Below are 288,358 nucleotides of genomic sequence, written 5' to 3'. Positions count from 1 at the left end.
TGTAACTTCAAGGTATTCATTGCTCAAAACTCATTAGATTGATTCTTAAGTATTTGCAAGTTATTTAAATTGGCCTTTGTCAGTGATGAACCAAGAAGCTCATATTTATTTCCTTCTTACATGTCCAAAGATGAACTTAGATATTCTAGCTATCAGTAATGACTTTTAACTTGGGAAAAGATGAATTATAGTTTTGCAGAAACAATTTATGGTGATAAATTTGCACACATTTTCCACAAAACAATTGTGATTAATGCAAATGGATGGGCTAAAAGTGATCTGTCAGACAGAGCAATTTTTCTTACATGTTTTCTTTTGTACATACAGCCTTAACATTAGAGAAAGTGATTCTCTTGAGATCAATGGTATTTTTAAAATAAAGAACATGCAAAAAAAATACTGTTTTGGACATGACATAATTTTTCTTACTACTGAATAATACTGAATATTAAACTAGACAAAAAGCTTGTTCACCATAGTCTGAGTCATGAGAGCTGGAAGAAGTTCAAAAGGCTGATATCAATGTATTTATAAATAGATACTTTTATCTGTAATTTAAGACATCTGTTATTGATATAAGCATCTTAATTTTTTTATTTTTTTATTTTATTTTAACCATTTTGCAGTTATGTACTTTTACAGTAATTAGTATATTCTACAGAGAATGTTTTTTTTAGAAAGCTAATCTTCAAACTTCCATAGTTTGAAAACCAATGATGCCTACAGACTTGTGTATTGATGTGGTTTTGGTTTTTGTTTTAAAATATTACTTGAACTATGTCTCAAAGAGTCTAAAGATTTTGACTGATACATCATGTAAGACCTCTAGAGCTGATAAAACAGGCAAGACTGTGAAAGCAGTTCTGATGTAGAGTTGGGTTTATTTTTCATATTATATTCATAGAATGTTAATTTCTTCTAATTTTTGATGTGAAAGGGAATTTCAAAATCTGGTATAATTATTCAGAAAGATTTCAGCTGTGACACTTGCTGACAATAATTACATTTCTTCTGATACCTGAGAGGAATCACTGCTGAGTGCATGAAATCTCTGTGGCACTTGAGAAAGGAGCAATTCTGTTCATATTTGCAGCTTTCCATAATGTCTAACAACAGGCACTTCACTAGATGGTTTTGGCAGTGTGTATTTGCATTGCTATGCATTGATTTAACTACTACACACAGCTGATTTTAAAAGATAAAGATCTAGGAGGACATTACATCCATAAAACTTAATGATTATGATTATGTGAATTGTTGAAAGTACTCCAAGCAAAACTGGTGATTCACTTTCTACAAGTATTTCATCTAATAATTCATTGTCCAAGACCTTCAGCATGTTTGGTTTTGACCTAATGTTGTTGTTCACCATTCAAAGTCAATTTTGAACTTGAAAAAGCAGATTGGAAATATTTTGATTGTGAGTACTTTCCAAACCAAAGAAAAAGAAAGTACAATGTGAACAAATGAATATGTCTATTCATTGCTGATGAGATTCTGAATAATCTATACAGTTTAAAAAAAATTACTCACTGCATACAAAAGATCCATTACCTTCAAAACAAATTGAAATAAAGAATGTTCCTCAAGACACAAAATCAAATTGCACCCTGGCTGCAGACAAGTCTTTGGAAATGAAGCTTGAAAAATCCATATTATGTCTTCTTTGTTATCCAAAGTTGAACATAGAAAAATGATCTTGTGATTAGAGCAATGGACCAGAAAATTGGCAATTCTAATTTAATCACTATTTCTGCCTTGCCCTCCATGTATGACACAGACAAAATGTCTTTGCTTCTCAGGTACATAAAGTCACAATTTATAATAAGTTTTAAAACTGTTATATGAGGTGTAACCAACTGATATGCAATATATATTTTGACTAAGTAATAGTCATAAGTTAAACTTTGATTCCCAATGAAAGCAACGCATGAAACATTTGCCTTTTATGTATCATAGCCACCCCCCTGTAAAACAAAACAAAAGCTTACTCTGCTGTGTTAATAGATGTGAGGATTTTTTTTTAATAAAATGTTTACTGATATTTTTTTAAGTATAACATTTTTTTCTTTGTACTTAACAGATTATTGTGGGATTACATATAATACAGGAAGTCAAATAATGTTGTTAGTCTAATTAAAAACATTAAAAGTTAATTAAAACACAGCAAAACTTTTTTGTTAATCCAAGTGCTAATATTCACTGTCCAAATTATCTAATTAACACAAAACAGAACTCATTAACAGTACAAGTGTAAATTGTTAGTGAGAAACGTACTAATATATAGCTCTATAAGAATGGTGTCATGTTCACCCTTCTCATGACTCTCCTGATGGTCAGGTCACCTGTAACTGTCTCCTTGAGAAGGAATGCAGAGTTGTGAGCTGCCAGCACTCCCATTGCTGTGGTCTGGTAATCACAGAATGGGTAATGCTGGCAGGGACCACAGTGGGACATCTGGTCCAGCCTCCCTGCTCCAGCAAAATCATCCCAGAGCACATGGCACAGGATTGTGGCCAGATGGTTCTTGAACATACCCAGTGAGGGAGACTCCACAACCTCTCTGGTTCCAGTTCTTGGTCACTCACACAGTAAAGAAGTTCTTCCTCACGTTCAGGTGGAATTTCCTGTGCATCAGTTTCTGCCTCTTGTCCCATTGCTTGGCACCACTGAGCAGAGCCTGGCTCCATCCTCCCTTCAGATACTGACAGACATCGATGAAGTCCCCTCTCAGCTGTCCCTTCTCAAGGCTGAACAGGCCCAGCTCCCTCAATTTCCTAATTAGAGAGATGCTCCAACCCCTCAATCATGTTTGTTGCCCTCAGCAGGACACCAAAGATCAAAGATGTCCAAGTCTGGGAAGGGAGTACAGGCTACAGGTATGGGCAGGGACTCAGCTACATTGCAAGTGTGAAAAGTGCACTGGTGGTTAAATACACATGGAAACTTGGCTATTGCAATACTGTGGTCAGTCTGTTTTTCCTTCTGTTAATTACTGTTAATCACTGCGGCTACTTAACACACTGAAACCCCTAAACACGCTTACAAAGCTTTGTGAAATATTGCTCTGTGAAAAATGACTGAAAATAGAAGTGGAGGTAGATTTAAAACCTGGAAATGCTAGCTGCTGATACTTCTGTCATGATGTAGACAGGGAAGTTAAAAGTGAAGGAGAGCAGATTCTTTCACTGACTGAAAATTTGTATGGAAGAATCATGTGCAGAAATGTAAAAATACTGCAATAATCACTAAAAAAAGAGTTTCCAATAAAATATTTTGTGAATTATTATTTTTGTGTGAGATATTGCAGAAATTTAGTGAGGCAAATGCATTTCTCCAAGAGGTTTGGTTTGGAGGGTTTAGTTTCTTGTAAGAGAAAAAAGGTGAACCTCTAAATTCACCAATTCAGTGAAAAGTGTAAAGTAGAAAAAGTGTTGGATATGAATAATACAATCTTTAAAGAGTTGTGACTTTTCATTATTATTTGTTTAAACTTTTTATAATAAGATAAAGCCTCCAATGTCCTGATTTGGGGTGTTTTTTTGTTTTCCAAGTGCCCTAGAAAACTAGTTGGTTTGTGTTATAGTTATTCAGGCTTAAATTATCTTAAATTATCCCAGTTAGAGCTTTAAATGGTCATACTCTCTAAAACAGGTAATCAGCTAATAAATATTACAAAACAAGCTATCATAAAAACACTTGCTAGTGTAGGACACTTTGAATTTTCCTTTGTTAATCATAGTGAAATGACATAAGAAAATATATTATTTAGGCCCACAATTTCCCCAAATGTTAGGCACAGTCAGTAGGCACAAAGTCAGGCTGAGGATGTGAGAGAAACTCCTTTCCTGTGGCTACATTATATATTCCTGTGCATTGCTAGAACCATATGAGAATTTGAGCTTGCTAATGCCATGGCTAAAACTTCCTGAAACTTGTGATTTCGCAGTTTGCCTGAATGCACAGATTCCATTTTTTCTGGAACTCTGCCACAAAGCAACATTATTCATGGGTAAGAAATAAGAGTTTTCCTGTTATTATTCTGCATTTACCCAGACTATTACCTCCATGCTTTTCATTTCTCATCTGGGTCAGAGAAAATTTTTTATTGAAGTTCATCTGTGGAAATATTTTGTTGAAGTTATCATATAATTGTCACCCAGTAATAAGCCTTTTGCTTTCTTCCTGTAGAAAGTGGACCTGCATAAAGATAGTTATCTCATATTACAGAAAGCTGACATAATGGAAGCACTGATTAAAAATTAAATCATTTCATTAGAGTAAGTGCCTGCAACCACTTTCCAGATGACACAATGCATGATAAGCCACAATTGTGGTATGAAGCAAGAAAATAACATATGCTGGAGTATAAAATGTAAGGTAATCATCACAGTTTCTATTAGGCCTGGTGTTGCTAGTTATCATATTAAACTTGCCTGTACCTAATGGAAGGTGAAAGAAAATTAAAATTTCATCATGATTAACAAAGTGATTGCATTTTCAAATTTATCTTTATTTTTCCTTCCTGGAATTTCATTCATATGTACAGCAGACCCGAATAATTTTTTCCATATACTTATGATAGCAGGGAAAATATTTGTTTCCCTCTCAAGATGTTTTTCCCAATGTTAGGCAAATTTCTTTATTTTCCTAATCTATTCCTATTGTAATTTGTTTACGTCATTGCAATGATTCAGAACACAGAAACTGTTAGCTAACAAATATTAGCATATTTAACAATCTCTGACGACTGTTATCTGTCTCATTTCTGAGAGAAACCACAATCTCCGTGAGTTCCACTCTTGGCATTAACTTCAGACACCAGAGATAAAGATTAAAAAGTTAAGGAGAATAAAAAGAGCATTCTCAAATCTGCCAGTGCCTTTTCAGGAGTCACTATGACACACAGGAAAGGTTACAGATATTTTCCAGGGCACATTTATGAACGATTTGCAAGGGAATCATCCCAAGCTCTCAGGGCACATATCCAAGGTAACTGGTGTGATGAAATGATATAAAACTCACCAATTTCTGCCTGCATTTTTTTGCTATCTTTGTTCATTGGTGGGTAAACAACTTTCAGCACACAATAAGACAGAATTTCGTCTTTTGAAGGAAAAGGAATATAAATAGGAACTGCAACATTAACAAGTATATTTAAACAGACTTTCTTCCCTTTTCGTTTTTTTAATTGAATGTAAATAGCCACAGAACATCTACTTACCAGCAATATGCAGCAACAAAACCTTCTGGGAAATTGAAATTTATTCTAGTCTGTTTATATAATTAATGTATTGATACTAACATATATTCCTGTAAAATTGCAAATTAATTTTTTAAATGATATTACAAATGAGTAAAACTAATTGAAAACCTTCTTATGTTTTCAGTTACAAAAATTGTAAAACTATGTTCTGGTTTGACCAATTTCCAATGAACTTTATTTAATATTTTTTAAATGTTTATTTATATGGGTTTAGGACTCCTGAAGTTTTTAAGATTTTGATAAACGGGCCCATTATTTAATTAGTAAGTGGCACCCTCATTGTTTGTGTGTGAAAAGTTTAGAAAAATATTGAAAAGTTCAATTTTCCTTAAGTGTAGCTCTTCATCTGAAACAATTCTGTAAGTTATGCTAACTTTACCACTAATATATTTAAAAACTGCTGTCAGAAAAGACTGGGTTTATTTGATGAAATACAATTTTGTCTTCCTCCAAAGTTCAAGGCCTTAGTATAAAACAGGCAAACTGCAATGCCTTCAGATAAAAATGGAAAACTGCATTGTTGAGTTCTCTGTGGGTGTGTCTCATGCACCTAGATAATTGCATATTGCTCCTCTTTTTTTGTTCTAACAACTTTGGCATCAGTTAAAATACAGTGATAAATGTGAAGTGAAATTTCTATTGAAGTTAATGAAATCAGTGCTTAGCTTTTCATGTTCAGCTTTGAGCTGACTTAAAAAATCATGCAGCTAACTGGTTTTATTCTTCTTGTTGCATATATTTTTTTCGATATGGTATTAATGGAAAAATATTTGTCTTGCATATTGCAATCATTTGGAACTAGTAATATATACCTGTTCAGAAGGGAGCTGCCATTTTTAAATATTTTCACCTTCATCAATTTTATGTTATTGTTTTTATAACTTGAGGGATGCATGCTAAAAGAAATACAATTAGGAAATTGTATATATGTGAACACTTCTTCTGTTTAATAATGTCTAAATAATTTCTGACAGTTTTGGCTTTTTTGCTGGAGATTTTTATCTCTTTACATGTTCCCTTGAAATTGATTTTCCAACTGACTTATGTCTTGGTTTGACTAAAGACTGCAAAATTGATTTTTCAAATGGAAATGAGAGCCTGTGTGAACTCCACTAGGGTCAATAGAAAAGCTGGTTCTTGATTTGCTAGATCAGGTTTTGGGGGCTGAATTTGCAAAAGCTCAAGCCCACAGAGCATGAGCTGTCTGGATGCCAGTGCAGCGTGGCAGCTGGAGGCATCCTGTCTGCTTCCAGGGGCAGGTGGTGCATCCATGGGCTGCAGTGCTGGGAACTACATCTTCCTCTTGGCTTTCTTTCCCTCTCATGGTGCTGGTGAATGATCCAGATTTCTTGTGCTGGACATTTTATTTAATTTGCTTATGCACAGAAGTGAAAAACTCAGTTTCAGTAGCCGAGAGAATGGAAGAAAAAGCCATCTTGACATGGAGTTTGGATAGCATGTGAATGCTTCAGCAATTTCATGCAAAATCTTAATTCTGAATTTTCAAGTGTCTGCTGGAGTTCAGCTACAGAATCAAGATACAATGCTGAAGAATAACCTACAAGCTACAATTTTGATGTCATGTTTTTAAGAATCTGCCCCCATGGATAGTCTGGTCTAGTATTTTTTTTTGCATATATTTTCAGGATTTATCATGAGGAGTTTTTACACTGATCTAAAACTGAACATAATGTGTACAGCTCAGTTTTAAGACAGAACTAATTGAATGGAATATTTCATGTGGAAGGGGCCTGCAATAATCATTGTCCAACTGCCTTAGCACTTCAGGGCTGACCAAAATTTAAATTACTAAGGGCATTGTCCAGATGCCTCCTAAAAACTGACAGGCTTGGGGAAGGAGCCTGTTCTGTGTTTGACCACCCTCTTGGAAATGAGCGATCTTCCACATCTTCCTAATGCTCAGTCTAAACCTCTCGTGGCACAATTCTGAACCATCCCCATGCATTCTATCACTGGATAAATGGAGAAGAGATCAGCACTTCCCTTTCCACATCCTTCCTGTCATGGTTTATTCCTAGCTGGTGACTAAAAACTGCAAAGCCAGTCACTCACTCCATGTGTGTGGTGGCACCAGGAGAAAACAAAAGTAAAACCTGTGAAACGTGATAAAACCAGTTTAAAGCTGAAAAAAGTAAAATAAAATAATATTAATAAAAAACATTATACTAATAATTTTAATGAAAAGGAGAGAGAAAGATGAATAAAACTCACAGGAAGCTGTAGAGAGCAATGATGTCAATCCTCAGCTTCCTTTCCTCCAATCTAGAAAACCCAAAGTCCTCAGCTGCTCCTTATAAGACATTCCTCCCAGACAGGAAAAAAAAAAAAAAAAAAAAAAAAAAAAAAAAAAAAAAAAAAAAGTATATCAGGCTCTTTAGCGATTTCCTAGAGATGAGGGATGGTGTGGATCTCCCTTTGTCCAAAGATATAGAGAACTTCCAGCTGCCTGTAGGACCATGATGGGGCACAGATGAGGACTGTGCTTATAACTAAGTCAATGTCCTTGAAGAAAGTTGCAACACTTCCAGGTGAGTGATAGAGGAAGGAGGGGACAGGTGTGTGCCATGATCTGGTCATGTCCCTGCCTGGCTACATGTCTGTCCAAGCAGAGAACAGAGCAGTTCCCCTGCTGTCATGGGCAGCTGCTGCCTCCCTGTGTGGGGATCTCCCAGCCTCACACCAAGGCTGTCCAGCCTGTGTCCCAGTGACAGACAGGGGACACCTTTCCCAGCCCAGCTGTGTCACCAGCCCCGGTGCATCCTCAGTCCCCACCACATTTGCCACACTGTGGTCTGGAAGCAAGCTCTGGTGCCAGGAGCTCCTGTGTGGCCCTTGGCTACCCCGGGAGAAAGGGTGCCTGATTTTACCATGACTGTAGGAACCCCTCAGAGAGCCCAGGGCAGGGTGTGGCTGTGCCAATCCTGTCTGTAGCACACTGTCTGCTCTCTGGCTGAGTGCTGGAGAGGGAGTGGACAGGACTGAGCCATGGCCACTGGCTGCATCCCTATGAAGGCATCTAGCTGTGACTGTTTCAGTCATAACCAGGTTTTAAGTATTTATTTTAACAAGTTTACACTTGATGCAAGAGCTACTGGGTGAATTCTTCTAACACAGAAATTCAATATAGATACCTATAACTCCCTTACTGTTTTCTGATCTGTTGGCAGTCTGATGTAAAATTTCTCTTGCTTGAGAAAATTTCATTTTGTAGCTATGTGCAAAATAAATAAATACACATTTATGTCAGGATGGTGTGAAGTTACATCACATGGAGAATTAATACTCTTGCCTTTTCTTGAGAGCAATAGACATGGTTGTACTTTAAGTTAAAACCTCACATTTGGGAGATGCACTGTGACAGAGTTAGCCATTTCATTTATCCCTGAGAGTCCATCTATATATTGCATAACAGATACTAAGCTGTTGGCTGTATTAGAACTCTAATCATGTAGCAGTCTGAAGCATTTTCTCTCTGTTATTCTTTTTCACTTGTTTTACCACTGTTAGAGCTGACATTGGTACAGTATTCCTGGACAGGGCACTAGACTTTGCAAACACCAGTTATTCAGTGTGTGCTCTGCTAATGGCCTTGGTCTGCCTGCATGCTGCTTGTGCATTCTTTCTCTTCCCTGTGTTCTGTAATGGATATTGCTTACATTAAAAGTGTGTTCTAAATTGATTTTTTTACTGCTAGGACTCATACGTAGAGCTGCACCGATTAATGGAATTAATTAATTCCCATTAATTCCCCCAACTTAACAGCTGTGTGAAATTAATACACATCAGTCAAAGAAATGCACTTTGATATGTGCTGTCATAGTTTTATTTTCCATGCCAATTGTACATCAAGGTTCAAAGGAAAGGATTATTTTGGGGATTTTTAATCTCTTCAGTCTGTGTTTCGCCAGACTTTTTATATTTATTTTAGAAAGGTCCTATAGTTCAACCTATTACTAAATCACACGTAATATAATTAGGAATTGCTGATACAACACCTTGAAGAGAAAAAAACAAAATAAAACAGGCTTATGAGTACGTCACACCTGTAATTGAGCAAATGTTTTTAATCTGTTTCCTGGTGTAAATCCTGAATAGTGCACCTCCCCACTTTTTAAACTCTTCCATATTATTTCTTAATGGCATTGAAATTCTCATTTATAAAATTTACAGAATTTTGTGTTGTAATTGTGGAAAAAATGTTTGCCATTGTTCAAGCAACAAAAAGGAGATGAAGCAATAGATACCTGATTTTTAGATACCAGATTAGTCAGATAAATTAATTTTGTGCATGAGATTTAAAAAACAAATATAATCCAAAACCCAGACACAAAAAATAACTTTAAAGTTCATAGTAAAGTATTTAGTGTTCATATGCGAGATTAAAATTAAAGATGACTCAGATAATTGAACAGCATCAATATTAATGATATGAAGAAGAAACAGCAACAAAGAATTGCCATGCAATTGAAAAAAAAATGACTGAATGCATGTGAGAATATCTGAAAAAGACATATACCCCTGAGGCGTGTGTTAAGTCATGAAGTCTTAATGATGAATTATTATTTTATTTTCAGTATGATTTTTCTCCATCTTTCATGGTAAAAAACTGAAAACTACTTTTGCATATCAAACTTAACTACATTTCTCTGTCCTGAGATGAGGGTTGGCTGTCATTGGTATCACTCATGTGCCTTGACCAGAAGTACTACAGCAGGACTAGAGTCACTTGTCTGTCATTGCAGAGTTCCATCATCACCTGTCAAAAATATGCTGCAAGAGTTGTTGTTATCACAGTATTTTCCATTCTTCATCTTACTGCATAAATGCCATGTTTCTGCTGAAAAAACAGCTGCAAGTACAGATACTACCAATGTCATTAGGAAAGAATGGAGCACTCTGTCTGTGGCTGTTCTGCAGCACCCTTCTTTTATTTATTCTGCAATATGCTGTAGGAGTCTCACTTTTTTGAGCAGAGTTGTTGTAATACAAATGAGAAAATCCTTATAGGACAATATATTTTTTTCTAGGCATTTAAATTGTACATATCTTTAAATTATCATATATCTCTCCATTACGTATAATTTTTATAGAATAATTTTTTTTCGCTAAGTGAGGAATTACTGTCAAACTTCTACAGAACATATTTTCAGGGTGCAGCAGGAAAAAGAAAGAAATAAGAGAAAAGCATCCTGTTCTCTGTGACTATCTTCATGGTTCTTTATGATCACAGTAGTTGTCACACTGTTTGGAATAACTTTATGAGCTATTGATGGAATTAATATAGCAAAGAATTCATTCTGAAATAATTACGGAAGAATAAAAACACAGTAAAAAAATACACGAAACCACAATTTACTGCAAATTACTGGAATAAAAATATAGAAACATTTTCTGGTAATTCAGCAATTGTTAGCTGGGTTACTGCTGCCCCTGGGTAAACTGACATTTTCATATGCACTAATTAGCAAAGAGGTCAAATAAAATCTCAAATAAAATAGTTCATTTGTGGCATTTTGCATCTGTGGAGGAACTGATCTCAAGTTCTGGAATAACTGAAAAAAAAGTAAAACCCTAGGTGTTCTACCCACCAGGACTGGTTATTATCTACTGCTAATTACCTACAAACTAAATTGAGGAAAATAAATGTGTCAATTTTAAAAACTATTTTTATTGTTTGAAGAAAGCTGCAAAGTATCTTTATCCCAAAGTATGAGATGATGTTGTCATGCACACAGAAACACACTTGGCTTTGGCTCTGATCAAATGCTGGAGTGTGTGGCAGCAGTGCCAAGGCTGCCCTGGTGAAATAGCACAGCCCAGCATCTCTTCCACTCAAGTGGAAGCCGAGCCAGCAACTCTGCTGGGCTGACAACAGCAGTGAGCTCTTTTGCTAATTAGTGCATAGAGAAATACCTAATTACACAGCAGTAGTGGTGACTTGAAGAGACAGCTGAAGTACCTGAAGAAATTACAGTCTGTATTTCCAAACCAGCCACAACCTCACTTCTTGTTCTAATCACAGAATTGTCCAGTTAAAACTTCCAGCTGCTGCAAATGTAATTTTATCTCCAGGAAAATGGAAGGAAGAATGACTGAATATTCAGCAATAGCATCATCCATTCTCTCAGAATCAGCATCTAGAACACAAATGCTCATGATCATGCATGTTTATACATGTAAATGATGCTAAATTACTGCATCCTAAGACTGCTGTTAAGATGAGCAAAGCTGCTACTCAGTAAGCTACATGGAATTAGTTTTGAAAAATACTATTTTTATCTTCTCAAAATACTTTAAAGAGACACACATTTTAAATGTTCAGTTAAATAAAGATTTGTTCTACTTTTCAGTAAAATAAAATCATATCATTAAAAGCATCAGGTACATTTCTTTGCAAATTATCCTACACATAAATTTTATCTTTGCGAATTCTTAAGTACCCTATGTTTGGCATTTTTGGCTACCTATTTTTTTAATTCATTTTTGTATAGATGGATATGATTGCCAGTGCATAATGATGCATTTTATATATATTCATACATCATGCATTATTACAATTTCCTGTTTCAAAATATAAAGGTTTCATGAGAATGAATTTGGCAGGATGTTCTTCCACATAAAAATTAAAATAAAACCTATTTTAATTCAAATATAGGCAGAAAGAAAGGTATTTGTCAATGAAAGTTAGGAAAAGTTTTTGTGAAGAGCTGGAGAAAGCAAAATTTTAGAAACCCGTGATTTTTAAATACCTATGTTGCCATTTTTCATTTTATTCTCCATAATAATAATCTCAGGCAAAATCAGCAGTAACTTCAAACTGTCATTTGATACTTTTGAAATATTCTGAACCGAACCCAATTATGTTTTTCCCTGAAATAAAAGCAACTCTTAGCTTCCTACTAAAGGCTTCATGAAAACTACACTGAGTTTCTCCTTTTGTGAAGTCAAGTGGTATTCTCTTCACAGGGGCTTGCAAGTGTGGGTTCTTGAGCAGTGTGAATGATAATGCAATTAATGTTTGGATTCTTGGTACCATGTGCTTATGTTACACTTGCTTATTGCCTCTTTTTATTTCAAAGCATTGAAATAAAATAAGTATATGCATATGTATATCATGACCTATCTGTCCACATAATTTGTCAGTAGGCAGAATACTCTGTCAGAGGTCTGTTGTGATCTGCACCACCTATGGAGATGACTGTGCTGCTATTTTTTACTACTTGTGGCGTGTATTTTAGCCCCCTCTGAAATCATGGGAAATATTTTCTCAGTGTTAATTGTTGAAGCACAAGTGCGCTTTGAAATTTCTGAGTTACTGGAAAAATTCTTTAGGCTCCATCAATTTTACTTTTACATCTGTTCAAATGTGTTATGAGCAGGAATGAATCCACAGATCTGTACTGTGCTGTATGCACTGGAAGAAATGTCTTGCAGTCCAGCTCTTGTTCAACTTTCAGCTCCTGTTGCTTTCTTTTAAAAGAAGAAATGGTTTTACTCATTATACAAAAGGCATTTATTCAGAGAAACACTTAGTGGGTCTACAGATGTTTTTAAATCCTTGTTATCATTTAAAATTAATAAATGTACATAAGAAAACTACTATTGAATGGAAACATATAAGCAATAACTTGAACAGAAAAGAGAAAAAAAACAGAGCCCTATATGACTCAATTTTTAAATTAGACTAATGAAAAATGTTCTATTAAAAATGTTTAGATCTCACATGATGAAATGCAAGCCTTGAAAATTGATAACTCATTTTCTTAGTGAAGGACATAATTGACATTTTGAAAAATTATCTCTCCCCTAAATGTCTGATGTTTTTGGCTGAAAACTCTAGACAGCATTTTATTGCTTAGGTCATGGTTTATCGCTAAATGTTTCAATCAGTAAACCAACTTCAAAACAGACCTAAAAGAAAAAACAGTAAATTGCCTTTGTTTAAAAAACTTATTTTGTTATCTCTTATATTGATGTTCAAAAATAGAATATTGCCTATAAACTTGACATAGGTAAAATATTAAATTTTGACTGCCTAGACAATGATTACTCCTCACGAGTAACATGTAACTACAAAAGGGTTAAATAAAATCCTTTCCTCTAGAGTCAGGATGGAAAAATGTAACTAAAAATAAAAGCTGTTTCAGCTTTTGAGGACAGGAGGAGCAGAAGACAGTGTTAGTCCATCCAAAAATAGTCTCCTTATATCTACAGATATACAGAAAAGGCATGCTTCCTTCTACATGAATATAAGGTTTTCAAAGTGAAATGGAAAATTATCTATGAAAGCAGAACCTTTTACTCCAGTATATTTGACTGACAGAGGATTGTATGAACAGTAAAGATCTGCTTTGCAATATGGAGATAGTTCTAAATTACCCACAAGAGATGTTTCCTTTTGAGATGGTCTATTCTCTTACAGAATTGTATTTTAGATAACCTCCTGCTGTCCTGAGGAAATTGCATGTGAGTGGTGCTACCCCTCAGAATTAGAAACATGTTTATAAGAGCAGTATATCTGGGTGCAGAAATTATTTTAAAATATTTTCCTCTCCAAGCTCCTGCTGCTTTCACTTATGTAGGGTGGTTCTGCTGTAGCTGTGCAGTGACACATTAGGCTGGGCATGTAAAGTAATGCAGTGTGACTGATACAAGCTGATGTTACACTTCACAGCACAATGCTTCATAATGTGTTATGTCAATGAGAGCATTTAAAAAAAAAACCAGTAATTCTCCAGACAGAACTGATAGAAGAATCTCCCTTCTCCCTTCTCTCCTCCTCCCTTCAAAAAAAAAAAAAAAAAAAAAAAAAAAAAAAAAAAAAAAAAGACAGTCACTGAAAACAGAAGCCAATTCGTATTTATCGTATTTGACAGACAGACAAAAAGACAAAAATAACTTTTAGAGAATACATAGCAGTTGGTGGTTGTATAATACACTTAGAGCTGAATTAAGAAGGGGAAATAATGTTTATTTTAAAATCTGTCTTTCTTTTTACAGAGTTAACATAATTTCACAGATGTGATCTCTACTGGCTTTCAAAGCCACGTGTTTTTAGAGGACTAAGACTAGATTACTTTAATGTACTCCTAGTCTACATAACATTATGAGAATTTTCAGTTTGTAAGGCAACGTTATTTCAATTCCAAACAGAAATATTTACGAATTGTCTTCATTTTATATTCTTTTTATTTATTTTTAATTTTTGAACTTTATATCTGTTTTCAAGGTGTACTTTATTTGTTTTTTCATACAAATACTTTTCCTGAAGATCCCATGAACATACAGAAACTTGCATAATGTTTTCCTCATGTTATTATAACCTTCTTGAATTTATTTTTTCTCCATGGGATCCTCCTAAAATTTGGAAATCTTTCCATCTTATTCTCAAATTCAGCCCTTATACAAAAAACCCCAAACCACACCTCTCTGTCCCTCCCCGAAAAACCCCAACCCAAAACCCTCAGACACACACACGAACAAATGAAAAGGAAAAAGAAAAAGCATTTCTTGGACTAGTTAAACTTCTTTTGGTGACTTAGAAATTGATGAATTGATAAATTGTTAAATTTGATAAATTAATTTTATACCACATCATACAAATAAAGCAAAAGGAAATTCAGAAATCGATGAAACTTCAGCATTTAGAAAAACAATAGTGGAGGGATTAAAAATTAGTCTTAAAAATATTTGCCTTTTTATCAGTGTATTTCAACTTCCCAAGGATTATTCACTCAAACCAGGTCATCCTCTAGGACACGTTGCTTGTAATCTCAATCTCTATAAAACAGTTTTCATCCCTTATATTTTTAGGTTTGACCTTCACGTGGGAACTCAACCAGGAGGGAGCTCCCAAAATAATGTGGAAGTTTCCTATGGGAGTGGTGCTGCACTTTCCAAGTTTCTGGAAGCCCTGGTAGTAAAGGCATTCATCTCCTGTAACACATTTTTATCTTTTCAAACATGCTGATCTTACCAATCAAATATTATAGTTAGTATATTTTGTTGTTACTTTGAACATGATCCAGTTTCAACTGTTCCACGTAGTCAAGGATTAAATGATCACATTCACACTATATTTTATAGCTATTGTCTGATAAACTGAAAGGAGAAACTAGCAGTAAGGATGAGTAAGTAATTTATTAACTGAAAAAGTCACTCTGTTTCCTCAGAATATAACCTGATTTTGCTTTCCAATGTCAAATATTCCATTGTAACAATCTAGAGGGAAAAGTTATATTTTTCCTTAATGTAAAAGATTATTTTAATGTATTTGTGTGTGCTTGTTGTTTTGGTATTCTTTTTCCCCCCCAGAATAATGCCTGCCTGTACTGTCCCACAGCATTACTTGAAACACTAAATTTCAAGAAAAGTATCAGAGATAACAAATATGTCATATCAAGAAAACAAAATCTGATTTGAAAAGTTGAGATGTTTAAACATATTAGTAGAGATTTAAAATAATGTGGTTTTTTTTTTTAAATTAGATAAAGCAACTGTAGTAACTCTAGCAGATAATAAGTAGTTAAGTGGATGACATGTATCACACAGTGAGAAAACTTCTACAGGTGAGTTCTTAATTAATCATGTCAGTGTTGATGTAACTCCATCCTGTAGTCTCTCTTCCAGTGTTGTTTACTCATAAAGGCTTTATCTCCCTCCTGCTGGGAGACACTTCCCAGGCGTTTACTGACTGCTCAGGAAGGATATAACGAATAAATTTTCACATGTATAAAATTTAGCACAGGCTCTTTATTTTAGCACCTTGTCCCCTATACACTGTTACCCTGTTCCCAGCATTGTGCAGGAATGCCCATTCCCATCACTTCCTTTGCCAAGGAAAGCAGCTTTTCTTTGGACCAACCTGTGCTGCTGAGTGTCAGGTGGTGGAGAGTTCTGCTGCCTCCTGAAGGGCTCTGCTGCCTTTGTCCTCCACAGAGCCTTGCTGGCTGCCGAGATTCTCCCATGGGAAAGAGCTGACCTCCGCTTCTCTCTGCGTCCTTCTGCTCCTTACTTCTAAGATTCCCCTGAAAATACTCTTTTTTAAAAATTTCCTTCAAGAAAATGTAATCAGCCAGCACTGGACCAGTTGTTTGAAGTGTGGCATATTCTGCTGCAGTAGCAGCAACAAATAATTTATTTTAATTTTGGTTATGGAAAAAGTAAAGTTTTGGATCTTTTCAATGTAAATCATTCTTTTTCTTTCTTCCTGCAGCAGAAAAAGCTGATATAGAAATAATAATGGGGTATTTTTACTTTAGACTTGTAATATCCATAAGCCACAGCATTTGGCCAATCTCATTTACTTGGTGTTTTTTAACCAAAAGAGGATGGCAAAATTGTGTAAAAACTTCACACTTAGGTGTACTCTTACACTTCTATAATAATAGCAATAATTTACTGTTATTTCACTACCACTGATGTTTAGAAGGCCCTCACAGGGATTATGCTGTGGGGTTCAGCTTCAATCTTTTTTTTGTCTGCATTGTATATATATATATATATGTGTGTGTGTGTGTGTGCATGTTCGTGTGTGTGTGTGTGTTAATCAACTTTTTTCACTGGTGAAGCAAAGCAGGCAGTTTCAGAGCACAGTTTATAGGTTTAGGTATGGGCTTTATATTAAAATCTTCATTCTGTGTTTCTCTCCAAAAATAAAGGGGATCCAGATAAGAGTCTGGTTGGGGTCCCAGTCACAGGTTTGACCTGTGACCCCAGAGAGATCCAAACTAGGGACCACTGTGAATATGTAGACACAACAAATGGGTGTCAGTGCACAACTTCCATTCCTTATGTACCTTAGGTGCCTTGGCTAAATTCCTAAATAGTTACTGCAAGCAGATATCGGAATTAAATTGGAAATAATCCAAAATTTCAAAAGACAAAAGACCAAAAATATGACATTGATAAAGTATTGTCCCTTTTCTGTGGCTACATGTGCTAATGGAAATAAAATATTACCAATGTATTGCTGTAGTGTTTGTAATTCAGAAAAGGCAAGGAAGAATAAAACATAGTTTATTTATTTTTTCTTATGTGGGCCATCAAACCCACATTTGCTGTGGGCCAGCCAACTGGAGGGGCTGTTGGGAGAGAACACATGCTGTGTTACAAGTGCCAAGTCTGATAGTTACATGCTGTAGTACAGAATAGTTCTTAGGCAAATGCTTTTATACAGAACAGATCACAGGAACTGTAGTTATTACTGGAATGTAATATTAAAACCAACATGAAAACTGACTAAAGGTTACAGCATTTGCTATTACAAATCTTTTACAGTTAACATATAGTCCTCTTGGGATGAGAGTGATGGAGATAGGAGCAAGTGTTGTAACATAAGATCTGACATCATCTGATTTATTCATGTGCTTGAACAGTGAGTTATGTTATCTGCTTGATTCGTCATTTAAAAATGAAGTAATTACAACTGAATTTTAGCCACAGATATAAAAAAGAGGAAGTCATCCTGAAAAAGACTAGAAAACAGCTCACTGTTATTTGGGTTCCTGTTGTGAAATTGTTTCTTTGCTTTTGCATATGAAGGAACATAATAAAATATGTTGATGTGAAAATAATTTAAAAGCTCCATTTTCTTTTCCCTGAATTCAAGAGACTAGGGAAAATTTCTTTTGAGGATGCATGGAGTATATAGAAGGGAATTTAAGACATCATTATAATCCTGTCACAGCTGGAAGAGGCAGACTTCACCAGGAAGCTACTTCATCATCACAGCTTAATTTCATATTAAAAAGTTCAAATATGTAAGATAATTAAAACCTCCTTAAGACTTTTTTTTTGGGAGACTACAAATACTGCAGAAAGCTGAGTGTGCTCTACCTTGAAAATTGAGAGTACTTTTCTTTGCCTAGGTTATTGAAGTAGAAAACATCTATATTTGAAAGGATTGAAGAATGACATTGTGACTCTGTGTTCTTCATTTTGAAATGTCAAGACACTCAGCATTTGCCCTCAGCCACAGCTGGTGTTGAATGCTCTCAGGTATGGTCATGCAGAAGGCTTCAAGCACCATGTCTAGATCTGATAGAAGTCTTTAACACACACATTTATGCATGCCTTTCATAAAAATATAATTTGATTTGTTTTTAACCATTGTTTACATAAATGAAGTTCTACAGATATATTGTCAGTAACTTAATCTACATAGGCTGGGATATCTAATCAGTCTAATCCATTCTTTCCAGATAATACTATTCTGGTAGGGAAGCTTAATTTATCCATATACTTCTATTGTTGACATCTTTTTTTGTTGAGAGCTATTCAAAAGTCAAAAATAATAGTTGTTGCAGACTTTGCTTATAGTGAAAAAGTGGTTTTGGGTAAGAGGAGACCTCTTTTATTGTACCTTCCATTTTGGAAAACAGAAATGCATTCAGAGTTAATTCATAGGCAGTTTGTAATAAAAAAAATTAATAATAACAATTTAAATTAGAAAAATATCTTTATTAGCTAAAAGTATTAGCAATACTTCATAAACACTTTATAGAATGCTGTTTAAATAAAACACATTTGTTTCTCCGCTTAAGGCCAGACTATAATTTTGTAAGCACTGTCTTTTTTTTTTCCCTAAGATTCTATTTCAAAACTTTGAGTCGTTCTGGTAGGGCATGGCCCTGTGGTGCCAGCTGGACACAATGAAAGGAAGTCATACGCAAGAGAAATAGACTGTGTTTCATCGGGAAATTATTCCTAATTAAATAAAAAAATAATAAATAGGGCAATCTAAGAGTATTCTGGAAAAATATATTAAAAAGTACAGAGATAGATTAAAAAAAAAAAACTTTTATAGAAAGAGGAAGAGAGAATAATTAACTTTCTGGCTGTAATTTAGCTTGGAATATTTTGCTTAAGCAGGCAACTAACCAGGTTCTACTTTTAATGAGAAACTAAGGTTGAGATTTTGGCTGGAAGACTTCAAGAAAGTATTTTTTTAAGGACATGATCCATGTCAGTGATGAAGTGAAAGGATGAAGGAAAAGGCTGTCTATCTAAATGGTACTTTTTAAAAAACTAAATGGTAATGCCCACAGAGAGAAATGTGCCAACTCACCACTGCCAGCACCACCTCCCAGCAGCTTCCCTTCTCAGGACTCCTCTCCCATCTTTTCTGAAAGAACAATGAGTAAATTCAGAGAGGTCTTCCAGCTGGCAAGGGTGTTGCAACACATGAAAGAAGGTAAGTGAAAGCTGCAATTCAGTGTAACCAAGGCTCATGAAGTTGCTTTGGGCTGTGTAGCAGCAGCAGGAGCAGGACAGAAAATGCGTTGTTAGAGGAAGGTCAAGGAGCTCGTTTGATCTTGAAAGAAAAGAAATTAAAAATAGCAGTGATGGGAGGAATAGCTATGGAATGGAAAGACTGTTTACAGACTGTTTTCAACTTAAAAATATGCTGAAGAATTTTGAAATTTGTATTTTTAATCTATATGTGTTGTAATTTGAGTTTGCACCTGCAGAGCCTCGTGGGGAGCTAGAACTTGGTGCTTGCCAATCCGGGAACTTCAACCTGAACTTGCAGCACAGGCAGCAGGGCTTCAGAAAAGACCCTTGCACTCAGTGAGAGTGAGGAGAGAGCTCATGGAATGGGAGAAGGGAGACTGCTATCTCCTGCACTTTTCACTCTTTTCCTCTTGTAGAACTAGTTCTGGTGGGGACACAAGGACAGAGTGAAATCTGTCCTGACCTTTCCATGCATGGTTTCTGGGAACAGTCCTGCCCTCTTATAGTAGCATGCTACTCCAGACCACCTGTTAGTCTTTCATCATTTTTGTAAATATTTTTTGGGAAAGAAGGAAGAGCAAAATGCAGCTTTGTCACCCATTTTACAGAATCTCTTATTTAAATTCTGACTGTGTCAGAGCTGTAGTGACCAAAGACTCTTGCAGAAGGAGGATTTATGTGACTACTCTTTATTTCAGCCTCTTCATCTTGTAAGCCATGTGCTTGTGCTCAAATGTTAGCTAACTTTCCTTTAGTTTTTAGTTTAATTGTTTGTCTTTAATAGCCACTTTTCAAGTCCTGGTAATTTGAAAACTCTTCCAGATTTTGAACATAGATTGAAAGCATACTGCTGTTTTCCAGTTAATGAACTTCATGGTTAACCTGTGTCAGGAAAAGAAGTATATTGGATCCTTTTATGCACTTCTATATTGCCAAAGTCTTTAAAACCACAAGTTCTAATTTCAAGTAGAGCCACCAATATTGTAGGTAGCCAAGAGTGAGGGCAGGATTAAAAAATCTGATTTAAGTATACACACAAAACTCAACTTTACAGTGTCAAAGTTTCTCCATAAACAGAGTTTTTTCTCCTTTTTTTTTCTGAAAAAAGAAACATTCTAAATTTGAAACCTGCATTCAAACGTAAGAGTCATGATTATAGATATTGCAGTAGATGTTTGTAAGTGAACAAAAGTTCTCCTTGATGGGATTTACACATGCCTGTTATTCTTCCATAAAGCTTTTATGAAGCTGCAGATTATACCTGTAAAAAAAAAGAAAATCAGTACCGTTCCCAGCCTCCACACCACTCACTTGGGAATGAAAAGTATCTCACTAATGAAAAGCAAATGGGTGGAACAGGAACTATTTTATTCTACCTTACAGTTTTGGCCAGAGTAGAAGGCAAGAACAGCTTATGTTGGAAACATAAAGGACTATGGTGAAGGAAAGTGAGCATACTGTGCTAGTGAAATAGTGTCAGAGGACAGCTGTAAAGTAAAAACTATCCTAGCATGGATAATGCTATCAAATGTAACACAAGACACGTGTAAGTAAGTGGATATTTTTTATGCCTGGCAAATCTGGCATCCTGTTGCACTGTAGCTCTGTTGAATTAATATCTCTAGTCTTTACTGTGTTATGGCTCTACTCTGCAGAACCATCGAAAATTATAGAACAGAGCAGTCTCTAAAGCTTTTGATGGAACAGTTGAAGCACAAGATTTATATGTAAGCAGAAGAGTGATGGTCCCAGAATTATATCAAACCAACCCAAAGTTCTTCATTCTTTATTAAGAAAAACAAGCCAAACCAAACCATGAATTTGTAGAGCCCATGACAGATGAGAGACCACTATAGTTAAAAAAATTATTTTCTCCTTTTTTCTCAGTGTTCCCCTTATTATCCTGGGGAAAACACTCTACAGTTTAAAAAAAAGCTGATGCTTCAAATACCTACAAACTTGTAATCAGTGTGCTGCTCTAAATAGCAATGAGGCATGCTCCATTCTGCATGGTTAGTATATGCCATACTTGGATAGCAAGCAAATAAAATTAACTAAAAATACTGGCTTCAGTTGCCTGGTGACAAGGAACACATAGAACCTGTCAGACTGTCATTTAAAAAGAATTGAAAAATAATTTTTTATTATTAAATTAGTATTAGTATCATATAAATCATGTCAATTCTGTAACTGAGTCTTTCTTAACAGATGTTTTACTGAAGTTTGTGTAGTGATGCTGAGGTTGCTTGAAGCTGTCCCTACAGCTTATGTTGGTGTAGGTTTTTTTAGGTCAGTGATTACCGTGCACACAGATGAATATAGAAAAAAAGCGTATTTCTACTCCTTTTTGCTTTATTTTGCTAACATTAAATCAAAGGGAAAAATTAAGAAGTTGGCCCTATCTTCTAAAAATCAGTCTCATTGTCTCACTCTTTGTCATACTAAGTTATACAAAGCTTCTAGAATCATTCAGAAGGTGATGTTTCCTTAAGTAATTATTAACCAAACCCAAATTTACAAGCTTTATAAGCCTATATTGCCAGTCACAAACCTGTCTCTTAGAGTCTTGACAGACTTAGCAGCTCTACAGTTTGCAGAGTCTTACTTTGGTATAAATTTTTTTTATCTGAAAGCTTTAGATTTGTAATCTTCCCTGTCTAAACCAATAAAATGAGATAAAACCCGGCCAACACTTAGATGAAATATATCTCACAGGGTGATCTAGTTGCAGCAGATAAATTCTTACTCCTCATTTAGTTATGGATCATTGCCATGGCTCTGCATCCAGAATTGCTATCTTTTGCTAAGACATCCAGCATAAAGATCTAACTTCTTTGGTACTATAAATAAAGAATTCAGACACAGATAGATATATCAGTCTCTGTCCTGACAAAATTCCAGTCTGGTTATTAAATTCTGCTTGCCTAAACCTTTGCCTGTTTGGTCATGGTTAATCGAGTGGAGGTATTTTATATTCTGTGAAGATATCTCATTTCATGGCCATTGACCCCTGGATCCTAAAGTCCTTTACAGATAAAAGACAAAATATATTTATTTTGAACATGTGAATTACCTGAAAGTGAGATAAATATCTTTAAATTTATTATTGATATGAAGATCTTAGAGCATATCACACCATAAAAAAGAATCATTATCCACACTTTACAAGTGGGAAGAAGGCTCAAGGCATTGCAAACATCAGGAGATCACCCAAGGACAAATGTCAGAAGAGAAGATATGTTTCAAAGTCTGCCTATTTAACTCACTGTATAGACTGCAGATTGTTGAACTGATACAACAATTTTCTCTTGTTTTGTAAATCCAGAGAATTTAAAGAATTATTTTAACACACTGTACACACCAGAACTTATTGAATCATATCACAGTCAATCAATCAAAGTCTTTTACAATTCTGTTTAAAATTATTCTGTGCCACATTATTCACTATGGAACAGTGTCAGCTGTATTTTAAAAATAAGTTCCTAATTTTAAACTGTACATCTTAAAAAGCATGAAAATAGCTACTATTATCCAAGGGAGAGGAAAGATAGAGTGATTTTTAGATGTCAATTTTTGTTTTCTTATGTTAAGGCAATTTCTGGAAAATGTGTTTTAAAAGTAGCTCTCAATGCATTTCCATTAAGCAGAAGTGAAAACATGATATATTCTGAGTGAAGTTAAAGAAAGCAGTGACATTTAATGATGGCTTTTAAAGGAGGGTAGACAAGCTTTCAGCCAGGGCCTCTAAACACATAAGTAGTTCTAGCAGTTGAAAGCAGAGCATTTAAATCCTTTTGACATCCTTAATTGGATGTTCCCTCACTCTCTTGCCTGTCTTGCTATTTGTCTTTACTTCTCTCTGAGTTTTTCAGAATATTAAAAATGTTCAGAACCTTCTAAAAATAATGCACTTAAATATTTGTAATGCCCTATTGTGTGCACAGCATCAAACCATTAAAGTCAGTGGAATTATACCTGGTGATATTTTACCACCCATCATTTACCAGTCAAAGCAGATAAACAGATGTGTACACTTCTTTAAAATCTTATTCTTGCCAGAGGCTTGGTGTGTGGAGAATCAAGCAGACAGTAATGGTGGGTTGGTACAGAATGGGAGTAGCACGAGCTCTGCAATAGTGTCTATGTGTGTTTGTATGTGTGTGCTTGTGTATGGATATGTGTGCTAGTATATACAAAAAAAATTTCTGGCCAAGATTTTTATCTTAGAATCTAGACTTTTAAAAAGCCATATCACATTAAATCAATATTCAGTATTTTCCAATTATCATTTTCTTATTATTTCTTGGTATGTCATGTGGGACATGCTCACAGCTCAGTACTAAAGGACCACCAAGCAGCCATCACAGAACTTGCAATGACAAAAAGCCTGCACACTAGGGAAGAAAGGAAGTTTCATTATTACTGGTTTTATAACACGAAAAAAGAAAAAGGAAAGGTAAGAAATAGGAATAATTATGAGAGGAAAAGAAGCCAACACATACACAGCCACACCCACCCTGATTGTGTTAATGTATATGACTGTGATTTATTCCTGTTTTTAAATTAATAAATTCTGTATGTAGACATAGTCCTCTTAATTTTAAAATTATGTGGTAGAATAAGAGACAGTTTAGAGAAGAAGAAAATGAGTGTTCAAAGCTATAGAATAGCTTCCATGCAAAAAATGACAGGTAAGCAGGGAGGTTTTCTGAAGAACTAGCAGAAGACATGAAGTGGTCTGTGAAAAGGTGGCTCGGATGCAGAGACATCATAGATATCAATAGTCATTGTCTCTTCCAAGAAAAAAAACTAGAGTACCAAGTTAAGGCACAAGGTGACACATCTAACACCAATACAAGGATTTAGGGGCCTTTATACAGGATGTTGCAGATACCAGTCCTTTATACGAATTTGCTTTGTTACTGAACACGAAACTACATCAAGGATAGAAACACAACATCAAGGATGGTGTGAGCAACTGTAGCCAGTGCTGAAATACTGAGAGGTAGATCTTCACAATTTTTAAATTCAAACTTTCACTGAATAATGTACTTTTTGCTTTGTTTTCCAAGGAAGCAGAGCAAGAATTTAAGCAGAACAAAAATGAACACTGAAAGCTTTTGTAAGCCCCGAAGATGAGGTAAGCAATGCAATGTCACTGGTTCAGTACAAAGTTTAATCTACCACAACACAGATATTGTAAACATGAAGAAAAAGACAAACAGGTGGGACTTGTTGAATTTGGATCTTTTTTAATCACGTCTGCTTTCCATTGTCTTCTGAAAGACTATTATTAAGTAGATCTTTTTCAGCTTTTCTTGGGCTAAAATTTTTCAAATTTTGAAGTCAATATCACTGACATTTAAAATAATGTATGCATTTTTTTCTCCTTATTTCTTTATTGCATGATGCTTGAAATATTTTTATGTTGATAGTTTAGCATGGAAGTGTCCAATCTAAGCAAACTCTATGTTTTTGGGTTTTTTTTCTTTCTGTTTATTTAATTTTACCACCCCCTCAGTTACATAACTGTGTTATGTGGGGTTTGTTTTTTTTTTTTCTGAACCACTCATTTCAAAACATTTTATCTGTTTAGCACAGTACATCTCAAGCTATTGAACATATCAGCCAAGATAAAATGTGGCATTTGTAGCCTCAGGTAATTCATAAACGGGCTGCATTCACATCTGAGAGAGAGGAGGAAAAAGTACAAGTTGCTGCACTTAGCAGTAACTGACTTAATTATTTGCTGACATAGATATTCCACAATAATTGCCACATGCACAGGATTCCACAGAGACTCATACGTGACCAAGTTTCAAACTCGTTTAACCAAACTCAAAGAAATAAAATTGGGAAGTTCATGAACAGCCGATTGCTGGGAACAGCAGGGGCTGTAGCACCACAAGCTTGTCCTCCTCTCTGACCTCGGACAGAGCTGATGCTTTGGCTCAGTGTGACTTTGTCACACGGTGAACCCCAGACATAACTGTGGCACTCCCACAGTGTGCTGTGGAAGCAATGCACAGCTGACAGTGGAAAACACTGGAACCACGCAGACACAGCACGGCTGACTCTCAGAATATGACTTTGCCATGGCTGTTGGTCTGCCTGAGCTGCTGGACCAATAAGTGGTGAAAGTCCCTTTTTATTCCCTGGGAAGAAGAAGTGATGCTGAGAGACAGCCAAACTCTGCCACCACAGACAGAGCATTTTAGGAATTGAACATCTTAGGTCGTTCACAAGCAGAGAACAACAGCTACCAAGAGGTGTTGAGAAACAAGATTTTCAGATTAAAATTAGCAGGTGCTTTATATAGGTAGGGCAGCTGCTAGAGAACAGGGAATGTTAAAAATTATTGATCCTGTGAAGAATGAGACAGCTACAGCTGGAATGCACAAAGCTGAGATGCCTTTGACAGGCACAGAATAGAAACTAAATTATCTCAGAGAGTGCTGAAATAGATCTGGAGAGCAAGGAGGGACACTGCTAGTGAAAGGGAAAGAAAGATGGTGAACTTCTGCCCAGAACAGAAGGAGAGGGTAAGAATATCACTGCAGAGAGAATTCAAGCTGAGACAGAGTTACTGAGAGAATTCAAACGAGGTGAAAGGATAGGGGGCTGGCGACTTAAAAACATCCCTTACATTTCTATGAACTCATATTTCTAATGAGTTTTGAGGCATCATGTACAAAGTTGTCATATACAAATATAGGATTTTTTGTGTTTACTGTTCACAGTTAAGTATTTTAAACTGAAGGAACTGAAGTTCATTGCCCCTCTGACTATTTTTTCTCACTTTATCTTTGGCAGGAGATTAGTCACATAACAGGGTACTAAAGCAGGAACTTGAGTTATTTCTTTTGGTGTGATAAATACACGCTTCTCTCTTTTGACATCAGAGTTGTGAAACAAAGAAGCATTACAATTATACACATAAATGCTCCTAAGATGTGAAACTTTTGTGACAGTGATTTTAGCCCTTAAGAACATCAGGGTTATTTTGGGGATTCTCAAAATTTTTATGGCATAGATGCAGGAGGGGAAATGGAAGGGCTAGTGGCTGTTGAAGACCTTTATCCGTGCTGCAGCAGTCTGATGTTCTCACGCAACTGCTGGAAATCAGTACAAAGAATTTTCTAAGGCATGACTAATTATGAGTGAAGCCGGTTAAAAAGCAAAGTTATATGCAATGTATTTCTTGTGTCTTGGGTATCTTTTGTTTTTTACCTTTGGGTAAAAAAACTTTTTTGCTGTTTTTTGTTTTGTTCTCTTTGGGAACACAAGCAAATTGAAGGAAGTGGGTTAAACATGATTTTGGTACTTAACTAAACTAATAAATCCACACAATCCCTGATTCCTCTGCAATGACTTAAGAAAAGGTCCAACATAATGACTTTTGTTTCAGCATCTATTCAGGAAAAATTAATTTATTTTTCAGAATGTAGATAAGGAACAGATTAATGAGGAACAAGGTAATTATTTAGAGTCCAGGATTTGGGGAGAGATAATGGGCAAGGAGATGAGGGTGGACGGATGGGACTTCTACACTGTCAGTCATAATCTTCTTTGTTGGAAGTGAATAGAGTTTGATCTAAAAAGAGGTGAAAGTATTTTTCTGAGTTTCAAAGTAAAGATGCTCAATCTTCATTCATGCCCACTGCAGAGAAAAAGCAGGTTTATCATTTTGACTGTGCTCTTGTGAGAACACTTGACAGCCCACACCTTATAAGTACTTGTGAGTTATTTGATTATTACTGCTTGCTGTGCAATATCTCAGAGCCTGGGGGAAAGAAGGGGCTCACCAGTTTGATCAGTTTCTCACAGATTTCTCTGAGGTACATCCTGTGCCCCTTGGTTCTCTGTCATTTTTTGCACTCTCACATTACTTTTTAAAACTGAATTGTTAGAAATGAACTTAGGAATCCTGTTTGGTTTTCCTGAAACAGCATTTCCATGCTTTTCTGAACTGCTTTAAAAGGAGTATGGTTCTGAAGATGGCAACTGCAACCACACTATGAGTCTGCATGTTTTTTAGCATTGCTCTCAGGTAATTTCTACAGGTTTATTACTTTCTATTTTTTTTTTTTTTTTTGGGGGGGTGGTCTTTCTCGCTACATTGTTTTACAATGTTTTTCATTAAAATGCAAAGGTTTATCCTTTTTTTTTACCATAACAGGTGTTTTCTCCAACATTAGGCAGTGCCCATACAGTAGTTTAGGCAACCAGTATTTCCCAAAGGTACTGTTTAATCCATCTAGTGTAAAAAGGTATTTGAAATCTGACACGTTTTCCCAAGAAAATTACTCTCTTAGCTAAACTCAAATGTTCCCATTTTGCCAGTTTTCAGCTATTTTGGCCTTAGCCAGAAAGAAACGAATCTAGCAGGCTGAAGAGAAAAGAAGTATATGCATTAGTTTGAGCATTACCCTAATCCTGGGCTCATCCTGGAGGCTGTGTCCTAGGTAATGCCTGTCTTTGTACACTCTCTGAGTTCCCTTTTCTTAACTCCTCATTAGCACACCAGATCTTTGGTGCATCTTCCTTTCTTCAAAGCGAGAGTAGGGAACAGAAATACTATTATACAATTATATACCCAGGTATAAGATTAAGCACATGTCTGTAAGGTTAGATTTTTGTCTACTTGTCCCCCATGCAGTCTGTACAGACACTGAGTGTCCCATCATGCTGGTCTAACTCACATTTCTTTCCTCACAGCTCACTCTCCTTGAGTATCTGAAGGATGGGGTGGATCATATTTGTTCTAGCAAAGAAAAGTCTGCCAAGGTGAGCTGAAACTTCCACACTCCAATGCTCACATCTTCTAGGATCCAAGATTTGTTCAAGTATCTTAGAATTCAAAACATTTCAGAAATTGCTCAATGTCAAGAATAACATATTGATTTTCTTTAAAAGTATATTCTTTGGAGCTGTTTTTTGGATCTTGATTTGGGTCATATCACTGGGTATTTGATTTTTAAGTGGAAATTCAATATTGAAACACTCATGTTAGACAATGCTGGAAGATACTTGGTGTGCTTGCAAACACCCAGAACGCACCCCCGTGCTCCCTGGTCAGCTCCCTGATTACATCCTGGTAGCATTCATAAGTCTCATTTAACTGGAAATTTCGTAAATCTCAACCTTTTTTGTTATTATTATTATTTCTGTGTAGGAGACATCATGTGGCTCCTACACGTCATCCATCCTTGCAAAAGCCACAAATTAGCTGCAGGTTCTCTGTGTGCACAGCTGCTCAGTATTAGTTTCCTACAACACTCGAATTCTGTGGTTAACCAGCACTCAAACTCTCGGGTGTTTAATTGTTGAGAGCTGTAGCAAGACATCCGTACGAGGTGTGAAACCACCTCCAAAAATCTATCAAGTGAAAGATTCTGAATACGTGGCTGGAGCAAGCCTGAATTTATTACAGGAGAGTTTCTGCTGCCAGGGCTCCTCTGTAAACGCATGCAGTAATTTGTTAACTTTTTTCCTCCATTATCATGTGAATTACTTGTTAAGAATTTCACAGTCACATTTAAATCTCTTTTTTTCCCTAAATGTTGTAGTGACAGTATTCCTCAGTGTCATATTTTAAACTTTTCTTTGCTAAAAACCAAGCCCAAACACAAACACAAACCGACCAACCAAAAACCCCCAATCTGATGCTGAACACTTAGTGTTGAAAATCAACTATCTTGTTGCAGCTTTACCTTTCATTAGGCATTAGAAAATAAATAATCTTACAATCAAAACAATATTACACCATTTATATATAAGATTGCAGAAAGGCTATATCTTTCCCTCAGGGCCCATAATCAAGTCTTTTTCTACGTAGTTCAGAGTGGTTAAACAGCTGAAAGTCGTAAAAGAACAGGGAAAGTTTTAAGATGTGGAGAAATTTAATTTGTGCTAATTTTTAAAAGTAAGACCATATAATTTTCTTAAAATTTTATGTTAAGCCAAAGATAGAGAAAGGCAGCCAAAGAATAGCAGGGAAAATATTAGTAAAATGTGACTCTGGGTGTAAGAAAATTCAGAAACTCTGTGTGTTGTGTGTGAGAAGGTTATTTGTTACATGCTTTCCATCTTTGAAAATAGTAACTTGAATTTCAGAAGATAATTATGTTCTTCCTTTACATTTATCAGAGTCAGAGCAAAGCATGCCCACCAATGATTAGAGGATATTACAATCTGAAGAAATTACCTTACAAAGGGCTTGCATTATTTTCAGTGTCTGTAACACCTATGAGAAGTAAACACCAGTCAAAATCAGCTTTAATATTTTGCAGATTTTTATATTTGGATTTTTTCCTTAATTTGGAGTCAAAATTGAAAACATGAGGTCTTGCCTTTTAAAACAGGGACAAGTTGAACATAGTGAACATTTTCTTTCACTTGTGTTTCTCTTATTAGCTATTTACTCCTGGAACATTATTTATAGATAGGTTTTTCTCCTACTGGAATTTTGAAGATTCTGAAATTCAAGTCACACTGGTTGCCTAAAATTCAGTCCAAGGGTGAGTGTCATGATACTTTACTTCTGCTTACACCAGGAAAACCATATATTTTTAAACACCACTGGGTATAATTTTGATGCCAACCAGTTACCAAGAAGGCAACTGAGAGACATATATGATGTGATGTGTAAACTTTGTACATTGGAAACACTCTGGTCATTCAATAGTTAGTTCTACAGTTAGTTTACAGTTTGTTCTTTGCCTATGTAATGCTGCAGGGTGCTATTAAAACAAGCAGATGTTCACTCTAGGGATGGTTGTACTTCATTTGTGAACAAAGTGATTCCCCTGTGGATCACGACAAGGTATATTCTCTGTCATAATCTGAAACTCAGGCAAGTCCAACAGACGTAAAATTGAATAGAATAATTGAAACAGAATTTGACCTACATGTTCCCAATATTTAGTTTTAGAAAGCATTTATGGTCCATGCAAATGAAGACAACTCATGTATATTAATGCAATGGTATTATTCTAATTATCTTTGCATATGGTATAGTAAATATTGATGTTATTAATAAAGTTAAAGGATGATGGAATTGAATATTCATAATTTAGCTCACAGTACATTACAGATGTTTTACACTGAAAATTAATTCAGAGTGAAGTTATATATAACTTTGATAACCTTTAATTTGGCTGCTTTTTTATCTGCAGTATGCTTATTCTGTCCTTGTTTATCACCTTCTGACAAAAAAGTTATCTATGAGGTTTTCCATTTAAAAAAAAAGGCAACAAGAATAATAAATGAAAAGAGCTTAAATTATTGTGATACAGAAGACCTACCACATTAATTTTATTTTTTTTAATTTGTTTCACCACTGGAATGAAGAAAAATATTTGAATGTTTTTCTCTCTCTCTATCATAGTTGATTTTTCCTGCCCACTGGTTTAGTATGATTTCAGTATTGCAACTTGTATTTTCATTCTTGATGTCTTCCTTCTCTTTTTTTGAACCTTCCAGATTTCTAGAATTGCAACTGAAAGATCCTGTGCAAAGTCCCAAACCTTTGCCTGAACCTCCGTCCTTAAGCATCTGTGGTATCACCTCTTGAACATTGGTGGCACCTGAGATTTAGTCTTTCAATGGACGTAGAACTACCTCCTTCCGAATTTCTCTTTATTGCCCAGTTTCTCTTTAATTGTTGTCATTCTCAGGGCTGCATTTAGACTTCTGGTCTATTTTTGTCCTGTCTTCACTCTGACAAATAGCTCTTGTCTTTGCCAGTTCAACTTCAACAAGTTGTCATTGCTCTCTTTTCTCTTTTAAATTCTTCTCTTTTCAATGTTTCAATGTTTATTTTCCTTGGAACACAAGCAAGAAAGTCCGAGAAGGCTTCATGGGCTCCCAGTTCTTTTGCTTTGGTGGGTGGCCCCATGCAGGCAAGGCTTGCATTTATTTTGTTTTCCCTTGGAGTTTTATATAGAAAAGCTGCGTCTTAGCATGATCTGTTCTCTAGAGATAAGTGTCCTGAGGTTTTTTTCTTTTTGACATTTGCTTGTTTTCTTCCTGCTCTAGACCAGACAGGCTTGGAAACATATATTAATATAGCTGCAGTAGAAGGTCAGGTTTTTTAAGCTCCTGCATAACTGATTTTCCTTTCAAGATCAACTGCTAACTGGTTCATATATTGTAGCTATATAAATTCATTATATTCACTCAAAATTGAATATATAAAAATTAATATAAACTAAGGGAATGAAGGATCTGCTGTTTGATTGCTAGTCCTTTTCATTCTTCCGGCAAAGGTACTTTGCCAACAAACAATAAACGGAAAGGAATTAAAATAGAAATTAAAAATAGTCTTCAGGGAAACCCTCAAGTGTACCTTAAATTTCATTGATTAAGGCATATTTCAGGTTGAGATAAATAAATTAAGAGTAAATCTAATTCAGCAGGCTATAAAGCTGACAGATATATGCTCAGAGTACATTTAACAAAAGTTTATCACTAAGTGTTCCTCAGTTTTGCACATCAAGCCTCCAGGTTCATTTTTTCTGGATGCCTGACTGCATTATCTGTGCCTAGCACAAAAGTACTGACCTAAAATTCTGTTTAAGTGACCATCTAAGAATCCTTTTTTAAAATGAGTCACAAGCATGGACAGGATCGTTTTCTCTAGGGTAACGTAAATTATGGTGTCATAATTACAAATTCTTAATTTTAAAATAGTTTTCTGATAAATTTGAAACACATATTTAAAGAAATAATATAAGAGCTCTATGAATTTATTCACAGATAACCCTGAATCATCAGCTGCTGCAAAAATAATTTCAACTGCATGAGGCAATGATGAGGAGGATAGATGTGGAAGAGAAGGGAAATGTAACTTTTTTTCTTAAACACAATAATTTTTAAAGCTTTTTTTTCTAGTTCATCTAGTAGAACCATAAATACTTTTATTTAGTGAAATATGGCCTACCACTTGTTTAAGAAAAGTTTCACTAATATTCTCACAATCCAAATACCACTAACTGGAACACTAGAGAAAGCACCACAACATCAAAACACATAACATCCAATAACAAACTTTCAGAATTATGAACTATCAGCATTAACACCTGGGGAGTGCTCAGTTGAGAAAAATGTAAAATCAAATTATCAAACACATAACATAGTTAGTAAAGCAACATTGATATTTTTGCAGTCTCAGAAATGCTATTAAAATTATAAGCACTGATGGTTTTGTGAGGTACTAAATGCATTTCTCTGGTGTTTATTCTTGACCTTCACAGAGCTGCAGCTGAACTAACAGGACGAGGTTGTTTGAGTTTCCAGGATTACTGATTATAGGTTATCCATGTATAGTGTATAGTGAATATCCATGTACAGTTCCCCTAAACATCTTCAAATCAATATAGCTCATTGCTCAGCTATACTCAATTTTTCTAGAATGTTTGCAGCTCTCAAGCTGCATTTGAATTATTGTAGTTTATTTTTTTTAATCTCTAATTAGAATATGATTTTTTTGTTCCAGTCACAGTTTCATCTGTGAGGGACTGTGATATCTCCCTGGATTTGTAATATACTTCAATTTCAAATTAAATTTTTTGGATACTTTTTAATTTTGTATTCTGAGTTCAACCCATGTTTCTCATGTTTTTATTTTCTAAGGAAAAAAGATCCTCCTCCAGCTAAAACACAGAATTTTTCAGCAAGAAAATTGCTTTCTTTTGTAACAAGTGCTCACATTTATGACAGGGTTCTAGGTTGTGAATCCCCAGTGGAGAAATAAAACATTTTAACTCTGTGTTTCCTTTGGCTGGATTAAGCAGGCCTTGATGTCTCCTCTGAGAGCTTCTGGCTACAGTCAAATACTGCAGCCTGCTTTCTTTTGCTTTCTTTTCTTTTCCTTTCTTTCCTTTCCACCGTACGTGGAGGTTACTCACACTGCTCTGCCCTTGCCAGCTGCTAATATAAAATGGTATTGCTCTCTAAGGAGGCTTGTTCCACATGTGTTTTTCCAAAGATCAGCATAAATTCCTGCCCTCTCTTGCAGTTCTCTTGCAGTAGCTCTGTACGGCCGCGGTTTATTCTCACCCCGGTGATTCTGCCCTTCTCTCACACATCCATCAAAGGGGGCAGCTCAGGCAGCACCAGCTCTCCGTCCTTCCAGCTCATTCCCTGCAGTTTCTCCCCAGCCTGAGGAGCAGCTCTCCCTCAATCCCCTCGGTTTCCATTCAAAAGCTGAGCAGCCCCGCAGCAGGATGTGCCCAGCACTGCTCCGGGCCCTGCAGAAACGCGACGTGAACTTGGGAGAGTGTGAAACATCACGGAATTAGATTCAGCAATTCAAACACCTGGGACATCCTTTCCATTCTAATACGTTTCACTTCCCACCTTTTAGGTTAAGGCATCTGTTTTTCTCTGGCCTTCTCTGGGTCTATATGCGTGTGTGTGCTACCTGTGCACCTGTGGCACAGCAAGGCAACTTTGCAAACAGGCAGATCTCAGTCTAACTCGGGACTAAATAAAAAGCAATTAAATCAAATATTTGATTCTATAGTTCATATCTGATCACTATAAGCAGTTAAAAGGGGACTATTTGCACAATTGTCAAGCATTTCACTTAAAGAAACTGCTTTTTTTTCCCTAAAGTCATTTTGCAGATCAGCTAAATGTGCACACTGAAGCCCTTTAGGTCTGAAGCAGTCAGAAGAGTACTGTAGTAAAAACTTGTATTTCTATTTAGCCACAAACATATTAATTGCTAAATGCAACAATAATGGAGAAGTCAACAAATGATAGGTACACAAAGCAAAGCTTTTCGTCATGGTTTCTCTATTAAAAAAAAATCATATCTGATCCTTCACATTCTCCCAATAAAATAATATTGCTTATACTAAAGAAAACAAAATTATTTTCCACAGACTAAGAAACTGTATTCACAGGCAACTTAAACTGCATTAAAAACAAATCCAAAATGACATTTAAATTTCTTATTAGACTAATATGTAGATGTACTCAAGAAGAACTGAATAACCCTATTACTTGAGCAGTCCTACGGCTGCTTTTGCTGCATTTTGCATGCCTCCAGTTGCCTTCCATGGCTAAGGGAGTGAGTGTACATGTTGATCCAGCAGTGCTGGATGGGAGGAATCATAGCTACAAGCATAGGAGATTTGCAACTATTGCTTAATCTGCTTTGAAAATTAAATTTGATGAAATTTCATGCATCCATTTAAAAACGGAAAACTTCATCTGGAACAAAAAAACCCTCGTATTTTCCACAGATTGCATCACATGTTAAGTGTCATGCTCCAAATTTCGATTTATTATGTATTGGATCAACAACTATTTTATTTTGTGCAAAGAAACTTGCTTAAAATGGAGAAACATGGGATGCTGAACAAAGAAAGTCCTTTTTCAAACTAGGGAAACAGACTCAAGATTCCGTTTTCTGCATTTTGGTCAGACTGGGGTACTGTGATTGTTTATTTAAAGGCCTTTCTGCTCTAGACTACCATTCATGCATAAAAAACTGCGTAAAAAGAACCAAAACCAACAGAAAACCTTACAAAAGCAACATAAACATTACCAAAAAAGCTGATCCAAGGAAAATTCACCATCTAAAAAAGGTATATATACATATACAGCTGTGATGTCTGCTGGGATTTAATCGTGGCTGCCTTTATAGTCAAGGAATAGAAAAAGAGAAATAATGTAGCCAGTACTTCTAAAACTTAATGTACTTCCAAATACATACACCAGAGAAAAAAGATGCAAATTGAAACTGCTGCATTTTTTTAAAAAATTAATTGGATTACCTCATTCAAAAAAGATAATCAGATTACCAAACATTTAAATCTCAGTGAGTCAGATTTCCCTCGTTGGGCTGATGAGAGGGAAAGTTCACATCGAAAACCAGAAAATTTTACAGCTCTTTCTTGATGATAAGGCAGCAAAGGGAACTGATGTGACAGCTCAGTCTAACAGAAGCAAACTCGTTTATTCCCCTCTGTGCACCTTGTAGGAAGCAATGCAGTGTCTACTGATGAACTGAATCACTTTACCAAGGCTTTTACATATATTATATTTAAAAGACATGAAGTGTTAGATATCAAATCTTCTCTGTATTACAGTACACACACACACACACACACAAAATAATTTCAACTTATTGTTCCACTCTTGTTTTATATCAACCATCAAAATAATCCAAAAATTATTTCCTGGATTTCTTAATCCATCAAATACTATGACAATACATTCATCCCTTTATCATGATATGTAAAGCTAACATGTTCCTTTCTTAACAGAAAATGAAATATTCTGATCTTATTCCCATTTTTACTTAATGGGAATAATTTTTTTAAAATAAATTATTGGGACAATATTCTTGAAAATGTTCATCAGTCACAAGAATATAATTTCTGCCAGCAATGGTTCTTTACCTTGATGCAGTGTCAGTGAAGTTGGATAAATTATGGAAAGAGAAGAAGTTTTGACTTTCCTTTTTCATTTATTCTGCCCCCGCCCCTTTCTTTTTTTCTCTTTCTTTCCAGATAGAATACTGCATGACAAAGCCCTGGAAGGGCCTGGGGGAGCAATTATCACCATATTTCTTACACTTGCTCTTTTTTCCTCCCCGTTGGCTTCACACTGTTCTGCCTCTTTATTTTGTTACTTAAGAAGCTTTCTGGATAAGAAGTACATTGTTTTCCAGGACTGGAAAATGCTTTAATGCTGTAGGTACTATTGCAACATACAATTACCATTATAAATAATAAAATCTTATTTAATAACAGTAATCTGCACAGGCTGTTGAACTCCTGGAGCTACTTAAAGCACTTTGCAAAGTCCAAAGTACACAAAATCAAGTAAAAATGAAATTTCTTTCAGCAAAAGTGACTTATTTTTATATAAATTGTAAAGTGAATTTTGGTTGGTTTTAATTTCACAAGATCTTAGTTCCAGTCCCTTCTTAACCCCTAGAATTCTGATATTGATCCTACAGAGCTTTTCCAAATATAAAAGAAAGAATTCCGTGTTTGATGGCATTCTTCTGGTAGGAAAACCGTTTCCTTTCTTACAGATGTTGCATAAAACATGAATGCATTCTTTCCACTTTATCCCATTGAGATCAGACAGAGAGATTTGCCTCGGAGCAGCCCTAGTTCTTCAGATTATTTTGCTTGTTATGCAGGGGGTACATTTCTAAGTTGTTTTTTCATGACGCTACTTCAATTTGGCAGGTAGGAGGTATTTCTGTGGATCCAAATATGCATCACACAATGCAACAATGTTTCACACAAAGCAATATTCAGGAGCCTAATTTAATGCTTGCCACTTTCAAGTGAGTGATTTTTTTTAATAGCTCCACTCCATGTTTCTTGTGGTTCATACTGTACTTTTATGAGTCTCAAATGGGTATTTTGGACATATATTTTATAGCCAGAAAATTCTGATATCTGGTAGCTATTCAGTTCACAAAATCATGAGAATCAAACAGTTCTTTCAATCTGCAGATTTGTTACTAAATCACTCAGCTTTTTGTATGAACAGGGTTTTTCTCTCTGGCTATGACGATCTTTAATCTCTTTCTGTTCAGAAATCACATCTCCTTCATTTTATTTTTAATGTTGACAATAACAGCTATTGACTTTCTCATCACCCAATTTACCACAGTCAGCACACCAACAATTCACAGCATGGGTCTCAATTTTCTCCTCAAAGCATCACACTTTACTCATACACATTCATTCACCTGGCCCTCAGGGTGGTAAGAGTAGGAAGAATCATCCAATATTTCAGAGTGCTCACCTGGGAGACCCATTTGCTTCATGAAAGGGATGCATAAGATCTAAAACATCAAGGAAAGACTAATTTATAGGATAACCAAGAATTAAGATCACAGAATTCCTTGGTCAAATGATTTTATGATGTTGTCAACTAATTTGTTCCGTGTTCCACAAAATAAAGGAAACTATTACTTCCACGTGGTTTCCTATGGCCATTTGCACTTTTGGTGTAAGGTGTAAAGACTATTTTGAGAAAAGACATCAAAAAGAGTCTGGGCCTTCCTGCCACTGACATATTTTGCCTAAACAGCACCATGAGATTGTTTTTGAAATTTAGGAGTGATTGCAACCGAAGATCTAGAGAATAAATTCAAGCATGTCCATGTTAACCACTTGAAATAAACTTTCAAGTCACTCTACTTGTAAACCCTTTTTTTCCTTTTCTTGTCTTTTTTTTTTTCATATAGTTTGGCTCTTATTGTGAAGTGTCTAATCCTTTGTAGAGTTACACATTAAAAATACCTAGGCTTTTCACCGAATTCTGGGTTTTACCCTGGAGTCAAATACCTTCTGAAGCTAAATTTGGTTATCCTTCACTTGTGTCCTCCAAGTCCCAAATGGGATCTAATCCAAAGTGCTTGACAAGATAAAAGCATGAAATCTTCTAAAAACCACATATTACCATTTTCTCTTCTTATATATAACTGTAGGTCTCACAGCTAGGGCATTCTAGCCAAAAAAGTACTAAAGTTAGTTAGGCTTCCTTTCTTGTGAAGATCTCTTAAACCCCACTTGAAATTATAGTAATCTGAACAGTAAAGATAGTTGATATGAAATACATCAGTGTCACCTTGTCAATGAGAAAACTTAATAAAAAATCTGTATTTATGAATAAATTTTTTATTTCCCTAAAGATTTTCTACCAGTCTTCATAATTTGTTTATACATTTTTTCCATGAAAAAAAATTGAATTATTTTATCTATAAAGTAGATTCAGTTAATGAATAAAAAAGAATCAAAGCAGAAAACTCACTATTAAAGAAATTAGCTAATAATAAAAAAAGAAAAAAGAACTAATATTATGCTGAAATATTAGAAACTAATAAAATATTTTACCTGGGTTCACAGCAGGCTATCTGAGCACAGAAAAAAAATAGAGATTAATATCTATCCATTAAAATTTTTGAGTATAATATTTATCCTTTTATTACTTTTTTTGTGCCCTGGAAGGCTGGTCATTTCCCTCAGTGGCCAAACACAAAAGACAGGGTGTTCTAAACGTAGTTATCTGAATCTGATCTTTTTTCCCATTCCAAAATTAAAGCCAGATATATTTGTGTTATCATTACCCAGGCAAAGACATCAGCGTTATGAAACTGAAGATACAATGATAGTCCTAAAAGTCTCTAGATAGATGTGTATAGCTGAGAGATAAGAAAAAATTCCAATTTTAGATGAAAGTCTCTGCTTTTGTAGTGTATCTGTTCCTGTGGTTTATTAAAGAATCAAAGCTTTCACTTATAACTTTTTTGAAAATCTCTTTGGAAACTACTTGAGGACAGCAAAACGGCAGATGTGAAAAAAAAAGGAGAGAAACATTACTGGGAAAGATTTTACAAGTCATTGCTTGCTAACAGGTTAAATGATCATGCTGCTTATTTTGTGTGCTTATAAAATGTAGTCAAACATATATTTACTAATCTAAAAAAGAATTCATAAATGACACAAGAAGAAAACTGACATGTTTAATTTTGTGGTAAACCTTCCTCTCAACAGGTTATTGTATTTGTAAAGGATTACAAACTCAGAGCAGTACAGGAAAACAACTAAGGAAAGAATCCAAGGGATAAGTGGAATGAAGCTCAATAGAATTCAGAGCAGAGTGCAGAAGAAATTAGATAGGGTAACCTCTACCTCACTAGGAACTATTTTTCAAAATTTTAGCAAGTTCCTGAATTTTCCAGTTTTAGGAACTGTGAAAAAAGAGTTATACACCACCGAAATATTCAAAGTGAGAGAAGTGGGGAAGAAATTGCTCACAGAGTAGTTATTAGTAGCTCACTGATAAATGATAACTATCCTAATAAGGACAGAATATAACTTTCAAATATTTTTACTAAACTGAGAAAGAAGGGGTGTCCACTCCTTGAAAACCAGATTAAAATGTTATAGTTTCTTTTTTTAATATTAGTGATAGCTCTTCTGACCCTCTGCCAAGCCAAAATTGAAACTCAAAGAAAAACGCCCCAAAACAAAGCACCAAATAAAAACTAACCAAATGCAAATGCAAACAAGCAAAAATACAACCTGAGGAAAAGATAACAACACAAAATACTAAGTAGTCTAAGTAGTAGGTTAAAATACAGTAACATAGAAATGGAGGAAGGAGAAACAAATTGTAGATTAACATCATTACCACAATTCACCAAAATTACCTGACAAAAGGGAATGAAACAAGAAGTACCATCAGAACTACCAGCCTGCTTGGCACTAGTTATGTGGCAGCCACTTCAGAAATACGACTATTTCTGCTACCATGTTCCTAAAAATATCTAGAAAAACTGAAAAGAGTCCAGAGAAGAGCTATATGGGATAAAAGACATTTATAAAATTTAGTACATTAAAAAGTTTGGATATTCCTTACTGAGGAAAATGGGAACATAAAGTTAGCTAATAATTTAAATTTAATAATTTTAAAAAAACTCCATGGTTTGATAAACCAAAAAATCCCCCTAACAATAGATAGAAATAAATACTGAGATCAACTCAGAGGTTGTGGAGACACTTTCACTCTAAGTGTTTAAAGAGAAAGAATAAACTTTTATTCTTAAATGTGTTTCAAAAGGTCTGTCAAAACATCATTCTTCCTCCCAGATGGGGAAATCTCTACTCACCCTAACAGTTCTAAACATAAAACTCTATTTTTAATTTAGTGAATTGGAAGATAAATGAGTTTAACACCCCATGTTTTTGGAAGCCTAATAAATGAGAATAGAAGAGATAATGAGACTTAGTTCTTATGCAAAAACCTAGGAAGAAATGAGCTTACACCTATGTAGTACCAAGAAAGCTTACAGACTCCAATCAACTACTTGGAAAACTGAATTTTCTAGGCTTTTCACAACATAGCATATATTTCTGAAGGTTTCAGCATGAGCATATGTGGCACATTATATGACAAGTTGAATATATTTAAATCAGCTAGCAATTAACAAATAAAACTATTTCACATTGGTAGAATAAAAACCCATCTATGATCTAAGCAAACGATACTGTTAATAAGTTTTAGCTTTTAATTATAATTCAAGTTTTACAAAGGGGAAAGAACTCTTTCCTGGAGATCAAATATTTCTTGATATAATAAGATTTAGATGTGTTCGGTGTCCTAGTAAATGGAGGAATAAATCTGAAAGAAGGAATCAGCTGCTTTAGATTAATAAGATCTGATCATGACTTTTTTTGAAGGTCAGTCACTTTTGAACCTATGGGTAACAGCAGTAACATATACAAAAGCTAAGTTGAATTCAGAAGCTGATTTCTACCAATTGTGGAATGGCTTTACACAGCTTGAGGCGCTTAACAGGGTGAACATTTACTTTTTTCCCAGAAGAAAGTCCCTTTGAATGAAGAAAGCTGCTCATAAAAGGGATGACAGAAGGAATATTTACAATCTTCCAGCCTTCTGCTTTCTTATCCTGTTGAGAGCTAGTCCATGGGCTACAGGAATTTGCATTGGACACTTTCAAAATACTTGCATAAAAGCTTTGGGCATGAGCAGGGAGGAAATTAGCAAGTCAGTAAATGAAAAAGCAGCTTTTATGTGGTATCTGCCTGCATTAAAGTCAGAAAAATGTAACACCAGTGGTCTAAAGACCAAGTACAGACAAATATCAAGCTTTGCACTGCTCACCATACCCTCTGCAACTGTTGTAAAAGAGAGGTTATCTACACGAGATACAAATTAATGAGGATTTTACTAGGTTATCTACAATGTAATATCTGATAGACAGAAAGCCCTGATGTTAAATGGACGATAGATTGATCTGACAAGATTATATGAGATGAAATTTAACATATTTTCATTCTACATAACACTTCAATGCTTCAGTAAATGACAGTGATAAAGTATTTGGATATTTTCTGGTTAAATTTTATTTTTACATTGGAATTATTTCCCTTGACTTTTTATGTGGATACATTTGACTTCACACTTATGAACATTCTATCTGTAATCTCTCAAATGTTTTGCAAGAAATGTTTATGAGTCCACAGCCAGCAATCTAACACTTCCTATTGTCATCAATTAGTGTGCAGCTTTTCAAAAGTGCAGTTACACAATAGAATACAATCAGAAAGAATATTTCATTTGGAAGGGACCTGCAACAATCATCCAGTCTGACTGCCTGAGCACTTCAGGGCTGACCAAAAATTGGAAAAAATTATTAAGGTCTTTGTCCAAATGCCTCCAAAACAATGACAAGCTCAGAGAATTAACCATTTCTCTTGGAAACATATTCCAGTATTTGACCATCTTCTCAATAAATATTTGGTTTTAATGGCCAGTCAAAACCTTCCCTGGCACAGATTTTAACCATTCCCACCCATCCTACTGGTGGATACCAGGGAGAAGAGCTCAGCACCTCCCTTTTCACTTTTCCTCCTCAGGAAGCTGCAGAGAGCAGTGAGATCACCTTTCAGATTCCCCTCCAATCTAGACCCAGCATCCTTAGCTCCTCCTCCCAGGACATGCCTTCCAGCCCTGCCACCAACTTTGTTGTCTTCTCTGGACATACCCAAGGACTTTGACATTCTTGCTGTGTGGGGCCCAGAGCTGCACAGAGCACTCGGGGGGAGGCTCCTCAAGGCTGAATGCAGCAGGACAGTCACCTCTGTTGTCTGCTTGTGCTGTGCTTGATGCACCCCAGGATTTGTTTTATCCTCTGGGTTCCCTTCACACTGAGACCAGCACCCCCAGACCCCTCTCTGCAGGGCTGCCCTCCAGCCACTCTTTACTCATTCCCAGTGTTTCTCTGTCCCAGGTCATAAATCCATCATTTGGACTTCTTATATTTCATGCTACTGATGGTGCCCACTGCTGCAATCTAAAGCTGATAACTGAGTACTAAATTCAGTATATTTCTCAAAATAAAATGTGAGACATTAAGGTGGCTATTAGTTTGTACAGTTTTACAGAACTCATTGTAGCTAAAAGGGTTCCTAACTCTAAGTATTAGCTAGGGATTCCAATGTAAATTTAAAGCAGGTTGAAGTGAAGAAAGTGAGGAAAGCAGCTTGGTAGGGTGAAGAGAGAGAAAATGGAAGGTGGGGGAGGAAAGTCAAGAAGACAAAAAAAAAAAAAGAGTGGGTCTGAAACTGCGTTCAGTTTTTTCAATTATTTTTTTTCCTCCCCTAGTTTTTTCATGTTACAACTCAGCAACAAAGGTTTTAAGTATGTGGAGAAAAAGCTGTTATATTTGCATATTCCTTTGATATCATTCTGCCTTTTTTAAAACCAGCATATGTGCATAAAAACATACCTCTACTTCTTCTTTCATTCCTCTACTTCTTCTTTCTTTCATCTCAAAGATATACCTTTATTTTCAAAGGTTCATAATATGTTTTGGTACACCACATAGGCTAAATTACTCAGCTTTATACATGCGTATTTTTGGACAACCTTGAGCATATTTGCTGACATCAAACATTTTCTTTTTAAAATGGAAATGTATAGGCAAATGGCAATCCTTTGTACAGTTTTTGTTTAATGGAAACTTTGATGAAACTTGAAGAGTTTAAAGGAAAACAGCAAATCTGTCACTCTGCTCATGTGACTAATAGCTTTTAAAATAGATATTGAGTAATTTTGTGACTGGAATAATTTGAAAAGGTACCTAAATTTTTAAATAGAAAGCACTTTCTAATTTTTCAAGCAGAGTAAGTAAACAGGTTAGCTGATATTGTTATGAGGATGAAAATGTGTTAGTTACTTTGGAGATATTTGAACTCTGCAGCAAACACCAAATAAAAACTGAATTTTCATTAAACTGTCAGAAATTCAAAGTGTATTTCAATAGTAATTAAACACAACAATCAAACTTACTAGGTCAGGTGTGGAGTCACAAACTTCTGAATTCTATGCATTCAAAATTTCTTCTGAGTCAAAGCAGAACAATGAGGATGTTTTTTCCCGTGCAGTACAATGTGAGTGAACTAAATCTGCAGTGCCACTAATTAACGGGTTACCCTACTCTATTTCCTTGGAGCAGTAGACCAGATAGTCCAGTAGGAAGAAACGTTTATATATTTATGCACCATACCCTATTTAATTTGACCTTTCCATGCCTGATGAATTCAGCCTATTAAAAATATAATCTTAGCATTCATATCAGAAATAACCTAATTTAATAATTCCAATTTTCTGTTCCCTGTATAGTGAAACTGAAGCCAGTCTGATTCAGTGGGTATCTCAATGTGGCTCGTTATTGCTCTTGCTATAATCCATAGCATTTCATAAGACTGAAAGAAAACTATTTTTAGTGCACTATAGCCCTTGTTATAGCAATAGAAAAATTGCATATTTCTTACAAGAGGTATCTGGGAGTGACTTGCAGTGTTTGGGAGTGACACCTTTGTTCAGGGAGTGAGACAGAATACGGAGATTAAAAGCCTGGTGAGCTATTGGGTCAAAATGGATTTGGGGTGAACTTCACCTTGTATCAACAGTCAGCTCAATCAGCCACTGTGCTTGCTATTTCTTCAGAAAACCCACAGGCTTTGCATGTGAAAATACAGAATATCTCCAATTATTAGAGTTTAGGCTAAATAAAATTCAACATTTTCTTAGGTAAGAAAATGAAAGACAGGAAAAAACTCAGGCAAAGTCTTACAGAACAATTGTACTGCTGTGGACCTGTTATACACTGAAAACTATCACAGTTCTCAAACTGCCTTATGGAGAAATTCTTCCAGGATACTGCACCCAATTAGGAAAAAAGGAATTTTCCTATAAATGCTTCTTGTGTATTTATGCTTTATTTGCTTGTAAACAAATGTTGCAAACACACATTTCAGGAAATGTTATTTAACAACTTCAATATTAATTGTTCAGTGAGCTTTCAACAGTAAAGGTACAATTGCCACAGTAACTAAAAGTATTTCAAGAGAAAATCAGGTCTCAAACTAAAAGGTGTTGGGTCTTTTTAAGGATAGTTTCTTAAAAGCTAATCATTAAACAAGTGTAATCTGAAATTTAAATGAAATTAGAGTCCCAGAAATAAAATTATTGCAGCTTTGATTAAGATGTTTCAGGACAACATGCAAGTTATAGTGATTTATCCACTATATGTATTTTCCCTCTGCCTTCAGCTCATCAGAATAGAACCAGAAAGGATTCATATGCCATGTGGGTGTCCTGTCCGAGTAAAGCAATATTGCAATATTGTAGGAATCTGCATGGAAGCAATATTGTAGGAATGTGCATCGAGTAATATGGCCTCTCACCATTTAAATTTGTGAGTCAATTAACAGATTATTATTTAGCAGGGCCAATTTTTGTATACAATGCAAACAAAGCATCAAGATACTCTCTGTGCCTCAAGTATTGTATGACTAACATAGTCCAATTAGGAAAAATATAATTTTTTATCAATAATGGACACCAAATCACAATGTTTAATATTACAGTGGTTTTCAATAATTTTTTAAAAATGTGTCAAAGTCGAAAAATATTTTGTATGCATTGCCTAACAAGATTTCTAGGAAGTGAGACAATTGTTTTTTGGGATTGATTTACAATGTATAACACAGGTCAATTTCTGCAACCTGTTACTCATTATACAGATTCTGTTTAATAGATTTATCTATTTATATACTAACTCTCATGATCTATTCTGCTCAGACACACATTATGCTAAGTTGGAATACTGCAAACACCAGGAGAGTTTTTCTCTACAAACCAACAGATGCTGAAGTTATTTTACACTAAAGATACAGAACATCATGATACCTTGTATTACCAAAATGTAACTATTCTGTCATAAAGAATTGTTTCATAAATCAGCATTTTTTTACCCCTCCTTTATTCTGTTATATTTCCTCTGCAGTTTGAGTTGAAAAATCTTGTATGGTAGAGTCACCATAAAGAAATAAATACAGGCTGCAATTAGAGTCTAGATCTGCTTTATGTGTCTTTGAGGCAAAACTATTCCTTCTTTTTAATACTGACGCTTTTTAATACAGTAGCTTCAGCAATCAGTAATGGAACATGTTTCAGAATTCAAAGCACTACTAAGATGCACGCTTCCTTGTCTATATTTGAAAGATGAGAGTCATTGATGTAAAAGATTCTATGGTTATGTCTGAGCATTTTTAATGCCTGAAAGAGATGTAGTGGAAATTCAGTACATGGAGTGTGATCTCTGAGAAACTGAAATCCTAAGCAAGTAAAAAAATTAGCTATATAAAGAATAATACATTAGAATATTTTATAGTGGTTTGATCTTAAAGCTCAAATACACTATTTAAGAAAATTTAATTTTCAGTCTTTAGTTGGCCCTTATCTCTTTCTTTTTTTATAAAAATTTTCTTTTCTGAAGAGTTATCCATTGTATTTAGTTAGTAGGAAAAGCTCAATATATCTGAAAACACAAAATTATTAATATACTGTGATCCCAAGAGTAATACAGTATTTTAAGAACATATGAGCTCTGTTGAATGATCTTTTGAAACACAGTAGATAATTTTGTTGAAAAAACTGAAAGTTAAAAACTGAACCTTCGAAAAACATAAAGAAGTGACTCACTGTTGGGAGCCAAAGTTGCAAATAATATCTTTGAGAAACAAATAAATGAGTCACTTGTGAAACAGGGAGTAGATTATTTTCTTAATCACAGCACTGATTGACAAAAGAAAGCAGAAATAATACTCTGGAAATCAAACATCTGTACAGTATATATATGTATATGTAAAGTGGGTTGATACATCAATTACATAACTGAAATCTTCACATTCAGTCCTTGAAATTCTACAGTAGTATCCACTTTAATTATAAAATTAGTTCTGCCTGCAACAATGGCACTCTTTGAAACATTTTAAGTTCAAGTGTAGTCTGCTGGAAACAGGGCAATATAGTCAAGCATTATTACAAGGGGGACCAAGAGAGTTGGCCACAAGAAGTCCTGAATTCTAGTCCTGCTTAGGGTGCCCTCTGGAAAACCATCAAGCTTCAGGGCTCTACACCACTTGTAATAGCAAATGCTTTTACTTGAGTTGTCATACTTCTTCCTTTTACACAATTATAAAAAATCAACCTCCCCAAACAAACAAACAAGCTACAGTTGTCTCAAAAAATGTTGTAACTGCTATGCTCTTCAGCACAGGAACCCAATCCTTTTCACCACAGAGAAGCAGAACCGTACAAATTTGGCTGGTTCTTTTTTTTTTTTTTTTTTTTAATCTGACTTCTGTGCGAGAGCAACAAAAATTTTCTCAGGTTGAATGATAAAAGAAGTACTTAAAGTATTTCATGGTCTGCAATGTCTCTAATTTTGTCTAAAATACCGAATAAATAAACCAAAGAAATATAATTCAGAAGGTAAAGAAAAGATCGTTAAGCAACATTTATTGTTTTGTGAAGTTTAATTTTGAAACAGATGTATTATTTTTTATATTCTGAAACTGTTTGAACCCAATTTGTTCTAGTTGTCAAAAACCTTGAAAAGCATCAAAGACAACCATAACACCTTGTTTATTTTCCTAAACAATTTTTATGAACATGAAGATCAACATAGAAAAATTGAACTATTTGGGAGGAGATAGTTAGAAATTTGTAAAAAAGTCAAATTTTCAGATTCTTTATGACAAAGAATTTCTGTATCACTCACAGTATAATTAAGTCTGGAGGAGACATCTGCACATAATCTAGTTTACCTGCCTACCAAGAGATGGCTTCAGGAAATAAACACTTTCCCAGATATAATTAATTCAAAACCCCCAAACATTAGTCTTAATTAGATAAAAAACTCTTCAGCTTTACTTAATAGGTGATGATACAAATTTCACACAATCTCTGTTTATGTAAAGAAAAAAGCTCTAAATCCACACAATCAAGTATGCTGTTCAATTAAGTTGACAAGAATCTGCCTAGGACTAATGGCTATTTCTTCATACCTCATCTGTTGGACAGCCTTCTGCTCCTTCCTCCATCTGAAGTAGGGCCTCTGAGGATTTAAATGTTCCTGAAACTCTCCTGGGAGTATTCTTTCCTGTTCAAATTCTCTGTTGTGTGCCTCTGTCTTTACTGAGTGGCCAAGATCTGAATATGACTTTTACCATTGTAACACCTATTCTAGCATCTGCTCTGGAACAACACTATTCATGTGACAACCCACATTACTTCCTTTCCATATGGTTAAGAGGATTAGAGAAAGTCAGGAAGGAATAAGTCAGCTTCACCTTGCAAGAGCTCAGGGTCTACATGCAAGCCAGAAAAAAATAAATTCAGTCACTAGGTCTTCAACAGTCCACAGTCTCTCAATGATGTGATATTAAAATATAACTTAACACACAGAACAAGGAAAGGGTGACAAGGAAACTTTCCCAGTAAACTTCGAATAAACACAAAAAACTTTCAGAACTACAGCGACCTGAAAGAATTAACAAATTGAAAGATGGACAAATACAATAGACATTAAGATAATTTTCTTACAATTTCTCATCAGAAACAGTAAATTATCTGACTTAGTATACTCTGGCTACATTTGCACAGGATAGCTCTGTGTACAGCTACTACTAATGTGAATTCATCTCCAGTTTGAAGGAGTTCAATGTAGAATAACTTACCTTTATATGAACTCTATACAACAAAACTTATATCCATCAAAGACTGTTAATATTCAAAACAGAAAACAGTACCTCTGGAGCTGGTTATCTAACCTTTTCCACTCACATTTGTTTAGATCTAGTACTCAAGAAAATTTACACTGATTTCTCAAGAGTAGACTCTCATGAGAAAGAAAATAAGCCAATTTTATTTGTTTGCATCTTATAAAAATGGTAATTCTACTTTTACAAACTTTGCACTTGTATTTTCCATGTTATTAAAACATAAGCAAAATCTGAAATCTGAGAACGTTTCACTATGTCTTTTAGAAGTCATACTTTATGATAACTGAATTTGCTCTTGGTTTTGTATATATCAATTTAATTAATGACCCATCTGTGCAAAAAGAGGCAATTCAGTGCCAAACACAAAACTAAGAGCCTTTTTTTTCACTCAGGAAGCATTGACTTATTCTCCTTCATCTCCTGTGTTACAAATAAGACTCCCCTTCTTGCTTTTATTGTCTGTTTAAGGATAAGATATTTAAATTTGCTGTTAGAGAATGAGAACATTTCAGTATTTTATCAATTAATGATAACTCATTTAATGAAAATAATTTAATTTATAATTTAATGACAATGGAATTTTTAAAATAGATTAGATACTTATTGATGTTCATAAACACTCTTTGGAATTGATGCCATGCATCACGTCTTTGAAAGCCACAGCGTAATTTAAAAACTTTACAGTCGTTGTGCAGAACAACCACCGATCCATTAATTACCTCAAAAGTCCACATTTACTGTTTCATTAACATTTGGCTCTACAAAAATGCATACAGATAGGATTAAAAGTGGGATTTCCCATCCATTTTTGGCAATAGTTATGTCTCAAAACAAACATTTGTGCTTCTTATTCACATTTAGTCAGTCCTCGTTAGGTCAACTCAATTTTGATTTCATTAGGGATGAACATACGTCAAACATTGTTGACTGAGTTGAGACTCAGATTTTCAAAGATCCACAAAATCTAAACTACAGTGACCTGAAGTAACACTGATGCTTGTCACCTCAAATGAAGATCAGCTAGGGCATTGGTATGGCAGAGTTTATAAGGAAAGCAAAAACTGCTATGACTAGGCAAACCCAGAGGCATCCTGTTCTGAATTGAATAAAGTCTACCTTTAGATTGATTATGTTTAGTGAGTTGACTTGTAATTTCCTCTTGGGTCATGAATGGCTGAGCCTTGACTGTTGCAGATTTTGACTTATTGCTGTTTCATGCTACACATTCAATACATCTCTCAGCAGTTCCAGGGTCAGGTCACACAGGGATTCTGTGTGAAAATTCACAGGGTATATAGAGTGTGCATTACAAAGCCAAAAGCTAAGATCTTTCATTGTGGACTGTTAAATAAAGACAATTTTACTTGATTATCAGTGTTGAGACTTTTCTGGGTGCTCTGCATGCTTCTGCTCAGATCTAATTACATGGACTTGTCTAATACTCTCCAGACTCCTCCAATTTTCCTGGCCTGAGGCAGCTCTCCCCCACAGCCATGCTCATAATTTATTTCTATTCTGGATATCTCTTACCTCCACAATTCTTCTCTTCAGTGCATCATTCAATATTCATATTATTTAGCTCATGGAGAAAATAGTTAACTGCCTTTTGAAACTGGTTTCAAAAAATTAAATCTGCACAACACAATGATAAAAAGGCCATAGCAGCCGCCCTTTCAAGTTATTTTTTTAAGCCTACGCCACCTTGACTACAGGTGAGGTTCATTCAGGCCACATTAACTTTACTTCAGTGAAATCTCTTTTCAGATAACCCCCAGTGTGTTGGGGGTGGTGGGGTGTAGATACTAGCTCAGCCAGTAGCCTGTGGTGAAAGCTATTCAGAACTGGAATACAGCTACAGTTCAAGACACAGGTGTTAGGATTGAAATTCAGTATGCAAAACTCCAAGAGAGGTGTGCTTGTACTTTGCTCCTGAGGAGGACAGAGAAACCAGCCATGACACACCTCAAAACTCCTTAGTCAGTTAATAATAGTATTCATTCACAAGCCCTTTGTCAAAATGCAGTAAATTTCAATGTAACCTGAACTACATTTTAAGAAACACAGTCTTGAGAAGAGAAAATTACCTTCATCACAGTTCAGCTGCAAATGCCCTGCAATTCAGGTAACAGAATCCATAAAGACATCAGTTGCTCTGAAATATTAAATCTTCTTTATTTAAGAGCGTGGAAAACCATGTAAAACTTCATTAAATGAGTAAAAAGTTTTACATCTTACAGACATATAGTACAAACCAGAAAAAGCAGGTACACTTTTGGTAATAGTTGTTTGAGCTTTGTAGCAGTACAGAAATGCACATTAATCATAAGGATCTAATGCTGCTTAAGAGGTTATTGTATAATTAACATCTTGGATGAAAATTAAAATGTCCTTAAGTTTCAGATTCTTCATGAGTATCAGACTCATAAAGTCTATTTCAGTTCCTTTGTAAAACAAAAGCCACATTCAAAATGTTTGAAACATGATACAAAAACAAGCAAAAACCCTAACAACTGAAATCCATTCCCTACCACTTCCCTTGAATATTTAACAATTGAAACAATGCTCAGAAAGTTCACATTCACACAAAATACACTTTTTAAAATTCATGTTTTAATTGCATGTCTTGCTAGGTTTCCATTAGAGGATCCTTCTATCTGAGGTCCTAGTACACTTCCAAATTGCAACAAATCCAACAGCACTATTTCGACAAAGGCAGAGGTCACCCAGCAATCTACCTGCGAGTGACCCAGGACATCTTTTCCTTCTTCTTCTCTCTACTACTTGGTGGAACAATTCTGCTTCCAAGAAAAGTATGTTAAATATCTATACATATGTTTTGTGTTACATTTAGACCTCAAGGATTTTAAATGTCAAGTGCCATAAGTTATTAGATAAAATTCCTCCAGATTGCTTTTGATTTAATCATAGAGTGCACTCTTCCTATCCTTATAAGTCAGTTTCTGACCTAATAAAACCTTTTTAGGTAGGCACAAGACTGGGTGTGGGACTTGAATCTGTCAGTGTCATTCCGTTTGTTTATAAATTTCTGTTGGTTTCATCAAACCCAAAGTATTTTAGTTGACTTGCCAAGCACAATACCTGAGCAAAAGGACCAACATGTTCAGAAGTGGCTCTGGCACCTCAGTAGTTTCACCCAACACCAAACTGCATTTTTGACTGAGGCCAGAGCAATTCAGTGACTACAATATTGCATGCTTCTGAGACTCACCATCCAATTCTCCTTCATAGGCTGCTTCTTCACAAATAACTTCTGATTTAGAAACTTTGTGGTCTGAGCAGGAGGTTGTCTGATGGGCCTGTCTATTCTATGTCATCCCTGCTCAGGCCCATCACGTGTCACTGGGGTTTAATTTCTTCTTAGGAATTCAGGACAGAAAACAGCTTTGTTCTGCTAGTTAAAAAGATTTCTTGTAAATATTCACTTACAATTAGCAATTAGTAAATCTTTATTGTTCTTGACTATTAAGACCCCTCTTCTTCCATTTTCCATTTACTACTCATCAAAATTATAGTCCAATAAAGAGGTAGAGATATAATTTTATTATCTCCCATATTTAAAACCGAAATTTTGCCAAAACATATGTTCAATAACTGGTATTAAAATGACATTGCTACCTAATATGAATTTATTCAGATGGTCAAAAATATCAACATGTCTTTCTAGTCTTAAGTTTCTTTGAGAAAAAGAATTGACATGTTGATGGAACACTAGAAGTTTTTTATTCATCTTTTTTTTAATGAGTCTGCACATATTTTTCCATAATATAATTGTTAATCAAGTCAACAACATTCCAAATAAAAATTATGCACACTTAAATAATTATAAGACAACTCATAAAATGCCTCCTTGCAATGTTAAAACGGATTATCATAAACCAAGGTGGATACTATAGGACTCTGTTGCAAACACATGGGGTTAACAGAGCAGCAGTCTAAAAAAAGAGTCATTAAATGTTATCAGGATTAATGCAAAATGGGAATGCTTTCCCTAGACCCCATTCTTGACCTGAAACTAAAATGCTGCTTCCTAAAGGATCCAGTGTAATGTGAGCCTACATTGTGGAACTATTTGAACCGTTTGAATAGCAAAAAAAAGACAAATATCCCCATGTGACCATTCCCTTGATACCTGCTCCTGCTTTCAGTAGAGTCTATTCAGCCTATCTGTGTAACATCAGCCCAGTGAGAAAGAAAACACAGGCAAATGGACTGGTTTAGATGTACAGAAGCAGCACAGAGTATAATGTTACTCTGCCTTCTAGCATCACCTCAGATTTCCTTTATACAGAATAGTATCTATTTATCTCTGAAACATTTAGGAATGTGAAAAAAGCCTAAAAGCGTCTGATTATACATTGCACATACTGTAAGTTTTAGCAGACCATTTAACTGTAAGATTTCATGTGGTTTTATCCCAAAATTAAAATACATTTATCAACATTGATATTAATCAATGTCTAACCCCAATGTCTTCTCAAATGACCATTTCAATTAGCCACAAAAATCAGGCATAGTATAGCATGTACACAAACATGAAATCTGTTTTCCCAGCAAAGTTTTCTCATTGGTTTGTTTCTGTATTTGGATTCTCTGAATTCTTCTCCCTGTAATCTTTCTGCCTTAAGAAGAAAGATGGAAAAAATTTATCTTCCCACATGGGAAAGAATTGTTTCCTACCTGAAAATACTAGATGAATGTTGCTGTAACACTAGCAATTTAAAGTTATTGATCAAGTTTTTCCCTTATAAAAGGGCATTAAATATAAAATTAAGACATGTCTTACAATTTCCCTCTAGTAGCTGTGGGTTTGTTTTTGATTCTCAGGCAACCAATTCTCACACAGCATTATTTCCCCATTTATTCTCTACATTTTTACAACCCTTTCACTGCAGATCAGTTTCAGTGAAGGTCACACAGTGTCTAACACCCAGAGGAGAAAACGTTATTCACAGAAAATTTCTCTGATATCAGATAGAGAATCATACCAATGAAAATTTTGGTATAGGCAGTTTAAACAGCCTGTATTGTCTGGAAAAAAACCCAAACAACACAACAGCTCTGCAGATGTATGTAGTGACATAGCTCTCTCAGAGAACCACACAGTCTCTTCTAGAGAATTGCTTCATTTACCTAAAATACTTCCTAATCAAAATATTTCCTATAAGTCTACAGAAATAAACCAATTTATCGTCAGAAATAGCAGAAACTGTGAGAAAACAAATTTCACTCTGATACAACAAGAGAAAAATGGCTGTGAATTTTTCAGCAAGATGAGGAAATAGATGGAGAAAAGCGTTCTCTTATATCAAAAGTTAGAAAAAAATTCCTTTTCATAAAGAAGAAATTCCAAATTTGTGTAGGCAAAAATGAAAGGCTGATATAAGCTATTAAAGAATAAGAAATTTGATCCAGGTTATGTGATGGGTTTACATGATTTATTCCTGTTCACCAAAAATTTAATTAATGCAAAACCAGGACAAATTACTAAAGGCAAGCAACAAGATTTGAGGTACAGAAGAAGGAATGCTATCCATGTACACAATATGGTCTCTCTTCACGCTTATGCTCAGTGATTAATAGGGCTCTTTTAAACAGCAATGAACAAGAAAAACATGACTTGAAAGAAATGCTGTGTTAATAACTGGGTTTCATGGTAGCAGGCCCAAAGGCAAAGCCCTCTAAACGTTTATAATGCTGCATACCTTGGACATCCTGTGATTTTAATTTAAATTAGGTTAAAAAATAAACTAAAATAGTCATACTTGTTCAAAATTTGTGTTAAATAGTCAATGTTATGGTCAACATCCCCAAAACAGAGTGAATACTATACAAAACTTTTGTGATACCTTCCATTAAAATATTCCAATTCTCTTCAGAGTAGCATTTTAATAAATATGATCCAGAAGACAGAATGCTTTAGAGGGAATTTAGGGAGGCATGAGTAATGATAACTAGGATAGTCGTTTAGTTACTCTGCACAGGAGGCTGAAAAAACATGGAACCAATTTCTGATTTAATTGGACAAAGCCAGAATGCAAGTGTCTAACTCATTTTGCCTAGCTAATTTTGCATCTTCTGCTGAATCTTCTAAAGGTGTAAGAAGGCATGCTGCTTTACCACTGCTTTTGTTATGTACACTATGTATTTAAAAAAGATCAATGAATAAATAGAAGGTTGAAATGTCTGTGAACCCACTTCGAAGTTAATGTTCCTTTGATTTTAAAGGTTTTCAAAATGTTGAATCTATGGCACAATTTTAAAGGCAGAATTAAGAATTTCTTTTTCTTATGTTTTAGTCCATTTCAATGGGTGTAGTCGCTTTTAGTTAGCTTCATTGTACCAAGGAAATTTCACACCATTACACATTCTGGTGCTGGAGGTCAGTGCTCACTTGCTTTCCTCATCTATTAAGACTTTCCATCTTCAGGTTGGAAAGAAACTTCATTGGCCCTGAGGAAAAAACCCAAAGAGATAAAAAAGACTTCCTACAGGATGTTTGTCTTCCTTGATTATCTAAACCAAACAGTTTTATTTAATTTCCAGCATCATTAATTGTTTAGAACATGCAAGACAGGGTCCCAAGGGAAAATTACAACGCTATAAATTGCAAAGGACTTTACAGAGGCTTTTTAGTTTTTACAAGCAGAAAAGTAGCATAGTTATTTATTTTTTAACTTAGATTATCACAGCTGTGGTAAATTTCTACAGCTGTGGAAATAGACAAAATGTGCAAACCACAGAAGAACAACTAAAAAGGTGAAAACATATTATGGGTAGACCCAAGGATTTGTCACTTAACAATTCAAGGATGATGCAGTTTAGATGAGAAAAGAGCTGCTCCCATTTGCATTTTGCAAGTTTAAGTAAGGGTCTGGTTTAACAAATAAAGCATGCTTGAAAACAGGAAGATGGCAACACAAATGAAGTCATGGCTGGGATATTCACAACATTTCAATCAGATTTCTGATAAAGTCAAATGTCAAGCAATAAATAATGTCACTTTCTGTTGTGAAGGGCTTTTTTCCCACTTTATTACAAACCTAATTATTAGGAAGGAACTGGGCTTATTAATGTAGCTTTAGGACAAGACCACAGAAAGCAAGGAAACTAGCAAACCACTTTATATTTTTCTCTTTTACAGTTATGGGTGTTTCAGAAACAATTTTTCAAAAGTATTTGAATCCATGTAACCTATTGATTGAATCTGGCTGTAGGTTTGTTGAACTACCAACACTGGCCTCAGGCCAGCTCTGATTTTGGGCTTGTGTTGGCCTGTCTGAAGGGATGATTTGACCTGGAGGAGCAAACATGCTGGTGGCTTTAGCTTCAGAAAGGTGTGTGGCATAACACCTGCTGTTATATCTGGGGTTTGCAGGAGATGGTTAGCAATAACAATTAGTTGTTATGTGTAGAATAACTGTCCCTGACTGCAGCAGGAGTGCAGTGTGTGCCAGAACAGACACATCATTGTAGCAGGAGCCTTGAACCATCACAGAAAGCTACCAGAGGCACCAGAGCTATAAACTCACCAGTGCCTGGTGTTCCCTGGTTAACAAAGAAATGCAGCTCTGGGAAAGGAGCTGAAGCAGTGTTTGGGACAGCAAAGAGAAGAAAGTATGGAACACATTTTGTGGGTAGAACATATGGATACACCGTAGAGACATGAACCAAAGAAAGACAAAGGCATGGAGTGTACTAGCAACGTGTAGAAACAACTTCCACTGGGCTCCCACATGTGGATGAAGAAACCATCAACATCACACTCCTGGCAAAGAACGTGGTATGCTGCCACCTTGTCCACTGGCAGCCCTAAGCCACTAATCTCAGGAGTTGGGACATGAGTGGAAGGAAAGTAACTATTAAATCAAGAGGTCCATACTCTGCAAAGTTTGTGTATATTAATTTTAACTGTACTTCCTTAAAACTCTAAGTCCTAGCAACACCACAACTGGACTAATAGTAATGTTTTGATTAGAACTGCTAAGATTTCAGCTAGATTAATAATAAATCCTTGATTCAATATACAATGTGTTATCCAACTTGCACAAAACAGAAATTTGAATGCAGCAAATGGGTGGGAGACTATCCTCCAGAAGAGAAGGACCAGGGAATCCTATCAGTGTGTACAGACACCCAGAGGAGTGTAGTAAAGAACAGGGAGACAGACCCTTCCCCATGGTGCCCAAAGATAAGAGAAGAGGCAACGGGTATGAATAGCAATTATAGCAAATTCCCTTCAAATACCAGAAAAAACCCAGGGTCTGTGTCAAGTGGATTGTACATCCATAGGTAGCTGTAATTTTTTATTTCTTACACATTTCTGTCTGTTATGAAAATAAGTTAATACATTCAAACAAACATAAGAGAAAAACACATTAGAAGAGCAATACTTTGTACCCAAAGAATCAGTCTAGAGAGATATTAAAGTGGGAGAAATAGAAAATATATAATGCAAAATTATGGAACATTTGCATTGTACTAATCTTTTCTCACTGCCTTAATTGTGGTCTCTTCTACCAGTTGTCACAAGACTAGTAAATAGAAGAAAAGCCTAGAAACAGTGAGATTTCATCCAATGGAATTGCATCCATATGAGATGCTGTTCTCTGATACCATTACTAAATTGCAGAGTGTATTTTTGAGGAAGATTTTCATTTTATATGCTTGTATAAACATTATTGTCCCAGCATAAAGAAGAATCATTGGGAGTTTTGCCAGCTCATGTCTGAACACAGTGTAAAGACTCTCTTTCTCTGGATGTAACCAGTGGCAGCAGTTAAAGGAGATATGATAGCTTCTCTGCAGATGATCTAACACAAATTTTGTAACTGAAGGAAAAAAACAAACACATATTGCTTTTTTGCTTTGTTTCTAAACTAGGTGACATGGGCAAGTTCTAATTTCTTCAACAAGGACATAAGGACTGTACATATTTCAGTAAGTTCAGTGAGTAGAAATGCTGTCAAGCTGTGAGATTATTTTGTGTACAGTAAGTTTCTCTTTGTGTTCTGGCAAACACAGCAACAAGATGTACTGTGTATAAATGGATTAATGTGTGTATAAAACTTTAACAATTAGCTTGTGGACACTTGAACAAATGCACCAGACATGTGCCTATGTGAGATTAGATCTAGTTGATGTCCTTTTTTAAACATGTTTATAGACTAGGCATTTTTTTCTCATGTTGCTATTCTTGAAGGTTAGATTAAACTTTTGCAAGCTATAAGAAATATCTAGGATTCTCTGACTTTCAGATTTCACTTCAAAAAATTCTGCTTTCATGTGCATTTCAGAGCCAAAGACTTTATGGATGGTCAGTTTCAGTGGGCTGAGGGTTATAACCAATCCAAAGAAATTAAAATATGTGTACTCTCTATGCAGCTGTTATTACATCATCATTTGAATTTCCCTTTTCATTCAGTTAATCCACCCCAACCAGATACGTGTTTTTTACTCAGATACATTGTGAGAAGAAAATACATCATCATCATCCATTTTATATCACACATTCTTGCAGTTTAAAGGAGGCCAAACACAGGAATGCCAAAAGTGAAAAATGGAAAATTCAGTAAGGCTCATTGCTAAAGGCTAGCAGATAGTTCCTTTCATTATTAGAAAGTTTTCTATCACAAGTATGTTATTTTTCTTAAAATAATAAACACTTCTCTGTGGTCTTTACTCTTTATAGGTCTTTAAAGTGAAATAAAGACTCAGTAACCCACACTGCAAAATATTGTGAACTTAGTGCACCACAGTGATCTTATATTCCATCTACAGTTTGAGACCTCATATCCACTCTTTCATGTATTTCATATTTTAAAGTAAATTAAATTTCTGTTTAATGATTAATCTTGTTAATTAAATTACATTCAATATTAATTTGTCCATTAAAGATGTCAAATTTTCTACAGGCCCTCTTCCATAATAAGCTATTTATTTTCTTTTAGAATTATCATTTAAAGATGAAGCAAATAGTAATTCCATGTAAGTAAAGACCTGATGAACTGCCAATGCCTGGAAATCCCACAGACATGGCTATTACCCTGCACATGCCTGACACATCCAATGCCACATGGACCAGATCCAGCAATGAAAGCAATTTAAACAAGAGGAATGTCTGTCTGTATCAGTTCTGCTTCAACATCACTCTGTTGGATTTGGGCTGTTGTAGCAGCTGGCTGAAATTCTGTCCCACTTAGGCTCTTCTAGGAATGGACAAGAGATGTGGTTATGACCCAGCTTTCCCTGCAAAAATGGGATATTTTTTTATTTGGAAAAAAACAATTATAAAACAATTTATGTTACACTGTTGTAGTAAAGTTGATTCTTAATTGTGCTGAAGAGCTAGGTAAGGTAAACTCAATTTTTTCCTTTTGAGAATAAAAAAAGAACTTTTACTGCCAGAAGAAAGGTTTCATGTGGAAGGTTGGCAGATGCAGAATATTCCTTAAAACATAAAGAAAACAATTTGGAACAAAAGGACTAAGATTTGTTCTACTTGCTTGTCTGGGACTCCTAGATAGCTGATGATTTTATTATAGGAGCTTCCTATGAAAAATTGAGAATAGTAATTTTTTTCCTAGTTCTTTGTAAACAATCTTTGTTTCTTCACTGAGCAACAAAAGTCCTAATTATTTTGTCTCTATCTTTTAAAATAAATTAGGTATGAGGATCTGAGTGCAAAAAAAGAATTTCAGTATATGCAGGTTGATTCTGAAAAAAATAATTATAAGAACAAGGAATATATTTTAATGACTAGCAGTTTATACTTTTCCAAAGGCAGCTTCATCTGAAAACAACCAAGAAATATATGTTCCCACAGGTAATAAAACAAACCCTTCCGTATAAAGCAGCTTTGAACATAATTGGAGATTCATTAAAAAGTATATGGGTTTTTCACAGGTTGCTTTTCAAATAAATCCATAGATATACCGCCATTTTTCTTAGAGATAAGCCAAATGAATATTAATATAATGACAACACCATTGCTGAAATATTTATAACATTACATACTCATATGCAGTCACAGGTTAAACCATTAGGGGTACAATCCTGCTAACTTATCCTAACAACATCATTCCCCTCTCTCTGAGACTGAAACAGAAATACTAGAACCAAGAGAGAAAATTATGTGGAGAACATAAAAAAATCCCAGCTGACCTGTTATATATTTTGCTCCTTTCGTTTCTGTTTCCCAGAGTAAGAAAGCAAATGCCAATCCAGCAGCTGATTTTCACCAGATAAGGATAATCACAAAGGACACCTCACCGTTGCCTTGTCATTTGCAGAACCTCTGACACTGGCTGGTATCAAATAGTAGAAAACTGTCCTTGCAAACAACAAACAGAACAGGGCGGGGGAGAGCAAGGGATGGCAGCTTTGTTTTCCATTAGCAAGTTAGACCTGCTGGAGGAGAGTTCTGGCAAACACCAGGGCCAGCTGAAGGCAGCTGGTAGAGCATGAAACCTGGATGCTGTGGGTTAACCCCAGCATGCAGCCAAGCCCCACACAGTGGTCACTTTCCTCCACAGGATGGATGAGAACTTGAAGAATAGAAGTGTGAAAAGTCACGATGTGAGTTGAAAACAGTTTAGGAGGTAAAGAGAAGCTGTGAACAAACAAGGCAGAACAAGGGCATCCATTCACTGATTCCTGTGATCTGGTCAGAGTTCACCCATTCCTAAGAAAGCTCCGTCACACTTAGTGGTGACTTGGAAAGACAGATTCCACAACATCAAATATTCCCATTCTTTCCTGCAATGTCATGTGCTGTCAGATATCCCTTTGGTCAGTGAGGGTCAACTGGCCCAGCTGTGTCCCCTCCAATCTTCTTGTGTACCCCCAGCCTACACTCTGTTTAAGCACTCCTCAGCAAGAGCTAAAACATTGGTATGTTGTCAACACAATTTTTGGTCACAAATCCAAAACATAGTCCCATTCCATCTATTGTGAAAAGAATTAACTCTATCCCACTTCAAACAAGAACACTGGACTAGCTACCTTTTTATTAGAAGGAGGGTTTGTGGTTTGTTTGGTTTCTTTGTTTAAATCATGGAGATTAAATCTTTATGTAAATTCAAATTCAAAAGATTTCAACAGCTATTTCAGTAAGGATTGGATTGTGATATACCAGTTCAGAGAGGTCACAGAGAGACAGACACATGAAAATACCTACCACCTCCCTCTCCTCTTGAAAACATCACATGAAATTGCTTAAGACATTTAGATTCTCAGACTTTTATAAAACTGCAACATCTGAAACAACATACCCCAAGTAAGAATAATTGAAACACCAAGATGAGAAAGAATAACCACAACAAAAGAGGAGAATTAAACTGCAAAAAGCAGGTAAAGTGGCAAATATTATAGAGATCCACGAAGAATAGTGAAAAAGGTCTTCGAGAAACAGCATCTCATTTCACAAGACATTTTAGTGAGATATTTTAATTAGTGCCACCATTAGCATGTGGCACCTTAGTAAGACAGCTCTGTGAAGACTCTCACCATTTTGTAATGCCATTCATTTGGCATTAGATGAACACTAAAAACCATTTTCATTTCCTTTTGGAATATTGCCTGTTAGGAGTCAGAATACTCACTGGATTTCTACCAGACTAAGAAGTCCTAATGCATTAAAAGAAATATAATGTGTCATAGATGATCACTACATTTCAACAATGAAGGATTTAATGACTCACATGAAAAAGAGAAGTAGAAATTAAAAAAATTTAAAAAGCATTTCCAATAATTTCTAATAATTTGTAATAATTTGTATGTTTAGCAGTCCCAAAGCAACATGGGCAGTTCATAGGAATGAGATATTATTGGACAGCATCAGATCGGGAAGGAAAGATGTTATCAATACTTACACAGCAAAATGAGAGTATTTGTATTTTTAATATCCAGATATGAGCATTCCCACTGGTAGATCCAATTCCCTCAACTTCAAAATAACCACAAATCAGTCTGTTTCATTGAGTGTGATGAGAAATGCTTACTGAAGAGCAATGCTGCTTTAGAGACACCATTGACAATTGATACCCAACTCAGTAATTTAATAAAAAAAATCCATTATTCTGTGACTAGATAGAAAATGTACATGTTGATTCCAAGCTATTGATTTGCAGAGAGGAGGAATAATTAATGTCTGTGTATGTATGTTTGCAAAGAAGTTCTTATCTCATTAGTTTTGTTTAATTTTACTGGAAAAATTTACTGGGATATGTAATCAAAACCACAAAGCATAAGGAGTACATATATATGTATGTGTGTGTGTGTGTATATATATATAAAAAATATATCATTATATATCATTATGTATATATCATTATATATATACACACATATACATATATGTATATATACACATATTATATATGTTCCCTGAACATAGGAGAATGGATTTTCAAGTGTCAGAAAATAATCTTTTTTCCTGCTTGGTAAAGGATGCATCTGATGCTAAGCTTTATTTAAGAGTCTAAAACTGGAAGTAAGGAAATGCATGATATGAGATAACATAAATCAAAGTGCCTGTATGTGATACAGCCTACTAAGAGATAAGGAAAAAATATATCAGTCAGTAGCCTGAGCATGAGATGATTCCATGGTTTTTTAAAAGCACTTACATAGAGGTCACACTGTGAGAATTCACTTAGATATTCTAACCAGATGCAAATGTTATTTGTTCCAACTAAGCACACTTTCAAAAGAAATCTTACTGAGCAATCATTGTAAACAAGATGCCTTTGGCGATGTTGAGGAGGTGCTAAAGTGGATTTCCTGTTCGATCAGATACTGTGGAAAAATACACTGCTAATAGAATGAGACTGGCATTGAAGCATGAATTTATTGTCCTAATATAGAAATACAATGACAGTGAGAAAATGCATCAGCCTTTGGTCCACTTTGTAACAAGAAATAAGATATAATTTACTGCGCAGTATCAAGAGTAATAAAATATGTAATATATCTGTCTTTCAAGCTCCTCTCTTTTTTCTTGCTTTTTGCTTTTTCTTTTAATTTATTTTTTCCAGATACATCCCAACATTTTGTAGCCAAAGTGCCATTTTGTGCATCAATTTTCCCTATCTGATGACTAGTTTATCTAGTCTTAGAGATTACCCCTTTCTAATTTTAGAAATAATAATGTCAGAGCTATGAATGTATATACATATAATTTAATTACTGACAGTATGAAAAGAAAAACTCTAGATATTCCGTTTTTATCTTCCAGTTCTCTGAGTAGGCTCCTTTTTTTTCCTGATTTATGTTTATTTATCGATAGATCCATGTGTTAGACTTATAGGTATATCTTACAGTAAGCTATTTCTGACAGAACACTGAAATCGTGGTGTTTAGCAAAAATCTGTGCACAGATTTTGTCTGGCCTATTTGGGCTTTCCTGTAATTGCATGGAAGCCAAAGGAACTATTTGACTGGGATCTAGCAATTTCTATTGGCATCTTTCTGCATTGGTTTTAGCTCAGACTTTTTGAAATGTGGAGGAGAATCAGTTTCATGGAGATCTTCTAAGCTTAGTGATATTGGTTATTCCTTTAGCACAAGTACCAAAATGTTACAGTATACCCTAATAATTACTCATTCATCAGTAGTCAGTCTGCACCACTCATTCCTTTAGTTCTGTGTTTTTAAAACAGGATGCATGAAGCAGATCTAAACAACACCCATCTAAGACCTTGTACACCACATGTGTTTGTTTCTGCAATATTTTTCTCATAAACTGGTCATTGAAGCTTTCTAAAACTCAACTGTCTTGATTTCTGCTTTGAGGGTCAGTTATTCCCCATTATGCACTGTAGAGTTTATACTTCACCAGTGAAGATTGTGTAATCATTGGCACTTTTCAGCAAGGTAAGAGTTATAAAATATTTTCTTTTACATTTGTGTTACTATGGGCTGTACAGACACAAACACAGTTCAGTAGTGATCTTCTTTTGCATATGCTTATCAGTATTATATTTTTCCACTGAAATAAACTAATTGTAGTAGTAAGAAACAAAAAATAAAAATAAAAGATTGCCATGATACATCTGGTTTATTATGTAAACAAGCAGAACAAAACAAGACAGTATTTACTGAAAGTTGCAAACAACAATTACCACCTTCCAATTCATCAAAATCTCAAACTTTAAAAACCCCTTCTTCTTTAAATACTTTCCCTTTCTTTGTTTTGAGGACTGTAAAGAATCCATGATTTTGATGCAACCTGCTGTGGATGAAAGATCAAATATTTTTGCACTCTGCAGATGGAATTTTGCTACTTTCATAAGCAGGTCTCTAAGTAAATTCTGTTTACATTTTCAAATGGACAACTGTTGCCAGATATTAAATTGAGCTCTAGAATTTTTAAAATATTTTTTGTAAAAACAGAAAATGAAGAGATCTGATAACACCAACTCTGGTATCTCAAAAACAACAATACTGCTTTAAATAGGTCAAAAAATACAGGTACCACAAGACAAGATATTTAAAATCACCATAGATAAAGGATTTAAAATATTTATTTTCTATGCTGTAGCAGGACAATATTTACTGTAAACAACTTAAGTTCTAAATTTTATTTCTGCCTAACAAAACTTGGACCACAGAACTGATGTCAGACCACTTAAAGTATACGGCAGAAAAAGACTGGCAGACTTAATATTTCCTACTCCTTCTTCTCTAAAAGTTTGAGTTGAGACATCAGTGCTTTCTTATGTTTTAATTTTTTTCCATCTTTTTTACATTTACAACCCTAATAAGTAAGCTTCCCATGCAAAATACACTGACTGACTACATTGCAGAAAGATGTCTGTTGATCTCTCATTCACCTGCAAATACATCTCCAGGTTCAATCTGTCACCTGACAAAAAATGGAGAATAAGAATATATGCAAGAGTATAACTCAATATATTTAATCTAAGTTCTTTTTACTTAGAAAAAAAAAAAAAACATACTCAGTTCCTTTTTATAGTCATTTAGAGATAATATAACTTGAAGAAAATTTGATGTCCCCTTCTAAAAGAAAATAGTGGAATAAGGAAGTCTGTGGATTTGGTGTAATCATGCACTTTCAAAATTTTTTAAGTAACCAATTAAGCAGCATCATCAGCTGGTCATATATCTGACTGGACAGGCACGGTATACGAAGCTCAGAAATTTCAATTATCAGCTGGAAATAGAGAAATTGTAAGAAAAAAAGATTTTATAATGGTCAGAAAATGAAAGGTTTTGGCAGTAATACTGACAAAATTAATTTAGCATAATGCTATATATTAAGATAAATTAAGATGTTTCTCCTTTGTTCCTACTGTTTCAGTTAATATTTCTGACATATCTTTCATACCTGTCTCAAACTTTTAAAATGTACTGGGTTTACCACAATTCAGTAGAGATCAAGAGGAGGTTAGAGACCCCAGTAGGCAGCTGCATAGAACAGTGTGATAGCTGCTAATGTGAGTACCTAAATTACCAGCTGTGCATGGAAATAACAAAAATATTCTATTTAGAGAAGTAGTTAAGGTTGTGAAATCACTGTTCACTCTCAATATTCAGTCCAAACAAATTACTTTCATGTAGAAAGGCCATGAAACGAAACAAACAAAAACCCAAGCAAATCACAAGAACAAGAAACTAAATGGATGAGTGAACAAACAAGAGAACCAAGTACTGAGAAAAACTAAGTTTCATCTTTCATTAAATTATACTGCTGTTAAATAGAAAACTGAATTTTTGCTTTGTCAGTGTAATTTCCTTCTCCTAAATGAATGACTGCACCTTCAGACCCTTCTATTAGGTAATTAGCTAAATTACTCATTAATAATTAATGATTCAGACTGCCCTGTTCTCTTTGCATTAAACAAATATATTTAATATTCTCTACAGGGCAATGCACTTTGTGAAAAATAACAAGCTCGACAATTTTATAGTGATAATAAAGCAAAAAAGGAGTTTAATTCTAAGATAAGGGACCTTTAGATAAATAATGCTAAAAAGAAAAATTGCAAATTATGACAATTAGAGCTTACTAGAATACCTTCTGAAACAGTTCACATTCCAACTAACATATTTTTTGCATACTGACATTCAATAACATAATTTAAAGACTACTGGCATAACAGAACTGATCATATTTTTTTAAAAAAATATATTTTTTTCTGAAGTGGTCTAATATACTCTTTCATCACCTTTTATTGCCACAGCACCATCCCGGGTCATCCAAAAATAGTTTACTCTTTTAAAAACGTTTTATATTTGTTGATATTGAGAGTCTTATATGGTTACCTAAACCAAGGCTTTTAAATGTTTTAGTACTTTTCAAAGTACTAAAAAATCAATAGCAGGTTGAAAGGTCCCCAAATGCCTTTCGATTGTACATTAAGTAGTGCAGCAGACTTTCAGTGTTGAGCCTGCCCTAATATCTGTTAAAGGACCTTCTAAAACACTTTTTTGTTTCTTATATAAATAATGACACTTAGCAAGTATGCTCAGCTGTTCTGTAATGAATATTTAGTAATATAAATTTAAAATAAAACTCAGAAGAATTTTCTGAATTTAATAAACAGTAGGCTGTATGCACCTTGGATATTTACTGCTGTATCTTACTGTATGATGGATGACTGATTAAATAAGTCCGGTGTCATTTTGGAGCTGTAAGACCTATTTCACAAGGGAAAAAAACAGGTTGACATACAAAGCATGGAAGTATTTATGTGAAAATACATAGGAACTCAATGACTTGCGGAAAAAGAGTATATATGACCATTTTTCAGACTGGAATAACATAAAGAGGCAAATCGTAATCTTTCTAATTTATAATTAGATCCTGTGTTAACACAGCATCTCTTACAGTCCCATCCACCACCACAAATTGAACACTGCTTTTAGGACAGAAACTCAGGGATCTGTGAGTCTCTTCTGACCTGAAATCTTATTCTCTGCCTCTATGACCCCCTCACAGTGGTCTAGTCATCAGCTAAACATGAACAGGACTAAGCAATGCTCTTGCAAACGCTTCAGTAACTCCTGCTCTTTTCCCAGCCTGTTTGCAGGGTCGCTCTGCTGACCCCAGGCAATGTTTTCAGCCATCCCCACTGACTGATCCTTCCTGTGAAGTGCCACCTCAGGGACTCTCCCTGTGTGGCTCTCCTTGTCCACTTACCCAGGCTACACTCTCAGCCAGGCTTCATCACAAAAACTGCAGCACTCCATTTTCTGGTTCTGACAAATCGATTAATGCTCTCCTGTCTTTTCAGACTGCTCCAGCACCCATCATTTGCTAGTTGGCTCGCTAATGTACCTATTCCTTCCTATCTATTCACCAACCTCAATATTTTTTTACACTCAACATAGCTTGTGATCTTTACTCTGAAAGGACAGACCCTTCAGGACGCTTTGTAATGACAACCAACACCTTTTAATTCAGTCGAAAATTCTTTCAAAATTTCCTTAACTTCTAGGCCCTATCACTTACCAATTTACTTTGAAGAGGGGAATGAAGTGGATGACTCCATAACGCTCCCTCCAATCTAGATGCTTTATGATTCTAAATTTTCTAACAAACATTTCTGTGCCTTCTTTCCTACTGCTGTATCCAACCAGTTATTCTCCCTCAAATTCTACTTAAACATTCAATTTTGTAACACCTACAAAAACTTAGTCTGCACTGTACAATTATTTACATAACCAACCTCTACTAATTGAGCTCATGTCCTCTAGATCCTATATTTTCATACACTAACACTCAAAAAATGCTTCATTACAAACCCTATGAAGCTCTGTTTCCATACTGTTAGGCATGAAAGGCTCCAGTCAATACCGAGAACTTGTGAACACTATGACAACATAAATAATAAACAAAAATCAACTTCTAGATTTAGAATGCTCACAATCTTGAAACAATCCTTATTTTCTCCTGAATTTTTTCTGCTTTCCTAACACTATTATTATATTATACACTACTTATATTTTGATGAATTGATGAATTTTTGTAACTAACCCTTTTCACACAGTATTTCTCAGCAACAACATTAATTTTTATCTTTTAATACTTGTGTTCAAGCAGTAGTTCCCAAGGTTGTCCTTTATAAACCTCAATACAGAAAAAGAAGTGTCACACTACACAGAAAATCAGGTTTCATGACTGAATGCAGTTTGCAACATTTTATTAGACCTCAAATAAGTCCACAACCTATTAAACCTCTGATGCATACATGACCATTTAGAAACATCCCAGACATCTTCAGTGACTGAGTTTGTGAGTCATGATTTTACAATACATTTTAAGACTGAATGTCCTGATGGGATTTATTTTCCCTGGAATTATTTATCTATAAACATGTAAAAAATATTTAAACACAGTTTTCTTCAGAGTTAATGTAATCTTTTGACATATACATCTAAAAGACTAGCAACATTTGCCATTTTGTCCCAAAGGGCAGACTCTAGCTTCTAACAACTGTAAAGTTAGACTTGCAAGAGAAGAAGGCAAACACATAGCTTTGCTTTTCTTTTAGGAACAAAAAATTTGAAAATCCGTGCTAAAATTAGAAATAATTTTAATTTCTCATTTTAAAGTTAATAGGGTCCTGAGACTTGTCATAACTAATCTGAAATATAGTATCTTTATGTTATAGACAATAGATTTATTATAAAAACTTCTAAATGAGTAAATTATTGACATTGCCCCATTTCTGCCACAGCCCTGAATCAATTGAGAACAAACGGAATGTGCTTCTTCAAAGACAATATCACCACAAAAGATTTCCGGGTTGAGTACTGGAAGTTAGAAAAAAAAACAAACCCTCCTTTATATTATTGGAGGATACCAGCCAATGAATTCAGCCTGCTTTTCACAGAAAAGCTGGATTCTCTTATGTTTGGTCAGTGAAAGTCTCAATGTGCTCTGTCATATCTACAACAACTCAAGTATGTTTTGTAACCAGTGGGGAGGATTTAAAGCATCCCTGTAATTTACTAACCAACCCAAGGCACTTTGCACTTCTAAATTACTTATGCACTTCCCTACTTAAAGGATTTAGCAAAATTATATTAATTGGTTTTTAGCTTTAAAAATCTATTTTCTTTCTCTCAAGCAAAATTTCTTTATTCATACTATGGTTTTCAGTCCTTTAACTAATTTTCTCAAAAGGTAAAGCATTTTTCATTTTAAATTATTGGAGTGGAAAATTGCACAGGTTTAAAAATTTATGAGAAAATATGTAACAGCCTACGGTCTCATAAAATATGTATCATACAGGACCATATTTATTCTACCTACTTGTTAAATTTGCTTAAAGTGCCCACAGTGATTTGTTTGGCAGACCATACTTCTTTTTCATAAAAGTCTTTTCTGTGTCTTACAGTGTTATCTATTATTTGAACTGCACCAGGAAAAAAGAAGTCATACCATTTCTGATTATTTTTTTCCTGTCCTTATTAACAGAGGTTAGCTGATAGTGGAACTATAAAACAGCATTATGAAGCCATTGAGGAAAATTTGTCTGAAGAACAATTATTAAACAATAAATATAAATAAATATAATAATAGTTATATAAATATAGTTTTTACATTTAAGTGAAAATTTCTCATCAAGATATTAAAATCTGGAGTGAAAATACTAACTTTGTTTAACCATATTGTTTCAGATCATCTTCATTCAGTAACAAGCTTAAATAACAGAATATTTTACAATAGCTCCTGGCAAATTATTTGTTGATAATGTGTCTGCCTAGCAGTGGAAACAATTGCAAGATAGCTTAAAGAGAAGATCTCTTTAGCCATGTTTTTTTCAAGAATAAATAAATTTTGTTTCTTTCTGTAGTAGGTTGTAACCTAAGCAGAAGGTAAAACAATAAAGACAAAAATAAAGATTAAAATAAAGATAAATCTACTATTTTAAGAGGAAGAAACCATGAAGTTCTTTATAATAGTTTTGAAGTCTCAAAAAAGTTAAACTTAAAAATAATTCTAGTTCATAGCTGTTTCTGAAATTTTTCCCATATTTAAAACTACTGAATTTGCCAATAGATTTTGAAATGTTGCTGATTATGTCATATGATGTTGGAACTCTCTTTTTCACCATTTGACAAAATAAAAAAAAAATGGTTCTTTGTCAAGTAAATCTTCAGCAGAACTTCTTATCATATTGGTTTTCATTATTTTTATGTATTTACATCAAGAGAAATACATATGCAGAAGTACTTATCCGGCTGGGCCACAAACCCTTTGATTCAGGATTCAATACTACTGTTAAGTGCATGCTTAATTTAGTAAACAGTAGTTCTAGATTAGTTAGCTGCAATTTATACAGCAGGAATACTAATTGATATGAATAAGAATATGCAACTTCAAAAACTTCATAGTACACTTTGTAAAATGACCATTAGCAGCTCATGAATCATTCCGATTTTTTTACTTTCATTAAACGAGGCATTTGAAAGTTAATAAAATCTGTCTGCAGCTATATCACTAGAGACATTAAATTCTTGTTAAGTAACTACTCGAATTCATATCTTCCAGAACAAATCGATCTACCTGGATATCTGACTCCATCCATGCACTGGGATTTTCTCCTCAGACTATATTTAGAAGTTTTTAAGCTGCCCCACTCCTCCAGATCTTTCAACTACCTTATAAAGCCTTGCTGGCTTCACCCATTCACTTGATTGCTGGACATTAAGTTTGTTTTTTTGCAGTGTCTTCTCCCTGGCAATCCTCTAAAGCTGTCTCAAAGTTTCCCTAAAGCTTCAAGTGTTTTTAGACTTAAAGGATAGTCTATGGGTCCCTGAGGCTGCAGGGTCCTTATGAGGGCCTTTGCAAATAAGCTTCCAAATTTTTTTGTTTCCTCCCTCAGCACCAAGGACTGCAGGACACAGTGCTTGGTTGTGCTATATTCCAAAAGAAATATCTCTGTCTGTGCATCCAGTGGGATAAGACTAGCTCCAGCTAAGTTTGCTGAGTTTGATGCTTTCACACAATCCAAGTTTGTACCAAATCCAGCTTTGAGAAACAAAGAGTAATAGCTATGTTTTTCCCCAAATACCAACAATATTATTTAATTGCTTTTAATAATTAAATTGCTCCATCTGACCAAACAGATTGCTTTGATAATGTTGACTTCATCTGTAGAGATACTAAAATGTTAGAAAATAAATGTACATTAGTCTTTTAGAATTTACTCACTCTTCATAGATGTCATTATGTTATCTAATGCACTAGATAGACATATGAATGATTAGGTATTTTTTCCCCTTTCTTATAAAAATAACGTATAGTTTCCCTTTCTTTCATTTATTAAATTTTCTTTTGTGCAGATTAAGAGTAATTTTCACACTGTTTGGAACAGGTTTGATAAACAAAAATAAAGCATTATACTGGTATTAAGTACTGTACTGTGAAGTAAAAATTGCCTTGCATTGCTGTGAATCATGACGCTTGTGCCAGGTGTACTTAAGCCATTTATTCTCATTCAGTGCTACTCCAAGGCACTGTGTTACACTATTATATCCTCCCACCCAAACATGTGAGTGCATTTAGATTGCTCTGAGGTGTCCATGGAAAATATAAATTACTCTTCAAGACATTCTCTCAAAATTATCATTTTCTTTTGCTAGGACAATCATCCTAATTACATCTAAACTCAGAGAAAGGTGTAACCTTCATTTCTCGTTCCCAAAAAACTAAATTAAGGAATCTACTGAAGCACACCACTATCCCATTCCTTTCCACCCTGCAGCCAAGCAGGAGGGACAACAGGATACAGTGGCCTGGATGCAGATCACATCCCAAAGCATAACCAGGACATGGTTACAATGCCTTCCAAGTTTCTCCGCTTTAGCCATATCCACAAAAGGCAATTTTGGTGGGGATTTCCCCTTTTCATCAAAACTTTGTTTGAGGATCTGTTTTATTAATCTAACCTTTACTTTTTGTATGATAATCCTGCCTTCTTACCCTTGGGAGACTCATCTCAGTACACCATTAGGACTTCCACTATAGTTCACAGCACAAAGATCCACTGGAATCAATTATGAGGTGAACAATGCTTAGATCTTAACAGTAATGTTCCCATTTCAATTAAATCAGATGTCTCATTAGGATATAAGTTTAAATTAAAACGTAATGACATATCTCAAATAGGAAAGTTAAGAAAATGTTGATGATCAATATGAACACACAAAAAAGTTTATACTGTTTTCAATTACTTCTTAAACTTAGACCTTTAAAGTACAAAAAGAGAGTTTAGAAAGGAATGGCACTGAAGCAATAAATAAGATCTCTACATTCATCAGAGCTAAGATATAATTGAGCTTTCTGAGACTGATGTACACAAAAGGAACAAAAGTACCCTTAACTTGTCTGTCTGAAATAAACAAAAATTGAAAAACTGAAAGAAATCAAATTATAGCTACTTTTAAATGTCAGTTACTTTTTAAGTCTGGTTAAGCTTCAGTAGACTTGCAGGAAGAAATCATAACTAATTAATCCTAATGAAGAGAATTCCAATTAGGCAGAATGGAATTTTATACTGAAAATCTTAAATGTCCAAAAATATTAGAATGTTCTGAATTATTATCAAGCGTCTCTTACCAGCAATTAAATTCAAAGGGCAATGTTAGTGAAACTGGGTAAGCACAGTTCCAAAGAAAATACAATATTTTTAACATATTAAGCAATTAAAATAAATAGACATTCTCCCCGTTTTCTTCTATTTAGAAGGATAAAGATAGCTGCTCTTCATTCTTGATCGCCTTAGAATGAGAATGAATGAATGAGAAAAATAATGAGTGAATATACACAAAACTGAGTGCCTCTGAAAAAAGGTAGACCAACAAATTACTGCTACCAATAAGCCATATTCTTTTCTTCTTAAAGAAGCTCTCACTTGTTTTTATCCGTCAGAACTTAAGGAATGCAGCACAAATGTCTTGAAACATTGTCCCCATAGGATGAGATACCACAACAAGCACAGATGGCTAACAGGAAGGTGTTAATTTCTGTCCTGCACTAGGTGGAAGGTTTGGAATTTGCACACCAGAAAAGATTTCACTGTACAGACTGTGGGGAAAGCGTGGATGTGACAACAGGAAAATGCTAAGCTGGGTGAGGCACATCTGGATAACCTATTCAGATGAAAATTCTCACCATGGCAAACTGCTGGAAAGGAAGCAGCTGCACAGACACATGCCATCTCAAGTCGTCAGAATGGCACATACACCACTGGATACCAAGGACTTATTACATAAATGGTACCTTGGGAAGAACACTTGAGGACCCCCAATTCAGAGAAGACCAGAAGAAGAAGGGCCAGTGGGATGCCACAGGAACCCATGTGGTGGTAACTATCTTCCTATTTAATCTCTCTCTCTTTCTTTTTTTCTTCCCACCCCCCACATGACATTTACTATTAAATAAAATCTGTTACCATTAAATAAAATCTGTACTATTGTCTCTGGCATATGGTGTCATTTGCACCTTAGCTCAGGCAGAGGCATCTTTTAATAATTGGTCCCAACCATTATTTCAGAAGTAGGATCCTAACAGTATTCTGGTGGATCATAACATTCTCTCTCCTACCTATTTAAAAACAAAAAATAATCCTAAAGTCTTCAAAATTTTTTCAGAACATATTCTAGCATAAGTACGTGATCTTCCTGTATGTCCTAAAGCATGATGTTTGAGCTCAAAACAAAGCACAGCAGTTGAACAATAGAAGGAAAAAATCATGGATATCCAGTAGGGTTTGAAATGTCATTCTACATGCACATATTTCCTCTGCTACCTCTCTGTGATTTCTGTATCAATGCTTCTATCAGCCAGCCACAGAAACCATCAGCCTACAGCTAAATGGCCTTTAAATCACTGACTTTCATATCTGACTCTCAAGGTACCTTAAATTCAGTATGGTTGATTGTTTCAACTAGAAACAATTTTTCTCTTGTGAATAGCCAAGTTGCATATGTCAGAAGCAGCTAACTGCTATACCTAAAATGTAACACTGTAGAAACACAGAGTTTCTAACTTCCTAAATTCTCACTGCAATAAAAGAGGAATTATTAAGCTGAAAAAGTTTAAAACATCTTAGAAAATGTTAGCTCCATTATATGTTAGCTGCAAACACACTTTTCTTGTCACACACACTTTTCTTGTCACGATTCTCTGCTTATTCCTTTTTATAGGTGATAACCTACCTTAAAAATGCAGTATATAGTTGTAGCAGGATGCTCTGCCCTGTAATGAAGTCAAACAACTCAAACAATGCTCTGATCTGTAGTCATTTCCCCCTAGTTTCTTTTACATATTAGAGTGCTTAAGTTTTTACAGAAAAAAAAAAACCAAAACCAAACCAAAACAAAGAAACCTTCCATATTATTTTATCTTTCAGAGAGTGGATGAAAATTACTTAGATGACTGTAAAGCTTCATTAGTTAAGATCAATCTGTCAACGTGACATTGGCAAAAACAGTTAACCAGGGAAACTCCACTGTGCAGCAATGAACAGACAACAGAAAAATATTTGGTAGTTTCTATCTTCTCCAGTAAAAAATACAAATTTGCCCACCTTCAGGTGATTCAGGTTCACCAGCAGAGACCAGCTTTGGGGGTTATGTGAGTAGAGACGAAGTGGGAAGGAAGAGGAGGAAGAGGGGTTGGGGTTACCCTGGGCATCCCCCACAACTGTATAGGCGCACACAGTACATCCTGGTGGTGCTCAGCTGTGCCCCACTAGCAGCATCTGTATTCCTCACGTGGCTGGAAAGCAAGCATCTGGAGGAGGTAAAGGATGTGGGTCTAGCTGGGAGAGAGCTGGGGGTTTTGGGCTACTGCTACTGCCAAGGACAGTGGAATGGGTATCTGGAAGTAGAAGGACATTTTGAGAAGAGACAGGACCCAGGGACTCTCAAGAGGGGTTGGTGAGGGGTTGTGATATTTTTGGAGAAGACATCCCAGGGTATGAATGTACAGGGACCAGGGGTGGGGTAGAGGGCAGCACATTTGAGGCTGGGGGATTTTGAAGAGAACACTGGGTTAGGGTTCAGGTTGGGGTGTTCCCCTCAGAGGTTTCACGGTGTAGCTAAGCCAGTTGTTGCTGCAGCTCTTGTGTCTTCTCGATGACACCTTTTCTCCCTTGAACTTTCTCAAGCTGTAAATAATGCTTCTCCTTTGTCTCTCTCCAAGCCTGATGTAATTCCCTTTCTGCCATATAACTACAGTTAATGACACTTCCTAGAGGGCTTTTTCAGTTGCTCCATTTCCTTTTCCAGCCTGCTAGCTTTTGGTTTGGCTTTGTTCAGCTGGTTTCTCACCTGTCAGAGATGTCCTCACTGACCTTTTCTTGCACTTGAAGTCATTGCTCACATGCTCTGCAGCACTTGCACATTGACGCTTTCTGGTGTGTGATGGCTCCCAGGGCTCAGGTGGGAAAAAGATGAATCAGACCTCAATGTTGCTACTTGGCTTCTTACATCTTCTGCCTATTCAAAGTTAAGGAACGCAAATTGACAAAACTTGGGAAAGTGGCTCAAAACAGGAGCCAGTGCCAGTGGCAGCTTTACGTATAACCAGAAGACTGTCACCAGCTAGACATCAGATTATAAAAGTTTTCAACAATTCTAAATTAGATATTTTTAATGGGAAAGTCGCGTTTTGCATTAGTGTGTAATATGATCCTAAAACGAGGACTCTAAATTTTTTGCTTTTACGTACCCCCAAAGCTTATGCTAGCCTTGATGGCTTCTAGATACAGCTCATTCCTTGTCCCAGAGCTCATTGCTTCTGCTTGTCCTGAAGAACACAGGTCCATGCTGCTCCCTCCTGCACCCCAGCACCATCAGGTCTACTTCATGGCCAGTGAGAATGGCCACTACACCACCTTGTCTGATCTCACCACTCCCCAGGGGGCTGTGACAGGCAGGACTTGCCAGATGCCACCTGCAAAAAGAGGAGCTGAGCTCCTAAGTGCAGCAGGGCACTGGCAGCTGCCTGCAGGATTAATCCCTATCAGCAATTCCACCAGCCCAGCACGACCAGCACCACCCTGGAGCCCTGGGTGTGTCTGTTGGGTCTCCACTACCCCCTTAATGAGCCTTTCAGGGGGCAGGGAACCTCCCAGTGTGATTTTCTGTGCATCACAGATTTCAGGATGTGCCTTTTGGCTTCTACCCATACCTCACTGCTTTTTTCTACATTATGAACCTCATCACTTAATAAAACATAAAGCATTTTCCCATTTGAATTCAGCATTGGGTTTCTGAATGAAAACAACAACTATGGGTTGAAGACCTTTCCTCTGCCTTCTCCCAACAGCACATCTAAGAAAAGCAATATCTCTAGATGTCTACTGCTTATTTCCAGTTCTCTCCACATTTTTAATACTTAGAAGGATTATTACATTATTACAAGGATTAAAGTATGTGATACATAATGTATTAAAAATGAGTAAATCTTTTCTTCCCAGTGAATTGCAAGTGAATATAAAGCAGAAAGATTTTATAAACATATTAAATTGGTGTAGCTTAATTTTTCATACCCATGAGCTTTATACTATATATCTTGCTACAGCTTCACAGTACCTTGCATTAGCATCAATATGACCAGAGAGGATACCAAAATTAAGGTCTATGAAACGTGATTTTAAGTGGAAGGTTCTGGCAGCAAAAAACAGCCTCTAACACATTAATGAAAATATGGTTTTAGAGCAGGTGAGAAAGTCTTCACTTGTAACATGCTTATAAAAGATATTAGGCTGTAGATGCTGCATCCTATGCTTGGTCACACAAGGAAATTGCCTTTAAAATTGACAGACAATCTAAGCAGGATGGTTTGAAGAGTTATGTCTGTGAAAACGTGACAGATCTATGACCAGTATGTTTAGGAAGCAGGATACTACTTTTATTTCTCCTATTTTGGAAAGAATTTCAGCAGGGTCTTAAAAGTACAGATAATTCATGTCTGTACAAGGAATTCCCACAGGCTTCAATGAGTAAGGTATTTTTGGTTTTTTATTAAATTAAGTCTGACTGCCTCATGTTTGTAATGACAAAATAGTTGTAAAATCAATTTAGTGAGATTCCGTTCTCTTCCTTACCATAGGAAGACAGAAAAATATATATGGCATATAAAATATATAAGTAAAAATGGGCAAAAATGTTTCAATAAGGTGGAGGAAACCTTCTTAGGTTTAGAGAGTTCTTTAGCAAAAGTCATTCACTGATAATAAACATTGGACATTTGAAGAAGTGCTAAGAGAAATGGATTAAGAGCAGGTGTAGTGCTCCACAACCACCAGAGCTCAAGAAAACAAAACATTGTCTCCAATTTTTTTTTTTCTCTGTTAGTAGCTGCAAGTGTTATGAAATGTCATGATTCACACATTCCCTAAGATCCTTTGAAATATCACAGAGACAGGCTAGTTCTGCCTTTTAGGGGAAGTATGTACTGATGCATTTAACTTATTTTTTTTATTCTGCCACTGAGAGGAATTCACTGGCCTTTCCAATTGCAAATGATAACAGCATATCTAAATGGTGTGGCTTGTAGGGAGATTGAATCAAAGCTAATGACCACAGGGGAGTGGCATAGATAAAAGCTGAAAATAATTGGTTCACATGTAGATAGTAACAAGTTTAAAAGTATTTTTCAAGTGTCTAATCATTCTAATTAATTACATTTATGAATTCTAAAACGTGCATAACATTATATTCAGAAAGAAAGACACCTTTATTCAAAATCACTTGACTTCTGATAGAACACGAGACCCTTCAGTATTAATTATTTTAATACATTACAATGTGCTTCTCAAAACAAGGGTCATTACACAGGTAATAGCTAAATTAAAAAAAAAAAAAGTAAGTAAAAATTTGAAAGAAATCCTCCTAAACGTGTTGATACTCACTTGATTTAGTCTGAGTTGATTAAAATTTTAATTTTTTATCTTCATTCTGCAGATGAAGAAGAAATAATAAAATTTTAGCAAATTGCCTGAATTTTAAATGTGGATGTCTGTCAATTCTTAAAATGAAAACTTTCTCTTCTCAGGATAAAATATCATGCAATTTTGCAGCTATCTTCCATTTACCTGCAGAAGATGCTACTCTCAGTCTTTTAGTGGAGTGGAAAGAGGAACAGAGTTTCACTGGGTCTCAGTTATCATAGGAACACAAAAACCAAAAATTTCTAAAAAAACACTCCTAAACTAGAGATGAAGTTGCTTAAATAACTGACATTCACCCATTGGCTCAGCTGCACCCCCTCAAGCTCAACAACTTCTTTCCTCCCATCTGCTTTGCTATAATAGGACTAGATAGAAATGGGTGATTAAATGACCATGTGTAAAATGAGCCCAAAAGGGAGAACTTATAACACACACAAAAAAAGGATGCATGTGCATCCTTAGGGTAAGAGTTTTTCAGTCTAAATTTGTCTGAATATGGACTACAAGCTGAAAGATCAAATAAGGTTATTTATAAAAGCCTCTGAAAATTAAATCTGAGCAAGAATGAGATTGCAAAACCAGCAGAATAACTAAATCTCAGCTCAGGTGGTTCAGAACTTAACTTTTTCAGCCATAAGAATGTCTTTATCTCAGCCTGCATACTAGAAAAATGATGCTGGCCTGAAAAACATGCATGTGTCTTCAGTACATTTATTGGCCTCAATTCTCTTCCTACATTAAATTCAGACCAAACCTGTGAACCTGTCTCTATCTGTACCTTAAATTTACACTCTCAAATCCTCCTATCTCCTCCACTTCTGTTTTTCCTTATTGCTATAAATGTTTTAAACATATATGTGTGTACATATATTGCATATATTTGTATGGCTATTTATTCTTCTGTGTGTTCATACTTGTGCTCTCAAACATGTCACACTCTATTTCAAACCTTGAGAGTAGTTTAGGATTGATAAGAATAACAAATAAGGCATAAGGCACCAGTGTAAACTTCCAAGTATATATTTGGAAGCATTAGGAGGCCTGAATTTTTTTATTAAATACAGGGATATGGGAAAATACTTAAATTCTGAGATATTTATTCAATGTAACTTTTAGTGATTCAGCTACTCTCTCATTTTTCAGTCACGGACTCTTTACAATTTTCATGTAAGTGAAATCTAAATGAGGCCTATGTACATATCTCCAGGCAGTCCTAATCAGGGCTTGGTCCTCACCTCTGCAGCACAAAGACAGAAAATGGTAACTCTCAGACTTAAGTGGATTTCTTGTGGCCTATGTGTACTAAGGATTTATTCACACTGTGAAGTAAGAGCATTGAATTCTTCTCTCTTCTTCTTCCAGCAGAGAGAGCTGGAAATCTTAAATATCACAGTTTGAATCAGAAGGAACACTTAGATATCTTTGACTTCCTGTGAAAGGGGTCAGGAAAAAATCTAAGATCACAAAATATCTCACAGAATGAAAAGGTCCAATCTCCACCATCTTGGTTTGAACTTTAAAGTTTTTCTTTGGAGATGGATGGGAAGGGAAAGTCCCTTAAGAAATGAAAGCTGCAATACTTTACTGCAAGGTATGATCAAATTACAATATGGACTTTTATTTAAGCAATAACTGACCTGTGCATTTCAAGAATGAAATAGCTGGGGTAACAGACAGCTTTCAGATTTCAGCACTACATACAATAGGAATAGAACCAAAATTTCTTTTTACACTAAAAGAGAAGGGGGGAAAAGGCTTATTTCATAAAAAGTAACAAATTCCAAAGTCTTACAGAAGCTTTTGATATTTTTATCTTAAAAATGTCCAAATACTGAAAAAGAATTTTTCCAGTGAAAAATAATTTTGACTGAAAAGTAAATATAAATTCTAGTACTTCTAATAGTAAGAGAAATACTACTCAGTATAAAAAAAGTACTTCTGCTGTAGCACAATAAAAGATGATTATGAAAGGGGAAATGTATGCAAGCCATAAGCAAAAACTTCCTGATGCTTATATACATTATTCATAGCACTGATAGGAGTATTCAAACTAGCCTCGCTTTTTGTATGATTCAGGGTAGCAACTTTCCACCAGTTATCTCATTATTGATCAAAAAACTTTCTTTGGCTGAAATGCATCTTTGAAAAAAGAGTCATCTACCCTTGTTAACAAAAGACAGAAAATTCATTTCCTTTTGCTCTTTCTCCAGTGACTAATCTCCTCACTGTTAAAATTTATGCTCAATTTGTACCTCAGATTTAGGACTCTGTAGTTTACAGAATTTTTCCCTAATAAAAAGTATTCAAAAGCAAGTCATGTGTCAAGTTTATTCCAATAAAACAATCAGATGTAAGTCTTTAACAGCAAAATTTTATCACTTTTTAAGAAATACTAACAAAGATGTTGGAAAGCCAAAAATCATCAGCCATGAGAAGATATTTTCAAAGGTCAAAGCTAATGATTAATCTCCTTTGAAATGCAAAAGACAGAAGTAAGGGCAATCAACAAGTTCTACAGGAAAAAGATCACTAATCCTCTACCAGTTCACAATGACCTTTACAAAATTAGATCTCTACAGAGTGCTAGAGGGTAAAGTATTGTGCACAGCCCCTGGATGGGGACACTTCTTTTGCCCTTTCTGCTACACTGTTCCTACACTGTCTGACAAAGCATTCAGTACCAATTTCTGTTTAAGAAAATCTGAGAGGAAGCCTCAAAAGAGAACAGCTGCATGCATTGCACTGACTTCTTTTCCACACATTATTTCATCGACTTTCATTTCATAAGAGCTACAGATGATGTCATCTATCTGCACTTCTGTAAGGCCTATGACACAGTCCTCTAAATCCTTCTATCTCAACTGGGGAGTTGTAGATTTGATAAGTAGATTCCTCAGTGGATAAGGAATTGCTTGGATATTCACATCCATAAGGCAGTGGTCGAGAGCTCAGTATTCAGATGATGTCCTTCAGGGATCCATATTTCAACAAGGACCATTTAATATCTTCACCAACTCAGGGAAGCCTCAGCAAATTTGCAGATGACACCAAGCTGAGTGGTGCTGTTGAGAGACCTGAAGGATAGGATGCCATCCAGAGGGCCCTGGTCAGGCTCAAGAATCTCATGAGGTTCAGCAAAGCCAGGTGCAAGGTGCTGCACCTGGGTCAGGGCAACCCCTGGTACTGTCACAGCCTGGGGCATGGACAGATCAAGAGCAGCCCTGTTGAGAAGGACTTGAGGATGCTGGTGGGTGAAAAACTGCACATGAGCTGGCAACGTGCACTTGTAGCCCATTGGCCAGCCATTTCCTAGGCTGCATGCAAAGCAGCATGGCCAGCAAGTCAAGGGAGGCAATTCTGCCCCTCTGCTCCACTCTGGTGTGACCCCACCTGGAGTATGCATCCAGCTCTGGGGCACTTAATATAATAAGGAGATGGACCCCCTGGAGCAGGACCAGAGAACATGACTGGAGCACCTCTCCATGAGGAAAGGCTTATAGACCTGGGTTGTTCATCCTGAAAAAGAGAAGACTCTGAGCAGACCTTATTATGGCAGTAAGTACTATATGGTAATATATAAGTGCTATATTGTAACTAAGTACCTTTATTTCAGTACTTAGAAGTAGGTCACAAGAAAGATGGGTATGGTGTACTGGACAGCCAGGGAAAAGAGGAGTTTGAGTTTTCTCAGGCTGCTCAAAAGAAAACATAAAGTGAAAGAATTAATAACAAGGTTTAACACCTGGTCTTGTGACAGGAGGGATGTGTGAGAAACAGTGTTTTGGTGAAAGCTTGTTTACAGTGAGCATTGTTTTCCTTGGACCAATGAGTTTGATTTTATCCTCGGTTCTGCAATCTAATATATAAAAGTATGTTTGCTTCTTTAATAAATGCTCCTTCTACCTTCTGGTGGAAGCCGTGTTGCTGTGTCTGCTTTCTCCACTCCAACAGCTAATCTGATCGCTGACAGCAACAGGTGGAAAAAACATTTTAGCAGGGTCTGTTGAGATAGGATCTTGTTTAATGGCTTTTAAATGAAGAGAGTTTGATTTAGATTGGATGTTGGCAAAACATTTTATACACTAAGGGTGGTGAACCACTGGATCATGCTGCACAGAGAAGTGGTGGATGCCCAATCCCTGGAAATATTCAAGGTCAAGGTTAGAGCTCTGAGCAATCTGATGGTTGAAGATGTCCCTGCTCATTGCAGGAAGAGTTGTACTAGATGACCTTGAAAGGTCCCTTCCACCTCAAACTGTTCCTTGATTCTATGCTTCCAAATCTTGAAAATGTATCACTCTAAGTTACGTCTGTAGTTTAATATCCTCATGTATGCCACGTTCACTTTACAAACCCTTGATCTTGATAACTTATTCATTTTTATCACCATCACATTTCCAGTTGACTCACTTTTTTGTTTATGTCCTATTTTAATTTCCAAAACTAATTTCTCAAAATGTATGTATTCTTGAACAAGGCATCTTAAATTGCAAATTAGGTTTTTAGGTATATTTAGGTATCTATGTATTATGAATAATTCCAAAGAATTTTGGAGCAATTGCTTATGAAAATTGACTCAAGAATGCAATTTCATCTCAAAAATACTCGTTTCTGCTTCTCTGTTATGACACTGCTGCAAACAGATTACAATAATAAAAAATGGGGCTTTTATCTAAGTAATTGTTCCAAGTATTTTTCTTACCATTAATCTTTTATCACAAGCTGCTGTAGTTATTAACTGCAAAGAAAATGCCAGGATAATAAATGGAATCCATATAGGCATACACTTTTAAATAATTCCTTTTCTATTTTATGGGTACTTCTGACTTTTGTAAACCACCTATAAACACTGACATTCAGAGATACTACTTCTGTGAAGGATTCATTTCTGGCCTGACAATGATTCAACTTCTTCATAATCAAGAAAATATCATAATACAGTAAAAAACTAGTTTTTGAATAGGCAGTGTAGGGAATGCTGTTTCATACTGTGTTGCTTTATCTCCTAGAACTTAAAAAACCAGATTACAACATGAACCTAGGGAAAACATCTGCTTTCTTATTCCAGATACCAGTTAAGCATTCATAGCCTTCTGTAATCTAGTAGGAAAATAAACTGCATGACAAATCAATACTTAACATACTTAATGCACGTCTGTTAAAGACTTTATATTATACTGAGTGTTAATTTCGTCTAGTGTTACCACCTTATTTGTAAATTACCTGTGATTGTGAATATAAATGCAGGCTTAACACAAATAGGCAGAAAAGGGCAATGATTTTAGAGAACTCCTTCAAAATATTTCAACTACTGAAAAAAAACCCACAAAAAATCCAACCAAAACACCCCTCCCAAAAAACTTAGAAAGACAAGGCTTTCCAAAACTGCAAATTAAAAGGTTGCATTCTAAGACAACAAGCAGTGCAGTAGCCAAGAGTTTAAATTATCTCATGAGATTTCCTGTTTAGATCAGCTTTTTTTATTTAAATTCACACAGAAGCAATCTAGAATTTTATTTATTTTGTGCAACTTATGTTATATTCTATCCAGATGACATGACAATTTTAGAATTAAGGTTGCTTAAATGTATATTACTCTAGATACACACACAAATTATCAAGAAAACAGTCACTTATATCATTCCTGTTTTTGGTCCTTCCCTGCCTCACTATATAAAATATTCTGCCATGGATGTTCCATAATTCCTTCTCAGCTTTTGGAAGTAATCCTAGCATTCACTGTTTAAAGCCACAATCAAACATAATATTTAATTTGTTATCTAGGTTAAGATCAATTTTTTGCTAATTTGCTAGTTCTATATAATGTAGTATGAAGCTAAATTACTCACTTGGAGACCATCCTTGGAGAACCTTATGCATTACCAGTAAATTATTTGCTAATGGGGAATTCTTCAAGAAGCATGGAGATCAATGACTGGATTTATAATGGTATTTGGTATAATGAAATAAATGTAAATAAGATTGGCATGATGTTCATATTTCTTCAAATGAATATTTTCTAAATTGTAATTTCCTGTATCAATAGATATTACACCAAACCAATTTTTTTAGAAAGTCAAATAAGTGGGAATAGTACTGAAGAAGATTTGGTTTGGTTTTTTACTCCTTCAACACGTTGTCCTCTCTCTGTTTTCTTTCCTGTTTTTCTCTGTGTTTTCTGAATATCCTTAAAATTAGTGCCTGGTTTTCCATCTTTGATTATCTATTCCGCTGTTGGAATTGAACTACTTATTTAGAATCAAAATATTAAGTGATCTTGATCTACATTCCTGAGCCACCAACTAATGAAAAGTAGAGCCCGGGAGTTCTTGGGTTTGTCATTATACTAATATATTATACTATCATTCTATTAATATGTACAATATTATCATTACATTTTTCTTTATATCCTTCATTCTGACTATGGTTTCTTGTGAACTGGAACCAGTGAATTGAGTTGTTGAGTTTTTAGTCCCATTAGTTGCTAAGACATATTAAAAACCGAATAAAAATAGGTTATCCCTATTCCCAAGGGTAGCAGGGCACATTTGGTTAATTCTACTGTGCATGAATACCCCATTTCCATGTGATATGTCAACCACTGAGCATTTCTGCAGTCAGTGCTTAATTAAGGAGAGCACTTCCACATTCAGTGAGAGAGTATGAAACATTTATTTAGGGGATCTAATCACACTTGGAGTTTAATGCTGACTCAGTTGAAGGATTTACAGCCTACAACTTTTAATGAAAATTTCAAGTCTTTGTACTTCCAACCACCATAAAATACAGCACTAAATTCCATGTCCTGATGCAGCTCCTATACAGAGTTAAGAAGTGAATTTACAAAAGTGAAGTGGCAGAACAGAGCCATTTTTTCTTTATAGTCTGTATTTCTCAGCTCTTGTTGCCGAGGTCTGTTTCAGGGGATGATATAAGGAGACTCCCAAACACAAGATTTTCAACGTGAGCAGCACATACAGGGAGCTTGTCCACTGCCCCTTGCTACTGCAATAGCCAAATTGATGCAAGTCACTAGTGGAAACTTAAGGGAAAAAAAAGTCATAGAATTGCAGGATTGTTTGGGTTGGCAGGGACCTTGAAGAACGTCTAGTTCCAAACCCTATGCCACAGGCAGGAACACCTCTCACTAGACCAGATTGCTCAAAATCCAATCAAACCTGGCCCTGAACACTGCCAGGGATGAAGCATCCACAACCCCTGTGGGTAACGTGTTCCAGTGTCTCAATAACCCTACAGTAAACAATTTCTTCCTAACATCTAAACCTAGACCTACTCTCTTTCAGTCTCAGGAAATACCCACAATTCTGTCACTGCAGTTCCTTAAGTCCCTCTTTGGCTGCCTTATAGGTCAGAGCCTGGAAGGCTGCTACAAGGTGTCCTCACATTACACTAAAGCTAGGAGGCATGGGTTGGTTCTTTATGCATATTTGTTTCTATAAGAAAAAGAATTTCAGGAAATCAGAAGCCAACCTTCCACATGCACAAACACTCACATGCTCACAAATACCAGTGAAATAAAAAGAAGTTGTGAACAGAAAAATCTACGAAGAAGAATATTGATTCAAGCATCAGAAAAATAGGATTGTCTTGAAAAGAATGACTCAGATTTTGAAACAACAAATGCACTTGTTCAGTGTGCTTTGCACCAAGGAATACCAGACTAAAACAATAAAAAACAGGTAAGAACCCACACACAGTGATGATGGGCAAACTCACTAAACATCCTTATGAGGTAACATTTGCATTTTTAAAATGTGTGTCTGAATAGCACAGCTTAAACCAGAATTTAAGCCATTGGAAATGCTAAATTGGAATTCTGAGAATAAGTTTCAAATGTGGCCTGAACAGTTCAGTACAGAAGATAAAAACTCTGCTAGCTTATGTGAAAACTATAGATTGATTGGGTCCTCCGTCCCTTGTAAATAACACTGACTCACAGATATCCTTTGAAAATATATAGCCTCTTATATTTTGAGGAAAGGGTGTATTAACTTTTATACTCTAATTTAAATAGAGATGCATTCCTGGCTGCATAAAATTTAATACCCATCAAAGAAAAGCTATTTTTTCAAAAAGACATGAACTACCATTCTAGTAATATGTAGTATCTAGTAATATCTAGTGATAAAGCAAAAAGACAAATTACTTGTAAGGAATGCACATAAAACTAAGAAATATGCACAGAAATTTGTGCTTTTCATTTATGAACCAGCCTTGATTTGCATTTTTAACATACTAAAGTCCCTGTAGAACGCTGCCCTTTTTTTCATCTATTTTACTCACACTACAGTACTGCTTTCAAGCACTGCTGTACTGGAGATAGTACAAAATTGAAATTTATAACCATTAACTCTATGCTTTGCCTAGCAGAGGACTTGCACGAATCTTGTGTTGAATAATTACAAAACTTTTAAGTTGACTCCAGTGGAGTCTGGGAAATAACAGCTTTCAGCAAAGTATCAGTAGACTTCCTTTGTTTCTGGCCCACAGAGACATTCACCTTAAGGCACTGCCTCAGGCTTTTGGATTTCTTAAGCCTACCTTCCTTGAGATTGTTTGTGCTGCTTCTTTGCTTCTCACTAAACAAACCTGCCTTAACAACATTTCAGCACCCTAGAGCAGTCTTGTGTTCTATATTCAGCAAATGCCTTTCTAGAAGGATAATTTATAGAAAAAACCCCTGTAGTATCTACACATCTATTTACAAACAAAAATAAAGTATGATCTGGATAGAGCAAAGACATTGGTGTACTCAGTAAAGCTCTGCTCACAAGGACGGCTTATCACAAGCTTTTGCTGCTGAAACAATCATCAATGAGGTGCTTTTTACAAATCATGTAAGTAAATCTTGTTTTAATTTATGCAATTAAAGAGCTAAATTTCTATGCAAGCAGAGAGGACTCCTTTGGCAAATACAGTGGTTTCACACAGGGGCTCTGCCAGTACGGCCAGAGCAGCAGAAGTCTGCAGAGTCACACACAACAATCTGCAGATGAAGGGCAGCTTATTCCAAAGCTACAGGTTTCTAGAAACTGTTAGCACCTCTGGACTCTATGGCAAAGATTTATTTTACACATTAGCTGTGAGTGCAGCAGCAGCACCTACTTACAAGTGAAATTGGCCAACACAGTTCCAGGCATTGTTTCTGCTTTCAAGAACTTAGCAGCTGAAATTCATGCAATAGTCACATACGGCTCCAAACTCTTCTGTAAAATGGCACTCATTTTTTCCTATTTCAAATGCCTATTTTGCATTTGATATTTTCTAGTTGAAGCTTTTGAGGTGAAATCAAAGGTGATTTTTTTGTTTTCTTAAATTTAGTTATAATAAATTATATTCTCACAAGCTATGTTTGGTAGGACCAAGGACCAAAAGATAGATGAATTCGCAGTCAAAATTCAAGAAGCTCCTAATACATTGCTTTTCCAATCATCCTTTTTTCCTTTTATTTTAAATTAATCTAGTCCCTGAATGCTAGCTGTTTAGCCTGAGTTCTTAGATATCTCCCTTAATGCAGAATTTTTCCAATAGTTTGTAATACTTATTTTTTCCCGATTTGTGAGGAATTCCCCATCATAAACAGTGAAATCCATTGAAAAATTTTGTTTAAACACATTAGTAATATAATGCAAAGTTGTTTCACCTATGACAAGTTGAATCACTTGTTTCTTTTACCACTTCAACCCTCTAGCACATGCCTAGATGTGCTTCCAGTCCTTAAGCTAAATTCTCAACAATACTAAAAATTGGAGCACAAAATTTGGCTCTAAGCAAGTGCTACTAAATATAAAGCTTACTGTTCTAATTTCAGAATATGTTCTTGCCTAGAGAACTTTAAAAATTCATTGAATTGATTTTTCTTGTAGCTTAACACCTTAATGCTATTGTAATTAACCAGTATATTACATACACAGAACGACAATATAATTGGCATTTGGGAGACTAATGAGAAGTATTAACTCATCTTTTAAGACAGTACAGAAGGCAAAAGCTCTAATTCACCATATGCATTTACTGTGTTACCCAGAAATCACAGAAAAGCTACTGCCTATGCTCCATTGTAAGAATACCTCCACAAGTGTGTAAGTGTTTGTCAACTAAACTTCTTTTAATCCCAGACCATGTTCAAGGCCTTCCTGGCTGTTTCCCAGGACTAAACCTGAGATATACTCAGGAAAACAAAACTTTACATCTAAATGTTTTAAAGTCTTTCACTCCTGCCTGATGCTGCCTCCCTTCACTGACATGCTTCCATGACCAGCATAATAAAAGACAACATTAAAATACCTTGACATGAGCCAAAATCATCTTTAGGCATCTCAGGAAAAGTACAGGGCTGGTTCTTCATTACCTACCTTTCCATCCTGTCACAGGAGCTCTAGATCACAATATCAATTATTGAAAGTCTACGCTGTCTCTACAGCCAGAACCAAAACCTGTCTCACCCTTTTGATGGCAAACAGAAGTAGAAGATAAACTTGAAAACCGAGTGCAGCTATTTTCCTTCATCTCAGCTCACTGTCCTCTCTGCTGGACTTATCTCCAGAATTAGTCTCAAGGTGAGTCTGTCTTTGTTCTTTACATTATCACTGCTGTATGCCAGGATTCAAGCAATCCAAGCATTAGCATCAGTTTTCTTGACACCCACTGGAATGGCATTGCAAATATTCCTGTCCAAGGTTTTCAAGAGTAGTTGACAGACTAAGTATTTACATCCTCACCTTGACAGCACACAGTAAGGGATATGGGTCACACAGGAACAGCCTAGAAAATATAGTTCTGCCTGGTTGAGCATAGATGGTTAGAGAATGCTCTCATCCAGCACATTCACCACTTGAAAAAACTACTGCATATGTGGCATGACAGGTATTATTTTTTCTTAGAGAATTAATAGATCAAAATACCTTTCCAGTGGTTGCAGAGACTAAATATAAAAAGAGGAATCCATATCCAATAACTAGATTTATTTTCCATACTAAAACCTAGGCTCACTATTCCCATTCTTAATTCTGCTCTACTGAAAGTTAGGGTGAAATATCTCAATATGACAATAATAACTTATTTGTGAGCCCCCTCTTTATGTATATCTTATATTCTGTCTGACCTATGCCCGAATTTACTTCACATCCTGTTTTGCTATCAGGCTGGAGAGAAAGGATGACTCCTAATTATGTTGATGTAAATCTATAAAATGTCTGTCATTTGTGACGATTACTACAGTACTTTTTTGAAGTGTCTTCAACATCTAGAATAATCAAAATACTCTACAGATATGCTCTTTAAAGACATTCAGTATGCAGACAAGTATTTAATTTAAAGATAAATAGTCTGACTAATGCTGGCAATGCCTATGAGACTGACAGAAGGAGTTCTGCTTCATTTTCCTGTTAGGGAAGATGACAGTGAAAATCAGGCCTTTTCCATTGTACCATGGGGAAGATGGAAGGTAGAACAGGGAAGAGGAGGACATAAGGAGGAACTGGAATTAGTGGAACAATATGTGAGTATAGAAAGGCTATGTCCTATTTCCACAGATGCTCTGCAATATGGGCACACCTAAGAAAGAACAGCCCCATAGCGTCTTCATAAACTATGGGATATTTGCAGTGCAGTCCTCATAGGCATGATTGATATTTGTCTTTCTTCTATTTAAAAATTTAATATTAAAGAAAGTTAATGTTCTTGGAATCAAAAGCAAATAATCTGCCTCATTGCTATAGGTATATTTCATGTATTCAGTTAGACTTTTAACAAAAGGAAAACAAAAATCCACCAGACAAATCCCTTTTACATTGAAAATTGTATAAACAATATTAGATTACTGATTCCTTGGGAGATATATGATGTTTGAACTATATCTAGGTTCAAGAAGCAAATACTAATTTAGGTTGTATAAATTTTAAATTAATATAACAGTTTTCTTCACATAAAGAATTTGTGTAACAGTTAAGTTGATCTTGTTCTCATGGGAAGTCTATTTTCCCTGATAGATGCCTCCCACATAATTCCCTCTCACTATACCTTCCCCTAGTAAAGATCTGTACAGAGCTGCTACATTATTCTGGAAAATTAATTCTTTTTAATGCAGCCTTCAGGCTTATTTATAAAAACTCCTAAAATTTATTAGTGATAATGCTTGTTTAGAAGATCCAAGGGCTCTCTGTACATATATGCTAATTTATAAATATTTTGGGATTTGCAGCAAGAGTGAATTTTTTTTTTAAGTAAATGCATTAGTAATAACACATCCATTCATTAGTATAAGTCCTTTCTGCCTTCTCTCACTCTTCTGTACAGAACAGAGGAATCAGGCAGATAGGTGTAAGCAACTCTGGGAAGAAGAGCTCTGAGGAATGGGCATATTAGCTCTTGAGAACCTACACCTCACTGGAACCAAAAGTTCATGGCAATTGGAAAGATGTAATTAATACTCCCTCCTCCTCTAATCTTCCACCCCATATTCTTGCTCCCTCAAGCAAGGCTACAGCAGATACATTGCACAATTTTAAGGGAATCCCTCTCTTTCAGAATGTCATGTCCTCAGGCCACAGAGCAGATTTGAGAGTTGTTTCCTCTTGTATCCTTGTTTCTGCTCTCAACATGAGTCTCAAAGATTGAGGTGTGTGATGAATACCAAAAGTCTGACTCAGACTGTGGGAACTTACAGCAGCAGTGGCTAACAACACACCATACCCAAATGATCAAATTCTGAAGTTATTGGTGCTCCAGCTTTGAAAACCACTGTCAACATCAACTTTTCGTTTCAAAATCCATTCCTCTGTTTTGTTAATTTGCATATTCTAGTTAATTTGCATACTAGTACTGTATAACCTCATTTGGATAGTCTCACAAGGTAATAGCTTCTGACTCACATTAATAGATTCCAAACTGTGGTTTAGTATTGTCCAAACCTTCAAAATCTAACTGTAATGTATGTAGTAATGTTTCATCATCAAATACTGATAAAAATCTGGTATAATGTGTGCTGCAGTATTACCTCACCTTCCAGTAGAAATAAATAGGGAGAAAAAAAACCAAAGGACCTCCCTCACACGATTGTTTTCTTGAAAATTTCTTTCAAGAAAGCAGAGGAAAGGAAACTATGGAACTAAATTAGAATGACATCATTTGACCTTTCAGAAAAAAGCATTTGCTGTATTAAAAAGAAAAGAAAATGATGAGCTACTACTGACATTTTTAGAAACAATAGCTCTCTAAACTTCTGATAAACTCATTTTTTTATTCACATGTCAGGGTAAATGACTGTTTAAAGAACCAAATCTAGCATCAAAGTAATAAGTTGTCCAACTGATGAATTAGAATCTTTCTTCTTCACCATCTCCACTAAAATTTTCAAAATATCCTTAAGCTACAGGCAGATCCCAAGCCTTTTGGAACTATTCAAAGGTCATTTCAGCTACATACCCTTTCATGCAGATTACTGCACTAACCAGGGAATAAGACTGATTTTAACCCAAAAGTGAAGTACATGTAATGAGATGTGGCCATGGGCCCTGCATACATTCAGTCAGAAGCTGATGTATTTGCCTACTCAAGAGAAAATGAGGAAAAAAGCCACCCGTGATTTCAAATTAAAACAGACAGGGATTAATAATTTCATATTGGCATTTTACCATACATTCTGAACTATTCTAACCACTCACTTTTAACCAGATTTGTTTTTTGCTGAAGACCTATCTTTATCAAGCATGCCAGCCGGAGGAGCAAGACTAACAAAAAGACAAGTAGATAAATCTGTGTTGCATACAAAAAAAGTGTAAAATATTTCACTTTATAGGAAGTGAACAATGCAAAAATTTAAGACAATAAAGGCAGATTTTATTTGTCAACTCTAAAGGAGCTAGAGATTAGGATCATGAAATAGAGCTTTTTTTTTTTCTTTTGATGCATTAAGATAATAATTATTTTACTTAAAATTCAGAAAAAATTTAGTCAGTCTTCCTTTGAACATATTTAACACTTCAAACAGTGACAACAATAGCAGGCACAACAATGTGTTCAAACCAACCTTGTCAAATGCAGACTGATGATAGGCTGTGTTTTGGGGAATGAAACAGTGCCTTGCAGTGCTACCCAAGCAAGATCTGCTCTCATAAGCAGCAAATATCTCAGAACCACCAGATTCCTCCCAGGCTGATTAGAAGCCCTGTGTCGTGGCTTCCCCAGCAGCCAAGCCCCACGCAGCCACTCCCTCACCAGAGGGATCAGGGAGACAACTGGAACAGTACAAGCCAGAGAACTCATGGGCTGAGATAAACACAGCTCAAAAGGGAAATCAAAATCTGCACACACAAGCAAAACAAAACAAGTAATGAATTCACTTCTTCCCATGGGCAGGCAGGTGTTCAGCCATCTCCAGGAGAGCAGGGCCTCATCACAGGTAATGGTTACTTGGGAAGACAAACCCATCACTCCAAATGTACCTCCCTTTCTCTTTCTTCCCTCCACTTACATGTTGAGCATGATGCCATATGGTCTGGAATATCCCTTTGGTCAGTTTGGGTCACCTGTCCCGGCTGTGTCTCCTCCCAGCTTCCCATGCACATCCACCTTCCTCCCCAGCGTGGCCATATGAAAACGAGAAAAGGCCTTAGCTCTGTGCAAGCCCTGCTCAGCAATAACTAAAACATCCCCACATTATCAACCCTGTGTTCAGCACAAATCCAAAACACAACTCCATACCAGCCACTGGGTAGAAAGTTAGCTTTACCCCAGCTGAAACCAGCATGCCTTGCTGTAGCAGTTAGCTTGCTTCCAGGCATTAATGAGCATTACATTAATGGAACTACACCGACACTATGTCAGCTAGTCTGTCCAGACATTGCAGTGCTCAGACCTGCAAGTTCAAAAGCAACAAGTTTAAAATAAATTTAGTTTGATTTGAAAAAAAAGCATTGACTGGGACCAAGAGTGTCACTTTTTTGTTGCATGGAGGAGAATATGTTCAGCAGCAATGACAGATACTTAGATTCCTATGGATCAAGCAAGATAGCACAACAGCTTTGACATTAAGGAAAGGTAAAGTGCATTTAAATAATCCCAGAACAGAGGGGAGAACCAGAACTCTGCCATACTTCCTTCTAAATAATTAGATTTATATGGGAATCCTTTCTTCCTTGTCTCTTCAGCTCATCTCTGAGCTGAAGGTCTGAGAAACAAGGTGAGATATTCAAATCTACAGAATGAGTGGCCTTTAAAGAGACTGTCTATTTAGAAGTTCCCACACAGTTCTTCAGGTGTTTTGAGGGCAATAAAAATACATGACTAAGAATTACATGACCAGGAGATATGTAAATATTTAGCACTATTATTAGTCCAGTTCAATGCCCTTTCTTTTCAGGAGAATGCTTCTGCTGAAAAAACCATCCTGCTCAAAAGAGTGGGGTTTGTTACTGATTCAGACAACAATGTTCTCCCTGGGTCCCCCAAGTGTCTCTAAATTCGCAGAACAAAGTAATTTTTTGCACAGTATTTCATTGGGCACACCTTAGATTAGTTAATTCAAGACAAAATTTTTTGTTTCCTTTTCTCACCATAAAAGAGTCCCTGCAGGTAAAGCCAAGAAAGTATGGTTGTCATCAGGCATGCAGTGTTTTAATGCAAAGTGCCATCTGTCAGCTTGAAAAAACATTTAGCTTTTCATAATTTTCAAATTTTTCTGAAGGATAAGTCTGATATTTACAAATAAGGTGGCAAATCTGAGAAATAGCAATACAGATCAGAAATTATTTTCATTTTCAGTATAGGTCTGCATTAATTAAACACACAAGACATTTTTTGTTATTGTAATTGAGATGACTGGCAAGTTTTGCAACTGAAATGTTAAACAATATGAGCTATTCATATAACTCAAACAACCACCATGCAGATCTATTAAAAGTACACTTTTTTCTTATACTTTATGTATCCTTGATATTATGAGCTGAAATGTGTAGAGTACATAAAAATAAATGTTTCTTTTACAAGCTTATATAGTATTGTTAGCATTTATTTACAACCAGCAATACATTTTTTCCCCTGACATTTGCTGTAGTTCAAGTTTGCATGGAAAGCAAACACTTAAGGCCATGCCTAACTAAATGCTACTGCTCATTCCTGTCAGGATAAGCACAATTAAAATTACATCTTGTAATTCCAAGTCTGATGCTCTTCTCTCTTCATTTGACATTCTGCATAAATAAAGTTTGATAATAATGCTTTCCAGTTGAGACACACAAAGACTAGCAATAAAACTAACATTGATGCAATTTCTTTCAAAAACAGCTGGAATCCACTTAATATCCTGAGTGGGAAGGTTTGTTATGGATTATTAGTGTGCTGTACCCGTATAACAAAATGAACTGCATAGAGCCCTCAGGGATTTATTGATGACAGGATTACCTATTGAACACACCTATAAAACATTTATCTACAAGTTTACTCTTCTAAAAACACCTCATGAGTAAAACGTGCAGGATCAGACTATGTTACAAAATTCTACCGAGCAGAAAGTTGAACTCTTTCCATATCCAGCTCATCATAAAAACAACAAAAAAGTACACACGTTCCATTAAAATAAGTTGAAAGTAGACCAATTAAACCTCTTAATTATGAAAACACTACTGATGCACTTCACTGAAAATAGATTACTGATGTTTGTGCCTAGGCATAAAACTATTTGAAATATTTTTATGTAAACTGTTTGTGCTACAACAGTTGAATAAATATTGATAATTAAAAACTCAAACAAGGTTGGTCTAATACAAATGACTATTTCCCCTGCCATTTCTGAATGATTTGGAGCTCAGAACTGCAGGCTAAATAGCTTCTAGAAGTTTACCATTCAAATGGCAATCTGCAAAGAAGCTTGAAAAAAATCTTTCTGAATTTGTTCTTAGCATATACAAAAGGAAAATTATTTGTGTATTTAAACTGATTTTACCCTTATAAATAATAAGCAACATATATTCAATGTCATTTACCTTAGTATAATAGAACAGGGGGCTTGTGAAAATCCAGTCAAAATTCTAAAGAGGTACACAGAGACCTTAAGAAAGATGAGAAAGATTAATGTCCCAAACAGCAATGGGTTGTTTAGATTTAACTCAAGGACAATAAATGTGATTTACAGTCTTTTCATTGAGCTTGCATTCACCCTGTGATAATTTGTATCACCTATAGTAAGATTAATCACCTTGAAACTTGTTTACCTTCTCTATTTTATGTAAAAATGTCAGTTTATTGGTGCTCCTTAGTGAAACAATATATTTACCCATATATTATATTGTGTTTTGTCAGTAGATAAATCAATATTTTGCAGCTTTAGAAGGATACTGTTTTTCAGATTGCAGTCCTAGCAGGCAGTTAAAAAGCAACACACTGTGTTGTGAAGGTCTTGGCCATCATGAATATCAATTACTCAGCATCCTAATATTCTGTGAAATCTTCTCTGCTATAGAGACTAATTTTGCATTAATGAGCACCTGTCTATTTCTCTCACTGAGGTATAAATGACATGGGGAAAACAGAATAAACAGAAGGGAGAAACAAAGCAATTATGTTTTAAAAATAAGTATTTAAACACGGTTACATTATACAAAAAAATAAATACTAATTACATCATCACTGATGAAAGAGAAAAGAAAATTTAGCAATGCAAAAAGGGAGGTCGTTCCCCATGAAATTTAAGGAAATGGGCCAAACTTGGTTTTTTGTCCCCAATAGCTTCATTGGCATAGCCAAAACTGAAAGGGGATGAAGGTTAACAGTGTGTTTCACCCATTTTCTTCAGTAATATGGTAACTTCCAGGGAGACTTTTAGTTAGGCTATAACTCCATTTTAGTTAGGCTATAATTCCATATAAATCTTGAATAACTACTTCATTCAGGCACAAGTGAAAATCCACACAAGAACAATCCGTTTATTCATGTCTGATAGTGGCACAAGACTGAGGGTTAACAGGTAGGTCACTGTTAACAGCATTAAAGAAAATAAAAAATCTGGACTCTTCCACATTCTTCTCTATCTCCTTCCTCCAGGATGGATAAAAGAGAGAAAATAGGCCATGTAAGCAAGATCTTTTGAAGTATTCCATTTAGTCTAAAAAATGGCAGCATTAAAGACATGAATGAGCCTGGTTCTACAAATCTAGGAACAGTTTTGGGAGGTTTTAATCTCCTTCCTTACCGCCACAATGCACAGCTTTACCCTCTCTGCACAGATTTCTATTTCAGACAAAAACAGAAACATCAAGTCATTTGCTTAACTAACCAGTGAAGTCAGACTCACAAACAGTAATCCCAGTGAATCTGCAAAATTAATCTGCAGTGCAAGAACTGTTTGCTGAAGAAATTAATGAATTTTTATTAGTTAATAATTTTAACTTTGTTGTATTTCAGAAAACTGCCAGATGGTGAAGGGGAGTAAAATTATTGAACAAATTAATCATCTCTGCCTAGCTACAGAATGTGTCAACAGTCCTTAGATACAATACTTAGCAGCCTAACATTAAGAAAGGCTATTGAAATATTCTTATAGGAGGTCAGTGTAGTTCTTTATTCCCTAAAACAACCCCCAAACCCCAATAATCTTGTTATTATTCAATCTGTAGGCATCTTTTTTTTTTTCCCCCGGAGGAGCATTAGGAACTTGAGACACACTGTTTTTTCTATTGTCTGATTTTCAGGCAAAAGATAATTTTTTTCTTTTCTTTAAAGCAGCATTCTGAATCATATTAGACACAGCTGGGAAGAAACAAATGTTTTTCCTTAATGCGGAATCTGGACTAGGAAAACCACTTAAACACACAAATATATATGACAAATAATATGTAAACAAGTATGCATTTATGCATAATTTTTATAGTCATTTATATGGTGTTCAAAGGCTAAATTGCTTCTCACACTTCTAGCCCAGAACTAAAACATTTAATTATTTCTTTCCATTTTTTCCCCTATTACTCGCTTATATCTATTTCAAATCACAGAATCTTCTGAATTGGAAGGAACCCACAAGAATCAAGTCAACCCACAAGCACTTAAGTCAGTGGCTCCCATGGGGATCAAACCCACAATCTTAGCATTGTTAACACCATGTTTTAACTAAATGAGCTAATTTTTATGTCTCTACTGCTGTGAAATTAAGTAGCTACTATTAGTTAGGCTACTCCTACAATGTAGAATTAGAACTTCTGCTAAGGTTTTCCATCATAAAGGAATTAATTGAACACTGCATGACTGGTCTACAAGGACTGGAAGTTAATCACTACTCTGTCAGCAAAGAGGAAATCACGAGCTTTACAGAAGGCTTTTAAAAAAATGATATAAGCAATGCTTCCCAGTACTCCTTTTAAGCGACTTTAAATATAATAATATAAATATAATCATACATTTTAAATATACATAATACATACATAAATATACATTTTTCTTAGCAATCCTATGCCAACCAACAGGTAGCATCCATTGACAAGTTAATAACCAGAAAACGTGTTTTTCTTTGGCTTTGGAATGGAATTGGACATTAAAATAAGGGAGGAAGAGGACTCTTCATCCTCCACCTATCACCTAGCAGCTAACCAGTCTCTAAACTGAATTTCCAGTTTGAATCTTGGTATGGTGGAATACCACATCAATAGTGGAAATTATTTCAGGGCTGTGTGTAAAAGGAGAATTAGAAGGGAAATAACTGAATACATACCAGAAAAAAAGGGAAGAGAAGAAATACAGGGCAGAAAAGTGTAGGTGTCATTTCTCTGGCACCAGTTTCTGTAGAATGAATGCCTTTGAAAGCAGACAAAACAGTTCTGTTGTGGTGCATGGTGAAGTATTAGGAGGAAATGAAAATATTTTTGAAGATGAGAGCCTTGGGGCAAATAAACCTTCTTTTTTCCTGAGTGAGGACTTTATTTAATGACAATTATGTATGGCTGCAAAAGTATAGAAGTTAAACTGCTCTGAGCATCATTTGATGAACTAGAATGCTCAGCACCATTTCAGTGATAGAACTGACTACAGTTCCCAGAAATTCTGAAGACAGTTTTGCATACTACTGGCATTGCCAATGAGGTCTGGATACAAAACGGGTACAGGATTTTCAAGGCTAGGCAACACATCTTAGCTAGTGAGTATAGATGAAAAAGCATACAAGTTCTCAGATTCTAGATCCTTTCTCCAGATCCTTTGAGATATTCTACTTACAAACATGTTTTGATAAATACTTAAGAATCAGATGCTTTTTAAAAATGCCTGCTTTCTACAGCACAAATGAAAACAGACAGGGAGGTCACTATGCTGAATTTGTACCAGTGACAGGTCCTCTCATCCCACAAAATTTTCCCCCAGCAGAGAAGATTACTTGCTATACAGAAATAGAATGAGACATAGGATAGAAAGATAAATAGTTTTTAAAATTAAAATAATGCTATGAAGTTCAAAGCCTACTTTCTCTTGTTCGTGCCAATCATTCTCATACTTGCCGAGTTCCACTTCTGGCTCTCCAGCTGAGTTCTGACATGTCCTTTCCAATGTTAAATTTTTCGTTTCTGCTTGAACTATTTTTATCACACTTCTCCCAACAAGTGTTTTGTTTTCAAATATGTTTAAGTAACAAAAGCCAAATTTTCAGAGCCAAAAAAATTTCTTCATAGAATAGCAGCCATCACTAACACACAAATCAATTAGATTTGTGACTGCAGGACTTTGCATGGCTGGACTCAGATATCTTAAAGCCTTTAAAATTGCATTCTGTATAGGCTCACAAAGACAGATATGGATATGATTCATCATTTCTCAGTTACGATAACTACTTTAAAATTTACCATTAACAAAATATTCAGTTATAGAGTAAAAATGCCTGAATGGGTTAATAATAAAACTGTGTATGTAAATTGTCCAAGATGGCCAAAAGATCTGGTAATCTCGAGGTAGAATTAACATTTCAACAGAACTATTAAAAGACACCATCAAATGGTTTTTTTTGTTGTCATTTTAAACCAACTTGATTGTCATGCTACTTTGATAGGATTTTAACAGATATTGAGGCACTGAACTAACTATGCAACATTTAAAAGCTTTTCAACATTACACTTTTATTTCTCCAAATATAATTCAAAATTCCAGATGCTGGAAAGACAGTGAAGATGACAAAATAATATTTAAATTTTATTTTCTTCCTTTTACATCAATAAGAATATCAATTAGCATCTGGTGAACTATGAAACAAAAGTTTAAGTATTCTTTCAAAACTTCAATAATTCAGAGTACCACTTAGAATTCTACTGGAAATACACAGATTCTGGAAACAGTTGTCCAGCAAAACTGTCCCTGACACTGCTTATAGACTTATTTATTATTAATTTTGCAGTGTGACTTTATAACTGAATTCCAGAATTTTTATCTCACTCTTACTACAGATCCCATAGCAATTTCCTCAATAATTTGCAGAGCATTGCTTTCAATAGACTGTCTATTTCAAAGTAGGAGATTGTAACTCCAATTTTTGACTATCAACAGGAAAGAAAAACAGAGGGCTTTACTTTTTTCTTTCTGAATTTGACAGATTTAGCTTGGAACATAAAATTAAGGATTAATTCATGCTGAAATTAAAATGATTGACAAGAAAAAGTAAAATACAAAGAATCTGTACAAGTCTTAAGATGAATATGTTAGCGAAGACTATAGAACGTAGAATTTTTTTAAATGACAACAGTAATTTTCTGAAGTTGAACATTTTCTGGATTTCAGACAATATAGCTATTGAATGTTGACCCTCTTAATTAAAAAAAAAATCTAAACTGAAAATTAATTTCAAAACATGAAAGATATCAAAAGATTTATTTAGAAACTACCAACTGTTTTTACTCTTTTTAATTTGTTTCTTTTTAGTTTTGGAATCCTATCCACAGAGTTAGTACCTGACACTAATTCACAGACCATTGAAAAGCCACTTGATTTTGTTACTGGCTGAAAATTCTTCTTCTTTAGAAATGAATCTTGATTTTAAAAAAAAGCCAAAAAAAAATGCTTTCATCAGTCCTAGTTAGTCTGTGAGGCACCTGGAATCTTCAGAATATTTATATGTACCCCAAGGTAAAAGTTTTTCATACTGAATTGATTTCACAAACTAAATATATCACAGACCATTTTTTCCCCGCTTCTTGGGAAATCAGAGAGACAACTTCAATCATTAAGAAATTTCTCTGGAAAAAAAGTGAAACAGCAAATGAACTCACAATACTGCACAATCCTTTATAATTAATCTGCAGCACACAAGCAGTTCTACTGGCAAGCTGAAATATTTTTATTAGATAATGCATCAGAGAATATACAAACACTACTAAGCTTTTTAAAGCTTGCTTACTTGCCATTTCTGTAATATCATTCTGTGCCAGATTCAGTGAAATCTTAAACACATCAACCCACATGAAGCCAGAGCCTGTATTCTCCTGCTGCCTCTAGCTTGACCCAATTAGTTTGAAAACCTTGGCCAAAACTTGTCCCTTGACATTTTGTAATCAAAAGCTGCTGCCACCATCACTTTATATGTACTCAGGAGGGCTGTTTGTTTTAAAAAGCTCCAAACTGCCATGATAAGCAATTATCCTGTCATTTTTTTCATCTTCACAGAAACCCAAGGCAGAGGACAGTACAGTTGCTGTACTGTCTACTTGACAGAATACAGATAACTTGCTAGTTTTTTGGGCTAAGGTTTCTTTAGACAGAATACAGCTCTATAAATCCTTAATCTTTACATCTATATCCTTTGAAAATGAAATTTTGCATATCTGAAGGAAAAATTAAGCTTATCCTGCAGTCTCTAATAGCAGGAAAGTGAGATGACATATATAAGAAGTCAAACAAAAGAAACAATGGTCCAGAATAAGAATTTGTGAAGAAGGATCTTTCATGGAAGGTTCTTACTTTCTGGAAGTATTAATGAAAAAGTGCAGTTAAAAGTGTATCTTAATTATGTGGAATATTTGCAAGTTTACATGCAAACATACCATATAAATAGTATTTTCCTTTTACCCCTCCTTCGTAATGAAGTTCATATCCAAATATGCCCTACATTTTCTTTCTGTGTTCCATTTTTCTTTGAAAACTTCCCATTATTTATGTTATAGAAACTCTATTTTGCCAGAAGGTTGCAACAGAGACACTGATATTAGAGGTGTTAGGATGTACTTCTTCAGTCTTACTGAACACTGATGAAAAATATTAACAGTAGCCACATAAACAATTTGTCAACAGATGTTCTGACGCAGCTATTTTCATTCTAGCATTTTCCATTTGGGAAAGAGTTTTAATGGAAATGAGAGAAATTCTGCTTAGACTTCGTATTTAAAGATTTTTTGTTTTCCTTAGTGGGCTCTCCTTCCTGCCTCTTCCTCCCCTTTTTGGAGCTACTCTGGTTTCTTATCAACAAGAACCAGCAGTTAAGTAACTGCTCAATGTGTACACCAATAGCTATTAAATTTTTTACATTTTACAGAACTTTGTCTTATCAATTGCTTCTAAATTTTCAGTGAGTAATTTTAGAATTGAGGCAGTCTATAAATAAGATAAATTGAAAAGTTTGCCTATCCATTGCATGAAATGAACCAAAATATCCCTCAGTTCTGCTATATCTCAGTGCATTATTTCAATTTGGCACAGACAGAAACGAATCTCCTGAGCTGATGTAAACAAAGTCTGTTTAAAAAGAGGTAAGAGATAACCGACTTCTGTTAACTCCTGTATATAAACAAGCACAAAGATCTTTAATGCTTTAGAAACCAAGAAAACCTGCCTTATAATTTGAAAGAGATCAGATTCAACCCTCCCCAAAACAGAGCAGGAAGGAATTTGCTGAGACATTAGACAAATAAATCACCCATCTCTCCTCAGTAAATACAAGGAAAAACCCATAGCAACACAGTGCAGAGGAACCTGTTTTAAAAACTGCAAGACCAAACAGTGCAACTGCAAGTAACAGAATTAAAGTCAGATTCTGTCCTGGGTGTCCACTTGAGAAGGCTGATATTAACAGTCCTGATACATGATTAGTTAGAAAAAGATCTCACTGGCACACAGTTACTCTGGAAGTGCATAATTGAACACATACCATTGCTGAGAGAAAAGTCTTTTATTAATTAGATTATCTCTGAGAATGTTTGACTTACAGCATGGCTTTTTTCAAAATCTATGTGGTTACAGAAGTAGCAGCTCCTCCTCCCCTCAGATACAGACTTATTCAGGAACACACCCAGAGCCTGTTGAAAACAGGCAACAAAAACTCCCCAGCTCTGGGTTAACCCCCCCAAACTGTGGCAGGCTATGAATAAGATAGTAAATTGAAAATTTTGTCTATTCCTTGCATGAAGTGAACCAGTCTCTCAGTTCTGCTACATCTCAATGCTCTATTTCATTTTGGCAAAGACAAAAGAGAACATCCTGACCTGATCTGCAGCTACCACCAGAGAGTCTTTAAATTCAAGGGATTGTCCACATCAAAACAGAAATAAAGAGTCTCTTTTCTGGATAGGTGAGAAGAAGAAAGTCAAACGGCCTTTGCTTCCATGAAGCTTCACCATCCACCCAAAGCCCATCTGTTCTGACAGGAGGGAATGTGGAGAGCAGCCATTCTGTACAAAGTACTTGTGGGCAGCAGGGGGGCATGGGGGGGTTGGTGTGCCAAACCTTTTACTCCTCTGCAGGCTCATACTGCAACTTTTCCTCAGGGGACAAGAACACCCACTGGAGTCAAGTCCCATGAAGCAACTAAGAGGTAATAGGCAATTTTCTCTTTTCTTTATGGTTCAGGTGCCAAATGGGAACCAGCTTCTCATACACTTGCTGAGAATGCCCTTTACCATCTCTGCTTCAAGGTCCAAGCCACGCTGGAGCACCCCAGAAGAGATGCAGGATGTTGCAAGACAGAGAGGGAAATGCAGAAGAGGAGAAAGCCAGAAGCAAGGAAAGGAAACTCCTGACTTGAAGAAGGACTGAACCATGGGAGTTCAGTGGGCAGAAGGTACATGAACAGGTGAGTGAGCCTGGGCTTTTTCTCTCCTCCCATTACCCCATAGCTGCTCCATAGGGACCCATCTTTCCCTCTGACCTAAACCATGAGCAGTCCCCTCCACCAGGCTGCTGGAGCTTGCCTGAAAGGCCAGCCCAGACTTTGGCCCTGGCAATCTCACCTCCTGCAAGGTGTGACAGCCACCACCAGTGCCACCCATCCAGCCCCACTGCAGGAACCTGGGCTGAAGAGACAGAGCAGGATGAAAGGAACAAGAAAGACCCAGAGAGCCCCAAAAAATGGGTGGAAAGCAGCCACTAGGTATAGCTGGGATATTCCCAGGGAAAGATTTCTGAAATACATTTCCTTTCTCTCCTGTCTTCCCACCTGTCTTTGAAACCAGCCATAAAATGATTTAGTCATTTTGAAAGGAAAAAAAAATAAAAATGGTTTCCTAGCAACAGAATTTACAGTATTGGGCCCTGAGGAAACTCTCCACGATGTTTTCAAGGCTTTGCCCATTTACTAATATAGGAATAACAGTACTCACATCATATCAATGCGATTTGTTTAAACAAAAACAAGTCTCTACTGCTTTTCAGCAGCAGGGGTGTTGCAAAGGATGGTTTTAAAAGAGCTCACATTCTTGCAAACAAACGAGAAATTTCAAAACTTTATAGCAAGCACCTAGCATACCTTCAGTACATATAATTTCATTTAATCATGCAGTGTATTATATCCCCTCCTACAAACCTACAAAATTCTATTTCAAAACATAAACCTAGGAGTACTTGGAACGGTAGAACAGGTAATCAAAATTCAAATAAGTTACAAATTAGACAAACCTTTTGATATTAGAACAGAATAGGTTTCAAAAGATGTTTCACTTCTTCAGCATCAAAAGAACTAGAAAAAAAAATTTTAACAATCATGGAGAAAGAAACAGAGAACAGAAAATAAACAAAACATGGAAAGGTATACCACATGGACTAATTGAATGTGAAGGTTTGGTTCCCCATTACAAGAGAAGGAAGGTGTTACTGCACTCACCTAATCACAGAAGTACTGGGGTTTGAAGGGGCCTCTGGAAATCAGCTAGTCCAACCATAAGCCTAGCACTGCTAAATCTACTAAATCATGGACCTAAGGGCCATATCTACAGATCTTTTACCTCCAGGGTTGGTGGTTTTACCACTTTCAATGGGCACACTCTTCCAATGATTTACTACCCTTTCAGGGGAAGAATTTGTCCTAAGATCTATTCTAGAAATAGACAAGATAATCAAGACTATAAAACAGCTTTCATATGAAAATCAAGTAAGAAGACTCATCTTCTAGCACATACCACTTTGTGAAGTCAGTAAAGAAATCAAAGGCTGTGAATTTCCATAACGTGTTGTAAAGGCCAGCTCATCCCTCATGTTAAAACTGGCAGTTACAGGAGCATCCTTCATGGCTCTTATCATTCATACCAGGTTGAAGATTAGAAGGCTCTCCTGGGTACTCAGGTGAAATCTATCTACCAGGAGAATAGTCTGCTCACCTTATAAGATGTGAGCATCTGAGACCCTTCTTCCCTGCAGCAATCTCTGAGCCATCTGTTAATCTTGCTTGACTTCCTCTACAATTGGCCTGTATGTCAGACAGCAGAGTATTACAGGCTTTTACAATCTAAGTTAGATTAGTTAGAGTGTATTGGGTGATCTCAAGCTGTTTTCAATTAGCTGTTGTCAGTTATTAAGTCGTTTAAACCAAATAAGCGCTGCCAGAAGGAAATATTTACCACGTGGTTGTAGCTGAATGAAATCTCAAATCTGAAGCTCAAAGAGGAAGAAATTGTAGAGAGTATGATGTTTAGCCATTCCCACCATGAGAGGAACTGCTCTTATGCTTATGTTTCTCTAAATTAGTGCCATAGTTTTGTATATAACTTAATGGAGTTTTAATTCCCCTTATTCAGCACTCAAAATACTTGGCAGTTCTGGATCACTTCTGCTGTCTTGCTCACCATCTAATTAGAAAACTGTAAATGGGAAGGAGGTCTCAGAGTTTTTTGCCCTTAACTTTATGAATAAGAAATGTGTTTGGCAAAGTCCAGTGTTCTTTGAGACTGGCTGGATCCAACAACTAAAAGCTTATTAAATGAAATAAAGTGGGTTTGCCATTGGCAGCTATACCAGTCTGGCTGCTTTTCTAAAAATCATGGTACTGTAAGCTGCCTTTAATTATGTATTCACACTTCTTACCGTTTATTATACAGGCAAGAACATTCTTGCTGACCACATTAAATTGGCCATATATTTTTTATTTATGATTCATAGAAATAATGAATTTCTATCTGAAATGCTTCACATTAAAATTTCATTATGCAAATATGGCACATTTATGTAGTTAGCCAAGTTCCTGTTCAGAGTCACTGCTTCATTTTCCAGGGAACAGCCGATTCCAGTTCCCATCATTACAACTCACTGGCTCAGCTGCCGGCAGTGAAACAGAACCAGCTTTGTTTAAACAGCATTAGTACCATACTGGCAGATTGACAACTGGCATGGAAAGGTGCTATGCAAAAAACTGACTGTTCATTTCACTGGTCATGTAGAAAACTGACTCAAAATTAAGAAAATTGCTTCTGTGAACTTCATGGAACATGCAAATAAAATAAATAAACAAATAAAAACAAAAAAAAACCTGTTTGAGATGAACAGAAGTTATTGTTTCATTTTCTTTTAATATTTTTTTAAATGTCTTTAAATTGAATGTAGATTTCTTTCTTCTTTTAAAAAATTCATACTGGGAAACAAATATATTTCATTTTCAGTATGTGTAAACAAAATACTATTACAAAGAAAAGAAGGAATCAAAAAATATTTAACAACTTTTACTCAAATTTGCAAATACTGCTAGACATGAAAACACAGTTATTGGGAAAGGTTTTGAACAAAAAGCTTTCACGTGGCATTGGCTAACATCACAGTAGTAAATACTTAGAATACCTTGATTATATAGCTGGCAATTTTTCCTGTATCTGCAGCAGAGATCTGAGCATCATCATTCATAGTTACACAATTAGCTTTAATAATGTGATGTTGTTTTCATGAAATAAGAAGATACAGCCATTCTTTAGGCAGATGAGACAATTTTCCTTTCTCATTGCTGCACACATATGTACCTATGAGAAAATGGAGTCTGGTCAGGTGTGACACACATAAAGAAGAAAAAATAATAGTAAATAGCAAGCGCAGAGAGAGAATGCTTAAATAAGGAATGCTTAAATCCTCATTTTACAGACCATAAGCTAAGAGACTTGAGATTCAATCTGTGTCTGAGCTGTTACCTGAATAAAACGAATGTAAGAGAGGGACAGACAGGTAAGATAAATTATGGTATTCTGGAAACAAGACTAGTGATCTAGAATTATGTCTCTGATGTTGTGCTGCTATGTATATTTTATATTTGCAATTTACTTGTTGAAAACACCATATTGCACTGTTTTTCAATATCTTTTTGAAGAGCACCAACCCTTGATAATTTTGCAGAATATTATACTCAACAATGTTGCTGTCTCTAAAGACCTGTGCTTTAGTTGCTGAAGAGAATTTTAGAGTGAAAAGGACATGATGTGAATGCTGTTTGCAGCTCAGCTAATCAGAACAAAATAGTTGCCTCCACTCATAAACTCCTGCAAACCTTTGCTATTGTAGTTGAAAAGATACTTGCTGGATTTCTGAAGACATGCACCCGTACATACTTGTCAAATAATGGCTGTGAAAACAGCAATTTGACACTCCAGTTAAACCTGCAGAAGAAGAATGACTCTATTCAAGACCAGGGTTAAACTGCTACATATTTTCAGATTTATTGTTGTGCATTAATTATCCACTACAAATCCTGAAGTAACCATTTTGATTACTTAGAAAGCAAGCAAATAGCCTTCATTCCAATATGCAAGTTTCTGTAATATATGTTTATTAATATTCTGTTTATAGGACTAGATGCAATCTGAAAGAAGAAAACACTTTAAAAAATTGTAGTTTAGACAAAAAAAAGAGGCATATGGAACCTACTTCCCACTTATTTTTTAGTATGAAAAGAAAAAATTACATTACAAGGGGCACAGGAAGGACATTGATCTGTTAGTGCAAGTCCAGAGGAAGTCACCAAGATGATTAGAGGGATGGAGCACCTCTCCATCCAGGAAAGGCTGAGTGAGTTGGGTTGTTCAGCCTGGAGAAGAAAAGGCTCCAGAGTGACTGAACGGAGGCCTTCGAGTACCTGAAGGGAGCCTATAAGAAAGATGGAGAGACAATTTCTATAAGGGCACGTAGTGACAGGGCAAGGGAATAGTTTCAAACCATTGTAGAGTAGGTTTAGATTAGATATTAGGAAGAAATTCTACACTATGAGGGTGAAGAGGCCAGTTGCTCAAAAAAGTTCTGGCTGTCCCATCCCTGGAGGTGTTTGAGGCTGGGCTGGACAGAGCTCTGAGCAACCTGGTTTAGTGAAAGTTGTCCCTGCCCAGGAATGGTTGAGATGGGGGAGGTTGGAACTACATGATCTTTATAATCCTTTCCAACTCAAACAATTCTTGGATTCTATAACTATAGAACAAAACATTCTGAAAAGAACTCTGGACAAGTATTTATATTACCGGCAAGGGTGGTAATTGTTAAAGATGTGGGGGATTCTTGTGAATCTTTATTAATAGTCTTTATAAATTCATTAAATGCAAACAGTAGTATTCCCACACAAGATATTCAGAGCAAGTTAGTTGCATAACAACAGCCTACACATCATATAAGCAAATGTGTAGACCAATAAAACAGACAAATCAACCCTTAATGTCTATATACATTAAAGATGTCTGTAAAACAAGCTCTGGGTCATTGATTTATCTTGCTTCTGTATCTCATGACTATCCAGGATACTAAGTGGGTCATTCCCTCTAAAAAGGTGTGGGGGGGAAGTAAAGGATTTTACTATGACACTGATTACTGAATATACCCTCTAAATAAATGTTAAAATATTTATCATATCAGTTCCTACAGAAAGAATAGTCTACAGGGGACTAGACTAACAGAATCAGGAGGATGATACAGGATAGGCAGTCCTGCAGACACAAGAAAGAAATGTTCATTGACTCCAAGGCAGCCCAGCTCCCTCTGACAGGAATGAAATGTGAACAGCAAAGCTGGTATACAAATGTAATTTGTTATATCATTGGTTTTGATTCCTATTTAAAAGCTGACACAGAAACAATACAAGTTTTATATTTACCCCATGGGACATGATTTTGTGACAGTGACTTGTTAGAAGTGCACACTTTAACACCTTATCAAAGGAAGCCTGTTAGAGACATAACTTGAAGACCATAAATCTCAGGTCTGCCATGAAGCAACACTGTGATTATGCTTCATAAGTTGCAGTTACTGCTGTTGTCTGGCAAACACCAAGTTGTCTGATATTGCAGCACTGATAACACTGGCGGTTTTACTCCTCTCATTTTAGAAGGAATTAGTTTGGAATTCATAAATTCAGTTTCAGTGGCTGTTGAGATCAGAACTGAGCACTTCTGGGAAGCCCACTGCTCTTGCCTGGCAAGTGAATACTTTCAGAACAACACCTTTCCTTCTCTTTTGTTTAGCATGGCTTGACAGTGAGTACAACAGTAAATTCCTACTTGTCAGCCTGTATTGCACACTGCACCACCACATTCAGTGATTCAACTTGAAACTGCACCTCTGGGGTTTCAACTCTCATACCACTTTAGAGATGACTAAGCTATACTTACATGAAAGGGCCTGTGTGCACTAATTAACACACAGAGAAAAGAGTATAACAGCAGGCCTCCTAAAATATCTCTACATAAAACATGTTACCATGACAGCAAACAATTTCAACGTCTGTATAAGAGCCTATCTTTTAAGAGAACATATGAAATTAAAAAGCTTTATTTGAGGGTAAGTAGTAATACATACATCTGGTGAAAATAAGCAACTTTGTCAGCTACTTTTTTTATGCATAATTCCTATCAAATAGCTTTAATCTTGTGAGTAATCCACTGTCTGATATGCCAGTAGACCTAGGAAAAAGAAAAAAAGGAAGCTCATACTCTTCAGGGCTAATCATATTATCAGTTTATTTCAGAATTGCTATATAATTATGCTTTTTAACTGCATAAAACTTTAGAATTTGTATCAATTTATGTAGAGCTATAGTAAGATAATATATAAAATTTACATTACTATGTACAAACAACCATCTAACACCAGCTCTAAGCTACTGATAAAAATTTTCTCATGTTTTCTGTTGATAATTAATCCTTGCCCACTTAGCTTTTGATGGGGAACACTAGCTCATTACATTCTTTTAGGAATTGTAGTTTAAATGTTATTTATAAAAAATATACTTAATAAATTTTATTATGTCATGAGGAATTATATAGAGTCCACATATTCCATTGAGGTGTGCTTTGTCCTCAGACTTTCCTTTTCAGTTTTACTTCTCATACAGCAGAACCTCCTGTATATAAAATTCTAAATACTAAAGAGGTTATGCAGCTATAAAGAATAATATATATATATATGTCTTCCAATGTTAGCTGAAATTTTCTTCTTTGGTTATTTTTTAGTAAATGTAGAAAAAATACATTTCATTTTAATCCTCTCTTTTCTCATATATACATAAATGTAGTAAATATGGTAAAAGGCAGATTAAACTGAGTTAAACTAGTCATTTTTTGAAAGTCCCTTATAAGGCTCTAAATGATTCTGGAACAAGCTGGACCACTTCTAGCATATATAGGACCCAATGCCTGAGTACTTAATTTTGGTGTGTCCCTTGTCCCTTTTCCTACAGAAATCATATTTCTGTGCAGCACAGAACTGTAGAGCTGAAGACAAATTACAATAATTTCTAAGTCCTTTCTTTTGATCATCATGTTCTGTGTTTTTTATACCTTGTCCTATCCAGAGAGTAGGAAAATATTCTGTATATATTACATGAAGAAAATTAGTCACAGAGTAGTTGATTATTGATAAAGATCAAAGGGGTAATTTTAAAATTAAAAAAAAAATTATTTGAACAGCTCTGCAATTGGAAAAAACTGTTTCTACCTGAAGCTATTACAAAAAAATATATAATAGTTCTTTAATGTCATTGTCACATTATCTGTCTCATAATCAGTTATAAAAACTGTATTTTTCAGTTAGTTGTATGCAGATAATGTGTTGGTTTTTTTTTTTTATCTTAATTAATGTCCATGTTGCATAAAAATAATATGAGGGGGGTTATATTAATTTGTAAAATGGATTCTGACTACCTCTTATTACTTTTCTATACTTGAGTAAACGCAAATAAGGAAGGATGGTATGGCCAATATTTGCACAGCTAGTTTTACTAAATTTCACATAGAAATGATGGTCCAGAAACTACTTCCTTCCATAGTAAGAAACTTAGCCACTGCTTGAACGAAAGGCTCTGCAATGAAGTTTTCATAACTCCATATTTTACGTTACTATAGAGCTGAGAAAAGCAGTTAAAATTGTGCAAGGACTGGACTCCTTTGCAGGCCCCTTAGCAAAGCCATTGCTGTGGGCAAAATATTCTGTGTGTTGGCAAACCAACCAATCACCAAATATCTTCCAACGAATTGCAATGCAAAGTGAACTTTTTAGAACGTGCAGAGGCAGAGCATAGAGAAGAGGTTACACAGCAAGGTTTGCTTTGTATTGTTCAGCACTGCAGGGATGTTCCTGTATTAAATAATATGTTCTGGTTTGACACTCATTTAATGTAGATTTCTGATGTCTTTATAATGCTTACTTCTTACCACAGTAATTACAAAAAAACCAAAACAAGCCATAATTGTTTTATTAAAGTACCTGGCATCCAATTCACTCAGAATCAGTAGCTGTGCCTATCCCACACAAACATCTTCTTTCAGCCTTCTAGGCCGTTCACTAATTACATTAATCCTTTCAGGAATTTTTCCAGAATGGTTGATGTTACAGATTCCATTCCCTTCTCTACTGCTCTATGACACACATATGCAATGAAGTCACTGAAGAGCCTCCAGCTCTTTACAGATGAATAAAAGTCTTCACTTTAAATACAACAGATATATTGATTCTTCTTAATTTTATGCCCCTGACACTTCGTTATTTTACCATCCGTACGTTTCAGACAAAATTACAAGTGTCAAGTGTAATAAGCAACAATAAACACATTCAAATAAACTCACCCCTGATTTGAAAGTTAAGGAAGAACAAAAGACAAAGGAAAAACGTATAAAATAAAAATTTATGCCTTTACATCATTGATGGACAGCATATTGAAATTAGCTTTAGAGACATACTGCAACATCATGTCATTCATCTTTTTACCTCAATAATAAATAAAAAAAAAATAAAAAATATATTTATTTAGTGGTTGAAAACTTCTTTTGTTTTTTAGCATGGGACATGTCTTATTTTTAATGCAACATATTAAGACAAAAAAAGATATTATTTTGTTTGAGAATGAGATATCTAGATATTTTTTTCTTTTTAGTTCACTTCAGACACATAAATGCAGCCCCCTTCAAAGTTTTCATTAGATAGCCTATTATTCCCTTGAAAGAAATCACACTCTATGCATTATTCATTAGGGGGAACAAATCTTCAGAGCAGTCACACAGGCTGCAGTATCACAGAACTACTTAAAATTCTATGTCTTCTTTCTCCATTTCTGCTGAATTCATTTCTGGTCTAATCTGGCATAATACAATATCTCTGGTTAATTCAGATATTGCAAAGCTGAAGAAAACACATATTTTTTATTAGTGCTTGATAATATCATCTCACTTTAATTTATCAAACACATGCAGTTCAATCTGTGTATGATGTTTTGATACCTTCATCTTTTTTGGGTTTTTTTTTTATGTTTGTTTGTTTTATGTTGGTGTATATTTGTACACAACCATATGCAGTGGATGTCTAAAGAGTGTTTTGCTGATGCTCTCCCCTGCTTACCTCCCAGAGTTTATTTTTTCCAGGAGTCTCCTTTATATGTACCTTAATTGCTTCCTGTACTCATTAGGACTATTGCTGTGTGCTTCCCTCACAGTTTCCTGCCAGCTGCTATGTTACACTTAATGGGGAAAGCCAGTCAATTCTTCTTTCACACATGTCAGATGATGCCAGCCTTACAAGGTGTTTTCAAAAGGGTGTTGGAGGTGAGCCAATAAAAGAACTCAACTAGATTTCTTGGGTGTGTTGTTTTCTCTCTCTATCCTCTAGATATCTCCTCTAAACCATGATTAAACCAAGATTGAGCAAACCATGCATTTCAGCAGAAAGGAAAGGTACAGACCTTCATCCTGCTCATGACTGGGCTGTTGACCTTCCACAACTCCCTTCTATTTTCTGTGTTTTCCACTCTACCCAGGACTTACACATGTCATTTCTGCTTAGCACACAACTAAGAACACCAGAGCTGCCATTTGCTATGCACACATTCAAACACTAGCAAAACCCTCATCAGGGAAAATTCAGTTTATAAAACCCCCTAATTTAAAAAATCACAAGTTGCTGATTTTTACCTCATGTTAGTCACCTCACATCTACTTCTTCTTTGCTTTTTCTCTCACTTTTCCTGTCACTGTCTTTTCTGACAAATCTCAGTTCAACTTCTTTTAGGTGCAAAACCTTTGGGAAGAATTAGAAGGAACTCATGGTTCCTTCTAAAGCACAGTACAAAATAAAAAAGATTTAACTCTTTACCACTTTTAAAATTATTGTGTATGTGTTACCTTAACTGCTGGTGGGGTATAGTGCATTCTTGCTCTCACTTCTGAAGCATCTATGTTAGTTAACACACATATTCCAAATCCCAAAGTACCTCTTTAGTCAAGACTAGTTTTTATTTAAGCTATGAGATGCAGATTTTAACAACAGTCCTTTGTTTAATATTATTTTTAGAAATTTCTGATAGTAGTATTTGTTGCTTCTTTTTGATCTCTGAATAAATAAAAAACTTTAAAAAACAAGAGGTTTTCTATGATGCCATGTGAGCTGCTTAATGACAAGGCAAGTGATATCCTGCAAAAGATATTGAAACAAATTGTAGAGTTATAAAACTCCATAAATACAAAAAAAGATCAGAGAGGGGAAAAAAGTGCAAGAGGACAGTTGTGAAATAATAACTAGAACAAAATATAGTATTATCCCTCCCCTCAAAAGAGCTGGCAATGGTTGTTTATGGGAGTTTTTTTCTCAATTTTGAACATAAGCATGAGGCGGTGACAAAATATGTAAAGAAATTAAAACTGGCAAAATACAAATTACTCTTTCTATCTTGAAAGCAAATCTGAAAAAGCAGAAGGACTTGTGGTCTAAATTACCTCCTTACATAATTTCCAAGACTAAAGCAAATAAATCCCAAATCTTATATACTTAGCAGTCATTCTGCAGATTCAAGCTACTTGCCTTAAAAATAATTTTGTACTTTATTATCTAAGTAGTCCATAACGAAGATTTTGATAATACTGACATTAAAAATCCCATCATTATCAATACATACCTAAATACATTTATTAAATAAAAAATTTAAATTCATATTACAGAACTAAAACGTTTAAAATTTAATTTTCTTCAATTGTGCATTATAATGCCAACATTATAATTTTCATCAACCACATTAATTTTGGTGCAATACTGACTAAAGACATTTCATCATTTGAGATGATAAGTGTCTTGAATTATATAAAAATAAAATCACGTAGAAAAAATTTCAAAATATCAGTACATTGGTTTTTGTTTTGTTTTTTAATTTAGAGAATTCAGATTCTAAGTAGTATGAGGATGTAAAACAAGAATATAAGACTAAGACTATCATTTTACTCATATTTTCTCAGAGAGATGAAGGATTTTCTACAGCTCTGAGTATGGGACTGGAAGGTAAGGCCTTGAACTGAGACAAATTATTAGTATTCATATTCTGCAGAAGACAAATTTTCACATTAAATATACAGACACTCATGTATACTGAATGTCACTAGGGATTAGCATAATATTTCTGTTAGTAACGCTAGCTTATCTAACTGAGCAACACTCTGTAGTCAAGAGCAAAGTACTGGAAGGGTGAAAATGAGCTTAAGTGTTTCCAGTATGGGTTAGGGAAGGAGAGTGACCATTTCCACAGACAATTATTTAGCCTTAACTGGAACCCCCATAAAAATTCCCTGTCCTTACATAACTGATTGACCTCCCTTCTTTCTGTGTATTTCAGTAATTTCTCCTTTTCTCCATCATGCTGCTCACTCCAGACTACACCAAATGAAATATGAAAAACTATATTTTATCATGGAATCAAGGAAAACTGACATTTTTTGCCTTGACACTTGATCGTAAAACATAGTCCTTGTGTATGTCAGATATAGCTCTTCCAATGCAATATAAATTATAAATAATAAGTCCAGCATTTTATGTTATTACAGTTTGCTATTGCAACTGCAGCTGAGGAATTAGCAGAAAAAAAAAACCTTGCTTAAATGCTACATTAATAATCTAATTTTCAACTTTCCCACTGTTGTAATGAATATGGTGCTTCCACACAAAGAGATTTAACACAGGGTATCCCTGCTCTTCACCCAAACATACAGATGATATATGAACAATGGAGATTAATATACACAATCACAGATCACAGAAGGATCACCCTGATGTTCTCTGCCTGTAGAGAACAGCGAAAAATTTTCCTTTGTAAGACATGGGCTTTGTGTTGGAAAGACCTTTGCACAGAGAAGACCTGGTACTGCTTGTGTGTTTTTAAATAATGCTACCAGGCTGAAAATTTTGGCATGAGTCAATCATCATATTATAAAAGCACATTAACCCGGGTGAGAAAGTTCGAGACTAATCAGTTCAATATAGGAGGGAAACCAAAAGCAACAAAGCAAGAGAAAGAGCCAGAACAGAAATAGATCAATCTTTAAAAAGTGTCTCTGAAGGGAAAAATTCTGTTTGATCTCTGACTCAATTTTTTTGTGTCAAATTTTTTCTGACGAAATTTTATATTTTCTAAATCATATAGAGAATAACATCGTGCCTATACACTGCTCTGTACTCTCACAGTTGAAGCAGAATGGAGAATAATGGTAAAAATACTGACAACCATAATTTTATCCTTGGGTACGTAATACATATGCATATAGATAGAATTACCTCACTAGAGATATATATTTCAAATAAAGTTATTAACTCATACTTGGAGAACAAGAAGTAAAAAGAACACTTTCCCAAGAGAGAAAAGAAGAGGAAATGTACTGTGTTGAGATCTGTTTCAGATAAATGTAATGTTAATTATCATAATTTATTGGGCAGAGAAGTTTAAAACATGATAAGTTAGATGTTAGGAGTACTCATAACAAAACAAGTTTCTGACAAAATAAAATTCATTCATTCAACATATAGGTCCCATCCTGCTCCCTGACCTACACATGCTTCTGTGTCAAATCAAATCAAATCAAATCAGAAAGAGGGCGAACTGAAGCAATTTTTAAAATATTCCCTCAAATTCCATGAACTATTTATGGATGTAGGTTTAAATTATTTTGCAAAGGCCACAGCAGCATAATAGAGATGACAGGATATCAGAATTTCCATTCTACAGGAACTTGATGGGAAGGGCAGGGCAGGAATATTCAATTTTGTAGCAGAAAATATGCATTGGAAATTTTCTAATAACCAAGAATTAAATTTAATATAACTTTGCTCCATTGACAGAGTTTTCAAATAAAATTGAGCTTAGGTATACCTCGGCTCCTTGTTCCTTACATATTCTTAGCAGATTGATCAGAACCCAGACCAGCAGACAGACTTTCCAGCCTTCAGCTCTGCAATAGGTAGTATGAAGAATATGACTAATCCACGTAGTGGATGCAAGTGTACATCATGGAAATCCCTGTCAAGGAATAAAAGCATTTTATTTTCATCAGACAATAAACGTATGCATGGAATCAATGTTTTATGCATCATGAGCTTAGTAATGTGATGTCAGTCTAAAGTCTCACACCCTCCATCTTCCCTTTCTCTATTTTTATTTATAATTTCATTAAGCCTTGTCCAAATAATGTATTTCATTTCTCAGCATAATCCAGGTATTTCGGTGAAAAGATTTCATTCTTTCTACAATAGGAATAACCCGATACATCATTTGTTTCATGGCCTACCAAGGCTTACCTTATTCAGCATGCAAAAGAATATTCTTATTCTGGTAGAAGTAGTTCTTTATCAAACCTTCTCAACAATTAAGATTCTTACGTGAAGGATGACCAGTCAAATAATATTTTTCCCCAAAAAGTTATGTTCTATTTCTTCCTATGTTAATCTTCATGTTACCTGATGAACAGGTTTTCACCTGACATCACATCATCAAAAAACACAGATAAACCCCATTTCCATTACTTACTTTCCTTGTTTTATCAGTGATTCAGATTCTCAGAAAGCCTTATTTTTGGTAATTCCCTTTCCCACTTCCTTCATAAAAATTATTAACAAATGATCACTGGCCCTATATTTATTTTCTTCCCACTGAAAATAGTTCAAAGGCACTACCTGCTTTTTTCATTCCTTGCATGTTTTCCTAGCAGAGACAATTATGTTGTGACTGTGTGTCAGACAGAACTTCTCTCAATGCCACCACTTTAAACATCTTAGCAGGTGAAACACAGGTGTGTGCCAGCATTCCACATCCATGTCTCATCATCCTACCAACAAGAATTCCTACCACAACAATAGTCCATTTGAGGGTGTTATTTGAACATTGCTCCTTCTCTCAAATATTTTTACTGAATAACTTTCCAAAGAATCATTACCGTCTGCTGATGACTTCACTTGCATTGTCTGTTACATTCTGAATATGCATAGGTTTACAGATCCTTATCACCTAACCCAAAATAAAAACAGAATTTGGCTGTAAGACCCCTGCTATGCTCCTACTAAGGTAAAAACTTTCTGTTTATGAATTTAAACATGGGTAAAAAAAGAGAAAATAATGAAATAAATAAGAATGGAATTTTTCCCTAGTCTCTAAAATATGTATAGGCAAAATTTACTAAAAACATCTGATGGCTAATTTCTGTTTACATATAAACATACATTTTACTGTTCAGAGTAAAATTGTTCAGGTACTTTTAATTTTAACTCTAAGTTTTTTATTAAGTGCCCTACGGCTACAACTTTGATCAGCATTCTTTCTATTTTTTTCTCTTATTTCCAGATTATAGTGGTATTATAATACCATTAGAAAAAAAGTGAGACCTCAAGGATTGTTAGCTGTTGCAAAATATTTGTCCAAGAAGCATAAAGCAACTTCATGTAGTGAAAGTGCAGATACTCCTTGTTGTAATGCTAAAACCATTTGTCATTCTCTGGGGAGCATTTCGATTTTCAAGAAGAAACGACAGTAACCAAATCTTAATCCTATCACTGCCAAGGGAATTGTGTTACTGCGAGTAACTTTTTTTCTTTTTCCTTTTTTTCATATAGCCAAATGAATTATGTTTGAAGATTATAAATTGTGTGAGAAGTGCTGAACAAATGTGTAATTATTTAATCAGAAAAAAGGGGTTATATTTAGAAATATGGGTCCGTTTGAAATGTCTCCTAATTATTGTACTGAGTGTCAGACCACAGACTCTGAGGATCATTCAGTTACTGCAAATTTCTCTAAGATGTTATTGAAGCCTGGTTCATTAATTAACAAAACATGGGCTGACTTAGGGAAAAACACTGAAGATTCAGTGAAGATACAGTGACCCAAGTCATGCACAGTAATTAGATCAGAAATGTCTGTGATTCCAGAAGAAAAAGATAACATTACACTGTATACATATTTGAATAAGAAAACTTATATTTTTTATTTTTGAGTAGAAAGTTCCGAAATTTCACAAATTTTTAAGGAATCAAAATTCTCAGAAGAGCAGTGTTGCAACATCATCAAAGAATTTTCTGTTCCCTTATGCATTCCAGTTGTGGACTTTGAGCACAACTCACTATACACCAGGTTCCTTTTCTAAATAAATAAAAGAAATGTACATCTGGTAAGTTGATTTTGGTTTGGTTTTATTGGTTTGTTTTTCTTCTTCCAGCATTAATTGCGCTGCATTTCTCAATAGTGAGCTTCTTTATTGTACTTTGGAAAACACTGACCCACAGTAATACTGAGCTTCAAGAGCGAAGCTACATTTCTGAGTCACAGAACTGGGCACTTCTCTGTCTGCATGATGCAAGAACAAATCAAACTTTTACTGGCATTTCATACGTGTTTCAGTGATTCTTCATCCAGTGTGAATCCCTGAATTGCTACATCCCCCCATTTCCAATCTCTGTGGCACTTCGAAATTCTATGGCTGGTGAGAGGTTTAAATGTTAAATATCATAACACCTAAATCATATTGTGGCATATTCAACATCAATTAAAGAGCCTAAGCTTCCCTCCAGATTTTTCTCTCATAATTAAATTGATCTTGAGAGTTCAACAGTAATCAGGTTTGAATTTTTTATCTAATTATAACAAAAGTAATCTTGATTGCTTTTTTAAGTACATATTTTGGGAGAATATCATAGTCCACCATAAAAATTTGTGTTTATTACATCCTCGTATTCATGAAGGACTCACAAAGAATGAAAATCTTAGCTTTCAAGAACTTTGTACTATATAAAATCTTAATTTTCTAAGTGTGGAAATGCTGCCCAAGGAATAATGCAAATTTAAGACTGCATGAAAAGAAAGTTTAAAAACTCCTAAGGATTCATAGTATTTCTGTAATTTTTAAATTTTATTTTCTAGTATTTTATTTCTCTGTTGGTTTAACCTCATGTAAGCATATGTGTCATCTCACCTAAAATAGTTTTTGCCCCAGCAGCAAATGCCTTCTAGAAGGCTGACAGTGTAAAGTGTTGATGTGAAGAACACACATACTCAAGTTTTCTGTATTCCAAAGAAATGATATAAAAACTGTGGAAAATTTTCAAAATATATTTTAAATATATATTATATATAATAATTCTTTGTGGTTTTAGGTGTGGTTCTAATTTATGCTATTTATATTTTTTCAACCCCAACAGTCCTTATCTTAGTAGGCCCACAATGACATCTTGTGGCTACTCTGAGTTGATGACTCAATGATTAATAAAATAAACATGTCTACTTTCAATAATCTTTTGTACATGATTAGAAATGTTATCCTCAGTGAAGATCCTGCATAAGACATCTGCCTGTGACAGTGGTGCCTGGTCTTTCTAATCCTTAGCAATCACTCCAGTTGCTTCATTTTTCTGTCAGTAGAAAATTAACTAATTAACTTTTCATATAAAAAACCTGTGCAAGTGGTTACACTGCACTGCATAAGTGACAACTGGAAGTCTTCAGGCTATCAAAATGTGATCGATGAGTTTAAATCTGCAGCATTGGGAAGAACAAAGCCAAACTTAAGGGAGTGATTTACTAAGTCAGGTCCAAAATAAATCCTTTTGCACAAACTTCGGAGAGTTCTGGTTTAGTTGTTTGGGTTTTTGTCTTAATTGGAAGGTCATAACATTGATTAGCCAGCAGCACCTCTTTTTTTAGGATCTGTCCTCAAATATTTTGAACAGATATCCATTCTCATTCACTTCTGTTTTCAAGTACAAATTGCAATAAACTTCTTGGGATATCTGTTTATCTAAAGTTATGCAACAAATTTTATGTAACCATGATTGTTATGTTAGTTGTCTACAGATTTCTCTGATTTAACACTTTTGTCTTCTTTAATATTTCTTCAGCGGTTCCTTAAATTCAGTTGAACTCTTGCAGTGGCAGTCTTAGGTTTCTTTCCCTAGATATTTACTTTCTAATAATTTGGGAAAAGCATAGTGGCCATGTCTTTTCCTATCCTTTGCTGCTCATAGCTTCTCAACTGAAAATTTCAGATAAAAGTTGAGGATTCATTGCAAATGTTCATTTTAATATTTCCTCAGATCATATTTAAACATTTGCAAGGCAGTTGTCTGCTTTTGGATAGAACAGCAACTTTCTAATTTCACGTTTTGGAGACCCATATCCCTTCACAAATATTATAATAAAATAAATGTCTTCATCATTCACTGCAGAATCAGCAGCAGCATAGCCTGGAATATTTTTAGATTTTGAAGTTAACCTTTTTCTCTTAATTTTCAAGGGCGATTTCATAGAGGTAACCCAGACCCCTTTCCCTTTGAACTAGGTTGTCATGTATTATAAATTTGCACACACACACACACACATGTATATGTATATGTATATGTATATGTATATGTATATGTATATGTATATGTATATGTATATGTATATGTATATGTATATGTATATGTATATGTATATGTATATGTATGCACTTGTACAGTTTTGAAGTCTATGTTCTGAGAGGACTGTTGGGGAATTTTGGGACATGATCACTGCCCATCCTTTATTAAATCTTTAATTAGCACAGAAGTGTTTGATTTCCCTGAAGATTACGTGTGGCAAATCTGATTAAATGCTTACTTTTTGCTCTTCACTGCACACAGAGTTTCATACAGGGTTTTGGCTGAAGCAAGAGCTGCAAAACACAGCATTTGTGCTCACAGAGAAGCCATCATTGGTGGAGTGGGAAAAGAAAAGCATGATAGAATGAGAAGTTCAGGGAAGGAGAGGAGCTGGGAAGCTCAGATTTGGCAATGGCTGAACACTGTCACTGAAGAGAATCAACATCAGACTGAAAATAGAATCAGCAGTTGCATTAAGAATTAACACAAGCATGAGGTGAAGGATGAGGCAGCAAAAGGATTTTGGCAAAAGGAGGCTGCTGGAAGGCTGCAGTACAGCATGAACAGTGAAAGGAAGGGGAGGCATGATGAGAGCACTGCTTGCTCCCTCAACTATTGTCAGGAGGGTGGCTAAATATACATAAGAGTGGGAAACAGCAGAAAGAATGGTGAACTCTCTAGCTGAACTTCTCCAAAAACCTATTGTGAGACCCAAGTTCTAGCTCTAACGTGGAGTTGAACATCCTTTTTTGGTAGGGAATTGAAGCTTTTCAAACGTGGACTAGAAATTACCAGTGTTAAGAATTACTTGCAGTTGTCAACAGTATTGTATTGCCCACTGTTGTGCTTTAAACTGTAAAGCACAGGTTTGAAAACTTTCTGCAAAAAATAATAATTGTGTTTATTTGTTATGAATAATCCCATTTGTATTAGCTGCTAACTTGAGCTGTTCCCTAACATATGCAACAATATTATCAGGCATAAATTGTAGAAACAGAATCCAATGTGTTGGAAGAGAACCTCTGGAAGTCTTCCAGTTTCAAGTTTCAAATAAAATCAAGTTGAAGGAGGTTGATCCATTCTCAGTCTGAGGATGGAGATTTTACAGCCTTTCTAGGCAATCTTTGACAGTATTTCCCCAGATTAAAAAAAAAAAAAAAAAAAATTAAAAAATTAAAAAATCTCGCTGTCCCTGCAGTTAACCTAAATTTCTCCATTCTTTCTATTTCTGCAAAAATTTATTAGCTCCCAAGTTAATAAATAAAAATTCATATCTGGTTTTCATCAAATTACAGCTGCAGTATTTTTTATTCATTTACTTATACCGACATCCCAACTAGAATGAAAATAGAGCAAAATTTGTTTAACTCTGCATCTGGAGATGCCTTAGACATCTGCTGGCAATCTTCACTAAGCCATGTGCCAGAAAGTGCCACTCTTCTGGCAGAGATGTGAATCCAGTTGCCTCAGGCACTCTGAAATTCAGGATATGAACAGGGTTGCACCTTCATTCCCTACGGTCACTGATCCAATATATACCAACTTACAAAAAAGAATTTATTTGGAATTGCCTGATTAGGCAGAAAAAGGCCACCTTTTGCTGGACAGCCTTATGCAGGGATTTCAAACTACCCCATGCAGCCACCCTCTTGTCATCCATGAACAGGCACAAGTGCAGGGAGGTCTTGTGTTACAGTAATTGTGCATATGTTGTTTTGTTTTGCTGGACAATAGATTGCCACTGTCAGCTGGCTGTCAGTTAACATCAATCAACTCATTAGAAGCTCTTGACTTTCTCATCCAAGCTGCTCATAAGGTCTGGTAAAAGAGTGCAGGCACTCCTGGGCTTCCATTCCCCCTCAGGGAACCAGAATAGGATCCAGGGAGTACTGTGCTGGTGAGGTGGTGAAAGCTAGATGCAAGATTTAGATGAAGGCACCATTTGAGTTACCCCTGCAATCATGAAGAACAGTATTGAGGAGGAAGGAAGTAGGATGAAACTGGGTTATTGTTACTGTGAAAGAGAAGGACTAGCAACATGTGAATGAAAGTCAAGATAAACTGCACTTAGGTACAACTTATCCAAAAATGGGGGAAAGGGGAAAAGGGGAGTAAAGGAAACATGGGATTTTCCTAGTCACCTGGCCATTTGTACATTTGTACAGTGTTATGCATTTTCCTTGTGCTACGTTCTGAATGTAGTCAAGAGTGCAGCTAAGAATATGAGTATCATGTGCCTTGGAATGATGCTGTACACTGCTACAGCACACACCTGAGGAGGCACAGCCCATTTCTGGTGTGTATCTGTTGTAGATGAATTTAACAATTATTTAGAATTTTAGTTAATTAAAAAAAAAATAATCTTGCAATTACAGAACACATTTTAAAGCCAACTCAGTTTCTTCCTCAACCCCTGTGGTTTGTAAGAAACCACACAGATTTCTAATGGATTTCCAAAGCTACTGCAACCTCCACAGGAGGCTTCTCTGTATTCTAGAATTCAAAGGCTCTCTCCAACTTTAAAATTGATAAGTCCTTGAAAAGCAGTCCTGTTTCTGTTTATTGTAATTCAAATCCTAATCAGGTTCCACCATTCTCTATTACTCTATTTTCTGGAATTGTATCCAGGACACAAACTTCCAAAAGAACTCTTAAAGACATAGATTGGTGCAAACTTGATGGCAAAGGTAGAATTCTGTAACTTTCCAATTCTTGTGATAAGGGAACCTGTCAAGCTTGAACCAAGTCAAATGACAATGGCTAATGCATACAGAAAGAAAACAGGGAAACACAGAGAAAAGCTGTCAGCCCATCTTGGATAAATCCAACAATTACTTTTTGGACTCCTCTTCCCTAGCTGTGGGATCTTGTGCTGTAAAAATAGTCAAAGAAAATCTAGCTGAGGTTAATCTTGCTGACTCACAATCATGTCGAAGAATAGGTTCCATTTGGGACACTATTGTATCTCAAATTTTGTTGTCATGGAAATACCCATGGGAATCCACTTATTTTCAATTGCTTCATTTTAATTTCTCAAGTGCAAACTATAAATTTCATATTAGGATAGAATGGTCCCTCTCTTATCTGCTTTACTCCCTAGATATTTGATACCAGAACCTAAACTCAACCTTTAATAGAATTCATTAGACTTTATTGCTATTGTAAACTGTCCTGTGGTGCACAAAGTATCCTTTTATTACTTTCTTGATTACAACAAAATTGCACTTGCTTGCTGCATCAAAGTTAATGACCCAAGAGTATGAATGGAGTTGCTAGCAGCTAATAAAAGTGTTATTAAGAAAGGTATTCAATTAAATAGCTTCAATTAATGTGTTTGCCTTGCTGATAAAAAAGGTATTCTGCCATCTACAATGAACTTTCATCATGAGAAGACTTGCAAAAGTTGTATAGTGATGCATCTTTTTAGTAATACAATTGGCTGGTACAAACCATGATTCAAAAGAAAAAAACCAATACTTTTAAAATCAAATGTATAAGACAGAGCAATGATACACAGGCCTGAAAAATATGAACACTAGTTGCTAAAAACACATTATGGATACAATTTATAAGCAACTTCAGACTAGAATACTGAAAAATATGTTTATTGGCTTAAAAACCATGAAAAGTATACAGTGCTGTAGGGAAAGGAATAGAAAAACAAATGCAACATATCAATCTATGCAGTCTGACCTAAATATGGTTCTGGTTCGTGACTGGAGTATGTCCCTAGGAACCAGATAAAAGAAAACCAGTAGAAATGTCATGATAAAGAGACAATGTGTAATTAATAGATGTAGGAAGAATAAATCAAGAGTCACTGGTTTAGGATTCACAGGCTGCATTTTTTTAAATGGTGACACAATGGGTCACCAGAACATGTACCAGACTACACTTCCTGCCTGGTCCATCATCCTAGTGTAAAATAGTAGCTCTGGGGCTGTAAGGACATAAAGAGCACAGTTGCCAGTCTCAGATAGTGTTAGGGCCACAGAAAAACTTTGCCCTGAGATAAGCACAGAAGGGAGAGACAGGATGGCAATAACTGCAGCCTGGAAGAGGTGAGATATGGCTAGATCATCCAGGGTAATGCATCCAGACAGAAATTCCCACTGTGGCAAACTAGTAATGAAGTAACTGCTCATATGCATATCACCAGTTAAACAAAGACTCCAAGGTGTGGGACAGATGGCATCTATGACACCAATGACAGCAAAAGCCCCCCTGAATATGCCTCTGTGGATACCTGGAATGTAAATTAAGCCACCACAGCAGGAATTTGATATAAGATCAAGATGTTATTGGGTGTTATCTCAGACCTAAGGAGAGGGTAACAGAGCTGGGGGAGAAGAATGTGTCACCACTAATGGACACAAAGAATGTATAATTTATGCATCACAAAGAATATGGAATTTATGGGCCACCTGGAAATCCAATGTAGCAACTGCAATGAAAACAGCTCTGAGTAAAAGGTAATTCCAGCAAGGGGAGATCATAACTCACCAACCCAAGACAAGAAACCCACTGACTCAAGAGAAAGACTGAGTATGTGACTAATAAGCATTAGAAGCAAGGGAGTAATTTAACCAATAGAATAAGAGAACTATAGAGCCAATGAACATTAATTTCTTTTTTTGCTAAAATGTATAAATAGTGACTATTGCTGAGAAACCGGAGGTGAAGGAGAGAATCTGGATCCACAGGCAGTGGCTGTCTTCTCCTAAATCTCTCTCTGTCTCCCCCCCATGTCTGTCTCCCCATCTCTTCTCTTTTCTATTTCTGTCTCTCTACATCACAATTTACTGTTAAATAAAATCTGTACTATGGACTTCAGCATATGGCCTTTTTTATACCTTAATTCAGGCTTGGGCATTTCTCAATAATCAGGTTTAAACAGACGCCAAGTGGAGTTTTGTTGATGAACCAGCTTGGCCACATCAAATGAGTGTGAATGTTCTTCCTGACCTATCAAGACCTTCAGAGGGAAGTGTTCAGTGGCTCAGCTCAACACAGAGCACCTAGCTCAACATCCGACCACCTACAAAAAGGCTTTTTGAAGGAAGTAGAGGACTTGAGGAAACTTCAGCTTGTGTATTCCTCCCAGCAGTCGTGGGGATAACATTGTGAGGGTGAGCACATTGACACTAAGTCATGGGGATCACATCAGCATTGATCCAACTGGATGTTGTAACTGTTGTGCTCAAGTTGTGGTTTCAATAACTTACCCGATCACACTGCTAAATCTAAATCCTGTGTACAGTCAAGTATCTTCAAAAATGTAAGTTTGGTGTTAAAACATTAAACTCTTCCTGTGGGGAATATCTAAGAGAACTGTTCAGAAAGTGTTGGACCGTGACATAACCTGTCACAGTCATGCATAATTAATCTAAACTGGCAACTTTTGTGTTCCATTTGAAAACAGGTAAAGGCATGCAAGTATCTTCTTGATTTGATTTTGGCCCATTCTCCTTGATTTAAGCCATTATATGAAATATTTCTTCAATTGCTAATTGTGTGTAACAGAGCACACAGTTAAATTAGCATGGGTGATTAGTACTCTCATTCTAAACCCATGAACTTTCTGTTTCCTGCAGCTCTTAATCAAGCCATTGCTTAACTTCCTCCTTAACAACAAAAGCTTTTAAAATCTTTCAGAGAAACAAGTGTGTGAATTCTGAAAGAATTTTTGTCTCTGCTGAACTGAAGACTAGTCAAACTAGGCAAAACTTTCTAGTAAAAAACTCATTAATGCCATGAAGATGTAAAATCTCTTATTCTAATTATACTTAGTTCATAATTTCTCCAGGTCTGATTTAATTATCTGTATTATAATTTTTGCATTTATTTTCTTCTTATACTGTGGCTGCAATAGCCATTCTTATTTGGATTCAGCATTACAAGATAATGTTTTTATAAACCCTCATATTTTTCATAATTATAAAACTAGAATGCTGGCACTTAAATCCAGGATAACAAAACTTTAGGCAAATGAAGCATAAGTTTGATAATTTTAAATCAAACCAAGTGAAAAATATTGAATTGAACCCTCTCAGGAGCACTGCTAAATAATTCTTAGGATTATACTGTTCAAGTTATTTAAACAAGCCTACATGCATTCCTACAACACTCAGTGAAAAGCTATTGTGTTTTCATGAATATTTTATTTGAATCCCTGATTTGTAAGATGAAATTTCTCTTCCATAGACTTCGTACAGAAGTGCAAACTATAAACTAAGTCTTGTAAAAGCAAATTCCTTGATATGAAACATCCCTTTATCTCCACCTTGTGGAAATTTTCTGCACATGTTATTCCTTATTCCTTCCTGAAAAAAACAAAACTGTGGTTGTGATCTGAGCAGTTCTAGTAATGTAGCTGAAGTGTGTAGTGAATCCATAGAGATCCTCTTGCATTTGCCTTGTCATGGAGTTTTATAGCTCCAAAATTAGGTTTTCAATTAAGTAAGCCTGAGCTGAATCTGTTTATTAGAAACACCAGGAGACAACACACGAGGGAAAAAGAGGAGATTGCAGCAGGTAAAAATTCAGATTTTGTTCCAAAGATTGGTGATCCCAAGCTTAAATCTGAAACAAAGATAATAAGAAGTGAGCTAAGATGGATTGGTGTTGTAGGACACAGCTGTATTTCTGAGCATTAATCCCATCCATTCCACAAGCAGTTTACTGAAGCATTAAATAATTCGTTTATGCAAAAAGAAACCAGGAACATGGACAAATATAATAAATTTAAAATATTAAAATTTTAATTCTTACCTTGATCCGGAGATGAGACTCACAGTGCAAAACTTCTTTAGGTGATAGTTCCACTGTAAAGTCCTATTTTCCCTGTTCTCTTCTGGAAGAGAAAATATATTACCCTCTTGCATTTAATAGTCTGGAGATATGCAGAAATTAAGTAAGGTGATCCTCGTCATCACTGCATTTGGTTCTCTGCTAATAGTAAAAATAGCATAGATTAATTTCAAAATCATTGTTAAGCTCTGTTTAAAAATACATATTTTTTCTCTTTATATTTTTTCGTTAGAAGGTTGTTACAGAAAAGACTTAGATTAAAGGTTACGAATTTTTTTAATTATTACTGTTTTCCAACCTAAACTCAAGCTGTTTAGTTTTTGCTTGTTTATTCTTTTACTAGTTTTAGCTAATTGACTGAATAATTATTTGCTTTTTGCTAGAGTTGTTCACTGTCATTCATGTTTTCTGTTAAAGGCAAGAAGTAAAACCCCTCAGGCTTGGTTTTCTTGGCTGAATATGTCAGTCTGAATAAGTCTTCATGGCCTCTTTTCCATTTACCTGGTCATTTTTTGAATATTTCCATGCATTTTTTCCTAAAATCAACTCCTCTGAACTGCACAAAGTCACCTCACACAGTATCTCAGCTAAGACTTTACACAAGGCAGACCTGTAATAATAGTGAAGTACTTATTCTGACTTAGTATAACAACAGAATCACAGTTCTTCAGGAGCTCTGTCCACTCTGCCTGCGTTCAATATGTTCAGAAAAAAAGAATTATTTTTCTTGAATTATTTTTCTTGAAGTTTTTTCCGTCATCCTGTTGGTAAAACTCATTTTTTGATGTGGGACACAAGAGAAACATTCAGCATTAAAATGAGATAAGGAGATTTCGCATTAATTTATAGCTAAAAATGCTGTATTTAAAATGGTATTTTTCCCGATCTTCCTTCAGTGAGGTTTCAAATCCAGTATAATTAGTAAATATGGCATTGCTTATTTACTTAATGCTAATTTAAGTCCACAAAAACAGGGCAATTTTATTAGTCATTTAAAACAAAACCCAACAAAAACAACATAGACTGAAATAGTAGTCTTAATTTTGTAACGAATATGTTTCTTTCAACTCTTCTTTACAAGTTATTTTTTATTTCATCTTACTGACAAATTTAAAAAAAAAATTAAAAAACCCTGAAATGTTGGTTTTTTTTCTAACTTTAGTGAGTGACAGTGTTTTACCTCTTGTATAAAACCTTCCAGTAGATTTTAAATGTCATGCTCCGAGCTGTATCTTAATGGAAGAATGCTAAACCTTTCAAAAGCACAGAACACAAGCTACTGGCACCATAAATGCTAACAAAAGGAAGATTATGTAAACACATAAACAAACAGAACAAGGCAAGTGACCATTATCTGAGTATGAGTTCAGGTAGTAGAGACTGGCCACATCCGTGCTGCACAGCTCTGGGCTGTGCCTCTCCTCCAGCCTGGACAGGGTATCTTTATAGATGCAGCATAGTGGTTATTTTTTTTTAGTTATTTAAACTTCAGAGTGAGAGACATAAAATGAAGGTGGCGTTGTAATTCATCAGAATACTTTCACATGGGAAATTAAGGATGACTATTACAGATTTTATATGAAACTATGGAGAAATAAAAGCAGCAGACTTCCTGAGGGACTGATCAGGAAGTTCCTAGGATTTTATTTCTTTTTTAACAGACAAAACCTGGCACAGTCTCATCCATTTTGACCAGTGCACAACATCCCACAAAAACAAGCCTTGGCATTTTCTGAAATATATAATTTGACAAACTGAATTAGCAGTTAAACAAAATGAAAAACCAGATATTCGGTACTTAAGTTCACCTTTCACCTTATAGAATGCAGTCTTAAGGGCAGAACATATAAACCAGCTTCCTATGAGATATTGCAGTTATATTTTGAGGTATGGAAGGCAAGTACTTCACTGGTCCACTGCTATGAGCTCAGGAAAGCATCAGTGTTAGGTGTAGGACTGGTGGCAGAGATCAGAAAAACCTTGGGACTTGGGCTTATAATACTTCTCTGATGTATCACAACATCAATGATCTTTATTTTTTTATCATTATATAACAGTGAACATCTAGATTTTATTTTGTCTTTTTCTGCAATAAACTTCTAAAAGCATATTTTATATGCCTAAATCTGCAGAAAATCTGAGAGAAACTCTGACCTTTTTGGAGTGCAATAATTGGGACCAGTGATCTGGAGGTATTCCTATTCAACTCTTTTCTGTTTTACAGATTTAAACAGTAACCTCTTTCTTTTTATTCCTCAGTTACAAATTTTTCATTCACCCTATAAGACATTTGCAGCCTTTTGATATCCTGAGAGAGGAAGAAATCCCTGCTTTCATCTCTTTGCTGAGGGCGTATGCCATCCTCACGGTGGCTAAAGCAAAATTCTGACAGCTGCCTTTTTTTTTTTTTTTTTTTTTTTTTTAGTAGCACAACTCTGTAGACGTTTTTATGTGGGTATGTAAGCGAGGGATTTTGGGAGTGGCAGCTATGTAAGCATATGTAGAGCAGAGACCTAAATAGAACTCCAGCTGACATTCTGGCATAGCATCTCATCCCACACTTGTTTTTTTACTCATTTGAGTATTTGCGCAAGTGAAAGGGCAACACAAATTGTGTATTATTGCCATTTTTATATGGATGTTAAATTAGCCTGAAGGTTTGGTCATTTGGGTTTGGTTTTTTTTTCAATCCCACTAAAAGCTCTCCCATATTTGCTTAAACACCGCATCAGCTACTGTGTATTTTCTCCTTGTTTACAAAGTACAATATTACAAAACTTACAAAATCCTATGGGTAACTATTCCTGTCACTCTGTGTGACAACAGCAGGTGGCAGCAAGAGATCTGGATATAGACTTAAGGAAAAAAAACAACTAGGGTTTGCATAGCATGAACACGGTATGGGTCAAGTTATTTTCTATAGGAGTGACTTCTCTCATGAAAATAGTTTCCTCCGATCCAAATTGGTATTTGGGAAACATATACTCCCCAAATATTTTTGATTGAAACTGAAATAAAATAGTTTGTTTGGTTTAGTTTTACTCACCCCAAAACTACCTGGCCTGCTTAATTTCAAATTATTTTAAAAATTCTAAGACATTAAGCTGTTTGTTTAAGTAAGGACATTGGGAAAGATGCAATGTGAGTCTCCTAATCTCCTTAACTAAGCCCCTGAGTGCTCTGAGAGCTGTGTGAACATCCACATTGTGGAACAACCAGCTCTGACAGCCAAATCTGCACTGCACTGTGCCAGTCCTGCAAGGAGATTGTAGTGACTTCAAGTTTCATTCATGTGAGGAAAGGCAAAATAATTTGATGACTGAATAAAATACTTCCATTTCAGAAATCCTGATACAGAATGCAATGAAAATATGAAAGGAGATGTTCAAACAGTGCATAAGTGAATTTTTTAGGGCTTTCTCTTTTTTTAATTTTTTTGTTAATTTAAACTATTCAATTTACACAAACTGAAACAGCAATATTTCTGAATTTTTCTAATCTCTGGTTATCACTTCCCTCTGTCTATTTTAGTATCCTCCAGGTAATCTGAACAGAATAGACCAGAAACACTTGCAAGACACTTGGCAATCTTTCATAACTTTCATTTGCTGTGTATGCAATAATTGTGTCGCTTGACATTCCTTTTTCTGCTTGTTGCTAGACAAACGTAGGATGAAAAATGCATTTCTGAGAGCTGGAAAACTTCATAGAAATGGAGATGGAAGGGGCAAAAGGAAACGATGAGATAACTCCATCCAGCATGAAAGTCTGTAAGCACATCTTCATCTACCAGGAGCCAGAGCACAGCCACCACCACACCTCACCTTTTAATTAAATTCTCCACAGACTGGTAACACAGCAGGCAATTCCCCTCACCCAAAACAAAAGGACAAGACAGAGGCTGATAAGGACAATTGGAATGATTACATTAAAAATGAGCAGGTGGTGATAGACGAAAAGTATTCACATTGCCTTGTCCTTCACCTCATATCAGAGACTCCTAAGAAAGACCTAGGAGGCTTAATCTGCATTAGTTCTGGATGAAAACTAGAGAAGCTTCTGCTACCAGGGAGACCATTATTTTCCTCCTGGTTGGACAGCAGTGTAGGAAAATTAATTTTCCTTCAAGGATGTGTCACACTAGAAATATGAAAGTCGTCCTGAACCTAAAAGCAAACATTTGCACTATACTTCATTTAATTGGTTTTGTTAGGTTTATCCTTTTAAATTGCTATTGTTATCCTGCTAATAAAAGAACCCAAAAAAAGTTCCAAGCAAGTGGTGCCAGCCAAATCACACAAATCCCTTTGTGGTGTTCAGAGATATATTAAGAGCTTTTTGGAAATGTGAAGACTCAGTCATACTATAGTAAGATATTTTCCATTTCCAAAATTGTGGAGTAGAAAAGCAAACTACAGAAGACAGAGCAAAGAGCAGTATAAAATCATCAGGAAATTAACATTTTTTTATGGAAAGAAATTATCTTTGGGAATGTTCATTTTATTTCATGCTATATATGTTCGTAATGCTCTACACAACTTTTCAAAAACATGTCAAAGAAGTCCTGTCAGATATTTGAAATCCTTCTGCTACTTGCTATAATTCTGATGTCAAATAAATTAAGAAGGAAATACTTATATTTCCTTCTCTTCTCTGGTCTCATGGGATCTTCTTTCTCAGTCTCAATGACTGAGTCACTGTTAAGTTATGTACTTACAGAAGAAGATCTTTCATCTTTCTTTTCACTCTGTATTTCAGCCTTATTATAAATGTTCTCAGATGTGTGACTGTCAAGAGATATTCTGTATATGTCTCTTAACAGCTGCATTTTTTATTTCTTATTCTTTTCATTTTTATTTCAAAGTCCTGCTGAGTTTGTAAGATGTGCAGAAGTACTTTCTCTCTGGACTAATTTCCGTGATCTCCAAATACTGTGAAATAGACTTATTTCTCTTATACCAATATGTATTTTTGTGTGTTGCTTTTTTCAAACTCTTTCTTGCTCATTCAGATCTGTGCTCTAGTCTCATGTCAGATTGGAAATTATCTCCACACCTCAATGGTTTTCCCATCCTGTCAAGTGTTTGCGGTATGACCTATCCCAGCTCTTTCCACTCTCAGGGCTCCCTGCTACATGGCATCGTGTTCTGATTCACTCCTTTTGCTGTTGTTAGCCTTTCACCAATTTGTCTTGTCATTTCTTTCACTTATCACACCCTATTTGCTTCATATCAATACCCTACATTAGCACTAGCAATTTGTCCATTTTCCCATCTTTTTCTTTGCATGCCCACCCATTCCATTGCCTGTACCAGTCCATTGGAACAGCTTGCTCTCCTCTCAGCACTGGCTGTGAGGCAGGCACACACAGGCCACCAGAATGATTAATAGCCTTATGTGGAGCACACTTGGTTGTGTGGCAGTTAAGGAGAGACGCTGTCACCACAACCACAAGTACTGACACGGAGAAAATGTAGTGCTGCAAATAAGTGCACCAAAATCAGATAAGTATATTATAAGACTATGTGCTGACAGTTCCTTTTCCTGTGCTGTCAGAAGCCAAGTTCCAGGACTCTTTCCAGACTGCAGATACTGCAGAAATAATGAGATGCATGCAGGAAGATTTTTCACACATTTGGCAGATGAGAGAGAGGAAGAGCGAAACCAGTCTTTGACAGGTAACATGCTTTTAAACACTGCCAATGTTTCCACTTGAGTCAGAAATTTTACTAGATATTCTGTCTTTGAATTTGCCTAGTCACTTATTCTGGTGCCTTTTTCTGGACTTAGAGATTAACTGACTGTGCAGCCAGTTATGAATTACTTTTAAGAGAAAAAGAAGCGATAAATACATTTTTATGAACAAGGACGTTCTTGTTTTGGGGGAGAAAAGTTTTTCTGAGGAAGCTCTACAATTAATCTCAAAAATTGGTTCAATCAAACAAGAAAACAACGTGTGTTTATGCCACCTATTGTCATCCAGAGGAGGTCTATATGCAAGTAAACTTAAGCATCTCCTAAATTTAAGCAGTGGCCAAGGCACATTTCCCATGCTTAAATATATCTAGATCAAATTCAGCAAGAACATGATTTATCTTGGAATTTTCTTCTGGGGAAGGGACTACATGTTGTTAACCTAAATTAAGAAAGAACTAAGAAAGTTACATATTTGGTAAGGCACTTAGTTCTCTTTTGTTTTGGTTTTTTTTTAAGACTTTACTCCTCTTACTAGAATCTTGTTTCGATAATGACTTAATTCTTGAAAGGATTCCATACATCTGGAAAAACAAAAAACAAACAAACAAACAAACAAACAAAAACCAAAAAAACAAAACCAAAAACAAAAACAAAAACAAAAAACCAAAAACAAATAAAATAAACACAAAACAAAACCACATCACTGCTGAATTGATTTCATGTTTTTCAAAAAATATTTTCCAATTTGTCACCTTTAGGAAGGCACCAGAAAATGAAGTGGCAAGGTTCTCCTCTGCCCCAATCCTACCTATTTTCCTTATTAAATCAGATATGTATCTTAATTATATATTAAGAGGAAATGCTCTATAAAGAGCTGCACATGTGACGTATGTACCTGTTCCTCCAGCTGGAAGACCCACGGGTGGATTTGACTGTGTTGTCTTCTTGCTGAGGAGCAAGGCTGGAGGGTTGAGCCAGACACAAAAGCACAAGGCTGGCTCTGATGTCTACCCTGTGCTGAGAAGCCAAAACACTGCAGATCAAGACATGTAAGACTCACCTCAGTCGAGTAACTTGGTGGCATTTTGCATTTTTCAGGGTGTTTGATACCCTTGACAGGGCCAGCAGGTGCGAGATGTCATGTCTGCCACTCCTCCTGGAGTAGTAGGTGAAGATCAGGAGAGATATCCTAAGGCCCCTAAAATTATCATAAATATCATCTGGTCTATGCCCATCTATGTTTAAAGCTCTAGCAATAACACAGCTTGTTTTTGGGCAGCTGCTTGGCTAGCTAGACACAGGGCAGTTTAACATGCAACTTCCATGTGTGCAGAGGTAACACCACTGACTACATCATCACCAAACTGAGAGACCTCAGGATGCCACGGCTGAACAAGCACGGCTCTGCTCCACTGGAACTTAGAACTTTGCTTATCACTTCAATGACAAACAAGGCTTAGATATAACTGGAAGCTGTCACTACTTAGTTATACCACTCAGTAGTTTAATTCAAAATATATTTATTCTAGAAAGTAACAAGTATTTACAAAAGGCTAGCATCCCTGTTTTCCCACCAGGTGAGGTAAGTCAGCATCATCAATAGCATATTTATAAATTTTACCTGTTATATGTAAAAAAAAATCGCTGTACTACAAAAGTAAATTTTGTAGTCGGGGTGGTGGTGTGGTGATTCACACTATCTTGCAATGATAATTAAGAACAAATGCCATTTCTAAAGTAGGTGGAAAACTCTGCTAAAGATTTAAAAAATCCCTTTAGAATAATGAGCAATGCCAAGAAATCAGGTTCCCTACTGAAATCCTTTAGCTGTTCACTGCCTGTTAATTCACTCCCACTTGTGACTGATATTTAAGGGCTAAATCTATTTGTATATATATATATATGTAAAGACAGACTGAATGTTTTTAAGCTATGCTACAGAATAATTTATAAACACACAGAAGTAGAAAAGGAACAGACTGTCTTACGAAAGCTATTATCTAAAATCAGACCCTCTCAAACGTACTTATTAGCCGCACTCTTCTATTTTACATCGCTTTACCACCAGATGTCAGTACCTTACACACATCAGTGTGAGATCGACAATACCGTCATCCCCTTTAACCATTTTCCTCACTGTCATTAGAAGGTACAAAATAATACCTTACGTGGATAATCTCTTTGTGTTGTGTTTTGGGTGGTGGTGGTTTTTATATGTGAAGATACTTGTATTTAATGAGGAATAAGCAGGAAAACCAACGTGCTTTCCATTATCCACAATTGTGTCTATGAATAGAACACAGGCTCAAAAAAGAAAAAAATTCCTTCCTTCAGGATTTTCACTTATGTTTACTTAAATTGTATTAGAGAGATGTGATCATGGTCTCAGAGGGCCTGGTCATTGAAAAATAAACTTGAATGCCAGAATTTCATAGGAAGATTGATTGCAGTTATTTGTGGAGCATCTTGACATGCAATTCAGGACAGAAAAACGTAAAATATCAAATTTCAGCGTCACCACAGCACTTTTACTTGATTCCACTTTTTTTTTTTTTTAATTAATTAATTTATTTATGAGAATTATTTATTTATTTTGGTATAAGAAGGATTTGCTTTGAGCCTAAGGCATTTTGAAACTTATAATACTTCAAAATCAAAGGGTAAGTACATTAAGTTAGTTTAGTTAGATTTCTCAGTCTGAACAAATTCCTAGAAAGAAATAGAGCTGAAATGATTGCATTTTCAATAATTCATATGGAAAAAAAATATTTAAAGATAATAAAAAGTATTTTAAAATTACTGAAAAGTTCAACACCAAACAAATTGAATGATACTGAAAACTTCTCTCTGTATACTACACAGAAGAAATGAAGTTAGGTCACTTGTAGGTATATGAAAACAGGATTGCAAGTGCCAAAATAAAAACATAGAATAAGTAAAAATAATCTCAGAAATATTTATCAAATTGAAATGTAGCACTAGATTATGTTGTCTCTGCCTAATATAAAGCAAAAAACAATACTGGATCAAACACAGATTTGTTTCCATTCAGCTGTCTATAATTTTTTCATCTCTTGTTTTTCTTTGTTTTACAGAAAACAAAACAACAGAACTGTTAGAAGGACTATGACCCTAGAAAGAGGTGCAGTCTTCTGAGTTAGCCTCCTGGGAAAACCTGTGACACAGAGTTCAGCTTTAATCTTCTGGAACATAGTCAAATTGTCTGCATGTCTGTTCATAAGTACCTGTTCGACAGATCTGGCCCATATAGTAGTCCAGGCACTGAGTGGATTTCAAGAGTTTAATCCAGTTAAAGAGATTAATGCAGATAACAAACTCTTACTGCTCCCCATGGCACACAGGGAAGCCTTTGGTAAGGGGAGAAGACTTTGACAGTTCAATGGCTCCTTCAATGCACGTGGCCTTCTATTAAAATTTAATAAAATTTAGTACAAATAGATATATGAATCTGTATATTTTTTGTCAAAATGCAAACATTTCTCATCGTACACAAATTACCAAAACATTTCTGAGTACTGTTAGTTTGTCTTGTATTTTAAAAAGGACACTCTTTTAATCCCTTTTTTTAATCGACTTTTTTCTTAGGATTATCACCTCCAACAGGTCACTTAATTATATCCCATAAATTATGGCATGAATCAGATTATTACTTTTTTTTTTTTAATTTGTGAACTTAGTGGATTTGACTTTTTATTTTTTTCGTCATCAGCCTCTTTGTGACAGATGAACACCTCTCTCAATTTAAGAAATATTATTTTGTCTAATATTTCTATTTAGGATTTTGTCTGATCTTAAAGAAGAAAAATAAATCTTGAATATCAGTTGGAAAGTATTGCATAGCACAAATTTGCCTAGGATTTATGGCAACGTGATAAGCATAAATATCCCCCCACTTCCTGGTTTTCCCTTTACATTAGGAGTACTGGATGATGATAGAAATGTCTTTAAGGAGCTCAGGTTTTTCTCCCTAGGGAACATTTTCTCCACAGTTGTTCTCCACAGGTTCCCTCACATTTGGAGGCTTGGCTGGGCACAGCATCACATCTGATCTGAGCCATGGAAGATTGATCCCAATGCCCGTCTGAGCCCCCTGCAGCTGGAGCAAAGCAGACTCGCAGGGATGGAGGGGGAAGCAGTGGATTGTCCAGGGGCAGAGATTGAGGGTGAAGGGAACACCAGGAAAAGGGTTAGGGGGAAGCAAGCACGAAGGCACAGCACCTGTGGATGCACTCTGGAGGGTGTGCAGTGAGAGAAAGAACAGTGTTGAGCTTGCTGAAGAAAGGCAGGGAAAAATATCTGCTCATGCATGTATTTCCACGTGTTAAGTGCTGAGAATAAGGCTTAACATTTCTGTCAGAATGTTTGGAAGATCCATAGGGGAATAAAATAACTCCCTAAAGGCCAGAGACCTGCTATTACCAGAAAGCAAAACAAGCTGAATAGGCTCATGAAGAAAAAGTCAGAGCTGCTATTACCTCCATAGATGATCTTATCATTTGCAAAGTATCTGATAACTGTGGTAGAGTAAAATTAATGCCATTTCTTCTATGAAAAATTTCACCCAATCATTGAATTTACTTTTTCTTTGAGGCTGTCATTATTATTACTGTGGCACAGAGGTTCATTTGAAAAAATCTATCTTCATGTATGTGTGACACATAGACGTGTGTGTATATTTTCAAGATATGAAAAATGCATGCACTTAACATAAACTATTACACTGCAAAAACACTTGACATGTGTCACATACAAAAATCAGATTTTCCATACTGATCACCCTCAAATCTCTACTTTTCTTCCTTGTATTAGTGAAAAACAACCTTGCTGCAGTGGGGCCAGGACTATGACTGAAGCAGAGGTCCTCTTCTGCATCATCCCCTGAGCTGCTTTAAGTGGTACAAGCTCTACCCCACAGGTCCATGCAGTTGCATATGTGACACATCAGCTCTGCCACCACGCCACTCATGCTGGGAAGAGATCCTGAGCACACATGGCCAGATGACCAGTGACTAGGTCCTTCTGTGACAATTAAAGCTTGACAAGTTTCTCTCGACCATCTGCTCCTTTCAGGAGAAACATGGCTTTAGACTGTCCAAAATATGTTCCAAGTGGCATTTGCCATTTGTACCTTGTCAGAAACTCTCACTACGCCTAAAGCCCTAGTGCTGCAAAGCATACCTGTATATAATGCTTTAACTGGGGTACAAGTCTCGAGCCCAGAGAATCTCTTATTACCTTGCAGCTTTACTAGGGGATTACTAGGAAAGGAAAATCTTGTATTTCTTTTTTTCTGCCTTCCTTTTTCACTGGTCTCATCCCTGTTTCCAAGCATGTGGTACTTCACTGCTCAGTGGCATCGGTACATCCTCTCCTCGGTAGCAGCAAGTTTTATGTTGCTTCAGCTCCAATTCAAATTATGTCACAAGGAAGAGCATGCCATGGAGAAGTAAATAATGAAAGGAAAACAGAAATATGAATGAAACACCTTAATGAGGTATTTGTGCCTAACGTTTCATACTTCAGAAGATGGCATCAATATGAGGCATTAGCACTGCCTCCTTGAGGAAGGTTTCCATCTGCTTACTCAGTTCAAACCAGGCTGCTGATACCTGACACTTTTCCTCTGTGTTTAACCATGTGATTTAGTTTATTATTCCAAAAGGACAAAGTGGTGAGGATGTGATTTTACATGCAATTAACTAACTGAATTGTAAAATCCAGGAATTAACTTTCATGCTTTTACAGGGACATTAATTTGTTGAGGATAAATTTGTTTCCCCATGAGATTTGTTCTAAAATTAATATTTATCCTTACAAAGAAATACATGTGAGTAAAGCTATGTAATAAAACCCAGGACTTACAGTCTCAGAGACCAAAATATTTTCTATTAACCACAGGAAAGTGATTCATGCTAAGTATCGTTTTCTTGGGCAACTGAGAAGAAAAGGTATTTAGATCCTTTGAAAAACCTAGCTCTGATAATCCTTTATGTGGCCTACACAGTATTTCTGTCTTGAGTAACTCAACATGTAGAACCATAGGATATTCATGCAAGTCTCTTGGGGTTTTTTGCTTTTGTTTTGTTTTGTTTTGCTTTGCTTTTTAATAACTCCTAAAGTACATACACCTGCCTCCAAACCATCCCTTTCAAACATGGGAAGCTCAGAAGCACCAAATCAAAGACCTACTGAAATGATCTTCCCTGGGGCTCACATTTACTTGACCAAACTCCACTTTACACAGGGAGGGAAAGAGTGCACAGCAGCTTGTGTGCAGAACCTTTTCCTCAGGATAAATTTCTCCCTGCAGAGTAGCTGCAAATCTGTCTGATGATCCACTTCTGTACCAGTCACCATCCCTGTTGGTGTGCCAGCAGAAACACTTACCTGTCTCCATCATTGCTAATAATTGTTAAACACAGAAGTAACTGTGATGTGTTGGGATCCTCCACGGATGCCTGAAAGAACAAGAAACTACAGCTGAAAACCTCAAAATCCAGCAACTGCTGGAGTTCCTCCCTTGTAGAAAATGCAAGTTAGAAGAACTCATGTGGGACAGAAAGAGCTGTTAAAGACACTGTGTGCTCTGGGCCTGTTCTTTCCAATTGATATCTACCCAAAATGGAGGCAGCTCTGAAATGTGAGACATAAATCAGCTTGCTGCATAACAATGTATGTGGGGTTTCTGTGCAACCCAATAAAAATAAAAAATTGGGAAAAAAAATAATTTTAAGAGAGAGCTTGTAAAAACACACCCTTTCCTCCTGAGATGAAATTTACTATAGTCTGATCTTTTATGGTTTATAAACTGAGCTGTGTTCTTCAGAAAACCAACTACATAAATACTTGTGGTAACCCAGAAGTGAAAAATTTAAAAATGCATTGGATCTTGATGATGGAAAAGACTCTATTAACTGTTGTCATCGGTTATTATAGGAAGTACAGTACAGAAATATTCTGTCCTAAATATACTACTGAAGTGAGTTGTAATCATGATAATGTTCAAATAATACTTACAATCAATGTACACATATTACAATTTAAATAATTGCACTAATGTAAGATTAAAAGTTGCATATATAACTTTAAATTAATTTATAGATATATTGCCAGTTGCACTTGAAATTCTCTTACTTTAGGACCTGTGGAAAAAAAAGTCATTAACTATTTAGAAATATTAAATAGGCATATAATTTCAATGTCTCCTCTATTTAACTACATCACCTAACTATATGGTGCATTGGCTTAAAAATTGCCAGTCTCTCTACCAAGGTGGAAACACTCATCCCCAGTCTGTGGTGTGCTGCTGTGCGTTGTCTAAATCTTGCTGATTCAATGTTTTATGTGCTCATGCTCAATGTAGAAACATTGCTGCTGAGGGAAACAGTCCTGCTGATGGATAAAATAATCTTGTGCAGAAGAAAAGGGGGTGATGTGAGTGGGAGACAGGGACTGGGAAGGATATCTACCTCAAATCAATTTTGCATCTGTTTTGTAACATGCTATTAGTAGCATTTATGGGGCATAGTAAACTGTGATGAACAAGCAAAACTGAGTATCCAGGGCTGGAATCCTCTTAAACTGAAAATTTTTCTTTAACTGTAGCCTTTTTAAAGGCAAAAACCTGTGCCAAACAGATTAGCCTACAACAGTTTTCTTAAAAGCCCAATAGACACAAGTTTAGATTAAGCACAGAAGAGTTTTTAGAAATCAAGATCCATGCAGCCTACCTCAGGAAAAATCAGCTTAGGCTGCCAACAAACAGAGAAGACTCTGGAATAAACCAAATATGTGCAGACTTTGAAGTGAATTAATTATGACAGATGTGCTGTGCTGTGCTGTGCTGTGCTGTGCTGTGCTGTGCTGTGCTGTGGGAAGCTCCTCTACTCCCTTGGCTTGTGCTGCTACTGAAGAAATGTTTGCCATTATGGCACATGTTCTCATAGAGAGCAACAAAGAGCTACATAACAGCTAGGTAACTGAGAAACAAATACATTACACATTGTTCTCTCTCAGCCATTGGAATTACTTTACATGCACCTAAGTAATGTAGTATTGTTACTGAGGTTTCAAAGTATTAGTTGCTGTAACATCCAGAAATCAGTATCCTCATTTGCTGTCAGATCAGTTTCTGCTGAGCTGTTCCAAATGAGACTGTAGCAAGGGAATCTTTCCTAATTTTTCTTTTGACTGATATGTTAAAAATATAGCAAATATGGCTCCTGCTACCTGGCACTTCCTAGACTATGAAACTCTGCTCTTAGAAAATATTTTACTCTCTTAGCCTTAAGATACGTGATTTCTGACACTAAATGCTGGTTAGGAGATATTCAAAGCAATCTGTGCAATAGCAAGGTGTATAGGAGAAACAAGCTTCTTCCATTTCTAGATACGGTGACCTGTCCTGTATGGACAAAGAAAAACTACACAAAGAATTAACAAGAACACAAAGTACACAAGTGTGTTTATTACATTTTGCAAGCACTTTGTTCTACATTTCAAAAACGCCACCATCAAGCTGTTGGCACATTTATGTACAAAACAGATTAATTGTAATGCCTGCTACAAAGCATTCTTTGTGAAAATACAAACTCTAATACCAGAGAAGAGCCAAAAGCATTAACATCATTACATGAGTTTAAAAGACATAGTTTTAAAAATCAGCACAAACATTTTAAGACACAAAACTGAAACACTACAATATAGAATCCAAAAAGAGGTTCCTAATACTTTTTGCAGAACTGTAATACCGGTACTGCACATTATCAGAAAACTGTTGACCCCGTAGGACAGCTTAAGTGTAAAAAAAATCCAAACCAAAACCAAAACCCAAAATCAAAAACACAACCAAAAAAACCCCAAAACAAGCAAAAGAAAAGAAAAATTAAAAAAAACTCAACCAACTAATACTACTTAATGCATTATCATGCCACAAGTAACTATAGTATTACCTTCTACTTACTACAAGAATTGTTAAAAATTACTGATGATGCATGACTAGTAATAGTACAAAGAAGAGTTTTACTCAAGAAGTTTTATTAGAAATGCACTTACACTGAGAGAGAATTCACAATGGTCCAATAAGTGCACAAAACTACCTAAGATTTTTAACACTGACAAAAATGTCTTGTCAGGCTACATCACTTTAAAAGACACTTTACAGCATTCTTGTAGCATTAGAAATAGGCAAAATAAAAAAAAAAAATCCACCAAATTTGGTCCAATAATACCAACTTTTCTTAAATAGGGTTTTTTGTTCTGTTTTTGATACAGGTAATTCTTTCAAATTAAGACGACCTGTCATTCTGATAACATTTTCATATCAAAATAAAGGTTCAAATATATTACTACACTTTGAAATAATAAGCTCTGTAGTGGTCTTTCACCTTACTTCAACGTAATACAGGTAAACCATTATGTGTAGGAAAGCTAGAAGCCAAGCTATAACATTTATGGAAGTCTCCTTTAATATATCTTTTACAGTTCAGACAGGTGCAATCCATTTAAATTTTTAAAGCAGGTAAAAAGACATCTGACTCCTATAGTCACTGCATTTTGGATATATTACTTTCATAAATGTAGCTAAGCAGTAATTTCTTACATCATCACATGGACAGCTCCAATTTAGCATAACCATCATTGAATTAAAGAGAGATTATTCTGTAGAAAACTATGAATAACTATATCACTTAATTAACAGTTGTCTATATACCATAACTCGTTAACAGGTAGCCGTGGTATTGAATTCCTTCAAAAGGCAAGTGGCCATGCATTGTTAGCACCACGGACTGCATGCTCACAATACAAACAGGAATTATCACCCATGGAACTTGAAACAAGAGAATATTCTTTAAAAACATCAATAATACAATGTTAACAAAGATAAGAAGCACTTTTTTCTTTTTTTTCTTTTTTTTTCTTTTTTCACTTTTTTTTTTTATTTTTTTACCCACTATTACAAATTTAGAAATTGCACCTTTGATTGTTTAAAACGTTCTTAGGACCTTCATTCAAGTTGATCAGGGTCCCTCTGGCAGGTTTTCCATATATAAAGGAAAGTCATCAGAATGTTTTCTTTATATATTGTACATCATGTACAATGGTCCCTTTGAAGTATACCTGTAGTTAAAGTAGTTACTGAACTCAAAACTAAAAAGTATAAAAAGCTACTTTTTTTCCAAAAACATATAAGAAACAATGCAAAAGGTGTTATGCATAACACATACAAAGTGATTAAAAAAATCAAACACATAGTTGTATTTGACAATAGTTTAGTATTCTTGACCTATCAGAACTAATTAGCTTAAAGGGATTCAGGAAAGGCTATTTAGGAGCTTCGTGGTATAGAATGGTCGCACAAAGTAAGAACTAATTAAGAAACCAAGTGCTAGACAACCAAGAATTGTATGTAGGTGATATGTAAGTCACCCAAACTATCTTTTGTGAGAAGCACTTTCAATTGTTTTTAAAATGGTAGGATGGCCTTTAGTTAAACAACAAAGCATTCACATGTTAGGAAGTAAGACAAGGTTTCTTTTATGTATAAGCATTGAGCCTCTCTTTAGAGCGAGTAGAATGAATATCATGCAGCTCTTGTTCCTCCTTTGATTTAATATCCTCATATTTTTGCATTCTGCAAGCATCTTTCACATAGGCCCAGTTGGCAGACAAGACCATGAGATAATGAACCTGTAAGAGAGGTAACACAGAGTTAAGAAACAATAGAGGTAGCCAGAATAGAGCACGTGTAAACTTGAAGGCTGCAGGACAGAGACTGGGCTCTCATCAGCAGGAACTAGGCATTCATGGTATCAAGTAGCAGTACAGGACCACGATGGCAAACTCAGGCTTCATTAATCTTCAGATTATCTCCCAGCTGTTACTATTATTATAACTAGTAGTTGGTAGCAACAGATATAAGGAAAAACAACCTAAAACCTGAAAAATCCAGAAATCATCCCTGCATTATTTTTAAGCTAGTCTGCAAAGGTACATGTAAAAATGCCTTCTGGTTATGTATTTATTGTACATTTTCCCCACTGAGGAAGTATTTGTTAAGGTAGTTCTTAAGATAGAAATATGCCATAGATACAACTTATGTCTGCATATCTAATACAATTAAAGAAAGTTTTGCTTCTTAATTTTTATTAAAGTTAGCATATTCTTTCCATTTAGCCATGACTTCTTTCAACTACAATTCTAACTTTGTATTTAACTTGCCAATCTGGGGCAAAATTGTCAATAACTGGAAAATAAGTTCAGCTAGCAAAATGTGACAAAATATAGCTAAAAAAAATTTTGATGCTCTGTTCACTCTGTATTCAGTCAGAAAATAAAAATGTTCCACAAGGATATTCAGCTGGCTTATGCTGGGACTCTCTGAACATTCATTCCTTTCCTAGCAGGCTTTCAGACACTTTCTGATGAGAGCATCTCTAATTTATGGTAATCTACTTCCTCAGAAGCAACGGACAAGTTTGTGGGTCCAAACTATTTCACCTCCCTCTAAGAAATCAAGAAATTATACTGGGATTCAGTTAATGGAAAATGGAATAATAGCACAATAAAAAACCACATTGAGTTATGCAAATTCTCCTGTTCATGTTGTACTGTTGTACATATGAGTATCTTAGATTCACACTAAATGAACAGATCTATTCTAATATGTGTTTTTTCTTTTGGAACATCCAATGTTATTTGGACTTTTTTTTTCCACAAATGTTTGTTGGCAATTGTTGCTGATTAGTATAGGCAAAAGTATATTTCTTAATCTGGATAACTAAGATCAAGGAAAGCATTCTGAAGCCCTTAAAAAGACCTGATATTTTTGCTACTTTTTTTATCTTCCTATTTTATGTCAGATTTCCAATTAGTCCTTATTTGAGAAATAGTCAGACTTGAGGAGGCATAAAAGAGAAAGAAGTTGTTCAGAGGATCCGTCCTCTAGAAAAAAATAACCAAACTAGAGAGTAGTATTTCTACATGTATTTAGGATTTTCTCAGTATCTCTAGAACACTAGCAATGCAATCCGTGGGTATGGATGTTGGAGAGGGCAGCATGTTGTGTGCCATTCTGGAACACTCTCTACTCATCATTTAGTACACAGGAAAAAGAAACACCTTCTTATCCTAACTCAGCTCTTCCAAAAGCTTTCACCATGGCTGGCTTCTGGATCAGGCATTTCTAGATCAAATGAGAGACCCTAATCCTGGATCTCCACTGTACTGAAGGAAACGCCTTCAATTCTCCACAGTAAAACTATTGAGAAAAATCAAAATAAACAGGCTGGTAATCCTAACAATTTCATCATCTCTATTGCAATTTGCACTCAATGAAAACATGAATACTGGCGCCCTTTGATCCTGAAATTTTAGTTTAAAATACAGTCTGAACTTCAAACAGATTGCAGACATGAGAATCCTGAAAGTGTGGGGGGATATCAGTGTACTCACATCTTCACGACTTTTTAAAATGTATTTGCCAGAAATCCTTGCAACTCAAGAAGCTCTGATGAAAATGAGATGATGTTTTCTTATCCTCACAAAATATTTCGTAATGACCCAGTTAAGAGACAAATTTAAACTTAATGTCTTGCAGTTTCATTTGGCATTTTTCTTTGTTAATAATAGACTATTTTGAAGGTATATTAGTAACAGTCTGACCTTCATTAAACACCCACTCTTTGCCCATCCCTTCTTTAAGAAGTTACTGAATCAAGATATTATAATAAACTATTGAAAACTCTTGCAGTTCACATTCGCTGTAAGTAGGAAGACTTGCCAGGAAACACCTCCTATAACTTATATAATCTCAAATATATATCCATTATTTATAATGACATATACATCGAACAGTCCAGCCACCTTTGTTTTTCTGTTTTAGCACCAAGTTCCTAGATAACATTGCCACACTACCGAGGTCATTTCTAAGTGGCTGTCTAATTGCGTTTCACAACTCCATGACCTGAATAGCCTGAAGCCAGTGGGGGCCCCATCAAGGTTTATTTAAATTGAAGCCAGGCAGCTTCCACAGTCTGCCTCAGGAGGTTTCAATTACAGACATATGCAAGACAGTGCGGGGTCTTTCCATACCCATTCCTGCTCAGATTTCTTCATAAGGTGAAAGTTTGCTTCAGTGTTTAGAAATTGTGGAATTGCAGCTAGCTTAGGAGGATATTTGGGCAGGGGAGTTTGTTGTATTTTTCCATTGAGGACATGTCAGTACTTCCCCAGGACCCATCTCTAAATAGCTTTTCTTCCTCCCTTAACACAAATCGCATACCCTGCAGAAGAGCACAATCATACTGAGGAGAAGAATAGACCACTTGACATTTCCCTTGTTCCTATTTCAGGGGGATTGATTGCATCGCCACCCTGCAGGACAAAATTTCTATGGAAGTTAAGGCAAAAGAGTTACCAGCTCACATGGTAACTTTTGAGAAAGGAAATCTTGCATCTCATAATTAAGTTTTTCTGCAGTGTTTTTGGGGAAACATCACAGGTGGAATGTATACCGGCTTTACAATCAACTCTTGCATGCTAGAGCTTACATTTAAACTTCATGTCTTCTGTCTCTTTCTAACACACTGACAACAGTAAAATTAATATGTATTATTGTAATGATCTCTTCCACATGCATTTGTTACCCATTCAGACAAAAGAAAGAACAGTACTGCTCAGAATCATATATGGTACAAATTAAATATGATTCAAAAGCCTGGCTATTTTTTCCATGATGAAACCTCTCAAAAAGCATTTACAACATATATAATTCTATCAGGTTTTGGTTTCGGTTCTTTTTTTCCCATCTTGGGTTGACATAAGAATGATAAATTTTCAAAATAAACTCTACACAGGTGTTCTTTGCTGCAAAATTAAACTTTCCTTGACATATACTGTAAGGAATATAAGGTTTTCTGTGAATCAGTCCTAATACTTATTAGTCCTACTTAGGACAATTCTCCTTTTGAACCCCAAAATAACACTCTCCTTTGCAGACTAAAGAGTGAATTGTGAAAAAATTCACATGTAAATCTGCGACCAAGACATATGGGGAATTTGTGATTTGTGACCAAATAGTATTGCAAGTATTAACAAGTTTTGTGGTGGTTTTGCAATAAATGACTACTTTTTAAAAATATATATTTTTAAAATATACTTTCATGAAAAGTATCCTGGGGACAGATGAACTTAATATTTACAAATAAGCTGATTCTTTTGTGAATTTTGTAGAATCATATGGATATTAGAGAGTTTAAGGAAATCTCAGATATTAAATAGTCTGGTACTCGCAAATGTTTACAAATTCAGAAGTGAGGATACAGAGGAGGATACTGATGGCATAACTTTAAAAGTCAATTCAGATAGCATATTTTGCTAATTCAGTTATTCAGCAGTGTCCCTAATGTTGCACTACAATTACTGGCTGGCCATAAATACAACATACTTACCACTTTAGTCAGATAGACTATTCTAGTTTAAAGCAATTTTTTGCAAGAAATGTTTTAAGAGTGCATTATGTTAATAATCTTTTTCTTTTGTAAAAGACTGGTATTTTAATCTAATTTTCCTGTTGAATTTCACAAACATGTTCTGGGTATACACAAATGTCATAATTTCATATTTGTGATTATTCTTGAAACAGCACATGCAGTGAAGGGCACTGGTTCTCCAATGACTGGAGTTACTTCTGCACACTGTTTCTCACTACTGATGCATTACCTCTGTCTACTAGTTTGAGTGCAAGATCTGGAGAAAAAAATATATCTTCTTCTTCCTAGATGAAGTTAGTTAGGACTCCAAATTAATTTTTCCTCCCTTAAATTAATTTTACCTTGGGAAAGTAAACTTCCCTTAAAGGAGAACCTGTTAATATCTGCATTTCCAACCACCAAATTCTGAATTTTCCCTCATGTCCTTATCCTTGTGTTTGGGCTACTGTGTCAAGAGTGAAGCACATGTCTCAACCTACAGATGTGGTCTGGAATGTTGGTTTTAGAAATTACCACTATTAAAGTGTAGAACGTACTGGTCTTTAGGAGGTACCTAACAGATTAGAATGATAGGTTAAAAACAAACTGTGCCGTTACAAACTTGAAATATATATATATAACTGTTGCAAACATTTAATGAAACATACATCTACCAGCATTGGGACACTATGCAATTTACTAGCACTTAGAATATTAATTCATCTTTTTTTTGAAACAGTGTTATCATGCCTGCTCTGTGCAGTTACAGAATTCAACAGAAAGCACACTTGGATATGGGTAATCCTTCAAAAATATGTGAATAAATGTGCACCATCAAAGTGAATTCCTGAGGTGCTTGTGCTTGGTTTAATACAGGTATGGCATCTTTCATATGCTGAGTTTTGAACGGGTCTTTTAAAAACTTCATTGAAAGTATTATGTATTTAAACTATGTGGCACAGTGTACCTACTTAATTTGCTTTCACTGAAGATATGCTATTTTTAATTGAATATCTTTCGGTGGCTATTCAGATTAAAAAGTCTTGTTTAAAATGCAGAATTTTTATCTGAACAAACTAGCATTTCATAATAACTACTGAATATACTTTCAAATAATCATACAATGGAAAACTAATGATCTCTTGGATTTAATTTCCTAACAATAATGATATATATATCATAATTGCTATATGGTCACTATTATTGAAACTATAAGTAGAAAAATTTAAGTTTGAAAAACCAATTCAATTATTAATATGAATTGTATTCTACTATTGCACTTATTATTTGTGGCCTTGAAACAAAAAACTACATTGAAAAGAGATATTTTCCATTTGGCTATCTTTGATGTTTGCAGCAAATGAATGGCAGATGAAAACAAAAAAATCATTAATGTAAGAGAAGTACTTGCTTCATTGGGTATTTTCTGAGTGTACTTTTTTATAAAAGTAATTATAAGGATAACAAAATAATCATGGCCCTATGATCTATAAAAAATTACTAGTATAAGCAGTACATAGTGATCACCACCACTAACACTTGTGAATGCATCAGCACCAAGTAACAGTCACTTCTCATTTCTCATTCCAGTGTGCATAGTGCAAACCTACACCAGTACAGAATTGCAAGTCTAAAAATATCTTTTTCTTAGGCAAATACAGCAGACAAAAGACAGAAGAGCAGGGCACTAGCTCATACACTTTTTTCTCAGTGGAACCTTCTCATTGACAAAATGTCACTAAATTTAAAGTAATCTTCATTATAAAGGAGCAGAAAAATTAGTCCTGACAGAAAAATCAACACATTCATCTATAGTCACAGAACTGACAAAAAGATTCTGCTCCTAAAATAGCAGCATGGCAAGCCTATGACTACCCAGAAAGGCAGAGATCATGAAAGTATAATACTATGGTTACCACACAGACACTAGAATTCAGACTTGTCTGAATACAGCAAAAGAAGAGTAAAAATTATTTGCATGTACTTATAGCTGTTTTTTTAATTCAAAAAAGTAATCATGATATTCTAATTCAAAGAGAATCCATCAATATATTAAAAAAAAAAGAAAAGAAAAAAAGAGAGAGTATTGAATTACATAACTATATTTTAATAATAGCTTTGAGTGATAGTATGGAAATTGAACAGCTGATCCTAAGTCAGAACCAGAAGGTATCAGCAATTCAGATGAGGCATAGAGTGTTAGGTATCTTACCATAGCAATGACTGCTGCTCCAGCTCCAGCAAGTGCCACAATGAACAAATGGAATGTCATGTTTAGCTGCAAAGGGAGGCAAAGAAAAAGCTTTCATAGTTGTACAACAAACAGAAAATGAACAAAAATTCAGAATACCATAGAACAAATAATTGCCTTCCATGTGCCACCCTTCCACAAAAGTAATGAATAGGAATATCTTTCCAAGAGATTGATATCACTATGTGTCATTGTGCTTGTGCTTGCTTTGCTACAGTGCTCATATCAGGAAAAAAAACATAATTCTATTTAGGAATACAACATTTACATAATAAAATATTAAGAAAATTAATTATTTAAAGATAAGCACTGCAAAGCATTTTGAAGGTTTTGTTTGGGGTTTTTTGTGCTACAGTACTACAATATTACCTTACAAGAATTCTGTTTGTGGTAGCTTCTCCAGTGGCAGAGACAGCCTAAGAAACCCCATTTTCCCTTCAATACCTGTAGCTTTACATCCTCATATATTGATCCACTTTCCTCTCAAATTTGTTCACAGTCATATAATATAAACCAGGTTACTTACGTAATTCAAATTAACCAGCATCCTCACCTAATCCCAAATCAAATGATGACATTTGCTCTTAATTTCAATGACCTGGTTTATGCAGGAGCCACAGAGAGTCAACTGCACCACAAGAGCTGCATTTTCTAAGATGGTTTTGGTATAAGGGCGGATTGTGTACCTCCCCTCTGAGATTTATTCAACTATTTACTAGGTAAGACCTAGTGAAACACTTAGCAAGTCTTGATCCTTCTGGCTTCAGAGGGATCAGCATTTTAGCCTCTCTTTGTTTCAGGCAGATGTAATTTTGTTCGTCCTTTATCATTTTAAAACAGCACCAGAACCCTTAGCTGCACTGAAACAGGTGGCATTTGCCCAAGGGAAAAACTGCAAAGAAAAATGTGCTAAAAGCTACTATCCTAATGCTCAACAAGGTTTGGCCAAATCCATTTGAAATCTTTACTCTCCTGTCACAACAGTAATCATAAGCCCTTCAATCAGTGAGTCCTGTGGATCTATTCATTGTACAGCAGGGCACTAGCCTTCAAAAGCGTCTCAGTAACAAAGAACAAGATATTGGAATTATTAAAAAACCCTAAACAAACAAACCACAAGTGTCTTTAGAAAACAAATGGATGAAGAAATTGCACTGAATAAATTTGATACTTGGTAAAATACTAGGAAAACTACTTGCTTGACTGTATTTTTCACCATGATTTAATTCATCACCATATCTAGAATTAGACCATTAACAGTGAGAAAACATATATTAGCTACTTCCTACTACAGCATATATTATGGATTTGCCAAAAATACTATGATATTTATTTACCTCATTAGAGTCACACATCTTGATGAAACTTTCTGATGAGGTGCAAACCTTCTTTTCCTCTCCAACAGTTACAATACCTGGAGAAGAATAAATATTCATATTATTTAGAATTCCTGGCACAGATCAACTTCCTTTATATGAGAACAGCTAAGAACTTATTTTAGCAATGATATTTGGGTTTGGTTGACAATCGGGAGTCTGGAGCAACTCTCCTGTGAAGACAAGCTGAGGCAGTTGGGATTGCACAGCCTGGAGAAGAGAAGGCTCTGGGGAGACCTTAGAGCAGCCTTCCAGTAACTAAAAGAGTCCATCAAGAGAGCTGGAGAGGGACTTTATACAATGGCATGCTGCAGTAGAACAAAGGGTTAATGGCTTAAACTGAAAGAGGATCAGTTTAGGTTAGATGTAAGGAAGAAATTCCTTGTGGTGAGGGTGTTGAGCCACAGGAACATGCTTCCCTGAGAAATGGTGGGCATCCCATCCCTGGAAGTGCTGAAGGACAGGTTGGATGGGGACCTGAACAATGTGATCTAGGGGAAAGTCTGCCTGCCCCATGGTTGGAATTTGTTTTTAAAGTGCCTTCCAAATGAAACCATCCTAGGATTTTTTTCCATTTCAGCCAGCACAAAACTAATACATCATCTATTTAGTAAAAGCCCCAGTAAGAAACATGTAGGTAACAATTTTTCTGCCAATTTTGAAAAAATCTTTATTCCCTATTTTGATCAGAACAACGATTAAAAAAGCATAAATTATTTACAACCAGTTTATACACTTAAAATGTTCACAAATCTTCTGTAATCTCATGTGGGGAAATGTGCTGTATATTGGTTTCAAACATATTGATCTGGTATAAAGCTTCTTTCACAAGTTATAAAAAAGCATTACACAAACATACTTTACTGTTTCTCTTTTCAGCAATATTAAGTAGAATTGGCTTCCTTTAGCTAATGTCCAGATAACAAATCAAGGACTAGCTTGAACAAAAAACTACAATTAACTAATTTGTCATGAAAAATGGTTCATTCCTAATATTAATCAGTGGTTTTTGCACTGAATCTACAGGAAACAGGTACATTCACAGAATACACACTGTATATCTTGGTGTTCTATGAACACTCTAAATAGAATTAATAAAAAAAAAATCTTGAATATTAACAAAATAAAAGGTCATAGAAAGAAAAATGAATACACTTGATGGGATATATACAGATAATTTCTTTTTAAACTCATCTGCCATGCTGTGTTGGAAAAAAACCCAATAAATAATAAAAAAACCCAAGTTTTCTTTCCTCTCATGCAAGAATAATGTCAAATATTTTATTGAAATGTTTATTATTAATGAAACAGTTTCTTTGCCAAGAAATGCAGCATCTTTTATATCTCCACACAATTAAAATATACTGGGATTTTATTTTAGTACAAGGAAACAAAAGAAAGATAAGAAACTCTCTGTTGAGAGTATGATTATCCAAAGCTCTGTGGGTTGAGAAATCACTAAGACCATAACATGTAGAATCAAACGAGTCTTATAGAAGGAAGGAATTGAATTACCATCACCAACACAAGAATTCTCACACATTTTAAGATTACAAATCCCTTTCTATCTAAATTTCACATCCTCTCAAAATGCACATAGGTGCATATCCCCACTTTATTCTAACTCCCACTGTTCAGGCTTTAGACCCACTCCCTCTATCTCTCTTTCCACCACTTTCTTAGATTGTTACTATCAGTATTGTTAGTCCTCATCAAGGCTGAAAGCAATGAATCTTGTTGTGTCCAAATTCACCTCTGCAGACACAGCTGATACCCTAGGACCTCACAGCTCCAAGTCGGTGTCCTACCACAAGATTAAAAGTCACTCTCCAGGTAAATGACTAATTAAGCATTTTAGACAAGTGCCAGCAATTTGTAAAGAAGAGACTAAGCCAAAGCCCCATGCCAGATTTTCATTACTCTGGGAAGATGGACAAGGTTGACTCAATTTTTGTCAGGTCTGGAAATGCAGTTCATCTTTTATACACCGCCTAGACTGGTGGCTAAAAGGGCAGAGAGAGACTCTCAACAATTGCTTCAGAAACACTGAACAGCTCATTTCAGATACATGGAAGCAAAGCACTGGAATGCTTTCTTTTGTGAAATCTTAGTTTTCATTTAGTGCTTTTTATTTACATACCATACTGGCGAAGATCCAAGCAGAGATTAGCTCCATCCACTACGGTGGCATTTCGGCAAATGGTCCAAAGATTGAAGTACATGTAAACAGGCAGAGAAGTGAAAGCTGTAACTCCAAGCCAGGCCAACATAAAGATGTATGTCAGCATAATAAACTGCAGTAAAAGAAGGAAAAACAAAACCCATGGTAAGTCAGAACTTAACTGATACACCGTTGGAGAAAAAGGAGCCACAGAGAAGTAACAAATGTACCTATGACTGGCTTTGTCTGTTTCTGTCCTTATTTAATTTATGGTTTTGTTTGATAATCCATTAATTATCAGGTCAAAATGATGCCACAGGACTAATGTGATGTTTCTGAAGAACAAGAATTATGCTTCCAGAAGTGCAAGCTTACTCCATATTCCTCTCACTCATGTGCCAATGATGGATGTGGAGCAGCACACCTGAAGTACAGACAGCTGCATGTTCTGGGGAAAGTATCTGTCTCTCTCCCTCATCATCACTACTCCACAGTTAGGACAAGAAGCCTTATGGTTGTATCTTCTAGTATCAATCATGATGCAAAAAATTGAAATTAAATACTGCAGGCTTTGCTTCTTTTGCTTTTAAAGTTGGGCTCTTAATAAAAATGAGCATTTATTTATCACTGCCACAAAAATATCACTGGCAAATCCATTTTGCATTTAACCAATGAGACTATATTTTTGCCATTCTGTTATTGCATTTAGACATATTTGTGGTCTACATACAAGCAAATTCATCATTCAGAAAAAAAATTAAGTAAATGTCCTATAAATATGTAAACATACTACCTTGCTGCTCGTTTGCTGGCCTGACACCACTGAGAAACACACTTATTAATAACAAATCAACTTTTCACTTTATGCTGTGGAAAGGATATGAAGAGGCTACATGGTAGAATGCGGAAATTAGTCTCTAAATATTGAATCCAAATAGCCCCAGCATTTGGCGTCTTCAGAAATGCTGATGAGTCTAAACACATTTCTGGAACAAAAAAAATCATCACACTAACATTTTTCTAGCTGCTTACCTCAGAAAAATATTGTCTCTGAGAATAAGAAATATTTTTGAAAGCTGAACAAGGTGATCAAAAAAATTGCTAAAATTTAACCTTAAACAGTAAATAAGGGAAAAATGGAAGATATTTTCTTGTTTGTTTTTAAATGTAAGATCTCTCAATTCAGGTAATATAGGAAAAAGCCTAATGTAAGTACAGATTTTAGTTATGGAAATCAAATAAGGTTAGAATCTGAAAAGTTGTAACTGGTACTAAAAATTGTAGCAGAGTGGCTTACCCACATTGATCTGAGCAGGAAAAGCAGTCCAAAACAACAAAAAGTCTGAATTTTAAATGAGATCGTTTTTTTACTTTGAAGTTACAGGATGGATGTCCTCAAGCAATATTAAAGAGACCTTAATTTGATTTACTTCAACTCACTTCCAAATATTATTAAATAAAAGTATTTTAATTCTGAGGAAGTATATTTACATAAGGATTTAATGTAGTTTAATTAATCCAGTTTAAAATTTATTTCAGATTAATTTTCCTGATTGTCCCTAGGTAAATGAGACTTGCAGTAGTAGCTAGAAAAGCTGTTTAATACTTTTGATATCAGCTTTCCATCCTTTTCTTGTGTTAGTACCCCATGCTTCAATACTCATACTTTACATCCATGCTTACCAGTTTGAGAGTTACAAAATGTTTTAACTTTTCCCTCAACATCCAACTAGTTTAAAAGAAAAACTGATGTATCTAATTTACACAGAAAGATTCCTAAAAATGTATTCATGCAGCTAATGGCTGTGTTCCTTACCAAATTTCCCCAGTAACCCACTTACTAAAAACCCAACTGGTAAAACAGAAAGTGATAGCAAAGTCCAAAATAAATATGTACCCTTGAATACTGCTGTAGACATTTCTATGTTGCTTTACATATTGGAAATTCTATTCCATCTATGGCAGAGCAAATAGTTAACACATGTAAATACTCTTCTGTATATGCTCCTTTTTTTTTGTTGTTTGTGTTGTTCTTTTACTGTTTACTTTCTTCCTTTCCCTATTGCAGTGTTAAAGTTAAGGAAACAACATCTGGCTCAACCCCAGGCACGCACTCACAAATAATTACTTGGAAAATTACTTAGAAATGTAGATTCAGGGATGTAAATTCCCAGCTAAAGTGCTATGTCGAATCCTAATTTATTATTAAGCTAAAGAGTTGCACTCATTTTTTTCTAAGGCAGGAATAATAAATGAGAAAGAAGAATGTCTTGGTATAGACTTTAAATACTCATTTATTCTAGATGTGTATTAAAAGTAAAGCAGCCTCCTAGACTGTATTCTTAGCTTTTCAAAAACAAGTAAGTCTGAGGTTTAACGTGATCCTTCTAGGATTTGTGAAATAAACAATACTTGATAAATTTAGTACATGTCTCAGTGTAGCACACCCATAATAATTAAATGGAGTACTAAATCTTTTATGTTAGTTACATTACTGAAATGCAATAACTGTTTTTGTGACTGGGCTCCATATAGATTTGAGAATCTTCTTATTTTATGATTAGTACCAAACAGAGAAAAAACATGAATATTACAAATTCTTTTAAATATCTATTTGTTTTCTGATCTCTGGTAATGATGAAGCCTACTCAAAAATCTCCACTGAGATAATACAGAGCACTAGTACAGCAAAGAGAGGGAAAACAGAGCTTATTAGCCTTGGGCATAAAATGATAGTAGAAATCTGTCAGATGTTAGTTGCTGTGAGTCACAAGAGCTGCCTTCTCTGAGAGAATTGTCTGCTTGTTATGGAACAGATTCTCTTTAAAAACATGAATCTGATTGGTTTGGCATCTCAGAAAAAGTGGATCAAGTGTTGATTTTGCTTTAAAAACATATTTTAGATAAGAACTTCAGTTTTCCTCTGTCAGTTGCTTTCAGCTGAAGAACCAGTGGCCAACGACATGCCTAATTTCATTTCATAACACCAAGAACACCAAGAAGACAGGAAAAAATATGGAAGCTTCCTTTGTTTATGTAAGAATAACTAAAATACAAAACTTCAAGTTGAACCATGTGGTAATTATGGGTTATGCCTGGAAGCTGCTATCACTGATATCAGTGAAGCAAACCACAGAAATGTGATCTGGGCAGTAATATACTTACTGCTCTAAGGGCAGTAAAAAAAGCTTAAGCTTGCACAGCAAATTATTAGTTTCTAGCAATAGCAGGTGGTAGCTTACAAATTCTTTTTATAATTGAATGAAATTATGAATTATCTGATTTTTCAAAAAGCACAGAAAATAAAGTCTTTTTTTTTTTAGATTATTTTCTCTGATATTACAACCTTCCCTCTTTGCTCAAGAGAACTTACAAGGAATGCTTAAGGAGCCTGTTCATTTCAGGAATTAAATTCAGAACCCAATCCCCTGAGATTCAAAGGGATCTTTCTCCTTTGAAGTAGCATTCTGCTACGTGACAAGCTGAAGATTTCTGACATAGCAGTAGAGTGTCTTAAAGAGGTATCACAGTTTGTTCTTCAGCATCCTGTCTATTGTGTTTATAGCGAGAATTACTTTCTCTGATCAGTTCAATTTTCACTCTAAGGAGCGGAACATAAACTCAAAACAAATTAGAAGTGATAGTGAAATTCATCTACCAAATCCTGAAGATAAAAGATCTTTGATTTAAACTCAGTTCACATTTGCAAAGAATAGATTAAATGAATAATTATTTGAACAAACAAATCTTTAACTATTTTAGTGGGTTTTTTTTTTTTGTATCTTCACCACAGCTGGTAAAATGCTCTTGGCAGATTTTGTAAGCTTTTCAGTGTCTGTAATGGCTTTTCTGAGTTATAAATTATCAAAGATGGCAAATCATCAACCTTCTGGGATGATTTTTTTAATCAAAACAGACCAATGTCAGGAAGCAGGTATTTCAGAGCATATTCTGAAATTGTTTGTGTGGAGCACAACTTCTCCGGTGGTCATAGCTGGTTGAAATTCTTTTTCCACTAAAAACATTACCCAAATCTTATCTCTTTTAACAAGACCAAGATTTCAGTTACTGGTTGGGCTTTTTTTCCCTCCTTCTTTCTAATTTATGGGTACTTGTCCTATGAAAAGCACATTCATTAAATTTCAAACACTGTTCTTGTTTTAGTTTTGTTATAAATAATTTAGCACCCCTGAAGAAATATTGTATGATGGCTTCAGTGACCCTAGGGACAGAGACAGTGAAATCTTATCTAGAAGGTACAGTTTCTACAAACAGAGATGGAATGAAAAGGAAACAAATTAAACCTCGTTCATTTCATTAGGACACTACTGCTTATAACAAGAAAAATAATACAGAAACACAGTAACAAATTAAGTGCCCAAATAAAACTTAACTCCAGAAAACTCATGTTGCCATGTAATTTTATCTTTGTTCCAAACCACTCAGTGCTTACTTTTACACTTTCTCTCAATCTCATCATATATTTATTTTATATGAACTCCCTGATGTGAGCCCTCAATGCCGAGTTGCAAAAAGATGTACACCCTCCTATCTTTGCATCACATTTAGATTTATTATCCTATGACACACAGACAAAAAGTGTTTGCTACCACCCACATGAACTAAGAGGTTCCTTCCAAACCTCTTCACAGCTTCAGAAATTCTCTTAGAAAGTTTTTGCCAGAGATCAAAACCGGACCTACAGAGATCATGTACATCCATCCTGCTCAAAGCCTATCCTGCTTCATCATGAAACCCTCACAGTGTTGGACATCACCCAGAATAAGCCCAGGGTTAGCCTGGATGTCTCTTATGGGAATACTGGGAAGCAGCTGACCCCTGCAGTGCAGTGCAGTCCTGGTTTTGGATGCATTTTTCCAACAGGAAATGCAAGAACTAGATGCTGAGTTGGATTTTTTGGCCACACAGAAGCATAGACAGAAGGGTCTTTTCAATTTCTTCCTGAATTGTCCTCTCTCAAACGTCTCATTCACTTTCAATTGTCCATATATTTGATTTCAGTACTAATAAAAACTTTAGTTTTAGCACTTTGGCCAGCCTCAAATTCATAGCTGACCTTTGGCTTTCAGGCCTTCTGCTTCATCTTGTTCATTTTGCCCATAAAAAATCCCTCTGAGTTATTGCTCCTGTCTCTTTACCCTGCATACATTCTGCATAAATGCATTTGCATACTCTTTTTAAATTATTCATTGCAGCTGACACATATTTTCTCAAATGCTGAAATTCGTTTTTGATAGAGTGCACAGCTCTCTCTTCAGTTTGCAAGAATTCAGATTTAAAGTACCGAGTGTGCTCCCACTTCAGGCCTTTTGTTCCTTTGCATTCAATTTTCTATAATGCAGGGTTCTGACTACACCTTATATCAACAGTCCAGACTCAATAAGGACTTTTTATCAATAAACTTTTATGACAGAGTAGTTTAAAGATTAGATATTTGTTCCTGTTTATCACCTATATTATTACCCCACAGGAGTTTAGTTCTTATTTTCAGAGGTTTAGATTTCATTCAGCAGAATTTGCTTTTTTTTTTTCTTCATTTTTAAAGAAGATTCTCTACATAAATATTTCCACCTCTTCCCAATGTATTTTTTTTGTGAGAGCATCTTACATGTATAATTCCCCATATGCAAATATGAAAGAGAGCAAGTAGAAAAACTTGCTGAGTTCCTCTGGAAAACATTTTAACAATGCAGAAGCTAAAGCAGCCTCAGCTGCTTATTTTAAAATGTTGTCTAGAAACAAAAATGCTATTATTTATTTAAATGTAAATAAATGAGAAAATGAAAAAAAAAATTGTGCAGATGTCTTTAGACATTAACATGTTTAAGAAGGACTGTTGAGTAGCTCACAAGGAAATGGCCTCTAACATTTTAATTTCTATACTAACTAGCATATCCAAATTCATGCCTCATTCATGGAGAGAGATAAAAGATGAAGCAAAAATATTTCAACTTGTCTCATTTTATATACAATGCTTCTGGAAGAGACTGTTGTTCTGATATTATCACTAAATGCACTGTAAACCACAGAAAATACACACTTGCAAAGTCTTTTTTACAACATCACTTCCACTGCTAACAATCACTTGTTGGACATTTATCATTGCCTCCACAAAACATGTTCATTCTCTCTCTCTCTCTAACATATTATACTCCCAGGCACAGCTCCAAAAGTCTTGTTGAAACATGGATAGATTTCATGGTGGGCTATTACTGTCATGTGGTTGATATTCCTTGGCTGGCTTTCAGCTGCTTCAAGAGGAAAAAAGCCAATATTGGTCCAAATTTCCCTCCATAGAGGGAGAGACTTCTCAGGTTTGCCTAACTGAAATTCATTCATATACTGAATACTACCCAATGAGAATCTCCTTTGATTATTAAAATATTTTAACCAAAAATATAAAATCCTAGAAAATTAAAATTATATTTTGGAACAGTTTTATTTGGTTTTTTTAAACATTTTTCTTCTACAGACAGTTTAGATGGAAAAACAACTGATTTTGTCAAAACTAGGATCAATTGTCACTGTTGCTTTCTGCTTTTCATCTATTTTTTTTATCTGCATATATATTTTTCTAAATATATATTTCAAGGTAAAAATATCCCATGCATTATTTCTATTCCTTTGGAAACCATTTAGATGCATGTCAAAAACCAGCTTACTTTATGATTTATGCTGTTGATCTTTTGATAGCAGTGTAAGAGGAGATTTCTACAGTCACATCAGAAATGATTCTTTAACAAATTGATTCACTTTTTGAAATATTGCTTAGTAAACAAATTAATGAAATATCAGTTTGAAGAAGATAGCTTTGTATTGATGCAAGACAGTTTTACCTTGAGATGATACAATTTGTCTCTTTGGTACTTCCTTAGAAATCAAATATTCTAATTTTTTTTTCTGAATTTCCTTTAGAATGTTGATGGGTTTATAGCATTGTGTTTCCTAAAGTTATCATTAATTGTTTTATATATCCTTCAGGCAAGACTATAATTTTTTGTAGTCTGACAGGCTTCTGAAGCCCTATAGGAAGCATCTGTAGGAAGCACCTATAGGAAGATCCTTACTGCTGCTTGCCAAAAGCAGAATTTCCTATGTAATTTTTTTTACAATCTTTCAAACAGGAATTTTTTTTCTCAAAATGTATATGCTCATATTTTCACATTTGCAAAGTTATCCTCCTCCTTTTGTTTTTCTTTCTGGTGGTATTTTTCTAATGCTAGGAGGTGCTCTCTGAATATAGCCAAGCCATTTGCTTTTTATTTAAATGTGATTGAAGGTAAATGATTTGGGTTTAAAACTGGCTTTTAAAAATATGGATTAGATATCTTCATTAAATACTCCCTTTTTATGTGCCCTCCTTTCTATGTTCATGCCACATAACTGTTCAATTCAAAGACATAAAGAATGAAAAAAATCAGTTCCATCATTACCTTTTCCCTGACAATGCAGGCTGGTCCCTAGTAGTACATTTTCTAGGTTATGCTACCAAATGGCTGATAAATTTTTTATAAAATCTGAACCATACTCCAATGGTTTTCAGTGATGACAAGTTTTCCATACACAGATGAAGATATAACACCCAGCTGGGAAAGGACTGAACAGTACAGAAGTACAGATTGTTTACATTTTTCACATTTCCAAAATTTACATTGCAACATTTTTTCAGGAAGATTCCATGGTTTGTAGTTGGAAACAATGCAGCGAAGCTTAAACTAGAAAGCAGAAACAATAGTTGTAAGTCTGAACAAATATGTCACTCAAGACTAATACTTGGCTGTCAAAAAAAAATATTTTCTTTCCTGATATATTCTTAATAGGCTTTGAGAAGCCTATGCGAAAATGAAGGCGTAGGGACCTTCCTTGTTTCCTGTCTTCCCAAGCATTCGAAGTAAAAAACACGGCCTTTTAATCTTTTATTGTGACCTTAAATAAATTTAAAAGTTTCCCTCCTTCCTGTGCAAGCAATGCTAAAAAATATTTACAAAGCTAATTATGAATTTGTAAGACATCAACAGGAAGATGCAGCTCATACGGAGAACAAACGTATATGGTTTCTATGGGTTTTCTTTCACCATAAAAACAATGCATTTGTGATAATTTCACTGATGTTCAAAGGCTTAAATAGCTATAAAAAGAGTAAGATGTCTAGAGGCAGCTAATAAGTTAGCCAGGTGAGAACAAGTAACAGGGAAAACTGTCATCATCTGATGAAACATTCAAGTTAAAGCTAAGATGAATGATCTGAAAATAGGGGAAATAAAGCTATCATCTTGAGCAATTTATGATGATCCATAATAGAAAGTTAAAGCCCATGGAGAAAGTGAAACCATTCCCAAAGTTAAGCATACTTTGGAAATGTATGACAGCAGTTTAATTAGCAAAAATACTTACTGGCTGAGCTCACATGCCAAGAAAAAAATCTGTCATCAATGTGCAAGACAAAAAACACAGTCTGAAGCAAAAACATCCAGTTCATCCAGTTTATCACCAACAACAACATTGCTGTCAGTGAGCAGCAAGACCAAGAGAAGATGAGAAGGTACTGGCAAGGCACATTACAATGTCTGGCACACTCCTCTATTAAAGGAAATAGTGAATACCACAGTCAGCAAACGGGCTGCATATACAACACGTGGGAATTTATGGGAGAAAAGGAATACCAAATAAAAGTATGATTCTATATGTGTAATATTCATGAGTGAGAAAATCTGGAACTATACAATAAAGAAAAGCAAAAAGGCTTGGACAGATTACAGAAATAAGATAGAAATAGAGTCAGCACCTAGATATGCATAACAAAATAATTTCTGAGCTCATTGCAAAATATTTCTAAAAATATAACAAATAGTGAAAAAAAAACTTGCTTTCTTCTTTTTTTTCAAGATGCCATATGTGTAAAAACAAAGCTGTTGGGAGAGAATGACATAAAGATGACTCTCTTCATCATTCAACTGAGCTTTTAATTATTGTTAGGGCTTGTTCTTCCTATTTCAAGATCAAGAGCAGAAAACTGCAAGGAACACAGTTCCCTAAAGAAATTCCAACACTGGTTTAGTATCCAGGTATAAGATGAATTCCAACAACCCATAAAAATGTTTTCTTTCATCACTAACTCCCGCTATGTTTAGATAGAAAATGTTATTCACCTAAATTCCATCTAAAGGGGCCAGGCAGGATACATCCAGCTAAATGTATATAGTTGATTGAAGAGCTTAATATAAAAGACATAACTTAAAAGACTTGAGGGCTATTCTTTTTGCAGAAAATAGGACAGTCACAAAAAATTCAATTCATCTGACAAAGTTTGCCTATGCTTCCCTCTCCTTTAACTACTGAAGGAGCATAAGCCTTTCTCTTGACAACTTTAGTAACATTCTTAATTAGGTGGGATATATCTGTGTCAAAATAGATTCCCTCTGAAATTAACTACTCCATTAACTTCTGCGTAATTTGTGGAAAAAATAATGTTTCTGGTTTTCTATTGAGCATTCTCAATAAAAATCTAAATAGAAAGGTCAGAGCACTTTGAATCTCATCTTGCCCATTTCCTGTATCATGGTCTGAAACTACTTACAGGATGCACAACTAAATATATATGATGACAAGAGATTTTTAGATACTTTCCCTAGTTAAGATTGGTTTAAAGGATTCTGGACCCATAAGTATATCTGCTGTCTTGGAGAGAAAGTCCTTTATTTCTCACAAATATTGTATGAAGCATACTATATTCCTCAGATGGAGCAGAATTTAACCAGAAGCAAGGTCTCCCTGTCTGTCAGATCAGCAGTTTTTCCCCAGAATATCCAGACATGGTATCTAATTTTCAGAAATGAGAGCTTCACGTCTAACATTCAGAAATAATACATCTGTTCTGGGTGGGAAAGCCAGCTGAGCCTGCACTGAGCTCTCTTCCTCCTGTTACACAAAGAATCAAATGTCAATATGATGCAGTTTCACTGCCTCTAGAATAACTGGGCTGGTATGGAAAAGATGAAGTGACGAGTTCACAGATGGTTTTTCAAAACATTTGTGCAGCTTCCTTGATTTTTTTGCACAATATAAACTGAAAATATTTTGGGACATTCACGTTTTAGTTTAGGGACTCAAGAAGCATGTGTGAAATAGCACATAGGTAATCAGGTACCCAGAATTATTTTCCAAGGCAGAAAAATGCTTGCCAGTAATTAAAATAAAATATTCCTAAAGCTAAAGATACAGAAGGTATATGTAAGTGAAGTTTAGAATATAAAACATCTTTCTCTAGAGCCTTAACATGGTTCTTTTGAAAAGCAAGGCACAACGAAATAGAAATACAACAGCCATGATGAAGTCTGGATATATAATGTTTTCTGATGAAATAAACCAAAAACCAAAGCTCCTTTCCCATTTTATAGCATAACATGAGAGGGGGAAAGTGTCATTTATTTCTTTGTTCATTTTTTTTTTATTGACTCAATAAGCAGATATTCTAAAACAAGGTGTAAATGAGGCTTTCCATGCCAAGGGAGCTGGATATAAATAGGCAGGGTATTAAATTGCTAACATGAAAACAGTGTTACAGTTGGCTTCAGGCCTGTCTCCCATTCTCTACTCATCATGCTGCAGCACACTTAGATATGACTGTTTATTTAATACTCTAAAAGCATGTTCAGGCATGGAAAAATGAAGACTAGAAAGAAAGCCATTCCTTCTCAAATGTGACTGGCATTGTTTTACTGCTTTTTCTTTACTTTTCACAGTAAATTTAGTCTGCAAATGTTGCCAATGGGAGTCTTCACTGTCACTTTCACAAGGCCTCTCTCCGATGTGGGAGGCTCCACTCCATGGCTGACATGACTTGGATGCTGAGCCTTTGAATGCTCATATCAGCTGATAAGCCAACTACAGTCACTGCAAAGGTTAGGCTGGGAAAAAGAAATATCTTTTTCCATTATTTCAGGCAAAAAAAATTCCTTTTGCCCATTCAGAGCTAGAAAGTGAGCTATTTCCAGCTAAGGATGAAGGCCAGGAAGGGCACATGAAAAGTGTCTTCAGATGTTGTCTATTGGTGTTCTTAAAAGCCTGCTTTTCAAAAATATTTCATAAAAAAGAGAAAAAAATGTTACTTTTCATATTTCCATTTATAGAAATATAGCTTATCCATATAAAGTTAAAATAATTTTTTCTCTCTGAAATTTTTTTATTGCTTTTTTTCATCTATTTTCATAATAGGTTTAGTTTCAAACAAAATAAATTTGCTCGTGCAAAATATTAATGACAAACAACTGGCAGTGGTAAAGCTGAAGGACTTCGTTCAGTCTTTAACATGCTAAACTTCTATTTAGAAAGACATCAACAGATTTAATGTGAAATTATAGTCACAACTACAGTTTTTACAAAGGTGTTTTTGATGGGGAGCCATTTTTATAATTTTAATTTTTCAAAACAACAAATATCCTGTGTGCATTTCTGTTAGTATTTAGGCACTGGTAAAAGAAGCCAACTGTTTAGTCTTTGACAGTTTAGATCTTAATATTTACAAAATTATGAGCTCAAAACTGTATACAAGGAAGCTTTCTTGCAACTTGTAGTATCTGCCAACCCCTTTCAATAGCATTTTCTCATTTTGGCAACTGTACACAACAAAATTTATTACAGCACATTTTTAGCAACTGAACAACCTGGCCTTGACACACAATACCGATTTGGTTTCATTTACCTCTCCACTATTCTTTTTGTTGCTCTTAGGTCTTATTTCTTTATATCATTGTATTGTTACGGAACTGAATAAATTCTAAACATGTGGCTCTTAGATTGAAATATTTTCTAATTCCCAATATATATATTTTTTAAATCTAAGATGTCATTTTTCCCTTAAGAATTTTAAGTATGAGACAATGAAAATCAACCTAGTCAAGAGGATATTAAATTTTAATTGACATATACTCTCTAGAGTATAGACACTAAATCCAGAATAATAATCCAAAATAACCCCAGACATTTGTATAGCAATCTTACTGACACATCATTAAAATGAGACAAGCAATTAAACAGCAGGTTAGTGGGTTTTTTTCACTAGGAAAAAGAAAAAACTTCTACTGACTTCAAGGATAATAACAGCAAGGCATTAAACTAACTGATGGATTATTCTAATTGTGATCATAAACAGTATACAGCCTTAACTTTAGCTGCACAATGTGTATCAACCCAGGGCTTCTCAAAGTGAAATACAAACATTGCAAATCACTGATGAGGAAAGTAAAGTGTTGAAGGAAATAGTGTAATGAATCACTAATAATAACAATGATATTAACCATAGAATAGCTGCTTAACTATACATTTCTGCTAGACACGTACTAGAGAATTACAATTATCAAAACTGGGAGAAGATGTAGCACTGTTCTGCTGCAATATTGAGGACAGACATTCATGGGAGCTGTGAAGAAAAATAGAGTTCTGAAAATCTTGCTATTCTGTACAGAATTGGAATTAACTTAGTAGGTCTTCAGTGAATATAGATTAGAGACTTCTTTCCAGAAGATGAAAGCAGCGTTGGCATAAGCAATGACTGCTCTTTATTTAAAATGTTCTCAGTCTTTATATATATATATATATATTTAAAGGTTTTAAAGCAATCTTAGTCAAAGTGCCAAAATCATATAATGATGACAAGAATGAAAGAAAAAGAGACAAAACCACAGGATCACTGTGGAGCAGGTCACATCTACATAGAGATGACCTACACACTGCATTCCCCAAGTTACAAGATGCAGATAATCTGTATCCAATTTAACCTTAAATGTCAGGATACCCAAAATACTAGTTTTAATAGTCTTTGTGTAACTAGAAGTATCTGTTGCTTATATTTCTTTAGACTATTCCACTTAGTTAATAGTTAACAGTTGTAGTAAAGTACAATGGGAAACCCAACCCTGCCTACTCAATTATATATTATTTTTCATTAATGTAGCATAAAAATTAAATGTGCTTTAACACCCAGATCTATTTGGCTATATTTATTTATTTAGCATTCATCACAAAATATGAGGTCATGATGCAGATTGTGTTTTCAGGAAAATCCAGCTCCAACAACTACCAAGTGTACATGCCTCTTAGCTTAGAAGCAGAACAGTCAAATACCAAAAGAATTACTTACCTGACACAGAACAAAAATATTAAAATAATCCCAGTTGAAACAGTCAGCAATTTTAACATGATAAAATTCCGTTTAAGTCCTAGTACAAATCAGAATTTTTTGAATCCAGGTTTTCCAGGATCATAAGTGAATGGTCTCTCCAAATGAGACATTAATACAGGAGTAAATAATAATGGGCTGTTTGCCATTTAGAAACAAACCGGAACCTGATGACAGGTCTCAGCTTGTTACAAAGAGGAACAGGCAAGATTCCTAAAATAACTGAAAATATTAGCAAAGGAAATATTTCTTTCCCAGTAGAGCTGGAGGCTTTACAATTTTAGTCCTGCTCAGTACAGATTATGTTGCTGAGGTAACGAGCTTTCTCATTCAGCTAGTGCAATTCATTGCTCCTGAGTAGCAAGAATTACTTCGTGTTTAGCCAATACAGAGAATATTTATAACTCTGTTCTCCTTTGCTGTAAATTTTAAACACTGAACTGCGGTATCACAAAATATCAAAGAAAAACAAAACCGAAAAATAAACATCACAAGGCACTAAAAAAATATACAAAGCATATTGAATTTGTCGTAAAAGCTTTCTTAGCCACTTACCCAGGCACTCACACATCTGCCACAAGTGGTGATTTTGAAATCTCCGTAGAGATCCTTGATGGCACCAGTTGTAAAGAATCCCTCCACCATCAGCAGAATGCCATATACAAAGAATGCAGCTGCTACACCATATATCACGTACTTGAAGATGTCAATCCTGTATAGGAACAGCAAAAATTAATTATCTGCATAAATATTTAAAGCTGACTCTGAACTTTCAGTGTGAGATAATCAGGCCCCCTGAGTCTCAAACTTTATGACTGGAGTCAGTGTAAGTGTTGATGTGCCACAAGGACAGGTAAAGCTGAGGACAGGAACGAACTTTGAAATAAAATAGCATTGATACAAGAAACACTGGTCATTTAATCTAATTAAATGTGAAAATGGATCTGTTTAGGTAATACAGCAAAATTGTCACATCAATTTAAAAGTCATTTACTTTTCAATTTTTTTTCCTCTAAATGAAGTGGAAAAGAAAAAAAAAGAAAAGGAAAAGGAAGCAAAAATCTCACACATCTCCTAAGTTACACATTCCATCCAGCACTTAGGTTATAGAAGATATTTAGTTGCAAACTTCAATAAAACTTGCTGCACATTCAAGTAGTTCTCAAGCTGCAATGTCAACCTGTGCTAACTTCTCGTTGTTCTCCCACTTACTCTCCAGTGGACAAAGCATTTGATACAGAATAACAAACTCATCAAGAGAGATTCCTTACTTCGAACTAGAAACATATCATTCCAGAAGTAACGGGGCCAGATTATCTGTAATTCTTCTATAATGAGGCTTTAAAACATATTTTCACAGACACACAGCTGAAGCAGAGGGGTGGCTTGCAGTGTGACATGCAGAGTCCTAGAAGGCTCAATTCATTAAGGAGATTTCCTGCCTTGTCTGGTTGTTCTGCCCAGCACTGAGTATAAATTCAACATTGGCTCAAGAAGACTGTGCCTCCTAAATATTCTCTCATAACCAGCATTTGTGAAAAGATTTTCACTAGCACCTCTCTTTGAAACATTCCTACTGACCATAGCCTTAGATCAGCAAATTTCAAAGTTTGCTACTCGAACTTCTCTAAAAAGCTAGCCAGAGTATATTTTCAGTTTCTTGATGTGACAGGGCAGGAACTGTGCAACTTTTTATAAAATGGTAATATGCAGATTTAAGATGGTAAATTCCAATCTTATTCTCCAGGTCAAGATAGCAACACCTTGTAAAAGACAAAAGTAAAAGATAATAATAATAATAATAATCTATAATAATATATCTTTGAGCTTGAATGGTTTTCAAAAGATTCAAAGTCAGGTTCAGGTCTACATTAAAAATGTAATAAAAATGCAGCTAAACTTCTGACATAATTGGGGATGGGAGAAGTACTACAAATGAATGCTTCTGGAAATGAGGCACATTGTTTTTCCCTAAAGTTCTAATACCAACGCACTTCCAGCCCTTTTTTTTTTACATTGCTTTTTGTTTCATACTCAAATGAAAACTAGAGTAAGTCGATTTCTGTATGGAATAGATACTTGACCAACTCAAAAAGGTGAAACAAATTTAACACTGCAGATAGTATGAGATGATGCAGATGAAATTTATTTTAATATATATAATTCTGATTATATTTTTCTAATGGAAAAATCCCACTTCTCTGATTTGACAACAATTCATCCATTGTAACACTTTTTTTAACATCAAAACTGTGTTTTAAGCCTATCTTATCATTAGCGATTAAAATAAAGGTTACAAAAACAAATAGGAACTTTGTGACTCTTCAATAAACACTCTTCCAATTCCTATATTATATACTTTGAACAATTGTGACCTTCACCAGTGGTTGAAGTCTGGGAGTTCTGCCAGCAGCAGCTCCTCTCAGACCTTTATGTGCTCAGTTACAAGCTCTCATTGCCCTAAAGAGATTAGGACTTTTGAGAAGTCCAGAGACTATTTCAGTCCTTACAACAGCCCTTTAAACCATCTGTGCTGGGTCTCCCACTGAGCTGCTTGTGTCAAAAAGTGTACTAAGAGATCTCTGCTTTTTCCTTAGCCTTATGTGCATCTACAGGAATAACTTTCACTTAAGCCTTCCTTTCACAAAAGGAAAAAATATATAAAGCCCCACACTAGCCAAATATAGTAATCTATTTCTTCCTCATCCTCTCATTACAGAGGTCATAAAATCTCTATTCATCACACTACATGGGATGAAATAGCCAGACTTATTCCAAGGGAAAAGGATAAAGCAAAGAGTAAAACGATACATGAAAATTGTGAAACAATCACTCAACTACCTCTTTAAAAGCCAGATAGAATTGTATTGCAGCATAGCTACATTTAGTGTCTGCTGTATTTAAAGAAAATGTAGTACTACAATAACTTTATATATATAGTTTTGAAGATAATATTGTTGTTAAGTTATTCTGCAGCATCTAATACAGTTCACATAAACTTATTTTCTCATTAAGTTATAATAGATAAAAGATAGACCTTATAAAATGGAGATTGCCTTTCTTTAAAATAAAATGTGATTCTTTGTGGATGAGCTCATGGAGATTAATTGCCATCTGTGCTTCAGCAAATTCTCAAATGCTGCAGACAGAGCTTGAGAGCAAACAGGGAGGTAGAAGGGAACAGCAGAAGGGATGATGAACATGAGCCAATGGGCAAGGTGGGTAAGGAAAAAGAACAAGGGCTTACACTTGTGTAAGATGGAATGGAAAGAAAGAGGTGGGTAATGAGCAAAGAAAGGACAAAATGATAAAGATAAAAAAGATTTTGTTCTTCTGACAGGATTAGAAAAATTGTGTGAAGACTAAAGCTACTCTGACCTAGACTGCTGAGTAGAATAAGTGGAATGATTATTTAAACATGAAACAATTGTGAAAAACATATTGAAGGCAGTAAAAGCTATTTTTAAAAAATATAGAATAATCTAAACCATATTTTGCATACTCTCTTAATCTGGTAGATTCCTCATGGATTCTTGATCTGCCTTTCCTCACAATGCTATGTTCAAAAATGTTAAACATTATTGTTTTTAAATCAAGCTGATCCTTCAATTTTTAGTTCATTCTCTGCTTCTAGGTCATTAATTGTTCCATATTAAAGAAATTCCCTAATTCATTAGTCAGAATCTGGATTCTATCCAACAAGAAGCATATTTAAAATATCTCTAGAGAAAAAGCTTCCTTCTTCTGGCAGAAAATATTCAGGGAAGCAATCAATGCTAACTTCTCAATGAACAGGTTGAAACTGAGTGCCAAGTAGACTATCCCAGCAGTCACAAGTCAGAGGTGAGTGAAAATATTCTTAGTGAGTCAGACCAATGTTGCAGATTCCCTACTGTGTATTTTCATGGTGTTTTGCCAAATTTAAGTATTAAAAATTGCAATAAATCTGACAAGAAATAAACTAATTTGTTGAATGATCATGTCTGTGTTCAGCAGGTTTTTGTGAAAACTGTGTTAATATTGTTTTGGAGCAATCTACATACTTGCTAGGGATATTTTAATTTTTTTAAATGTGTTTAATATAGAAATGCAGTACAGACATTTAGTTGCATTTAACAGCTAAAGTTCACACTAGTTTGCCCTGTGACATGATTCTCATGCTGCCCAGAAAACCATTTTATTCAAATAATTTATGTGTGCACTTCAGCCTGAATAAGTGACAAAAGCCTAATATTCCGAAGGTTTTCATTGGACTGCCCACCAGAATACTCGATATTACTATGGGACTAGTTTTCCTGAATTTATAATTGTCTCAAGTTTCTATTCCTGAATCTACAACATAATTTCTCCAATATATACAATGATATTAAGATATTACAGATGTTAAATAGAACATGATTGGCAGTAAATTGTACCTATACTCTCTGAATACAAGTAGTTTCAGGCAATTACATTTATTTCCAAGCTAAAAAACCCTCAAACATAACAAGAAAAATAACATAACAAAGCAATCAAAGTACTGAAGTGTTAATAAGATTACCATAGTACAATATCTAATGAAAAACTGTCCTTTTTTTTTTGTTTTTTTGTTGTTTTTTTTGTTGTTGTTGGGTTTTTTTCTTGTTTGTGGGGGGTTTTTTGTTTGTTTTTGTGCTTTTGGGGTTTTTTTTGGGGGGGGGGTGTTTTGGGTTTGTTGGGTTTTTATTTTTTGTTTGTTTGTTGGGGTTTTTTTGTTTTGGTTAGCTTTTTTTCAGCCTGCATAGAAAATTTAGAAGGATGAGAAATACATGGAAATGCTACTATTGGGGTAGAAGGGCTTCTCCTATTTCGTGAGGTTACTTGGTTTTTTTAGACTTTTTTCTCTTTCAATTACAGGAAATTTGGAATACTTGATGTTTACATCTGGAACACACGATGATCTCTTACTCTGTAATCCAGAAATGCTGGCCTCTGTGCTGATCCTCTTGCCCCCTAAGGGACTGGTCCTAAGAGGGTGCTAAGACACTGAGACAGCAGCCTCCCCCCTCAAGCTGTCTCAAGCATGTAGAAATAGTTTTGCAAATGAGTTTTTAGAAGACAGGCAAAATATAAGGGGATGTTTGAAAGACAAAAGGTTTGGGCTATGCAGAAACCAAGACCTGTGGAACTTTTGAAAATTCTTCTCAGGCTCTCCTGCAAACTAGTTGGGAACAATTTCTTGGTGTGATTTCATGATACTATTCACTGAAACAAGTTGAGCAAAGAAGATAGCTGGTTCTATGAAGCAGAGAGAAATTGTTAGGAAAAGGAGGAGACAAGCAAAGACAAACTTCAGAAAGAAAACCAATAGGGAGAAAGAATTTATTAATAGCCATGTACTACCTGCAAAGTAAGACAAAAACCCCCAAGTAACAGCCCAAATGAGGTAAAAGAAACTGAAATGTTCTCACTTTGAAGGGAAGAAATGAAAGTACTAACAAAATGTCAACATACGTCCATGAGGAATTTTTTCTAGATTAGGCTAGTAAGGAGTCTAACTTCTAAATTTCAGGTGGGAAGAAAATAAAAATGGTGTATAGAATGCTCAACTAAAGTTTATCATGAAATGATAAGAGAAAGAACTAACAGTAGAGAAGGGATAAGACCAAAAAAGACGAAAAAGTAATTTTTATTAAAGTAGAAACAAAATACAATTGAAAGAAAACAGAGATAGTGATTATATATTTCTGGAAGAAGTTGCGTGTGTAATCACACAAACCATTTGCTCAAAACTAAAGCCAGATTGTTAGTATTACATAAAGAAGAGATCATCGTACTACAATATGCAAGTTACATTCACATTCTGCAAGGGCCAGATTTTCTTGTCCTACTCTGAAACAAAGCTGATGTGACATAAGTACCCACTGTTTTTAATTTGTGATGTACAACTCTACAGGCATGCAGAATGGAAACCTAGGTTATCATCCTCTAAAAGTTTGCTGTTTCCTTCCTAGGAATGGAACAGTTGAGTAGAGATTTCTTGCAGAACATCTAACAAGCCATATAGAATCCTCAAACTAATAGAAAAGGAGCACAAAGCACACCTCTGCTCTGTGAAGCTTGTAACTTTCTTGAAATAGCAAAAGCTCCAGCATAAGAAATGTAGAAATAATGAAATCTTTGAGTCCAAAACACTGAAAGTTTACTACAACCGATGGATAAGGCTTCTCCTCAACATTGCTTCAGGTTTTTTTATAACCTAATGTTGTTCTGTCTAAAACTACTTTCTTAGAAACTTTTTTTAGGGATGCTAATTACAGAAGAGATCAGGAGCCTTCTTTATCTGAAGAAAGCAAAAGCCCCACTGGAACTAGGGCAGAGTACTGTGCTGACTTCTGGTGGAATTACATGATGGTCGTTTCACACTACGGATACTGAATTCCCAGGCAACCTTCTATAGCAATAAAGTGCAAAAAGATGTGGCAAAAGCATGTTGCAGGATTTGTGAGTGTTTCATTAGCACTACTATAAACTTGGAGCCATACAAAGTACATACTGACAGTATAAGACTGACAATTTGTTACTGCATGTCCAGATTGGGATCATAATAGTAAATTTACCCTTTTGAGATATCCTGTGGAACAGAGAGTTAGTTTTACATGGCACATAAAGCATATTTAGCAATATGGATATTACATATAAATATACACTTTCCATTATATCTGTTCATAAAGTGAACTAAGAATAAAGGGAAATAAAGACAGTTAAAAAAGAAAAAGACATTTCTATGGAAACGAACCACCTATTGAGAAGGGGAAAATCATAAGACATGAAGTGATTATAGCTAATCTAAGATTTCAGTCAACCGAGAAGGAGAGCTACTTAACACAGTACTAAATAATACAGATGTCTGCCTGAAAAGTAGGAGACTGTATTTGCACAGAAGAAGACCAATAAATTCTTTATGTAAGATCACTCTGCTGGTATTCACATGCACTGCTATGAATTTTCCAGATTATTCCACTGGTATTCTCATGTGGTGCTCTGAATTTCCTTATTTAATTTCATAAAATGAGGACAATGTCTTTGCAGGTAATTCCTAAATCCTAAATTTTACTTACATAAGTTCTCGCTGGTATTGCCTTTAACAGAATACAGAAGACTGGACTATATAATATAGTTGAATAGGTGGTAAACATGACTTTTCAGCACTATATAATCTTGTAAAGTTCAAGTTCTCAGGTGCTGATATTTTTTTGCCAGATTTGATGCATCTACCCATGATACCAGATCTCAAAACCTATGTTCAACATCTAATATTTAATATGCTGTATTTGTCCAGTGTTGCTATTTATATGTGACTTGATTATTCCAACGAAATAAAAACTGCTCTTCTTAAGTAAACTGCATCTTCAATGACATTGTGCTCTCTCGGGTGGTTCCTGCCAAATTATAAAACCCAAAGAAGACACGTGGGTCAAGGTTGGATGTTCCTTGCAGAGCTAACTTCATTCTTCTACACAATGTCAGTTTCTGTTTCCAAATATGCTATGGCACAGGCCCACATAAGTTAGCAATTATTTGATACAGGGTCTTATATGTTTTGCTTTCCATAATACAAAGAGTATTTAAAACATAATGTATGTTCAAATTTAAAGAATACCAAGCTTTTGTAAGAGATCAAAACTGTGTAGGGAAAACCGGATTACTTCTATTGTGTATTAAGGAAATGCCTTAAACAGAATAATTACACAGTCTAATGCAAATATTGATAAATATCACATTTTATATTAGCTGTACTTTACTAAGGGTCACACTGTAATAACTTTCACAATATTGCACTAATATAGGTGTAGAAATATTGATGACAACAGTAAGATTTTACGGCTATCAACATTTAACTTGTGATAGCAGCAAAGTCAAAAACAACTACAAAAAAACCCCACAGAAAATCATTATATCCATTTATCTACTTCTCAAATTGTTTTTTTCACTAAGAGGAGAGATATAAAAGATTCTGCACTTTTTTTTTTTGTTTTGCTAGGAAAAAAACAGCTGTACATACATATGTATATTACAAAACAATACCATCTTAATAAACCCTGACTATACACTAACAAAAAAGTCATCAGCAGGCATAAAACTTGGCCACAGCAATACCTGAAACACAGGTTTCACATTCTGAAAGGAAGGAAATTTGTAGACCTAGGAAGGTGGCACCAATACAGTGTCTATGAAACTTTCTATAGAGAACAAAGTGACAACAGATTTACAGATTGCAACTTCATTTAGTTTACTATTTGGTTTCACACCTTTAAAGGAATGAATTTACAACAACCTGAATTAGCTTTGTCTGCAGTAGGAAAATGAGTTTAATGTTACTATCAGGGAGATTTCTTCATTTTCCACTCTAAGAGCATGATTCCCTTGCTCCATGGCCTATATATCACAAACGTGTGACAGATGGCACTAACTGGCCTTGCATACTGAAGAGAAAGAGCTGGAAAAGGATGCTGTTGGGAAATACACAAAACATACCATGTGCTGCTGATTTTCTAAAGTCTTTTGGAATTTGTTCCAAACTCCAGAAAAATATAAAAATCCAGCTCATGCAATGCATGCTTGATGGTCATATGTCTGTTTCTGCTGACTTTGTAATCTTCTCAAAATCAGTGATTAAGTACGAAAATCTAATTATATCTGGTACTTTGCAGGTTGTGTTTGCTGCATTTTATTAAGTTATTAGGAGAATGACTGAATACAACATCCACCTCAAGCAGATTGCTCCGTTTTAGTGAAACCTACAGAACTATTAAACTGACAAAGTCAGCAACATAAATCATTCACCTCTTGCAGTTAAATACTATAAAAGCAGTTTTCAGGATAATTTAAAGCATAATATGTATTTTCTTAGGCTTCCTTTGGATCACAAAAAAGTAAAATAACTACTCTGTAGTCACTGAAAGAATCCACATCCCAAAAAAAAACCTTATGACTTCTGCAAATTCCTAAACAGGCATCCCTTCACTTGGTGGGGGAGTGGGAGGAGGGAAATAGCTACCATTAGAACAGTGGTAATGTTGATAGTGAAAAAGTCTGGAACTAGAGGAAGTGAAGTTTTCCCAAAACTCATTCAGAAAGCAATATAATTGGAGGTTAGTCCCCATGAAAAGGTCACACATTGAAAATTCCAAATGTTTTTATAGCCATCCAATTTATTAAAAGTTCATGGGTTTAAAAATGACTGTCTAAAGAGAGTCTACCATCAGCTATATGATTTTTGAAGATATGTTCTCTCCATAAGGAATACCTGCTAATGCCTTAAGTTTTAGCTTTCATATTTTTTTAGATTATGTCTTGGTGTGGCTCTGAACTTCATATAGAGTGTTAGCAAGTTCTCTTCACAGTTTAGTTAGACAAAACAATCCTTTTCCAGCCTGAGAACCAAGGACACCATTGTAGCTTCAGGCCCAAAAATTGTAAACAACAGGGAATTGAGGAGAGCAATCTGGGAGGATGGGCCTTCATAACCTGAAGCTGTAATTGGAAAATTAAGCCCAATATGTAAATGGACCAAAATTTATAAAAGTGTGAAAACTCATGACTGGTCATCCATCTTGGGATCATCTTGGGTCCATCTTGGGTAGAGCCATGGCAAGGTTCTTGTAATACCCAAGGTGTATCCTTTGAAGGCCTTTTAAATAAATACCTACTTTATTAATTTAACACTGTCTAGCCTCTGTTCCAGGTAGCCTCTCACAGGCATCACTCTCTATACAGCATGTGTTCTCATTAATTTCAACACATTTGATTTATATTAGCTTTCAAGTATTTAGAGTAACTATTTTACCTTTCTCCCTCAAAGAAACTAAAGTCAGGTGATAATCCAGTGCTTTGAGATAAAATCCTTTAAAAAAAATAATTGTTTGGGGTTTTTTTAGAAATTTTTGCATTTTGCATCTTATTTACAGGCTGAATTTTGTATTTTCCCCCTGAAAACAAACAAGCAAAAAAGCACTCTCTCTACCTTACCCAGCTTCTCTCTAGATTGCCTCCATAACGTGGCAATTATTGACCATGATCGTTCTATGTTTTAACTTGGAAAGAAAAACATAAATTTGAGAAAATTTATGTAACTGAGCGGCATTAATAGAATTTAAATGACAGCTGCAAAACTTGCTTGTCATTTTAAAATTACAAGTATTTACTACTTGTCAATATTTCCACAGTTAATATGATCTGCAGCTGGCATATCCTCTTTGAATTCAGACAGTAATACAGGGAGATGGAAAGAGGGACCAGTCTTCAGGACCAGCACTCAGATCACTCCTTTGATTGCTCAGGGCTGCTGCTTTTGGCTGAATCCCCAAGGGCTGAATGCTCCAAGGGAACTTTGCTGCCTATTGCAGGTTGTTAATTCTTTAATGTCTCCCCAAGAGCCAAGGCATCATGTGGAGTGTGGGCAGCCCAGAGCAGCCCCAACCCCGGGGCCAGGAGAGTCAGTGGTGAGGGTCTGAAGCCCTCTGGCTTCACTGAAATGTGGTCCTGGGCCACGGGAAGGATGGAGGGTGGCCCTGGGAGAGGCCAGGCAGGGACAGGCAGGACTGGTTATGCCCTCAGGGTCATTGATGTGGGCATTTCTGAATGGCGGTGTTGGATCTGGTACTTTGGCTTTTATGTTAGGCATTTAGAGAGTGTTTCAGAGAGTGTTTTTCCCCCCTTGTGTCCTACTTTCTCTACAGGGGTCTGCTGCTTCTTCTAAATTACAGCCAGTAGCCCCATTGACAGAGATAAAAGATATCGAGTGGCTTATGAGCTGTGTTATTTGCATTCAGAAAAAACACTTGTGAACACAGTTAAAACAGCCTTCATCTCCTGCCACTCACATAAGTAGTCCCCAGATAAGGATTGATTTTTATCCTGAATGACATTTGAAATCCAGCATGCTAATATAACTATAGACAGAAACCAGAAGCATGATTAAACAGAATCTAACACACGTCACTCCACTGCAGCGTCCACCTGGAACATTTATCACAGGACAGACTCCACACCAGCCTGAGACACTTCACAGCACTAGAAGCATTAAGAGCACAAATGTGTTAAATAACCTTTAAAAAAGTACAGTTGAGTAGGGCATACTGCTAGATTTTTAAGTTCTTACCATTTGCAATCAGAAAAATAAAAACCTAGGTTTTATTTCCATTTCAACATGTATTGTTTTAAGAATGTAGGCACTACAGCATTCATTTCTACTTGCATGTTCTTCTTTCTGGTTTTTGGTCTTTCAAAAGTATATTACTATAGAGCTTTTGTACTGCTAACAGTTAATCAATATTTGTGAGAAAATATCAAGGATTTATTCTCCCTACATATTTTTTTTAAAGCAGTGTAATATCTACTCAAACAGGTAGAAAATTAGCATATGCAAATTTCTCTGCGAGTAACACAGTTTACCAGTTCAAAGCAACGGCTTCTCTGCTTTTAGTCAAAATATTTGCTCCTCCTGCCTTTAAGACATAAGTTTAGATATACCTTTCACAACTGAATAAAATCAAATTTCATTATAGTGGGTCTGCCCAAGAAAGAACTGGGTTTATTATCTCATTAAGTGAACAAAGAAAAAAAAGATCCAAAAGCTACTAGCTAAGAAAAACAAATGCCAGGTGGGAAAAAATTACTTTTACAATTCCTCAATCTTTTACAATGAATTATATGCATTTGGACTATATTCCCTGACTGATACTTTTACTTTAGTATGTGACAGAGAGAAGATGGAAAACGTGCTATGAAGAGAAAGCATTGATTTGTGGTTGTTCTGCACTAATAGCTTCCTAGGGACTAATAAAATAAGTTAGAGCCTAATAAAATGACTGATCTTTCATTCAGGATAACAATGAACCTTAGCCACCAAGTCAAGCCAGACTCATTATTCTAAATGACAATCCAAAAAGGCAAAGCAGAAGATACATCTTCCCCTCAACCCAACATATTATTATACAAGGACATAAAAATTCCTTGATCCAAAGAAGAAAGTTTAATTTTGCATAGCGGTGACATATTCATTTGGTCTGTGCTCCCTTCTGGCTACTAATCCCACAGTGAGTGCACTAAAAATTTGGACAGAAGCTTTGGAAAGGATATTGATGACATAACCCAAGAGAAGTTAAGAAATTTCAGATTCCATTTCTAGCTCTCATGCAAACATTGGTACCCAGTCAGATCAAATATGTATATCTTGTTCATTTTTCTATGTCAAACAATGAATATAAGGAAAGAGTAATAGCAGGTTAGTCAACAGGATAACCTCCAACACTACTCTAGCCTTTGTGACTTCCTTAGCTGGATAAATCTGTGTGTCAGTAGAAATTATCAATGGATCTGTTTTCCAAGATTATCCAGTCTTCCCTTGAAGCCATAAAAAACTTCTGACATCCATAATATGCAAATAGGTTTATAGTTTTGCTATGAAGAAATTGAAGAACTTGCTCCTGCTCAATCTGGTGCCTACTAATTTCCTCTGATAGCTCAAACTTTTTGTACTGGAATGGAAAGACAATCTAATCTTGCACATCTTATTCATAATACTGTGAATTTACAGACCATTAATGCAACAGTTCTTAATCACCCCCTTTCTAGACTGAAGAATCCTCCTATATTCAATTTTAAACCATCTATTTCCTATAATCTATTTTCTATAATCATCATTTCTTTGTGTTCTTTGAGGCACCAGCACTGTATACAGCATTAGGGATATGAATGAAAGATGCACTTACACAATGGCATGAGTGTGTTCTCTGTTCCACTTTGATTTTTCCACCCATTGGTACCAGGTTTGTTTTTTGATCACTGCTAAGCCTGGCATTTTCGTTATGGAACTATCTACCAGAAGAGGTCAATGTTTGTGATGATCACTTCACTTTTATGAAAAATATTCATGAAAGAAAATAATTACAAATGTAAGGATAGGCTTCTTTAGCTTTAGTTACAACCATTAGCAGCCAGGTAAGAATTTTAATTTCAAATATCTAAGAAAATCATGTTTTAAAGAGATAATTTTAAAGATACAAGAAAACATTTCATTTAATTTCAGCATACAGTAAACTATTTTTTTAATGCAATAAATTTAACAAAGAGAAGTTGATGCTCAGAAAAACAAAGGTCTTCCATAAATAGATTTTCAGGAACGGCAGAGCATGAAATCTTCACAACAGATTAATTCCAGAAAAAACAGAAGCAATAGAATTTTGACATTTCAAGTCTCAGGGTTCTGCACAACTCCTTGGTTACTTCTTTACGGTGCTTATTCCCAGATCTGTTACTTGTTGCACAAGTCTGCTTTGTCTATTTAGAGCTTTGTGGACCTTGGGGTTTGTTTTTTTGTTTGTTTGTTTTCTTAAATGCAAGGATGCATGGAACAGATTTATCATTATTATATGATGCAAATTTCAGTAATAAATTAATTAAAACTGTGGGATATTTAATAATATTGCAAATTGTTTGTAAATATAAAAATATCATCTTGGTCAAAACTTCATCTGCTAAGATTATGCAAACCATTTTTTCTAAGATTTTCACTAAAAAATATTTTCTCAAGCCGAATTTATATCCCTTGTGGAACTTCTGATCAGTTTGAAAAGGAAATAAGTAAAAAGAGCAGAGAACTTACAGGGTAAAGGCATCAATAACATCTCCTGCAGATCTTGTCATCTCAAAGTAGGTTTGCAGAATGTTGACGGTTCCTGAAAGTGCTTCATGCCCACAGCCACAGAACAGTGCAACTCCAGCATAGAGCAGGATGGTGGCAATCAGAGACGCGTAGGGAATGCCTCCCAGGCATTTGATGCAACACTCGAAGCATCCTACAAAAAAAGAGAAGAAAAAAGGGTTATGATACTAAATTATATCAAAAAAGCAAAAAGAATGTTCTATTTGTGAGAAACACTCCTGACAATTAAAGACTGTAGGCCAAAGAGAGTTTAGGTCAATTATAACAACCCAGACTGACAGAAAACCTGTGAAAGGTTAATTCAACTTCTGAGTTTTCTCAGTTGCTACTTGACCTATTAAACGTAGACACACCATCTGATTAGCATGAAATGTTAAACAGCTAGTTCCTCACAGAGTTTCATGTTTTTATTCAGAGCAGGTTACAATGTTAAAATATATACATATATTCACAATTCCTGCTTGTTACCTATCAGATTACTGAGGAAGACTCTCAAAAACAGGAAAACCACCACAAAAAAAAAAAAAAAAAAAAAAAAAAAAAAAAAAAAAAAGAAAAAAAAAGAAAAAAGAAATATATTCAGTCAAATTTCTTCCATATCATAGGTTTATTTCAATTTTTGGACATTCTTCTGACGACAGAATTGCTCCTGCCTGCAACACTAATTCGTTGTGCATCACTCAAATACCTCACAAGAATAAATAAAGACATCCACCAAAGAGCTTAAAATTAGAAAAAAAATATAGTTGAATTTTCTCTCAATATATTTTACTTTGTGTGATGTTTCTTAAGTGAAGGTAATTGCTCTTGAGTTATAAAAGGCCAGCCTCTTGTCCCAGCACCACAGCATCTAAAACAATGCCCAGTTGATAAAAAAAACATTTCTTCAGTAATTGTTCTGAAGTTTCTGGCACTACCCTGCCTAGCTTCATGAATGCAGACTCTCTGACTCTTCCAAATCTCATCAATCCCACAAGACCTTTTACACCCCATGGAACCCTTCCTATTGCCTTCTGAAGGGACAGAGAACGTGGCAGTCACTGGCTGAGAGAAGACAAACAGGCATTGACTCAGTAACCAGAAGTTGTATTTTCTCCCAAGTACTACCAGTTTATAGCAAAAAGGACCTGGATGGAAAACAAAGTATAGGCATATAGATTTTAAATATTTATACCTACAAAGACCAATTAAAAATTACATATAAGTTGTTCAACAGGTACCAATCAATATATTTTAACTTGTTCCAAAGGCTTTATGCTATGCTAAATCATAGAACCAGAGATATATAAAAAGAAAAAAGCCATTCTTTAAAGACAGTATGAGTACTTTCATAATGTCTAATTCTCAAATGTAGCTTCTCTATGTAATTTCATATTTTTTCCTTTAATTTGGTATGTTTCTATTTCCTTTAGCCTAGATTAGCTGAGTAATAACTTCCTGTCGGTTGAAACCTCCATTTACTCCTTTTAATGAACAAAAATAGTCATATATATATATTTAGCATATATATATATATATATATATATATATATATATATATATATAAATATATAAATATATATACAAGATTCCCTGAAGAGAACAGTTTAAGCCATTTTAAAATATGCACACATTTTACCCGGATAGAAACCCTTTTCTACTTTGTAAATATAAGTAACATTATGGAAGGCAGTATTCAAAAAATATAGCATACTAAACATTGAATATACCAAATGTATAAAAGACAAAATAATACCCAAGTATGTATCCCAATTGTATAAAAATAGAAAGATATAGCTTGAGACTACTTTTGTTTAATGACAACTTACTGTATCAGAGCCAACTGCGAAATACCAGAGGCAAACTGCACAAATCCACACATTTAAACTGCTGCCAAAGCCTTGCTGAGTACCCTGTCGCACAGGTCACCCAGCTCGTCCATGGGGGTAACACATTCCAGCCTTGTCGGTGAGAGCATTCCCTCTTCCCCCATCCCTCTCCATCTCTGAGCCCCCGTTCTGGGTGAAGAGCAGATCGTCCTGGTAATTCCTGCCATTCCACCGTGCTGGCAGCAGGCAGCTCTCCACCTCCACAGCACAAGGCTTTGGATGTCCAGGGATGACTCTGAGTCTTCTTCAGTGACAGACTATGGGGGTTTTGTACTCAGGGACTCTGTGTACTTTTCAGCAGTGCAAGATTTTAGGAACAGACCAGAAAAATGTATAAATGCCTTTGGAGTATCTAATTCTGCGTGCAGAAAACTGCATGAATCTCTTAAAACACCTTTGATCCTGTTTTATATGATTATCCTTAATATAACAACTGTGATTAATGCTTCAGTGTTTTAAAGCCTACACAAATAAAAAAAAAAAATTCACTGGAAAATCTACTGTCTTAAAGGCAAAAAACCTAAGAAATATATATTTAAAAAGAGTTCATTGAGCAAGAACTATGGGACAATACATAGTTATCTGACATCAGAGTTTATCACAAAATGCCCATTGCTATTTTTAGCACAGAATAACAGCAGGAAAAGCCTCAGAAAACTAGTACCACTGTACACCTATTGACTATTATTATTATTATTATTATTATGAGAAAGTAAAAAGGAAGGGGAGAGATGACAATAGGGTAATAACAGGAATGATACATGAGGGCTTGCAAAGTCAAAGATGAAAAAATAAGATAGACCTAAATATTTTCAGGGACACATGGACTTTAGGGAGTGTTAATACTGCAATAGCTTGGGGCAGGGAAGAGGAAGAGAGATTTTGTAAAGATTTCTTTTTCCCCTTCTGAGAAAGATGAAATGGAAGGAAGTTGTGTGTGCTGTTGTCTGGGAGCAGCTGGCTGTCATTACCTCCTGAAGCTGCTGCACCTCACTCTCTAGCTCCAATGAGGGTTGAGCACACACTCAGATGTAACAAATTCAGATGTCATCAAAACCCACAGACAGCGATATTACTTGAACTTTGTTATAATGAAACAGTGTAAAAATATAGTAAAATAGCATAGCAAAGTAAAAGCAGCAGAAATTATAGATGTAATCATATACAATCTAAGGAAAAATTTAATCAAAAATAAGTCAGTTTTTTCCCCCATCACTTCAAAATTTGTAAAGCAACTGAAACAAAGTAATAGTGTGTGAAGTGCTTCTCTTCATCTCTCACATTAAAACTGTTCATGTTTATAAACCTTTGAGGGAAGCTTTTAGTGGTATATTTCACCAATATAAGATCTTTTCATTCATAAAAAAATACTGGGAAAAAATTAATTCAACCACATGAAAATTTCAAATAATTATATATTGTCAAAGCCTTGCTCATTTATTTAACCCTACTACCTTTCTCACTTCTTACTTCACGAGTAACTCCAGAGTTTTCAGTGTTGTCAAATCAACTCAAAACTAAAGAAAACCAGTGAATCAGCACTATGATTTTAAAATGGATATTACACATCATTCATACAGCACACAAGGTAATGTGCTATAGGTAACATCTGCTCCAGTTCTTTTCTTTCAGCTGTTCAGAATGTGCAAATGGCTGTTTAATACCAGAACAATAGAAATGCTATTTTTACCTGCGCAGTGATATTGACTCACCAGCACAGTGTGACTCAGCTGTGAGATATGTGTGTACGTCTGTGCCAGACAGGCAGTCATTCACCTCTCCAAACACCCTCCTCACAAGGCAGTTAACACATACAGACACAGAAATAATTACTAGGAAAGATGAAAAAGATTGCATGCTCCTTTGATGTTTGTTCTCATCTTCAAATAGTTTTCGGCACTTTTCAAACTGTTCACTCTGCACAATAAACTTGTGCTATATAATTCAGCATCTATCATTCTTATTTTGCTTATGTGTACCAATATTTTTCCTTCAAGTAAAAATCTAAATCTTCTGGGACCATATGTCTTTACCAAAACTGTAGGAAGTAATCATAAACATTATCCTTTTTTTTTGTAGTTTTCAACATGAAGGCCTGTACTGTTCTTTTTTCTCTATTTTATTAAAATCATTCCATAGAGAAAATTTAGTCAAGAAATACACAGAAGATGACAAGAGAAGAAATTTTATTTTAAGCGGATAAAATAAAACTCCAAATATTGGCTATATTGAGTTACCAAAATGCAACACATTAATGTTGCATTACATATATCCATTTCCAGTCAACAAAAATCGCATAGACAATTACCTCTTTGTTCCTCTTAGTAGAAATATTACTGTCTATGTCAGAAATATTACTGATATAGATATCTAAACTTTCTTATACAGGCAAATCTGTGCCTATCTCTTTAGTTTCTGGGGCTTGGATGTAAATATTCTATTATATTTTCAATTGCATCAGCCCAAAATGAATTTACTTTCTGTTTATACAATCTCTACATTAAGAAGGCTAAAAATTTAGATATTGATGAGAAGAAGAAATTTTCCCCATGATTTACATCTAATTGTGCACACAAATTGCATCACCACAATAATTTCTTTGTTCGTGTGTTAGTGATATGTGAACTCTTTTTCCTCAGTGCAGATCAGGACATATAGCCAACAAATAAAATACTCAATCCATTTCTGTTCAGTATATTTAAAAGAAAAAAAAAAGATTCAGGACTTACATCTCATGCCACTTCTGTCTGTGAAAGTGAAGTTAAATCAATGATTTCAGAACCAGTTTTGGAATGCTGTTATGCTACTGCATTTTACATTAATGGTTAAGAAAACCCATTCACCCCAGATATTAACATGAAGAAAATCAATATTAAAAATATATATATAAAAAGTAAACACAGCAAATACAGAAGGATATTCTGGTTTTGTTTTTTTCATCCTTTCCAACTCATTTGCAGCTGGAACACCTAAATGATTAATCAGACACAACTGCATGTCCAAAGAATTACTGATTAATCACAGCTAATTTAATTTCCAATGGGAGCAAGTACCTCTGAAGAATATACAACATTTTAATAACATTTTTCTTTAAATTATTTTTCTTAAATAGTTTTCTATCTAATATTAGAAGACAGGACAGTAGAGTCCAAGTAAAATGCCAGAGAACTACATAAACTTGAAACAGAAAACAAAATAACAAAATCTTCTGTGTCTTCCATGCCTGGCTAGACATGCATTTCTTCATATCTAAATTTGTACCACTTGTCACGTAGCTTTCATGGCCAATCAACTCAAATACAGTTTCACAGCCCCATCATGAAACATGCAGATTTACTTCTGAAGTCTATTAAGCTAGACTTAACCTCAAGTCAAGCTACTGTTATGTAATATTTTAATTGATAAACACAGTCATCAAAACATAATTGAACAAAAAGCAACACTTTTTACTTATATCTTACACCCTCAAATTACTCAACATGTGGCACGAATTCCTGATCTGAAACTGGTCCCCAGGACATCCCAGTATAGCAGCAGGTAGAAGGAATCCAGCTCCCTCAACACTGTCCCAAGGACAGAAGAAAGACAAGACATTTACAATGTGGTTTTACAAAGCTGCAAATGAAGTGAAGCAACATTTGGGAATGAATCACATAAAGATCACCCCTGTACTTTCATTTGGAAAACCTGCTCAAGGAGTGCTGTAAACACAATCCCATGTGATTGGTCCCAGGCTCATTAATGGAATACATCCCCACTCTGCTCCACCCTCTCCCATTATACAAGATCTACTCACAAGTAGGCCAGTAATGCTAACAACTGAAGTTATTTCTTAATCTTGTTCAAGAGATGATTTCTCATTTAGATTAACCTTCAATAAGAATGCTTACAATTACAGAATTACCTGTCAAGCAATAAAAAGTAATTTTACCACAAAGTTAATTCTGATTTCCTCTCTGCTATGACTACAGTGGAAAAGTAAGCTAAACATTGAACACTTGTAAGAAACATGATATGTAGAAAAGCAAGAGTAATGCCCTGACAGACACAAAAGGATTTTAGGAAATAGGCAACTAATTGCAAGAAAACAAAAAAAACCCAACAAATATGAAGGTATCCTTTTACACATCTAATTGTGTATAATTACTGGATCTACTTTGACTTATTTCCACAGCGTAATTGGATATTAGCTAATCAGATATCAACTAATACTGAAAATGAAAGTGTTAGTCCTTAGGCTTTTACAGTCATTCTGCAGTTAATAGTTGCTTCAGTTACTGCACTCAGTGTGGGACCAAGGCTAAGAGGAATGATAAAGACTTTTTCTTATTTAGACGCAAAATGCCACCAGCTAAACTGACACACCTAACACTGGGCATTGTCAAAATCACTATAATGTGTGTTTGCTCATGAGAATCCCACTGGCCCAGATGACAGTTTTAAGCAGTGGAGATACAGTCTGGTTGTGCTGGATCTTGGAAGCAGCTCCCACAAACCCAGCCTTTCACCAGATCACTGTGCTTATATTACCTTGCATTTTAAAAAATAATCCCAGAAACCCCCTCTGTGGACTGGTTAGGACAACATTGCTGCCCAGGGAATTATATGAAGAATCAACATCTGCAACTTGCAGTCAGAAACTGTTCTGTAACATCTCACACAATTTCTCCCTTAACAAAAAAGCAACAAAATATTTACCTCTGCAACATCCATCCCACCCAGGCTCTGATTCTCTAACTTAGAGAAAAATTTAGTCATAAAAAGTATATGACTTCAGATATTTGAATGATACTGAGATTATCTCACCATGGACATACCAGGTCTGCACACAGATATCCCCCAGTGGCCCTAGGCCAACAACAAAAATTATAATTTTGCAGCATAAAACCCCACAATTTTCCATCTTATTTACTACTACATTTTGTCTATAGGTTGATACAAAGTACTTTCAGTAACATAAAAAAAACCCTATAAAATCCTTCAAAGAGGTTTCAAAACAAAAATTAAAATAAAAATTTCATACTTGTGATAAAGTAGTCTGAAAATGCAGCCTTAAGAGCTGAATATGGATGTCAGGAATTCTTAGTGACAAAAATTCACATCTTTATTGACAGCTGTCTTGGCTTTTTCAAACCAAGACAACAGCTTTAAGAGATGATGTTTTCTTATGTGGCTGAATGCTGAAACATTTTAAATTGAAGCAATAGACGTTAAAATATTTGATCTTTGAACATGTTTTGAAATGCAGATAATATTCTGAATCTTCTCTGTAGTCATTAAATCAAAAGGAATAGAGTCACAGTCTAAGGAACATAACTGAATTCAGCTCAGTTTTATCTACCATTTTTTTAAAAAAATTGAAATAATCAACTGCTCATTTACTCTATCCTATAACCATAAAAATTGCTCAGCACTTGTATTAGGAAAATACATTGTTGCAGAAACTTTTCTAAACTGAACTTCATTATTTGAGAAGTTTTGGTTAGAGATTTTAGAATTCTAATACCAGCCTAGGTCAATAGTCCAATGTAAATTCAAGTGTTTCATTGAATGCAAGCAGGTTTTTTTATTTTTAAGTTTGTAAAACCTCCTGGTAGCAGCACCAATATTTTTAGAAGAGAAAATTGTGCAGCAAAATTGCTAAGACCCTCAAAGACCTAATTTACAAATTCATTTATGGATAACTTTTTCATCCTTAGTGTATATGTAAATTTTAAAGTTCTTTATTTCATGGTTATTTTCATTTGAAATATGGGGATCTGGAGATTACATAGTATTTTAATAAAATACAGTACATTGCACAATATCTCTCCCTCCCTTTCTCATATGGATTCTGTCTTGATCTGAGTAACAGATAACAATTAAACCTGAACAAGGGTAATAGAATTAGTACACTTTCTGTACACTGTTTAATATTAGATATGATTTCATCCAGAATTGTCCCTTGTTCTTCTCCCTTGCTCCTTATTAAGCACTCAAAACCCCTGTTCAATTTGTAGTGTTTAAAAAAGAGTACTCATTACAGAAAAAAAGGGAATTCAGCAAGATCACTAATAATCATGGTACCTACTACATCAGAAATACAACTTAGATTTGCATTTTCATCATATGCATTGAACAAATTTCTTCACTTATACACAAGGCAATTAAATCTCAAATGGATTGATTATACAGATACCTAATAATTCACTGTCCTAATGTAGAGTTGGAGGAAAATGAAACAAGCTACTTTGCCAATGAGAAGAACTATTGTTTCAAGAAGCCTCCATCTATAACACTTAGCTATTCAAACAACTATGTTTAGCCATTCCACCTTGCCAAGTGACCTACAATATCTGTGTTGTCATCAACTGATATGACAAACTTTCAGGGCCAAATTAAAGATGTATTTTATATTTGAGCTACATTATATTAAAAATAAGTTTTCAGATAGGTTTAAAGACACAGCTAACATAAAGAAATATGATTTTAATTCTCATTGAAGCTCAAAGCATGAAAACAAACAGCAAGGAAGAAGAGATCCTCTCTTTCTCCTAGTTTAGGAGTCACATGTGTGCACTTCTCCCAAGATAACAAACAAGCTTCCCTGTTCCACCCATTTTAACTGCTCTGAAATCTGGAGGGAAAAAAACTCAAATAGGCTACCTACAGCCTCTTTTCCTGAATGATCAACACAGCTTAGGATTGCTGAATATGGATAAATGTATACATATATTCATATATACACATGCACAAATCCATTTTCCATCATAGTGGACTGTACTCTTTTATCAATAATCAATTATCTTGTTGACTTCCTCTGTTGCACCAAAGTATTCTGCCAAAGTATTTGTTGAAGTTGCATAACTCTAATGAATGATGAGAATCCCTAGATATCACACATTAATAAAAGAGCAGTGTGAAGCAGTATATCTGATTAGTACCTGTTGGCAAAATGCAGATCTAAGTTATAGTGACACCAGAGAAACAGTGGCTTGGCAGAAAAGTCTCATCATGAGTCCTAATCAAAGGTTTAGGTTTCATGTAGTGAAGGTACATTCCAAGCTTTAGCAGAGACTGCACAACATCCTGAAAAGTTACTCTGTATTTCTTTCCTACTCCATAACTCTCAACAACAAAGGGAAGCTACCTTAGATTGACTGGAAATACTTTTTTAAAGTAAAAATGCCTCATTTGCTTTTCCAGTTAGACAGGAAACTAACCTTTTCATCACTCTATGTTTTTGGGTTTTTTTCTGCTTTGATGGACAGGTAAATGATCATCCTGCATGCTGTATGCTTCCTTTAAGGCACCAGTGCTACATCTCCCAGCCCTGTCAATTGTAATTCTAACAAAGAACTAATTTAGGCAAAAGCTCCTGGCTGCACACCTCACAGCTTGTCAAATAAATTGGCTCAGCTACTATTTAGGTACCTCCATTTAGTAAGGTATTGAGAATGTGCTTGGCTGAAAACCTATGGGTTGTCCAATTGAATTAAAATCAAATTAACACCACAACTTCAAGAAAATATACAGAATATGACGCAGGTATCCAGAACTAGATGACATTGCACCAGTTGACAGGATACCTTCATTTTTTCACACTCATATGAAAAAAATTTACACATGAGAGGTTTATAAATGTCCATGGTTTTGTTTTTCTCTGCACAAGGGGGTAATGCTTCTGGTGAGAAAGAAACTCATTATTAAGAGCAAATATTGGAAAAGGGACCTATACATGCTTGGGAAGACTGATTTTACTAGGATTGGCATTGCTTGCAATGTAAACCAATGCAAAGTTTTCTGAAAAGTATCCATCAAAATAATTTAATTATATACATGCAAAAATTTGTATGTATTCAGAAATGAATACTCATATTTTGGGCATTGATGATTACAACAATGTACAGAAAACTGTGTTGTGATTAGCTGTTCTAGAGTCTTCAGTACATTAGGTTCATTGCTGCTTAATGAGACAGATCTCAATCTGCCAGTTAATAAGTATTAAAGTTACTGACACAGAGCAGTCACTGCTTAAAATACAAATCATTCAGGCATAACATAGTCAATCTTTATAATCTTAAAAAATCTTTCTGGCTGATTTAACACAGACAGATTTTGTCAGCTTCAAAATCGCTCTAAAGCTAAAGGGACAGGAATAAAACAAACTAGCTTCACAAACATGATATAAGTAATGAAGATGGGGGTCAGTTAATTCAAAGAGTTTGCCCAGTACATGCACTCCACAGATCATGTATCTAAGATTTGTACATCAACTAAATTAACCATTTATTATTGTTAATAAATGGGTTATAAGCATATTATATATATATCAATAATGCATTGAGGATGATTAAGACAATTATAAGTTTTTATGCTTTGATTCAATTAAAAACAATAATTTGTACACTAGTTCTGTGCAACACTTACTACTCTAATTATAAAGTGAATGACAAAGCCATGGATCATAAAACCAGAAACTATGTATCCTTTTCATCTCTCTCATCTAGAGTTCATAATCCTTCAATTCTTTTCCTCAGCCTTGAACAGAATTATTTCTCCCAAAGGAAAAGCTACTATGAAGTATGTACAGAAATAAAATTCTACACTATTTTTTTATCATTCATAGATATGTTGAGTAATACTGGCTTTAAGCTACATTTCTTTTCTTTTTTTTTTTTTTGGTGCATAATTCAAATCTTGAAAACCCAGAAAGCATTGCTTCATGAATTTTCTGTGCACTCGTCTGTTTAAATGGAATGTTCTACAAACCTCTTACATATTTAATAGGTATTTGTGGGTTTTACACACCTTTATTTTAGAGAAGGTTGCATCCTCCTTTTTTTTCAGGTATTGGAACACAGAAACAACCAGGTTATTTGCCAAGTGACTTTTCAGTTTGATAAGATTAAGATTAATATGATTTTTCAGAATAGTTACATTTATGTAAGCGAGCACACGTTGTTGTCATTTCCAATTCTTCGTGGTTAAAACTCAGAAATAACACAAATGCAAGTAGAGGTAAGATGCAAATACTTTGATCTCAGGAAATTTTCCAGCAGCTATGCAGGGCATAGTGGTCAAAAGAATATGAATAAAATACCAAATATTCAGCTTCCATAAATGATCTTTTTACCTCACAAATGCTTCCACTGTGGAAGAGGTTAGGGTGTGTATTTTGTACAGATGTTAGCTGAAAGCAGTAGATTTCTAGAACTCAAAAAGCCCAGATTTTAAAAATGGTAAAAATTAAAACTTTAATTTAATTGGAATTATATAGCCCTTTCCCTTTATTCTACATCATATGCAACTTCTGATTCTAATGTCCTCATGTTTTACATCACTTATATCTCAAAAGCCTCTTTTTGCTTCATCTGCTTCCTTTACCCTCAGGCTGTCTTCATCTTGGCTACTCCTATTCCCTTGAACACCTATCTGCCTGAGAAACAATCAGAGCTGATAATCTTGCTAGTTCTCTCCAAAGCTGGGAGACAGAAAGCTCATCTGCTGTGAGGAATGAGCAGCAGGAGCACAGCATTGCTTCCCTCTTCTCTCTCCATCCTTGCTCACCACTCCTCTCCAAGGCACTGAGATACTCTTTAATCAAACAGACATGCACATGTTGTCATATTTACTATCCAAATGGGTAGAACATCTTCGACTAAAGTAGTAGAAAAAGGAATTGCAAAAAGCTTCAGTATGATAGTTTGAATATTCTGAATATTTCTGTCTGGAAATAAACCCATAATCTTTTAATGGAAGCATTATACGACTGTCACTTTTACACCTCAGAAAGGAAAAAAACATTGATCATGATGGGGCATCCTTCAAGACATGACTACTTATGAAGTAATTAATGCCATTGTACATATTTTTAAAAAAATATATGAATGCATATAACACTATAAAATATGTTACTTGAACTCTTCTATATAGTAATTAACAGCTTAATCTGATTTAAAAACACCAATGAACCTATCAATAAGTAGATTTGCAGCCATAAATAAAACACGAGCATAAGAAGCTAATGAACTTGGAATAAACAATCTACAGGTATCATTTAGTCAGTGCAAATTTTCACTTTCTTTTTTTATAGATAATGACTTGAAAGATGCAAGTCATAAGCAAAGTCTCTGTGGTCTGTTACATGATTTCTCAATTCTACAACTAAAAATCTTAGTGATATAAAACTGAAGGTTTGTTATTGGAACAGAGTCATTAAGTTTCCTTCTACCAAGACCTCAGATTAAGTTATGTATTTCTTCTGAACAGAAACATTTGCAACCAACTTCTACCAGCTTCAAAAAGCCCATATAAATAAAACCTAAGCTATCTCCCACAAGAGTTAAACAGCCTTTATTACTGACTCCAGCAGGAACAGAAAACTCAACAAGTATTAAATGTAAAAACAAGTTTTAAAGTAAAGGAATGAATAACTGTATTGAGGAAAATGGCTTTCAACCAAACAGAATAGAATCTAGTGCAAGATAAATCTGCATTAAGAATGCATTTCATTTTCACTCTCTACATAAAGTGGAAAAAGCATTTATACTTGTACATTAAGATACTAAAAAACCTTTACAAATAATATATGGCACAAAGACAAGAAAACTCAATTTCAAGAACAGACTCTGAAATCATATTTCATATTAATCTAACTCACCTGCTTCTTTGCCATGAAATACTACCTTCTCATTTCCCAAAAGTTCATTTGTAATATACTTAGATGTAATTATTTTTTTCCTCATAGAAATATAAGGTTAGGGAACTATTTTTAAGATGGCCATGCAAAAGCAAGGAAAGATCTGTGAAAGGCCAAAGACAGTACAGGTTGGCAAACATGCTAGAAAATGAAAGTAGAGTTGCCATATAACATTTTCATCCTAATAGTGGCAGACATCTACTAATCTTTTTTTTTAACCACTGATTATGAGAACAAGTCAGACCAACCTAATCCTTACATAAAATTGCATTAAGACTGTAACTTAGAGTTTTCTTTTTAAAAATTTCTTTAGAAAGAAATAAATTTCAAATAATGCAGAATAAAACCTGTCTACAAGTGACTTGCACAAAATACAATCTACAAGACTGCATGAAATTCAGCAGTACCCTAACAGCTCAAATAGATGCAGTTCCACCTACACCTCTAGATGTAGATATCATCTGATATCTATATACCAGCTCACCCTTCCTATGCCTTTCCTTTAAAATAGGAAATGCCTGCAGTCATTGAGTACAGCTTATGTTGGCTTTAGACTATTTTATTATTATAAATTGTGGTTTTTATAATAATAAAATTCCAAATACTAAGGAAAGGAAAAGTTTATATGGAACAGAAAAAGGCCAATCCTGAAATAAAGAAGCACTGTACAGCAGCCAGGATCCATGATGACTGGCTCTCATTTCTCATGCATCTCCTTTTCTGCTAGCTTGCTCTACAGCTGGAGAGCTCTGCAGCTCTTCACAGCTACACCACTGTGAAGGGGTGCTTGCTAATCTCACATTTCACAGCCAGAAATATCTACCTTCCAGTAAATTATTTCACTGAAGCAGCTCCAGAGAGAGAAATCAAACAATGCAAAAATCAAAATTATATCTCACATTTGCATAGAAACCATAGATATAATAAAACAAGTTTAAAAGAATATTTCACAGAAGTATTAGTACTTTATCTTTCAAACAATATCTTTAGTATGTAAGATTTATATTGGATTTTCCTTATTTAAAAGATGTGTAGTCATTATGGTTAAACAGAAAATTTTCAAGTAGTGTGTTTGTCTTTGAGATGCAAATTAATTTTCTCATAATCTCAAAAAGTTTGAACCTGAAAGCATTCTAATGTAATATAAGTAATATCTTGTATTATAATGTAATATATAAGGTATCTTATGAAGTTTGCTGGTGATTAGCAAATCACTATAGAAAGGGAACAACAGATATTTTAGGAACACGTAGTTTTACTATACAAATAAAAGACATTTTTCTCTTTTACAGAAGTGTTTTTTTACCAAACATCACTGTTATATGTCCTGTGCCAACCGCTGAAAATGAAAAATGTACGTTTTTTGAAAATATGTACATGTTTACACCAAAATTAAAGACATGATAGTTGTCAACTACTATTTTTTTAAACTTGAAACTGTCAAAATTAATTCATTGCAGCTTTTCTGCACTAATTAAATTAGATTAGCACATCTATCTCCAGAGGTAAACCATTTAGCATTAAAAAAGGTCACAGTCTCAGGAAGTCTTACTGAGCTCCTATACAGTCTCCTCATTGTAACACTCTGCTAAGAGCAATATATTTTTCTCCTGGGAAATAAAAAAATAAAGAAGTGAAAAGGTCAACAGACAAAGAGATTTGAGGCAAAAAAAAAAAAAGTAATAAAACAGACAAATGCATTTGAGGAAAAATAATTTGTTAACATAAAAGATATGGATATGTGTGTATATCCATACCAAACTTATACATAAGTATTTATACAACTTCATTTAGGTTAACCTCTAGGCTTTCTCTGAAAAACAATTGGAGAATATGTGTTTTCTGCTGTATCAATTTTTATGTCCATGGCAGTTATGTCTAGGCCATTCTGTCTGGGATTTCAAGTAAGTTTTGCAATGCCATTATTCCAGGCACACACCTTCACCTACATTTACATGGGAAACTCATCACCCACATGTCAGAACAAAGCTGTGTAGAACTCAACAGCAGCTGCAGTGTGATAACAGGCCACAGTCACAGTACTCACTATGGGAATATGGACAACATTTTTAAAAAGGAAGAACCAGATTCTTTGTGATCCAGTATAATCCGTACAACCAGCAAGTAGATAATTCATTTATTTTGACTGCCACTACAGCCCTTTTTGCAATAGTGAAGGGGCTGCACAGGGCTATATAGCCAGGCAAAAGAGTTTTGACTACTTTGACAGGTATTTTGAGCAATGTTTTCACCCACTTGCCCAAATATTCCAGAAAAATGTTCCTTTAAACCAATCTGCTGGATACAATTTTCACAGACTTTTTAAAGTTTAGTGAGGGTCTATTTGTTTTTAAAATATTTTAGCATTTTCAAATGGATGTGTAAATTTAAGCTATCTTTCTTTATTTATCTATTTTTATATAAAAGATTATAATAAAGCCAAAATTAAAGTTCGCAGGTTTTTTGATTTTTTTTAATAAAGTCAAGTGATTTATCTGAATTAACAAAAGAAACTGAGACTTCACAACTTAAGCTGTTTCAGGATAGAGAAGTAGTGTACAGAGTGGACAAGTGATGCTCCTTGTATTTTTAGACTTCGAGGAAACATGAGAGGAGCAGGCTTTGGTTGATTATATAATTGTCCATTTCTGGTTTTCTCCAATGAATTCTAAGCAAAGCTTAGACAACCTTCCTACTTTGCCTTCTACATTACCTGTTCCACCTGGAGGTATTTGAAGAGTTCTGAACTTTTCATTTGTAATTACATATATTATCTGAATTCTAGACAATCTTGTTCTGATTCACTTGCCAAGTACCTGGACTATGCCTTTGCTGAACATGAAACACATGACACGGAACTGAGAGCATCATATAAGGAAACACCCAAGTATTTGGAAGAGAGGTGTTTTGTAGACAAAATCCTCAATGCATATGAAAGGAAATAGGCTAAAAACTGAACTTATGTGAACTCCACATATTCTGATTAGATGTCATCTAATGAAGAGCCTACCAACAACCTGAAGACTAACTGATTAACTATGCATAAGAGAAATATGCAAGTTATTGGCATTTACATTTTGATGAGAGTTTATAACCAGATGTAATACATGACAGCAGAAACCAGAACACTGGTTTACTATTTAATTTATTGGAACAATATTGATTTGAGAATTTCCATTTTTTGAACAGGGTATTATCAGCATGGAAAGTTACAATATTCTCTGTTTGCTAAGACATAAAAAATATGAGCAAACTGCAAAAAACTCATGCATATAATGTTAGAAAGATGCTGCAGTTATACTTTGTTTTCTGTTAACATTGCAACACTGTTGGTATGGATTTACAAGACTATTTTCTTAGTTTACTGAAAACCAATCCTTTAGTCTTTTTCATTACACATAGCCAAATCTAACAGTGCCTGAGCACAGATGGATGCATGAAAATTCTCTCCATAATCAATGATCTTCTCCCCATGTCAAGATTTCAGAGCTCTGTATGCTGCAGGCAAACATCATTAAGGTAGCACTATGAAAACCACTCTAACTTCTATTGTAACAACTATTATTGACTCTAATTGCACATGCTGCAGATAAATATCATAGGAAATTTCCAAAATTATGTTCAGATCACTGTTAGTTAATCCACTGCATTCTTATAAAAGATACAATCTGACATTCTTTGCCATTTTAATGCAAGGAGAATATCAGTGTGTTCCTTGGGTTGTTCCAATCAGCTTTCAGCCATGGGATTATAGTAACCAGGCTAGGTTACAGACACCAGCACAGGGAAAAAGAATTCAGCTGCCTCCAGGGATTTCATCTGCTTTCTGGCCTTGTTGAAATTTTCCAAAGAGATGATGGAAAAAAAAAATCAATTTACAGTAAATTATTCCCTTGCGTAGCTAACAAAATTCACTGAGCGCTGTGAGTACAGTAGCTCTTTGAATAGCTAGAGAATTCCTGGTGGGCAAATTTCAGTGTGGATGCAGGATGCATACTCAGGGAGGCAGATTTGTACTTACTGGGTATATTAAAGGGTAAATTTTAGAGTTCCAGCAAAGGTACAAAGTTACCTTACATATAACACCTCGAAGATTCCAAACAGACATTACTGACTAGATTCCATATAATAGCACATGCAGGCACTAAATACAGCACAGGCAACATCTTCCTTTTCCAGTTACATAATTTCTCATATCCCTTTCCCTGTTCTTATTTAACATTACATACTAATGAGGGTTTACATAGCCAAATATAGATATTGGGAAAAATAAATTATTTATTTTTCTCTATGAGAAACACTACAAATCTTTATTTATCAAACTTGGTAAACTGAAAATTCAGGCCACTTCCAGCAGACTCAGCTTTACAGACTACTGAAGAGTCTGAGTGGAGCAAAATTCTCTCACTATTTGCATAGACCTTTGAGTAGAAATTCAATAACCGAATCAGAAACTGAAGGGGTCCTTGAGTAAGCCAAGAGACCAGACAAGATACAAGATAATGCAGATGAAATGGACAATACTTTTTTTTGTCATTTGCTAGTAATATTTATGAGTACAAATGCTTCTCCTACAACACAAGAAACTCAATTTATAAACCAATGGACAAACTGTAATAAACATTACCTGCAACCACATGGTGGCCTCCACAAACCCATCTTTAGAATCAGTAAGCTCACAACTGGATTTTTTTCTTAAGTTTGCTTGGGCTCTGAGCCATGAAAGAATGACAAACATACAATATAAAGCAATTTTCATTATATGAGTAACTGTTTAGTTTTATGCAAATAAATTTTCATTAAAGGGCAGTTCTCCTGGGAGAGAAAAGCAAAGAAAAATCTGCAATTTCCATAAATTGCCAAATATAACAGCTAGAAACTTGTATTTGCTGTCGGTATAAAAGATGAATGCTTTTTTTCTAAACATTTGGTTACAAAATAACAGACAGTTTATCTTTGCAGTATTTGCAAATAAATCTAACTTTCATACATTTTAAGATTCTGACAAGAGAGAGCCAGCAGAACCAAACCATCATGATTTTTTTTTCATCAGACCCTCACACAAATTTTCGGTAGGTTAGGATAGCACAAATGCATGAAGGTTGGCACTGCATTTTGCCAATAAATTTCAGTAAGCTCAGTAAAAAAAATCATAATGAATTTTCAAGTATATGTCCTCTAATGACAGAAAGCTGCTCATTTCCACAAAGCACAAATGGCAATATGTTTATGTGAGCTCATCTAAATGACCTTAAAAGACTTCCTTCTGTTTTCTCAAATAGTAACCTTCTGAGGAAAATCACTCTAAAGAGACATGAAAAGGTCAATATAATGCTTTAGATGATGCTGATAAAGAATGTAAGAATCCTTCTAAAACTTGGCCATCCCTTCAGACAGAAACTGTACATTTCAGATCCGCTCAACTAATATTTAATAAAGAAGTCAAATACTTCAGAAAGTATCTAATATGGTGGGGCAAATACAACAAAGGAAAACTGCAAAACACACAGTAGGGTGTATCTTCATCCAAACACACTGCATTCTAGTAAAAATCCTTTCTTTTGGAGAGCAGATGGTATTTCAGCATGGAACAATTTGCAGCTCTGCTGATGAAAGGTTTTTGTAGGTTTTTTCTTTCTTTGGCCTTTTTTATTTTAAACCTTACTACAGCTTGAAAGACTCCTACCAACAAGCTTTTGAAGAGCTATGCTGGCTGAATGGGCTCCAAAATTGCACTAAAAAAAGAAAACAGTTCATTTTCTAGATGATGCCCACTCCCACATACCTAAAGTTAGGACGGTTAAGTATCACAAAAGTGTTTGTTCACGTTCTGCTCCATGTGCAGATTTATACCAGAGTAAAAACCCAGTACAATGCCAGGGAGTCTGGTGCAACCCTTATTTCTCGTGAGTGTTAAGGTACACTGTCACACATACAGTTTCCCAGCCTGAAAAGCTATTCCTGGCCATTACACTGGTGTCCAATGCCAGATGGGCCTCAAGAATCACTGAATATGTTCCGGTTAATTTTTTATGATAAAAGAATCTACTCACACACTTTCTTGAAAAGAAGAGGGTTATAATTACTTTTTGCAAAGACAAAAAGGATTATAATTCTCCATTAGAAATGTTTTCTTTTCCTGGTCGCATACACACACAAAATTGACCAATAGACATTTCTGGTTTCTGTTCTCAAGACCTCTAGGAATATCTTTTCTGAGGGATAAAGAAAATCTCCACTTGACTAGTATCCAAAAAGCCTGGACCTTTTAAAGGTCAGCAGCAGCACAATACAGGTCCTCCTGAGACAAATATTTCTGCAGTCATCCGTGCACCAGTATTACAAAGACAAGAGAAATACAAATACAAAAGTTTTTAAAAATAGGATGAGTAAAAAATGACAACAACTGAACAAAAAGAAAGCTAGCCTGCATTAAGAAACAAGTTAGATTAGAATACTGTTGAAATTGCAGAACCAATATTAATACTGTTATCTAAAATAAAATTTCAAAACAAATTCTTTCAATAGACTAATATCTTTCAAAGGTTCCAAATACTCAGAGCAATCAGGGAAGGTTAATGTGTTATGAGTTATTTACATAGGAAACTTATAGGAACTTTAAGAATCTTCTAGTAAAAACCATACATTTTTGTCTCAGCAAATGAGAAATAAACTTACAGTGACATTGGCAACAAAATATGAACTTACTGCTTGTCAAAATCAGTTAAAATGTTAGAACCTACTTCAATTGTGCAGTTTGCATTTCCAAATCTATACTCTTTTGTTTCATTATGCTGTATTTTAGCTGTAGGCATTTGTGTGACAACTGTAGGTAAGATGGAGATGTACAGTAACAAAAGTCTCTAAGAACTACATAATCTAGAAGACTAGTTTTTTAATCTCCAGGAATAGTTTCATTCTACTACTTTATGCATCCATAATAACACAGTTGCAGATAATATTACCTTAAAAAAGATCCTAAAAGAAAAACATAGGCTCAATTAGTCATCATGATTTTCTCTATCAAAATGCAAATATATGCATGTTGCAATGATTTATGCTATGAAAAAATATTTATTACCTAACCCAGTATTGTAAGTCAATATTTCCCCTGCCTGCAGAACATGAAAGAGAGCAATGCTGCTTTTTTTGACTGATCATAGGCAGCTGTCAGAGTATAGGCACACTGCACTTTACTTTCTCCTAACCCCAGCTGTTTTTTGCCTGGGATCCCTTCTTTCTTCTCTAGAGTTCTCCTAAGTTTACAGTGTCCAGTTTCTCCAATAGCCAGGAATATCTTTCCTAGCAATAGAAGCATTTTCCATGGATTATGTATGTCCTGAACAAGTGTACTACAGAATAAAAGCAAAAGGGCTGTGAAGGCAGCTAGGGATGGAATAAAACACAACTTCACTAGTTATTCAGTGGACAGAACCAACACAATGTAAATTAAATTTTATTAAATTTCTTTGGCTAGTTTTTTCATTAAAACCTGTTCTTAAGACCTCATCCACAAGGAATTCATATATGTCTTATTTGCACTGTACAAAAATTTTTTAGAACATTTCAAGAACAATTTCACATTATTTGAAAAATTTTAGTGCCAAGGTCACTACCGAAATTCAATTAGGTTGTGAGACCAAAGAGAGATCCTTTTGCCCTTTACTATTTCAAAATATAATTTTTTATATTATAAGTACTTCCTATCTTTTATTTCTCAATATTCCTTCCTCTTCACTGCCCCATATACACCTTCATGCTGTAATATCAAAGTGCTTTGGCAATTCTTTTTTATAATGATGCAAAATTAACCTACAGAATTCTAAGCCAAATTAAGTCTGCCCAAAACACATAATAACATAGTGTCATTTTCCACTGCTTTGCAGATCAAGAGAAAGGATTCCAGAATACAGAAGAAAAAGTATGTCACTGTGAAGTGTGGTGCTGATACCTAGACACATTTCTGTCTCAAACCACTAGAGAAAAGCTTACAAAATTGCTGATAATCGAAAAATAAAGGAATATTTTCTTTAAAAGAGTTGGACTGATCAGTAATTTTTTGCTTAAAAAGTCATTGTAAAGAGGCAAGTTCAATGGGAATAAAATATTTCACAGGAACATATTGTTTGGATGAACTTCTGTCATTCCTAAACTGGAATGTCAGTTCAAAAACACAGCAGAACACAAAGAATTGACTAGTGGTTACATTCAAAGGAAAAACGTAAATCTATTTTAGAAAGTTGATATTTATTTCTCACAGAATGATAGCTAATTTTTCATGATTTGATGAACTTTTTTATTTTGAGACAGTAAATTCTGTATTTCTAAATTCCTGTAATTCTAAATCATACAGATATGTACAGCAGTAAACTCAGGTATTTCATCAGAGCAGTTGTGCCATCACAGAGCAGCACAAGCTCCAAAATCCACCTGAGAAACCCACTCAGTTTTTGGCCAACTCTCTCCAGTGTACACTGACAAGAATGCCTAAGCTGCTTTTTTATGCAAGAAGAAAGATCAGAAATGTCCCAAAGAGCTACAGTCATATTTTAGCTCATTGTTTCTTGCCCCCTTTAAATGTGCTATCATCTCACAATAGGTCCTCTGAAAACACATAGCTCATTCTTGCATCATTGTGATAAGATTCTGAATCATCACAGAAGGTCTTCAGTCCACAGACTGGGTCAGCTAGGTGGCTCTAACTGAATTTTATTTTATATGCATACTCTATAGCTGTTACAGTAAGCTTATTTTCTCTCGGCAGGCTTAATAATCTACAATTGTTTATTTTTCTGTTGTAAGTCTGATAAACAGCTTTCAAACATTGACACTATGGGATGAACAAAGAAATGCATAAGACAAAGATTTTCTGTAGCTGGTTTAATTGAGATTATCTATGCAAGGGTGAAGGAATAATTTAAAGATATAATGCATTTACTATTTTCTAAGCAAGGGAACAGAGGTGGTGGCAGAGAAAGTAAATGAAAATAGAGTTTACTATAATATGAAATTCATCAAATATTTAACACATATTCAGTTCTCAAGCACAGTTTTGCTATCAGATCCAATGCATATGTTTTGCACTAAGGATGGATTTTGATCATTTACATTAAGTATAATTAAAACAACATAGATAAAGTCAAGCGATTAAAAGTAAAAAAAAAGAGGTAATGAGACGTATTTTAATTAAGAATAAGACTATTGCAATCAGATACAACTATTTATGCAAAGAGATTTTTGTTACTACTGTAAGATTCCTGTCCAGACAGACCATTGTCACATTCCATTGAAAAGTGCAGAATCCAGACAATTAATATGGTAGTATGTCCAGATATAAGTCACCATTCTTTTCTAAACCAAACCAGCTACTTCACCACTTCATACTCTGCCTCTTTCTGGATTTTCTACTTCAAGCTCCAAGTGTTAAGATTTATTTCTATGTAGCTGGATCAATGAGCTCTTTTGCACTAGCTCTGAATGTTATCTCATCTGCCAAGGTTGCAGAATGATGTGGAATAAATGAACACCTGCTCTTGAAAAGGAAGCTATCTGAAACACCAGGCCTTGGCAAGATCAGTATAGAATATGCATGTCACCCAGAAAATCTGTTACAATGGCCAGCTGCCAAGGAATTTTTGTTCCCAGGGAAACACAGGTTAAAACTGCTGTCAATAATTTGTCTTAAGAAGACAAAGAATCCAGTCAAAGTGGGGAAAATACAAGAAAGTACACAAAAAAAAGTATTGAATAAATTTTGCAAATAAAAATATTTGAGTTCCTTCTTTTCCACTGCTTCTAAAGAGCTAGAAATATATTGTTGATACACTGAGCAATGATTCAGTCAGAATTGAGTCATAAGTTCATTATCCTCCTCAGGGACAAAAATTGCTCAACATACTTTGTAACAAACTGAATTTGATGGCATAAATCTGGTACAAAACCTCCCTTAAGCCCCTGTTTCTTTCATCAAGTTAAAAATATTGAAATATATATGCAAAGAAGTTTTGACAATTTAATTTTTTCTTTTGTGTGCATGTATTCTGATAATAAGACATACAGGAAGAAAAAAGGGAAAGAAGAAATGTGAACTTGAATATGAGAAGGAAATAGAGATGAGGTTCAGAGACAGTAGGCTACAATTATGGTTCCTGTCTCAAAATGTTTAAATACAGAAAAGGCTTGATACATGTTTAAATACTGAGTGTTCTCTGCCAGCATCTTTCAGACATGCAACTGTCTTGGAATTTTGCAAAGAAAATAAATTTCTGGGACCTACTTGACATCCAAAAATGCCATAGAGTCTCAAATTTTGTTTTGATAACATCAAAGAGATAGGCATTGTTCTTTCCTGTTTGTAAAGGAAAGTATTAAATATAACAGTAGCTTTCTTCTAAAGACAGTATAAATTTTTTCTTCCTTAGTTGAACATGGAAAACTGTCAAGGGTTGTCTTCTTTCTTCATGATAGCATTTGGCACATTCAAGACTAAAGCATGAGCCTGCTTAGTTGACCAATATTTTGTCTTCAACCAATGGTGAGATATGAAAGTTTTAGCAAAATTCCATCACACCTTTTCTTTGTCTTCATATTATCTCTGTCTACTGGTTTGAGTACAATACAGCTTCTTATAAGATTTCCTTTGATTTCTTCAACAAAATTTCTGTGTTCTCAATGACTGCAAAGCCAGATAACTGAAGAGTTCAATTGGGTGTAAGATGCAACATTGGCTCATAAATCTGGAACAAGATTTTTAAACAGAACACAAAATCGCGTACAAATAATTAAGAAAGGAATATGGATGTTTTCTTCCATAAGTTTAGGGTGGGTTTTTTTCTCCTACAGATAAAGAGCTTAACAAGATGGTTATTTCTTGATAAGATTTGTTTGTATTGATTATTGAGTTATTTTATTTGTCTTACTTGAATGTTAAATGTCAAAGCCCTAAGGTGAAGTTAAAAGTGAGACTGACTCCCCAGCAAAGGAGAAAGCTCTCAGGGACACTGGGATGCTTGACAGCATATCCTGCTCTGACCTCAAAAGGTTTGATGCTTCTAAAAGACAGCAAAAGGTTTGAGAGAGATGTGTTTTATATTCTTGACAAACGTGGCAAGGAAATGCCAGAGGGTTTATTGATGTTAAGTAAAGGCTTCTTCCAGCCTGGTTAAACTACTATTTGCTTTTGGGCAATTAACTACACATGTCCTTCACTACAGAAGTAGAATACTAAATTTCTCAGTAACCATATGAGATCAGTAGGGCAGATGTCGATTTTAAAGATAATGGCCTAAAGATATTTCAGAGTTTGCAATTGAGCAATTAGCTCAAATTTCAATTTGTATGGATTTCTAGCTGCAGCAACCTTGTCCCTGCCTCGTAAAGCTGATTTCATATTAGTCTTTATAGCACCATTTTATGAAACTGCAGATTTGAATACTTTTTCCCTTTAACTTTCTCCTTTTCCCAGCTTACTGCTCAAAGTAGTTCTATTGGTCATAACAAGGCCAACACAGCTGTAGTTCCTAGAACTTCATAAACTGTGACAAGATTTTATGCTAACATTTTCCTACTTTTCACGAAGTTAAAAAAACCACATCATGACCCACCAAGCTGGCAGAGTAAATGAGTTATTTCCAGTCCTAGCTTTCTGATGACACTGAGTTGTAGTGTTTTGCTAGATGACATGAGGCAAGTATAGGAGTAATAAATGCTGAATTTTCCCTTCTCCCCCTTAATTTTTTTGTTTGCTTGTTTTAACCCAGAATGGAACAGTAGATATTTCTAGAACTTCTATATAAATAAGAGTATGCGATATTTAAGATGGGCAGATTTTAATATGTATCATATGATATAAAACGAGGAAGAAGAAGCCTCCAAAAGCTATCTAAGCCATTTGCTATTATCAGAGAGAAACCAGTCATGCCCAATGCCCTTATGTCAGCTTTCTGGTATCCTGACCAGGAAATACCTTGCCAACAGATACTCTATAGCTTTGCTTTAAATAGTTTTATTTGGACTAGATTTTCCATACATCTAACTGCCATAATTTGCATCTACTCATGTTAGGAGTTAACAAAGGTATGTCCTTTCTTCTTAGTTCCAATTCAAGAAGATAAAAGAACAAAGAAAAGACTCTTCAAAAGTTCTAAGAGTTAACAAGGGATAGTTGTGGCAAAGAGATCTTCAAGGCAAAAAAAAATACTGAAGAGAACTGAAGATCCAAGCATTTGTCCCCAAGTATACTATAGGTAAATCACCATACTATAAATAATGTGTTATTTATTATAATTCCTAATTTGTTTTTAAATATGAAAATTACTGAAATATATTGATATTTGTACAATTTCATGAGTTATAAGAAATTTAGAACATATCTGACATACTATGTGGTAAGAAATTGAAATATGAAATTCATATAGTAAGAAAACACAAAGAAAGATAAAAGCAAAGCTAGGGAAAAAACACATAACTTGTTCACACATTTCATATGGCATCATTTCATCACTAACCATTTACGAAGCATAAATGAGTCACTAAACAAGTTTTCAGGTTTAAGACACTTCTCTAGGCAGGCAAATATTTTCAGTTTCCAGTATTTCTACACCCACTAACTGAGGATTTTACCAGGATGAAAAAAATGGGTATCCAAGATGTTAGAAATCAACAACAAAACACAATATTTAGGGTAAGTGCTGGAATCAAAAATATACTCCTTGAAATTTGAAAAAACATTTTTCATATTAATAATTATATATATATATGTATGTTTATATCACACAGCCTGAGCTGTTAAACAACTAATTCTACAACACAGTTGAACACAACAGCAATATATCCTCCTTGATTTTAAAACTATGTTCTGCAAAAACAAAATTTCTTTTTGGTTAAACAAGAAATAAGGTATTGTTTAAGAGACCATTGTTATTCTGTTATTCTTTACTCGTAAGTCATTGCTACAATAAAATAAAACAAAATACAGTTTTCTCAAAATTTCCCCTACAATTACTGCAGAATGGTATTTGGGGTGCCAAAATGTTCCTTCGTATGGCTGGTGCAAAATATATTAAAAGCTTGAAATTATTTTGAAAATAACCAGAGTGGAAAGCTCTTCCCTTTTCCATAGCTGAAGTTTCATAAATAAACATCTTCCCAACACCAGTTTCTTGATGTGTCAAATCTCCCTTTCTGCATCAGCCCAAAGCAAGATGAGAAGTATAGACCAAAAGAGACAAGAAATTATCCATCTTTGCTTCCAAGTGGTGTACTGCTAGTTTCTGTAGGCATTAACACTGGCATTCAACTGCTGTACTAAGTAGGTGACAGGGATAAAAAAATGGTTGTTTTTTGATTTTATTGGTAAATTTAGTTTACTCTAATCTCCAAACATTATTAATATCTTCGATAATAATAATAATAATAATAATAATAATAATAATAATAATAATAATAATAATAATAATAATAATAATAAAAATAATAATAATATCTTGGCCTGAGAGAGATCCTCATAATGACCTTTGAAGGGGGTAGATTTAGTGCAAAAAATTGTAAAGAAATTGTCATTATCTAAGAGTCCCGAGGTCAGCATATCCTAATCGAGGATATCAAAGGTGGTATAGTCTCTATTGCCTCCTGAAAGATCCAGGAAGCAACAACTGAAATATTAGCAACTGCTTTATTTATTAAAAAATCATACTAAATGCAAGGTGAGATCTGGAACCAACAATCAGTTCCAGAGGAATTTCCAGAAGGTCATTCCAGAGTACAGACAGTTTCACTTGTACAGTCCAAGGTGATGTTCTCACAGAAGAGCTGCTTTTTTAAACTCTATCTGTAGCTGCAACCCAGCAAAAGCCTTCACTACAAAGGACAGTTTCTTACAGCTTTACTCCCATTGTTACTGGAAATCTAATTTGGGAGTGTAATGTCAAATTGTGTTGAAAACTGCTGAATGAAGAGAAAGCCTTAGCATCTACTGTTTAAATAGAAGACCAAGAAATAGAATCCTCCAAGAGAAAGGAAAAGCATGGGCTGGGTTTTTGGGGTTGGTAATACACATAAGTGAGGAATCTACTGAAATCACTAGTATGATCAGAACTGTCCACAACCACAATAGAACATAAACAGCATGGATTTGTACAGGCTGATTTACACTTACTTTTTTTTAATAAAAAACCTGTCTTTAGCAGGAAGAATATGTGATAAAAGACAGTTATCATATGTAAATTTCTTGAGTCTGAAGACTTCAGGCTTCACTCTGTAAAATTTAATAAACCACAGTGTTACCTGCTCTACAACAAAAACACAGCAAGACTTAAGGAAACAGCTCCTGAACAGTTAGAAAAACTTAATACTTACATAATTCCTCAGCTGTAGCAAAACTAGTATTTTGGACTCTTTTGGTCTGAAGATTTTGAAATACTTTTTTTCTCCAAAACCCATTCAGTTAGTATCAAACTTCATTTATTGCCACATTCATTTCTTCATGAACTCACATCATACAGATAAGGGTTGCAACAGACAATGTTGCTTGAATCTTTTTATACCCATTAAATATCTGATGAAAGCCAAAATGTCCCTTCCATTAATTGAAAACCATAACTATGGGAAAGAACTCCCTATTTAAGACTTTTGACGCAAGGCCATTTTCTTATAGGGATTTTAAGGCTGAAAAGAAACTTCAGGGTAACATTAGAATTAAACTGCCTCCAAATATTGAGGAAGAGGGAATAGAGCCCAATGAAAACAATATACTGCTTGATGCCTGTTGCTTCAGCTTCATTCACATCATCAAGCCTTCATATATTTGTCATCATTGTACTTCTGCAACAAGTCTTTTTTTAATGAAAATACAGCTTTAAAAAAGGCTTCAGGTAACAATCCCAAACTCCACCAGCACTACAAGTATCCCTGGTAATGCTTCTTGCCTGCTTGAGCCTTTCTGACAAGTGGCATGACAATGCAACAAAATCTGTAATTCAAAACGAAACAAAAACCCTCACACCAAAATAAACCTACCAGATTTTACATGTATTTGTCTTCATTATGACCAATACAAATTGCATTTGTGGATATGGTTATGGAGAGGTTATAGTGGTGCTAGGTTTGTGGACTATGAAGTCCTTTTTCAACTTTGATGAATCTGTGGACCTGAGATTCTGCTTAATGGTGGCAATGAAGAGGAATAGAATTGTAATCAGCAAACTTGGGGATTGTTTTGGGTTTTATTTTGCATTCAGGAATTTGTCTAGTAATGGTAGTTGTTTTATTGTCCCACATAAACCAATGTGAACCATCGTAATGTTCATAGAAATTACTCATGGTCATATTCATTTAACTTCAATAAGCAAATGGCAAGTTATGATGTAAACCACAAAAATATAGAATCTGTTTTATGTGTAGCATTAATGAAGAGAAAGAAACATCAGAATCATATTTCTGTACTATACTGATTTAGCAATTAATTTATTAAATAGAAATTCCATGTAGAAAATATTTAAGATTTTTAGTCATATCAATAAAGCTGGAACACAATGTAAATTAAACATCAGTCTGCATAAATAAATTTTAACTCATTTTAATGCTTATTTATTCAAATAGATCCTCCTCCAATGCTTGATATATAAAAATTCAGAAGTAGCAGTTACTACCATTTATCTACAATTTCTTAATGACTAAATCTGTAGACAAGCTGCAACTAGCACAGCTTTATGCCTGAAATCATTTGGCTGGGTTCATTTCAGCTGTCACTGGGGATATGGCCAGAATACAAATTCTCTTTAACACAAACTACTTGTATGAGCTTTTCCTATAAGACATTCCTTCATTTCCTTAATTGAAATTTAGAATTCAGGATGTTTCCTAGTACAGTGGTTTAAAAAAAAAATACCCTGACAATTTATGAATAAATAGGAGATTAGGAGATTTCCAATTAAATACTGACTGCCAAAATACGGGCAAAGAAATTATACACTCACTTGATGTCAGTGGGCTCTTCTGTATATTTCTTTGGACATCAGAGATCTTTCGAATCCACTAAAGTATCTATAAAGGCTCTTTATAAATGCACATTGTAAAACACAAAAACATGCACAGTTATAAAACTCACAAAGGATGGCTGTACCATATAAAGACTGTCAGAGATAAATGAGGTTTCTAAATCTACGTCAATGAAAACCATTAAAATGCAAACAGTGTTTTGTTAAATTTTATATTTATCAAATAATATTAAAAGATAAGAGAAAGCCCAATCTTTTAATTACAAGTAATTTTTTGTATTTAAAAGAAACTAGAAAAAATTAGTTTCAGGCATTTCGGTTATCCTTGCAAAATATGGAAAAATTTCCTTGTTTCTTTCGCTCTGGCTTAACACAGCAAAAGAGAAAAAACATTGAAATTATAGTTTGATAATAATGTGAACTATCTTCACTGTACTTTCCAGACCAGAGGTATGTGAATGTTTGTATTTCTTCCCTAAAGTGCTTCAAGAACTTCAAGGTAAGACAGTAACACATGTTATCACTGGGAGTATTGATGTGAGTTAATATCTGTAGTCCTATAACGAGGGCAGAAATGTTCCTAACCTTTCATAGGCAGTTGTTGAAAGTCTGATATCATCACCTACCTTTAAAACACTACTACACCTTTAGGGTGAAATTCAAAGGTACTTTGGAAAATCTTGTCCCTTTTACTGACCCCACTCTCTACGCCATTCTAGGGAAGGACAGAGGTGCAGAAAATAGCATGGGAACGGGTCAGTCTGCAGGATTTCCAGCTGCAGATATTTTAGGAATATCAGCACCTGTTATAAACAAAAAACCTCTTCCATCTTAAACTGAGAACAGTAACAGGTGGCAGATAATTAGGTGCATGCGTGTAGGAGGTGCATGTCAAAAACCCAGGGTTTGAACTTTCAAATAGAAGTTTGCTATTTGCTAGCTGCAAGTACAGTCTGATTTTAAATTTTTCTAACATCTTTTATAAAAGTTACTTGTCCCAGGTATTCCAATTTTTAAACAGATAAGACAAAACCACAAATTAGAACGCTGATCCCACTGTGCCTAAATTGGGAAGCCTGGCGCTTTGGGGTTGTGGAAAGAAAAGGAGTGCAACAAAAAATGGACCTGGTGAGAGGGTGGTAAAGGTCTTGGCTGGAGGAAAGATCCTGGAAGTGAGAGAAGATCCAGGAGATCAGGTAGCTGAATAGAAAATTTGTTATGGTCATCCAGGGTTCTTGGCTAACAATGCCCAATCTGAGTAAGTACAAACAGCAGAGGAATGGTACAACTTTATGCCCAGCCCTCCTAGAAAAGCAGTAATCTCTGTGCAAAGGAAGTGTGATGTACTGAAAATATCCCTGTTGGGGATCTCTGTTGAGGAGACACAGATGAAAGGGGCAATGTGAGTGAGATAAACAAGTTGAGGAAAATCTGGTCTAGTTAGTTCTTAGACAAATCAACTATAGTTTATTTATAGAATCTCACATGTGCAAGCACTTAAAAACTTAGGCATCAGATATATTTTTTAATTATGATATCAGTACCATATCTGCATATCACATTCAAGTAAAATTCATGTGTCTTTAAAATGCAAGTAATTTCAACCATGCAAAGCATATACTCTGATGTGAAATACAAATGAACATACCCAGAATTTTTAAATGATGGAGGAAAAAAACCTCTAAGACATTTCTGCCTTACAAAGCAGAGAATTCTACTAAAGTATATATTGAATAATGTTTTAGACACATACTGCAGTAACCATTTTCTACTTACCAGTTTTTCCTCTGTGTACACTTTTCAATATCAAACAAGGCAGCAACAACAGAACTTGGGTGAAAAATTCAGTTCTGATTCTTATCAGGATTCTGCACAAGTAAAATGTTGGTATTCCCTCCTGCTCCTGATTTGCACATTTTCACAGCTGTAGGATCTTAGAAGTGCATAGGAATCTGCAGTGTATTGCCAGAATATATTGAGAGCCTTCTGGAAAGAGCTGGCACAGGCTTCCTGAGATCATGGTTTAAAAAGATATTTTTATTTTTATTTAGTTTCTGGCTACTTGGAGAGTAGGACTGTCCACTTTCAGCTACAACAATCAAGTCATGGCTTCCAAGCCTGTCAGCTATGGGAATTCAAAAAATCTCTACCTAAATGACTCAGGCTTCTGCACAACCTTCAGGCAGTGGCATCTCAATCTCAGAACTCTACTTTCTCTTGCTGCTGCACCCCTGCAGACACTCCAAAAACTCCTCAAACAGAAGTAACAGAGAAACTCATACTAATTTACTTCCTTTGGGGAATATTTCAACAGGATGAGCCCTGGGGACAAATGGTGTGCCAGCTAAGAGCCCTGGTGGATACCAGGCTGTTCATTTCATCTTTTATTCTGATCAGTTATCATGCCCTCACTCCACTCAAAGGTTAATAAATTTCATAGGGAGGTGTGACCACAGACCCATCACACAGACACATCAGGTGATGTGAAGGGTGTTGCTCAGCCCCATGTGCAAAACCTATCTGCCCACCTGTAGATGCTTGCATAACTAGGCCTTGTGTCCCTTCAAAATGAAGAGCTCCTTGCAAAACAGAACAAATATTACATCCAAAACCATTGAGAGAAACAAGTTTTGCTCAAATACATAACTTAAAGAACAATGACAAAAGATTGAAATGCAGTTCCAAAGTTGCAACATGAATAATACCATCTAAGCTTTCAGTCATTTAAGTCCTAAAAGAGGCTTTCACTTTCACTGCATATCACAATTTGTGAAATTCAGGTTATACTGAATTTGTAATATAATTTGCGTGACCCATTCACTGCAATTAAAGGAATTTTCGCATGGCTTTACGAGATAAGATTAATTATCTATTCAAGGTCAGATATTCCAGAAAGGCAACTATTTTGTCCTTAAGGCTTCCCTGATGGTGTCTCTGCATGAGAGGTGTATGCCAGCTAAGGGAGAGTGTTGATGCATCCAGAGGAAATCACACTGCGCTGAGACTCCATGAGCTTGACAGATGACAGCCACATAATTTAGAGAGCCAACAGTGATGCATCATGTGGTTAGAATAAACTGGAAATTCACTCTGCCATCCACAAACTTATATAAATGTAAATCACCTTTCAGGTGGGGTTTTTTTGTTGTTGTATTGTTTGTTTGTTTGTTTGTTTTCTGGACAATCACCTAAATGCATTAGTAGTCTGCAGTACCATTTCAGCATTAAAACTTAAAGCTATTAGGAATACACCACCTAGGTCAAACCCATCTCAGTTTTCCTGCAGCATCCATAGACAGCTAACTTGAACCTCTGTTTGTACCTATCAAGTTACTTCATGACAAATCATTGGGATCAGACGGAAATTCAGTTCATCTCTAAGGCCTGCAGTATTAGAACTGAACATTAGTGAAGGGTCAGGAATATGCAGGCATCTTTGACTCCCACATTCAGTAATAAGACTCTCTCAAACACTCACAGTTTTCTATAAACTACCAAGAAAATTTGCAACAGAAGGAAAAAATAAAGAGGATGAATATTCATAAAGTATCTCATAAGCTTTGTAGAGTTACAAGATAAGCAATAAAGTAAGGCAGACCCATTGCTGAGTATCAACTATAAATATTTGTTTAGTCTTCATTTCCCTGATTACTATGTAACCCAGAAAATAACAATAGAGATCTGTGGCATTTTTATTTCTATTACCTAAGCTTCTTCTGCTGACACTTTTAATCAGCACAATTAGCAATCTATCATGCACACAAAATTAATGCTTCTTTATATTATCTGGGGGGCAATAACTAACCTTGTGAAAGGGATGAAATTATTGTTGCTTTTTTAAATTGAGCACCAATACAAAGACTCATGCCAAAAATTCTTCTAGAACCTAAAATACATACCAGAAAGGAACTTACCGAAACTATATGTCTATTCTATATCCTTAGCTGACTAGGAAGATAAGGCTCTGTGACACTGGAAAATTTGGTCCATTGAGGAGAGGAAAGAGATAACATATACATGAGGTGGTGTAAAGACCATCAGCAGGATGTCTCACTGAGTACTAATGATCTTTCCAAATGAATATTAATATGTTTAATCCACCACATGTCATCTTGTATTACATGTCCCACATTTTACAATTATTATTTTATTAATATTAGCATAAAAAATTTATGTGCTCATATTATCCATCTGTGCCTAAAGCCAAAATCTTACCTACCACACAATGTAACATACAGCCATGTGCACAGGCACCAGGATTTTCTCTTATTCAGCAAGTCCACAGATGATTTTGGGCTCCCAGCCAGCTATGCACAACATCCACACATGACTTGTGTGCCCACAGCAATCTAAAGACTGATGGTGTTTTGTAGGGACATACCAAAGCAGGGAAGGTAAACAACATAGAAAAATACAAAAGAGGGACTTTGAAAATTCCCTACTATGATAATGCTACTGGCAGTAAGATTTTCACCAAATGTGGGTGGTTTTCACCAAAGGAAGAATTTGGGGAAAGTCATTCAAGCTCGTTGCCATGCCAAATGACAATTTTCTTCCACTGTATGAAACAAATAAAGGAATTTCAGGAAAAAAATATTAAACCTGAGAAGACCTGAAAGAACAGACACACAATCAAATCTCAACATGAATGTAAAGGAATGAAAAAATGCTGAAATTATCACTATCATTTGGTCAAGAAGGAAAAAAGTCAGATGAAGAAAAAAGAGGAAGAGCTTTATTACGATAGAGCTACATTAAATCTAAAAGCATCTTTTGTTACCATTCTTTACCTAAGCATCTGTAATAATTTGGAACCTTACTGCCTGATTTAACTGGTATAAATAATTGTGCATACCTGCATTTTTCATCAATTTAGTTCAAGTAAAATATTATTTCAGAGAATGGATAATAGCAAGGAATTCATCACAAGAAGAGCATGGAAAGTTAATAATTTTTAAGGCTTTGGGAGCCCTTAACTATATCCCCAACATTTTATCAAGCAGGTAACAAAGTGGAACCTCACTGCAGCTGCACAGGCCAGATAAAAGCTGATACAGGAGAGGTCAGGAGAAGCAAAAGTGACTTGAGTAAAGTCTGGGGCTCTCTGGAACTCCATAAATATTGTTGATCTTCACCACAAGAGTTATGGGAACAGAATGCAGGAAGGGAAGCAGTAGGGAGCCCACAGACCACTGGCCAGAGGTAAACCACACAGGGTGACTACAACTATTAGACAATATATGCTAAGTCTTCTGGAGGTCTGCACATCATATTCAAATTGAGAGGCAGAATATTATGAATTAATAGTAAAACCATCAACAATGAAAAGACTAACTTCATGCAAATTGTATTTCTACAGCACCTTCCTCATTTCAGTTTCTACTGGTTTCCAGTGTTTTGGAACTGAAAAGTGAATGCTTGCATATAAAGAGAAATCATGACAATTCCTCACATTCATGACAAAAAAAAAAAAAAAAAGAAACAAATTAACAAAATTCACCATATAAAGCTAAGGTATCCCACATGACCTAAGAAAAGCTGATCCTGAACTCTTGCATGGCATCAAACTTTTATAACCACTTATCCCGACAACACCTCAGGAAACAAGCAGTAGAAAACAAAATCTGTTCTCTGACACAATAAAATCAATAAAGCAAATATTTTGCCTCACATGTGAAAGTATTTTTTTCTTTCTTTATACTCTTATGATCTAGCATTCCTATGGGATTTAGTGGAGGAAAGAGAGAAAGAGGAAAATCAAGGTTTACTTTTGTTAAAATTTCTAAAAAAATATATAATTTAAAAATTTGAGTGAGGTAAGCCTCATGATTTTCTACTTAGTTCTTCTTAAAAACAAAACAAAACAGAACAACAACCAAACAAAGCAAACCACCAACAACAACAAAAAAACCTCCACACAAAATCATTCTTTTTACCTACCTTCCCTAATATTATTTCTATTTTCTCTTCATCTCATTACACTCTCCCTCAAGCTTTTTATAAATTCTCTAACCTTTTTATGAAAATTAATTTTCCATTTATGCTTTTCTTATTTTCTTCCTTTCCTATTTAACTAATGCTGACAAATTGCTTCATTGTTTTCCTTTTCTTTTGGGAGTTATGTTTTTTTCTCAGCCTTACATCTTTAAGTGTATCATGAAAGCACATGGCTTTTTTCCTGTTTCTTTCTTTCTGTTCACTTGGAGATGTGATCAGTCATGCCTTAATCAGTGTGTTTTTTAAGACTGTTCATCTCTGTTCCATTTTGGCAGAATTTTCTTACTCATTTTTCACCTACTAACTAAATTTCTCAGTGCATTTCAAATATGCTTTCCTAAATTTGAAAATTCCTGTGTGGCTATATGTGGTCTGAGTATTCCTTCTAGGCAGAATACAAAAGGGCTGCTAACCCTGAGATTAAATTCCTTAATTTCATACAATTTCACAACAGATTATTTTCTGGTAATTTTCAAAGACTTTTCTGCCATTTATATTTTTTTTGCAATCAAATTTTCCTATGGCATTTAAATATCCCAAAATACTGTACCTTATGAAAACAAATGCTCAGTCATACTACAGACTCAACCATACTACATGAGTTGAAAACATGATATAATCAAATCAATTTGTGCAAATATATTTTGAACAAAAATAGCCATTAGGTAAGTATGCAAATAAAGGAGAGCATTATATATATAAAATGAACAAATAGGAATTTAGTTGGTATTTCATAAATTATTTTTTGCAGAGTTTTTGTGTTCTTATTCAGATAGTACCATTATTATGCTTGGCACTTTACAGATGTCTCCAAAAATGAGGTCACTGCCTTGAAGAGCTTATAATTAACCCCCTTGTGAATTATATACTAAGTAATTGAGGATAGTATATCTATTTGCCTGTGAGCTACACAGACAACATTATTCAGGGTTATATACTATATATTTGTTTTACTTTAGGTTCCAGTTTGTATGTTATCTAACACAAAAATAAAAACAAGCCAGTGGTGGAAGATTTAAGAAACAATTCAAGCCAGATAACTGTTTTCTCATTTGCTTTTTCGTAGATGGAAGCAAAGTGAATGGGTTACCAAGACAACCATTTCATAAAATCAGATTGTCAAAATCTGTTAGGAAACAAGTAGTCTATAATATAAGCCTTTGGCTAAATGAAATCATCTGATATGATGGAACTCTAAAATTACCTTATAATTTCAATTAAAACAAGTTGCACCCATTCAGTCTTGAATTCTGACCACTATCATAGTCTGCAATTGTCATTCTTCAAATAAATAGTCAGTCTTGGGAGCAGATTTACTAATCCTTTTCCCTTCCCTGCTCTTCAATAATTTTCTTTGTGCTGACCACCATCACTGAAAGAATATTTTTGCAAAGCTAGCAGAAATAGGTTTACATTTTCCCAGCCAAAACGTTGCACTGAAGAGATTGTTTAGTATTCACAATATCACTTCTATCCTTCTTTGCCCTGCCTAGGCAACTAGGGAGTTAGATCCTGTGTACATAAACCAAAGAGAAGAGTGTGAGAAGAATAAAGGCTTTGCAATTTCCATTTATTTTTGTCACTCCATTTTTTGCCTCTCTTTTTCAGGTTCCCTGGCCTAAAAGTAGCATAGATTTTTCACTTGCCAATGCTTCATACTTGCAATCAGTATTAGTGTCAAATTAATGATATCGTGAGAACATCACAATTTCCCAGGGGATATATGCCATTTTTGTGACACTAGTCCTGTGTATTAACCTCTTGACAAATGGAAGGAAAAATAATAAGAATAGTAATAGTAATAATAATAATCTTCTACATTTTATTTCTCTTTGGTTATACATGGAATATATGCATTTCACATGCATATAAAGAGCATTCTGTCATATTAAAACACAGAAATATACATACAGGTCTTCAAAATTATGTGCTGCTTCTGCTTGTTTCATGATGCATTTCTTATAAAAGATATTTAAGCTTAACTATAGCTTCTGAAATGTTCTGATTTTTCTCTTGGTAGGTTTCTAGAATCTCTGGAAAACACTAAGAGCTCCAGATGGAAGAATTTTTTGAAAAGCTTGATTCAAGAGACTTCTGAATTTTGGCAGATAAATGCTGCATATGTTGTGTGGAGGTGATCTCCTGTGGGGGACAGGAAGATGATCTCTTAATGCACATTCACCAACTGTCATAAGGCTGAAAAGAATGTGCACGTATTGTGCAAAGACACTTATCAACATTTCAAGCCCCTGTTTCTCAGTGAAAAAGCTAAAATAAATCTTAAAAGTGAACTGTCATGTTCTTCGGGGGATGAATTAAACATGCTGTTAAGTGTATATATCATTGGGGGGGAAAATAGTGGTCCTTTTTAACCCATATTGATATAACTCTCTTTAAAAAAACAGATTTCCAATAGCGTGTTTTATTGGGGGGGGGGAAATCCAACTCTGAACATGCCAGCATCATATAAAACAATCCAGCTGATATTTTCAGACTAAGTGATGGTATAATTCTAAACTAAAATAACCAGACTAAAGTAAATAATTAACTAGGACATAAAGATAATTCTGTTTAAACAGTGGCAGTACAGTAACCTTTCCACTTAAAATATTTACTGATTTAGGTGCTTTAAGAGGATTTCCAGATCTGTGGTCTAAATATGTGGTAAAACAAAAAACACAGAAAGAAAATTAATTCATCATTTCCCATGGGACTTTTCTACTGAAAAAAAGCCCATAGAGCTTCCACTGGGATAAACATAGGTTTAGAACTAAATCAGTTGTGCCACTTTTTGTTGACCATATACATAAAGTTCCCTCTATCCAACAGGTGAAATCTTTATACCAGGCAGCAGAGGCACAGCCTATAGGACTGTTCTGGAGAATATTAACAAATGTGGTTTTCCTTAGAAACAAATGAACTCTCACAGAGGATCTGGGACAAGTAGGATCCTTACTGCAAATGGAGATCTCAGCACTCAGAAGAATATATAATTCTCACTACTCTTCTGTAAACTCTTCTATTGCATATTAGATATAATCTAATCTGCTAAATTCTGGCAAAATTTTATTTTTCAGTAATGATCACATTTTAGTTCAGAACAAAACTGTTCCACATGAGTTGAAAATGCAGCCTTCATTAGGCAACTCTCACAGCCCTTAGGCTACTGGTGTGTTATCTAGCAATGATATATTTTTTTTTTTAATAACTTAGAAGATGATGGTTTAGTGATATGACTTTAGAGAGTGGCCTGGGTTGGAAGATCACCTTAAATGTAATTGAGTTCCAAACCCTCTGCCATTGGCAGTGACAGCTTCCACTAGATCTGATTGCTTAAAGCTCCATCCAACTTGGCCTTCAACACTTCCAGGGATGGAGCACTCACAACTACTCTGGGCAACTTGTTTCAGTGTCTCACTCCTATCACAGTGAAGAATTTCTTACAAACATCTAATATAAACTTACTCTCTTTTGAATCCATTCCCCCTTCTGCTGTCACTTGTAAAAAGTCCCTCTCTGTCTTTCCTGAAGGCTCCTTTCAGGAACTGGAAGGCCACAATTAGGTCACCTCGAAAACTTCTCTTCTCCAGCCTGAACAAGCTCAGTTCTCTCAGCCTTTCCTCACAGGAGAGGAGATCCATCCCTCTGATTAACTTGGTGTCCCTCTGCTGCCCTTGCTCCACCAGGTCAGTGTCCTTCCTGTGCTGGGGACCCAGAGCTGGGTGCAGCACTGCAGGTGGAGTCACACCAGAGTGGGGCAGAGGGGACAATCCCCTCCCTGGCCCTGCTGCCCACACTGCTTTGGATGCAGCCCAGGACACGTTTGGCTTTCTGGGCTGGGAGTGCCCATGGCTGGGTCATGTCCAGCCTCTCACCCACCACCACCCCCAGGTCCTGATGGGCAGGGCTGCTCTCCATCTGCTCATCCCCAGCCTGTGCTGACACCAGGGCTTGCCCCAACCCAGCAGCACATTCTCTGTACTCCATGTGCCTTAGCAAAGTTTCTAGGAGGATCTGTTCCATCATCTTCCCAGGCACAGAGGTGGGGCTGACAGCTCAGTAGTTCCCAGGGTCCCCCTTTCTCCCCGTTATAGAGTGAGTACAATGTTTCCTTTTTTCCAGTCACCTGTGACTTCACCTGCCTGTCATGACTTTTCAAATAACTCAAAGAGTGGCTTGGCAATTGTACCAGCCAATTCTCTCAGGACTCTGAGACAGGATCTTATCCGATCCTACAGATACGTTGAGGTTCCTTAGGTGGTCATAAATCTGGTCTTACAATAGGAAACTCTTCACTCCCGCAGTCCTCGGAGAGACACAGACAGTGATGCCTTCTGATACTCTTACAAGCACTAAAATTCTGAACCATCTACTGTTGTGCATTTTAGGAACAATTTACATACTTATAAAATAAAGTTTCTCACTCAAGAGGTGATATTTAAGTTTCAATAAAGCAGTGAACAGTTTCCTTTGCAAAATTCAAACTTAATTTAAGAACTAAACTTAAAAGCAGCAAGAGGCGCACTTAAGTCTTTGTCTCAAAGGATTGAAAAAAATTTAAGGTTATATGGCAGTCTTAGAGCAGAATTGCAGATCTGGGCATCATTGTGTATAACTTGGTGCATTTCTGTGTATTTACCTGAAGTACAAATATACTCTTTTTATTCTCTAAAGGTTTTTTACTTTCCATGGCTAAATATTTAGTTGACTTAAGTAATACTTCGCAATTTTTTTTTTTTTTTAATTAGGCACACCATATTGTGCAAGCTGGCTTACAAAAGAAGTGAGAAAATTGTGTCACGACTTTTTCATGTAGCTCATAAGAACTAGGTATTTATCATGACATTTGGCATTCAAAATAGTGACTCGGCTGGTTAGGAATACCAAGGAGGTAAATCCAGATGGGGAAAAAATTGAATTATTTGGACTAATTAGCCCAGTTCAGAAAACTTAACCAATTTGGATGGGTTCCAAAAAAAAGACAGATGTGAAAAATACCTCTGCAATGCCTTAGTTTAATTTTTTTATTGCTTACTCAGGTGCAGATATGGGAAATATTACAAGACTATGATTAAAAAAATAATAAAGAACTATCTATGAATAAATTATCTTCTATTACACTACAGACTTCCCTTCAAGGCTGAAGAGTTAAGTTACCTTTTCTTCCTCATGCATTTCACTCTGAAAATCTTTAAAATGGACATCTTAGCAATACCTCTAGAAGAGTACGATCAAAGGAGCACTACCATTCAGTTGCAATTTGGTGTTTCCACATTTAGATAAGAATTCCACTCACTGTAACATCTAATGTCCTAGTATGGAATAGAAACCACAGCTGAATTACTTACAGCAATGTACAGCTCTTATTTGGAAAGTCAAATGTAGACTTTTATCCTACATATATAAATATATATATTTATACCTACAATTTCCACATACAGATAATTAATGCCAGGGGCAGAGGCTTCACCATACACTTCATTCCAGTCACTCAGTTACCACTGTCACACCATTCAACCAGGATACAACTGCTCTTTGTTAATAAAATATTTATAAAATTATAGAACCATCTAAAAGCTGATTCTAGCAAAAAACTGCTGGCAAGTACAGTAGTTTTGAGAAGTAGCATCCAGAGTAGCAAAAATACTGCTTAAAAATGTTTTCCAATGTTTCTAAAAGAGCTGTCCAAGCATGTAACAGAAAAATAGCCAAGTTGGAGTTGTAGAGCACCAGTAGTACTTGTACTTGCAGACACAAGTAATCTTTCTGGCTCTCAGAAGAATCACTGTAAAGATTATTGACATGAAGAGAATGTGAAGAGGTAGCTCTTAAAATATAAGATATAAATGCAAATTGGTTTTGTATTGAATGTGCTGCTGCCCATATGAAGCTGAAATATATGCAAAATAGTAGCTTTATCACATGCTAATGCAGACAGAATACTAGACATCGTAATGCACAAGACCTGCCTAGTACTTGACTTTACAGTTCAAACGAAATAGACAGGATTTAAGTGGATTATATTACAAGTACTTTGTGCATACGGAATGCCTTCAAAACCTTCCTAGCATGAAGCCACTTTTAAGCAAAAAATATTCCATTTTACTAGTAAGCCCTGAAAAGTCAATCCAGATAAATATATTCAATAATTTATCATGCAATACATTTCAAATAACAACAAATTTAGTGTGTACACACTGAGAAGCTTTGTGTTAGTTCCAAATGTTTTAATAAGGGCAAAGTCACATACCTACAAATGCAATACAAAGCATTTGAAAGTGTTAAATACATCACTGTGCATTATAGATAAATACTACATGTACTTAACCTCAACTAATATAAAAGTAAAACACCAGTGCTCAATCAATAGGTCGAATATCCAGCTGTCTCCCAGTCAGAAGATGAAATACATATCTAACAACAGTGTGCATACATTCACTGATTGTCTGATAATTGTGATTAAAAAGGCATGCTGATAGGCTCACTGCCAAATGTTTCACAATGTTGTTTTACCTAGAATATTTCTAGGGGGAAGACAGTGAATAAGTAGAAGTTAATGGGGAAAGAAAAGTGTTAGGTACCTACAACAGTAACATTTTCATAAACATTATTTTATACCTTTGAATCTCCTCTGCCTCACATCCAGCATATGTGTATTCTTCATTATCAAATTATTTCCTCCTTATTTCCAACTTATTTGTAGGACTATCACTTATGCTTTTCTGTGACTGTGACACATGATACACGTGCTGAGCAGAGGAGGGAAGCCTGGCTGCAGGCAGCAGAGCATGGTACAGTCAAGGCTATCGTGGTCTGACATATGACTGTGTCTGGTTAGACATTTCCTGACACCTCAAGGCTCAGAGACCTGCATTCTTCTTCAGTATATGCAAATTGCTAAATGAAAATAAGATTGACAGATTTTTCCAATCTTGCTTGCCTAGACTGTTTGCTTTAGCTTTCACATTTAAAATTTTGGCAAAATGTGACTCTCCAGGCAGGAGGAATGCATAGTAGGGTGTACAAGAGTCTCAGATGACTATACTCACAACCTGAGTACACTGGAGACTTCAAAGTTCTCCCTAATCTCCCTAATCATGGGGAGTCACTAACCACATCATGCCATTGCAGCAAATATGCATCCCTAGAAAGCAAAGTACTTCCTTTTGTTGGCCAGTTTGAGTCAACACAACTTTGTTTCCAAGATAAACAAATTCAGCAATTATATTAATAGAATTAAATACACAAGTGAAGCTTTAAAAATTCACCAAAAATCTAAGTTTTAAAATGTAATATGTTTTGTATTCTATACCATGATGATGCAGGATTTCATGTTATCAATATTTTTAGGTGTCCCAAATAATGAGGGTATAGCAAGCTGAGAGATATTTCAATTCAATGCAGACCTCAGGTGAAAAAATAATGTGATGAAAGTGAGACTAAATCCTCCAGAAATATATGTTTCTGCCACAGAACAAACGGAGCATGCTCATGCTAAATGCAGCTTAAGAAACTTAGGTAAAATTTAAATAGTCAGGTTTTTTTACTGAAAATTAATTGGTGTTCCATGACTCCAAAACTACAGCACTTTGGAACCTAGAAGGAGCCACTAGTTTAAATTATTGTATAGCCATGATGCATATGGTATAGAATACTCTTAATGGAGAAAACTGTATGAAAAGAAAAAGCTGCTTAAACAGCTGTATTTGATTCTTCCTCTGTGTAAGTACAAATCACCAGTGTCACCATCTCATGAAGCAGTTTTATATCAGTACAGACAAGAAAGGTTATCAGTTTAAAATAAAAATAAAATCAACTAAAAAACCCAAACTTCTTAGGAAAAAATTCAAACATGGAACTTAGTATGACATCTCCCTATGAGTCACCATGCAACAATGTCCTGTTAGGTGTTAATATCTATCTATCTATCTATCATCTATCTATCTATCTATCTATCTATCTATCTATCTATCTATCTATCACATTCTGCGCTGCACACGCATTTACAGAAATTTAAATTTGATCCTATACAAGGAGCAGAACAGAAAACCAAATATTAAAAGCAGAAATCATTACATTTAAAGAATGAATCAGGGGACACCCAGTTTGAGCAAATCCACTTTATTCAGATGTATAGGCGAAATAAAAATTTAAGGGACTTGTCTTTGACCTTGTATAGCTTTTGCATAGCCAAAAATGAATAGGAACAAAATGCTCTTTTGCTCATTTTGTTGCACAATTTAGAAAAAAATAAAAATCAAAATACTTCATTAAGCCACAGATTTTTATCTAAACGTTTCCAAAAAACCAGTTACCAGTATCTCTATTAGCCTGCTTCAGAGCGATTTAAATCTATGCCCACAGCTTTGTAATATAGCAAAGATTAAGGTTTTTTGGCTGCTGGCTTTTTTAAGTCAATAAAGACAGACAAATCAAGGCCCCCTCATGGCACGATTCTCATCAGACTAATAGACTGGGTTAAGGAAGAGGTTTGAGGCTTCGATGCTCTGATGGAGCAGAGATTAAATCAATTAGGAAAGTGCAAGGCTGGACATGGCAGGAAGTATGTTTTTCCACATTAGCTTCTCCTATCAGTTAACACAGGCAAGCAAGCACACTAAACAGAGTACAAAAGCAGCACTATGCTGCAATAGCCAAAGGGCAAGAAAATAAAACTGAAATTAATTTCAAATTAACAAAAGAAACCCCCACCAAAAAAACCTAAATTTCCCTCACTATTCTAAGCACTAAGTTCCCAGGAAACCTCCTTCTCTCAGTTTTATTCAATAAAAAATAAGAGAGTAAGCAAAACACCACTGCAATGCTAAAGCTCTAATACTAAAGCTGTAGTATAAATCTATCTGTAAAGAAATTAATATTGAAAATTTCTTATCAGTTTCTGAAAAGCAATGATATATTATCATAACTTCTGTATTATCATAAGTAGTTTTTAGTTTGCTTAAAAGAATAATTTTTCAACAGACTTTATTGAACACTTTCCTATGTACATAGAGAAACTCCTAATACCAGCAACATCTATACAAAAGAAAAACAAGGAGATACGTATATGATATGTTCATTTAATTCTTTTTGAATGGTTAGAAACAATTTAGTCTTCTTTATTACCACAAAATTTCTATCTTTTATTTTTCTGTATCAAAACCATACTATAAATATTATAAAAATGATTTAATAATGCAAACCCAAAACAGTTTGAAAACGTGTGAAAATTACAAAGATGTAAACAAGATGTAATAAGAAAAGACAACAGTCTTTATTTCCAGCTATCAGATAGTCTACAGCAGGCAAATGGTTCTTGTAGAGGGCTCACATCCAAAAATTCAGATAATATAAGAACAAAGAAGCATAGCCCAATGAAGAATTGCATAAAATAGTAATGCTATTACCAAAACCAACAAAAGTTAAAGAGAGTATCCAAAAATACAGGTAAGTCTCAACCATTTTTTATTCTGCAGCTTCATATGAAATGCTGTCTTTGCACATCTGGCTTGGAAATTCACAATTTTTGGCCACACAAACCAGCAGCCAAAAAGAAGGCACAATCCCATTCAAGCATATACTATGTAACTATGATTCAACTTAGGCAATTAAATGTTAGGTAGACTAAGAATTGAAAACTAGTTTGATTTAATATTGTTCCTGCTGGGTTAGGCTAAGATCATACAATCCTAGAATGGCTTGGTTTAGAAGGGACCATCTAAAGATCATCTAGTTCCAAGCCCTCTACCATGGGCAGGGACATCTTTCTCTCAATCAGCCCTCCTAGAAAAGCAGTAATCTGTGCAAGGGAAGTGTGATGTACTGAAAATATCCCTGTTGGGGATCTCTGTTGAGGAGACACAGATGAAAGGGGCAATGTGAGTGAGATAAATAAGCTGAGGAAAATCTGGTCTAGTTAGTTCTTAAACAAAACAACTATAGTTTATTTATAAAATCTCACATGTCCAAGCACTTAAAAACTTAGGCATCAGATATATTTTATAATTATGGTATCAGAAGATTAATTTTGACCACCTGGGACAGGCCAATCCTAGATGTACCTCCAGACTGGGGAGCAAGAGACTGGAGAGCAGCACTGTGAAAAGGGCCCTGGGTGTCCTGGCTGACAGAAGTTGGATATAAGTCAGTAGTGCCCTGACAGCCAGGAGACTAACCCCGTCCTGAGGTGAATTAAACAAAATATCACCAGCCAGTCAAGGGAGGGGATTGTCCTGTTTTGTTCTGTACTGGTTCACCTCACCTAGGATAGTGCAATTTTGGGGGCAGACCTCAACACAACCTACAGCTTCCTAACGAGGGGAAATGGAGGGGCAGGTACTAATCTCTTCCCTCTGGTGACTACAGATGGGACCTCAGGGAACACCATTAAGTTGTGTCAGGGGAGGTTTAGGATGGATATTAGAAAAAGGTTCATCACCCAGAGGGTGGTTGGACACAGGACCAGGTTCCCCAGGAAGTGGTCACAGCACCAAACCTGACAGAGCTCAAGAAGTGTTTGAACAATGCTCTCTGGTGCATGGTGTGACTCTTGGGGCTGTCCTGTGCAGGCCAGGAGTGGGATTCTGGTGATCCCTGTGGGTCACTTCCACTTCAGGACATCCTATGATTCATGAAAAATCATACACAGTGGTATGAACTCGGCTGACAGGAATTATACTAGAATAATATATGCAAACAAATAAATATCTCTTCCATCAGAAAACTATTAAACATAGTTGTAATAACACAGAATAGGCATTTAAAATATTCTTCTTTTTTCCGTGTTGGTTTACTTCTTTTGTAGGGTCTGTATGAGTTATTATGGTTGTTACCTAAGCCATTTTCTTTCAGGATTTTTTTCCTGTCCTATTTAATACTGGTTGCTGGAAACATATTACAAAGTGATCTGGAATGTACTGATAAAAACAAAAAAAAACCCCAAGCTACCTAGACAATGAGACAACAGACCAGAAAAAATTAAAATCTATATAACTGTGTTACTTTATCACATTTCATAGGATAATTCAAGCATTTATGTGAATACTTCATTTACTAATGACATATAAATAAAACAACTTCAAACATGGAAGATATCAGAACAAAGAATTTCACTGCTTCTTTAGTGATGTCTCACTCATTATATAAGCTTCATTTTCCCCCCAGCACATGCATCCTAAATTATCTTCCATTAACTACTATGAGCTGGCACTTTTTCTTTCAAATAGCTCAATGGAAAAAAATAATATATAAAATTTTAAAATACCTAATATTTGCATAGAAATATGTCAGCTATGTGCTTTATCTTCATCTTTTACACTTCATTTGCAGCAATATTTAATATTCAAGCAATTTAGGCAAAAAGCTCCTTTTATTCATAGAAGCCAATAGATTTTAAGTGCTGTATTTATGTATACAAAATGTTTACCCGCTCAAGATCTTGAATTTGGTTTCCCGTATATCCTAATGTTATACAAAAGGCAGAAAACAAGTGTGTATGCTAAACTGGAACACTCTTTGAAGACTCAAAAGGACCATCAACCCCAGAATCTCAACAACTGGGAGTATCAGCTGAATTTTTAGAATTATTTTTACATCCTTATATTGCATTTTCAGTTCTGGGGCTCCCAGTGTAAGAAGGAGAGGGACTTGTTGGAAAAAGCCCAGAGGAAAACCGTGAAGATTAAGTGGTCATCTCTGGTGGAGTCAGGCTAAGACAGTTTTTCAGCCTGGAGAAGGCTCTGGGGAGGCTTTTTGCAGCCTTCCAGCACCTAAAAAGGGCTGACAAGACAGCTGGAGAGGGGCTTTTTACAAGGACGTGTAGTCATGAACAATGGAGAATGGCTTTAAACTGTCAGAGGGTAGGTTTATACTAGATGTAAGAAAGAAATCCTTTACTCTGAGAGTGCTGAGTCACATACAATCTGTTCCAAAGAGGTTTCCCTGAAAAGTCGTGGATGTCCCGTCCCTGGAAGTGTTGAAGACCAGGTTGGATGAAGTTTTAAGCAATCTGGTCTAAAGGGAAGTGCCCCTGGCCGTGCTGGGTGTGGCAGGGTTGGACCTACATCATCTTTAAAGGTCTCTTCCAAATCAAAATCTTATATGATTTTTAAATAATAAAAATAAGGACACCCTTATTATGATACAAAGTGGTTACTGTTCCTATACTAAGACTGGAGGCTTTTTTTCATTGAGGTGTCTAGAATTACACATATTAAGCTGTAAGTCCAGAATTACCTTGGCTTTATATCTCTTCTGCAGAACATGTAATTTTGTTGTAAGATGCACAATTTTCCTATCTGTGACAAGGGCAAGAATTTCAAATGGAAGGAGAAGAATTGCAAGAAAGGCAACTGTGATAGCAAACCTTCAAGTTCTTATTTCAATGATTTATTTAGTGGCATCCTATTTAAGACGTGCATGCAAACACTAGTCTTCCTCATCAATTTCTCTTTACTGTTCCTTTTTTTTCCCTTTCTTTCTCTTTTCTACTCAATCTATAATTATTTTCAGTTATATTTGACAGTTTCAGCAGAGATAGAATGGGCCCATTTTAACCCAACATACAGATCAATTGTTAGAATATACTCAGGGATATGGGAAAGGTAGGTGAGAAGGGACTTGATCCCAAGTATGTGCTGTAACCATTAACTTAGCACTCTTCATCTCTGATGCATTTTCAGATCACACTTCTCAGGAGGGAACCTGGAAGTCAGCACAGGCAAAGCAACACTCTGCACATAGATGAACTGCACAAAGATGTGCAACTCACTAAGCCAGTTCCTGGCAGCTCCACTTCCAGGATGTCTCTAATGCAATTTAAGGTATTTTGGCACATACACATTTTAGAAGCCCCCAGGATTAGGCAAAACATCATAAGGTTTAGTGAGGATCAGATTTAAATGCATATACCTAAACTCTAACGCTCTTTTGGATAAGTCCTAGGTCTTCCACTCCTTTTATGCAGACAACTGCAAGAGATTCAGGCTGGGAACCTGAAAATATGGCGCTACTGTCCATCACAGCCTAAATGAAACTACTGCCACAGGAAGCCTCCCTCCCAGTCCAATCCAATCCAATCCAATCCAATCCAATCTAATCCAATCCAAAACTGAGTTGTGGGAGGTTCTCTGGGGATAAACACCTAAGAAACTTTGGAGGAAGAGGAAGGGAGAAAAATGAAATCCCACCAAAAAAAAAAACCACAAAACCAAACACCATTATAAGATTTTAGATCTTCCTGTTGGTATTAGATAGTTTTTATTCCCACAATTTCTTTTGCAAAGAGTAGAGCATTTTTCTTCATTTTAAAGCACAGATACACTTGAAGACAAGTCTCTTTGGAGACAATGTTCACAATGTAGACACTTGATGCAAACCCTTGATGAGGATTGCTGAATGTTTTGTGGCAGTAAATGTCAAAATGTACAGCTAACGTATCTGTGCATTCAGGCTGCATACGTGTTGAAATAAAGGAATTCATATTTTGTTCTGCATATGAACTCCAACAAAGTTACACTCAGGTCTCAGCATTTCTACTGCAGAAAAATATCACAATAAGAATTGTGCTTCCATTCCATTCCATTCCATTCCATTCCATTCCATTCCATTCCATTCCATTCCATTCCATTCCATTCCATTCCATTCCGTTCCTGTTTATTAACTACAGTTTTTCTTCCATCCCACTACTGAACAGAAATGAAGGGGAAGGAAGAGACCTCGGGATCTCCAAAAAAACTTTAAAATAAAAGAGAGCAGAGGGATATGTTACAATAACATTGCATACTCTGCAAATAAGAAACATGGAGAGAGATGCTTTAGTAGCATTCCATTAACTCTGCAAGATCTTAAAATGCAGAAAATTGTAAATTTTCTCTGTGATGTTTCAATCCATTAGGCTATGTTCTATGTCCCTAAGAATGAAGTAAAAGTCATATCTATCACTTTCAAAGCCACCAATCAAACAAACAGGAAAAATACTAGAAGAAGCCCCACCTAGTTGCAGCCCTGTAAAAGGATTTTCACATCTCTGTACACTTTATATATACAATTACCATTTACATACATGTTTTACATTTCACTCCTAGTAGGCTACTCAAAAGACATGACAGCCAGGCCAAGAAAGAGGAGCACCTTCATCTTGAATTACAAATGAAATATTTAATCAAAATAGTTTTAAAATGAAAATGCATTCCTGCTCATTCTGGAAAATTATATGATTTTAGTCATTTTAGTTATACAGTAAATCACTTTTCAAAAATCAAAATTATAGGATTATTAGGGTTATTTAATTTGGGGGACCTGGGCATTTTTGGTGCAGGGGGAAGTTATTTTTCCTTAACATCTTAAAGATATCCTCGCCCCTGACACACTTAGCTGTCTGGAAGTTGGCACCAGCTACCTGTATTCTCACTGCAGCCCATCTGTTAAAAAAGATCCAGTGAGTGTTTAAGATATACTTTGCTACAAGTACTGGCTGTCTCCATGTACACAATCTAAAGGAGAAAAAGGCATCACTGAAGGTGAACAAAACTTAATTCTCATGTCTTTTGACTATCCAAAGTTCATTTTGGACAATATGGAACACATTGAAAATAACAGTGCTACTAATGGGAAATAAAAGCAGAGAAAGCTGTGAGATTTAGGACTGTGCCATATGTCCTCCACTGTCTTGTGCACCCACTTGAAAATAAACTCCTTAAGAACAGCCTCTAGAAATCTGAGTTCCCCATGTCAGTGACTTGAGTTGTGGCCATTTTATTTACTGTCCCTGGCTTTTTGTTGCAGCTCTGTCTCTCACATTCTTTAACATGTTCCAATAAAATATGAAGTATTTATTCATGAACTTGAGGAGATTTAAAGCCCCGCAGAGGCAAATAATTTAAGATCTAACTATATATCAGTGGGTTCTGTGCAGTTTTATCAATTTCTGTAAAAGCAGCACAGAGAGTTTGAATCACAGGACTACTTAGGTCAAACTGAACAGCAGTATGTCTAGCTATTTTTATTCAGAAGAGAAACAAACAGCAGGAAAGTATTAAAGAATGGACTACAAGAAACTGGAAATTTCCTAAAGGAAAGAAAAAGAGATAATTCTTTTATCAAAATATTAAAATATATATTTTTTGCACAACATTATTTCCAATTTATCAAGGAACAAAAAATGTTTTCAAAAGCCATGCAGTTTCTCCAAACTTGAACTGAAAATGAATGAAAAGGAAAATTTTCTCTGTTTTTTTCTCAAAGAACAAAATATAGATTTGCTACTAGATGTATGCATTTAAAAATGATTATATAGTGTTGGTTTTACTTAACTTTCTTATTAAAAAGACCTTCAATTGCCTACATAATAAATTAGGCAATAAAGGTGAAAGGTTAAAACAGTTAACTACTTCAGAAACTGTAATAACATTTTTTTAAAAATTCAAAACCTACTTTCTACCTTTTTTTAATTATTAGTAGTATAATAATCAATTAATTTTTAAAAATTCTTCTATTCAAAGTTTAGTTTACTTAAACTATGCAGAGAAATAATTAAGTCAGACAATGATGGTTTGAGAGAAAAGGAGGAAAAAGACAAGATATAAGAGACATTGGGAGAACTAAGACTTGTTGGCTGCATTTTTTCCCTTTTGCTTAAAATCTTTAGAGAACATTAGAAGGCATTGCACCAGATCATGACTCAGTGTTCATCTAGCCTCAGTTTTAAACCTGAATAACTTTTATAACTAATGAGCCCACCTTCCATTTTCAGCTATTTTGAGTTGGAGCCTACCTACTTCTTATTTGTCCAGGGTGCCATTTTTTATTAGAGCACTTACTTAGAAATACTTTCAAAACTCTGAGATTCCCAAGTACTTTGAATTGTTTTTTGTGTATAAGACAGTTTCCAAAATGTATTTTTTCTGGTACTTATGAAACACCTGCAGGCCCAAAACATGAAGTATGAAATATTTACCATGCAATATGAGTTTAATCTGTGGAAGAAGTAATTTCTGTTAATTAGCCAAGGATGGGAAGCATACGAGTTGTGAAGGTGACAAAAGCTATGTGCTATTTCAGGTCCAGATGTGCAGCACTATAACACTGGCATTCTTAGAGATTTTTTTTGATTAGCTGAAACCTCTGTGAAAGATACAGGGAAGCCTGGCTCCCCATGCTAGCTTAGCATGAATGGCGAAACAGAGCTGGCTGTTCCCACTTCTATAGCTGCTTTCAGGAGAAAACTACTCATAGGAATTCCTACCTTAATATAGTTTTTGAGGAAAAAAAGCTTTGTACATGCTCAATTACATGCCTTCAGCTCTGTACAACTCTTTTATTTTACAAATATAGATGTTTGTGCCAAAGTCCATACCTCTTCCATTCATAAGCTGCTCAACTGAAGCAAATGAACACATAGTCCATGGCACTGTCAGTAACAAAGTTGTTTCCTCCAGATGCAGAACTTTCACTGATGTTGTGACATGGTCAGTGGGAAAGATTTGAATCTCTCTGCAATTACAAAATTCCTTCCTTTTCCCCTCACATCCCTTTTCTTCCAATTTTAGTGGTAACATATTAGTGGTCGGTGTCAACTGTAGAAACCAGTTAATTACATCAACAATTACTATGATCTTGTGGGTTTAAATTTAAGTTTTTTCTGTGCTCAGACTACTTTTCAAAAACTATTAAGAATTTAATTATCGCTGGTTTTTTGGTTTTTTTTGAATGTTAGCATAGATTAGGATTACAACACATGAAATTGTGCTTTCTAGATTCATGGAAAAAAAGCACTTTGCCAGTTGCTTTTCTATAGGGAGCTGTGGAAGAGGGGAGGAGAGAATGGCAAACCATAGCAAGATCTAAAGCAGTTATGAAATATTCATCTTTCTTGTGTTACACATTAGAACAACTAGGTCTGACTGATGTATAATGTATTCAATACCACCAAACTAAAATAATACCCAAGGACTTTGGAACGAAGCAATAACATAGAGTCAATTGCTGTGCATTGCTTCATTTGATTTGTACGTTTGCATTTCTGTCCCTCCCACCACCACTCTAAGACAACAGACACATGGAAAAAGGGGGGAAGAATCCGCTGCCTGTTTCAGCATCCAAGGGATTTCTCCTGCCTGCCCTCCCCCGTGAGAGCAGCAGGCTGGGAGCCTGCGCTGCGCATGATTCCTGGACCACTGCCGTTGCCTTGCCAACGCAAAGGGAGAACTCGGGGCTTACATCGGGCATTTCAATGCAGTGACCCACTTACTGTCTGTCAACAAATTCACTGGGACAATAGTGAGTGTAACACATTACAGAGATTAAATCCCAGGGACTGAGCTACAAAGATGTCTGGAAAAAAAACCTTTGTCAGTTTGAAAAGCCAGAACACTATAAACAGAGTTAACGGTAATATGTTTTAATCCTCCAATGTATTCATTGCTTTAAAGGAGAAATTTCTACCATGATAGTGTGTACATTATTTGTGTATTTATTTTTTTAACTAGGTTCAGAAGTCAATATTGCAATAAGAGTAATGGGAATGAAATAGCTTTTGCATATTGCATTCTTGTCTAGAGCTGAGCAGAATTAAGACTCGAAAACCTTCTTTCAAGCTATAAGAATTCAATGGTTCATTTAAAATATATTTGTACAGATGGTTATCGTAGGAGCATATCATTACAAAAACCCCCACAGTGATTTCTGCAAGACACTTAGATCATGGATTTATATTTAAAAATTAAGTATGTGCAGGCTAGTTATAGGTTTTCCATTGAATTTTGCCTCTTTACAAATATATTATTGCAAGCATGTTCAAAATCTTCCCCCTTCCTTCATTTCCCAGTTTCCCTCTGTTCTTTTCATTCTCTGCAAATAGATTATTCAAACATAAATAATTTGCTTACATAGGTTGGCAACTACCAAGAGAACTAAATATATATCATGACATACTACCAAATGCAAAAAAGTATGTTTAATATATGTTTACCTACATTCTTCAGTTTCTTAGCAATATTACACTGTCACTTTAAATGAAAGTCAGCAATTCCTTTTAAACACGTGTCACCAGTTACCAAATGGAATTATCTGAGGAACCATGCAGTGAGCAAAAAATAGCTGCAGCCTTCTGCAGTATCTGTACAAAAAGCTATTTTTTAATCCAATGAATGCTTATTTATATATTTACTCTTAATATTTTGCATATTTCTATCAGTTGCCTGGTTATATGAACCCATATTGCAGCAATTAGATACCAAAATTCTTCATTTGGATTGTTTCTCCATCACCGACTCCAGCAGAAGTACCTTTCAAATTAACACATAAGAGCGAGTATTGCTTCACATCCTGAAACTGATATTTCCAAACCTTTGTGGCTTGCAGAGTCCCAGAGTTTCTGTATGACATTTGTTTAAAATTATTTTCAGGAGGTGTGGGGGAATGCAAATGTTCCTTATGCCTGCATGAGATTACTGATACCAGACAAACTTAGAGGTGAAAAATTTATTCTAGAAAATTCAGCATCAGTGAGTGGTAAAAATTGGAATTCTAGGTTATACATAACAGTATTGTCTAATAGCTTAGCTAGTTTAGAGATATGGTGAGCCATACACTACCCTTTTACTTCCAACCACCTTTCCCATGTGCATTCTTTATACTCCACACTATTGACCACTCAGTCCTTCCTCTGGGCTCTTCCAACGTTATTTCTTTTCACAAAATTAAATCCCAAATGTCTTTCATCTTTAAAAGGCTACTAGGCCCATGCTACTATGCCATGCAAAAGGAGCACAGGGGCTCTCTTTTCTGTGTCCCAGAAGGGTTATCTTTGCTTATAATCTTGTCTTATTCCATATACAGTTGAATTAATGTCTGCATTTGCTGTTAAAAATATCAGAATATTATAAAACCACATAAGTTAAATTCTTTAAACTCTACATATTTTATCAAATCCGTAAGCTCTCACTCGTCACAGATACTACATACCAGTAATAGAGATACACAGCTGTGTTGATTTTCTTGTTCCACTCCTTTCCCCTCTTCCCTACGCTCGAGTTCTCTCATATGTAGGAACTTGCATTATTATGCCAATGTTTTACAATGTAAAACACTGTTTTTATTTACTAATTTTCCAAAATCAATTATTAAGGATGCATTTGGCTATGCATGGTGTCCCTCCAGGCTGCAATCTCTAAAGTTACAGCCAAAATACCTCCTACTATTCCAAAGAGTGAAGTTAAAGGAAAATATATTAGTTTTCCCTTTGGGGTGGGAAATCTTGCAAGCTTTTCTTCGAACAACTTTAAGATTTCTTTTAGTATTTACTGGAGGGGCTTGGAAATGGCAATGGGACAGGAATACTCTCAGAGGTGTGCTCTTTGAAGCATTCCTAAAACCTCCTTCAGACTTGTTCCATGAAATTTATGATACACACACACACACACACACACACACACACACACACACACACTCAGAGATTTACTGTGTCTGTAGAAAAAATGCTGTCAGGAATACAGCCCAGGTCTGCTGAGCCATAGCACAGCTTCTCCTGTATCTCTTCAAAATTGGACATAGGAAGAATCATCCTGAACTGACTGCATCTTCTGCATCTTATGGAAACTCTATGGTGCCCTTGTGAAGAGGGAATATCTGCTGGTTTATCAAATGCACTCCATGATTTCCAGTTCCTGGAAACTCAATAAAAATTCTTACATTCTGCTGTTCTTGATTGCAGGACACATGAACCTTCCAGTTCCCCTTTGCTCCCCACACCAAGTAATCTGCTTTGCATCTTCCAGTGACTAAAAGGTACCTAGGTTTCTCTTCAATACATCCTTAAATGAGAGTCATTGTGAGAGAATGATTTCAACATTCTTGCCTCTCTGGAAGTGAAGCTTTCCAAATTATGTCAATGCCAAATTGAGAGAAAGTTCTACTTCAGCTTTCTCTCCACTTTTCAAACCACATTTAGAAGGGAAAAATCAGGCTCTGCTCTATGCTGTTAGGCAGTCCTCCCTCCCACAAGTCTGGCTTTTCCTCCTAGTTAGCAGCTAGGGAAAACTTCCAGCAGATCTCAGTCCAGTGCCCCCCATCTCCATGAGAAACCACTGCAAAATGCATTTCCCAAGTCCAAAGGCTGAGGGCAGCACAAATGAGAGAATTCAATCTTTTGTACTAGAGGAACATTCATTGCACATGTTGCACTGAGCTTTTGGCAAGAGCAAATCACCTCTTCGTTTTTGGCAATCACCAAAGAACAGCCTTAGCAGTGGACTATGCCAAAGCTGCTGCTCAAAGCAAAGAGATTTTTTTATATCATTTTTACATCAAAATTGATGTGCACATCCTATGCAGCACTGCAACCGAGATGATGATACTAGAGAGCAAGAGAACCATGACTGTGAGAATGATCAACTCCCAGCTGACCCTGAAATGATGCAGGATCTGCTTTGCCAGCTGGACCCCTGCAAATCTAAGGAGTTTGATGGGATTCATTCCAGAATCTTGGTGGAGCTGGCCGATGTCTTCACAAAACCTCTGTGGATGATTTTAAGCAGTCTTGGAAATCCAGAAAGGTCCCAGCTGTCTGGAAGCTGGTAAACATTGTCCCAGTTTTCAAGAAGGAAGAGAAAGAGAACCCCACTGCGGGCCTGTCAGTCTCAGTTCAGTGCCTGGTAAAGTTATGGAGAGGATTATTCTGGGAGGTATTGAAAAACACCTGAAAGACAAAACAGTCTTCAGCCAGCAAGGCCTTATGAGAGGAAAGTCCTGCTTATCAAAACTTATTTCCTTTTATGGCGAGGTAACCCACCAGTTGATGAAGGGAAGCCAGCTCATGTGACCTTTTTGTATTTCAGTAAGGCTGATACTGTCTCTCACAGGACCTTTCTGGACAAAAAGTCCAGCATACAGCTGGATAAGGACATCATGTGATGGGTGAGCAGCTGGCTCACAGGTTGGGCACAAAGGGTTACAGTGAATGGGGTGACATCAAACTGGAGACCTGTCACTAGTGGGGTTCTGCAGGGCTCCATCCTCAGCCCTGTGCTCTTCAACATCCCCATAAATGACTTGGATGCAGGACTAGAAGGGATACCAAGCAAGTTCAGAGATGATGGAAAACTGGGAGGAGCTGTTGGCTCCCTTGAAGGCAGGAAGGCTCTGCAAAGAGGCCTTGGTAAAGTAGAAGGCTGGGTAATAACCAACCACAGGAAGTTCAACAAGGAAAAGTGCCAGATTCTGTAGCTGGGATGAGGCAGCCCTGTATGCACAGTATGCACTGGGGAATGAGACACGGGAAAGCAGTGCTGTAGAAAGAAACTGAGGGTCTTGGTTGATGCCAAGTTGAATCTGACTTATTGTGCCCTGGCAGCCAGGAGGCCCAACCATGTCCTGGGGTGTAGCAGGCACAGCATCACTAGCTGGGAACTGGAATGTGCTCCCTAGGGAAGTAGTCACAGCATCAAGCCTGAAAGAGTTCAACAAACATTTGGTCAATGCTCTCAGGCACATGGTGTGACTCTTGGGGCTGTCCTGTGCAGGGCAATGAGTTGAACTTGACGATCCTTGAGGGTTCCTTCCAACTCAGCTTATTCTGTGATACAGGGCTCAGAGTTTATGGGAATTCTGCAGCCAGGAGCAGCCATAACATTTTCTGCGTGTTTTCTTCTGTTGCCTGGGGGAACTGTTACAGTCCTTGAAGCTTCCTCTCTGGCTAAAGTCTCAGTGCCAATGCCGCCCCCGACAGCTTTGCACAGATCCAACATAACTGCTACAGAAACTCCTTCTCACTAAAAAGTGATTTTGGTTTTCTTCTCTCAGCTTCTTGCTACAAGTAGGAGGAGTAAAATATTATGTAGGTATGATATCATATTCTCTAAACATAGAATAAAAGATGGAGACTCTCCTGTCCTAACAACTCCCTCTGTACATTAAACCCTTGAAACCTGTATAGTTACCAAATTTGCTGGCCATTGGCAATTCCAGCAGCTATCCACCCTCTCCCTCCATGTAAGACCATAGAGTCCTGCCTGTGGCCCATCAGATGTACTCCACTATCCAGCTCCTGCAAGGACAGATCTTCACTAAATAATGACCTAACACTACACACTAAGTCTCTACCCACCCACTGCATTCTACTACACCCCTAACTACAGAGACTCTGATTACACAGCCTGAGTAGCCCTGTTATTATCTGCTTTAGGAGCCAGGAAATCCATTATTCAGATGAAAAGAACTGCTAAAGGACAGCTAGCCTTACTATCCCAAAATAGTTAACTGTATAGTACTACATTAATTGTCATCAACTGTAAATGTAAATTGTAACAGTAAATCACTCCATGTGACACTTAAAACAAGTTTAGGGCCTTTTGTGCCTTTGCATGTAGGCGTTTGTGTTTTGTTTATTTGTTTTCTTTTTTGTTTGTTTTTTTTTTAACAGGTCCTTCACTTTTTTATTTTGGTTCTGGAGCTTTCAGAATGCATCCACTTCACATTTTCCTTTCCCAGATCCCACTGGTGAGGGAGTGAGTGAGCAGCTGCGTGGGGCTTGGCTGCTGGCTGGGGTTAAAACACAACAGCATATCACAATATAAAGAAAGCATTACACTCATTCATAGAAATTTTAAAAATTTTTAAAAACAAACCTCAAGAAATTGCCATAAGATTAGATAGAATTATAAAGAGAAAAATATTTTTCTAAAATGTTTGAATTTATAAATGCATTTTCATAGGTTAGTATCAAATTTGTAAAAAATTAATGCAAATCTTTATTTTGAATACTTCTTTGAAAAAAAGACTGGAAGTGGACTGACCTAGTATTAATCATTAATCCTCTCTAGCAATCTAACTGTACTACTACAATTTCTGACTGGATGTTGAAGATAAAGTTCCATCCACTTTTTCCCAACCAACATAATAGACAGTCTATACCTCAGAAAACTTTATATTCTACATTTCATCTCTTTAAATTGCAATATGTCCTTCCTGCCTACTTTTTTACCTAGAGAAGCCTATAATAGTTTGACATTGCTTTCAGTCATTCTAAATGCAACATTTGTTGTCTGAGGGCAGAACTGCTCTTCAATGTTATTCAAAGCATTAGTGGCAAACACTAGGTCCATCATGTGCTTTGACATTAAAATTAAATACCAAAGGCTGAGGAATACTTTTATTTATCACAGGAAAAAAAAATAAAAAGAAAGAAAATAAAACCAACCAACATTCCAAATTCTTTGGAAGCATGTAAATGAAAACATGCCCATGCATGCTGAAAGTGTCACTAGAGCTGTCAGAGCCTCCATATAATCCATACCCTATTGATAAAATATATAATAAATGTCATTTTAAGGATAATTTTTTCATTGAAGCCAGTAAATTTGGTTTTGCAATGAAACTGCTGAGATTTTGTTCATACTGCATGATTTTTGGAGCTGCTGTTAAAGAGGACTTAACTTGCTACAAAGTGATGGATGCAGAAGACTGGGTATTTCTACAATTAATCTAATTGTACATCTTGTTAACAGACAGCAACCTTAAAGAAGGGGTTATAAACAACATTTAAACAAGATAGCTTGAATAGCAGATATAAATCTTGCTATAACAGTGCAGAGCTCACCAGAGTGCATTCTTCCCACTAAGATATATTAGATGGTGGTGCCTACAGTTTTGGCGACAGACTGGCTGTGACACGACAGGACCACATCACATGCACCATGCAGGAAGATGCTGAGAGACTCTTTGCATGGGCTGTATACCAAATATATTCAAATAAATCAGACACATTTAAGAAACAGTATTTTGAGTATATTTCTGTTAAGAGTTAGGCCTGTTAATTTTCAGCCTGAAATTTTCTTCATATTTGAGTTTATACTCCACCATGTGCTGATAAAACAAAGTCTGTAACTTTTGCTGCCAAAGACAGAACAAATTTTGTCATCATTTCAGTAGCTGAAAATGTTGCAATCACCTTCCTAAAGAAAAATAGCCATTCATCAGAAGAAAATGCGTATTTTTTTAAACAAAGAAGCAAACACAGACTTATTTGTCTCTGTTTGGTACCACTTTTGTAAAATGAGTTTAAAAAGGTACTAATGACTAGTAGAGACATATCCATTCTGAACTTTCCGTATCACATATTATAATCACTAAGAAATTCAGGTTTTATGAAGGAAATGAAGTTAACAACTTTCTGAACTGTTCCTTCCTTTGGCATGCTGTACAGACATCCACCATATGTATATCACAGCACTCTGCCTTAGATTATGTCACCGTTAAAAATCAAAGGTCTGTCACTCTTCATTTTAACAACACATATGCCATAGGTATAATAAATGCAACTACTTTAGTTTTGCTCATTTAAATAAAATGTTTGATTTGGAATTAAGGTGGGATGGGAAAGAATCTTCAATTACACTGCATTTCACCCGTAATAGCAAAGAACATTGAATGCCTGCAATTTATGTATTTATTTACATATTTATTTTCATCTTTAGTATCTATAATGCACTTCATGCTTTAATATCCAGAGGACTCAACTGAGATTGCATTGTAGAACTGTAAAGACTACCACCTATTAAAGTGATAAACAAATCAGAGAATGAGTGGAAGAAATTAAAGTTTATGCCTGTGTTATATTGTTTTTCACAAATGGGAAATCAAGACACAGTGTATTACAGTGAGATTTTTCAGGGTGGCAAATAATTTTGTAGTCATTTCTACAAATCAAACTAAAAAATGTAAATGATACAAATAATCTGTTTCAGATATTTCATATCTCAATCCAGAATTTTAGATGATGTCCCAGTAATTTCACAAAACATTATCTCTAAAGGAGTAACTTATGAATTACTGCCTGAAAGGAGAACTTACTTTTTAATCCAATAACATAACTTTTAATACCTTCACTATTTCATAACAAATTAATTCCTCAGAATTGCCAAGCACAATGGAAATTATTGCTATGACATATTTATTTTTAGTAATTGTGTACTCTTACTGAGAATCATAAAATCATAGAGCATCCATAGTTGGAAGGGACCCACAAGGACCATCAAAGTCCAACCTCTGTCCCCAAGAGTCACACCATGTACCAGAGAGCATTGCCCAAACGCTTTCTGAACTGTGTCAAACCTTGTGCTGTGACCACTTCCCCGGGGAGGCTATTCCAGTGCTCAGACCCCTCTGGGTGAAGAATGTTTTCCTGATACAAAGAGAATTCATGTTTGTACCTACTGGCAATGAACACTGCTGAAACTACTTGGAGGCCTTTGATTTTTGTTTTTTTTTTTCCGTTATCCCATTTGTTGAAAGACAGTTGTTAATATTTTGTAAAGTTAGTACACTAAAGAGATTGTTTTGACAATGGTTTATCCAAGTAAGTATTCCGCCTCATGGAGCCAGGGACATGGAGTATGTTCATTAAGAAATTTATTTCATTTTCCCTAGAGGTTTGCCTTCACTCACATTAACATTTTCATGCTGCTGTTGCAGGAGTTTCATAATCCACTTCCACAAACAGAAAACTATCATCTCAGTACTGCTTTGTTTAAATGTTAAAATAGATTAAGATGAGTTGGGAGAGTTCACTGACATAAATATCATCTTATTCATTTTAGCTGCATACTCCATCTCTCATTTACAAAAAGTGAGACAGTCTCACAAGTATGTATTGAATACAAATCAGCCAACTTTTTGCTTTCAGTGTCCATTACCATTACAGTTGCAAGTATTCTGGCTAACTACCCATCTTATTAGCTCAAATATAACAAAAGACTGAATAAAAGCACTTTTTTCTGTGAGGAATACAGCTGACTGATCTAATTATTTTCCTCCTATATCCTTTTGAAAAAAGCTTAAAATACTTTTAATTGTGGGATTTTTGAAATTTGTTTTCTCTCAAATCCAATTAGAAAGCTCAAAAATAGCATGGTATTGTTGCTTACTTTACCACCATTAGGTGGTAATTAAAGTTGTAAGATAGCAACTGGAAGACTTTTCTAGAGGCTTTTTGTATTAATAGGTACTGAAAGACTGTGTACTAAATAAAAAATCATTAAAATATACAGCATTCCCAGCCTTCTCTATCTTGATAAAACATTATGTCTCTGTGAACTGGACTTAGAATTTAGTGTCTTGATGACCACAAACTATACAGATAAACCAAATCAGTTGTGGTCTTCAGCACACTAATTGTACAAAAAGGTGGCCACTGTCAGGAATTCAAATGCATAATAAGCTGAAGAGAAGGAAAATAAAGAGCAAATAAGCATACAGAATGATGTTCTGAACTCAAGAAGTTGAACTGATAAACCTTGAACCAATATCAGAAGCATAGAGAATACAGGGTGTACCACTGGCAGTCTGGCCCACAGAATCCTTTGTTCTTCTACAGGGGAGGGTGGATTCCATTCATTTTTAAGCTGTGCAGCTTCCCAACATGGAAACATAGGAGTGAAATGGAGATAACAAGCTAAAAGACAGTATTTCAGTAGATGATAGCTCAGAATAAATGAAAGCATAGCTGGTAGCAACAAAATGAAAGAGGCCTGCACTTCTGCACTACCCTGATACAGAGGAACCTAAGAAGCTTCATTTTAAGCCCTTTTTCCTACATATTTGCCCTTAAATAGGAATAGTATCAAAAGAGCAGAAAATAATATTCTAAAGTTTAAAGAAACTGTTCTCAGGAATTGTTTTTCAGTATGAAAAACCTCCAGAATGACCAACTGCTGAGAGATTTTCTTTAATAATATGGCTATTATTACTTTGAATATTCATACCCATTCTTGAACTTCTATGTACTGCTAATAAGCAGTATCTGCTGAATACATGTCAGCTGAGTAATTGAGATATAGAGCACTTATTAATTACACCACTGCCACTGAGGATGTAAAAAGACTTAAATGATACCAGCTAGAAATGCATAATACAGAACCATCTCCATAAGATGCCTTAAAAATTTCAAAAATGTCAGACCTTAAGGCAGATGTTTTCCCTCTACATATATATAAGAGCCTAAATCTCCCTCTTTTGAATACTTTATATTTACAGCAGCTTTGTTAGATTGTAAGAAATACAGGACTGGATAACAGAAATTTTAATATTTTGTTCACAAAAGTAATAAAATTGTATACTGATACGAGTATTTGTCAAACATTATGTCATAGAGAAACCTAGTTTCAGTTTTAATGCAAACGATTGCCTATTATGAAATGAGAGCACACTGAATTAGTCATTTCCATTAAATCTATGAAGTAGAATTGCCTAGCAACCAAGAAAATTAATTCAGAGATTAAAATAAACACTGTGACACTGACAGAGCAACTGCTATTCTACCCCAATAATGATAAAGACATTTAGAAAAGAGGTGTTTTCTTAATTCTTCTTAACAAAGGTAAAACAAATAATTTCATAAAATGAGTTCATAATGGACAAAGAATAAAAATAAAGAGTCAAAGCAACTGCACAAAGCAAATGCAAATAATTACCCTCTTTTTACGTAACATCATTGAAATGAAAACACTAAGTTTTTCATATTCTAACAATGGTGAATGAATTGTTGTGGAAGTTTCTAACATGTTTTCCCACTTACAAAAGAGAAATTAGTTTCACTCTATGCAAGTATTCTATATTTTAGTACTTACTAGTTTAATTTATTATAGAATTTATGGCCATGCTTACCTGAAAAAATTATGCATCATTACTACCCACTTCTACCCCTAGTCAAATTATTCCTAATCACACTTTGGTAGGAAAGCTTTTAAATTATACAATTTATCACACTAAGATGGTTATGGAAAAAAAAAAAACAACAAAATGTTAACAGATTAAGGACAGCGAGGATAAGCGCAATAATTTAGTTTAATGATGCTGCATATTGCTTGTTACATCTGGACCATTGTTTAATTCATTGTCCCTGAAGGACCACAAAAAGCCTAGTAAAATTATCCCTTTAGAAATAAGACAACCACATTCTGTAAAAACATCAAAGTCTATCGCCTTATCAGGGTATTAGATTGGAGGAATGATTACAGATCAGGGATTCCGGAGTGGCAGTACTTTCATACCTCTAGTAGGAGACACTCCATACTTCCAGCTTGAGGTACAGAGTTAGTATGGAGTCAAAAAAAAAACAAAAAAAGATCTGGAGTGATTAAGGCAAGAATAACACAAAGGAGAAACAATATATCCCAGAGGATATGACAAGACAGCAACTGCAGCAGCTGCATCAAATCTAGTTGAGTCTCCATTAAAAGATAATAATAAAAATAAAACAGTATGAGGAATAAATCAAGACAGACAAGCAGGAATAGCTGTGTATTAGAAGGTAACTCCCCAGGCACAGACACAGCTACTCTTCTATCAGGGAAGTGTATTTCAGCTCTTTGTTTGTGTATAATATTCAAAAAACACACTAATAGCCAGCTACAGGTTTTTTAAGTCTTGAAATCCACATATTTTAATCACTAGATCCAGTTCAGAGGTGTCAGAACTGGATTTTAAAAGTTCATACTGTCAATAATTACATAATAAAGTAAATATATTCATCTAGCAGGACATTTGACATGCAAAAAAGGAAGGATATCTGCTGGAAGTACAGACAATACAGATCATGTAACATGACATGTAACAGATCAAAAAGAAAAAGCATTAACAGCAAAAGTCCCTATTAGATAAACACAGCCATAAAGAAGATGAAAGACCCCAAATGTCCTTAACAGGTTCCCCTGTGTCTTAAATATTTGATGAATGTACCAGATGGGGAGGGGGAAGAAAAATATCTTGTCTGAACCACAAGCATAAACACAGCTGACCTAAAAGACCTACCCACCACTAGGTTATAATTACTCCAGTGTATTCACTAGTGAACAATGTTCATAAATCTAGAATAATTTGGAGAGATTGAAAGATAACATCTTTGAGAAATGGTAGCCTCCATATGCTGTCAAACAGCTGAAATAAATTTTAATTTTCTGGCCCTTGTGCAACATGTCATGGGTGTGGTTGAAGCATACATGCTTTACTGAATTCTTAGGATAAGGCATAGTTATGAGCATTCTTTTTATTAATTTTATCTATATTAATAAAGCAGTATCATAAAAATAGAAGATACAAAAATTCTACAGGTAGCTGAAAATAGTATTTTTTTTCCCTTTAAAAATTTTAGCAGCACAGTTGATATGGTAAAAAACTCAGAAAAAATGCATAGTCCTCAGACTAGACATTGTCAGAGTCCAGAACCTTCTAATAAAAGAAAACCTTGTAATAGATGTTCAGTTCAGAGGATTTACTAAATTTTCTCCAGTCTAGCCCAAAAACACAGGTAAATAACCAACAAGCTGGTCCAGACCTACTTTCAGACATCATCTATAGTTTGTTACAAGAGGACAGCAAGAAGGAAAACACCAATTAGTCTTGCACTAGAATCAAGAATTTAACGAAAATAAACTCCCAGATAATCTTAGAAAGCAGACCATGACCATGTTGCAGAAAAAAAAGGTAAAAAGAAGGTCACTAGTAGCCTGCCTTGGGAAAAATTCCATCTGCACAGCAAATTTGATGATCATCTTGGCTTAAGTATGGGAACAAGACACTAGCAAAATTGTTCAATACCACTAAAAGGTCCAGTATACCCTTCCTGGGAGCAAATCCAAATTCCACTAATTCTAAAGAAAACTATGAACAAAAACCTTTTAAGAAAGTATCTAAGAACAATAATATTTTTTAGAAACTGCAGACAGCCACAGGAGACTCAAAGCATATTAATCACTGTAATACCATGTGATACAAACAAAAAAACCCCTCAGCTGATAAACAAACTCCATTCACCTTCCTTCCAGTCTCCTCTCAAACCCTTTTAAATTGCATCATCATGTCTTCTCACAGATATCCTGCCAAAAACCTGACAGCAAAATGCAAATTACTCCATGGCATTGTTAGGTCTTAATTGTAGACGTTCATGGGCTTCCTTTTTGCTTACACTGGTATAAAACCAATGGGATTACTAAAAATACATGACATCAAAGATGTATATTTAAGTCTTTGCAAGATCAGAGCTTTGGTAATTGATTTTTCAGATTTTCAAATTACTGATGTCTATAATTTTTAGAAGTAATCAAAGGCCATATATGCACTTACAAGCAAATCTTAGTCTTTTCTAAAGCACTGGTAGGCAGTGTGAATAAAAGGGGTCCTTAATGCTCTAGCACAACTATGAATTTTCCAGCAAAAGGAAAGCTTTATGTAGCAAATATAAGTCAAGACTATATAGTAGACATGTTTTGTGACTCAGAGGAGTAGTTATCAAGCTGATTATGAACACCTGGAGAACAAGACACTAATTTTAATCTAGTTCAGCCATTGAGTTAAGTAACCTGGCAATAAGGCGCCTGCCTACCTTGAGAACTGCAAAGAGAACCTGCAGGTGTCTCTGAGGAACTGCAATCTGCTACTAAGAGGAAAGGTAGGGGGAATCATTGTTATGTTTATTTATAATGTCAAAAGTGTACATAGGTCTGAAGCAGTGGTCAGCGGGCCAGTAAAAAAATAGAAGGCTGAGAAATTCTCTGAAGATTATTGTGCTGCTATATTGAAACACCACAATAAATAGAAAAATCATTTTATATATCTAATTCACTCAGCCTAATTCACAATAAAGTAAATCACTATATTTGTATCAATCAGCTAGAAATGTAAATTCCTTTTCTTTACAGAACTGGTTTATCAACAAGTCATGAACAAAGGCAAACCATTTTAAGCAGGAAGCATTTCACACTAAAGCTACTCAGTTTAAAAATCAATAATACAACGTTCAATAATTTAATTGAATACCTTCATGACCAACACAGTGGCTAGTAGTCAATGGTCCCTTTCTCAGGGCAATTTCAGACATTTACTTTCATCCTCAGTTATGTATATTGAGTTACTATTTACAATGATTTATCAACACACTACCCCCTAAGTTCATGTTCCTTATTGGTTATAATGTTTTTGAAAAGTACTATCTTTTTAGAGTTTATAAGTTCTTTCATACCATATGCAGACTTCAAAATATTATTTGATTTTACTATTATCATAATTATCAGTAAAAATAAAAATAATTTAATGGTCATCTGCTCAGTTAAGGTTTTTCACAATGGACTAATCCAGCAGCCAGAGAGGCTGTATTTGGGCTCACTGCACCCAGTAGCATCTACTTCATCCTCTCCTACTGCAGCTGCCTGTCCTGTTTAACTCTGTACTCAGGTACACACAGAAGCATTTGTCTGGTCCAAGTGACAGAAGCCTGTTTATCTCAGTGAATCCCCACCTCCTCCATTGGAAAAGGACCAAATCAAATGTAAGCATCACAGAGAGCAGATCCCAACTCCAAGCTGAGACATGAATATGGTAGATAAATTATGCAGAAAAAAAGTAGCTGGAAATAGATTTTCAACACAGAGGTCACAGAACAAGCAGACCAGTAAAGAGCAAGGAGTTGCTGAATATATATCACATAGTATATATGAACTAAGACATATTATGATATTTAAGTGGCAAAAAGAAAGGATTAATTAACTGGACAGGTTAAGGTCACTTTACCTTGTCCATTACCATTCACTAACAAGGAAAGCAATCCTCAACTGAATGACTTCATTGTTACTTAGATAACTCACAAACGCTCCCAAGGCATTCATGGTACTGACAGTAACTTTCCCTGTCTCAGAGCTGAAAATCTTTTGAAGGTTGTTTGGTGTGAGATGAGTCATAAAATGGTGAAAGAGGCTGGGAGCAAACAATGTGGCAGATGGAAGTAGAACACAACAGGGTGTATGTATTAGCTTTCTTCTGGAGAGATGGGAGTCAGAGCTTTGTGCCATCCAAGCGTAGGGATAAGTACTTAGCTTGGATAGGTTTCCGCATGTCACACTTCAGCACCAATCAAAACCATGACATCAGAACCTCAGGATCTGCTCATGCATAAAAATAAGAAAACCTAAATTCTTAGCTATTCAAGCATCCTCACTTGAGAACTTCAAAGATATACCCCAAGCTCACCTCATGGTTGTTTTCTAAATGCTTTTAAATTGATTCAAAGTTACGCCAGGTGCTTACTATTGCATGTATCTTAATAGAGTAGGAGATGATTTGGTGGGAAAGCAGGGGGTGGGAGTCTTTCACGAACCACATAAAGAAAGCTAAGCTGATTCACCAGTAGCAGAGGGTGCCACTACACTGTGGAGCCTCCCACACTGGCTACATCACCTTGCTAAGCAAGGGGGTGCAATACCAGTTTCCTTCACCAGAGAAACTAGGCCAACAGGTCAATTGTGATAACTCTTTTCCACAAATGTGAAGTGATATACTTTCATTTTCCAACTAACAGAATCTTTCCTATCTCTCATCACTTTAAGATAAAACCAGACATACTCTCCCTCTTCCCTCACCTATAGCCTCAAATAGAGGCTGCCTGCAGTTGCAATATTACCACAGTAATTTTATAGTGTTATTAGTAGCCATGAATATAGCTGCTGTTTTACTTGGGGGGGAAAATGTGCTTAAATTAGATCTTCACTGTTTTAAAAAGATAATTCAAATTTATGCTTCTATTAACCTCTTATGTAAAACTCAAATGTTCTTTCAACTCTAATATTGTCTTCCACCTTAGTTTAGTGGTGGACTTGGCAGTGCTAGGCTTATGGTTGGTCCTGAGGACCTAGAGGTTTGTTTCGACATAAAAGATCATATTTCCATATCAATTTCAGACTTCTGAAGCCCTGCAAAGGTATTTCAAATTCTACTGCTTATTCTTTTCTTCATATTGCCTCTCTTGAACCTCTATCAGCACAATCATCAATCATCTCTACTTTTTTCTTATTGTGCCTTAGTGCAGAGCAATCCCTGCCTAATCACTTGGCTATGCTACTAAACTCTCTTCCTTCAAATTCCTCCTTAATGTCCAATTTTGCCTGTATAAAATCATTCTTCTGCAACCTGAGAAGTAGGATGTGACCAACTATGGCTCAATTAATAAACATGCAGCACTTGTCATCTTCTATTACATGTTCCCAGAAGAAATTCAAAAATGTTCAAGAATTTGATTTCCATGTCTTCCAGGCGTTAAAAAGAAAGTAAAGAAAGTGCTTCCACAGAAAAAAAATGAAAAGCAGGACAACAATCAAAAAGTGTTATTTTATTTATCTATTTTTTGAGGAATAAAAAAAAAGTGCAGTCTTAGGGTACAAATAGGAAGATACTGACAAGTGAGGGAAAAATATTTTTGCCTTTAGTTTTTTAAATTCTAGCAGTAGTACCATTCTGCAAATCTCATATAACAAAAGTCCAGCAAATGCTTTTTTTTGGTCTAGTTTTATACCAGAACCTCAGCAAGTGCACTGTTCCCCTCATGCCACTATTAAAAAGACAGAACTTTCTAAAAATTGAATCTAAACTTATTGTGATAATCCTTTGCTGCATAATTGTATTGTTATCACTACTGGGGAAAGAAAATGAAATTTTCACGATGTGAACCAAATAAAAAGTCCTCAGAAACTGTTCAAGTGCTAATATCAGGAGCATTATATGTGTAAAAAGAAGAGTAATGCTTGCATTTAGTAGTTGTATTTCAGCAACTGTTATTTGGAAAAAATGTTGTTCCAGATGGCTGAAGTATAAATTTTGGAAAGAGTACTGAACTCCTACATGATAACTAGTAAGAAGGAGATGAAAACTGTAGAGGGGACAAAAAAATAAAAAGATAAAAATTAGCTTTCTTGAGACTAATGCATTGAAGCATAAGAGTTACTATGGGCAAGCTAAGAGAATGTGTAAACCTCTTTTTTGTGTCAGTGCTGTTCCTTCATAAGGCCCTAGATCACACATACACAATAGTTCCCAGTTTTGTTAATTCCTACTTGGTGTATATCTTTGACCCTCTCAATTTTGATGCTCTGAGTTTGATCCTTCTTCAGCTGAGAAAATGAAAAGACTTACTCCTCATTTCTTGCACAGTGGAACTGAAGCCTCTCTAACCCCCCACTCCCACATGAAAAAGATTTGTGACAGCACATCAATGTGGGACTTGCTGCCTGTCTCAGAAATTGGCCATGTGATAAGATATTAGCAGGAATTTTGCATTTTAGTCACTTGAATTGGCTGAAAATTCTTCTGACGTAGAATTGCCAAAGAGAATATTAACTGACAAAGTATTTCATATGAGATCAATATTCACCTTTGCCTTTTTTACATTCTGTTTTTTAATGGCTATCAGCTGCCTATATTCTTCATGGGTTTTATAAAATCATTTGCAGTGTCTACAATGTGAAGCAGAACAGCTCAAAAACATGGGGGTTTTTTTCATCATTTTCTACTCAGTCGTCCATATAAAACTACTAGAAGAAAATAACATACTCTCACCTATGGGAAGAATTAATAGGTAAAAAACTATTTTATCAAGAAAGAAACATTATCAGTATGTGATGCCAGTAGCATTTCCTCCATTCTTCCATGTTGAATTTTAGTGCAGTGGCAGGCCACTTAAAACAGGTTACAAAGTCACATTGCCAAATTATTTAAGGTACTTATCAGAAATGAATGCACAGTCACAATCTAAAATGAAAAAAATTTGGATATTAGGCATAACAATCTCTCAATCCTTCTCCATAAGGAACCTAAGCACTCAGCTGAATCAAATTTAATTTTGCTGTATCTACAGTATTGCATTGTCCTCCCTAATTTCTTATTTTTTGAGAGAAATTGGATACCCAGAGTAGCCTTTTTTCCCCAAAGATGAGGTTTTACTTTTACAAAATGTCGAAAAAAACTTTTATAAATTTATGTTACTGTTTTGATACAGTATTTTTCACTAATTAGTGTAAATCAATTATTTAAAATACATTCAACACTTTTTTCCTAAGCATTTACATCTCCTATGAAAAATCTTTTTAATATAGCTTATTTATGAAATTGACATCCAAGTGTCAAAATAACCATGAAGACTTAAATTTTCACACATTGAATTGAGGATTCCATCTGCCTTGGGGCACTTGGAATGTTTTTTTTGTGCTGAAAGAGTGTATATAAAATTATAATTAAGTCCCATTAATGCTGGATTTTCATGCCTAGGACTAGTATAATGCTAAGCCTTTAAGAAATACAAAGTTTTCTACTATTAACAGAGACATTTCAATGTTAAAGATTAAATAAGTAAGCAAGACTAAATTTATTTACATCATTATCTATGAATAAAAGCCTAATGTATTGAATAATAACATATTCAAATTACAGCTCTACAAGTCAGTGCTCTTTATGTAAGAATATTAAGTAAGGTAGCCTGTAGTTACTACATAAAGGAGAATAACTCTTGCAATCTTAGAACAATTAACTTCATATTCATATTGACTGTTATTGCATTTTTTCTTTAATAAAGCATATTGATTAACTACTAAGGAGAATTAGGCTGGAAATACAGTGAGATAGTTTGCCAGATGCTAACATTTATTTCCTTATTTAGTGTTGACTACGAAGGAAATTTATTTACTCTGTTAGTGACCTTGTAACTGTTAAGTGAGTATTTTATGTGATGCTCTAATTATAATACACACACTTTTAAGAACAGGAAGCAGTAAACATGATGGGGGTTAAGACCATTCTACTCTGAAGCCACTTGCAAAAATCCAGTCTGAACACAAGCTTGGGAACTAAGCCTGCTAAGCTGAAAAGGTATTCCCAAAGTAAATAGAGATTGACCTCTGCCCACCATGTTTTCTTTAAGAATCAAGCACTACAAATCCAGATTTGGTATGAAGAATATCAGCCAGCAAATGTCTGCTACTTCCTACTCATAAGGCCAAATTTAAAAACTATTTCCAAGTTACTTTTGAATATGAACATAAAAAGGATCTAACTGAAGACACAAGCATGGTTCTCACTCAGTGTGGCATTTACACTAAAGAACAAAAAATAACTCCTCTGCTTTATTTATAAGTATCATCATCAAACAAAATCAAAGTGCAAAATACTGGGATTTCCTCACTCTTATTTTAACCAACTTTGCAATAACAGTCAAAAGAGAAGGAAAATTCTTCTCTATTAGAGGTAAATAAGAAGATTTAGAAGACTAACTTGGAAAGGATGCCAGCAGTGTTTGGACTGTTTGGCTGTTGGTATTTCTTAATATGAAATAAAACACATAATTTTCATCTACTCTGTATTATCCTACTAAATCAGACTACCATTTTCCAAAAAGTACTGAAGAGGAAACAATTTATTCTCTTATGGCTGAAGAATCAGAGGCTGTGTGTACATTTTACTGATAGCATCTTAGTCTCCTTATGATTGTCTTTCAAAACTCTGCTTAAAGCTCTCCTTTACTGGTATGCTGTGACAACAAATGAAAAAGCTCTGATAATAGGCTGCAGATCCACTCATATTGCTAATGCAAGTCAAACATTATTTTCTGGCATTCAATAATTTCTAGTAACAATAATGCAACTTTTTTGGTTTTGTTTTTTTTTGCTATCCTACTGGTGAAACCTTAACTGTGTTAGGTATACTACAGCCAAGGGACCTCAAGTAAAATTAGTTTCTTCCTCATGTTTGCTGCTGTGCAAACACATGATGCTCCATTCATTCCCAAGAGTTTATTTTATATAGGAATTATATGCAGTTACGGATGAATCATTTAAAAAGGCAAATTCATCTTCCATTTAGTGCAAGTGGTATAAGTATGATTTACTGTGCTTCAGAACATTTTTTTTTCTGAAACAGATTGTGGTGAGAATAATCTATCACTGCCCTGTACCAAGTTCCTTACAGTGCAAAAAATTACAGTGCCTGCCCTCTGAAAAGCTCTTTATTGGGATGAATAACTGGGGCTGGGGGCACCGTTGCAATCTTAATTCTGTCACAGAGGGAAGACCTGAAATGCAGGAGCTGGACATATACCTCTTTCCACATCACAAAGCTATCAGTTTGACATCATTGTCTTTCAAACACTGGCAGCTGAGACCTACCACTGCCACATGCAATTTATGCATGAGGTTTTCAAAATTAGCATGCATCACTAAAGACATCAGTGAAATTTCTGCTTCTTAGTGGACCGGATATTTTTTGAAAAATAAACCCAGTTTAGTTATCCTGGGTTTTCCAGACAGCAAATTTGCAATCAAATGTCTTATTATGTTAGAGGTCTAGCATGTAGCACAACATCAGTGTTACAGAAATTCTGGACAAGTTGATATTTCTGAGATGTTATGACTTTTTGGCTTTTTAGAATATATTTTAGTGTTAATTTACTTAGCATTTGAGACAGACTTCCTACACACTTTCAGTTCTTGGACAGCTAGAGATAGCATTGCAAATACCTTTGAAACCTCCTCCCTAACCTGTACTGACTTCCTAGAAAAGGAAATGTGATATCAAGGGGAAAAAAAGGGGGTGGAGGAGGCTCAAAAGGATTTCCAGTACTTTAAAACAGGAAATGTATGAATAGAAATTATTCTTGGTTTCAATGTTTACAGCTTTACACATGAAAACTGCTGGACAACAGCCTTATCTCATTTTACCATATTTAGGGTAGTGATGCCTGTACAAAACCACACTTTCTGCGGCCAGTAAAAAGAAAATGGGGAGGATAGGAGATGTTCCTTACTTTGAAGTGAGTTTCTAGTAATTCATTACTTTCAGAGAAAAAAAAAGTGGAATGTATTTCCTTTCTTATAATATTCCAAGGTAGAGACATAAAGAAATCATAAGTGTTAAACATTAGAATGTGGAGAGACTGGCAGAAGGTCATTATTTGGAACCACTGAGTTAAGAATTATGTTTGCACTTAATTATACCTTATTTCATAAAATTCTCAAAAATAGAAAGACCTCCAAATCTTCTAGAGCTATCTTGATCGTATTTATGAAATGCATCAATACGAAGTTATTCACTTCCATCATGGCTGCTAGCAAGACGTAATGCTGTTCAGTGGGAGGTTCAAAGCATCTGCTGTGAAAAGCACAGGAGCTGATAAGAGGTGACAATTTATACTCCCATTGATTTTGTATAAATCAAAAAAGAAAAAGAAAGAAACATTTTCACTCGAGATGGCAGGAGGATGAAAAATAGAATCTATATATTACCGTTACTGTTTCTGAAACACTACAATTAGCAAAATTGGTCTGGATAACCTGGAACTATCCCGTGGATATCAATTAAACACACAGTAGATAGATCATACTAAATGAAAGCAAAAAAACCCCAGAAACTATGAAAGAGAACTATCATGTCTTACTAGCACTGGTCAATATTTTTCAAGTGCAAAGTGCAAAACTTAAGGAGATCCATGATTTCATAAACATCCCTACACTTCCCTATCATGCAACCAAGCACCTCCAAAAATTAAAAACTGAAAATATTTTTAAATTTGCCTTCTGAATTGCAAATTTTCTTGAAACTCTAAATACATTCTAAAAGTTGTCATAACCCAACAAGGGAACACGACACCTTGAAATGACAAGATCACAGGTATGGTCACAGAAACTAAGCAGCATCCCCTTTCACAGCAATAAGGAAAAATACATATGATTTGTGAGCTCTTAACGTTCTTGTGCCACTGTCTGTGATGACAGCTGGGTACCACTAAAGGGAAAAAAGGCTGAACACATGGCATTTTAAATGGAGGTGGGGGGTAAGTAGTGTTAGCTGTTGTAATCATACTATTAATCACACCATTTTGAGTGGCTATTGGTCATTCAACTGCTTATCATATGAACAATGAGGACACAGTTTATCAATAACAAATTCTTTCAATATAGAAAAATTATTCACTTTTTTCTCTGTTGTTTTTTACCTCTCTAATAAGAATTTAAGGATCTTGGATTGTACACTGTTTCTTCAGGCAACACCATTTGATAACAATGACGTATTTTGATTCCTTCGTCAAACAGTTCGATTTACTTGTTTTAAGAAGCAAAAGAATGCATTTCAGAATTTTTTTAAAAGCATGTCTTCAATTTCTAATGTAAAGCACTCTAAACAATTTGAATCATACAGTAAAAGTATTGATTTTGCCTTCAGGAAAAAAACCCACACCAAACCAAACCAAAACAGAAAAACTGACCTGTCCTGTGCTTCCTATTCTATCTATCATTTACAAATAATAAAATTCAACTAAAGAAACTGCTCTAATCAGATCTATAATCTATATATCTATAAGCAGAAGTGTGTATATACATGGAGCACATACATTCTCTTTTAATGTTCTCATGACTATATACTGTGCTTCTAGATCAAGTCAAGACCATAAACAATTCAAAGCTGCATTCTGTCTAAATGGGTCACTTATAATGAGAAAGCACGACATTTACATGTAGGAAGCAGATTGATCAGGGAGCAGAAAAATAGAATATGGCATCAGTGCAGAAAAATAAGCCTTTACAGGCAATTTATGCTAAATTATTTGGCAACTTCCTATATCCTCCTCAAAAATGGAAGTGAATTCCAAAAATGTAGAATGAAAATAATAAAAATTTAGCATAGCAAATAATCACCAGGATTAACCTTTGTGCTTGCAGTAAAGAAAAATGAAAAAAGCCTTGGTTCCTTTCACTACTGTTACGTCGCTTGTACAGAATAACACTTAAGTGAAAAGACTGAAAACACTGTGTCTCCCAAAAATCCACACATTAATTAATTGCCTACAATCACTTTAAATTGGACCTTTAAGTGCTAACATATCCCACAACATTCAGTTGTTTTCAACCAGAAGCTGTGCAACAGAAATGCTCTGAACATGCTGTGTACATCTTGCTAAAGCAATTTCAGTTGCAGCCTGCAAAATTAATTTCTGCAAAATGCAAATCTGTGCCATACAAATATTAGAACGATAGCAAGTCTGCTGCAACACATTACAAAACCAAAGGGGCAGAAAGGCAGAAGGAAATTTCAATACTGCCTAATATGCACAAAATATACCCCATGTCTTTGTTCAGGCTGGATTCTCATTCAAGGTGTAAATACTGGATACATTGTTAGATATCCCACTGCAACCAGCTCCAAATATTGTGTGAGTAGCTCTCTCATAGTTCACACTAGACTCCCTTGACCCAGCTAGACAAGCGTGAAAACGTGAAATAAATGAACATTAACAAAGACTAGTCTGGAAAGCAGGCTGCATTAAATGCTCACATTATATGTATAGATGCAAAATTTGCTACCTAGAGTCTTTTTATACTAGAATCAGCTTGCAGTCAGTATATTAATGCTATGTGCTACTGCAGAGAGAAAAATGAAGTAAATGATATGAAAATCATGTCTTTCCCCATCTGCCACATACAGATATTCCCCCACCTTACATCATGCTGCTAAGGCAAATAAGAAACAGCAAAATAATTATCTCCATGCAAAGAAAAAGCAATTTTAACACAATACCTTTCTGTGTTTGTCCCTCTTCCATATTCTCTTCCATGGCTACCTTTCTTCACTAGAAACAGCTACAGAGAATTAATCAAAAGCTTCAGTCAGATGTAGGAAAAAGTGTGGATTTTTTTTTCCCTGGGAAGCTCCAACAGCAGAGGCTTAGGCAAGTCCTCAGAGCTTAGCTAAGGCTCCCTCACTCTCCTTGTTTGCTTGGAGACAGGCTGTCAAGTGTAATTTCATTCAAATTACTCTTCCGTGAAGATTATCAATTTTTCTTCTCAAAGCTGCCCATTGTGTACCACTGTAAGCAGGTATTCAAATGAACAGCCTGTGAATTTTGGGGGGAAATTTGGTCCGAGCCCTTATGGCAATGACACCGATTCATAAGCCTCACTTTGCATATAAAATGGAGTAAAGAAATTGAGGTTTGTATTGAAATCTGTGTTTAAATTGAAAACAGGCTGTACTGAAAACAGATGGAGGAGTGTCTTCCTAAGGGGAAGCAGACCACCAACCCATAATTCCCCCTATTTGCTACTGAAGTGGGAAAGCCCAAATGCCTGTGGGTTCTTTATGCTGTATTACTTGTCTTTCTCTCTCTCTCTCTCTCTCTCCCCCCGCCTCTCCCCCTCCTCCCGTATCAGCACATTTAAGAATAATATGACTCTTCACTTCCCTTCTTCTCATATATCTGTATCATCAGGAGTTAACAACAAATTTAATCTATTGCCCTTACAGTATTCTAAAAATTATCTTTATAGCAATACAATTTTATGTGTATGTATATGTGTTTACACACACAAGCACAATTTAACACACGACATTAATCTGCAAATTTTATGCACTGTACACATTCTCATTGTCACAGTAAACAGGAATTTAGAGGCAGTTCAGAGGTTTAAAACAGTTTTTGCATCAATTCTTTTTCTGATTCCTCATATCTCAAATTGGCTTTCTTCAAAGCTCTTTTAAAATAGCCGGATCTTAAAATGGTGAAGCACTACATGTGGGTATGTACACGAGGAAGCACATACAAACACACACACTGCTAGGAGTTTGCTCTGGAAAAACCTAGGTTAAATACACTGTTAGGGCACCTAATAATTTGGGGAGCTCTGCAGACTGATTTGGAATGCAAATTGGATGCTGCAGTCTAGCAATAAATTAGCATTTTGGTACCTTAGTCTACAGAGTAATATATCATCATTTTAAGACTTCCATTATTTCACTAAAAGTGCAAACTGACACACAATTCCAATTTTTCTCTGAAGGTTTAACTTCTCATCCTTCTGGGGGAAGTGACTAAAACTTAAACAAAAATAAAAACTACAACTATTATGGCTGAAAATTCCTATTAATATATAAATGATAAATAGCTCATCCATTTATTTTATGCTAGCTAAACACATTGAGTTCTGCCTTCTAAGCCACAAAAATAAAGTTGCTTGCTTTGGCTGGTTGGGTTTTGTTTGGGGTTTTGTTTAGGGAGGGGCTTTGGGGGGGGGCTATTGTTGGGGTTTTGGGTTTTTTTTACCATTTGCATATAAAACTGTTCAAATCTGGCTCACATCAGAATAATTATCATGTATGAAATTAAATATATATATATATAATTAAATAACTGAATCATTATTTATAACTCAACACATTTCCCATCTTTTTTTCTCCCTTTTAATTCGTGTTTCTAAGGCTCCATTTTCTGGAATAACTAAAAAAAAATTATCAGTTGTTTTAGTTCTCAGATTTAATAGATCATTTAAAAATCAACACACTAAGAAGGCCTATACATATGAAAGTGCTGCAAACAACATAGGATCTAAGTGTCTTCCATCTTTCTAGGAATTATTCTTTTAGACAGTTTTTTAAGAGAGGTATATTTCCTTTGAAACAGATATCCTGTATAAGTCTCCTCTGCTATTCTTTCTCTTCAAAACCTTTTCTTACATAAGCATTTAACAAATCTTCATATTCCAAAGAGGATCTGGCAAATATTTTACTTGGCAAATTGCTTCTAAGTTGTGTTTCTCAATAGCACCAAATGTTTGAGATTACCAACATCTTTAACATAAATGTTGGCAACAATGGAATATGTAGGTCATTGATGAAATCAAACTACCTTTTTCCTTGAAACAAGGATACAAACTTTTTTCAAATATAACAGGAAACAAAATGAAAAAAGTTTGGAAAGAGATAACTGGGAGAAGACACAATAAAGATGGCACAATCTTGAGGGACATAAAAAGGTCAAGAAAACATAACTTGTTCAATAAAACAGACAGGACTGCAAAGAAAGTAGGCTGAGAATTAAAGAAAGGCATATTATACAAAGTGTATTTAAGTTGTGGAAACTTGTTTTAGCAGGCTGTTGTAGAGGAGGGAAGAACCCAACAAAATAACAAGAAGAAAATCTGAGCCACAAGGATTCATGGAGATGAGATCCCTGAGCTGCAAAGTACTGGGGAGTAGAGGAATATTTTGTGAAGAACTCTTAGCCATTTCTTATGCTACTTCCAAGGCAGACTGCTTTTGGCACAAATATATGAGATGTTGAGCTGAATTAATCCTTTATCTACTACCCAGTATGGTCATTTTCACATCAGGTTCACATACACCTTAATTTTAATTACAGGATTTTTAACTTTCTAAAAAGCCTACTACACTCACATGCCAAAGGTTAAGATGAAATGACTGTGTCTGCTGAAGCAAAGCATAGCATTGACAAAAAATGGCCTTAAGTTTTACCCCCTACAATAATCTATTCTTCTTTGTAAATATTGTTATGAAGATACTGAAAGATCCTCCTGTTAAACAGTAACTCCTCCAAATAATGTAAGTGCCAAAGTTCATTTTTCAGACAACCCTGCTTAGTTTCAGGTGCTATAAACTGGTCATCCACACAGCTTGTATGAGACTGAGCAACAGAGAAAATGTGAAAGAGATTTCATGTAAACTTGTTTCATATTTAACTCCACTTTTTTAAAACGGTTGAAACATAAATCTGCCTCCTTGATGTTTCTTTAGATCTGCTCCAAGGACCTTTGAAGATTAAATTATGAATAGATGTTAATCCTAAAGCCAAAGAACAGAAAAGCTCTGCAATTCGTACAAAGAATAACAAACCGATGCAGAAAATGCCAACTGTATGTGACTTTCTAAGCAGCAACCACAGAGGCTTTCTTTCTTTGGTATACTGGGAAAGACATTTACCACCAATGAGACATAAACTACTTTAAACCGTACAGAGAAACTACAAAAGCTTCTGTTTCTGGAAGCACTTCTAGCACAGAAAAGAGCTATGTTAGTGGGAACTACATTCGACTGCCTAAAATTCCCCTTTAATGTGAAATGAGATTATTGGTGCAAGTGATCATTGGACAACCATACCAATTGTAAATGGCAAGGCAAGACAGAACATCCAACTGTATAATGAGACTAAATAAACAGTTAATCAAGAGAATAATTGGAAGCTGATGACATTAAGGGATCCCCTGGTGTCCATTATGATATTATGAAATGTAGCTGAGCACTTACAGCTTTAAACAGCATGACAAACACCTGACTTTTACTCCCAGTTTTGTATGGCCTTCAAAGCAGTTTACCATTCTATCCTTCAGCCCTATCGATTTTCAACTGCATAATAACGATAATGTTGTGGTGCAGTGATGTCTTGATCATGACAACATAATAAACTTGATTATGAATACGTAATTTAAAAGCGCAAAATTATTTATGTTGCTAATACTTCTACCTCAATAACCAAGCAACCAAATAAAAATCAAAAAGTCAGGTCCTGCAGACAGGCTTCCCTTCAGGAGTTGGAGTGGTGTACAGTTCACTCCTGGAAAGCGTGTTCTGGTTTCATTATACGAAAAAATACAATGCATTTATAAAAACATTTATGAAAACATAAATTATAAAAACAATTTAGGTTCTTAGAGAATATTCTATGATGCAAACCAAAATACAGCAGGTGAGGAAAAGTGGGACATACATTTTAAAAGTTCACTCCCCCTAAACTCACTCCTAAATTCACCTAAACACTAAAGTAAATGCACGGGTAGTAATTATTCTATGCAAATTAGGCAGCAGATTATAGAAATCTGGAAAACACACACAGAAAAATTAAAACTGGTGCTCCAATTTTCTATTTAGAGTGCTCCACAATTTATATTTTGTATTTAAAATAGAAATGTAACTATAAAATAATGGCATATCATATTTCATCTTTGGAATATCCCAACAGAGGGATCTTGAAGGAACTATTGGGAAGCTTTAAGACTTCCAAAATGTCTCTAAATGTCTGCTCTGGGATGTCTATTTCATATCTACATCTTCACGAGATACTTACAGAATGATAAACCAAGAGCACATGGCCCTGAGTTTAACTCATAGCAGACACTCACACAAGTGTCCAGGGAAAGGAGAAATGTTTAATGACATGAAAATTATCAGAATTAGTGGGGAAATGAAATGTTAAAAGAGGAAGGAAGAAAGTAGAACGCAAAATCTAACATTAGCAGAATATTGCTTCTTACCCCATTGATAGGATTTGTATAGTTCTACTAATTCCCAATAATTTTTTTTTTTTTCTGAGGAAATTATATTCTTCTAGAGGAACAAACTACCAGCTTAAAACAAGCAGCTGTCAAGAGATAGCAGGATGGTCACACAGCCTAAAGAAATTTCAGTACAGGGCTTCACCTGATAGAAAAAGTCTCTTATTATTTTTTGTGCTCAAGTCTGCTCAAGTTACATTTGACAGAAGAATAATGGACATCCTTTCCTCGATGATCTTAATTTATTCTAATTTCTTTCTGCATTCCTCTATATTCTAACATGTCTAGAAACAGAAATTTTATTGAAGAGGAGAGTGAGAAGACAATTTCCTTGCATTCTGCTTCGCACTAATAAACACGAACATCATTATCGTATTCAGAAAATTAACCTCTTTGTGAAAGCCTCATCTGGTTAAAAAGATTCCTTCACTGAGAAGATCTTTCACCACTTCATATGATATTCAGACTTAAAACACAAGAGATAAGAAGTAACTTGCTCATATCAGTATTCAAATATATATTTCATATATGCTATATCGATCAAGAGGAGAAAGATAATAAAAAATGATTAACAGTATCTCTGATTCAGAATAACAGTCTTAATATACTTCCAGACTATTATCTGGAGCTATTGTAAGTATCATCTGTAATTTAAAACCTTCAGTCTGACTGGTTATGTTTCATGACTCTTACTGGGTTTTTTGAAAATAAGTAACATTTTCCACAGTAAAATTAGTTAACACTATCAACATAATTCCCCTAAAATTCTGAAGATTTTCAATCATTTTGATACCTAAGACTAAGAAAATTATGTTTTTTATATTTTGAGATAAAAACTAGTTGTACATATTCCCAAAGGATACTGCTGCTCATTCAGCAAGGTTTAACTCTGAAAAAAATGCTTCTGTTTGATGGATTAATGAAAAACTGAACATGAATGCCAGTATAATTGAGGGAGGTGCCAAATAATACATTTCTACATATGAGTATCTAAATATTATGGCTAGATTCTCTACATGGATACTCTAGACCTCAGCTATAAGCCTACAAGTATATTTAAAGCACAACAACAAATAGCTGTTCACATCCCCATTCAAAACTGGATGCCATGACATAAGCACAGCATTGTGACCATCCAACAGAGCCTTTTTGACCCCAGATAGTGCTATGGGAAGTGGATATACTAATAAATACCCATACAGATATGTATTAGATCAAGTGATTATAAAATGAACATCTCACAGGGTAGCATATTCAACACATACAGTTCTAGCAAATTCTGCTTTTATGAGGGGACTTGTACTGCACTGTTTTCAGAGGTCTTCTCCAAACCAAAACACTGTGATTGTATTCTAAGATTTCTTACTGGTATAAATATCACTGAAATATTCCATATAGTTTTTGGTGCCATCAATGCAAACTTGCTGCTGAAAACTGGAAGTACTTCAAAACTGGCCACAGGCACTCCTCCAATTTAAAAATGTAAACTGTTAGTATGGTAAATTTAAGAATAAAGGTAAAGGGCATCTACATTACACCAGGGTATCTACAAGAAAACATATCTACTAGGGATTTGTTAAAGTTAAGTCAATGTTAGTGGATTTTGAAACTAGACATTAGAAATTATAGACAATAGAAATTATATTCAAATTATTTCTTCCAAACACTAGAGAAATTAGCCAAGATTGGATTCTTGGACCCACACATACACAAAACTAAATAATAATCTGTATTTTCTTAGTTAAATGTTAATTTAATTAGGTCATAGGAATTCTCTGATTAATACTTGTATTATGCAAGAGTTTGGACTAAATGACCACATTAGACCCTTCTGGGTTTTAATCACTTAATTATTTAAAGCTGTAATCACATTTGCTGAGAGATTTTACACCTTAATATGCTCTGAGATTCCCTTGACTTTTGTGGTCTTTGTACACCAAAGTGTTCATTCAAATACCTTCAACATTTTGGGTCTGATGAATGGAAGAATTATTTACAGCCAAACCCTGTCCCTGCACACAACAGCCCCAAGGCACACACCATGCTCACACCAAGAGCATTGTTCAAATGTTTCTTGAAGTCTGTCCAGTTTGTGCTGTGGCCACTTTCCTGGGGAGCCTGTTCCAGGGCCCAAACACCCTCTGGGTGAAGAATCTTTTCCTAATTCCAACCTGAAACTCCCGTGACACTTCAGACCGTTTCCTCATGTTCCAGCACTGGTCACAAGGAAGTTGCAAACTGCAATGAGGTCTCCCCTCAGTCTTCTCTTATCTAAGCTGAACAGACCAAGTGACCTCAGCTGCTCCTCATACAGCTTCCCTTCAAGACCCTTCACCATCTTTGTAGCTCTCCTTTGAACACCTCCAAAAGCTTTATAGCCCTATTACACTGTGGCACCCAGCCTGCCCCCAGCACTGGAGGTGAGGCTGCCCCAGCTCAGAGCAGAGCAGGACAATCCCCTCCCTTGCCTGGCTGTGATGCTGTGCCTGATGCTCCCAGGACGGGGTTGTCCCTCCTGGCTGCCAGGGCACTGCTGACTCAGGTTCAGCTTGTCATTGACAATGATCCTCAGATCTCTCTCCACAGTGCTGCTCTCCAGCCTCTCATTTCCCAGTTGGTACATGTATATCTAGAGTTGACATTTCCAAGGTGCAGGACCTGGCTTTGCCTTCCTGAAAATCCCAATTTACACCATCTGTACACTTAGTACTCTTTTGACTCCTGAATTCAAGGCATTAATGAAGATGTCCCCAGTCTGATGCCACCCCACTCACTGTAACCCTCTGTGCCTGGCCCATGCTGCTCACCAATCACACGATGTCCTTATCCAGCTGTGTGCTGGACTTTTTGACCAGAAGGATCCTGTGAGAGACAGTATTGAAAGTCTTACTGAAATACAAAAAGATTATATGCACTGGCTTCCCTTCAAGTGGTGGGTTACCTTGTCATAAAAGGATGTCATCAGATTTGATAAGCAGGACTTTGCCACCGTGAACATGTACTGGCTGTGACTGATAACTGTGATGTTTTTCAGTAATGCCCAGACGGGTCTCCATGATTTTACCAGGCACTGAAGTGAGACAGGGGCCAGTTGCACTCGATTCTTTGTGTAGATGCCAACTACATTTTTGCTAGCATTTGACTTTTCTCCAACTGCATCCATTTCATCCAAGCTCTCAAAGGAATAAGAAAGGAAAAACAAGCCAAAAAAGGGAGATTAGCAGTTGAGTGAAAAAAAGAAAAATAAACAAAAGGCTGCTGGGTGGGTCCTCCCACTGGCATAGAAAGCTTATGATTTATGGAGAATTGTCAAGATGAAAAAATCATAGATGTTTAATGATTATTATAATGACAATTTTAGTTGCCTTATTTTTTGAAACCTGAGTGATCATAAATATACAATTTGTAAAATAATAGAAGTTAGACTCTGCTTATAACAGTTTACCAGCAAGCTTTTTACTCCTTAGCATACCCCCTAATGAGCAATGCATGCATGTCTCTTATAGCTTAAATATAACAAATGTAAGGAATCTAAAACAGGCATCATTGCCATTCTCTTAGAGAAGCCATTGTGCCAAAGAAAAACTCAAAAATGAATTTTTTTAAAAGAAAAATTGCAGACTTCTAACACTCTGCAAGCTCTAGAGATGAAGTCCACCTAGATATATAAATATGCATGTATGTGTATATGTGTATGTATCTATATATGTGTAAATTTATGCATATAAACACACCCATACACATATATACTCCTATGTAGCTCTATTCAGATGCAAAGGGTCCAGCAAATGAGACATACATGCAATATGTATGCTCCTCAACAAAAGGCATGTTCCTGACAGAACATACACTGAGTGTTCCACTGCATCCCTCTCCCCACCCCTTTATCATTCCTAGGAAATCAGAGAAAGAGATTTAAAACCCATAACTGAAACTGAGTGTTCAATTACAGGCCACAAAAGAACAGTTTATAAATATCTTCCATGAGCACTGGTTTAATGATGCTGGTTCAGTGAACTCCCTGGATCCTGTAATCCCTTTTTTAATCTCTGTTACTTACTTACTGCCTTTGAAAGACTCAAAGTAGCATTCAATTTTCTTATTACAACAGGACAAATTGGGGGAAATAAAGATTAGTAAAACACTTTTTCTTTTTTTGAAGTGGCACATTTTGGGTGGTATTCAAGCTAAGATTCCATTACAAATTCTAATTGCAATTTCTTAATACAACATAATTAGAGGATCTTCCTAATCTGGAAAACTAAATCACATAAATGGATTACAGATCAGTTTTCAGATGACCAAAAGAAAAAAAAAGGTTCCCACAAAGAGAGTAAAAGCTATCAGATGGTTAAAACACAGCAAACCAAACTGTATTTCCTGAATTATCACTTTAACAGAAGTAAACTTATTTCTGGTTTAGATATGTTTTAAATATCAGATTTCTCTAAGCGTTCTTTGCACTTATTAAAACGTACACCCTACGCTGTAGAAATTTTAGCAAATGAAAGTATCACAAAATATTTTTTTCTACTAATCCTTGTATAAATATAATAATTGTAAAGTCAGCACTTACTCTGGTAGTGGATTCTCAGGAAGTTTACTAGTCTGTCTCTCAGGCTATGGTCTAAATAACAGAAAAATCTGGGTTGAATAAAATTAGGACTTTTAAAATATTGTTATGCTCATGACAGTTATTCTACTATTATTTTACCATTAAGGATTCAAGTGTGCATCACAGTAAAATGAACACTTTTCTGAATTGTACAATGCCTTATAACTGTGAAGATTGTTTGCATTTCTATCTGCTAACAATGTAGATCATAAGAATGCATATCTACTCCAAAAACTGTTCTTATCACTTCAAAAATATTTTGTATACTTAGCACATAAAACCTAAAAGAAGTAATCTCAGATGTTCAGGTATGAATTAACCACCAGCATAATTTTTTGAAGGATATGTTTAATAAAGTACTAACTTGCTATGTGCCTTTTTTAATTATTCTGCACTAACAAGATTTTTTTCTTTTTTTTAATATTATGTTGACACCTGTAATAATAATAATAAACCTCAAAATATATCTTTGCTTTGTTTATTTTTAAAGAGAAAGAGCAATTTATATATATAAAAATTTAAATATAGTTTTGCCCCATGAAGACATTGATGAACTGAGTATATCAATACAGAAGGAAAATGGCCAGTGAGACGCTGAGGCATTAGATTTCAAATTATACAGCAACACAGAAAAGCTATGACAAAACAGAGAAAAAGAGTATATCAATCATTATTTTACTAAAGTTTTTATGGGAAACCTTAAAAATAAGGAAACTGTTTAATAGAGAAATGACCAGGACAGCTAAAAGATTAAGTACTCGGAGAAGGCATAAAAACCCTGAAAGTGACTGGAGGCTTAGATACACAGGAGACTGCCTTTGTTGCACATGCTTTGGCAGATTTTTCCCAACGTTTTTCATTCTCAAAGCAGACTATAGTAACTTAGAATAGTTTTCAAGATCTACCTCTTAGGAACAAGCTGAAGCTGTTATTCACTGCATACCTGTTTCATTATGATATGAACTTTGGATGGAAGGAGCAAAAGAGCAAAAACAATGGCAGATGTAAATAGAAGGTTCTCCCATGAAAGAAGACTCTATGCAAAAGAATCATACTTGCTTCTCAAGTACCATCTCTTTTAACCTTTCCCACCTTTTCTTGGAAGCAAGGAACCTGTGTCTTCACAGCAGAGGCTCAAATTATTCACAACCTCAATCATGCTCTCTCTGTGTCTCTGAATCAGCACAGAAGTGTTCATGTGCTTATTTTTACAGATATCACTTGTGCTTCAGTTCATTTAAATATATACTTACAGAAAAACTGCCATGGGAGGACCATTCTGAAGACATAATGAGGAATTAGTGATGCTGAGGTGTATGCTGACCCAGCTAAGCCTTCCCAGCCAGTACCCATATGGCATCCCAAGTGGCTGCTGCATGACCCCATGCTCTGTCTTGCCATGGTAGCTTGCAGGTGTCACAGGAGGATGTACAGATGTTACAGGAGGATGTACAGATGGTCCTGTCTGATGTTCTAACATGTATTACATGTCCTTCATGGACATTTCACACTCATTTGATCACAAATTATTGGTTTTGTTGTGATGAAATAGACCATTTCCAATTGATAAATTTAATGGTGAGGAAGAAAACTATAAAAGCATGGCAGGTGGTGAGGTATGTTGAACCTCACCACAGATGGAAATTCTGTCCAGTGTGTCATGGACATCTTGAAGCGGTCTGTCCTGTTGCTGACACGCCTCAGGGGTACCTGGCATCAGAACTGACACAGGATTAACACATTAATGTCACTTTCCAGTTCTGTAAATAGCATTAACCACTTTTATATTTGAATCGTTTTTCTTATCAAGACCCAGGAAAAGCAAGTATGAAAGAACTGTAAACAACATGACAGGAAAAGACTTCCTTTTTAGTCAATGACAGAAAACAGATACAGTAGAAACTGGATTGCTTTCATGGCCTCCATCTATAACTTTGCAACTCACATCTATATGAGATTGGAAGAGTTAATGACATCTAGTATTTAGTCTAATCAAATTTTTAACTTTACCATTGTATGCTTCATTGCAATGATGTCTTCTTTCCCCTGCCAGACTGAGTCTCTGTTCCTATAAGGTGAAGTACATGCCCAATACCTTCTTATCTCCCAATATTTGTTTCTTCCTCAGCCTTTTAGCCATCAAACTCTAGTGGACTTAAAAGAGAAGTAAGGAGATAAAGGAAGTATAACTTTTATGAAGTACAACACTTCCAGTACAAAGCCAAACTTAAAAAAAAAAAAAGCCCATAAAAAGCAAAAGCAGAGCAAATAAACCTACCAAAAAAAAATAAAAATCCTCATTTCCATGACAACAGAAACATATCATTAAGGGCCACTAAACTTCAGAAGAGCATTTTAGTCTAACAGACAGCACATTAACTATATTTTTGTTTTAAGCAGAGAAGTTCTTCCTCTGGAGTCTTCCCATAAACAAACTGATAAGGGAATACAAGACAAATGGTTACTCTTGATATGTAAGAAAGAAAAACTCACTAAGTGGTACCTATATGAAAGAAACAGACCTATTGTGTGCAATGGTGAATATATTTTCTCTCAGAAGTCTAAAAATTAGTTATAAAACTATCACAAAGCTACAAAAATTCTCACACACACAATTTATTTGGCTTTATGAAGTTCATTTACAAAACAAGTCCATGTAATTTTGCTCTTCAGAGGCTGTTCTACATTGTTATTTTCATATATATATATATGTGTGTATGCATATATATATGAAATTCTTTCCTCTTTCTTGATTATATGTAAGCAGCCACAACCTTTTCATGGCAGTCCCCCAATATTTTGCACATCTATTTATATAAAGATGGAAACAGAATCAGTCTCTCCTAACAAGCAAAATATAGCAGTCTTCTTATGTCACTGTAACTCTATCTAAACTGCCCCTTTAAAGAGATCCCTGTTCTGAGCTTTACCTATTGAAATGCATGATCTCTTATTTAACACTGTTTAGGAAAAATAAAATCAATAAATTAAAACAACTTCTTCTCGATGTTATTTCCACCTTTTTATTCTTCCCAGCTTTTCCCAACTTAATAAAATTCCAGAATTTCAGTTATATGTAAGGTTTATTATCTAGACAACATTTCCTGGTCCCAGGCTGCTATATCTTTCCAATACCACAATTTCAGGACCCAATCCACCTTCATCATTGATAGCACTGCTTTACACCTTACCAATGCTATCCACAAAAAAAGCCTTCTTTCATTTCCCAGCTTTCGAATTTCTTGCTCTTTCATTTTCTGTCATATCAACTAGTATTTCGAGAATTCATGCCTATCTCTGCCTTGCAAGCCGACCACTTTAAATAATTTCCACCTTTCTTGATTTTTGTCCTAATTTCAAAAATAAAATTAACTTCTTCAGCCATTCTAAAATACTGATAAGTGATCATAAAATGCAGAAACATTTTTAAAATGCTGGCAAGGTAAACGGCTAACTTGAAAAATTATGTACTCTAAGTCAGAGTGGTTATCATGCTCCATTTGAATAGATGAACAATGATTTGACACATGACAATTTTCAGAAAAAAAGCATCTTATTGCTACATCATTATAATATATTGCTATGCTATATTAAAAAATCTCTGCTCAAGCCCTAACAAAGCATCAGAGTCATTAGCTGAATATTTTTTAGCTGACTACTTTTCCTATCTAATTAGAAAAAAGTCATACCTCATCTTTCCAAATGGCCTCTGAACAGGGAGGATAAGCAGTGCTACAGCAGATTAAAGACTGAAATAGCTTCCTAACTAAATTATAATTAAGAGACTCAGACAGAGTTAATGAAAAGAATGTTTGATGTTTGAAACTAATTATTAAGCCAAAATTATTTTGGAACATAATAAAAAGACAACATACTCAAATCCACATACCATTCCATAAAGACAACCAGAAGACACAGGGTTGCTGAGGAACTGGATCCTCAACCTGAAAACTTGACCATCTAAGCACAACAGCCAGAATTTACTGTATGAAAATAATTTCTATAGCTGATCCAACACAGATATACATAAGGCTGTTATAACTGTTTCTATATCTGGATAAATGTTGCAAATCCCTATTCAGATATTTTTAAAATTTATTTTTTTCACTATTTGTATTTTTAAAAAATATTATTTTATTTTACACTTATATGTTGTATTTTTTTAGACATATGCAACCAACCTAGTTGCAAACCAAGACTAAAGAAACTACAGACCCCCTTCTTTCTTATCTGTTATTTAGTGTTTGTGTGAGTGAGTTATGGGAGTTTCTTCCAGGCATTTTTTCTGCTTCACATTTCTATGGACAGACCAATATCTGCTTTTTTTTTTTTCTCTCTAAAACACAGTCCCAATTTTGTTGACTGACTAGCACAGCGCCTGTAGCTATCTTTACTGAAAATTGTCAAAACAAGCTATCTGGTGACTCTGAAAAACCTCTTTGTAATGCAGTATTTTGTGAAATGCTCATAGCAATACAATTTTAGCAGCAAACTTCTTTTCCAGCTCGCCCTGGTTCTTGGGCAAAACAGGCCTCTCCCTACATACTCAATGGTCAGGGTTGTGTTGTTCCTAAGCAACCACTCATTTTCAATAATGTCCTGTTGGGCCCAATGACATCCCATTCTGGAAGCTTCTGTCCTGTTTAAGACCATCATGAACTGTGATGGATGCATGCACTTCATTTTTGTGCTCACCACTTAGTACCTGTAAGCTGTATTTCTGTGAGTATGGCTGAGCTGCTGAGGAAGAGCTATTTACCTTGCCTGGGCTGCTGCTAATGAGGACAAATGCAAGATTTTGGGGAGCAAAAAGATTGTTTTGAAGAGCAACTCCTCACCTTCATTTGGAAAAAGCTTACAGAAAGCAGAAAGGAAAACAAAAAAAAAGCAGACCTGGGGGAGGAACACACCACACACCATAAACCACACAAACTTTTCCCAAGAAAAATACAAAGGACTGCATTGATTACTACAATCAAGAATGATGATGAGTGATATTGGACTAAAAAGTGAAGAGGAAAAAGGATTAAACACATTAAAATTTAACAGACAAGTGATCTGAATTATATATTTCAAAAGCAACCATATTTCAATTTTGCCCCAGAAAATTATATATTTAACTTTGTAAAGTATGCATACTTTAAGAAGTGGTACTCTGCTAGAATCCTGTCAAATGAACAAAACAGGAATATTCAATGCAAAGATGTCCCAGTCTCCCATATTTGAGTAAAGCCTGAATTCACACACGCTTTCCTCTGCAAGAAGTGGAGGAGGGAATGGGGCTACTTGGAAAAAATAACAAAAATAAAACAAAAACAAACAAAAAAGCTACAAACAAAACAAACAACAGCCAAAACTAAACAAAAACACACATACAAAAATCCCATAAAAACCATAGAATAAATATTTTCAAGACAAATATTTCTGTTTGATTTTCTTTTTAAGCATCAAATTACAAAAAATCAAACATTTTCTATAAAACTTATTTTAATTCTTAAATGACAATGATTTATCGTATTTGGAAACAATTTTCTACTAATAACATAACACTACATCTTTTTTCTACCTGTTACAAAAGAGCAATAGCAAACCCTGCAGTTTTATGAATTCCAAAATGGTCAAGACCAAGACATTTGTTTAACTAAGACAGGACAGTAACTTGATGTCCTCCCACAAATTTTTCTTCAAGATTACATGAAAAAAAATGAATACTATACTAGAAAACATATAGGTTTAAGCTGAGACCAAGAAAAAAAAAATACAAATGAAGTTTTGGTTCTGTGAACACATTATTCCCCCATTCAGTCATTTTCTGAAAGGACTGCCAGGGTGGATGACTATCTCCCACAGTCCTGTCATTGCCCTGCTATCTGCTTCTTTCCAGTGATATATTTCACTATCATTGTCGTGTTTTCTGTTATACATCCACTGTGAAGGAACAGATGTCACTAAAAGTGGTGTAACAGCTTGCAAATACACTGAGAGAGAACTGCTGAAGCTTTGTTGATTGTTACTTTAAGAAGCACTACCCTGAAGATGCGTGTTGGGGAGCATTGCTGTGAGAAATGAATAAACATCCTTTCACTCCTTCTCCCTGGCATCAAGCAGCAATGAGAAAGGGAAGTCGACAGAGGTCACACACAAATGTGAAGAGCTCTGTAGAAACATCTTTGGATTCTAATCTGGACTGACAGCTATCCTATTCTTTACTAGTGTTATGTATAATGGACACATAACTCCTGCTTCAAAGTCAGAATAACCCTCTGTTTGAATGTTTTATAGACAAAATTAGTAGGCCTCATTCCAGCCTCCTGAACCAAAGTACACAAGAATCAACAATCTACTTGGGCAAGCAGTGGGTCAAGACAACATGGCAAAAAATATAGCAAAAATTCTCCAAAGTAAATTGAATTATTTATGCAATTCTAAGAGAATTAGCACATCTATTACATATATGGCCTTTTGGGAAGTTATTAGTATTAATATTAATGTATAGATTTATGCTGTTGAGACATTATAATATGTGGATTACAAAGAAAAGTGAGGCAACCTTCCACCAAATGGAGAAATTGTTTTCTATAGATGTTTCATTGGCTTGGATATTTAATTTAACTGTAATTGATATAATGACACATTTACTTTCATGATATAAATTAGAGGTGTATTTATCTATTTCTAAAGCTGATTTTTTCATGTCTTTTCAATTGTAAAATTGCACAGATATTAATTCTTTTATCCATATCCTTCCCCAGTTAAGCATACATGTCAGACCTCAAGGTTAATTTCTGCAACAAAAATTTAAACATCATTTATTATCTGGTATATTTTTTCTCCTTCAGCTCTTGGAGAAGAACACTGTCACTAATCCAGTAAGAGGTAAGATTTCTAAAATAGCATCTAGGTAATGATGCAGAGCCCTTAAAATGGATAGAAAAGTACTGTGTCCTCTTGGGCCTCAGAACAAGATAGGTTTCCAGGCCCTCTCCCACTGAAGCTGGAGAAAGAAATGGCAAAAATGGTCCTCCTGGAGAAAGAAGAAAGGCATCATTGGAAATATAACATTTTTAGGTACTTCTAAACTGTCTTTTGGTGGTGTCCTATGGTAGTATAAGTCTTGTGCAAAGGGGAGAGAAATAATGGGTAACAGATAAAACAAGGGACAATTTACATTAAAGGAATATTCTCAAAACATTTAGAATTCCCATGAAGTCTCTTTTCAACGGCTGCTGGATGTTTGCAGAGCAATGCACCATAACACAATCCTCTTCCAGCAAACACTCTGCTGCTCCTGCAAACCAGGCTATTAAAAGCCAAAACACCGATGGCTGGGCTTGGATGGCACAGAGACCTCAGGGTTGCAGAGGCTCACACACTGTACAGTTTGTGCCTTAAGGTCCCACAAGTTTTACCTCTTCCAATTTCAAATTTTCAACCATACATGCAGAGCACTTCAAATCAACATAGTAACCGAAGCTGAAGCCTTGGCTCTGACAAAATCCCGAGATAGGATTCCAACATACTAGTCACATCAACTATTTTAATTCATAGCAGTTCTACAGCATGTATGCACAGTAGGTCAATAAAATGTTGGCAAACCTCAACTTTCTAACATTTGAAAAGCATCAGGTTTTCCTGATGTCTAATCAATCCTATTTATGTATACCTGTCCATAGAAGCTGCATCATTGCAAGGTCAGAGAACCACCACAGCAGTCACTAGGAAGGTGTCCCAACACAAGACTCCTCACACCATTAAAGCTCTGCCTGGCAAACTTTGTCCTGAGAACCATTTTCAGCTTTTAGCTGTATGTTATATTGATGAGATTGAACAGCTTTCTAATGTCAACCTTTTGTTTAGTGTATCATACTTCAGAATGTGACTATCTTAGAACTTTTCTTTTAGGCTAAAAGATGCATTACATTCTCTGTTTCATTATAATCAGTGGTTTCATATTTTGTTCCAGATGTCTGAAAAAAATCCTTAAATATTTTATAATCAATGCCTTTAGAGTACCACTTAAAATACACCTTATAGGTGCCTATATACCCTTTAAAATTAATTTGAGACCCATCAACCAATTTCTGTTCTATGCTGTATTATTTTTACATTGCATTACATTTTTAAGAACACTTCCAGAATCACCCTGTCTGCTTTTAAGTACAAAATTGTATTAATTTTGTCAAGCAAGATCTACTTTCCTTTAACCCCACTTGACTGCATTAACTATTTTTGATTCTTTCCGTTTCTGATTAATGAAGACTCATAAGAAATATTTAATCTCTTGACTGAGTTCAGAATCATTCTGATAAGAATAGAAATATTTATTTCCCCCCATTCTTTTCCAATATTAGAATTCTTATGCCAATTTTCGGGAGCTACTACTTCTGTTTTACAAGGTTTTTTTCCTAAACCTAACAAAGTTGGTTCTTAAAACCAAAAGGCTTATTCAGACTGTTCTTATATCTCTTCAAGATAAGACAGAAGTGACAAAAGGCACATAAATAGAATGCCTGCTTTGACAGTTAGGAGGGTATCTAAGTATTGCTTCTTCCAAACACGGAGAATGAGACTAGAATCATAGAATGAATCCATAGAAGCTGAAAATTATTAATACGGTTAGAATAAAGAGCATCATTTGCTGAGCCTCCTCAGACATCAACTAAAAGATATAGTTTTGATAGCATATGAAATAGACTGAAGGCTAAGTGTTGGACTTTCAGAGATATCTGACTACATGAAGTATACCATAATCTGTGACACTAACCCTGTTGCCAACCAATATTTGCAAACTTTTAGGATCTACTCCAGCATTTGGAAGCTGCATGTATTTCATGACCAGTTCACTCAGTGAAAATCACAGAATCTCGAAATGGGTAATGCTGGCAGGGACCACAGTGGGTTGTCTGGTCCAGCCTACCTGCTTCAGCAGGGTCAACCCAAAGCACAGGGCACAGGATTGTGTCCAGACAGTTCTGGAATATCTCCAATGAGGGACACTCCACAATCTCTCTGGGCAATCTGTGCCAGTGCTCAGTCAACTGCACTGAGAGTAAAGAAGTTCTTCCTCATGTTCAGGTGGAATTTCCTGTGCCTCAGTTTCTGCCTCTTGTCCCATTGCTTGGCACCACTGAGCAGAGCCTGGCTCCATCCTTTTGGCACCCTCCCTTCAGATACTGACAGATATCAATGAGGTCCCCTCTCTCAGTGGCTCCTTCTCAAGGCTGAACAGGCCCAGCTCCCTCAGCCTTTCCTAATTAGAGAGATGCTCCTGTTCCTTAATAATCTTTGTCACCCTTCACTGGACTCACTCCAGGAGCTCCACGTCTCAGAAGCCCAGAACTGGACACAGCACTCCAGATTCAGCCTCACCAGGGCTGCAATTGCTCATCCTGACAACTTAAGTTCATCATATAGAAATCAGCCTTGAATTATCAAGCTGTGTAAAGCACATCTGCATTGTCAAGTGTATGGCCAGGCCAATTGTTTCTGGCGGAACAATTCAATTCATACAATTCACACAATGGAGAGAAAAATAGCTTTTTCTGTGTCCATTCTATTGAATTAATAAAGCAAGAAAAGATGTTCTTGATAATGATAAAAAAATTAAAATCATATGCACACCTAGTATTATCTGCAATTGTAAAAACAAATTAAACAATATACTAATTAGAAATATATTAATTTTGATTGATCTCACAAACCTGAGAGACTGGGGGTTTGGATTTAAATCTCAAAAGCACATATACACTATCTCATATTTCCCTAAATAAAATTACATACTAAAATAGGGTAAAAAAATCCTTTTCTTGAAGGAGGTCCAACTCTATATCATGCAGCTTATACTGCCTCAAAGAAGAGAGACTGAAAGTAATATTAATATGAAGAAAGTTAAAATTCCATTGCTGAACATTGATGTCACATACTTAACGGAGTAGCAGTGCTGGGTGATGTGATCTGCTGATAATTCTGAGAATTTAGATATTATGAATAGAAACACTACGTAAGTTCCATGTCTTGAAGTGTTATAGTGTTATTTTATCCTAATAAATTAGCACGTTAGTGAAAGAGACCATGTGATTAATATGCAATATTCTGCTAAGTGAGCTCTTAATTAGGCTAACAATTTAGAAGAAACAGGAAATTAAGGAATTAATTTAGTACTTTGTACATGATAAAAATTAAAAGCTCATGCTATTCATGCACTGAATAAAAGTGAAGCCAGATGGCATAACCTGTGATAAAAGGAGACACAAAATTTTCATTTTCATGAAACTGTAATGTGAGCAGCATCTTGTCTACTAATTAAAAGAACCTGATGATCCCAACTTTTAGTATAAGTAACATATGTAACATATGCACTTCAGCATATGTACAACTTTCTATAATAAATATTGATAAAGATACCATACTATTTATTTGATCTTTTTTCCCTGGAAGTTCTTATGCAGCATTTGAAGAAGTATACAATATAGTTAAGTTCCTATTCAGCCAGGAATGTTAATTATGTGGCAAGTGGAAGCAAACCACAACATTTTTCCAGTTATAATGTGCCACTGACTATAAATTCAGAGAAGTAGCACAGACCTGCAGTGTCATGCACTGTTAAAAGAAAAAGTCAGAGACATGGACAATGCCCCAAAGTACTTTTAATTCAAATATTAAAAGGAATCCCCTATCACAAAAAGGAGCAAAACAGCAATACGTTAACATATCCCCTGAAACAGGCACAAAAATAAAAATCTAAGAAGGGGTGTCTTGCACATCAGTGCAAGACAATAGGAAGAAAGGAAGAAAGATTAGAGATGTCTGAAGATTAGTAACAGAAATTTACTATTCATAACTTTATTATGATACTCAGCTGCTTGGTGATCTCAGACTCAGAACAAACTGGCACTATAACACGAAACGCAGTGCAAGGCCAAACCTCAGTCATTGCTGTTACTATATTTGCACCTCTGTTTTCAAGATAAATTACTGTACTTAATCACTTAATAACTACTACCTGTCCAAACCCTCACTTCCCACCTTCTACAACTTCTGTAAGAATGAAATAAATTATCTGGACTTAACACTTGTTATGGTGTTAATTGGAGTTGTTTCATCTCAGCCTATACTCATTTGTGATTTGATGAGATCAGAACAGAAATAGCACTGAAATTACAGGCTCCAAATCCATATCTACTTAAATCTCTATTCTAAGTAAAACTATGAGAGGAATTTTCTCCTCATAAATTATGGCAAGATTTATATGTCATTTAAATAGGTATTTGTCATTCTATTGCCTCTCATAAGGATATGTCCATAATACCTGTCACATTGATGTACAATAATTTGCACTTACAAGTAGCAGCCAAAATAAGTCAATTGGAATCCAAATCACATCCTTGTGGTGGAGATAGCTGGACCACATCTACAGTAATGAGAAAAATCAGTTATAACTTCTTGGTGTGAACGTTGTGACACACAGGCCCTTAGTCTATTACAGAAAATCTAGAGAATCAAACATTTGGACATTTCTCTCACTGTTCTACCTCTAGGACTTCTGTAGATGTACCATAAGAAAAAGTCATAAAAATACGTAATTTTCTATTAAATGTATATGATAAGGTTTCAACATCACCATTGCTAAAAATCACAACCATTGTGAAATCAGAATTCCATCTCATGTTTTGAACATTCTCATTCAGCAAATGTACATTTTCCCATATTTCTCAAAGTTCAAAAGATTATTTACTTACTCACAACATTAAAAAAAAAAAAATTACCAGACAAATCTAGATCCAGAGATTTAATTAGTGACACCAAACTGCAGACTGAAAATAAACACTCATGTTCAAGGTAGATGTCAGTGAGCCACAATGTAGGCAGCAGATTAATCTATACCATCTTTCTAGTAAGGATTTCTGACACTCTTTCTACAGGGTGCTGCAAAATATGACCTCAAGAGAATACAAAGGTATGGATCAAGACAAATTATGACTGCAATAAAAATTTTAGCTCTTTGCAGCTTTTATTTCCTTTCTCACTTCATGCCTCTGGTAAGCTTAAGTGTAACAAAAATAGAAAAACCTTTTGCAAAAGTGAAATAAAGCTAGAATACAAAAAAATTTAAAAGTCATTATGGTTCCAAAAACCAATCTGAACCCTAAAGAGTCACATCTTTGTTATTATCACAGCAATTGTCCCTTCTAATTTAGTTTATTCTATTGTGTTATCTCCACCAGAGATGATTACATAATCACTGAATGAGTAAATGTTAGTTGGTGTAACAAAAGATATTATGAACTGTTTTCAGCTGGTTTGCAATGTTAGTTGTGTTTATGTTAATTGTTATTTAAATTAATCTATTATTGAACAGTTTATTAGACTATTACACAGTAAACCTTGCTTTGGTGGATATATGAAAATAGCATTTTACAATTAAATTCCAGTGTAAGTTAGATGCTTTAACTTTAGTGTTTATCTGCTGATACACTTCCATCCCTGCTTTTAAATACTGGGAAAAACAATTAGCTCACATTCCAATTTCAGTTATATCCATTATATCCTCTTATACTCCCCACATTTTGGAAGTAAAAGTAAGGAGTTGACTTTCATCTACAGCAATGGTCTCATGGTGTTTTAAGATGAACATAATTTTAAAATGCCATTTAAAAATCCAGAAGTTGAGAAGTGCAAATAAAATTACATTATTTAAGATTAAATCTTGAAAATTAGATTATTATTATTTATTATTGTATTAAAATTCAATTTTAGTCAAATTCATATTCAAATATAACTGTTATATATATATATATATATATATGTATATATACAAACACACATGTGTACGTATTATCCAAACAGATGCACACACAATTAATGCTCATTCTTTGAATAGAAATACTTATTATGATTTTTAAATGTTTATTATTGTATTTATTAAGCCCAGTGATATAATAAAGAGCAAAGAGTACAGCACTCTTTGGAACCACAAACACAGCTTTCAAGAAGCACTAAATGAACTGAGTAAGAGCAGAAGCATACCTCTTATGATCTTAATTTTCATTAAGACATTTGCTGCCAAAGAAAATAGCTGAATGATTCCAGAAGACAGAAATATTTTCAAGGTCTATTAATAACTAGATGAATGCTATTCATCTAGCTAATGTCACTCAACTAATTTTAATTCAAACTGTCACCAGACTAATTGTAAAAAAAACCAGTATGAGCCAAAACTCATGGAATAATTATTCAGATGCATGACTATGTAGCTACGTAGCCTATCTTACACAATAGGATGGGCCTTAAGTATTGAAAATACATCAATAATCTATAAATTTTCTGAAAGCAAACTTAATTACGGTGGATTTCAGGACACCCCACAGAATAGCACAAAGGAATTTTATTTGCACAAGAAATCTGTAATTTTTTTGTGTTAGTGTTGAATTATGCTAAGGGAACATAAAACTACCAAACCACCTATCCAGTGACAGGTTTTGGGCATTGAAGATCACTGTGGCTAGAGACAGCATTAGAAAGATGGAGTATTTTATTTCTTTAGATGTACAATATTTGCCTTTATATCTGTCATATACTGTGCAATTCATCTCTTTTGTACGGGCTATTCACTTATGAGTTGGACTCGATCATCCTTGTGGGTCCTTTCCAACCCAGGATATTCTGTGAAATTTTCGGAATCTGTGGATTTAACTCCTGTGACATCCCCACAGACCACGTCTGAGTTTTAGGTCAGAGTGCAGGTACATATTGTCAGCCTGACAGATCCAAGCTTTTTAAAAAGGCAAAGCTATTTTCAGGGCTTGAGAGATCACTTTATTTTACCCTTGTGCACTATGGGGTGCACAGACCTGGGTGTTCATCCCAGCACCTCATACCCTCAGGAACACAGATCTGCCAGGGAGCAGCTGTTCATTTTTGTTCCAGCTACAGTACTTACCTATGGCAATCCAGACTGGCACTATTCTCCTCCCCCACAAGTCTTCTGTCCAAACTGAATATGTAACTAAAGAAAGCATCTTTTGCAGGGGAATTTCACATTTGCAGAAGTTACATTTATTAGAAAAGATCCATGGGAAACCACTGGAACAGAGTAGAGGACTGCTTACTGTTCCATATTACTATTACCATGAGAAAAAGGACAGGAAAAGCACTGCCTTTTGGGGATCATTCCCTATGACTAAAAAGTTATTACCCACACTTAAACTAAGAAAACTTAATGAAATCCATGGAAGAAAAAGAAAAGGGCATTAAATATTAACCAGGTCAGTGCAGACTGCCTTTGAAACTCATACTCTAATAAATCTTTAGAATGTAAATCTCATCTCCAATCAGAAAAAGGCTGGACTGACCAACATACAACGATTAAGGTCTAATGATTACTTCACAGATTGGCTACGTAACAGCTGCTTGAACTGCCTCTGCAGACAAAGTGGGCTGAATCAACTCCAGACCAATGGGCAACTATGTGATAAGAAGTCAGCAGGAAAGAAAGAAACAGTGTCTTCGCAATCCAGACTGGTTGAAAAAGTGAATAAAATGAGGAGTGAGAAACATCTCAATGTAAGTCAAATCTCCTCCATAACAGCTTCAAACAATCCCTTCTGTAAAGCCCTCTTCTGTAAAAGAAGGGTTCAAAGAAAAGGGTGAAAAGAATAATGAATCAGAGAAGCAAACAAGAGGAGAAATAGCAGAACAGGCTTGAAATGAAATATAGGAAAGATAGCTCTTATAAACTAAAATTCCCACTCTCCACTCCAATACCAAAGGGAAATATCACTGGTCTGATGCTTTTATTACATAACCAGATGCAGCTAGAATACCCATTCAGATTATTTCAGTTTGAGATCGTCTTACTTCATAAAAATTTAAACAATTCTTGAGTTTCATTATAGCTAAAAGGTTTTTCATGTTACTTGTTTTATTATGCTACAGTAAAGTCCCTAAGGAACTGAAGCAAAAGACTGAAATTCTGTTTACTGATATGACTGATATAACAGTCTTAAAAGATACTGAAATTAAAATAATATGCACAGGTAGCAGATAGCATTTTATTGGTTTCTTCTTCATTTGTGCTATACGAGTTTAGTAGATTATCTAAGGTAAGACCCCCTGGAAAAAAAGTAAAAATAAATGAATAGATGGCAGGGGAAGGCTGCTCTTTCCCAAGGAGAAGCTGAGCATACTTATGGTGGAGATACTTTGAAGCAGGCAGCACACAAAGGAGGAAGCAAGAGTGGCACCGAAGAGCTTCAAGCTGCGTGTCAAGCAAAGAGAATAAGGTTAGTGCTGAGCAGGGTGTGAAGCAGGCAACCAAGCCTCAGAGAACAAACACCCCACACACCAGGCAAGAGTCCACAGACTTTTCTGTGGAGTAGAAAGCCAATGAACCCACTTGAGTAAGACCCCAATGCTAGAGCACTGTGGGCAGAATTTTACAACTGTCCTCTTCTATTTCTGTTCTCCCTGACATAATCATTTTGAGTTTTCTATATTTAAGAAGGTAATAATTCCATTTTCTTTTCTTATAAATCTTGGATTTTGTAGATCATTCAAAAAACTAAACCATAAACAAACAAACAAAAACCCCACCAAAACCCCACGACTTTACTTCTCTGGGATCCAATACAGAATAATATTTTCTATTGTATTAGTATATTCAGTGTAAGTTATCATAGCACCAAATCAATAAACTATTAAGCAAGTATTATAGGTAAGATCTGAAGTAATTTCTTAAACAGGAAAATGATTGACTTTTTGAAAATTTATGAGTGCTCTATCAGTAGTAGATATTCAATCATACCTGAAGAGACACTGCCACACAGAAATAAATCTGACTGCTAATAATTCATATTGAAAATGTCAGGTAATAAAATTCTTAGTTTTTATATGTGCATTTGTTATGCAAGTCTTCTGACAAAAGATGAAAGAAAATTATTCAATAAACTGTAAAAAGGATTGTATAAAAGAAGTTGTATTCTTTCTGTTTACAATAGTGTCCAAAAGTATTTTCAAATCATGAATAAGAATATGGAGCTTTATTATAATGTGGGCATATAATATGTGACTAAATACTATTCTATAATAAATAAAATATTATAGAATATATATAGAATAAATAAATTTCACTAGTATCTCTTTTGTTATTAGAAATTTAATGTAATGACGTGTACTTTTCTGAAAAAAAATACTCCTTGCAACAAAAAACATTCTTACATTAACCTGAACATACTTTGTGCAGAACAGATATTTTAATAAGAAATATATCTCTATCTATATATCTATATCTACATCTATATATTTATATTCATCTCTCACTCTTTCTCTCTCTATATATATATATAAAATTCTTGGTAAGATATTTATGCTATATTTTGAAATCATGCCTCTTTCCACCTACTTTCACCTACGTATGCACTGAGAATCTTAATATAATTAAAAATATAGTTTCAAGTAAAATAAATTTTCTAATGGAAACAATGTTTTAAATAATTATATTAAATGATAAATTTTCAGAGGACAATCAGTTATATAAATATGAACAAAAAGGTATTAAGCTATTCTGATATAAACTAAGAGTACCATTGAGGTTAAAAACCATACTACTTTACTTTGAACAAATGTAACTCTTTAATGTAGATGCTTTTTGAATTCTATAATTTGTAAAATATTCTGCATATTGATTTCGCCTCCTGAGACTTAATATCTTATCCCATTGTGGAGGAGGGAGGGGTGGATTTGGAGAAAATTTTATTACAATCATTATTCTAATAAATGATAGTTTATTTTTCCATTTCTCTCCATTTCGTCTCTTATGAGAGAACTGGAGGAGTCTTTCTATCCAACCCTTTTATTACTATTTTTGCCTTCCTTTTATGCCTTGACATTTTGTATAAATCACTCCATTGCAGTAATGGCCAAAACTTGACAGAAGCTCTCTAATACAATATTGGACTATTAAAGATAAACAAGCACATTCAGGATCTTCATGCAAGGATTTCTTCAGCATCTCCCAGCATTAGATTAGTATTTTCTGTGCCTATTCTGTTATTCTCATTTGCTTTTGACTTAAGTGCAGTGTCTCGTACGTGTGAACTTGTTGAATCTTAGAATGGTCTGGGTTGGAAGGAACATTTCAGATCATCTAGTTCCAACTCCTCTTCCACTCCACCAGCTTTTTCAGAGAAGATCCAACCTGGCCTTGAACACTTCCAGGGATGGGGCATCGACAACTTCTCTGGGAAACCTCTTCCTGTGCCTCATTGTCCTCACAGCAAAGAATTATTTCCTAACATCTAATCTAAACTTGCCCTCTTGTCAGTTAAAAGCCATTACCCCTTGTCCTGTCACTATCTGCCCTGGCAAAATGTCCCTCTCCAGTTCTCTTGTTTAAGTACTGGAGGGCAGCTCTAAGATCTCCCCAAAAGCTTCTCTCTCCAGGCTGAACATCCCAAACCACCTCAGGTTTGCCAATTTAACTTGTTGCTTTCAGGTATCTTCAATTTATCAGACCTCTTTTTATTCAAATCCCACCTATTTTGAATAAAACATTTCAAATATCTTTGCACCGATCTTATGGTTAGATGAAACTACTTTCTTTTTTCCTCTTTACTTTGCTGATATGAGACAGTATCAAAGTGTTAATATTTTAGACTGTTTACTTTATGTGTACTAGCCAAGTTACTCTAACAAATAGAACCAAACCTGTTCCACACAGAAAAAATTAGACTGGCAAATCTGACATTTTAAAAATGCATACTGTGTCTTTCCTCTTCTGGGACTTTAATCACCTTTCGCAAATTGTCCACTTGTTCAGAGAGTGCATCTGCTTGCACAGTAATTACTCCATTGCCTTCCAGACTTGAAAGTCTTTAATCTCCTGTTGGCACTCCAGAGTGCCTTCAGTGGGGCTATGTGGGCACACACATTCAAAAAATCAAGAACACAATCTAATAAGGATCAACATCCTTCTTCAATCAGTACTTTCATAGGTTTATGGAGAAATACTTTTCCCAGCTGTCATGTCTGTAACACGTACACCCTGATGTACACCAAAAATCCGTGGTCCTAGTTAATGAAAACTAATTCAGTTCAATGTCTTAGTTCCATTTCATCATGTCATTATTTATAACAAGAAGAGGATCTGAGGCCACAAGAGACATTTCAAAAATAAAAGCAAAAAAACTATTAAAAAATCATATAATATAATAAAATGCAAAATTATAGACAGTTTACATAAGCTTCCTTTAACTGAAAAGACTCCTCTCTCTGTTACATCTCAAAATAATGAGATTCAGGTTGGAAGTTTGATTTGTATGGAAGAAGAGAAAAGCTTGAGTCTCTGGTGATTTTATGGAGAATGAATCTGCAATACGTACACATACTAAAAATATAAAGGCCAAAGTATCAATCAAAAGATAATGTACAGATTACAGACTGACTGATACATAACACTGCTTATCTAGGATAAAAAACTTAAAAAAAAAAAAAAAAAAAGGAAAAACTAAAAGATAAAAATGAAAAGACAAACTGCAATGAGGCAATGGAGATCCAGCAGAGAGCACAGACTCTTTCTTGAAGTTACTGAGTTTCAGGTCACAGCTGGACATCTCTAAGACGGAGAACAGGGAAAATGGTGTTTAGAAGAATCTAAAGCTTTTGTAGAAATCGATACTACCCAGAGAATGTTTCTTTGTAACAAAAGAAATATTTTGCTGCATTTCAGTTCTGAGTTTTCACTGTGCTTTTCTAAAGCCTGTCAAATTCTCAGTTCATTAAATCTATCATTATCCTCACCATACAGGTTTTACTGATGCAGAGTTCTAGTCTGACTATTTTTCTTCTATTTTAAACATCTAAATATGTCATTTGAAATCTTCCTCTTCATGACTAGTCTTGCATTTCTCAGTATCAGTTCTTTGTGTTCAGTATTTGAACACAAAGAACTACAGTCATTGATGCCATTCAGTCACTATAACCAAGGGAAAGGTTCATTAGCTTTGAAAACAGACAGTGATCAGGCACCAACTTCCACCAGAAGACTAAGCAGAATTTGGTATGGTTATTTCCAGAATTGTTATTTGAAGTTTTATGCAAGTTTCTTGTATGCATAGGGATTTTACAGGCATTTATGCAAAATATGTAAAAGGAAATTGAGATCTGTTATTAAGCCTTCTACCTACAGCTGTGAATTACCCACTCCTGCAGAGTAACAATTCCTTCACTCAAGTAGTTCATTGTACTCAGCATTTATTGCTGAAGCAGAATCAAAAGTATATTTTAGAAAAAACTTAGATTGCATAGTAAAATAATATTGAACTATAGTCCAGATGGCATCAAGATGAGGATTAAAGGACATCTCTTTCATCAGAAAGAGCTGTACATTAAGATCTCAGTTTATTCTCTGCTTAACTCTATCTAAAGTCTTGTTCCTATAGCAACTGAATATACAGATATGCCTGAAAGAATTATATACCAGCAAGCACTCCCATCTCCAAAGTATATATTGCAATTTAACAAATCTTTGGGTAAGAGCTTCCATTTAGTAGCTACAATAAAAAAATCCTCCTGTCCTTCTATTCAGGGGGATTACAGTCTTCTAATATCTCAGGAGTTTTACTGATATTCACAAGCATCTCTAGCTCTGCCTCACCAGAGGTTACTTATTTACTTATTACTTATTTATTTACTTATTTACTTTACTTATTTACTTATTATTTAAAACACAGTCATCAAATTCATTTGGAAATAAAAACAGCTACTTTGTCACAATATTAAAAATTATACTCTGGATTACATTTTTCAAGGTCCTTAAAACCATTACCTTTTCATGGAACATCTAAAATATATTTACATCATGAAAATATTATGACAGAAAAAGTGATATTTGACAATTTAGAAATTTAATTTTTTTCTTGTCTTTAAGAATAACCTCATCAAACTGAAGCAATTAATCTCCCTTCCTTCCTTATACTTCCTCAATGTTTTAAGATATTGGTATTAAGAAGCATTTAGATAATACATGGAGAAATGAAGGATTTATGGAAATGAAAAGCAAGGATACACATACTAATCCTAGAGATGCTGGAACAATCACACGTTCCTTGAGGTAGTTTTGAATAGCACACATGTACCACAATATCAGTTATTATACATAAATTGGTTTGGGATGGGTTGACCTTTATTGTTTGCTCTGAAAGCCATAGAACTCTTGACAGATTTCTAAAAATTAAATCCCAAGTAATAATTAGTTCTTTTAACATTTAAAATCTTCAAGCTACCTTCTCCAGAACAACTAGCATATCTTTAAGTAGAACAAATATTTCACAACTAGGAAATTTTCCGTAGGCTCTGAAAAAGTGACTTCTTTTTCTCTGCTGAACAGGAGAGTTATATCCTAGAGAAGTATTAGATCAATGAAGCTATAAACTCAGTCTCATAAGTGCAAAAGACATCCTTTCATCTGTTCCTTGAGACTCCTTGAAAGGTTAGCATTTAATCTACCAATCCAGGCCCTCGCTGATTGAAAAGCCCCAGCTTTCTGCAAACTTTTCTTTGTAATTTCTAAGATCACAAGAAAATAAATAAATAAAGTATTAAAATTTGATCTTGAACTCGTCTCAAGAGAGTTTTAGTCCACTTTGAGATGGTCTTTCTGGAAACATAGCAGTTAGATAAAAGTTATTGTCTTATTTCTAAGCAAAACTATTCATTTTAAAGCAGCACCACCACTTACCTGCCATTTGAGAGAAATTTTATCAAATTTCACTGTCAAGAAGTCTAAAAGAGTTAAAATGTTAGCTATCAAAAACTGTTTCTAAAAAAGTCTTGTCTTCATTGTCCACATACCATACAAGAAATTATGCCATTAAGAAAAAGAAAGCGAAAGTCAGCAAATATTCCAGGATGCAGGCAGAAAGCAGCAGATGGATTATTTATAGCTTTGGTTTTAGTAGGTGGAATAGAGCTTACAAACAAGGTCTTCTGTCAACTCCTCAAAATGATTTAGTTAGAATTTAGCTGGGCATAGAGGTCCCATTGAAGTCTTTGTGGAGACTGCAGTGATGCTCCATGCAATAGTAAAAGATAAAATAAAATACTAGGCTATAGGAATTACATTGACTGCGCTCAGTTCTAAATTCTGTTAACTTTAATTTGACACACATTCAACACTGACTTTATACTTGTCTAACCACATTGATTTCAGTAGGGCTAGTAATGATTGATTTGGAGCAAGTCAGATAAGCCCCAACCATTTTACTTTATTCCCTAAACTACAGAGCAAAATATCAGTGTTTAATGCCTTCAATTTAAAATCCAGAATTCAAAATTGAGACCCAGCTAATCTCCAAAACCAAGTGAAATAAGCCACAATGAAAGTTCCTTATTTTGCCCATATTTTCCATTTCCCATTGAAGAGTAGAAGTCTGTCTAACAAAAACTGGTGATGAAAGTACTACAGTCTTCAAAACAAAATACAAACAATGTGGAACAACACAGACTGCAAATTATTCTCAGGTAAATATACCAGGAGATGCACAGGTCTTAGAAGATGAGATGACAAGCACACTACCTGATAAATGTACATAAGGATTATTATGTAGTAAACATCTTTTACTCTATTCAGTGTAGCATTAGGCTCATCAGTCTTTCACTGACTCCTCTTTTCTACTGATAATCTAGCATGCAAATAATCCATCTGAATAATATTTTAAAACAAAACCAGATCAGGATACCCAGGGTTAAAACAGAGGATGATAATCAGACAAAAAGTGAAAAAAGGAGAACACTATCAGACTACAAAGTTCTGCATCCTCCATGGTTAAACTGGAAAACACCGTAGACCACAGGCAGAAATAAGCTAAGAAATTCATGCACTACTGCTTTAAAAATCTAACTAATCAATTAAGCATAAAGATCTTCAAGCTCATTAAAAGTAAGAACTCTATCCCTTAAGGATCAAAAAAGCTGGGTCACCCCAAACTAGTAAACAGCTTCCCAGGATGATAAACCTCTATTCTGAATATCAACTTGCATCAGACACATACTACATCTACTGCATAGAAGAGATTTTATTCAAAATCCACTGATTTTAACTCATCCGCTAAATCAAGGCAGAATTAAAATAACATGTTGTTTAATCAAAAGCTGTTGATCTTTCTTTTTTAGGCTTTCCTGGTTTCCTTCTGCCTCTGTGGACTTCATGTTAATGTTCTAACTTGCATGAGGATTATTCAATCTTTCATCAGGCCATTAAGGGTGGGGAATTAAGAGTTTTACATCCCACAGCACATTTTCGTCCTCAGGAAGGATTTGGACAGGAAAAGAATCACAAAATGACCTTGTGTTAAACAAGACAAGAAGCAGTAGAGCATTTAGAATATTTCTATGCAGTTTTATATTCTTTTTTGCAACCAGCCATCTGTTTCATCTTAATTCAGCTACATAAAAGCAGGTATAGGCCTAAGATCATTCCTGGAAAGGATAAGGCCTTCAGGCCAGAGATACAGATGCTAGAACTCCAGACAAGCAATGAAGACAAAATGTTAGCCTGCCATATGTTAAAAAGGAGCTTCTCTTAGGAGTTCTTATGGGTTTTGCTTATGATTTTTAATCAATATTTTTATATAGAAGATACCAAAGTAGAATACAATTTCACTCTTTTGCTCCGGTAGCTCTTTGTACTTGGAATTATGAGAAAATTAATAAGATTGATATCCAAGTATTGTCAAAACTCATGAGAATGTCTGTACCAAGAATTCCCAGCCAATTGTGTTACTCTGCCTGCTCCCCTTTACCTGCTCACCACTACTGACTGCCTGGCAGCACACAGTGCCTTCTCCATAAGACTCTTGCATCAAGGTATCATAGGATTAAATTAAAATAGTGCCTATTTTAAGCTGTCTTTATCTTGTAGAGCCAGTAATGACAAGTGAACAAGGCACGGCCTGAAAGTTGCACCTTCTGACAGCAGACCCTCAGGCCAGTATATGCCACCAAATTTTGAAATGTGGGCTTTTGACACTCAGTTGGACTCCTGACAAAGTCTTCCAGTTCTCAGACGATCCACGAGAAAATTCAAAGTATAAATCTAGTACTAAGATTAGTATGTAAAAATTGATTCTATAGTTTTAAGTAGGTGCTATACCTGAAAAAAATCATCATGGGCACAAACAACTTACCAGACATACAAATAACTGAAACCTAGACCACCTTATTAAAATACAAGAAAGAGCCTCATGTGCTATTACTCTATGGGAGGCCAAAGGAAATTCCAGACGTCCACATACCAGACAAATAAATTCTGCTGTCATTGACCAGCACTTCCAGGTCCTTTTCTGCCACACAGCTTTCCAGGCACTCATTCCCAAGCCTGTAGTTCTGCAGGGCATTGTTGTAACCCAGGTGCAGAACCCAGCCCCTAGCCTTGTTCAGCCTTGTACAACTGCCCTCAGCCCATCGATCCAACCTGCAAACTTACTGAGGGTGCACTTAATCCCGTTGTCCAGATCACTGATAAAAGTATTAAATAGGACTGATATTGAATATATGACTGCCATTGGAATACTTTTTAATCAGATATCCATTGGGCAGTGAAATAAAAATATCTGAACATGAAGCATTCTGCTGCTAAAAGTTCTATAGGCAATGCAAAAAAGAAAAGAAATACTGTAACAAATTCAACATTTAAATAAAATATATTGCCAGTGAGGATCAGATATAAATACCAATCACAACAATCTTGCAATTCTCACATACACAAAGGAAAAATAAACATTTGCTAGTATCTATGTCAGCCTACCTGCTTCAAAGAATTTTTCCCGCTATATATTTAAAAAGAAAATAAGCTGTTTCATATTTCCAAATACAATTCAATACAGACAAAGCTATAGCATACATACACACAGATACCATAGTATGAATCACCACATGCTATTTCATCATCCTTCCTTAAAATAGCAAAAATATATACCAGTATTTTCAAATAGTGGATGAATGAATCTTGGAGTAAGTCTTTGTAGATTTTCTTAGGATTCAGAATGCAATGGTAGTGATAATTTCAAAATAGGAAGGAACAAAATTATTTTAGTTTGCCTGGAAGGCAGCAAATAGTACAGTAATAACCAAAAAATTCTATTTTTTTTGGAATAAACTTAGCTGACTTAGAGTAGTTAAAATTAACACGCTTATTCTTTTGAGACAAGTAGTTTCTGAAATAAAGTTTCTATTATAAATACAATTCCAACTCAACACTTACTGAATTTCACTACAGAAAAAAAGTAATCTTTACACTCTGGGGCATACAAAGTAAAATCTGCAAGTAAACATGCCATTTATGTTAAAGCTGTATATTTTGACATACTCTTACTACGACTTATATAGTGTGGAAAAGTACATAACATTTTTAGATGTTTCACAGTACAAACCACATCAAAAGAACTCTATTCAGTTCCAAAAGCAACTGTTGCATTCACTGTCACTTGGCAGTATGACTGCTTTCTGTTTGCAGTACTGTTCTAGTGACAGGAATATTAATTTTCAAAAACCTTTATTTAAAGAACAAAATATTTAAGATTCTAAAAACGTTGTTAACCTTTAAATAAAATGAAAAAAACAGAAAGCATCTATACAAAAAGATTTCTAAAGTCACCTGAGAGCTGTTGCTTCAGACTTTAATGTTACATTCTTATTTTAATAGCTACAGAATATTCTCTCATTTAAATACCTAAACTCCTTTCCTAAGGCATGTCAGAATTAGACTCTCTGGACAGCATCCCAGGTTAAGCCAGGGAATAATCCAGAATTTGCCTATAGAAACAGTGAATATGTGGACCTGCTTTTCCCCATAGGTCTGGGAAACAAAAAAATGCCTCAGTAACTCAAGGCAGGCTTTGTACCATAAGACTGTAATGATTTTGCATCTTTTGTGGTTCAAACTCACAGATTACCTAATACATAAGCAATATCTGCATTATGCAGTCAAAACCACAGACATATCCAGCAAAGAAAATGTGTGTGAAACAAGCAAGGAGGCTAAGTTGTCCCTGGGTATAAAGTAAAAAGACAGAAAAGAGGACTGGGAATGCAGGCTAAATCTCTTGGCACAAGCTAGGATAAGCTTTAACTTTCCTACTCTTTTAAAGAGCTTACTGCAATGTCTGTTTAG

At 35.3% G+C, this 288,358-nt stretch overlaps 1 protein-coding gene and 2 long non-coding RNA genes across 3 annotated transcripts; 1 reads left to right on the top strand and 2 right to left on the bottom strand.

The window, feature by feature from the left end:
• Positions 1-11,540: 11,540 nt before the first annotated feature.
• On the bottom strand, positions 11,541-19,409 carry LOC148223939 (uncharacterized). Its single transcript, XR_015803148.1, has 3 exons — positions 19,356-19,409; positions 16,152-16,314; positions 11,541-14,070 (listed from the first exon to the last, which is right to left on the bottom strand). It is a non-coding gene; the product is annotated as an uncharacterized LOC148223939 (long non-coding RNA).
• Positions 14,475-72,562, top strand: LOC148223938 (uncharacterized). Its single transcript, XR_015803147.1, has 7 exons — positions 14,475-15,855; positions 18,157-18,286; positions 19,336-19,481; positions 24,595-24,662; positions 27,472-27,572; positions 28,241-28,309; positions 72,201-72,562. It is a non-coding gene; the product is annotated as an uncharacterized LOC148223938 (long non-coding RNA).
• Positions 72,563-140,410: 67,848 nt separating this feature from the next.
• GPM6A (glycoprotein M6A) lies at positions 140,411-254,302 on the bottom strand. Its single transcript, XM_014884002.2, has 7 exons — positions 254,035-254,302; positions 179,060-179,252; positions 165,988-166,144; positions 152,214-152,367; positions 150,035-150,111; positions 148,659-148,724; positions 140,411-142,664 (listed from the first exon to the last, which is right to left on the bottom strand). Exons 1-7 carry the CDS (start codon positions 254,069-254,071, stop codon positions 142,512-142,514), a joined length of 837 nt encoding a protein of 278 aa, XP_014739488.1. The 5' UTR covers positions 254,072-254,302; the 3' UTR covers positions 140,411-142,511.
• Between the last annotated feature and the right edge of the window lie 34,056 nt (positions 254,303-288,358).

This window comes from Sturnus vulgaris, chromosome 4 (genome assembly GCF_052056855.1).
Source record: "Sturnus vulgaris isolate bStuVul1 chromosome 4, bStuVul1.hap1, whole genome shotgun sequence".
In the NCBI taxonomy this organism is placed as follows: Eukaryota; Metazoa; Chordata; class Aves; order Passeriformes; family Sturnidae; genus Sturnus; species Sturnus vulgaris.
The sequence above is the reverse complement of the archived record's forward strand: the minus strand, read 5'-3'. Positions and strand labels throughout refer to the sequence as shown.

Bases quoted from the DNA above. Each gene is read 5' to 3' on its own strand.
- GPM6A (XM_014884002.2), bottom strand. From the start codon at position 254,071: ATGGAAGAGAATATGGAAGAGGGACAAACACAGAAAG. The intron at 148,725-150,034 runs GTAAATAAATAT...CTCCCTTTGCAG, and splicing joins AGATGTGTGACTCTAATGAG to CTAAACATGACATTCCATTT. The intron at 142,665-148,658 runs GTAAGATACCTA...CCTCTCTTACAG, and splicing joins GAGCAGCAGTCATTGCTATG to GTTCATTATCTCATGGTCTT.